The following is a 256,681-nucleotide window of genomic DNA, read 5'->3' on the forward strand; positions in this document are numbered from 1 at the left end:
AATTCCAAATAAAGCTGTGGACTGCACAGCACTCCTCCCGTTGCCATTCCAGACCAATGCAAGCTCTTTTTGAAGTGCATTAATGTGTATAATGCTACTCTATAAGTAACCTCATGGTGGTAAACATGAGAAAATTCAGTTCTGGCCATACTGTTCATTGAAAAAAGGAGAAGTGGAAGTATTTATCACTATTTAAAGTAGAAAATATATCAGTGTACTCCAGTTCTCTCACTTCTCTGATGCAATTTACATATTATGTAAATAAGGGAGAGTGTTATACCACAGTCTGTTGGACAGTTCTGCTCTTCTTCAGCCATCCACAGGAAAAAAAAAACAAAAAACTAATTGGACGATCTCCATGAAAAAAATAAAAAATGTGAGGAAAGCAGGAAAATTGTACTGCTTGAAAAAATGGAGAATTGGGCCAATGGAAAAACCTCAACAAGTGGAAAACAGGGCTTAACAAAACAAATGTGACAGCAGGGTAAAACCAATTTTTCTGCAGATGTCAGTTAATGTCCATCTTTGGACTGACTTCTGTTAGATTGTAACTTACAAATTATGTGGCATTTACTTTTGCAGATTGACACTTATATTTAGGTCTGAAGATTATATGACCTCTAATGGTCATGACAGCAACTGCATTAGAACTGTAAAAACTGCATCCATAAAAGTAAAAGTTATGTCATGAGGCCATTTCTAACCTAAACCAAATGAGACACATTTTCATGGTAATGTGTTGTGTTTGCATGTAACCACGGCAACCAACAAAATGGCAAACATGCAGGTGATAGTCATAAATATAATTGAGCATTACTTTTGAAAGTTGCGGCTGAAAGAAACTGAATTCTGAATTTTGTCCTGTCTTTCATAAAGTATGTTTGTGTGTATCCTAAATGAAAGTAGATAGTGAAGGAGGCAGTGGAGCTCCTTTTCTTGGTGTTATAAGAAATTGAATAGTACACTCTCATGTTGTTGAAGAACAAGTGTGCTTTTTTCACCCACTCAGTGGAGTCCGTAAAGAAGCCTTCTTACAGACATGTGTTTGCACACAGTCCATTGGTTATTTAATCCTCTATTGCAGCCATTATTATGTTATGAAAAAAAAAAAAACTTTTGAAGTGTTTTCGTGTCTTAAAATAGAGCAAATATACATAATCTAAAGAAATGTTATTCTATTTATTCAGCCGCCACATTGTGGTGAAGGGGTTTGTGCTTCCTGAAGATCCTAGTAGCTATGTTGTCAGGGGCTTTATGCTCCTGATAGGGTCACCCATTGCAAACAGGTTTCTAGGGGAGGGACCAGACCAAACGTGACTCAAAGACCCCTATGATGAACAAAACCACAATCTGACCTGCTTTTAATTTTTTTGTGTGTTATTTCTAGATAATTATGTGTGCATTTGAACATACATTTGTAAGTACTGAAAGTTGCACACAAATTAGTTTACACAGTTTGTAATTCATGTATTACGCACACACACAGACACACACACACAGACACACCTACACACACAATAATATTTAGTGGATTTTCTCTCCATAGAAACAGGTCGTCCTCTAGTTGCAGCTCGAGATTAATACTGCCTTGGGATCTTGTCAAGGATGTCTACTCCTAACTTTGTCTTTTTGGAGTAAGAGGAGCTGAAATGTTGATCAGCGCTTAGCTGTGCAGAAAGGAATGAAAGATGAAACCTCATACTGAGGTTTATTCTCAAGGGATGTGGAAGATAGAAGAGAAGATAAAGATAGAAGGACCAGAGACAGACAAGAAGAAGGTATTGGCGCCTTTTCTTGTTATCTGATTCTCCCCACAACAGTTATCACTAATAAACAAATAATGCTGCTGTTATTTGTAGAACAAGTGGTCAGGGAAGCTTCTTCTACCAGATAAAATTACTGATATATTAGAACAGTATCTTCAGTACTCTGAGCCTTTCTCCCCTTTCACAGGCTAATAAATCACTGCAGTTTGAAGCCTCATCCTTGAACACATGGCTTTCTTCAGCAGTGATGGGAACTCTAACACAAGCTAATAATCCGCTTTCCTTCCCGACAGATGGAGCATCATGTCTGGACTTTCACACTTACAATAGGTGACGATCAGTAGAAGTGGTACTTCACACACTCTGGCTTTACAAATGTTTGCTGTGTATGTGCACAGCCAAAAGCAAACTGCTCTCATCAGAGCAGCAGATAAAGTCTTCCCAGATGTGTGCACTTCAGAAGTTAATCTTTATAAATGACTAGAAATGGTATCTGCCAGGAGTTTCGTACTTGGAAACAAGGAGGGAAAATGTTCCATCTTTGCATGTCCCAAGATTAAATCCACACACTTAAATCTTCCAAGCAAAACACTCAAATTCTGTCACTGTGTTGACAGGAGCTGTAATGTTGTTTAATGTAATACAAATATCCATATTGGAGACTGAAGAGTCTCTGAAACTCTAACAATCCATCCAAAACTCCTTAAAGAAAAGAAACTGGAAACCACATTTCTAGAAAAATGTAAAAAACGAAACAAAGAAACAAAAAATTAAAACAAAAAAATCTTCATGATGTGCCATTCATTTCCAAAAGGAGACAGATCTATGCTGCTGTCAGGCTAATGAAGCTCACGTAAAAGTGAGTTGATACATGAAATCATCTGACCTAAAAACACATGAGCTTGAAAAAGTGTCCAGTAAAGTGGCATTGTGACGAATCCAGTAAGGAGTCCAGACATTTTGATTCCACATACTGTTTTCTGGGAGCTATGGTGTGCCAAATTACCTCATTACTGAGCCTTCTAGTCACTCTGGTGGCAAGTGACACATGCTCTTGATTAGCACTGAGAAAACCTTCAGCTTCATTTAGAATAACTGACAAAGCTGTATTTGAGTGAATACTTTATACAGGTTACAGATCCTCCCATATGATTCAGTCAGTGTTAGAGATAATGGGGAAAGAAAATGGAGCATGCAACGTATCAGTGCAATTACTAAGCAAAATAAATGGGTTTTTACAGCCTCATTCTTTTCTACAAGGAGCTGGGGACAATCTTCATCTCTCTGCATCACTTGCTTTCACTCATTGTTACCTAAAAACTGGTATGAGTGAGGGACTGATTAAGTCATGTGATAAAAAAAAATTATTCACTGAAAATTTAAACAGCACCAAAAAGCTTTGCCAAGGACAAAACTTTTGATTTATGCAAAATGCTTAGCTGCTAAGGGGTTCTGGACTGCAGACATACATTTATTTATCCAAATAATATCAGACTGCCAAGCTTTTACATGACAGGTCAGTGTCAATAATTAATAAAAACAGATAAAGTCAATTTAAGAAGGAGGTTATTTTCATTTTCTTTATCTCACATTTCAACGTGCTAACATATTGCCAATAAATCCTCTCAAGATTCACATGAAAAGCATTTGTATGAGTGTAGCAGTCAGACTTCATTTACACTGAATCCTATTTATTGTACCACTACACAACAAGCTCTGCATGTTGGCCAGGACCCAGCTAATCTGTTTAGATCTAATTATGATGTGAAAAACACCTAAATTATCCCTGTAGCATAACACATCATAGAGAACCTGCTAACAAATATGAAACGAAAATCAGTTCATCTCTCACATAGAATTAATCAGCTCAGTAACAAAGCTTGCACACACATAAAGCTTATTCATATAAAGTCCTGCAAATAATAGAACTGAGGAACTTTTTCATAAAACATTGCACTTCCACTTAATGATCACAAAATATTAAAATTAACCTAGTGATTCCTGACAAGAGACTTTAAATCCTTGCAAGAATTTCACAGATGCAACACTAGAATGGATATTGTTACTGTAAGTGGATGTTGATTTTGACCCTGATTACAGATTGTCACAGTAATGAACTTTAATGGGTGGTCTGTCTTTCTGTGTGTATGACCATACACTGCAGACTTCATTGTCTGTTATGGTGCATTAGCTATGCTTCCCCTTCCTTCAGGTATTCACAGCTGGGATTATTAATGATAATTCTACAGCAATGCATCACAACAAAGCCAAGATGGGGGTATGGGTTTATAGTGGGTCATAGCCACACTATGCTGTAGCCAGAATTAATGACAACAACAACCTCAAACCTGGGGCACAGTAGGACCATAATGGTTGCCCCATGAAAAATAAGGCATGGAGAAGCTGCCTCTGAACTGAGTCCTACAGGTTGAACTTCATCCTGGAGAAATCAAGTGTCTCCGTGAAGACAGAGGGACTGTAATGTGTAAGCATTAAGATGACAGTTTTGTGGCCTTGAGTTAAAAAACAGTATAGATACCACAAAGAGCCATAATACGTAGCTATGGTTATATGGGCACCGTTCTGACAGCATTTGCAGAGATGCAGAAATGGTTGAGGGTAAATCTGATAACCAGGATGCGCAGTGTTACACCCTCAAGTGCAATTTTCAGCAGAAGAAAAAGTAGATTATTTAGCTTTGCATAAATAGCTCAGCAGAATAAGAAAAAATTCTTAATAGAGCTTATGGAGTATTTAAATCTGTACTTGCAGCTGCATTTCAGAAGAGGTTCTGTACCCTCAGTTTTATGTGTTGAGATAAATGGAGCACTGTCACCATCATTTTATATCTTCTGTCCTTAGCCACTGTGATAATAAGTCATCTGCACTTTGTTCTTTGACACCAATAAAAATAATAACACTAAAAATTTATTTTATTCTGGCTTCTGCTTCTTTGGTGTACCTCTCAAGCTGGTAGCATGAGTCTTTGCGTAGCTATTTCCACTTTCTCAGGTACAGACAGTTTGTTGTATTTCTTATGAAGTACTTTTTTCATTACACTGTTCAGCTTCTCTGATTACTGGCCAGCTTCAATCCTTGTTGCCTTAATCTTGGCCTCCAACCTTCCTCTCTTTGGGATACCTTTACACTTAAAATGTTTGTCTTGTTGCCAACTCTAAGATACACCCCCTTTCTGTCTCTCTCTCCTTTTTCTTTACGTACACACATTGACAGAAATAAATTATATGTGAATAAACTTTGAGCAGACATAACAGGGATGAGACTAAACAATACTGGAAAAGCAAATCTACGGATTTGCTGTGAACAGCTGACCACAGCAGTATCCCATTACAGGGACCAGTGACTGTCACAATGGCAGCCATCTAAGAAAGGGCCTCAGGTATGAAGAGTTGGACTGCATCAGACCTTGACATATTACACACCTACTCAGTAAAGAAACTACCTGCAGTACATGAATGCCTAGCAGCACAAACAAAGCAGTGGCTAAAAACACCTTGTAACACAAAACACCCCATACCTGTCTTATATGCTTTGGAAAATGTTATTACTGTCAGGTTCAGCTCGATATGTGACCTGAGGCAGAAGCAGAAATAAATACCCAAGCAAATTGTGTGTGTGGAAGTATTTCCATAGCCCAGAGAAGAGGGGAAGCTTGGACAACCACAAGCATGGGAGGGTAGATGCAGGAATTGATCACTAAGGTACAAGTACTTAGATCTTAGCTCGATGGATCAAAGAAACAATTTTTTTTACCAGCTTCACCAATACAACAGCAATTAACTCCTCTGACACACAAATGCTGGAAGAGGCCCAGGCATTTTGTGCACTGGTGCCAGTAAAAGCCATAAAATGAAATGTAACTTCTATTTTACAACCTGTACAAAATCAGCGTAAATTACACATATTGTTGAGTCTTTTAATTGTAAAAGAATGCTGTTGCTATTATCAAACAGCAACATTTAAAGGTACAAACTAAATGATCTTTTCAGGTGAAGTGATGGCAGTTTTCAATGTTTTCCCCTCGTCCATATGTGGTCATTACATGTGTTTTGATTTGATTTCCTAAAGCTATAAACTGAGAATGTGTTAGGAGTGACTGAAAAACACCCTCAAAACATGTTTACCAGAAATTCCAGTTTGTTCATTTAAATAATGAGTTTTCTTCACACACCAGAGTTTTTTTTTTTTTTTTTTTTAGTTTTTTTTTAGTTTTTTGTAAGTCATTTTCTTTAAATACAAGATCACGATTTCATCAAACAATATGTTAAATTTACTTAAGTACATTTTTACATAAACTGTACTTTTAAGAGTAAATTTAATAGGACATACTTTTTACTTTGACTTGAGTATATTTATGAAGAAGAAACACTACTTCTACTCTGTTACAATGGTGTACATTCTGCTCATCACTTTTACTTTTGGTTATGTGTAAAATATTACTTAATCTTATGTGCTGTGTTAAAGAGACAGGTGGATATTTCAATACTGAGGCTGCCCAACTAAACTGCACAGATACAGTCCACGTGTTCGCGTCCAAATCTGAAACAGCTGTAAACTGTGACAGTAAGGAACATTTTATTAGTCCAGGATAAAAGCTGATGAGGAAACGTTTTGACTTCATCAGTTTGTCAGTGTGTTAATCTGGATGTAAATTATGTGATTGCGGTGTTTTATGTTTGCTGGTTTATTTTACTGCATGAAATATTTGGTGAGTCCTGCTGGACCAAGCATACCTCCACAGGTGGGCATGGAAAAGTTTGGGAAGCCCTCTTAAGGGTGGGCAATCTCTTATCTGTTTAAGTTGAGTTAGCTGAATCACATCAGATGAAGTTTTTGTTGACAACTTCTTGTTTTTACTGTTGCAGCGAATATTGATGTTAACATATTTTATGGTAAACTGGCATCTAAATTATTTGCTGACAACTGACAAATTCCTGACAAAAGTTCTTTTTGTTAACTTTTACTTCAGTAATTATTTGGATGACTACTTTTTACCTAAACCTAAGTCAGTTTACTGTTTCTAAAGTAACAGTACTTTTACCTGCATATAATTTTTTGGCTAATCCACACGTCTCTGGTTATATTTAACTAATGTAATATTACTAAAATTAAGACTATCCAGTGTCAGAGTGATGCAGAAAATGGGAGATCATATTTTAGCTCACCTTTTAATGGATGCCTGCAAATTCTAGGACAGAATTAAAAATGATCACATTTACATATGAAGCTTTTACTGACCAAGCTCTATCATGTCTTAAAGATGTCATTGTTAAGGAATCTCACCACAAAGCTCATCATTCTCAGACTCATTTTTAGAGTAAAATGGGAGGTAGATTTTTATTTGAAGAACAGGTGTAAACCCTCTTTTTTTATGAAGCTCATATGACTGGTTCTGGTGTCCTTGAGTCATCCCTTTAGTCATGCTACTCTAGTCCAAGAATGCTGGGGGACATCTTATGATGCATAGAGCACATTTCCTTAATCTGCTTTCTTAAATCTTCATTCCATGTTACGTATCCATCAATACAGTCATAAACTTTTGTTTTTCATTTCTTTCCCTCCAGATATCACTGGTCTAGTGTTCTGGTACTTATTGTCTCTGATCTGTTCTCTCACCCTCTAATAGGCCAGGCTGCCCATTTTGAGTCTGTTTCTGCTGGATGCTCTAGCCTGTTAAAATCCCTGTCCAGCGCATCCTGATTTCCCAACAACTCTTATGTTTTCTAAAATAATGAGATGATTTTAAGTTTTGCCATGGAAAAAAACAACAACAACAACAAAAAACAACAACAACTTGAAGCTTTAATGCTGCATGGGCAATGACTTTCCAACTCTCTCCTCTGTCTGTGAGTGGGAATCTATAAATTTGCTATTAAAATCCACCCAAAGTCCAGACCCTTACCACTGCCTCAAAGTCTCGACTCTGCAAAACACATTGTTTTACCCTCATATTGTACCAATCAGGCAATAAGAAAATAATAAATGGTTTGCTTTGACTCATTGGGGATCACAACCACATACGTTTCACATAAGATGCAGCAACTTCTGCCCATATTTTATTTTCAGTCACACACTGGTACAGCTGCACAGGTCTCAATGACTTTCTGTCCAGGTCTCATCATTCTAAATGCTGTATGAGAAGTCTCACACAATGTGCAGTTACCTCCCTAAGAAAAGCCTGGTTCATGCAGGGTTTTGAGCTGTTTTACACAGACACAGAGTGTCCTGGAAAAACGGTGGACACAGCCGAGAATTACAGCCAATTTTTGGCTTGTGGTGCTGCTTGTGACTGGTGTTACGCATTGTCAGTAAGAGACAGAGAGAAAACACACCAGAAATAAATAAAATTGCTAACTTTTTCTTTTTCATTATTGTGGCGTCTGCAGGATAATTGGCTGGAATAGCATTAGTCTTCATAATAAGTTTAACGGTAAAATAAAGAAGTGATTCATCAGGCTTCGGACCTCTGGCTGCAGCATTTCTGGTATTTAGTGAGTCAGAGTGGTTGTTACATTATCAACATGGCAGCCAGTTACAATGCACCATTCTCTCTTGGTTCAGCTGTAGTGGAGTCTAAGCAGCTGTAGCAGTGAATCTCAGCCCTGGTGTCCTGAGAGGAAAGAAACGGACTTGTCATGTTTGCTAATACTTATACTGTATCTCAGATAAATGGATGTAAAATTGTTTTATAATTGGTTTACCCCAGCTATTTATGGATCAAATTTGTGAAATGGCTTTCTGAAGAATGAAGGCTGAAGAGTTGTATTTTATTGAGTTTTTTATGGGACACAACATGTCTCTAAATAAACTACACTCTGTTGTAGTTTAAGATGGGAAAAACATCCAGCTATCCAGTGGCTGGATAAGAAGAAAGAAGACCAGAAGAAAAGACACCAACTTGCTTCTCCACCTAGCTTGTGTTAGCATCTCCTATAACTTCTTAAAAAAAAGAGGAATATTTGGTGGATTTGACAGATTTCTGAGCTGGGCAACTTTTAAGGAACTGGCACAACATTAACACAAATATAATGCTGACTTAAATTGAAGTATTATAAATTCATCAAATGCCTCTGTATTTCAACTATAAAATCAATCTTATCACTCACCTTTAGATGTGTCACATGTAAGAGAAAAATTACATTATTGGGAAACCTCGGTGTGTAATCTGAACAGAGCAGGTCCAGCACACAGATGCACAGAGATGCATAGAACCAAAGTTGGGATAGATATAAACTGTGGTAAGAGTTTGCTGTTTGGATGCAGTTCATATTTCAAATTATAATTCAGCACAGCACCAGAAATGTCAAAAGTTGTGCCGTCAGGCCAACAACTCTTCCATGTGTTGGAGCGCATTGTTCTGCATACCAGTAACCCTGCAGTGCCTGCTGTCACTAATCCAAACAACATCCCAAAGGGATCTGAAGGCACAGAATAAACAAATATAATATATGATAAGTTCTGTCATGATGTTAAGATTTTAAAACCAGGTCCTTATAAAAATCTTGTCATTTAAAGTAAATACAGTTTTACTCTTCCTCTGTCCTTAAAGTAACAAAAACAAGAAGAAAAAGCAGCAAGGAAAATAGTCAGGCATCTATTGATTTACTATAGAACAAATGCAATAAAGACAGCACTGTAAAAGCACACATCATGACAACCCGTATTCAGGCATACAGTAACTCCATCAGAACACAATGGACTTGAGACCATTTTGGAAAAACACCTGGCTGCTGTACATCCAGACCAAAGTGTCAGAAGTATCTATTCAGTAATCTGAAAGGCAGCAGAGCATCTTTACAGGGGCAGAGCAGACTCCTCCAAGAGCACAAGCAGAATGCTAATGCTGTTATGCTCACCTCCGTCCTCTCTCCTTTCTGAAACATACAAGGGCAATGCTGCATTAATCATGGATTCACAACCCTCCTCTTTTACTCTAACCTGCCTGCAAACACATACACCTCTGTTGCCCCAACCCCCCCCCCCCCTCACACACACACACTCACATCGTCTTTTCCATAATGAGCAACATCATTAAAGGGACCTTTTTTGACACAGTCTGTAAAATTTAAATGTCACTAAACCTAAAAGGCTTGAGATTGTTTAATTTCATGCAATTAGAGTATCTTTGATTGATAAGTGAATTAATGTCCCTGAACCCCACAAGAAAATACTGCATATCTCACGTAATCAAACATATCTTTTAAACAACACCCACTCCAAATATGCACAAGTATGTACACCCACACTCACGCATAAACAGTCCAACAATGTGCTCTGCCATTTTCTGCTCCACTGCTCTTAGCAAAGTGAGTGGGAAAGAGGAACAGTTTTATCTGTGAGTTTAATTTCTAAAACCACTTTGGGAGAGACAAAAATTTCCAAAAGCACGTATCAGTCATGTAGACAAAGCTGGGATTTTCAGATACTGAAGTCTTATGTGAAGTCTTTCTTCATGGATTTAGGTTCTGCATATTGGTGTCACGCCTTTCAAAAATAAAGTGCGACAGCCTAAAGGACAGACTGAAATGAAGACATGATGCAATATGAGCAGACATTAAGAGATCTCATATTATTCTGTATTAATGGATATTGCAAAGGAGGATAAACAGCCCTCTGCCAAGCAATTTGGGCAATTAGCTGTATTAACCCTGAATAACACCAATAGGACACAGAACAACATTAAACAATAAATCAAAGAAAGTAGCTGAATCTGACACACACTTTCTTTTTATTCTTAAATGATAAAGTAACCTACATTGTGAGGAATAACGCTAGAAGTGGTGTTCACCATGGGCATTATAATGTCCTGAGTCATTTAGAAATTGGTTTTGGGGCAGTTCAAGGTGTCCTTATATTACCAGACAAAAAAAAAAAAAATTGAAAAAAAAAAGAAAACCACGATTGTACTTGACTACTTAATGGACCCCCATCCTTGGGCAGAGGAGGGTATTTAAGTTATTGATCAAAATATGTCTGATGTCATGAAAACAATGTTGAGGAAATTCTGCTGCTTCTTACTTTCTCTGTGGGAGATTGCACATGTAAGTATGGTCATCTTCGCTGCACTAACATGGCCTTTACTTAAAAGCTGTTTTTGTCTAATTACACTGTAATAAAAAAAACAAAACAAAACAAAAAAAAAACAAAGAATAACACATAAAATGTAAAACACGTTACAATCCTTGATGCAAACTTGCATGTGCAGCTGCAAAACCCTTCTACAAAGTTCTGAATACATTGATGAAACACTTTTACCAATGACAAAGCAACTTTACATTGATGCTAAACACTTTTACAATCTTTAGGACAGTTTTCACATTTTCTAAAACACTTTTACAAGTTTACTGAATGAGGTCTGACACCTCAATCATTCAAAGTAATATATTTTTGCCCTTCCTGGCCACCGTAGCTGTTTGGTCACAAGCCTGATTGGAAATTTTACTACTTTTATTACATGCTTCTTGGGATTTATTGTTTGAATAATACAGTTTGGAACACATCTGGGCACAAGCAGGAATAATTCAATTAAGCAATATTAGCTGGGATTTTTATTTTGGCTTAGATAACTTTCATTTTGGGAAAAACTAACATGTTTTCATGAATTTCTAACCCTGTAAAGCCTGAAATGAAATTGAAAAATGTGACTTTCAACTGTCATGGACTTTTAAGCATATCCTACATTTTTAAAAAGGACAATTTGCATCATCATTGTAGCAACCATTTAGAAAATTACTCTTAAGAAACCATTTCTAAAAAATTTAAAGCAGGAAAAATTCAAATCCTTGCTTAATTTCACATTAATTGTTTGGACTGGTAAAGAAACCGGCAGAGAGACTAAAAATCTGGCACAGAGAAGAGTAGAAACTGCTGCTTAAATAGAGAGCAACACGGGTGAATTAGATCAGCTATCAGGGCTGAATGTGAGCCACATATGCTAAATATTGCCCTGGCAACTGGTAACATAGTATAGAGCAATGCACCACATCAGAGCAGCAACAACAACATAAACACACACACACACACACACGCACACACACACCTACTTTTATGTGTCTATAAAAATAGACACATGTCAAAAGGACATGATGGTAAACAATTCTTTATTGCTGTAGCAGGCTAAGAGTGGTGGTCTATGTTAAGGCAGTGATGCACTCACTACTCTGATCAATACTGAAAGCTGCTCATTTGAATAAAGGAGAGAGAGGAGAACTGTGATGCCCTTATTTTAGATTCTTTGTAGCATTTTGACTTGAGTAAATGCAGTCAGAACATCAATATTATCACATAAATGGCCATTTTGGCTACTGAATAATTTGGCAGCAAAGTGGCATAAAAATGTTTGATCAATAATAAAATACAGTAGATGATATTTGTGGTGATGCTGTCCTTCAGTCAGGTCAGAAAAAGAAAGCCTTTTAAAAAGGCGCTCATGGACTTGGAAATGACAAGTGGGCTCCAAAAAGCGAACACTGTGTGGGAATGATAATGGAAAGTGCAAAATGGACCTCAGGAGAAAGATTTTGGAAGGAAGATTGAAGCTGGGTGAGAGTCCAGGCAGAGTGCAGGCTGGAGAGAAATGTGTGGTGTGGAGGAATGTGAAGCTTTACGAAAAATAAAGAGGGATAGAGGGACATTTTAATGTACTAATGTTTCCCACATAAAATGTATCTATAAACCTTCAAAAGTAGTTTCATTCCTTCATGTTGGCACTCAGAAAAATGACACACCCCCACACGCCTACACATAAGTGCCAATCAAAACCTTTGACTGGTATTGTACAGATACACAATAAACTTTTTGAAAAAACCTGAAAGCCAAACACAAAGTCATGAATATTGTATTATACCACTTTGTAACAAAACACCATTTTAACGTGTATATTTAGAGTGATGATGAATTTTTGATGCTAACCACAGACAAATGGAGTCGAACAGAGACAAGAGCTGTAAAACACAACATCAACAGCTTCCTTTTGCTATGGTGAGTTAAAAGAAGAAGAAAAAAAAGTGGTCGAGATTTGTGTTCTGTCGTCTTTGTCTCCATTTAACCTCCACAAACAGGTATACTACCTGTGGAGACTTAATTAGAAAGCCATTAGTTGCTGACAGACTGGGAGCTAATTGCTGCCACAGGGGAATGCAAATATAAAAGCATGCAATGTACAAGGACAAGAAAACACCATGAAATCCATCAAGCTACTTTACAAGGACAAGAGGCTGTCTTACATTTCACTGAGCAGACATGTCTGACTTGTTTTTGTCTGGCAGACAGATTGGCTTAAAGGATGCATTATAAAATCCAGCATGTATATCTTCACGTCTTGTTTTCAGCCATCAAGTAGTGATAAACATCACGAAAATCATTACAAAGAGGGTTTCTTATGACAATGGGGATTAATCAGCAGAAAAATATGGAGGACAGAAACTGCCAAAATAAAAAAAAAAGTACAGAAATATAAAAATGGCTCAAACAAATTCTATCCATTTATTGAAACAAATTGATATCACATTAAATTATACATTTAAACATTTTTTCCTATTAGGAAACCTGTCAAATGTGACATACATTTATATTTCTATTGTAATTTTCAACTGTTTTACTTTAATTTTGTATTAATACTCAAGTTTATGTACTTTTCCATGTAATTTTCAGTTTAAGTCATTTATTTATTTGGTGCATTTTAAAATTTCTTTCCTCCTTTATATTTATACCTGTATTTATTTCTGCATAAGTTTCCTTTAACATCTTCGTATCCCAAAAATTATTTATTTTCTGTATTTTATTTTCATCCAAAATTTTGTTTATTTATTCAGTTATTAACAATTTTTAATTCACAGTCATATTTAGTCCTCATTATTTCCAATCTTGCATTTTTTTCTTCGATTTTCTCCAAGCACATTTATTTCTGTCTCCTTTTTACAATTTTTGTCTTCTTTTTACATTTATGCATTTCTGCCTCATTATGTAAATGAGGAGTGTTTGGGGGCAGATTCTTGCCTACTGGTCAAACAACACTGAACAGGTCAAAGGCTCTAAGTGGAGGATGGACTATGCTGCAAGCACAAACTGGGGCATCTCTCAAAACAAAAAAACGTATGATTGAAAATACAAGGCAGTCAAAAGGAAAGAGACTTTGGGATGTGATGGAATATGAGATTCTCATCATGAAAATGCAGCTGACAAACCTGCAGTAGGTGTTTGATGCTATCATGTAAATATGGACCTAAATCTCTAAAGGAAGGTTTTCCAACACCTTGCTGAATCAATGCAACAAAGAATTAAAACAGTTCTGAAGGCAAAAGGTGGTGCAATCATATATTAGCAACGTGGACCTAATAAAGTGGCCAATCAGTGTAGAAAATTATAAATTGTAGCTTTAAGTGTCTCTGGATAAACAGACTGTGCCATTAAAACAGAGGAATAAATGGGTAGAAATGATGGGACATAGAAAGGACACAATAGTGAAATGTGACATTTTTATTTATTTCATTAGTTCATTTTTGACAAACCGAATAGACTTCTAATGATTAACCAGGGAAATTACTGTCAACTCAGTTGATCGTGATCTAGTATTTAATAGTTATTACCTCAGTGCTTCACTAATAATTGTTAAAAGCTTAGACATCAGTTGCAAATTGAACATGTTTAGCACAATTTCCCTTTTCAAGTTGCACAGAGAATGGAAAAAAAAAAGTGTAAAAAGCTTAAAACCCCAGCAAAACTTACGATGCAACTTGATTTTTGTGCCAGTACAAGGAAAGACTATTTTTATCCAAAAAATACAAGCCAAAATAGGACAGAATAACAGCAAAGCTATTAAATATTTTACAATTGTTGCTGGAGATTTGACCTATTTAGGCATCGGTTGCACGAGTGCTAAAATCCTACCAGAGAACTCAGGCAACAATAATTGCATAAAACCCTGAGAGCTCATTGGTAATGGTCAGTGGTTTTTCCAAATGGACAAAAACAAAAAGATTAATATATTATTCATGTGAACAATAGTAATATCCTAATTATAATAAGATAAAACAACTATGACTAATGCTATTGGGGCAATAAATGGAAAATAATAATATAGCATGTTGCCATGTCTTGGAAGACAAGTTATTTTATAACGATTCTTAAAATTAGTTGTTTGTTGTTTTAACTTTGGTTCAGTGAAAAAATAAAAACTAAATGCTGCACAATCAGACTTCATGCAGTAAGCACCTAGTCTTTGTTACAGATGCTTAACATACTGTAAGAATCCAGAAGAACTAAATATTGCTTGTGGTATAGATTATTGAACTGAATTTATATACAGAGTAGGTTTAAGGAGAAATAGAATATTTCCAGAACTCTACTGCACAGGTTCCTGAAATTTTAACAGATGTCTTCCCTTCATTCTGAAGATGTCAGACCTCAAGCGCCTTAGACAGTGACGCCAGGAAAGTGCAAGTAATCCCCTAAAACTGGGTCATATTCAAATCTATCTGAAATTGGCAACATTTACTGGATTAAAAAGAAGTATTGCCTGAGCTTTAATGTACTGGTCAGTCTGTTTTAGCTTAATACATAATAAGGAGGACTGAAACTGCCATAAAGTTCTTACTATTAATAAAGGCTCGGGCACCATCCACCAAGTAACGGAACACATCGGCAGGCCAAATGATACATTATTAAATAAATCAATCAGTCTTAATACTTATTATAGAAAGGTGTAAAATGGTAAGCAAAATTAAACATATATTAATTAAGCTGTGATATTAATTAATGTTCAAAAGAATTAAGAAAGGATTTCTAAATCCAACAGAGCTAAATTTGATGGGTCTAGTTTAATTCCTGAGAAGGAAGAATAATTCTCTATCACCAGTCTCCTGTGACACAGATCGTTTTTTATGGCACCTCCAAAACTGTGATTTTGGATGGGGAAACTGCTCCCTCATACACAATGTAAATATATATGTTTGTGTGTATATTCTTTTTTTAACTGAATGCAGCTTTGTCCTGGTAGATTTAAGTTTTGAGGCAAGACAGCAAAGGTAAGACATGTTTTATGACTATTTTTCACAAACATGAAGCATAAATTTGGCTTTCTTTTGCCCAATTTACGCACTGTGTCACACGCTAGCAAACGGCTATAAACACACCAGCTGTTTTAAACAGGCACAGTGGGTGATTTAACAAAGAAACACAAGAAGACATTATCAGAGGAAGAGAAGAAAGGTAAGAGAGAAATGGAGATAAGACTGTCTTTTTCTGGCTGGAGAGAGCCCACATTATATGTAGGAACAGCCATTGACAGGGGGTGCATCACAGAGAAAATTGCAAGAGTTCTGTAGTGCGTCCTTAAAGGTACTGCTTTATGAAGACAATATATTAACATTTGGTTTACAATCACTAAAATAAACAGCTTTTAGCAGCAGTATTCTCTGTACACCTGGGAACTCAACAGGAGAACAGACTAAGCTGCTCTGAGCTAAATTAGCTTCTGTGTTATCAGCATTACTTACCACTGTCTTGCTTTCTTTTTTGCTAAAAAAAAAAAAAAAAGTGTCAGTTAACTTACTCTGAGCTGAGCAACTCAGAGTTTTTGATTCCAGAAGAACTGCTGTGAGTTGGTTCAAATCTGTGTTTCTTTACACAGAGTTGAGAATCAGAACAAACAGCCATCATCAATAGAGCACCGATACCTGAATTTACCATGGCAACCACAAACAAAAACCAATTTTTTTTTAGCCAGTTGGAGCAAGAGGTTCTTACTGAAGCATAAAGGCAATACAAAGAGGTATTTCGTAAAGAAGGGAACATTGCTGCTGCTGCTAAGGAGACAGAAGCACCATGGAAAGAAAATTACTGCCTGAGTCAGTGTAGAAGTTAGAATCCACTGGTCCATCGAATATTTAGCTTCATTAAAATTGCATCACGTCGGTTAAAATATCAGGAGATAGAAAAAGTTTTAGTTTTATGTAGGTTCAATCTCACTGAGAAAAAACACACTGAGTACATTTAAAATGAAAGACTGCTCAAGTCCAATGAGAGCTACTATCATGCAACTTTTAGATGCATGCTTCTCCATCTAAATCAAATGGCTGAATTCTCTCATGTGCATGTCATTTAACTCTGCAGAGGCCTAGTAACGAGCCATTCATTCAACTCCAATGTGTTTGAGAAGGGATAGAAAGAAGGGGCTTGTATGAAATAAATCACCACATGATCACAAGAATACATTATTAAAAAAAAAAAAAAAAAAAAAAAAGCACAAACAAAACTCATCCATCTATTTATACAATTACTTGGTGGTGGTAATTGTCCCAAAAGGTATTTTGTCATGTTCATTACCACTGTCTTGCTCTTTTTTTTGTTAGTGCTCATGATAAACTGTAGCTGGTAGCTTCTCCATGCTAACAAAAAAAGGCTTAGTATGACAGCTCTCGTTAGACTGACAACACATAGTTTAATAGGAAACTCCAAGCAGCTCAGTGTTGATGTCAGAAACAGGACATTAGATTTACACAAGATAAGTAATTGTCTTATAAAAATACCAATAAACACAACAACATTGAAATAAAGTATACTATTTATCTTCATTTTTGCATTTAAACCAGTTACATTTACTTTCACTTAAGTGACCATTAACTCCCCTCAACTAATGGTGGACTTTAAACTGGCTCTTATTACTGTGTGCTATTAATGGGGTGGAGGAGGGGGAACCTTTTAACATGATTGGATTTTTAAGTAGCTTCACCTATCTGTACTTTGCAGCCAGTTAACTCATGTCCACATAAGTCTGCCCTGCCCCAGGCCCATTCCCTTGCTGCTGTCAATCAGACAGGCACAGTCAGATGGAGCCCAGATGCTTGCACAAGCTGGAATAAAAAACAAATATAAAACTGGGGCTGAAAGTTGAAAGATTAAAAAACAGAAAGTGAGAAAAGTACATCAAAGTTTTTTTAAATGACAAACTTTTCTTTTTGTGGTGGTGCAGCTTCTATCATATGTTTAGACATTAATAAGGATGATGTTACTGTTAGCTGAAACAGTGTTTTTAAGCAATTTATTATGTGATTTAGGTAGCACAAAGTGTTTTTCCCCACATTTAGCAATGTCACCAAAATGATGGGTTTTAAATGTATTTGAATAATGATCTATGAGCATATAAATCACATACGCATTTTTTGACTGACTAATGTCAAACACTGACCTAATCCAAGTTTGTAGTCAGGCAATATTTTCATCAGCACAATCAGAAACGCTGCCATTCAAAAATGAAACCTCTGCTCTGCTGTTGAGCCCTCCGGCTTCCCTGAAGTTTGCAACTGATTACACTGACAAGGAAAAGTCTTTTGGACAAATGTTTTATTTTCAGGTAGGAGAATAGTAGAGATCTTTGGCTACAGTGAAGCTGGTTGTAGATAAAATGTAGCAACACAAAGCTCTTGGTCTGAGTGTCTACTGTGCTTCTAACCTAGTAACTGCTGGGTTAGCAGCTACTAGATGAAATGTTTTAGACCCTGTTTTAGAATAAGCAGGTATACAGAATGGATGGATAAATGTAATAATATCAATAACAATGGTCTTGTTTAAATGTGCAAGCGATATGATTGTAATATGATTTTTTATATTTCTTACTGCTACCAAATGCTATGAGGTACAACCAGTGCAACTACTTTAAAATAAAAATAGGCATGTGCTATCTTTTTTACTTTGTGTTCATTACATAATAGTACATTAAAAAAAAATATACTGCTCCTCATAATGAAAATGAAATAAACAACACCAACAGAAAAAAGGACAAATTAATGAAGGAAAGCTCAGTACTTCAGTGATCATCACTGTTTTAGTTTCAATGAACCTGATTTATTTTTGTATGCAGTTATAAAAGAAGTATTTGTTCATGTTCACATTAAATTCAGGAACAGTACATTTATTTATTTAGTTTTTTTAGTCGTGTGCTGCTATTTATTTTTATGCGACCTACAATAAAGGTTGTTATACTCAGTCTATTGTTGCCTAGCCACCAGTTTCTAGTCACACAGGATACACCATGATGCCATGTGTTAGTGTGTGACAGTTTCTGTAGAAATCCCCATTGTGTTTATGTGTCAATTATGATCATAAATCACTGTTTTCTGTTATTTTTATAGCCCACTAGTCTGTTGTGCACCATGTTGTAAATATGAGAAATCTAGCTCAGAAACAGGATTAGGAATATACAGCACAGCCTTAATGTCTAAATGTAAGTGTATACATACAGGTGCTGGGTTTTAATAGCATTAAGTCTAGTTATTGGCCATTATAAATGAGTGTCCATGGACAACTATTAAGATTTAAGAAAATCTTAAGTCTGAAATATAACGGGGGTCAATGCAAAATGAGATGATAAAAGAATGGGGGGCATAATGACTTCACCATGTGGCAGGATGGCCACTGTTGCTATGGGAACAAGGAGGACACAAGATGTCTACCATTGTCATGGTGGAAGTGGAGTCAAAAGATGGCTACTATCACCATGTGACCAGTGAACATGTGGTCCTATGTTTATGTGGTCACAAGTGTTAGCATTTGTTAGCAGCAACACGTGATATAGTAAAGGATTTGTGTTCAAAGTCCCTTTTTGCATCTAGAATATTTTTAAAAGACTAATCAAAATGGTTTGTCAGTGGTGGAATTTCAAAACGTGCCAGGTTAGACGAAGGAGTTTAACACAAGAGCAATTCTTAAACCCAACATAACTTGCTTAGAATAACGTTATTAATTTGACAACACAAACTAAAAAAATAATACAATACAACAGAGCTGTATTTCCTTGAAGCCTAGAGGAGGGGAGATGTACTTGATTATTCAGAACCAAAGCAGGGGAAGTTTGATCCCAACCTCTGGCCAGAAAAGTGGCAGATTCAAGGGAGTCCAGGGGGGCTTATCATGCATTCCAGTTGTCCTTGGCACTCAGAATTCTGAGGAATTTTTGATGGAAATGACAAAGTGATCTTGTTTTTCCGAATTGCTAACTTGTAAGTTTCAGAAGACCCCAAGACTTAAGATATGAAGATGACTGGGCCCAGTCCCTCTTATTGTCCATAGCTGTCTGTACTAAAGTTCTTAATAATATAATGTGTGTCAGTTAAGTTTTTATTGTAAACAGCAGCAAGTTGTTATCAGTAATTATATTGTTACAGTGGGCTTGTTCATAAAAAATTACATCAGTAGGCCTATGTGTGGTTTATTAATTATTATCACCAAAAACTGGCTACTGTTCTCATGGTGCACATTTTTATAATGCATTTTTGATTTTTAAACAGCATTTGTAGAAGCTCACAAATTAGTTATTTTGGAGGCATCCATTTTTTCTGAGTTGGTGTAACTGGAACGGCAACTACCTGATATTTAGAGATGTGACGTTCATGAATGAATCAGTTCTTCTGAATTTTGGTTCTGTGCTCTTCCAACAGAAGTAACCAAAACTAAACTCAGTTTTATGTGTAGAGGTATGCCTTCTTAAATATTTAAGCATGAAAAAAAGTTATTTCATCATGTTCCATTGTATAGACAGCAATGCTCATGTTACTGCACACAAGCTTTCTTTTTGCATCCCTGTCAACACCATACTGTACTTTCTGTTTCCTCTAAAAGTTTACAGAAGTAAATTTTGTTTAACTATAAATTTTTTAAAACACATTGTTAGCGTTACAATAATTATTTATTACCTGACTGTTTAATGCAGTCAAGAGTCTTAATTGGGTCAAAGATCTAATAAGGATCAGATTGATGTGAATAAATAGTCTTTGTGGCATGGAGTAAATGGGCAGGCAATAATTTATTTTACTGTTTTCTTCATCATTCTGCACCAAGATCTATGATATGCATTTATTTATTTCCCCTTTTATGCTTGTGTTTGTTACAATAATTGAGACATTGTCATCATTTTATGTGGTTCCAGATTATCAAGTGAAGCACACATGGTAGTCAGTATGACTATCACCATGTGTCAGTAGTAGTAGTAGTAGTCAGTTAAAATCCCTGGTAACACAAATCTGAAAAATTAGATACAAAAATTTCTTGATCAAAAGTATGAAGAAAACAGTTCACCAACCCCTTTATATTTTCTTTGCTTTTTATTCTTTTCAGTTTTTTTCCACATCTAATTATATATTCTTATTGTTTTATATACAGAAAAAGTAAATAATTCTTATTTTCAAGTTTCTTCTCTCTCTGTTTATAATAATATCCATCTCCCATGGCCTTGCCAGTATTTCCTGTTGTCTGTTTTACATTGACATAGAACAACCCCCCCCCCCCCGTCTGCCAGGAACCTGAAACAGAATAGAATTGAAAACTAAATGGTGAATATATTATGCATTAAGCCTCTCTTCGCATCTCCCATTCTTCTTTTATCCTTCTAGACTGGAACACTCTGTATAAGAGCAAAGAGAGTAGGCTACCTATAAAAAGAGTTAAAGGAGGCGTTTCTGCATCTATATTGACTAAAAGTCAAATTGATCGTGACAGTGTTGGCAACTTTTTGCAAAATCCAGGGCAACACTTGGCCAGCACAGCTACCACAAGACTTTTAACTGTTACCATTCATATCACTAACCTCCAAGTATGGAAACAGAGGTCATCCCAGCTCTATAGGAGTAAATGTCCATGATATTATCATGTATTACTCATCATTTCTCAGTCTGTGAATGTACATTTCTATGTTGACTTTGGGTTATAGAAAAAAAACATCCTAATTACTTGTCATCACTTAAAACACATTTAAATGATACTTGAAGAAGTTAAATGTGGACCCTGGTTATTATTCTTTCTTTATGTCATCTGCTTCTTGCCAAGACACCATTGCATAAATGTTGAGTGTGATTTACTGTCATGGGTCAGGAAAAACATCTATGGTATTAAATAAAAGCATTGTCTTCTGGCATCTAACAGAAAAAAAGGAGGCTGATATATTCCTGTTTTCCTAGTCTGTCTGATGGTAACAGAAATCTGCTGCAGAGTGATTAAGCACCTTCCAAAAGAGAGACACTGAAATACTGATACAAATTCAATATGCTGGCTTTAGGTTCTTAAAGATGGAGCCTCACCAAGATTAATAAATAAGACATTTCTCTGCTCTCTCTGTTCTCTTTCTCGATTAAAACACACTCATAGAGGCAATGCTGAACTCCGTTCAGACAACACTACACTCAAGCATGTGTAAGACCTGGTATACACATACCGTTTTTTTTAATCTTTTGAGATTTTTTATCTGGTCGAAACCTCACATGTGAAGATAAAAAAATCAATTTTGATCGTATTGTGTGTGGTGTGCTCCGAAAATGTAATCACAGAACAACACACATATGTTGATGCAGTCCAGCAACTCATCTGCAATGTAGTCCTCTGAGCCGGACAAAAGTCGAAAAGTAGAAGAAGAACCATAGCAACAACCATCAAAAAACAAAGAAGAAGAAACATAGTAACAATCGGAAAACACAACACCCAGCATGGAAGGGGATATATAGGACGAGGGAATGATGGTGGTCTTGGGACTATTGTTAACAGAAAAGCCAGAACTGAAAAAAAATAACAGACTGGGGATGGCGTGAACACGGACTTTATTTACTTCCTAGTTCCCCAGACAGCTCCCTCTCTGATTGGCTACATTCCATGCCAGGTCACCATCCACGCAGTCACAATGCACAAGTCGTCGGCTCTCCTCAGAAATTGGCTCTGAAATATTGAACATGTTCAATGTTCCCAATTGTCGGCTACGGCACGTTTCAGAGTGGATTATTGGGACAAATCGGCTCATAACACACCACAGACCAAATGATGATTGGACAGGGAAATCTCACGATGATCGGGCGTTTGCCGTCTGAGGTCGGGAAAAGACAAAATCGGGACAAAAATGGCCCAAAATCGCTATGTGTGTACCAGGCTTAAGAGATGCTTCAAACAATTTGTAAATTCTAATATCAATGGGGGGAACCTGGAAATATCAAGAAAACCTTAATTAGTCTAGCTCATGGGTGGACAAGCAAAGTCTCAGAGCAAATTTCCAACAAGAACATCGATCTCAAATCAGACTAGCAGATATTTTGTTTCACAAGTTATGACACTATGTGAGATGGTGGGATTATAATTTTAAGTTTTGTGCTCATCTTGATCACCTCTAGTCTTTCTCACTTTCTCTGTCCACCTGTCCCTCTCTTTATCCATCCATGTCTTTCTCTCTTTGCATTGCACTTGCAAGATGGGTTGATACAGACATGCATTATTCATCTATGTGTCCTCTCTGTCATTGCAGAGTAGAGCTCTGAGCAGACTTGTGCAAAGCAGAACTACAATCAATCAACCGGAGTCTGACACTTAGCACAATGGGATATGCTGATGGATGTCAGAGGCGATCAAAAGTTTTTGGATTATCAAAAGAACATATTGTTGCACTCGGACTGCCCAAACATGCAGTTCAGGTATTTACCTATTCAGCACAACTTACTGTACCTGTTTTAGACAGCCTTTAACACCTTTAACAATAGAAAGAAAAGCATGTAAGATGCTGTCACAAACATCCAGCAGTCAAAAGAGATAACAGGAAAATCTTTTAGGCCAGCAAATAGTTTTATTACAAAACTTTAAACATTTAAAACCTTTTAAGATTGACATATTTCCTTCAATTCATTCATTAGATGTAAACAAACTAGAGCATAGAACAATAACAGTTAGAAAACAATAAGAAAAGTTTGAAAAGATGACAAGATGTTTTTTTTTTTTTTTATTGTATCTGGCATTTAAAGATTATTTCTGTTTTTAGTCTGGCTTATGCTGCACAGCACGCAAATGGTACTATATGCTAGTTACGTTTGTAAGATCTTACTGCAGTGATTTCCAGACAACAAAAACATCAGATTTAGCCATTTTTTTTACAGAGATGGACACACATTAATTTGATGATGAGTGCATTTTCTACTCAATAACAAATTTTGAGAAGCTTGACACAGCCAATCCCTCAAATCAAATCATATCCAGGACAGAACTGGACCGAAACCGACTCTTTGCCTATCTGCACAGTCACAAGTTAGAATATGTGGACTTCAAGGCGGAGCTGGAGACTGACACTCAAAGTGGACAAAAATATCGGTCCTTTAATACCAGCCAGCTCACTAATCTGAAGAACTGAGTCTAGCTAATGACACCATAGTAGAAAACTTACTGACTCAGTATTTTAATGAGAGAAGTTGATGGTTTTGGATTTGTTGAAGCCAGAAATGTTTTGGAGCCATGTGCCATTAGTGGCCATGCACTTGAAGGTACTTTCATTATGGTTCACTATTGTTAGATTTTTTTTCACCAGTTCATGGTTTTACATGCATTTGTCTAATGTTTAGTTTGTGTTTAGAAATTCAGTAGCACAATGTAATAGCAAATTACTTTGTACATTAAAATCAGATCATCTCAACGTGATGACTGACTGCTGACAGCGAACAAAACCAATTATTGTCATTTTTCGGGGCTTTTTTTTTTTTTTCTTTAGTGACTTATTGTGTATGTTGTCTCAAATGTTTTAATGGTTTTTCGCTTCACAGATTATCTTTGCTTACTAACAGATGTGAAGTTTGGATTTTGCTGACTTGTAATGAAACACTTGTGCTAAAGACACACTTGTGTGCCAAAGAATGTCTGTATTGCTGTATACATGGTGTTTTCAGCATAGCACAAATAAATAAAATTATTAGCCTAATCAAGCCTACAGCTAAATTTTTTTTTACTTTTGTTACTACCTTCATAGCTGGAAAATGGAAAGTTTTATCTACAGCAGGGGTAGCCAACGTTGGTCCTCGAGGGCAGCAATCCGGCAGGTTTTCCAGATTTCCGTGCCCCAACACACCTGACTTAAACTAACAAGTCATTGTGGAGATCCTTATAGGCTGTTGGATCTATTTAATTTGAGTCAGGTGTGCTGGAGCAGGGAAATCTGTAAAACCTGCCGGATTGGTGCCCTCGAGGACCAACGTTGGCTACCCCTGATCTACAGACTTGCACATGTAAACATGAGCAGTCTGAGATGGGGTACCATCTCCAAGGTTGAATAAAATTATCCTGGATCCACATCGAAAGTTAAGGGGCAGTCCCCACAGTGCCAAATTGCAGTAAAACCTCAAAAGTATTGTAGCAGTCCACCCTTTCCTCCCCACGAAACTAGGAAACCGATCATGTCTGAAATCAGGTAACAAGGTGGATAGGTTCGAAACCTCTACCATCTGTTTTGCCAGGACAGGATAGGACGTCAGTGTGATGAACATGCGCCAAATACAACACCAATAATGGCGGAGGTGACCAATTGTGTTGTGGTGCTGCGCCAGACAGTCCTGGCTTATGTACAGCTTTAGCACCAAAATGCACTGCTTTTACAACACAGTATTGTGCTACTGTACCATCAACAGGAAAGCAAACAGATATGTCATTATCTGCTCACGCTCTATGTCTTGTTGTAGCTCTGGAGTGTTACTCTTTAATCATATCACCCCCCACAGCCTTGTAGTATGTACTACAGTGGTTTTGTGGGGATGGTGAAGCCTTTCTCCTAGTTTTTGTCACCATTTTCACACCTGAACCAGCTTCATTGCTGTGTGGACATAGCCTTAATAACTTATAAGTTGAACTCAACCCTGATACAGTCTTAATGCAAAAGGTCTGTGTCAGTAATCCTCCATGATGAATATAACAACCCTAGGGAATGTGTGAGACTTTAATAACCTGGTGAAGAGAAGCATATTCTTAATTCCAAAGGGTTCTTTAGTTTATGATGTTATAGGATATATAAAGAGAAAGACAAAACTTTCAAGCAGAAAAAAATCTGTTCAAAGGCTCAGAGTCTTTCATTTCTGTGATTGATTACAATGCTGTGACAATGCAGGGGAGTTTACTTCCACTTCCTGAACCACTGATAAATATCATGCTTTGAGTACAACGATTCCATAATTTACGTAGATCGAACAAATTGTAAACAATGGCAGTGGTGAGCCTTTTTTTGCAGAAAACTATTCTATTGCATATTTAGATTAAAAGCCAAAGAAAACTCGCTGACAAAATTTCATAAGCACTTTTGCAAAAACAGTTGTTTAAAAAGAAGAAGAAGAAAAAAAAAAACAAAAACAAAACAATAAGACAACTAATGCCCAAATGAAATTATGCAAACAACACAGCTGTAATACGAGTTGTCCCTCTAAAACTCATCTCTTCTCTATTCATCACAAAAGTCAATTTCATGGCTAATAGGTTCATTACTGTTGCCATGCTCGAAAGGGTTCTCAGATAAAACTCACTCAAGACTTGAGAACTAAGCTGCTGGAGAACAGGTCTTAGTAAGTGTCTCTATCTGCCTCTTAGCTTCTCTTTCTCATAGCAGCATTACAAGGAGGGTAAACTTGGACCCTTTTCCCTTTTACAACATCTGTATTTTGGACTATTGTGATGTCTGTGTGCAGGTCAGATCCCACACAAGAGAAAAGAGCACAGATTTGTCCAAGCTGCTCCATTCACCACAGACAATCTATCTGCTGTTATGGAGAGAAGGTTTCTGCAAAGGTCCAGCTAGACAAGTCAGGTCTGTTTTGCATACTAATGACAGCCGACAGTTTTTCGCCATGCAGCCTTGTCATCCTGCATTCGAGCCATGTTCTCATGCTGTCACGCTGTGGTGGAGATGAAGCGCTTTATGAGGCGGTGCAGCATGGTCTGCTTCGCCACACATGTGAAACTCTGACTTGCTTTTGGAATTATTTAGATAAGTCCGGTTCTAACCCAAATCATGCTTCTTTTTTTAATTATTTATCATGTAAGTACAACATACCACTCCCCAATATCCTGATTGGGAAGAGAGTGATAATGATTAAATGCTCCGTGCACTGCAAGCACTTGAACCGCCTTAATTCTACATGCATGTTCAAAGTGCATTAACTCCAAGTCTTTTCCGAAAATTTGAATTTCAGCATCTGCTCCTATTCTAACAACATTTACTATTTTAAACTGCATCTTTTCACATGGAAAGTGCGATTAAATCTACACCACATTTCTGCACAACCTTCCTGGGTTAGTGTTCGTCAGCTTTTCTGATCCAACATTTTGATGTAAAATTCTTCCATAATGCACTGGGCTTATCATAATTAACTAAGAAGGCTAAATAATCCACTCCTTTGTTCCCAAGCTGATTACTTTTCTTCCTTCTTTGGCTAAGATTTACTGCTCTTTTTCATTCGTCAACCTTAACAGTCTTTAAGGGCACTGTGAAAGATTGGCATGCTTGACAATGCAGGTACCATCAGACACACACTGATACAGAGATATAACTAATGGAGTTTGAATGGCAGTGGTCAGAGTGGAACAAATTGGGATTGCTTCATGTATTTTCAGGCATTTTGTCTGGGTCAGACCCATGCTCCTGTCCAGTCCAGTATAACAGAATGACTTCATTGGTCTCTATTGATTTTCAACATAAGCGGGAGATAGAAGAGAGATGGAGTTATTATCTCAAGCTGCTTGTAAAAGGGAATTAAACAAATTTAAACACATAACTCTTTCAAAATCTTCAGCATGGAGAGTTGAGATGACAAGGTTTGAACGAATACCTTACACACATGTTTCTATTTGCCACACTGGCAAACTGTGGCATTTGACCAGTGTTTGACAGCAAGCAAAATCAAAAACTAAACCCTGTGTTAGACATTCTGCTGGGTGAACATGGAAGAGGAAGAAATGGAGCTCAAAGAGTTTGCTCTCCTTGTTAAAATAGCAATCAGCTCTATAAATAGCTCCTACAGACGGCCCTGACCAATTATTTATGAATTATAATGGACTGACTTGCATGGAAACATGTCACAGTTCAAAATAACATCATCCATCTCTCCTTCCATCTCAGCTTTTGTTGCCCAAGGGGAAGTGGTGGGAGTGGGGTGAGTGGAAGGAAGGGGGTGGGGGATATTAGAGGTTAAAAAAAGTAAGGAGCGAGAGAAAGAAGTGCAACAAAAAGCAGAACAGAAAAAAAAAACAACCTTTCTGTGAAGTGTGTGAGGAGGGCTCCTCTCTGAGTAAGTCCCACTGACAGTGAACACACCAACATCAACAGAAAGGAGCTGCTCCAAAAATAGTAGGAAATCACATGTTTTCATCAAATACTATTTCAGGTTGAAAAAAAAAGTCTGAGGGGAAAATATTTTTGGATCAAATATTAAACACTGTTACACTGTTAAAAAAAAGAAAATTTCACTACATCACTCTAAGAAACAGGGATTTCAGCTTTTGACACAGTTTTCACGTTTTTTTTTATCAATATCCCTGAACATATGGAGGTAACAGCCACACATGCAATAAAACAGTGTTTAGTTGTAGCATTTTATCATGATGATGGGCTTCATCGTGACCTGAGGTGGGATTACACATTGTGCGGTTTGATTTACATATCTCATCTCAAAATGCAACGAGGCAATGCAGGATTGAAGCTAGCTTCCAGTTACTAGCAGTACTTATGCATTCTATCTAGGGACAATGTGAAGCAATCATTACACTGAATTCATCTGACGCAAAGAAAAATGTGAAACCTGTCTTATTGATGGTTGGAAATAAAGACACATCACCAACGCTAACTAAACATAAAGATACATATATCACTATCTGACTGTGGTGACTGATGAGGGCTGTTGTTACAACCTACTTCCATTACACTTCCTAACTATCAAACTGCATCCTGCTGGCACCTGTCTATCAGGTTAGGCAACTTGCAAAAAGCGACTGGTTGCATAGCAACTAGTGGCACCTTGTGAATGTGGTAGGAAATCTATTTCAGTTTGCTTCAGAGGCGTAAATGTCAAAACAGTGCGTCTTTGGGAATTATGTTCAGTCAACAATGCAAATGCTGCTAGTCAAAATTAGCAATTTCAATAAACAACTCAGTATTTTAAAGTGGAGGTAAGATGGAAAAGAAAAGCAATCAGGTAAAAACCAGTTTTAGTAAAAAGAAAAGGAATTTTTTTAGAAAGCCAATCTTACTTTGGAATAATGATGTTTACCTAACTGCAAACAGATTAATTCAGTCCACAAGACTTTAAAATGAAACTCTTGAATTATATATATATATATATATATATATGTATATATATGTATTTATATATAATCTTACATATTCCCTCACCCGACCTCCCATCTCCCCTGGGTAGGCTCGGTTGCTGTTCTTCTCTACTGGGTCCTTGACCAGGGTCCTGAGAGTTTAAGGGTCCTTGGCAGTATCTTAGCTGTTCCTAGGACTCTTCTGGATGGAGATGTCTAATGTTTCTCCAGGTATCAGTTGGAGCCACTTCTCCAGTGTGGGGGGACATGGTCCCCAGTGCTCCGATGATCACTGGTACTACTGTTGCCTTCACCTTTAAGGCTACTTTTTTTTTTTTTTTTATTATAGCATGCGTTTGTATTTTATTTTTAATTTACACTGGCTTCATTTTAACTGTTGGCAGCATTTACACTATGCAGTTTATAATGTGCACTGCACTCTGGGTGGATGGCACAGTATTTGTATTCAGTATTTAGGAGGTGGCTCATGTAACAGAACATATTGCATACCTCTGGCAGATTAGCCATGCTTTTGCACACAGGAATAGTGGACCTTAAAATGGTTCCTACAGGGATAATCTTGAGCAACACAGGCTGGGATTCAAGTTTGCATTTAAATACTAAATAGGGTCCCTCATATACAGTACTACTCAAGGCCAATACAACAACACAGTGTTTTTTACAGTGAAAAAATATACTTCGAGATAATTCTGTCAACTGCTCAGTCAACCAGCAGCTCAGAAGAGGACAGCCCAACCATTAATCCCAAGAAGCCCAGTTCTCAGTCAAACTCCAGAAACTAATGTTAGTCTGAATAATCTCCATAATTTGCATAAATATGTGCTAGAGTATAGCATAATTGTAGTCATAGAATGAATGCAAGAATCATTTCCATTCATTTTCCCTTCTTCATTTTAACTTGCCCTATATTTGCCCTGCATTAGGAATGCCCCCTTTTATCTCCCTGACTTTACTGGGTGATGATGGGAAGAGGTGATGATTTTCAAAAGCTAAAAAACATCCTGCATGTTTTGCATCTTGCATTACCTTAATCACATGGAGCTGCTGTCTGACCATTTTCAACTGTGATGTAAGTCAGTTCGTAACTTTTTCCATCAACCTTTTCCAATTCACTTTTATCTAATCTTAAGTTCTTTATCACGATTAAAAAGTATTTTGAAAATTTCTTCATGCATGACAGTGAAGACATTTGCTTTAATTTCAACCATTACCTAGTGCAAATAAATTGTAAAACAGGAGTTGGTCTGCAACATTTTCCCAACTTTACTTATGAAAGACCCCATCTGGGAAGCTCCTCTGACAAAACTTGTTTGCAGCCTATTGGCACTTGACCTAAATACATTTGTTTTATCTGTGCTGGAGGCAGGTTTACTTAGAGTCCTGATGGGCCTGAATGCTTGCAGCAGTGCTTGCTGCTGTCTTGCCCCCTGTGTCTGTTCACTGTGCAATTTGACATTGGAACACCACTTAGATGGTTGTTCAGTCAAGCATCCCTGAAAACAAAAACTCAAGAGAACTTTCACAACTTGCTGATCATTGAGCTCACGGTCCCCTTGGAGAAAGCACACAAGTTCAAGTGGACAAAATACTCTGGCAGCAGAGTGTAAAGACCTGGGCTGGGCTGTAACCATCCATCCAGTAGAAGTAGGCTACTGGGGTTTTGTGGGTCAACAGTAAAACTCTCCTTGCAGCTGGATTGACAGGTGAAAACCTGCAGAAAGCTATCAAGAAGCTGACAAAGGCAGAGAAGGCCAGCTACTGGTTGTGGCTATGGAGGGGGGACAGTGCATGGGGTCCAACACCCCAGTAAGGTGAGCTACAGCAGGTGGCGGGGAGACGTCTCCATTCAGCCACTGCAGGAGATGTACTGGATAGGGGGTGAAACATCTATGAATGCTAGTTTCAGCTGACGACCCTATAGCTGACCCAGTGGGCACCGTAGGAGATGCGGCAGTCAGTGTCAAGCTGGTGCAACATCACCTGTATGATTCTGACATAATCATCACAGATAGCTTAGCAAAACAGGTGGAACCTTATTCTGTCTTCTAACAGTTTATAATGCAATTGTGCCAAATCTATGGGCTTTCAGCAAAACACAAGTCTAGCAAGTCAGTATTTTTAGTGAAGCCAGTGATGGTTACACCACATGTCTCATATCCCCTGCAGACTATTAAAAATAATGTGATTTTAAATCCACTTTGATTTTATTTAACTGTATTAGAATATTGTGACATTTCTTCCCCCCCTACTGTATGTTTTATATTGTGTAACACTGAATATTACTGAAGCCAGAATAAACTGGATCTATACAACGTGACCATCAATGCTGTCACAAAGTGGCTCAGATCAACTGTGTTTGGTGCAGGAATAGATGGCAGCACCTCCTCTTTGCTGCCTACACTTAGTGTTGTCTTGTAAATGGAAAATGCACACCACCTGCTACAGTAGAGCAAGCCAACAGCCTCTAAACCAGGCCCAGACACATATCTCCTGGTCTTCTCAGTGTGTAGGCGGACAAACTCCTTTCCACTTGGTAACAGCCTGCATGTCTCCTTACATATGTGTGAACTTCAGGGAAACATTTCCCTATACAAGAAATGTTTCTCTTATGCATGACTCCTAGTCATCTTCTGACAAAGAGAATAATTTAAGAGTGTTGAACAGTTTTTATGTTTGTTTGAAACAAATGAGCCAAACATGCATGTCTTTGAATATGTATATATATATATATATATATATATATATATATATATTATTGAGTGTGTTTGTGGTCTACTGGGAGAAATGCTCATTTCCAGTCTAATTGCTGTAGTAATCAAGGACCTGCAATTGTGCTCCTTCACGCTTTGGATGCAGCAGTCGGAGGGTGTCGTGCAGTGGGAAGGGGAAATGTCCTTCAACATGGATGAGAACTTAAACATTATCTTTTGCTCTCCCAACACCTCAACTGGTGGGTCCAAGGAAATTGCGATGTGTCTGACTATTAAGATTTAATAGCATGACCGCTCTTGGCTTCTGTAGAAAACCACTGCAGTTATGTATAAACACTGTTGAAGTTGACATGCAATCCTTTTAGGATTGTGGGTGGACTGGAGCCTATCCTGGATGCCACTAGGCAAAAAGGTAGGATTCATCCTGGACATGTCACCAGAAGATCACAGACAAATAAAATCTTTCTATTTCATTTGTATATTTGCAGAAATTGGAAGAGATATGTACAAGATACATTTCCCTCTGTCCCATAGCCTTTTGATCACAGAATTTTAAATGAGTTATCCTTTAAAACTCAGCAGACAGCAACTTTTTTCAGTCTTGAATAATGTGTTTACTCTCACTTTTACTTTGTCATCCTGCAAGACCAGAGCCTGCAGTTAATCAAATCATATTGTAAGACTCATAATACTAATTGCTTACAAGCAAATATATGTTGGTAGAACCAGTGTCCTTCTTAAACTTGGTTTCCACCTAGATAGCCCATGCTTGTAGAAAAATCTTACTACAAGGACAAGGGTTTTAGTTTTTTGTTTTATTTCTTAACAAAATTGGGACATCATTATGAGACTGCTCACTTGGTATTTGATTGTATATAAGAGTCAAAGACAGAGGAAGCAATTGTGGAATTGTTACATGCATTTGTCTGTACTAACCTGATCTGAGGCGATAGTGAGAGCAAGTTTTCAACCCTATTAAAAATTACACTTTGCTATAATACAGACAGATGGCCTGATATCATCCATCCTGACTGTTTTTTGTTCCCTGCATTTTCTTCCACATGCCAACCCCTACCTTGGACTGACAGGGCCCTGTTGCTTGCCATCTGCTTACCATGTTTGGCACCAGAGCATGTATTTCCTGTTTGAGATCTCTCCGGTTGGGACCACCATTCATTATTCATTCTGACACCCTTGTCATATAGACAACTTTCACCTAACATCTAACCAGTTAAACATATTGTTCTCATCTCCATGAGCATCACATTCTTACAGCTGACATTTACACTCACAATGAAAACCCATTTCAAAATGTTTTCCCTCAAAATTTTGATTGTCAATCTCCAGTAAATGAGTACTGAATAAAGACTGAGAAGTTGTCAGGATTTTCTTTTGTTAATGCTTCCCTGTGACTTTTGTTTTCATAGATCCCAACAGAGTTCACCCACCAGCAGTCATCCAGCCAGCAAAAGACATTTCACTTGAGTCATTCTAGTGTAACCAAAATCTAATCTGTCTAATTCTACAAAGCTCCTTTCTACAGAGCCTCCTAAAGAGAGCGTTGCCCAAGAGTTTTCATGGCTTTTTGCATCCAAATTATAATACCCCATGAACATCATTCTCAAAGATTCAAAGATATCATTAACATAATTTTTGTATATAAAAAGTCTTACAGTACATTGTTCAATATAAAACCAGAGAAAATGCTACACGTTTCTTTAAAGTCTCCTTAATGCTTGCAAATAGAGATAATAATCACACACAAGGCCAGTCAATGTCTTCAGATATGCTTAAAATGAAGAATGATAATTGTTTGAATGTAATTTCATTTAAATAATGCTCACACAGCCTGACTTTACTGTTTCAGACGTCAAAGAAAGTAAGCAACCAATTTTTACACTATAGCAACACAAATGTTTTTTGTTAGTTTTTGTTTACCTTTTTAATAATCGTTACACCTATTAATTAATTGATTACTGACATTTATGACTTAGCCTGTATAATAGACTTTTGATGACACCACACAACATATTTTTGCTTCTCAGCACTTTAATTTGCACATAATTTGCTTTTCCCCTTACTAATTTCATGCACCATTTAACAGTTTTTTTTATCTACCTCTGTTTTACAATTTCTTTGACTCAACTTCCAAATCACTCTGCTTGGATTCCTTCCAAAATGGGGTGTCATTATTTCATATTCTGTAGAGATGAGTAAAAGCCTGAGAGTGCCAGCTTCGTCTGTGCTAACAGAAAGACTAATTCACAGTGAAAGTAAATATATCTTAATGGAAAATAATCAGCAGACATCTAAATGGCATTCAAATGATGTTCTTGTTTCTTTTCCTACTTTCAAGTTACGCCTTGCACTGTTTTCTGTTATGCCAGTGGATGGAATTGTTTGATCAGAGTACAATTAAGCAAATAAGACAGGAAGTTACAAAGCAGCAACATAGTCAGCTGCTATGTCAGAAGCAAAGGTGCATTTTTGTGGAAATGTATGTTGGCTATTTACTTGAGGAATAGCATTACATAAAAAATAAGGAGACAGAAAGCATCAACACTCTAATGGTAGTTACATCACTGTAGACGACTGCACACTCAGTTTCATTCAATGAACCCAGTCGTGTTACAGTATATGCCTCAACAAAGAGAGGCATTGGCAATGACTGTTGCTGTTACCTTGACCCCGTGCCAGACAATCAAGGGCAATAGCCCAATGCCCCCACAGGAAGGCCCACACCTACTGCTGCCACCCACGCATGTGACACTCCTAGCATCTCAGTGACGCATGGGAGGCTGGACTAAACATCACCTGGTGCCAATGATGCTCTAAAAAGGCAAAATACACTGTAGTATACAGTACTCATTACATTACAGTAATTCTGTTCAAGGCAAGATAAATATTTTTATTGTGTACCTTTAAAAGATGAGTTATGTGTGACTTGATAAAATAAAGAACTTGATTTACTATTACCATCCCCTTTATAGTACACAGAATAAGGAGTTTAGAGCTGCATTTTAACTTTTTACTAGCTAAGAAGTAGCAAGAATGAATGTCTTTACTGCTTTGTGAGAGGTTCAGGCTGCAGGATAAACAGGGATATACCCTCCATTGCATCACTCACTCATGTGTGGAACCCAGTTTTGCAGCCTTAGGTTTGTATTTTTGCCATTGTCTTGCTCTTTTGCTTGGTTGTTCAGTTAAAAAAGATGGAGGTCCTTCAACATCTGCCACATAATACTCATGATATTTAATGAGTCTGTGTGGCCTGTGCCCTTCTTTATGCTGTTATGTGCTGGGGCAGCAGACTGAACGTAGCAGAAACTTAAAAGACTCAATAAAATTCTCCTTAAAGCCAGTCATGTTGTAAAAGTGGTGCTGGACTCTACGAAGGTGGTGTCAGAGAGGCGGATGCTGTCCAAGCTAAGAACTATGCTAGACAGCCCTTTATACTCCCACAACATGCTGGAAAACCTCAGGAACACGTTCGGCAAGAGGCTCATTCCACCTCGTTGCAATTAGAAATGTCACAGGAAATTATTCCTTCCTGTGGCATCACACTCTGCACTGAACCAAGCATGTGAGCCATAACCTCTTGCAAATATTATAAATACTGTGAATATGTATTCTTTCATATCATTGTTGTTATATTCATATTTTATTATGTTTAAATATTTTATTTGTAACTCATTTTTATTTAATTCAGCATGTTTTTATTATTATTATTATTATTATTATTTTTTACTTGCCATCTAATTTACTTCTTTTTCTCTCACTGTATGTTCCTGTTTTAAGGAGGACTGCCATGCAGCAATTTCCTTTTGGGATTAATAAAGTATTTGTTATTTGGATTCCAATTTACATTGCCATTAATTATCTCTTGTCATCTTGGGACATTAAAAGCTCCTGGAAAGTTTTGACTTGTTCCTAAATACATCCCGATAAAAGGTATTTTCCAAGAATGACTCCCACATACTTTTGTTAACCATGTCTTAAAAAGCCTGAATGATAACTTAAATAATGCGCTAACACAGCAGTAAATGTAAAAACTTAGATTAGGTTTGAACTTGAGCCACCCCTCATTTTCTTTATATATGACTGACAAAACAGTATGTTGTACAGACAGAATTGGAAATACAGTAAATAAGACAAATATAAGGTTAATAAAATTTAAAAATTTTGTTTGACCACATTTTCTACAGTCTGAAACCTTTTTTAGTCTTCAGGAATAGTTCACCAGGCCTCTTGAGGAAGTTTCTTAAGATTTTCTTTGGATGTTGACTGCTTTTGTTTTGTTGTCAAGATGATGCCACACTGCTTCAACAATGTTGAGGTCTGGACAGCAGGGAGGCTTCATCACTCCATCAGACCTGTTACCACTGATTTTCATTCTAAATCTTGTGTCATTTGGCAAACCTCAACCTTTTCTTCCTGTTTTCTTTCTTGGGAAGGACTTCTTACCAGCCAAATGTCCATGACGTTTCACTGAACAGTAGGTGGATCAACTAAAGGTCCAGATGCATGTTTCAGGTCTGGTCTTGGGTCTTTGCTGGATTTTTTTAAATTATTTTTGAGAACATTACTTTTAGATGCTGTTCGTCTGCTGTTGATTCATGTGTCAGTGTTAAGTATGTTAACCACAACAACAGCAAACAACATGTCATATCTCTGACAATGGTGAGATACAAAGACTACACTAAATATCCCCAAAGAAAAATCTTAAAGGACCTTCATGAAGTCTTAAAAAGTTTCTTAAGACCACTTAACACATTTTGGCTCCCTTTATTGTCTTCTAAATCATCCATGTGGGCACCTGATTTCATAAAGTGTAAATATAAAGTACCTACTTTGTATCTGCAGGGTTATAGTAAAACACCTGTTTACCTTTAGAGAAGCAAAGAAGCACAGCAGAGGGCTCAGGAGCATGATGGGAAGAGAAGGAGCACAGAGCCACCCAACGTCTGCCAGATGAGGAGCAACAAACTTTCCTGGAGGTACTTGAGCATGTTAGCAAAAGCACCTTTCTTTGCATAGAACAGCATGAGGTTGATGAAGGCTTCTAAAACCCCTGAAAGAGCACAGGAAATGAAATTGATTATTTTATCTAATAAATAAATAAATAAATAAATAAAAAGTTATATCACAGTTAAGGCCATTTAGGATTTTGTTTGATTCCCTTCATGCAGCTGATCTTCAGACCCTGAAAGAGGACAGGAATACAGATAAGAAGTACCAGAGGCTTCCTTTCCTTATTAAAAGTCAATTAAAGAAAGGCTATGAGAAAGAGCTGGAAAAGACAATGGATGAGCTGGAGAAGGAAACAAAGGTCAGGATGGGGTCCTGAGGAACTTGAAGATCCTAGGTATTTCTGGTCAGGCAGTTGAAAAGACCCTCTTCTTCAATGCTTGGAGCTCCAATTTCTTTTGTAATTGCTTCTGCAAGACAGAACTCAATACCTTACCAAGCGAAATAAATCCTCTTACTCTATAACTACAGTAGCATTGCACTGTCTGTGTATGATGGGTACCTGTCAAATATTCCGCTGGGTGGGTGCCACTAGCTGCCTGACAGTGGAGTCCAATAATTTTGACTTAAATAAAAAAAAAAAGCTATATACAGTATTTTTTTATTTTATGCTAATATTTTATATTTATTTTTAAGTATGTAAGGAATAAAGACAGTTTTAATTTTCCTCAGATGATGTTGGACATTCAGCTTTGGGGTCTCCTAGAGATTCACAGGGCCCTGAGCATTTGCATAGCTTGCATATTGGAAGAAACAACTGACTTCTCATTCTGCATTTTTGTTTGGATTAAAGCTAAAAAGGACTTTTAGATAACCAACAAAGATCAGCATCAGTTCCATTCATTTCCATTTACTCCCACCAGGTGCAGGAGTGTGGATGTGAATATTTACCAGCAGCAGCTGGGGATGCTCTGAAAATTTCCAGCTAGGATGACAGACAGAAAGGCAAAGGTGCTGATCTCTGTGCCACATTAGCTAAAGGCAGACCTCAATGAAAAAGTAGCAGCTGGGAAAGATAGACTCATCTTTGCTGTCAGAGTCATGGCAGCTGGCCATTAGTGGTGAAGTGCAGAAAGGAGCAGCATTGCTCACAAGGAGTAACTAGGGACAAGCACAAGGCGAAAGCTAACGCTGGCTAATTATCCTAAGCTGCTAGCTAGAAAGGTGAGAAGGAAAAGACGTATTCAAAGGCACATGATGGCAGAAAAAATAAATGGGTAGTACAAGAGAGGAAGGAATAGTAAAATGCTTGTACCTTGCTGTCTATAGCTATAACATGAAATATTGGAAGCCTCTCCTGCAGGCTGTAGAGTTCATTTAAAATGGGACAGCTGTCAAGAGCCAAATAAATCACTGAACAGGGAAGCTTCTTTCATACAGAAATAAAACAGAAGGAATTCCCTATACTGGCTTTTCTCCTTTCTAATGAAAAGTGATGTTTCCTAATAGGTGTAGATAAACATTATGCATCCTCATTAACTGATCTTGTTTTGACATATGGTGGTGAAAGGGAACACATTTTATGTTTTTATTTACTATTATTATCATTATTATTATTATTTTTTTTTTTGTATTTTATTTTATGTTTTTTATATGTATTATTTTCCTCTCAATCATTTGCTTAACTCCTCCCATCTGTTGTTTTGCTTCCCATTCCCTCTCTTGTGTGAGCATAACACTACATCCACCTCACCCTCTGTTAATTTATATTGATTTGTAAAACTTTATTACAGTAAAAACAATTTTTCCTCAATATCCTCTTATGTATGAATTTAAAGTGTTACTACAAGTAGATGCCTCTGAGAGCACAAGAGTCAGCTAGGAAAGCCAAGAGTGGCTTGAACATTTTATGGGCATCGTTTATGAGATAAGTAGCACCTTTTGTTTTCAAAAACTATTATAAATTTTTCTGTGGTAAACTTCAGTAAAGCCATTTCAGGAAACCCTCAGAGTAATGTGAGCTTACTGTCAGATTCTGATCAACTTTTATTTCACCTTTTTTCCAAGCAATGCCACTGAAATTCAATATTTAAGGGACATTCAAGAGCAATTTGGAGGTGGGCAAATGGTAGCTCTGACAGAAAGAAGGGTACTGAGATATTTTGGGAGTTTATCCTGCAGAGCTTTAGAAATGAACACTTACAAATGCTGTTGTCTACAAATGTTTAAGGATGTCCAGCCTATAAGATCATAGAGGCTGGAGTGATGACTGAGAGATTTTGCATTTGAAATTAAATGTAGAACATCATGACATGCTGAGCTGAGGCTCCTTAAAGTGGAGGAGGCTTGTATCATATATATATATATATATATATATATATATATATATATATATATATATATATATAAATCCAGCAGCATCTCTAAAGGGGTCAAAGCCCTTTTACTAGTGCATTGGGGTTTGAAAGTATTTGTACATATTTTGATAATTAAATCGATATGTGAACAGATCATATTTGTATATCTATATCATTTTTTTTCGCAAAAAATATAGATTTAGAACTAAGAAATATTTTACTGTGTTTCTTTTAGTGTCTGGGTTCAAAGCACAATAAGACACTTTTTATTCAGTTTTCAATTTGCACTGACTTCGAATCAAATCAAATTTATTTATAGAGTACTTTTCATGCACAAAGAAACACAATGTGCTTTACATAACAAAAACAATTTATGCATTTTATAAAGAAAGTTTAGCAACCATTTGCACACTAAAGTATATAACAAAAAATTAAAACACATCTCATAGTAGTCCACAGCCACAGGGCTGCAGTGCAGGATCCCCAGCCACCCAGACAAGGGCAGTCACCATGGCAACAACCTTGCAGACTGCCGGTGTGTAGGATCCCCAGGAGGAAAATTTGACTTTTTAAACTCTTTGGCCCACTGTGTATTTGAGTTTGACACCCCTGTTCTTGTTCTAGTAAAACCTCCATGAAACACAAGACAGGGGGAGCCAGACGTGATTAAACCAGTATGATGTGATAAAACAATCGCGATTAAAAGAGTTTAAAAAATCAGCTTTTATCTTTCACTATTGTTATTGTTTTAATTGATATTTACAAGAAATGCTTTAACTGCTGCTGTATTGTGTGAATACTGCTGTTAAAAAAACAACTGATCTGTTTAAAGTATTATTTGAAAGTATGCAATACACTACTTTTTATTATTTATTATTGATTTTTGTGCGTATTAATGTGAATAATTGTGATTAATCTCAGTAAATGATGCAAGTTTTTGATTAAAATTTTTAATCACTGCCTAGCAATTGCAATTGTAATATTTATTTCTGTTTTATTTATAATGAATGCATTTGTTTGCTTACTTTAATTTAATTTTGTTTCATTTGTTAAATTTGTTTTTTAAATTCAGTCACATTAAACATCAAGCAAAACAAACAGCACACACAATAATATTAGTCTCGAGAATAAGAAAAAGGAAAACATGTTAAATGCCCCAGAATAGAAGTTACACAATCAAAACATTATTACTTCAAATACCAGTTCATCCTAAATCTTCTGCCTGAGACCAACATATGAAGTTATGAAAGATACTTTTTCCACAGGTTGAACAAATTTTTTGAGATCTCAGTTAAATCTTTGTGATTTGTGTTTAGAGGGCTTGTAATATATTTTTTAGGACAGAAAGTAACTTGACAAGACAGTTGATACCTCGTTTAAGCACCACCTGACTGTAAATCATATTTTAAACTGAGCCAGGTTGTTAACTTAGCACTACAGATTGGAAGGATGGAGCAGTCGAACAGTCAGCTGACATGTTAAATACTCCATACAGACATCATGTAGCAATTCCTCTGTCAAACCTTGGCTCCATAAACACTAGACTTTATTGTTGCTCCACTCCTCTGTGTTTTAATTGCTAATTTGAACATTTTTAGCTCTTTAGGGCTCATTTTAACCAGTTTGTTTTGTGATGGCAGTGAATTGAGTGACAAATTTGAAATTGGAACTTCTGACAGGGAAAAATGTAAAGAACAACAATTACATCTGGTAGGAACACAAAGCATCAAACGAACCTCTGGTATGGCACTAGGCTAGGGCCTAATGAGAGAGACAGTGAATGCAGCATTATTGGCACTTGAACATGGCTGGAGGCAAAGACGAAAATGCTGGATACTCCTACTCTTTCCTGCGAATGTGACATGGAAATCTCCTGAAAATCAGACACAATCAGTTGATCAGAATTGGTCTCCATGGGAAGTTGGCTGTTCACAGGCCATTTTTAAGAAAGGGAAACAGGGAGAAAAGGCTGAGGTGTGTCAAGTGATCCAAGAACTGAACTGGAAATCAGTGGCTACAGGTATTATGGAATCATGAATCCTCCTGAGCCTTCAAGATTGGTGAAAAAGTGTGGGGGGTACAGCTTGATAGAAAATTAAACAAAAGGCAGCCAATATTATCCAAAGAAGAGTTTGAAATGTCTTTTTAGAAGTTGTGAGAACCATTCCTGAAGACTACAGGAATCTGACAAAAAATGAATTCAGACTGTGTTGAAGAATAAATGTAGTCATATGAAATATTTAGGCAAAAAAAAAAAAATAAAATAAAAATAAAATAATAAATAAATAAACAAATAAAAATCAATGTGCTTATGTGGTATAGTTCCACTATATATGTTTGAATAAATAAGTGAACCAATTTCTCCTTTTCCTGGGAATACACAAGGTGTTATTTTTTGATCATAATCTTAATGGCTATTTGAATAAGAAGTTCAACCTTAGACTTAAACTGCACTTACAGGCCACCATACTTTCCCTGTGCACCATAATAAAATAAATTCTAAAATTATTCATCCATCCATTTTCTATACTTGCATATTCCAATGCAGGGTCGCGGGGGGGCTGGAGCACAACCCAGCGGCTACCAGCCAAGAGGCAAGGTCGGCAGTTAAATTATAAAATCATTTGGTTAAACTTGAACATCATTTTAACACACACACAATAAACATTCATCAAGAAATCTACATATTTTTACCTGCACACTCTAAGAGAATTAAATAACAGCAAGTGTCATTGGGCACCAAACAGAAGTCTTTTGTCAGTGTAACCTTCAGAGACTATTGGTCTTTGTAGAGTTGGGCAGGTCATTTCTTTCAAGAAGGGAATTCCCACTCTGTTGGGTCCCTGGTGACTTCTGAAAACAGAGATAAGGCTTTGCATTAGCAGACAGTCAGTCAAGAAAGCCAAAGGGACTGACAGGATTAGGCCACAGACGGTATGGCAGTGTCAGTTCATTAAAATATAAACACACTTAGAGAGATACAAGTACAAGTAGTCAAACCAAAACTAAAAATACGTTTAATTTGCAAAAAAAACATGTTTAAAACAATAATACAAATTTCTCGATTCACATTTATAACCAAACTATTAAACACAAAAGACAAAAACAGCTAACTCTTTTACTCTGATATCAGTCAAGGACAACAAATTAGTTTTTGAGCTGATTACATGATGAATGAGGATAGCTGTTAAAGAAAACACCACATTCCCTGTGACACATATTCCCAGCGGTAGCAGCATGTTTGGATGAAATTAGATGATAAACGTTGTGTGCTCTGATGGCTTTGCCTGTAGGGATGAGCCTGATTATGTGCGTCTGCAGAGTGTGTGTGATACGTGCTTCCCCCCAAGATTCAGGCTTCCACTGCACTTGTTCCTGCCTGTGAAGGAGTGGGGTCCCCATGCACGGCCTCAGGTTCCCACGCCTTAGTGGACAATCTTTGACACAGCCAACATAAACAGATGTTGCAAAGCAACAGGAAGTGGTTGACTTCTTAGGGGCTGTTGAAAAAGAAGCTGTTCATCTCCGTGACAGAGAGCAGTGAGGAGGTCACAGTACAGCAGGAAACAGCAAAGAAATGCTCCCACGCACAAGTGCATGGGGGGGGGGGGGGGGGGGGGGGGGGTCGTAATTGGGATTGAAAACTGCATAAGAAATTTCCAGTCAAGCGGTCAAGGTTAATCAGTGGATTTTAGATTATTCAGCGTCATAGCTCTAATCTTTCTCTAATATATTTGGAAATTTTTGGTTGAGTGTTTATCTAAGCAAAGTGGAATCACAAATAAGTGACTGTGAGAGATAAATACAATGCTGGAGGGGGAGACACAAATATTACACAACCTTGGATCAGTTATTAAGTCCTACTGTTATTACTTAATAACAGTAGGACTGCAAATTAAACAAGGACAAAACAATAATGTTAAGGTGATAAATGCATTTTTACCACAGCATAAAAAAAGCAGTGTAAACAGTTAGCAGTTTTAAAATAAAAATTGTAAGGTTACATAACAGCTGCACTGCCTGCAAGGGTTGAAAAAGCTGTTGTAACTTTGAACCCTTTGAGTGTTTTCAATGTTTTTTTTATATGCATTTTTTTTAAAGGTTACATTACTTTTATGTCTACAGATTACATGTAGGTTTTATTTTTTTCTGAATTATTTCTCTCATCTGAGGACAAGGAGTTCTAACAACTGCATCTCTGTACTGCGGAAATGCAGTTGTTATGTCCAAAGGTGAGAACTCTCTTTAACCAGTCAGTGGTCTACAATACTGAAACACCCCCATCCAGCATTAGCTCGGCCTTACGCTGCAGTCTAGTTGGAAAAAATTAGCCACTTACAAACATGCTTTTCTTTGTGAGTTTGTCAGGGTATGATTATACCAGTCTCTAAGGACTCATGTAGTGGGAGGTTTTTAGGACTTCAGAGACACAAAAAGTTTCAGATATGCTGTTGTGGTTCAACAGCAGCTTTTTATAGGTCATTTTAAAACTGTTATTTTGTCTGGGAGAAACTTTTCTTTTTAACCCATCCAGCCAAATTACTCAATGCTTTGAATGACTCATAAACCTTTTGACAGTTCAGTCATCTCAGTTTTTGCAATGTATAAATTATTTTCATGCCTCTTGCAAGGCATTGCATTATTTCACTTTGGCTAATCTTCTGATAGATAGATAGATAGATAGATAGATAGATAGATAGATAGATAGATAGATAGATAGATAGATAGATAGATAGATAGATAGATAGATAGATAGATAGATAGATATGTCTCGAGAGATCACAATAAATGTCAGAATGCTGTGTTTGTAGCCTAGAAAACCACTACCAGAATATAAAGGCCTCTAAAAATGGTACATGGGTAAACTCTCTTGGTAAATAATGTGGATGAAAACTCAAGGCTAACAATTCAACGTCCCTTGTGCAGATTTTCTCCTTTTACAGTGACGTGACCAGGAAGGAACCAATGGTTGTTAAAAAGCACCTTCCTTCAGATTTCTGCTGATTGTCTTGTCCTGGCCTGCTCATATAGTCCTAAAGCAGTGTGTAGACATGTGAGAGTCTGTGGTGTGTTCATGCAGCCAAGTCTCAGAGAATCACATAATACTGCATTCCCTGTGTTCTTTTTGAGATCTTGTTAGCACCTCAAGCTCATCCATTTTGTAAACTAACGATTGCATGTGACCCATCAGAATGGTTGCAAGAAATGGTCTGAATTTCCACATTTTTTTTTCTCTGCTTTGCTTATACCCTGCATCCTCTTCACCTCCTCTTCAACTCATTTGGGATTTGGTGCGTCATTTTGCTGGTTAACTTGGTTTTAGAGAGCTTAATCAGTTGATACCACTGGTAAAAAAAACTCTTTCATTGCCATGGAAACGTATCATAACAAGTCTTGAAAGAGACCAAAGTACATGGCGAAATCACTTGAGTAGCACAGCTTCCGAACCTGTGTTAAAGAATCTTCTTTAAAAACTAACTTTGATGGTGAATGTCTTGAAAAAAAGTTGATTGTATCTTAAAAAAATGATAACAGTACGGTCAGGCCTATTACAGTTTGCTGCCACCATGCAGCTCTTTCTAGAGTGTAATTCACTCAGTTAATTCATTAAATTTTAATTTATTAATTGAATAAATAAATTAGGATATAATAAGTAACCATGGTGTGGTTAGAGCTACATATAAGAAAACCCTGCAAAGAAAAACTACGGCTGCTCAGAAGACATGGTTTGTCTCTTTTGTTATGTGGTTCCCCCATGCCTATGTGAGGTTGGACCAGGAACTCCTTAGGGTTTGTGAAAAGGGCACATTCTTTAGTTCAGGTAACAGCAGACCAGCCAACTCATTAATGTTCGGATATTTCAGTTCTAGGGCAAATCACAGTGGCACCAAATTGGTGTATGATGCCTGCTGCAGGAAGAAGATAAAAGTCCTTGAGCTGGGTACTCTGGCCCTGCTGGCTTGCTTCCCACTGTTGCTTGAAAGCTTGCTAATGTTCAGCATGCAAAATGTGGACCTGTTATAAGAAAACCACTGACAGCACATCTGCATCTTCCTCCTCTGCTGGACTCAGACCAGAGAGGGTCCTCTTCACAGCTGCACTAAATGTACTGTGCCAGCAAGGCTGTGAAATATGTGTTGGATAGGAATAGGGAAAAGATACTCAACAGGCGAAGGCTTACAAAACACCCATTGACATCCAAAGGCACTCAGAGGGAGAGGGGAGAAAATACTGTTGAGAAAATCAGACAGTAAAGGGGAAAAGGTGGATGAAATATTAATAGAAATGAAATATTAACTTCATTCTTCTATTGAACTCTGAAGTTTTGGGAGTGCAGTGTTTCTGCAGCAGTGTGTTTACCACACTTTGAACTAGAAGTATTTCTCAAGAGCTATAAGAGGCTCTATGCACATCCAGTTTCTGTTCATTTAAGGTCACTTCTACAAGTTTAAATCAGGAATAGTAAGATGGAAACTGTTTTCCATTAGAGTGTTGGATAATGACAGTCTGACACCCAAGTGCTTACAGATGGATCCTTCAGGAAGCAGTTTATTTTGGACTGTGGCACACAGATATGTTTATGACACTTACAGTATTAACCCAAAAAGCCTAAAAAGACAACACAGCAATAGTACAACAACATGGATGGATTTCCCCTTTCCCTCGGACTTCATATGTTTAATCCATTTGCAGAGCAGGAAATCTGAGGAGAACATCTGTAATGTAAGTTGAACTTTTTGTTTTGGCTTTGGTGCAGACAGCTTCTCACTTACCTGCTCTGTTCTCACCATCTGTCATGCACTGCTGTTAAGTATGTTTTTATCTACCATGGTGCTCCCACACCTGACTGTGCCACACAGATGCTGCTTCATACTTTCTTTGATGTTTTATTGCTGCTGTATGTTTTAAGCTTTTTGTTTTTAGCTGCACCTAAAGTTAATATGATTTTAATTGTGAGACGGAAGCATTTTATCACTGGCTTCAGCTAGCTAATGTATTTTGATCATGATCATAAATGATCATGAGATCATAAATGGTCGTGTGATTAACTGTACACTAAAAGAAAACTTTATACTAAGTGTAAACTTGAACAACACCATTTACACATTTCATGAAATGTAAAGATTTTAATTATTTACATTTATTTTTTCTTAATCCACCAATTAGTTGTGGGCTCATGTCAAGTGGAATGCAAACATGAATCCTTGCATAATTATTTACAATCTATTACCCTTGTTTGCAACTTAGTTTGTTTCCTCTGATCCACATTGAAAGGGTTTAGTGCAAATGGAAAAATATTTATCTGCAACCCTTTTGTGAGAAAATAAATGGAATAGTGTTAATATTAAGTTCCTTCAGGACACTCAGTTTGTACAGCATGTATCATTAAAGGACCCTGCAAGTGAGACAAATAATGTGAAGGCATTAAACTCATTCAGCAACCAAATGCTATTATCTAGTGTCTCCTGGAAATAAATGTACTTTTTTTGCCACATTTCAACAAAAATAAATCTCCCTTCCCACTTTTGTAGAAATAACCTCCTTTAAGCATTTTGAATAACTGTGTTTAACTCTTGAACACGACCTTGCTAATTTTTTTGACTGCTTGTCCTGAAAGTCTACTCCAGGTTTGTTGCTAGGCTAAAATTTTCCAGTCCTGGATAAAGTGGCTGTTGTTTGAAACCTCTCCCATTTGTAGAGGAATTTTCTTACCATGACATGATCTATTTAAAATAATTTGGACTTGCATCAATAACAATTTTCCTGGCCAATTTAGATTTTCACATTTTTTTTCAAGGTAACCTGCCAATATATATTTTGGCTGTATATTCTTAGTAAAACCCTGACAAGAAAATTACTAACACAACTTCACCATATTATAGAATTTATCACTAGCTTTCAGAGAAATCTTAAAATGAAGTGCTCCAGTTTACTGGTCGGGGCATAAATTAAATCTAAATAACATTGAACATAAGTATGTTCTGGTTTATTGGATATGGTAGGTAACAGAGGCATCTGTTCTCAGAATTACACACAGACCACTGTCCCTGGATATCACACAGCTGGTTTTATGGCTATTTGCTTTTGTGAAAATTAGGTTGTAGCTCATTGCTTACCATTACAGCTGAACAGAGGTGTAATTTGTGTTTTAACAATGTTTTCCAAGCTATTAATCCGGAAGGTAAAATCTATAAAGGGGTAATATGCACTTCCGCTGTGTAAGACTTCTTCAATTACAATGAAGAACTTAATTTAACAGGCTATAAAGCCTTCATAAAGAAAAAGGAGGGAAGGCTGAATGGAAGTGCTTCCCTTTCAACCATGTACCTTTTTGAGACATGACGGCAAGACCAACATGCTCTCTGTTGGTAATGCAGCAACACTCCACTAAAACACTCTTTCTACTTTCTGTTTGGGTTTAAACTAAAATATTCCTTTAGCAAAGTTAGAAAGCAATTGCACTCTGAACTTGAATAAATTTCTTTTCCAAAGCGACTGACACAGTCATTGATAGTATTTTACATGTTGCTATGGTTGCTATGGGAACTTTGTGATTGATTGTGGTTAGAAAAGGGTCATAACCATGCCTAAAATACTTTCTTTTTACAAAGCGACTGTCACCAGCATCAGCGCCATTTTTACCTTTCACATGCCGTTGATCTAAAAACCACTAGTGTTCCCATCTTTTCTTTAATTAAAGTCAAGATCTGCCTGCATCTGCATACACCACCATGGACTTGTTTTGGGGATGAGGCACAGTCTTCTTGTGATGTCTTCAAAGATTTATGTTATTTTATGACTGGAATCATCTTTAAAGACACATTTTAGTCAGATTAAATATGGTCAAAAAATATACAGATATGAACAAGTTTACTTTAAAGTAAAAACAGATGATAATAATTGTCACTTCTTACAGTGAGTTTTAACTCATTTTGGGGAACCTTAATATGAAAAACAGTCAAGTGGGTTTCATTAAAATTTATATAGATGTTCAGATATTCCTCAGCCAAAATTTAAACATGTGCACTTAACAAGAAAATGACTGAAGAGGTGGTCAGTTACGCAACGAGTGATGTCTCTACGGTTACTGTAACTCCAGCGGAGAAGCCATTACTGTCAAATAATGGTCCTCATGTGTCTAAGTTCATGCACTTCACTTAATTTGGTAATTTGCTAAAATGTCCCACCAGTGCCTCTGTTTGTAACAAAATGAGAGAAGAGTAATTGTTATATGAGGCCCGAATGATGTAAAGAAAAAAAAAAAAAAATCAACATTGCATTACTCCACCACTAGTTTGGACTGGTGATAAAAGGCACGATGACATCAAACCAGACTACATTTTCCATTCTTCAGTTGTACAGTTTCTGTAAAGTGTGTCCTCAGAGTTGTGTTTTAAAACAACTACAAGCTTTTATCTTATGTAGGTCTTCCACTTTGTGATTCTGTATGTTGTGAATTCTGAGATATTTCTCTGCTCAACAAACTTGTAAAAACAATTTTTTTCAGTTGTTATGACACACCTGCCACGTTGAGCAAGCCATTCTCCTCTGACTTCTCTCCTCAACAATCATACCACAAAATCTATGCATCCCCATGACGATGTGTATTTCACTGCTGCCGCATGATTGGCTGGATGGGATAGCAGCACAAATAAGCAGGTGTACAAGTATCATTATACACTGTTCAGGAAACATTCATTGTGGGCTTCAAGAATAAGTTTCAAAGAGCAATAAGGACAGCTTCCTTCAACTTCTTTTCTGGGGGCTGTCAGGTATCAGGATAGCTTCTGGCAATAATTGCACCTGACAGGGGGACAGAAGGTGGTCCTCCTCTTACTGATCTGATAAAGCAACTTAATTGAAACTATCAGTCAGAACCGCAGTGCTCTATCTCTTCTTTTCTGATTCTTTCATTCTTTCCTGCATCATCTGTTTCTCCCACTCGCAGCTGAGAGAATCTATTTCTCCTCTGACAGCCTTGTTGTCTCTTATGCTCACTTGCACATATATATTAAGACTTATGTAAAAAAAAAACAAAAAAAAAAAACATTGCTTCCCTCTGCTGGCTTTCCATCCTCATCATTCCCCCCATGGTGCACAAACACATTACTTGTTCATTACATTGTGACAAGGCTAATTAATAAATCATTGCTGTGTATTAATATATATATATTTCTTCTTTAACATGTGCTTTTGTGTCTCTGTGTCAGATTATGTGTTCAGCACAGTAACATCTTAAGTCCCTGTGCATCAGCATAGTAAAAGCTTTGTTCCAAATCACTACAGACTCTTGGTGTCACTGATGGGGAAGAGAGGACAGAGGAAAAACTAAAGGAAATACATCCCCTTGTTGGAGAGGAAATGGTTAAGCCTATTACTGCAGACCAATCAGGACTGGGGGAGCACTGCAAACCTCTGCAGTAAGAGAGAGAGAGAGGGAACAAGGGAGTGAGAGAGGAAGAGGACAGCAGAGCGGGAGAAAGAGAGACATGGTGATGGTTTGCACTCCTATCCAGACAGCTTTGCAGGGAAGGAGCACAACAGAGTTGTGTAAATGAAGAGTATTCACTCAACAGTTTACCTTTAGCAGAGAAGAGGGGGACAAACAGGAAATAAATAATCCCACAAATTCTACAACAGGAATATTCTTTGTGGACTTGGTCTTCTGAGTGGTACTTAGGAAGAGAAGATAGCGGGACTCTCGTTTGCTTATGAAGATTTAGTTGTAATTCTTGGATTACTCTGGGAAGAGGCAGAGGACAAAACAGCAGTTTGGATCATCATTCGGCACAGACTGTTGCAGATATGGAAGGAGAAGGCACAGTGTGGTGTTTGGAGCAGCTCAGGAGCATCTGTGTTTACTCTGCATGGTGAGATCTGCTGTGTTTTGATGGGGCACTCTATACTTATTGGTTTGATTTATGGCTATATGCTTAATACAATGTGCTTTGCATGACAGCGGCTCATTTCCATATGCACAAGACAAGAAACCATATACAATATGTCCTAAATATATTTAATTCTAATAGATTACTAAGACTTTTTTAATTTAGAAACATTAATTGTAATGGTTGATGGAAAATTCTTTTAGTAACAGATTAAAATATATCAAGTCTCTACAGGCTTTTCATCATTTTGTTTTTGCATAAGGTTGTCTGTTTATTCAACACTGTACATTTATGTTCCCCTACTGTAAATATATGCACAACTGCTGGACTCTATGAAACAAGAAAGTTAACTGTGATGTTTAATTTGTGCATTATTCTCACATGTCCAATCCCGCGTTTTGCTTAAAAAAGAGGCATAGTTACTCATTGTTCATTTCAGTTGACATTTTTGGCATGATAAAGTTAAGTAAAGGGATCTTTCACTAAAACAAACCTAGAAGTGTGACTGTGCTGTTGCCCTTAAGAGATTAAATGGATCACATGTAGTGGCACAATTAGATGCAACAATGTCTTAATGACAAGTTAACGGATGGATTGCTCTGCACAGAGCTTGAAGCGAGTTGCTCCTGTCACGAAAATTATATGACCCTTTTCATCAGCACTGTGGCTGTACAAATAATGTATAATTTCATCTCAGCATTTTCCTGTACTTATTTATCTCACGGACAACAAGATGAGCAAAATGTCACCATAATTAATCTTAATTCTGAAAACAGGCGGATGAGATTTAAAGTAGCGGTTGCTTTCGTGCAGGCCCTTCATTAGTGTTACTGTTATGTTAATGCAATAGCAAAGATGTAAAGTGCGTCAGGCGCTGCACAAGAACATGATAAGATATCAGAGGCTTGTTGCTATGTTAATGAGACTTTCCTTGTCGCCTCACTGCTGAGAATATGTTTATTTTTGCATCCCCCACACTTCCCTCTCCTACTTCTTCTGCTGTCTTTCCCTCTATTACCTACTACCCTCCTCTTTCTTTGTCTCTTCAGGTCACTCTAAACCAAGGATGTGGGACTGGAGGACATACAAATGATGCTGTTTGGAGCTCTTGCTTCTTAAAGTCTAATCACAGACTGGGATCGCTTTGTAATCTAAGAGAAACAGGTTCTCTGTCTCATGAAGTGACGTCCTCTACCACATGATAATGATCTTCTCATAAACTACTGAATCAGCTCCCTTCCCATGCACATAAATGCACATACTGGTGATCACAAATGTCATGGTGATTGGACATGCATGCACTCTCAATATCCCCAGTGATTTAGGTTTCAACATGTCGGGGGACAAACTGGAGACCTGTGCTCAATCTACAAGTCAATGGTGGCTGGAGCCAGGCGTACAGACACTGATGGAAAAGGTGGGGAGCGAAGGCCTGTTCCATTAGTGCTCCCAGGAGAGACATGGGCCTGGACGCTGTCCGGACACACTGACCTCCCCCTAACACATTCTGGACATTACTGTGTTGTACACTGGGAAATGACTGACAGCTTACCCTGTTGGAGTACACGCTAATGGATTTAAATACTTTTTCATATTTATAGATCCAAGTATTATCTTCACACTGTGGCAAAAAAAGAAGCAAAAGACAAGGATTTGGATTGCATTATGAGCAGTGCATTTGAGTACTGTGTCGGGAAAAGAGTCAGTGTTCCTTTGTTTTCTCTGTTGGCTCTGTCTCACCTCCCTGGGAATATCATGAGATTATAAACAGGAGGTGCCTCTGACATCTTCTCCCTGTTCCGATCATCTATCAGCGCCCTTACTACCGAACTAAAGGAGATCTGAGAAATCATCTTTAGACACCATTTGTGTATACTCTCTAACACCGACTCAGTACAGGTGGCTAATTCCCCAGCTTTCTTTCCATTGAGGTCAAGCAAAAAAAAAGCTGGCAGGTTTGGCGAGACAGCTAGGAGGTTTTGTGGATGTCAGCCTCTCTGGGAGGGACGAAGAGTGAAAGAAAAAGCTACGCTGGGGGGCTCTGCTGGAGCGGAAATGTTTGGATGGGATGATCGTCTCTGTGGATCTAACAGGGACTCAATGTCCTGATTACACAGCCCTGGTATTCAGATAGCTCTGGAGGGAAGGGTAAATATTAAACAAAAAGTCATCTACAACACTAGTGATGGACAAACATAACAGTTACTGCAGTTCTACAGTAGTGCATGTGTATGAACATTATCACCTGATACCCAAAACTGAAGAACGCATTTCGAAACACCAGTTGTTTTTTGCTCCATTCGTACGGCTTTTTAAATTATTCTAAATAAACATCTAGGATTTTAAAGTGTATCTCTGAGCTTTGGAAGTCTACTGATGACTTTTTGCCAGATTATTTTGGCTTTATTTGAATAATTTCTAATATTTTGATGATGAACAAAACAGAAATTGTGAATTTAGTTACCAATATTTAAAGAAAATATTCTCAGGCTCTCTATTTTAAAACTGGACCCATAAAATTCGTAACCACAATCTATGCAGTACATATCTGTTAATTAAACAGTTTATCTTGGGAATGTTTTTCAAGAGCCTCAAAAGAACTGCAAAGCCTTCATAATTTTAAATGTGGATATTATATGATATGTTTCCAGGGTAGGTCTATACACAGATTTTAAAGGATGATCATTACAAAAGCAATTGCTCACTGAGGCATTTAAGTTTTAATTTGGCTCTACCATTCGTACAGTTATGCCATCTAATCTGTAGGGGGTGGCAAGAAAAAATGCCATCCTCTTTTAAGTGTATATTATTAGCCTTTTTGATCCAACACAGAGATGCTCTTATTCCATAACTTTCAACATTACTTTTGAAAAGAATTCTGAGAGATTCTAGAGATGCACAAACAGAAAACTCTCTTTTCCTTTTCATAAATTCTTTCTCTTTCCTCCTCACACACAGGATAATGCTTATCCTTCCCAGCCCAGAAAAAGAAGCCACCATGAGCAACGTCACGGTTACTGACAACACCGAGCCTATCAGCCGCACAATGAGTCCGGCGACCCCCAGCCCGTATTCCTACCCTGTTAGTTTTCAGGTCTCCCTGACAGGCTTTCTCATGCTAGAGATCTTGCTGGGCCTGAGCTCCAACCTCACTGTGCTGGCCCTCTACTGTATGAAGTCCAACTTGATTAGTTCTGTCAGTAACATTGTCACCATGAACCTCCATGTGTTGGATGTGCTAGTTTGTGTGTGCTGCATCCCCCTCACCATTGTGGTGGTGCTGCTCTCCCTGGAAGGAGACACGGCCCTCGTATGCTGCTTCCATGAAGCCTGTGTCTCTTTTGCTAGTGTTGCAACTGCTGCTAATGTGCTTGCAATCACGCTAGATCGCTATGACATTTCTGTAAAACCAGCAAATCGAGTGCTGACAATGGGCCGTGCTCTGGCACTACTGGCTACCATTTGGGTGCTGTCCTTTGTTAGCTTTCTTGTACCCTTTATTGAGGTGGGCTTCTTTGCTCAAGGCCATGCTGAACTGAACCAGACAGTGGTGGAAAATGTGGTTCACACTAACCAGTATTACACTGAACTGGGGCTCTATTACCACTTGCTTGCTCAGATCCCTATTTTCTTCTTTACTGCCATTGTAATGCTCATCACCTACTCAAAGATCCTGCAGGCACTTAACATTCGCATTGGCACACGTTTCCACGCATCACAAAAAAAGAAGGCTCGCAGGAAAAAGCGTTTATCCATGACAACTATGACAACACAACAAGAGGCAACAGATGGATCCCAGAGCAGCAGCAGCCGCAATCCCACACTGGGTATGCGTACCTCTGTCTCTGTCATCATTGCCCTCCGAAGGGCTGTTAAACGCCACAGAGAGAGGCGGGAGCGCCAAAAACGGGTTTTCAGGATGTCCCTTCTGATTGTGTCAACCTTCTTGCTGTGTTGGACGCCCATCACAGTTCTGAACACAATTATCTTGAGTATGGGCCCCAGTGACCTAATGGTGAAATTGAGACTGGGCTTCCTTGTAATGGCTTATGGGACCACTATCTTTCACCCTCTACTTTATGCTTTCACAAGGCAAAAGTTCCAGAAAGTCTTAAAAAGCAAGATGAAGAAGCGAGTGGTGTCAATCATTGAAGCAGATCCTACTCCTAACAATGCTATCATTCACAACTCTTGGATCGACCCAAAGAGGAACAAAAAAGTGACATTTGAGGACAAAGATACCAATTTGAAACATCTGTCCCCAGACGATGTGGAGTAAAAGAGACTATTATTATCCTAAAGGGATGTTTCATTTCATTTCATTTTGTTTGTCTTTTTCTTTTTTTTCATAGGTTTGTGTGAAATTCTTATGGGTAATCAATGCTTAACCTACAGTAAACAGCAGTCAGAGGACTCTCAGTTTGGACAGTTGAAATTCTCAGTCGCTCAGGCTGGGATTGATTGACTAAAACAACTCAAACCTCAAAACTTGAACTAAATGCTATAGTTTACATTATGTAGGGTTTACGTTTTGAACAGCATACGTTTTGCAACTGACAGTTGTTTGCTTTGCTGTTTTTTTCTCATCTGAACAACAGCAGTGTTGGTCTGTATCATTGCGTGCACAGTGTCTGCACAATGTATCCTGCTCCCGATCAGCTGTAAAATTACACCTGTCTAGGTCCAAGATTCCAGTCAAAAGAAATAATTAAAATCCTGGAAAAGCACAAACACTCATAATCTTTTAAATAACTGCAAAAAGTGCAATGCCATGCATTAAACTATCCAGCAACTTTGACAGTACTCCTGATGGTCTGTGCTGATCAGTGGCAGGTTAAATTGGGCAGTTACCATGCAATCAGATGCATTGTGATGCAGGGTAAAAATCAATATACACAGTTTTCTAAAACTGTATGGAAAATTTGAGGTTTAAGTTATTTTAGATGGCAAAAAAGCTCTTACTAGGGACTCCTTCTGAGTAGATATAGCTTTTATTTTAGAACTCCTTCCAGATTCTTTCAAGCTGGGAGCCCTATAATCTGCTATTTGCCAAAGGTAAAGACTATTCATAAGTTCTTTACACCATCCCATTTAAAAAAGAAAAAATAAATCCCTTAATGGGATGCAATCAATGACGTCAAAGCAGCTAAAATTGACATCAGGTCATGATGAAAAAGGGAACATGTTAATCCAAAGCAGTAATGTAAAAAATATGTGCAATAGAATGTACAAAATTAGAAAGTGGATAATTTATTACTATTTATTGATAATAAAAGTAGGTTTCATGGTTATATCATATACTGTACTGTAGATATTGCATGGCCTTTTGTAACAGTAGCAACACAGTACATTATGTACATACGTGTACAGGATAAGGTAAACAAGGTATTTAAATAGAGAGAGAGATGTAGAAATTGTTATGTAAATGTATATTTACAATAAACACCCTGTGCAGCGAAAGGCTTCCTATTCTCACCTCTGAGTAAAATGTTTGTGAATCTGAAACAGCTGTGAGATTACTCTCATTCATCACAGAACTTCTTTCTTCAACTCCACACCCTACAGTCTCCAGTGGCCACTGACCTTTTTGCCTTCGAGCTCAAGTAAGGAAGACCCACAAACTAAAATGAGACAAAAAAAATAGTAGACACCACAAAGACAGGTCACACGTAGAAAGATAGGAATGGAAAAAGTAGATGTTGTGTTGCTATAGTTAAAAAGCTCAGGAAGTACTGTCCCAGAGTACTGTCCCAGAGTTCGGCAGCCACACACACATTCCACAGACACAACACAGCGTCATGGTTCCCATCATCCTGTTTGACGTGAAACAGATGCAATCATATTCTACTGTGCTGCTTTTTAGCCGTCATCTCTTTGAGCTGAGTGGAAAAAAAGCTACAGTTGCTTGACTTTGATATGAACTGAATATGATAATGTGGCGGAACGGAGACAGTGAGAGCACACACTGAATACACTGAATGATCAGTTACTAGGATTTTTTTCATTTAAAAAAAAATACATAGAGATAATTGGTTTTTATTATAGAGGTTATTCAACCAAACTAATGGAAAATAATTTTATTATCAGTGTATTTTCATAATAACAATTGCTTGACATCAGTGCATAAACCGTAACCAAGGTCAAAAGAAAAAAAAGAAAAATTATGTTTAGAACTTACCTTATTCTTTTTCACTGTCTGTGTATGTTGACTTGTTTATTTGTCAAAGAAAAAGACAGTAAAATTGTATTTCTAATGTGACTGTTGATTATCTTAGCAGCTTTATATGTTTGCCTCATTTTGTCTTATTTCCCCTAAATGAGGAGAATTATGTATTAATATAGTAGCAGAGGAATTTTAAAAGTAAGAATGTACAAGAATGAAAAGAAAACTGCCAGCTTGTTACATACAGGCTGGACTTCCAGACCAACTCTAGATACAAACTTACAATATCCATTAGCATATAAAGCCATGCTTAGCTAGCACAGGGCTGCTTTTCATTTAAAGCCCCAGGTCAAGGATTACATTTACTCTATAAAGCGGATATACAAAGAGTATTCTTGTGCATTCATAAAGGTGCACACAAATTCATGTGCGAGCTATTTCCACACTATATCTCGGTAATGAACTTATTACATGTCACATTTGCTGTCACATACAGTAGAAAATTAAAGAGCTCTTTAAATCCGGAGAGCAAGGCTGTCAGCTACCAGTGATTAACAAACCTTAATCAAATGCTTCTCTTAATGTTGGTGTCTGTTTGTAGGACAGCTATGAGGACTGATACCGGAATATTGATGCAGGCAAGGTTTTTAATGGTCCTGCTTAAAACAGGGAGGGAGGATGTCACCGTGCCTTGAGGGCATAGCTGATTGAGAGTGGAGATGGGATCACAGCCAGTAACAGATTAGCTGGCAGGGCAAAGAAACTGACCTAAAAAGTGACTAATTTAACCAGACGATACTTTTAAAATGAACACTGCTACCAGACTGAGTTCATTTTAAATGAAAATTACAGAAGGTATATCAATGCACGATTTATATACATCTACTTCTTTGATATTTCAAGTAGATGCTAAATATATATAATAAAAGAGCTCAGTTTTTAATGACATATTATCATGTTCCGAACACATACATTTAAAGTAACCGTCTCAGTGCACACCAAACAATGCTGAGAAACCAGGTCGATTTACAGCCTCAATACTGCCACTACTTTTTAAATAAATGTTTTAATTGTTAAATTTTAACTGAATTCTGGCTCTGGTCCTGTACAATCATAGGATATATAACATTAACGGCTTCATTAATCTACAACTAATACCCAATAGTCATTCAGACATAGATGTTGTTTATGTTACTATTTTTCACAGCCTTATTCAGACCCATGACAGTGACAAGAGAGCTGCAGCACGAGCTCAATATTTGCATTACAAACAATATTAATCACTGCATCAAGTGATAAGCCCACAGTCCTAATAGAATCAGAGCTCTCTTATATGTCATGTTGCCATTTATAATCATATTAGCCTCAAGTTTGCTTGGTAAAATACAGCCTATGAATGGGAACAGTAGAGATTCATTAATGCGTCTGCAGAAATTCACATATGCATTGTGCTGAAAGTGATATATAAATGTTTCTGGGTCTGACCTTGCCTGAATTTGTTGTAGAAAGCAATGCATGGGTGTGATTATTCAGACATGACACCACCATGTTCAGATTCGCACACATTCGGGGGGGTACATATATAAAAGGTGCTTTAGATTACATTCCTCACCGTGATCTGTCCTACAAAGTCTCTTTTGAAAAGCAAAATTGATTTTCTAGGTCAGTGTTATCCTCCACTGAATAACCCACCTTCTACAAGCTAAAAAGAGTCCCACAAATAGAGGGATACTCTCCGATTTCACTATGTTAAGGTCTACAGCTCTAATTTTACATTTAGTTTGTGCTGTTTATTTCAGTCGGTTTCTGCTGCTTAAGCATGACACACACATAATATATATGTTTGGTTTATATCACACCATTAAATAGTGCAATCAGAAAATATGCTTTTTAACATGTTTCTAGCTGCACAGTTTGCTGGAGTCAACATTCATATAAGCTATCGCAGTTTCCTTGGAAAAATCCAATATAGTTGGGTTTCCATTCATAACATATGCATATCTGAAGCTGTAAAAAAGAACTGTGAATCATACATTTTTCCATTAATTGACTGGAAACAAATAACTTGGGTTGTATAATTCCACCACAAGGTGGTCGTATAGGCTACTTATTTCACTTTGCAGGCGGACATCAGAGACATAACATCTCAGTCCTCAGAATGACATTGTGAAGCTTCCCCTTTGTGATTTGATTTATTTCCAGTGTTGTAACTTCCTGCCTCTGCTGCCTTTGTCCTAATCGGTTTATTTAACAGGATATTACTTAATTATATGAACATTCAAATTCAACATTTTTCAGATTTGAAATCACAGCACCAGTTGAGTGACGATGTTTGATTTGGAGTATATCTGCAAGGACATACTCCATCTTTCCAAGTTTCAACATTTTCCAGGTTTTTGGGGAAATACATTTTCTCAAGTTCTTTCTGATTTTTTTCAGGCTTTTCAGTCTTTTTGAGCACTTTATTCATGGCAGCTGTTTTCTTTCTATTTAATCTTTATAGTAAAGGCATGGTACAATGCTATCAACTTGTTTTAAGAATTAATTTTGTGTCTCTTTGGCAGACAAATATATTGTATAAGCTTTTGGAAACATCTGTATGTTGAACTGAGATAAAAAAAAAATGTTTTAGTGTTGACTGAGTCTAAAAGACTAATGATGTGTTGACTTCTGAGAAAATAAAAGAGCAAAACCACAGCTACAAAAACATGCTCTGCAAAAGACCATGTTACACTGATTTCCTCTCCATTTGATTACATTGTCAGATGATGTCAGAGTTTAATAGTCTCAATAAGTGTTCAAACCTACATTTTGAGAGAAAAATGTTTTGTTATTTTGTATTGAGCACTGTTGTGAAGGTATTAATGCAATCTCTCTACTTGATTTAACAGTCCTAATTTTCCTTCTATATTTACTTTTCCTTGTTTGTGTTGTTATAGAGCTGAATCCAATGTTTCTACTCAGTATGTTTGGTATTGATCTTGAACATATAAGTCTACAGGGGGAAAATATCCATAGTTTTAATAAAGAACATCCCTAAACATGTTTTTGCATTGAGTTTATGTGGAAAAAAGTGGGGGAGAAAACTAAAAAGCAAAAATTATTATTGGAACATGAGAATTAGCGTTTTGACCATGTTCACCAAGCCTTAAGGATTGTTTAAAATTTCTGTCACATATATTTGAAAACGCTTTCTTGTTTGTTCTTGAAATGTACTGACTGAAATATAGTGATTTTATATATATATATATATATATATTATATATATATATATATATATATATATATATATATGTAAATGCACCTGGCCCAGACTTGATCCACATTAGAGGTGTGCAATATCTTGTAGTTTGCGATACTAACAGTAGAGAAAATGTAATATTTTAATATCATCTGATCACACCTTTCCAGTGCGATGACATCATTCCACGCTCACTCCGTGCAGCACGGGCTGAGCGAGTGAACAAGGAAACCTAGCGGTGCAAAGCAGTGATGAGTACGGCTGTGCAATATATATATATATATATTGATTTCAGCTTCACTAGATCACTAGATCAATGATGCCAACAAAAAACTGTCCTTTTTAAAATAATTTTTCCATAATACGCTCCATTATTTTGTCAGTTGTTTTGAAAGACAGCACACTTCTGCCGCTTTCGTAGTTAAATCTAAGCAATAATTAGACTAATAAGCCAACCAATACTATTAAAAATAGGTTAATACTGTCCCAAAGTCATCCACAATGATGTAGCTTTGCTTCACTGTAAAATTCATTAGAACCACTTGACCCTGACGGGTCCTTTTCTCTCTCCTGTGCCCTTCTGCCCTGTAGACCACATCAAGAGTGCTTTTTTCTGCTGTCCTATCACATACATTATGTCCTTCTATCTCTCGCTCAATGGCTGTCTCTCTCAGACAGCCAGCCCCAATACAGATGCCATCTCTTCAGGGCCCCTCTCTATCTAGCCACAGACACAGAATAAAAGCCTAGGAAATCACATTACTCTGTCCGTATGGAGCCTCTATTGCATTAGGTCAGCGAACACTCAACTGTAATTCTGCTACTGTAGAGAAAAAGAAACTAAATTGAGCACACCCGCCCGTGCAGCTTGACAAATTGTTGCTCGTGGTCATTTTCCGAACGTTACTCTCACCAAGTCCAATCTAGAGAGATGGAAGGACATTTTACAGAGTTGGAAGATATATGACTTTGATAAAAACCTCTAATCGCTGTACAAGAAAACCTTTGGCGGAGATAGAAAGCAGGAATCAAAGGCAGACAGAGACAATGGAGCATGACCTCCACCTGCTATGACCTTAATGGCATTATTGTGATGGAGGAATAAAAGAAAAAAGTCTGCACTCAAATCAGTACTGTTCAAATGGCTGTTTTCCTCTGATATTAACAAAACACTTAATGACACTAGTGTATGTTCTTTTCTTTTGACATTTATCAGAGAACAAAAGAAAATATAAGGGTGTAACTAAGGAAAAGCAGTTTTGCATCTATGCTAAACCAGATAATGCGTAAGTGTTTGTTTCATTGCGGAACATTGTTAAATTTGATGTAATTTGTCATCATGGTGTAAACTCTTACTTTTCTGTTCAGAAATGTGACCCAGACAAAAGGGCTAACTAGCATTGAACCAAAAGTGTGAAATACAGAAGTCTCAAGTTGTGTGCTGAAATGGCTCCATGCCCAGTCTTGCAATGTGTGTGTGTGTGTTTATGTGTACCTGTCTTTCACTGTGAAACTGTCCAGCATTGTGTGTGCTCTGTATTTTTGAGTGCATGCTCCAGCATGTGCTGCTATGCCCACACAATGCATGCACACAGCTTTGAGTCTGTCCAGTTGTTTTTATCAGGCAGTGACAGAATGTCAACCACTGTATGCGAGAGGATAGAAAGCACTGACAAGATTGCTGCCCTCCAGTTCTCCACACAGTGATGACTGCTGCCTCGTGATTATACCGCTCCTCTTCTCTCCACATGAAAAGATACAAATCAGGCCGCCATAGTAGCTCACTAACACAGCTGAATCTGACACAGCTTACACAGGATTCATATTCAATAGGAGCATTTTACATTTTAATATATTCCAAACCAAAATTGTGGAAGTCTAGAGATGCAGTATTGTAACATTTTGTATTTTAAGCCTAATGGTTTTTTTTAAAGATGTACTGTTTTTTCTGTCTTATATAACACAGGGAAAAAATATAAGTTTTTGAGAGATGCTTCGATTGAACCAGAAATTTTTACACATCCTTATAAAATATTTTTAATCCTCCCAAGTCTCTATATTTTGAGACTTATCTCAAAGACAACCTCATGGATCATTTATTTTATGGTGGCTAGCTCCACTGCAGCCTTAATATGAGTGATAGCATTGTGTAAACTCAACCAGGAAGTGACAAAAGGATTTTATTATTGCTGTGGGGTCAAACTCATGTTCCATGGATAAGCATTCACTAGCCACTTTTTCGCTTTACCCCTTAATATAAATCTGATTAAGGACATACTACTTAAAAATTAAATTTACTAGAAGTTGCATTTGCATCATGCAGCATGTAGGCTCAATAGTTTAGAAGATGTCCTCTATGGGTCATATTCAAGGTATGAGCAAGTAACCAATTTTTTTTTCATTAAATGACTTGTTGGTATTTTTATAGAACAAACTATGTGATCCATTCACTTCCTTGTGTAGTTTAACCTCTTGGTTTCCCTCTTGTCTCATCAGACATTTGATGTGACAACTGCATTCAGCTGTTCAGGCATGTAAAGGCAAATTGTCTGAAAAGTTAACTGGAAACTAATCCAAAGACCAATCTGCTGCATTGTTAGCTGACTTAGTCTCTGGAAGCTGCAGCAAATTAGATCAAAATGAGGCTAAGATGAAGTTGATCTGGATGTAAATCAAAAATCAACAGCTGAAGGTTTAGAAACTTTATTCTTATTGATTAAATTCCACTTTTTCTTTGTTCCAAAAGATATAACTTGATGAAAGGCTGCTGGCTATGAAAAAGCAAGTGGAATATTTCTGGTACCCAAAGTTTCTTCTTTACCTGCAGATATATATGCATTAATCAAAATAAATTACCTGGAACTTACAGCTCAAATAGCTATCAGGTGCATCCTAGTATTACTAACAGAAGGAAAATGGGGCATTCATTTGCTTTTTTTTTTAAAGCCTACATATTTCATGAATTCAGCAGTATCCTTTATAGTGTATGTTGACATAATTGCATCAAATTTCAGCAGACTGTCAACTGCACAGCCAAGCTAAATAGCCTGCGGTTATGTGATGGGGCAACCACCACCTCAGTGTTGGCTGTGTTGTGTATTCTGAAATGCTCTTCACCCGTATGTCAGGTAAAACTAGTCTGGTCACTCTCATTTAACCTCTCTCGTCACAACAAGGCATCTCACAGAACTGTTACACAGTCTACATTCAAAATTTTCCATCATTTTGTGTAACATCAAGAAACTGCTGGGCCCCAAAATGCCAAGAGATCACTAATTTTAAAAGTATTCAAGCCAGCCTGTCACATTACATTCAAACTCACTGAGATTGCTTTTTTCTCCACCCTTTATTCTGATATTTGATTTCACAATGAACTGTGTGCTCCTCACCTGGAACTGATGTTTTTAGGCTTTGTTCTGCTTGTAAATGATTAGCTGATTGAATAATTATATGAACAAGCATGTGTAACAGGTGGGTCTTTGGTGAAAGTCATTATGGATGCCTCTCTGTAGAGACACAGTTAGGTGCAGCCTCTAAAATGATGAGGAGATGAGCACAAGCAAAGCTCATTCAGTTCAGCCATAGTCATTTAGCCGCTCTCAAAAAGCTATGACAGGGTGCAGCTGTAAACATTTTGCCGCTCACACTCCTGAGACGTGCAGTCAAAGAGGTTGCAGCTATCAAGCTCGTTCACAGAGGAGCCCATGTGAATACAGTTTGCAAGTTGAATGCTCTGAGAGGGGGAAAATATACAAACTATTCCCCGGTGCAGAACCCCCCCCCCCCCCCCCCCCCCCCCACACACCACACACACACACACACACAAAGAACAGAAAGAAACCTTCAACATTCAACAAGAAGTGTGTACTGAAGGCTATAGGCAAGAATGCGTTTAGATTCTATTGATACTGCTCCATAAATTTATGTTTGTTAGCAAGAAAAAAGCAATTTTTGACACACATACATTCACATGTAAAAAAGCCTTTTCAGCTGGTGATGTGTGAGCTGATGAAATGAGCCTATACTTAACATTTCAATAAAAACTATGCATAATATGCTCTTTTACCCACATGTTGAACATCTGTGATTAGCAAATAAGGAATACTTGATTTGACTTCCTTCTACATGCATCAGTGTTAAATCTGTATTTCATCATTAGGTAACATTGCCCCCTTCTGGAGCTTTGTGCTTTCTTTAATGCAGAAAATGTAAAGTCAGAAAAGTCAACATACGTCAATCAGAATTTTTTATACCCTGGTTAAATAAATAAATATTTAACTAGGCATGTGTAAAACCAATCAAAAATGAAGTAATTCAGAAATTCAACTTGAATTTTAAAAAGCCATATCATAACTATAATAATCACTGTTTTTGAACAATTGGACAAGAAACAGAAACAGTAGTAAAGTTGAGGTCTAAGAAAACGGTTACAGGCAATAGAAAGGCAAATCACAACACAGTTCAACTGCAAAAAGACAGCAGATATTGTGCTCTGTCCTATGTGGAGCAACCCTCATCATTAAAGCAAAAACCTTTCCTGCTAACAGGCTAACATGATACCATAACATAAGTTAACAATAACAACACTATCAGTCTATTTCATTTTTAAACTGTTCTAAAGACTACAAAAAGAAATAGACCTACTACACTGATAGACACAGAATGTCCCCTGATCAAGTGATGAAGACAAGATTCACAGATTTTGTCATAAATGTTCATATCTGTAAGTTATTTTATTGCATCCTGGACTCATAACATAACATGACATCATCAGGAAACAACAAACTTTTATTTCCTGCAGATGAACTCAATTTGCATATTGCCATGCCACCCGCATGACCTTTAAGGGTAATTTATTTTAATTGGAAATCTGGTTTATGTGTCTAAAATGTTTTGTGTGTATATTTGAAGGGGGGGCAGAAATCGAGATTGCCAGTGATTCAGAAAAGGATATTTTGACGCCAGATGTTTCTAATATCTGAACTTAACTCTCAGTTTCTTTGACCTGAACATCAAAATATTTTTTTTTTTCAAAATAAAGAGAGGAAAGTAAAGGAGACATATTTGTAATAAATGTTGTTCAATCAGGTAGGTTTTTTTTAAGTAATTTTGCTCTTGACAAAATTTGGAGTAGGGTTGTCTAAACTGTTTGTTAGTTGTGAACACCTGTTTTTCATGTTTATTATACAAAATACCATGAGCTTAATCCTTTTTCACAGTCACTGATGAGCGGGCCCCCTACCCCCACCCACTTAGACTATTTTTGTAACATGACATGAATTTGAGATAGTATCAGCACACACTCGTATACAGCATACACGTGCCAGGGAAAACAGTGAGTCATTTAAAAAGATACTTTCATTTTCTGCACATACAACAAAGCTTTCGTCAGTTTTAAGGTTGGATCTTAACTTAATCAGAAGATCAGGATCATTAAAGGCCAACCAGCAGAGTTTCTTTAGGGCTTCCGAGTCCTCTGATGTTCCTCAGCAGCTGTTGTTGTGAGTGCATGTGTGTCTGGACTTTCCAATACTATTCAGCATACAACATTTTCTGTAAGCTTTCAACTGTTTTTAAAAGATTTTGGTACTTTGGTAAAATTCTGATGCTGATTAGTAAAAGCAGGTTGAGAGTTAAAAGCCAGAATAACAGCTATGAATTATTAAAGTTAATTAGTTGGTCTTGTGCTGAGCTGTGTTGTTTTTGTGTGTCCGTGTTGGCAAAGTCAATATGAAAGTGTAGCATGCACTAGAATTATATAGTGTGTGTGGTTTTAAGACCTCTTGTAAAGATAAAGTTTTCTGAATTTTTCTGTTAATTTGGATTATCATTTGTTCAGTCGGAATTTTTCTTAATGATTAAAATATAATGAATAAAAAAAATTTGAAGCATTCCCAGTGTTTTGCTTGTTGGTTTTACTGCACATATTTCTTCTACTCGTCTTCCACAGAAAATAGCAATGACTCTCCAGTGGACGGCTGTGGCTTTCTTCCTATATGCAGAGATAGTAGTCAACCTCATCCTGTGCATACCCTTTATATCAGCACAGAGGTACATTTACACAAATTCTAACACATGAAATCTAATAGTCATGCACATCAGCCTATTTTTTTATTTAAAAAAAAGAGAGAGTCCAGTCCAAATGATAACATCAAACTGAGATAAGGACAGTTCCTTCATATCCCCAGCAGAGGGGACCCATGTGCTTTTTATGGAACTTTTGTGACAGCGAAACTGAACAAGTCATTCTTTGCAGATGGCGTTTGGTTTTCAGCTGGAGAATATGGAGCTGGTTATCCCCATACTGGAACAAATGCTTCTTTGCAATGATCATGGCCCTTATTGTTCTTTTTATTGGTAAGCGGTCTACTGGGAAGTAGAGCTCTCCTGTGTAGGAAACAGTGGAGTAATCCTGAGCGCGTTATCAACATGTTGTGTATCTTGTCATCTTTTTATCCTCCTTCTAACCCTCAGATGCAGTCCGAGAGGTGCATAAGCTACTCGGTCCAGACGCCCACTCAGGATGCTAAAGTGAACCCAAACTTGTATGAACCATGTTCACATGAAGCGTTCAGGGCCCAGAGGAACCTTACATGTGTGGCTTTTCTCTCTTTCTCTGGCTGTTAGTGTAATATATTCTATAATCACTCACAATGTAAAGCTGTTTTAATTCAACACACTCATACACCCCGTTACCGTACATATCCTGAGGTCCTGTCTTGTCTTTTTAACGCTTGAAGCATGTGTTTTGCTATCTGCAGAATCTTGCAACGGGTTGTTCACCTTGCTAAACCAAGTCGCTGTCACCTTAGACAACAACGCAGGCCTTCATGCACAGATGGATGGTGCCTTGAAAACAACTAAACAGCCACAAGGAAGACAACCAAATGCTCAAACAAGTGAGTAGCAGAGGTGTTGTTTATTTTTACCAATAATGCCACATAATTGCACTGTAAATGTTGGTGGGGCCGTGTCTACTCATTAAACAAACTGGCATCAATCCATGCTGTGTTCAGAGCCTTTTGTCTGTGACATCCAGTTGACGTGTGTTCTTCTATCTGCTGTGAAAATAATTAGGGCTAACTTGGTAATTAAGGACAATCATTTGTGCACAGGCTCTCCTTGAAGGGGAAAAATCCATGTCAGCTGCAAAACACAACTGAGGCAAGAGACTGACAAGCTGGCAGCTCAACTGAAGGCTGCTGAGGAAGGTGAGCAATGGTGGTTGTTTATTTAAAAGAAAAACTAAACTGTTAGAAGAACTTGGACTACAACATGCAAATGTGAGCTGTGGTATTTGTAACTAATTTTACAAGTGCTTGTGGACAGATTTATTGATTGTGAGTAATTGTTTGCATGTACAGCTGTGAGAAAAGCAAATGCTGATAATGAGGCAAGATGAGGAGACCAAAGGTTTGGCACAGGAGTATGACAGGACTGTTAAGGGAACATCATCACTTCAGGTAAACACATCAAAAGACCCCAAATCACAGATTATGTACTGGCTATTCAACCTGCTGAAACCAGCTTTATTCTCTTTCTAATCTTGTGCTTGATTTGCAGAATCTTCAGAGTGCCAAGTGACAAAAAGGATCAGTAATAACTGGAATGAGCTGTATTAATTTCTTGCCCTCTTTTTACTGCCATAATACAGTGACATCGTGCATCTTTGTCTTGACTTGGTGGAATTACATTTTAAACCCTTTCATGTTTCTGCTCTAACCGTTGGTAGTCTACAATTTTTCTCTGTCTATATTATAGTGTATTAAAAATTTGTGAGTGTAAGGCTGAAAAATATATGCTTTTTAAATCTTGCTTATGTTCTACGCGTGTTATCAGGGGATTCCACTGGAGAGGATGTTAGAAAACTCAGACTGGATAAAGCTGTTGAAGTTAGTAGAATGTTAAAATAAAAGAGTTTAAAAAAAAAAGAAAGAAAAAAAAGAAAATAATGCATCAAATGAAGGTTAGCATTTGGTCAAATTTAAGCTAATGGCAGAAAATCTGGAGCATCTGTATTGCAGATGGTATTAAAGGGCCCTATGTCAACCCTATGACATCACATCTTGTCAAATTGGTCCCTTCATAGCCCCTGCTGATTACTACACATTGTAGCATGCTAATGCATAGTGTTAGATTCTCAGGACATGCACAAACAATCCTTCAAACTAATGCAAAATACATGAGGTAACCATGATAAACACAAGTAGCCACATGTAATTAAAAGCATATATATTCTCATCCTCAGGCCCCATTTATGTTCAGCATTAAATACACGTGGTCATCTGTCCATCCTCGTGTTTATTAAATTTGTGTTTCAGTGCATTTTTTATAGAACTTGAAAGGTGTATACTAAATGCGGTAAAAGGGCGGGGCCACCACCACAAATCATGATGGAAGGGTTGTGCAATATAGTTCATATGCAAGCAAAGAAAGGAACAAAGAAGAAAACAGAAATGGCAGAACTTTTTGAATGTAGGCTGGAGGAACATTTACAGGAAGGTTACCTCACCTAGCCACAGGAATAGAGAACCGTCGCCATGTTTGCTTTTGTCTGAACTATCTGTCTGAAATTTTCCCCACAGAGGGACAAATAAAGGATTATCTTATCTTAACTAACATCAGAGCTCTGAAGTGAACTTTCAGCTCTACACTGCCCTCTATTGGATATTTGGACAACATTTAAAACAGATGTGCCTAATCGTAAGCTTTCATACATCTCAATGTAAGCGTGCATTCCTGACAGTGAAAAATATCTGTTCAACTACTACTTTTGAAAAAAAAAGTTATTCTTATTAATATTGCCCCAAGGAATGTAAAAATACTAAGAAATGTTTTTCTTTCCTCAATGCTATTTTCAAAGTAGGGACAATAAAGAATTAATGAATGGCTCTGTACCAATAAGTGTTCCGCCTAAGCCAAGACACTGAGCAGCACTAAATATTATAAAGATCCTTCAGCGAAGATTATGTAAAGGGAATGCCAGCTGTCTTTTATGGTGAATTACATCTGCCTTTCTATTAAAGTTATTATTTATTATTTATTATTTTAGTTATTATTACTCCACCACACCTCCACACACTCACATCATTGTGTTTATAAAATTAAACTAAACTAAAAATATAGCATGGACTGACATTTTAAACATCTTAGTTTTGCACTTGCAGTCATGGCTGCATGGTGGTGTGGTGGTTAGCACTGCAGCATCACAGCAAGAAGGTCGCTCGTTTGAATCTCGGCTGGGGGGAGGTTCGAACCACCTTGAGGGCAGTGGCCTTTCTGTGTGGAGTTTGCATGTTCTCCCCGTGTATGCGTGGGTTCTCATCCGGTACTCCGGCTTCCTCCCACCGGCCAAAGACATGTCATGTTAGGTTATTGTTACTCTAAATTCTCCCTAGGAGTTTGTGTGATGTGAATGGCTGTTTGTCCCCTATGTGGTGGCCCTGCAGTGGACCTGTCCAGGGTGTACCTGCCTCTCACCTGTTAATGCTGGGATAGGCTCCAGCTTACCCGTGACCCGTAATGGAACAAGCGGTACAGAAAGATGAATGAAAATAAATAGTCTTGCACTTTGACGGTAAACCCAAAACCAAGTTTAATTAAAAACATTAGCAGGAAGTACAACACAGTTACATAATTTCTTTTCTACAAAAATCTTCCATGTAAAACAAGCCACAGAAATGGCCACTTTTCTTATAAATTTCTTGTGTGGGATAGTGTACTCTGCACAAATCCTGTACAAATATATATCCTGTGTCCCACAAAAAAAAAAAATGTCCAGAGTGTGTGTACTTCAGTACATGTAGAGGCTGCACAGAGCTACTGAGGTTTACAAGTGAGTCTCTCTGTCAGGATTGCAGTCTGGGGTCAGTATAAGCTGCTCACAGTGAATGGAGCTGTTCTCCTCTTTCCTCAGTGACTCCAGCTCAGCATTCCCATTGGGCCAATGCCTTTTTCTCCTCGCTTTTAATGTGTCTTTTGAGTACAGCAAGCCGCCAAATGCAAAGGAAGAAAGAGATTGTCCTCAATCCCAGAGTGAGGCCCAGGTACACCGTCCTGTAAAAGGAAAATGGTGCTGTTAGGTACATATTGCTTTGTAGTCTTTGGAGCAATCTCTAAGCCAGGCTCGAAATTCCTTTGGATAAGTTCTTATAAAAAATCAATTTTTATTAAACAGACAGAACTTTTATTAAAAAAGAATTGTTCTCAACACAGAAGCTTTATCTTGCACAAAACGATGCACTGACAACACTACGTCACACTTTTTGTGATATGACAGAATAAATAAATTAAAAAACTTATTTTATTTCAGTAGAACATAAACAAAATATCTGCTCTTCAAACTTGACATTTCATAAATATATATTGGCAATTATATTGGCTTAATTTGAATTGATGGCAGCCCTATATTTGAAAAAAGTTGGAAAGTTGGGCAACAAAGGCTGGAAAATAATTGGTTCAAATCAAAACCAACTTGAGGAACATTTGACAACTAATTAGGTTAATTGGCAACAGGTCAGTAACATGACTTGGTAAGAAGTATTTCAAAGAAGCAAAGCTTCTCAGATTTAAAGAGACAGAGGTTCACAAATCTGTGACAAACGGTGTCTAGTAATTCTGAAAACAATTTTCAGAAAAATTGGCCTCTTTAAAAAGTTATAAAGACTTAAAGATGCAGTTATAAAGGTCTTTGCAGACCATGATCCTCTTTAAACCCTGCTTTATTTTATTTAATCAAACTGATATACCCAGTGGTGTATTATTTAATTGCTCAAGCACAAGCAAATACTGAAAATGTTTTATGTACAATTTAAGAACTTTGCTATTACCTTATATATATAGTTTTTACTTTCCAATTTCACCTCAATAGAACTTTGATATTTAATTTTTTCATGTTATTTCTCAATGGTTATAATATGGTAGCATATTCATGAGTATGTTGTAAAGGTAGATCAAGTAACCAAGTCTGGTCCTGCTCTATTCCCTACATGTTACAAATATAGGCATTCTGATTGGTCAGTGAGAGTAACGTGTGCTGAGCCAGAGACCAAAACCCAACAGGCATTTTACGATGTCATTGTAATGGCTGCATGTTCTGTACATAGTATCCGAAGTTCAGTAAAGTTTCTAACTGACATTCCTTGGTTGTGTGGAGTATTTTCCACCCACACACAGTTAGAAGGAGTACAACTCATGTCAGAGGTCCAAGCACAACAATATACTTAATAATCTGTGACCCAACCCTGCCTCTGACCCATAGACTGTGGTGACCCTAAATCCTGCATTTCATGCCTTCTTTCAAGCTTATATGAATATCTTGGAATATGCTTACAATTATATTGGAAACAAAAACAAAAAAAAAAGCTTAATTTTGTATAATGTGTCTTGTAAGTGCTCTTTGACACTAATCCTCTGAAGGTCTCTGTTAATGAAATGAGAAACTAAAATCTTTGAATTTCATTGAACCAAATAAATACATCTGGAGAATAACATATCGCTATGAACATTATGCAGCACGTAATTTTGAATAATTTCGGGCCACAAACCACGTAATAAGTGTTGAGACCTCGTGGTTATTTTACATATTTCTGTGAGATCAGATTGAGGTGGTGCTACATTAAAAACAGGCATGATTTCCCCTCTGGAAATCACTGTGAACAACAGTTTGCCATGCAATCTCCATCCTCTCTGGGCCAAAGCACATTTAAAACTGTTGAGGCAAAGTGGAAAACTGTTCTGTGGTCAGATGAAACAAAATAAGAAATTAATTTTAGAATCCATATATGCTGTATCCTACAGACAAAAGAGGAGGGGGACCATCAGGCTAGTTTTCAGCGGACAGTTTAGAAGCCTGCATCTCTGATGGTACGGGGTTGCAGCAGTGCCTATGGTGTGAACAGCTTACCAGCCTGTAAAGGCTACATTCATGCAGAAAGTTTTAGAGCAAACAGACAATGTCTTCCTTTCAACAGTCTAGCATAGTTCAACAATACAATACTAAACATACTGCATTCATCACAACAGCATGGCTTCATGGGAAAGAAGAGCCCAGGTGCTGAAACTGGTCTGTCTGCAGTCCAGACCTTTCACCAATAGAAAACATTTGGAGCATCATGAAACCAAAAATCCGACAGCTGAGACCTGGAACTGTTGAGTAGCTAGACTCCTGTATCAGACTGGAATGGACAACATTCCTCTCCAAAAATTCCAGCAACTGGTCTCTTTCACTGCAAGAAGAGAAGATGCTTCACAATGGTAAACATGAGCTGTTCCAACTTATTGGAGATGTGTTGCTGCCATCAAATTCAAAACTAATATTTTTTATGGACGTCTCAGTTTCAAATCTGATCCTTATGTTTATGAAAATGAGTGGTTACAGGAATACATACAGTATCTTATAAACAGTTTTTTTTTTCAAAATGGGAACTTACATTGCTATTACTGTTATTAGTTTGACAGTTTTTTTTTAAAGAAACACCTATCCAGATTACCTGTAAGCTGAGGTGTTATATATCCTGCAAGCACCTCTTCCTCCACATATCTTGTACCCCCATTTGAGGCAGGTTGTATCAATTATGGCTCCAAAGTATATAGGGGCAGGAATTCCTGCTGTTGAACAACATAAAATAAACTTGTTAGGTTCATAAGAAGGGCCAAGTCAGATGCCTATAAACATGAAATATCCGTTATTGTAAAACCAATTTACAAATAAATGGTGCTTACATACTTAAACCAAATACTTTTCATTTTAATGCAGTCTTTTATATTTTCAGAGATATTCAGTTAATGGGTTGTCTCAAATAAACACCAATATTATTTCCGTAACTGTGCACCTAAATGACACTGAATGTCAATTTTCAGAAATATCTGTATGGCTTGGTTAATAACATTATAGACACTAATTCATAGAATAAACAAAGGTTGCTCTCAACCCAGGGTTCGGGTGGCCAGCGTATGATTCCTAGGGCTAGGGATTTTAACTCAGGCTTAATGCATCTGTTGAAACAAGACCAGGGGTGTTAGCTTTTCAAACTGGCATTACTAAGACAACAACACCAGTTCACATTTCTGTTTACTGAGAGAAATAACAAAACAAAGGATAATTGATGCTTTACTTCAATGTACAAAAGAAGAACAAAGATCTTTGTAGTTATGTTTGTTGTTTAGAACCCGAGTATTTATTAGGAGGTTGTTGACAGACCTGACAAGCAGCATGAAGCCTGGTGTTCCCCCAAGAGAGATAATGAAAGAACTGAGGAGCAGACAAAGCCAAGAAGTAAGGAAGAGACCTTGTCACAGCTGTCCTCGTGCGGACACTGACCGAGAGTTGCTGTCAGGGTTGCCCGGATTGGTTATTAGCCACTGCTATGCACTTGCAATTGTCAAGACACCTTTCAGAAAGAGGGGAGAAAAAAATATAATTAAAAAGTGATCGTTTGGTTGTCAGTACAGCAAGAAAACATTTATCCTGTAAATGGTCACATGCCTATCTAAGGCAGCAAAACTGCTAGCCTGAATATAAATGTCAAGCCTTATTTGTTAGCTATCGGTAATACACATAATACGGGAGTAGTGTGAAAGCAGCAGCATGTGTCTGACCGTGTTTTTTCCAGAAGCCAGAGGATGAGGTGCATCCTGCTACAAGGGAAACATAGGTGATTTCATGCTCTCCACACACTGGATCCCAATTCCTTTCTTGAGCAAAAGCAACCGGAATTGCAGTCCGAGAGGAGAGACCATTCCTCATAAGACACAACCTTCAACTCTGCATGTAACAACATGGAAAAAAGAAAAATGCAAATATTATTGACAGCTGGTGAAAAAATGCATTAACTGAGAAGAGCAAAAAACATATCTGTGCACAGGATATAACACAAAGGACAGCTTCGGAAGTGTCATAACTATGATCTTTAAAGGAAACATATTACGTCTTTCTTTTATCAGAAGTTGACAGTTTATTGATGTTTTAAGAAATTGTCTGTGCCATGAACACTAAACAGATGTTAGATCACGCTTTACCACCCATCACAAGTCCAAATAGCTTGTAAAATTTCAGGACAATGGGACAATTATTTCCTTGCAGTAAACGTCCTTAAGAGAAAGTTTTTTTTAATTGGTAGGTGAACTTCAGAAACCCAAACATGTGCTCTCAAGCACAGAAAAAAAAAATGTGATTTTTTTTTTCCATAACATGTCCCCTTTCTTATAGAATTGCCTTAAAGCAGAACTTGGAACCTTGAAAAGAAGGCGGAATAAGTAATAGAAAAAATAAACACAAACAATAACTAAATTAATAATATAATAATAATAATAATAATAATAATAATAATAATAAAATAATAATAATAATAAATACAGCCTGTGAGTCCTCTACCTCCCTATCTGTGTGCTTTAGCTCAAAGCCCCTCCCAACAGAAGAAGCTCTTATGTATGTATAGCCAGGTAACCAAGGAACTATACAAGTGACTATTAATAAAAGTTGAGGGCTCCTCCTCACTTGTACTGGTCATTTTCACTCAGGCATAAGAAACAATAAAAGGAGCCAGCGGAACCTGATATTTTCATGGGCTGTCTTCTCATGTACTACCACCATGGCCTTGTGACAGTTCTGCAAATATAACAAATGTTATTTTCATTAAAGTTACCAAGATCTGCTTTAAATCAATGCAAGGGTTCTTTTTACTGATATCTAGGCCAATAGGAAAAAAAGGGAAATGCATATGCATGCAAGTATGACATACCCTCTGTATGAAACCGTAATTCCTGCCACCTTGGAGTTCTCACAGCCCATGGCTAAGAAAAGGAGTGACAGGAAGTAGCCAAACAGGGAGGTCCCAAAGGCAAATTTAGCTGCTCCCATGATACCCAGCTTGTACTTTTTCATGACAACTCCTCCAGAAAACATCCCAAGGGCCACAGCTGGGATGTTAATACCGCCTAATCAAACCACAGAACTACAACTCTGTTTTTAAGTGATAGGAGAATCAGGAAACACTTAACAAACAATCATACTGCAAGCTGCTGCAGCCATCACTCCTAAGAGGGATCAAAGTCAGAACACTCATTTATATCAAAGTAGTCTCATTCATATTTCATTTAAAGCGAAGTAAAAGCATGCTGCAAAAGATGAAAAACCTCTGATGGTTGAGAGGGTATGGAATGTGTTCTTTATCAACAAATACCCTCTTTATGAGCTCAGTTGCTTAATGAAGAGATCTGTGTTGTTAAGCTGCTGCAACTGCACAGAATTGAATCATTTAAATTACTCATTAATCTGTGGGATTTTTACCAAATACCTATTATTTTAGAACTCAAAAGAATTATGCTAAACTTGATTGTCATTCTAAAAGCTATATCTTTTGCTTCAGAGTGAAGTGGGACTATAAAAAATTTTATCAAAAGCTTGTCATCATGAAACACTTTTGATGACCGTCCAGCTCACATCACACATTCAGCAAAGCAACATGGACTCAGTTTTCATTCCAAAATAATCTCATTTATAAAGATAAAATAATTTTAAAAAAAAAGTTCAAACATTATGAACAATCCAGTCCGCTTACCCATGAGAAAGTTTGCCTTTGAAGCTGACTGGCCGTAGTGTTGCTCAATGTATTTGGGTTTGTAGTGACCATGCCGATGAGAGAGTTAAACTGAATGATCGTCACACATAGGTAGATTGTGTACACAGGGTTTCCAAGGAGACTTTTCAGTGTAGGCAAAAAATTCTGTGTAAAGAAGTTTAAATGAATGAGTAATACGTTGATAAATTGATGTTTACATCGATTTATAACCAGTAAATGTGGGAGGGATACAACAAAGACTCCCGAGTGGACTCCATACTGGTCGTTGCATGTTTTATTTGACACCTTAACCCCCAATCCATAGAAAAACTGTTTTCATAGAAAGCCTAAGAAACCTCTATTGAAAAGAATATATATGGCTGTATACATGTTGCTCCAAAAGATACATATAACAAGATTATTCATTTACCAATACCATGTGCACTATCAAATCTGGCTGTGATGGTAAAAAGCTAGATATATCTCTTCTTTTAGCTCAGAGGATGTAGTCTCCATGCCTTCCACTTCACCCTACACCTTCTTAAATGAGTCACAGCCTAAAGAAGGCATTAATATTAATATTAATTGATTTTTTAAAATCACAATTCCTTTCTTTTATATAGAGTTTTAAATTGCATTTGTAGACACAATGACAAACTGTGCTCAGAAAATGGCTTTCAGAAGTTTGCACAGTATATTCATGTCTGTTTTCATTGCGGTTCTGGATGAGGGCGTTGTTGAGCCTTCTCAGCCTTGTCTCTTATATACTGAAATTTTACATTATGACATTATGTAACATAGATGATAAAACCCCAGATTCCCTTGTAATTTCTTAAATCATATAATTAATTATATAATTAAACTTAAAAGAGAAGATAGTTTTTATAAAATAATACACGTCCCAGTTTCAACATTTGACATGCCTTCATCATTCTTTGACATCGTCTGTGCTATTTCTAATTAAATATTAGTTTTAAAATATTTGTGAATTATTGGACTTAATTTCTGTTTACATTTTATAGTGTGCCAACATCTGTTTGAAATAAGGCTATAGGATGGCAGTTTTTCATGGATCTGAATGTAGTTTAACAACTTAGGAACTTGTCTGTTTGCAAGAAACTTCGAGAGAGGGAGAGAGACAAATAATTTAGCAACGTACCACTCGCCATCAGGTGTAAATTAGCTGGCTCCTCTTGTCTGATTTTGTGGTCCATGGCTGGAGAATCTTTGATAAACCTGGTCTGCTCCGGAGTGCAGTCGCTATCATGTTTGTCCACAGGCATGGGCAGGGATTTAGGCAGGAAACCAGAAGGGAACAAGCAGACATGAGAGTGATGGCAACCAGCAATGAGGTAGCCAAGCCACACGCCCCCACCCAGCGGGCATCAGCAGGGGTAATTGTGACTGTCTCTGGGGAAGAGATAAGCACACACCCAAAACTGTAAGAAGATGACTTTATGTAGACTGCCACTTTAAAGCAAAAATTTAAAGCTCCAGCCTCCTGATATGTTAAATAAAACATGTTTTTGTGCAACACATTCCTGATATGTTACACATATGTTACAGTATCAGTTTCATGCTCTATATATTGCATCACATATGGTTTGATCTGTTTTAATTAATTGTTTTATTAGTTGCGTTGAATCTTATGGAACTTTAACATTGACAATCCAATATTCCAGACAGAAAATAATATATTTCTGAAGTTTAAAAATAATCTTTTGCTTTTTAGATTAATCATTGTTCATCAGTTGAATGACAGTCTACTCACCCATGTCCACAAAACCAATGTCAACGTAGATCTTGGCACACAGAGACCCCAGCAAGTATCCAAACACAGGACCGATAATTGCTATGGTCTGAACACAGCCTGTGATACTGACAAAGAAAGAGCATTTACCTACATTCACCACCTATCAGTACCTTCTGTGTCATGGTTGGACTCAACTTTGCAACAGATTTTCTTTATCTTTTTTGCTTTGGTAAAGTAACTTCAAACATTTCTTCTTTTAATTTATTTATTGAACATTCAGTCATGTTTCTTCCTACAGAACTAAGTTATTAACAGAGATTTCTGTGGATTACCGATATAGAGGGCAGCATTTTCAGACTCTGCATAATCATCAATATAGGAGATTCCCAAAGGCTGCACAGGAGTCTCTCCAATCCCACGAAGGACATTTCCAAGTAACACATAGACCCACATTGAGACACTGGACTCCTGTTCACAGCCTACAGTGGAAAAGGAAACAAGAAACGTGAAATGTTAATTTACTATTGAATCCCAAATAAGAAGGAGAAGAATTACAATTATTATTCTTGGGAAGCATTTATGGCACACGTTTGTAATTCTTAATGACTGAAAGTAACCTGATCAAGGCTGGTGTAATCCCTGTGCTAAAATAGGTTATATGACTTCAAAACTCATGTTAAGTGTCCTTCAGAGATAACACAAGATTAGCCTGGTACTGCTCCAAGTAATCATGGCTGCTGCAGTTTAATGGCCAATTTATTTATTTATTTTTTTATTTTCTAAGAATTTATATATGTGTTGGAATGTATGCGTGTTTATGCTTGTAAGATAAGTGGCATTGAAGGACAGGTGGGTGGAAGGGTATCACCACAGGCAGGCACCACATCCAACCCCCCTGCGCTGCACCCTAAGCCATGCTTGGCTGTGGCCTACATATCACCAATAATAATAATAATAATAATAATAATTATAATAATAATAATAATAATAATAATAATGTGTTGATTTGTAATATTGCATTATTACGGGAACAGTGGTTTTTGATAATATAGTTATATTAATATTTATAAAGCAACTGTTTCAGTATCATTATCAATACACCATCTTAAAAAAATTGATAACAATAATAATTTTAAATGGTCGATGGTCCATACTAATACAGCGCGTTTATCCAAAGCGTTTTACATGCACGTCACATTCACCCATTCACACACTGATGGCGGAAGCTGCCATGCATAGCTTTCAATTACAACCCACGGAGTCGGAGCAATTAGGGGTGCGGTGTCTTGCACAGTATCTAATACCTATAATATCGCGCCCCACCACCCCCACCTGGCCCAGCACCCACAGAGCCAGCAGCTCACTAGCGCAGCCACTCCGGGTCCCAGCCTCCCCCTGCTCGACCCCGGCCACACCCAGGGGGAACAGGGGTGTGAGAGGGCTCCATTACGCTCTCCCTCCCATTTCCTGACTGTTTATGAAGTGTGTGTTGTTTGCAATTAAAATTGAGGGGCAGTGACGGCAATGTGCTGGGAGCCAGGCCACGTAAGTGGCCCTGCCCGACATGCACTGCATGACACGCCTCCCAGGTTTTGTTTGTGTGTTCTGTTTCTTGTGTTTTGTGCAATTAAAACTGAGAGGCGAGTCGCCATGGGGTGCATCCGAGGAGGCCACTAAATGGCCCCCTCCGCTCCACCCCACACGGCGTGCACGCCTCCCAAATCCCTACGTGTGTGTGTGTGTGTGAGAGACAGCGAGAGAGAGCAGGAAAGAAGAGGGGTCTGGGGATGTAAGTCCAGAGTACTGCAGGTGTCGGAGTTAAACCCCATTTTAAACTTTCGTTGCCCAGTGTAGCATCAGGAGCAGTGGAAAAGGTAATGTGAACATTGTTGAAATTCAGGAAAAATTGCATTCCTTATCTTACCTCCAGAGGGTAATAAAGTGGCTGTATCGCCTGTCCTGGAAGACTCAGAGCTTTCTGGACATGGAGAAAGGTTATTGGTTGAATTCATGGAAGGTCTAATTGTAGTTTCGATCTTGTAGCTGCGTATAAAATAGTAATGTGACTGTTAGAAAAGGGAAGGGAGAAACCACTTTGTTAGATATTTGCAATGTGAAGCAATACATTGATTACACTTTTCAGGGCTGTGAAGCAAAAGCATCATGGCTACACTTCTATGATCAAAGACTTATGTGGATGCAATTGTAAATATAAGCTTTAACTCACACTATCAGTCAGTATACCTACTGGCCAATGATGAAATGAGGCATGGCAATCAAAAACGTTCCTAAAGACATCAAGACGCATCCAATAGCTATGATCTTGGGGCGGTGGAGCTTAGCACCAAAATAGCTCACAAAAGCAATCACCAACAAATTCCCTGCAGGGTTGAGAAAATCAGAAACAGAGCTGGAAAGAGTTGAAAATCTCAGTTACAACTTTCTGAATTTCACACAGACTAAAAAAAATGTATTTGCATATCCATCTTAATGAAAGGTAATCCACAGCTTCTGGCATACAATACAAGTCAAAGGTTTGGACACACTTTCTACTTTAGATTTAAACTGTGTCCAAACTTTGACTGATGTTGTATATTCAGTATGTCTATACATTATGGGGCCCTATTTTAGAAAGGAGTTTTAACAAACTCTGGGTTGTAATCTAAAATTTGAGTTGATTAACTGTCAAACTCTGACTTGTCGGTTTCAAGAAAGGTGATAACAAGTAGTTCAAGCTACTTTGAGTTCATTTAACTCTGAGTAGAGCAAACTCAGGAGAACATAAGAAGACTCCATTAATTGAACACAGATACAAGTGGTTGGATAGTAAATTTCTAATGTTACTCATGGCAACTAAGCAAAAGGCTCACACATACAGTTTCACAACAGGGGAACAAGAACTGTTAATGACAGCATAAAGTGAGTGAACAAATACTAATGAAGGCAACACCATAACAGCTGCAAAAAATGGGAGAAAATTAAATCATTTATATAATTCTCTGCTCAGCTGTTAAAAATGCTGGGACAGACTTACCCACGACCTGTGTGTAAGTTGTACACTTCACACATGAACTTCCATGGGGCTGGAGAGTCCACTACCAATCTTTGTATTTCATTAGTTTTTATTTAGAAGTCAAAATCGGCATCTGGTTCTTTTAAGCTGGAATCATGTTTTAATATTGTCTTTAACTTTATTTCTTGCATTTTATCTATTTTATTTTAGCATATTCCTTCTGCTTTTATATTAATTGCATTTCTTTTAATCTTTATTTATTTATTTTTAATTTTTTTTAATGCACTTGTCTGCACCCTGCTGTAATGATTTATGTAAAGCACTTCAAATTGTCTTGTACACGAAATGTGCTATACAAATAAATTTGCCTTTGCCTTTACCAATCTTAGTACTGGACTGGTTCATGGTAGAATAGCTGGTGGTGAAGCCATTATGTGGAACATCAAATATGACTCACTGGTGAAGGTGATGCGTCTAAATGTTGACTGGGCCATAGGGCTACAATTTAATTATAATGAAAAGAAATGTACTATTTTTTAACGTCTATACACCTTATGAATCTCATGAGAATGGGTATCTGAATAGGTTAGCTTTCATAGAGTCCTTTTATAGAGGACAACTGCTCATCTTGTGCCTACGTCATGGGTGATGTGGAGAACGTCTTCTACCTCAAAGACCGCTCTGGTGCTTTGTGAATTTCGCTTTGCATATTGCCAGTGAGCTGAGCTGCTTTCTGTCTGCCTGTGTATCCCAACCTGTCCATTTGTAAGTGGTATACAGAACATTTGTATACCTCTCAAACCTTATCCATAAATGGCCAATGTCCATCTTAATGTTACAGAGATTAAGATGAGACTGAGAAACTCACCTACTTCAAAGCTCCCATCTATGATACCAATCAGATAGCTGGGTATATCAAATCGCCTCTCCAGTTGTGTAATGGTGCTCTTCATGTAGCTGCCAGATAAAGCCTTGGCAAAGTAAGCAAAGGACAAAGCTGCAAGAAACATCTGCAGAAACACAAAAAGAAAAACAAATCATTATGTCAAACAAAGTGGCTCTGAAATGTTTCTTCTCTTCTACAAGATGGGGACTACTTTGTGACTATAGGTAACTATAAATATGTGCGAACCAAAATAACCTTTGGAGTTCCCCAAGGCTTCATCCTGGGGCCACTGCTGTTCAACATCTACTTGCTATCACTCGCTCAAATTATGAAAAACAGCAAAATATGTTATCATAAGTATGCTGATTGCACACAAATCTACATAACCATCTCACCAGGAAACTATGGTCCAATCCAAACTGTGATCAAATTAAAGAACAGATGTGCCAGAATTTCCTTTAGTTAATAAAGACAAAGCTGAAATAATAGTTTTTTGGAGCCAAGGAAGAAAAATTAAAAGTCATCATTCAGCCTCCAACAGCTGAGTTCAAAACTAACAACCAAACTAAAAATCTGGGACTTGTCATGGACTCAGACCTGAATTTTAAAAGTTATATTAAGACAGTTGTGAAGTCATCCTCTTACCACTTACAGCACATATCAAGGATTAAAGGACTTATGACTCAGCAGGATTTAGAAAAACTTCTCCATGCATTTATCTTCAGTAGACTGGGCTACTGTAATGCTGTCCTCACAGGTCTCCTTAAAAAGTCTATCAGACAGCTGCAGTTAGTCCAGAACACTGTTGCTCGAGTCCTCACCAAGACCAAACAAGTATAACACATATAACACTAGTCCTCAAATCTTTATACTGGCTTCCTGTCTGTCAAAAAACTTCAAAATCCTTCTGTTAGTTTACAAAGCACTGAATGGTTTAAGACCAAGATACATTCAGGATCTTCTGGTTCATCGGGAACCAACCAGATCCTTCAGGTCATCAGGATCAGATCTACTTTCTGTTTCCAGAGTCAGAACTAAACATGGAGAAGCAGCATTTAGTTTTTATGCTCCTCACATGTGGAACAAACTCTCAGAAAACTGCAAGTCTGCTGAAGCTCTGGGCAGTTTAAAGCAGGGCCCAAAACTTTTCTATTAGCTGCCTTTTACAATGGTTAATTCCTCACACTCGACTTTTATTTCTTGCATTCTGTCTATATTTTTTCTTTTTAAAGTTTGTTTTTAATGCACTTTTTATTGCTTCCTGTACCCCGCTGTAATGCTTGTAATGTTTCATGAATTGTTATGTACATTAAATGTGCTATACAATAAATTTGTTTTGCCTTGCATTGCTGTGCCTCTCAGGTTTAGTTTACAAGAATACATCAACCTACGTAGTCTTTTCTGATTAGTTGTTGGCTTAAACTATTTTAATTTTTCATCACTTTTACAACTAAGAATCTACAAAAACAAAATGATTTAAGCATTCTCATGGCAAAGAAAACATTAAGTGTTTAAGGAAATTATCTAAAATGTGAGAAAAGTCTAAATAATATAGAAAGTGCATCAACAATTCACACAGTTTTTTGCCTGGGCTCTGCTTTAAATTGTTATAAATATATATGTTTCTGTGGGATTTTATGTCTGTATATATGACATGGATTCGTTGTGCAGGTACATCTTTATGAAAAGGAAGCTGCTATTATTCTCAGGCAGAGTGTATCATGCTCCCTCCTGCTTTCGCTCAGCCACCTGTAGACACTGACAGACAGTAACAAAGGGAGGATTAGAGAAGCCAATCTCACAAGAACACAGGCACATCCACAGACAGCATAATTGGAAACAGGTGAGAGGTAACTCAGGCCACAATCTGAGGGATGAAAATAGCCTAAGCTTGGAAGAGATTTATGTACCACAACATGCCATTTTCAACAGAAGTATGGTGTTGTGCATATTTCAGAAGACGCATTTTTATATGTATAATATTCTAAAGGTGCAATATGTAACCATATAAAACCATGGGCTGTTTCTACTAAAGCAACAGAATCTCAATCCTAGGCAGGGTCAAAAACAAAACTGAAACCCAACTTAATGCCTCCCAAGAGGTTTGTAGATGTCTGACTTATTCCAACATGTATTGAAGGTAACAGATAACACATATAACTACAACATTGTACTAATTTTACAGTCATAAATTTTTTTAAATAACTAGTTTTAAATAACTTCACGAGTTTTATATGTTGAACAGTAAGGTCAGCATAACAAAGGAAGTATCAGCTTTCTGACACAAGTAACCCAGAGAAAAATTGAGATCTATTATCACATTTGCCTTAAAACCAATAAGAAATGGAACTGACAACCTAAGTCAGAATGATTATTTCTTTGGAGTGGCTAAAAATATCTGCTTATGCAAATAACAATAGTGCTGCTGTGAAGGCTGCACACAGTTGGGGTTTGGAGTGGTTCTCAAACTTTGGTTCAAGCTCGTCACACCAGGTGATTTATAATAAAAACTATATTTGATAAAAAAATAATTATTTTCTCTATCATATTAGTTTTCCAAACTATAGGAATACAAGCATCCTTCCATGACTTAGACCAGCTGCAGAAATTCTGAACTGCCTTAGCATTAAATCCAGCATTAAATTATGCATTAAAGGGGATATTCATCAAATTTTATTTCTGTTATTCTAGGATGAAGCACTATTACCATAACAGTAAAGGCAAGGTTATGCATGGCTGTGATAAAGAAGCTGCAAATCTAACCAGAAAAATAATAATAATAATGATAATAATAATAATAATAATAATGATAATAAAACGTAGAGAAAGAAGACATAAGTAAACCTAGTTATTTTGGCTGCATAGAAGACAAATATTAAGTGAAGTCCTCAATGGATATCTATTTACTATTTACTGATTTTAAGCATTACTATGCTTATGTGTTTAAAAAGAAAAAAAAAAAACCTCATGTAGACAAATTTAGGGTTTGTCTGGATAATCAGACAACCCCTATTTTAGGGAATAAACATGTTAATGTCATATTAACACATCCACATTATTGTAGAAAGAAAACACACAGGCAAGCACATGGACAAAAAGCTAGCAAGTCTGGAATTCTTTCTAAATGTGTCACTAAGCAGCTTTACGATCATTATTCACAATTTTTCCCAACCTAATAAAAAGGTGCACTCTATTTTACTGAAGCACAAACTTTGCTTAAGAAACTAACTGCAGCTTAATTCAAGGTCCAAAGAATATGGAGATTTGTTCAACTCATGGTCAAAAATTAGGCCTACTGGTAATATGCCACACTCTCAACAAAACTCTCAACCGGCAGTTCAATAGAAAAGAGTCTGAAATAGTAACGTAGTAAAACATGTTCTGTGAATCACAGAAAAATAAATCAACCACCCAGCAAACATGAATGATTTATACACCTGTTAGGTATATAAACGATTAGGTTGTGCTGCTTAGGTTGTGCCCAGAAGCTGCAGGGTTAATGCTGTAATAAACTGTGGCAATGCTGTATCTATTAATCCAGCTGTATTGCTAGTTTGTGACAAGTTTGTGTTTCACTTCCAGGTGAATACTTTTGGGTACTGGAAATACTGGTAACTGTAAATCTACACCTTATACAACATAGTTCTCAGACTTTTAACATACTGTCTACAAAATGCTTCTTTTGATTAAAGAAAGGATTAAACTAGGCCTACATCTTAAAACAGACTATCAAGTTTAGTTCTATCAGATTCAGAAATCCTTTTTCATTCTCTTGAACATTAATTAATTAACACCCTAGTTTAATTATTTATGTTTTATCTTTACCATAGGAACTTTGGTTGAACATCACATTTATATACTTCTGTTCATGATTCTTTTTGTTTTTTTTCCCCCCTTTTCTTTTAGAATTGACTTTAATAAATTCTAATATTTATCTAACTAGTCTGTGATTTTCCTTGTGTCATGATTAAGGTCAATTGAAATGAGAACTCTGCGAATTAGTGTCTTGAGACTGATTGTTTTATTTATTTAATTGATAAAGGATTTCAATTGTTTGCCTTTCTTCCATTCCAAAAAGCAAGGTGGTGCCTCGAAGTTTACAAAATATTATCAGTAATGTTAATTTTTCATGTTAATTATTAATATTAATGTTTTATATTAATATTGATCATGCATGATGCTGCTAAATAACTACAGGTTTCTTTGCAAAGCCTGCACCTGGTAGCCTGTTGTGGTAGATCTGGGCATCGATTGCCCTGGTACCCAAGGCTTGCTCCTGCGCTGCCTCTGTGCTGTCCCTCAGTCCAGCCCTCTCTGGTAGGACTTGATCATATCTGCCACTATCTGTCGGTGGCAAATCTCAAGCAGGGATTTTTCCTCCTATAATGGTTCCTTCAACTCCTTCTCTTCCAGTTTCCACTGCCTGAGACATTCAGTAAGTGCTTCATCCCTTGGGGCCATCTTTCTGATGTATTTGTTGAGCCTGGATATTTCATCTTGTGTATAGGCCCTGATGATCACTAGTCTTTTGCCTCTTTTTTGTGCTTACCATGTAGCCTCTGGATGCTGGAGTTGAGGTGGAATCTCCCATGCACGGTGAACAGCTCTCATGTTTTAATGTCTGTGGTCTGAACTTCCTTCTTTGGCCAGCTTATTATCCCAGCAGCATATCTGATTACTGGCAGGGCATAGCTGTTAATCACTCAGATCTTTCTTTTGCCATTAGCTGACTTCTCAGGACTTGCCTTACTTGTTGCATTTATTTGACTGTTGCTGCTTTCCTTGTAGCCTTTCGTCGTTGCCATTTACAACAGAGAAATTATTCATTCATTCATTCATTCATTTTTCCCATCATAGCATTGGTAAAGCAAATTACACTCATAGTAAACCAGTGTGGAGCAAAACAAACTTTAACCTGAGTTTATTTCATACTGTGTTTTATATTGAATGTCTGTATAAAGGTTAAAGGGCTTGTTAGTTTTTTTGTTTTGTTTTTACTTGTTTTTGTTTAGTTGGAAAGTACCTTCAGATTGGGGTGACAGGTCTTTACTACAGATGAGGCAGGATTATTGCCCAGAGTCCATCGACCTGTGGCTGTTTGGTCCATTTTCTTCATGGCAGCTTCCTGCTCCTCAGTCCCTGGAAAGTGGAAGGTGTCTTACACCTGTGGGAAAGAGAAGAAAATAAGAGTTTTCTTTTTTTTTTCTTTTTTTTTCTCTTAAAAATAAGTCTTAAAAAGTTTGGTCGATAAAAAGGTCAACCAATGTAAAACTGAGTGACTGTATATGACACTAATTTTGTCCTGCTGGAGTTGCAGTATTTGCATCATTGTTTCTCTTTCTCTAAAGTGAGCTGTTAGTTATTTTCCCATGGCTAACAATCTTTTGCACTAAATTTAGCTAATCACTTACTTAATGAATTATAAAATGATATGACCAACAAAACAAAGACAAGACAAAGAAATAGAGTCTCTTATTTATGTGGAATACAGGATTCCACATGAATAAGAGACTATTTCTTTGTCTTGACATAATTAAGTCTTAGTCCTTTAAATTTAATTCTACCCTTAATGCAGTTAGTAAATTGGCTGTTTAAGGCAGCTACTTTGGTGCTGACTATCAATCCGTCCCAAAAGCAAATGTTTAATAAAATCATTCAAGCATATTCTAAGTTCTTGCAAGCTTGATGGGTAATAGCTCGCGTAACTCTTGAATTCACTAAATCCACATTAGAAATGGAGTGTAAAGTTATATTAACTGTAGTTTTGGAAACTGGAATATAGTTTGCAGCAACAGCGTTTTTAAGTTCAATAAAATATTAATATTGGAACAAAATATATAATCAGAGTAAAGGTAAATTAATGAGACCAATGAAAGGATAGCAGATTAATAACCAAATATTGACTGATGTTTGCATTAAGTTGCCTTAATGTGCTACAGATACAGACTCTGAGGACACACTTGTGCCCCTGTTTCAAACCAATGCTGCTGGTTCAAAGCCAGCTCCTTTTGTGTCTCTCCTACATACATCAAACCCCTAAATGGCTGCAAAATTATAAAAACATGTGCTCATGAACATACATTTAGTATTTTGGCACATGAAACTGTTAACTGATGTGTTATAAAACCAAACTCATTAAAGCTGCTGCTGCTACGGTGAAATGAGGAGCTTTCTGACTCATCTTGCAATAATGATAACTTAACAGATGTTAGCTCTCCAACCGGTTTCCCACATGAGCAGGATGAGCAGAAAAAAACCCCCAAAAAACAAGAAACATCTTTTTTTTCCACAATCACAAACCGCCTTCTCCAAGTCATTGTGAGATTTAGACAGGACTGCCCATTTAAGTCTATTCAGGAGAGGGGGGGAGGTTAACGCCACTTCACATATCTGGGGTTTTAGCGCTCCAAATCTCTACTGATCATGTTTGGTATTTGTGCATTTCTGTGACTTCAGCGTTCAAGAGTATATCTGACGCAGTAAATATGTAAATATATATATGAATGACAACTCATTTTGCCAAGATAAACTAATCTAATTTAGTGTTCTTATCAGACAACGATCTTAAATGTCCTTTTATCGTTGGTGTGATGCTTAAATGCGCTTTCTAGAGTCTGCAAAGTCCCTGCTGTTTCCATGGATAAATGCGTTTGCGTGATGATTCATTGACACACATCTTCTCCGCCACTTACATAATTATCTGAAATTTGACATACAAATCCGCATAAATGTCAAGAAACTACAGTCTAAAACCCGCGTCATGACTGATGGACATGTATTCACAGAAAAAAAGAATATTACTTACCCAACACGTGCTTTAAATATTCGTCTTCACGACGTTTCTAACTTCTTATTCACCATATGAAGTAGGAAAGAAATAAAATCCTGCTGTATCCTAGAAAGCCTTCAGCTGTATTACGACCCCCTCCTCATTAAATCACCTCTCCAATAGTGCGGCAGAGACCAGAGTGCGTCGCTGGAGATGAGTGGACACTATTCGCAGTGAACAAAGTACAAATGCGTATCATGCACCTCCTCCAAAAGCTGCAAAAACAACTAATAAAATAATTCTCCAGCCTTTCACAGCAGGGCTTTGAACATATCCAAGTGGTTAAGCGTTATAAGCATGTCGGAGTAAATCACAACAAGAAGGCATGATTCGGATTTACTCAATGAATAACTCATTGATAAGACCTGTGGCGCGTTTGTTAGGAGAACTGCAGGTTATAAGAAATGTTTTTCTTTGCACTTATTTATTTATATATTTATTTTATTTTTTTCATCAGTGCCTTTGTAGTGTTGCAGCTTTTAGAGATGGCATCCAAGTCAAAAGCAAACACTTTAAAGACTGTAATAATATTGATATGACATTTGTTAAAAATATAATTGAATGTGTAGTGAAACCCTTTACCTACATTTGTAACCAGTCTTTAAAAACAGGAAATTTCCCATGTAAAGTGAAAACAGCAACAGCAACAATATTTAAAGCTGGTGATGAAAATAAACTTTCCAACTACAGGCCAATTTCTTTACCTTATAGAGCCTTATAGAGTTTGTGGAAGAGTTAACTACTGTTATTGAAAAGAGACAGTATGAGATTGGGATTTTTTGGGGATTTAAAAAGGCTTTTGATTCAGTATTTATTAATAAAGAAACTTTAAATATATGGGGTTAGAGGAGTGGCCCTCAGCTGACTTATTAGTTATCTGAATAACGGAGAACAGTATGTTTAAATAAATCAAGTTAAATCAAAATCAATGAAAATAAAGTTCGGAGTCCCTCAAGGTTTGGTTTTGGGACCATTAATATTTATTTTGTTTATATACGTGAAGTGTCCAGTTTGTTAAAAAAGAATTTTGTTTGCAGATGATACTAGTGTATTTTGTTGTGGGTACATTTTGGAGGAGCTTTTGGAGACTGTTGGAAATTAACTTAATAAACTGAAGAGTTGGTTTGATGTGAATAAGTTAATATTAAATTTAAATAAAACAAAATATATAATATTTGGGAATAGACCAATCAACACTAATAAGAAACTTGTGATAAATTAATTAGATCAAAGTGTCAGAATCATTGTTCACCTTGTATTTTTCCTTCATACTACCATACATGACCTATGAAGTATGGGGAAACACATACAAGACAACATTAAATTCAGTCTTTCTTCTTAAGAAAAAAAGGCCATAAGAATAATTACAAACTCCACCAATACAGAACCAACTAATTCTCTGTTCATCAAATTGAAAATATTAAAATCCGAAGACCTGTTTAAAATGTAAGATTCTCCAAATTATGTACAAAGTTAAAAATAATCAACTGTCTAACAGTATCCAAAAACTTTTCCAGTTAAGGGTGAGTAAATTCAGCCTCAGAGGAACATACATGTTCAAAAAACCAGCTGTGAGAACAAACACCAAACTTCATTGTATTTCTACAAGAGGAGTTCGACTCTGGAACAGCTGTAGTGAGGATATAAAAACATATCAGTCAATAGGCAAATTTAAACAAAAGATAAAACATGAGATAATTGTAATTGAAGGATATGAAGCTAATAATGATACATGTTGAAAGCTATGTATATTGTATATTATGAGTTATTGTGAGTAGTACCATTGTGTGTTGTGTATGTGATTTTGTAATATCACATAATGTGTTAAGGTATGTAGAGATGCTGTCAAAGTGTCAGTATTTAAGTTGTTATTGACAAAACAGTTTTGGACTCGATAAGTGCTCAACTTCTTCCAAAATCCTTTTCGAACTTTGAAAGCTTGTTTTTTTTTGTTGTTGTTGTTTTGTTTTTTCTTTTGTTTCTTCGTTTGTAAATTTTTAGTTTGAAATAAAATGTAAGAAAAAAACTGAACATTTCATACTTATTTAACTTAAAGAAAACAAGATTTACTTATATACCGTAGTACAGTATGTACAGTAAATCATGTCATGAGGACTATTTGTGTATATATATATATATATATATACATATATATATATATATATATATATATATATATATGAAGAGAGAGAGAGAGAGAGAGAGAGAGAGAGAGAGAGAGAGAGAGAGAGAGAGATGGTTCTTAACCAGAAAAAACAAATAATTTATTTTAGTTGCTAACTTTATACAGAAGCTTGTCTAGTGTCTATACCTGTATTTTTTAATGTATTAATGAGTTTTCAATAAAAAAAAATTAAAAAGACTAAATTAGCTTGAAATATCTCTAACAGTGATCATGTACATGGTTGATTGTCTTTGTGTTGGCCCAAAGTGGGCATAGAAAAAGTATGAATGAGTGACACTAAGTACTACTCAAGAGAGAGAAGAGCACCTTGTAGATACACTCAGGCCTTAAATATTTCAAAGCTATTATCAATTTCTTAGTTTTGCATTAGGCAGTTGTTTGCAATGTCACTATTTTCTCAACCTAAAACATTCCCACGTGTCATGTAGTGCTTTGGAATTATCAAAAAGGGTTTTTCCATATTTGGGCGGATACACAAGACAATCTAAGAACTGAAAAAGGTCTGAGCACTACACTCTTTTTATGTGTTTGTGTAAAATCTTCAGTGCAGTCTTCTGCTCCTGCGCTACAGTCGGAACAAATATTGAGTTTTAGTTTTAGTAATACAGCACTTTGAAAATATAATCTGGTTCCAGCAATTTTTTAAAATATTCACTATAAAATAAATGTATGTATTTATTTATTAAAAAACAACTCCATATCCTGTACATGTATCTTGATGCTGTTATCTGAAGCAAAAATAGAGAAATAAAACTGAGCAAGATCTGACAAACCCTGGCAGTCAGCTGACTAATAATCAATTAATTCTGGTCTTAAAACACACAACTTCTATCCAAAATAGACTAAACTCCACTCTGCATTCATAATAAATTAATTTTTTCACTTAATCTGAATAACAATATGATGGTGCAACTTTATAGTTTAAATATTAAAGCAGGTTGTTTTTTTAAAGGAGATATGAAATGAAAGAAACATCAACACATGAGCATGAGAAGGATACCACAGAAATTGTAATTTTGTAATTCAATGTATTCACATTACAACATCCACATGGTTCAGTTTGTGACAATGTCTAATGATCTTCAAATATATTCACTGTATGATACATTATACCAATATAGGCACTTCCAGTAAGTCTGGCAATATTGAAGCTACAGTATAGTGTCTAAATTACAAAATGGTAAAAATAAATAATGTATATCTAAAAGAGTTTTTGTAGTTTTAAAATTTCTTTACTGTACAGCATATATGTATATTGTACAAAATGGAGCATTAACCTGCAAGGAAATTAATTATTTTACCTTCACAAATACTGTGTATTTGGACATATTCTTCCTTTAGTACATGTGGTAAGTGCAAGGTAGTGAGAAGAAAGGAAGTCATTTTAATCATGTGTCAACTATATAAAAATACTCATCTCACAATGTTTACATAATTGTAAAGCTTGTTTGGTTCCCATTGGTTACAACTATTTTACACGTGTGAATAAGTTCAACAATCGAATATAACAAATTAAGACTTAAAAAAAACAAAAAAAAAAAAAAACACACACCATAAAACTGATATACCATATCAGCTTAAATGCAAGTATTGATGCAAATGTGTGTGTCTGGGTGTGTTTGGGGGGCTAACTCTTATACTACTTTTGCCAGCTAGGCAAAGCAGTAAGAGGAAGCACTTGGAAATATATGCTATAGGACCTTCTGTGAATAATAATTTCAGCTAAGCGAGTGCGAGGAGTCGAAGAACAACTTACGACATCTCTTTGCCCTTCATTACTTCACCATCTCTACAAGTAGCAACAGTATGTGATAACTAAATATAGGTCAGAGTCACATTAGGGGGGCGCTGGAAGATTTCAAAAAGACAGAGAAAAAACAAAACAAAAAAAGAAAAAACTAGCTTCTTCTCATGCACACACTGTGTCCTACACTATATATACATTCACATACATTCACAATGCAGGAGTTTTAAGTATTTAAGGTGATGCAATTATGTAATTATGAAAATCAGAGGCTTGGAAAAGAAGCTACAAGTGGAAGTTATATGATTCATGAAAATATTAAGATATCATGACACTTTTATATCAGATTTTTTTTTATTTGTTTGTTAAAAAAATTAAATGTGTCTATTCTGCATGTTATGATGGCTGCAGCTCGCTTGGCAGGAAGATACACTGAATGACTCAGTGGCTTCGAACAGCTCTAATCTGATACAGGGTTTAGGGTATATATGTGTATAATGACTAATCAGCAGGTCAACCAATTACTGAGTTTGTGTGTGGCCTCTCCCTGTCCTACTACATACTGCAGCAGAGCTGTTGTCGCAGTAAAGAGGTCATTGTGGATGTGTTGTTCAATTCACCACAATTAGGAACACTGTGCGGTGACAGGGGAAGTTACTGTCTGATCTGCGATAATACAAGAAAACAATGTTCTTCAAGCTCTATTATATCCCATTTCATGTACAGGCTGGCGTGTACTGCTCTCTTTTCTGAAGATTAGTTGAAAGAATGGGAAGAGTTCAGTAGTGCAGAAACCTGCATACAAGACACTCGGATGTACATTTAGTTATAAGTTACAGGTGAGACAAGGTGTCTGGAAGACCTTTTCCTGTGAAAAAGAGATTACCCCAACAAGACATTGTTATAAATATTAACATTTATGCATGGAAAGAGCCTGTGCCAATAAGGATTAAAAACTGAACGATTTTAAGATGTGAAAGTTTAGTTTACCCCCTGCTATGCCTCATAATGGTTTGGTCTCATCCTTATCATCCCTTAACACCCATATGCAGCTTTCTTTGAGGGCATCTCTCAAAATGTGACAACAGCCAAACGGTATTTCCATCCATGTTTCACTATGTGCACTTTGAGGTGTGTTGTTACATTTTCAAAACACTTTACTAAATACTGCAAAAGATGTTTTTCAGTTTTGCCTGAGTCTTTTTTTTTAAAGTCTGAAACACAATTTCAGATTTAAATAGTTCACATAATTAATCACATGACTAAGTTGTAGAGAAGAGACATGGCCACAACCAGCTGATGTTACAGAATAACTACAATGTGCTTGATAAAAAGTATGAAAAACAACCTGAAGATCTTAACCTATTTTTCATTCCAAGATCACTGATTATTTTTCCCTAATAGAAGGGTTTTGTTTCTGGTTAACAACCACTTTGTCCTCAACTCTTCACCCTCTGCTTTCACAACTAAGCCTAGTTAATTTGTTAAATTGGCTAAGGAAATGTACGTAAAATACCTTCTCTTTTTTTTTAAATTTGCTGGACAAATTTGCTGGCTGGTTGTAACTGAGATTTTAAATTGTGATTTTTAACTTAGAATAATGTGTCAGAAATTCTACCATTCAGTACAGCTAAACACCTAAAAAAAACTCTATACCCTTCATGTGAACAGAGCTGTTTCATATGCCCCAAAACATGTATATTAATATAAATGTTCCCCATTTTAAATAATCAAAATTTTTTTATTTTTTTTTACCCAATTCTTAAATAGTCTGGGGGGGAGTTGACATAAACATAAGGTTTTTTTTTAAGCTGAGACATCATTATGAATTTAGGTCTTGTAATAAACAGGAGTATCTGTTTACACTCTTGTCCTGGTCAACGGACTGCTTTTTCTATATATATTTTAAGCACTCCAGAATATATTTCCACATGTATCAACACAATGTTTTCCTACATTGACAGTGTCTTGCCATTGTAAGAGAAAAATGTCTCCCTGAGGTTTCAGGAAAATCAAACAGATTCACTGAACAAAGGTAAGAGGAAAAGTGGTGGGTGGTGACTTCAGTATTTTCCTAACCTGTTATAATCCAATTTTCCTATCTGCACTCACATATGATACAAGTTTACTTGAATTTCTACAGCTGAGGTTTTCCTGAGGTTTCAAAGCCAGCATCACCTGCAAGTGTTTGAAAAGACAGTAAGCAAAAATAGAGTATAAGACAGCACCTTGAGTCCATTCACAGCCTGTATAAAACATGGACATAACCGCTGGGCCTGAGTCGAGAAGCCCACAATGAAGTGCCTGAGTGTAATACCACTTGGAGCACTAGCTCCAAAACATCAATGGATTCAAAGAGCATCAACTTCTCTCAATAAAATTTCCCCACAGGTCATCATGCTGTCATTACCTGGTTTTAGTGTGCTGGTGGTATTTTGTACTCTGTGCTTAAGCCTTTTGTTGAAATATAACGACAATCTAATGTCAATCTACTGACTTCAAAACAGCCACAATAGCCAATGCCCCAATGGTTAAGTCCATTTTTTATACACAGTCTGTGTCTCAGAGTGGAAACAGCATGGTGATGTCGGTTAACAGCCCAAAAAATTAATCCTGGCATTCTTATTTAATGGATTAAAATTTTATTGTTTTAATTTAGTAGTGTTACGGTGCAATCCAAGCCTTGTATTTAGAATTCTGATATTTAAATAATGTCCAATAACCTGCTTTATCTCATCAGTGCAGGTCTCTTGAGTACAATATTTGGGACAGTGACGTCAAATTTACTTAAAATAATCAGCTGATTTAATTTTTGCCATCAGCAGAGGAAATGTGTAAAAGAGCTCACTGCATTATACACAATGAAACACACAATATAAACGGTGAGGAGACTCAAATCTGTGTTTAAAATAGCTCCACGTGATGGCATTATGTACGTCATTTGCCAACAAACATAAAATGCAATATGCATAAATATCTGATTTGGATTTGTTAAGGATTAATTTAGTCTCAAGTTGAAGTGGAAGAAAATTGTTCTTCATTTGATTCACTCCCTTTATAATTCATGTATAGAAAGAAAAAAATACATACTGTGAACTAGTTCAGACCAAATAAAAGCCAAAATTGAACACAATCAACAGAAATAATGGTGATGTTTATATATAATTGCATTCAGAAAATAATTATGTATAAATTGGCAGCACATTTCTGCAGTCCTGTGTCACCATGCTGGGTTGAAGCCTGTGCAACCACTTCTCTTCTTCTCTTGACAGTAGCAAAAGAGTCAGTATCCCAAAATCCACAAAAAATCCTTTTATTGCAATACGTAAAGCCCCATTTCAATGTTTGGTGAAATGGCATAATGAGATTAAATGTATAAAGCACAAAATATCCCACCCTGTTTTTCTGTATAGGCACGCATTTCCCAAACATCTACAGTGTTGTGTCTAAGTGATGTGCTGGCACAAATAGTCTGTCAATTGGATAAGAAAAAAAAAATTCTTCACATCCTTGTCCAGACTGACTCCGTGCTTCCCATGGAGGGTTTCACTGTGGGTCCCCCTCCTCTAAGTCATCTGGAGGTTGAGAGTCTTCCCTCGGAGACAGGGGCCACCCTGGTTCCTCTGCTCCCTCCTCTGGCAGCTCCCCTTCTACCTGCTCCTCTCTGCTGCCTGATTCCTCTTCTTCCTCATCAATAGCTAGAATTGGTTCAGCTACATTGTTCAAATGTACAGACTCTCCCCCCTGACCCTTGTTCTGGACCTCCTCTTCGATCACCTTCTTCCACATCTCATGGTTCTCCAGCAGGTGCTGGGTGATCTGGCAAAAAACTTTCCTCCTCTTCTTGGGAGTTGCTTTCTCTGGAAGGAAAAAGAAAACATGCGGATGTATTCAGAAACTTGCCTATGGACTGAATAAATGCATGTTTAGTTTATTTTTGTGCCTCTACCATGGCTTTGTTTCAGACTATAATTCTTACGTGATGCTTCTGAGCTGGTGGATGCATCTTCCTCTACAGTATCCTCCTCATCCTCCTCCTCATTCTCCATGATCTCTGGCTCTTCCTCCTCTGGGTTAGGCTCCACCCATCGCCCGGGCATGAGGGCGGCCGAGTCGTAGGAGTTACACAGTGGTCCAACAATGTGTGTGATGAACGACTCCTGGAGTTTGGCCAGCTGGGGTGCTGCTCGATCCATGAAGGGACTGACAGGGAGACCCAGGCTGGACTCCTCGTCACCCTACGTAGAGTAAGAGTCATTCATGTAGAACTATTTGCTGAAAAAAGTCCAAGGCATATTTAACACCTTATATCTTTCCTATAGAAATGAGGTGAAAATGAAGAGGCAGCATAAATGAGAAGCCTTCATCACATCTTAGATTCTTTGATTTGCACTGCCTGAATGGCTCAACAAGCCAAACTAGACTTCAATTTGAATCAATTAAATGGTTTCCCATATTTTATTCATGACTGCAATATTTCCAGGAGCTTTCAGATTAATTTAAAATTATATATCAGTCTATTTCTTTATTATAGTTCTATGTGAGACTAGTGAAATTAAACATTGCAAAATCTGTGGAAGATAAAAATGCATCTAATACTCGAACTGAGGCAAGAATGGCCATGGAAATCATAACGGAATCATACACACAAAGAACACAAAGAAAAGCATAGCATGTGTTATGCCTATGGTTTCCCAACAAAAAACGAATAAATAATTGCTATAGCAAGGTTGTTTGGTTGCCTTGGTAACTGACCCCCAGGTGTCATCCCATTCATTGTGTCACACAATACCTCTGTTCCTGCAGGACAGCAAGGTTCGAGTGTGAGACGTGATGAGATTTATCATAAGACCGAATCTCAGCTGGATCAGTAATTTGATGGAATTTTCTGAGAATAACACTGACACCCATCAATAGAAAAATAAAGTGGAGGTAGAGCTTTGAGATTCTGTTGCCCCCATGGAAACACCCTAAACAGAAGAGTGTGTGTGAATACAGTGGCCAAAAATCTGAGCTATTAAAATGAAACAAGTTTGCTGTTGGTACATAACTTAAAATGTTAATAACTGCAAGTCCTTGTTATCCAGAGAATCATCCAGAAACAACACTGATTTAAGATGCAGAGATTCTCCTTCAAAGCTCATAATGAATTTGCAAAGGCATTTGAAGAATAACTAAGTAAGGTGGACGTTATTGGTCTATCTATGATGTCTCAAGCATTATATCAATTGTTTGAGAATAAATATATTTTATATTGTGGAGAGTCATTACCTCTAAATAAATTGGCTTTTTTGTGTGCGTTTGCATGCATTTCAGGGTACTGGATGCTGTCAGTTACACTCAGATGCAGCTACTCCACCTGAATGACAGTTGCCTAGGCTCCCCGCTTGCGTCACCACATCTAGCAACACAAACGCTCTTGCAACTAGAGACTGTTTCTCCTGCTGAGCCCCTGCAGTCTTTGCCTCTCTAGATGTCAGAAGTTTGTACCAAACAAGACTGTGCCACCTTGTTGAAGTAGCTGCTTATGTAAGAGCCTGCACATACTCTGCATAACCCAGAGGCAATTAGCTGAAACAACAGCCATTCAGTGCCAAGAGGATGTACAATAACTGAGTGTGGAATTAGGCTGAGGGCAGTGTACATAAAAGATGAGGCCACAATTACTGTATGCAAATCTGAATTCTACATACAACAGATTCATTGTTGGAGTACATGTGAATCATAATTATTATTATAGCAAAAAAAGAAGGCTACATCACAGAACAGACATATTTTGGACACACAAAGTTTGAACACATGTTTCAATTAAATTCTTAAATCCAATTTTATGAGTGAGTCCAAAAATGTCTTAACTGTTGCTTACAACAAAATTTTCATGTAGCAGATGTATGAACATGAGCCAGCTTCTGTCAGTTATTTAAGCCTCTACATGTTAATCTGTGATGTACATCAGTGTGATCTCTGCTGATCATCCAATTTCCACTGAGAACAGGCAAAATCTAGCAGGAAACACAACCACTCAGTCACCCCTAGGGTGAATTTAGAATCCCCACATAACTGAACATGTATGTTTGTAGAGGAAGGAAATAAAATTCTTAAAAAGCCCCGAGCTGAAGTTTGAACCAGGAACTTTCTTGCTGTGAGTCTATTAAATAATAATCAATTATATCTTTACCATAGAATAGAAACATCAACATGTCAGAAAGGTACTGATTAGCACATCAGAATTATTATTTTTTACATCAATCAGCCATTGCTGCCCATCTCCGCCACATGAAAGATAAACTGATCTTTGATTAACAAAAATCGAGGCGTACATTCCCATCAAACAAAGCTCACACACCTGTTCATAGAACTCGTTGACAATGCCCTCAGTCCACTGGAGATGTAGATCCTTGTGCTTCAGTGGCCCATTGATATCAGCCAGTTTAATGCACATCTGGCATACCAGCAACCTGTCATTCTCATTAGACCAGTCGATGCCTGTAGACGGATCATCGCCCACCTGGGGGATTAGCAGACATGTTAGTTTTCACATTGATCAATGTCAGTGGGTATAATGAGTAGATATGATTGCACTGATTGGCTATTTATTTACCAGATGTTCTTGCATGACAAAGACTCAAATTTGCAATCTGGAGTCTCAGCTGTATTATTTCTTTAGTTTTGCTAAATAAGATTTAGATCTGAAGAAGCTATGAAAGTGGTTAATGGGTCTTCAGAGTAAGATCCTTTTACTTCAGGGACAGCAGCACAGTGTGCAGTAAGAGGTATTGCTGTTTTTTGCTGTTAAGGTAGCAGCTTAGCACAATCTAACAGACCTGGACTTTTGAGAAGCACAATGGAGAAACACAAAACCAGGCAGTCCACAGGCAACATTTTGTCTTGACTTAAATGAGTTCTGAAAAGGCTGCAGAGTGCTTTGTGTTTATACTCAATCTACACTCATTGAAAGTCTGACCTAGCAAGTGTTCCTGGAAAACCACTTTGTCTCCATAGAGCTTATTTTCAGTATTAAAAAAACCAATGTATGAAGAAACTAGTTCTATAAAAAAAAAAAAAACACACTTAAAAGACCAAAAAAACAAAAAAAAACAAAAAAAAAAAAAACACCACAAACAAGTCTATCAGACAAACCAAACTATACCTATATTATTATTTTGTATTAGAATATGGATTTTGATAAGAAGTTAATGATTAAGTCAAAATAAAGGCAAATATTATAACACCTACAAACCTTCCAGCTATAAACATCATATGTATTTAATATTCATTGTAAAACAATAAGTTCCTAAGAATACCTTGGCATTGAACTCAGCAAGAAAGTCAAAGTGCTTCTTTAGGTCAGTGGCCAGTATGGCCTCGATAACCAGGAAACGGAAACGTTTGAACTCAACATGGTCCAGGTTGACAAGGAAGTTGTACTCTGGCTGTGACATAAAGAGGTTCCAAGCTGAGGCAGCGTGGTGGTTTTCCAGAACCGAGCGGTCATTGTAGAGCACTGCCTGCAAACACACAAACACTCTGAGCAGAGCAGTTCAGTTTTATTCAATCAGACAATCATCAAGAAGATGATTATCTATCTACATTGTCAGTTTACATCACATTTCCAATGCAGTTTAATACTATCCAGTATTCTTCATAATTAAAGTACCTGTGGGGCGCTGGTGGCCACGAGGAAAGCGTTTGTCCTCCCTGGATGATCGTAGTCGTGCATTGCAGCAGCCACGTAAAGGGCCATAAGTTCCAGAGCAGGTATAAGGCCAGACAGGCAGCCATAACCATCCTCTGACACAGTGTAAGTCTTAGAAACCAGGAAGCCCATATGACTGTGTGTTATTCCACTGTCAGAGTCTAGCCACAGGGGAGCAGACAGAGTGAGGAGGTTTAGAATCAGGGTGGCAGAATTTACACAACACACATACTCTACTTTTAAGTGCCTGTGCAAATAATGCACTCTAAACCACACACACACACACACACACACACACACACACACACACACACACTTGAATGTTCAAATCCACTTATATGTGGATCAAAGCGATGGCCCTGGTAAGGCATACAAATGAGGTTATGAAAATATTGGTGAGGGGGAACTCTAATCCGCCTGTGATTTCATGCTGTTCCAGACTTCAAATAGTGTGGTACGTAAATGCAAGTGCCAAAAGCAGGAGTGAGATAAGACAAACTGGGAGTAGGATAAGAACACACATTTGTTGCAGGTTGGATGATCTGACATTAATGAGAGGCTCACAGCGAGGCCACAGGCAAATGGAAAAATCAAAATAAAAAAGTTCAGTCCATACATAAAAAAATCTTTCAGGTCATCAATCACAAATAAAAAGTGAAAGTTGTATAACAAGTATTGTTGCTATGGCAGTTTAAACTGACTTTAACTACTCCTAACACAGTGTAAGGACTGATTGGGTCTTATACAGACCAGCAGTCCTGCAGGACCTGCAAATGCCTGGATGCAAGTGCCGATGAACACACCTGAGTCACTGGCAGAGCTGTGATCAGTGATGAGGCTGGGCAAACCAGGCACAGCCTGTGTGGTGAGGTACCAAACTGCATGAAGCACATCTGTGGCATGGACCCTGTTGTGATCTGGACGGAGAAGAAAACATTCTCAGAGCTTTATCCACTCCACCAGGGTGCAGTGTTGAGCTGATTAGGTTTCTTGTCACATCATGACAGCAGTATACTGTGCAGTCATATATGACTAACATTGCAAAGAATGTATGGTGTTACCATCTAGTGGCTGTTGTCACTATTACAGCTTTAAACCAAAGCAAAAAGAAAACACGTTAAGCTGGAAGATATCAAAACTTACATGGTATGTCTCTGTAACCATTCTCAAGGGCATGGAAGTAGTTCATGAATTCTTTTACAGGGATCTTAAAGGTCTCAAACAGGCCTGTGTCTTCAAAAAGCCTGTAAGATACCTGCAAAACAAAAGTTAAATGGTAAAGATCACAAGTGTTAAATATTGATTTGAAATCATGTTATTGATCAATAGCTACATTCACTTCAACAACAGGGGCTTTACTAAGTTAAAGTGAAGTATCTTAAAAAATACAAGTTGATCACAGGAAATCAATTCAATTAAAACTGGTACACGTTTCATTACTAACAACAAAAGATTTTTTTTTTTTGTTTGTTTTCTTTTGTTTATTACCTTAACACCGATTTCTGGAGACATGCAGCACCAGTCAAAATTTCTTATACACATACTTATTCTAATTTAATGGGTAGATGTGTCCAAATGTTTGAGAGATACTGCATTGGGACACTACTATTACTTTTTCTCATGTGTATCATGCTGAATCATTTGTTACTTGTCATTTTGAAAGCAAGAAGTCTTTATCCTACAGTCTTTATCCCTGTACCATCAGCTCTGTGCATCACTGGAGGAATATGAATTCACTGTGTTGAAGCCATTTATTCTGTCTGAACCCCAATTGAGGTGGCACAAATGCATCTTTTTCGTATCTGACCAAAGGATTTAGACCGAACAGTCTTCACTTTTCTTTTAATTTTCTTCATCAAATCACACCGTGCACCATTACAACATTGTAGGACACAGCCATTGTGGATCATAGAGTTCTGGTAAGTTTCACAGGTAATTTCAGCAGCATCTTCATGCAGTTAAGCTAATTGAAAGTTACAACTGTACTCAATAATGTTATAAGAAGAGCAGGTTTTCTAATGTTAAATCTAACTAATCACAATTTTGTGGAAGTTAGTTTCTACTTTGCAGCCTGTATCAAATATAAAATGTTGATTTATTTATTTATTTATTTTTTATTTTGATTATTTGTAAAAGAAAATACTTCACTTGTCAACCAAAGGATATTGCAGTTATTAAAAGATGCCTCTGTCTCATCCATCTATATTCTATATCTGCTTATTCCAATGAAAGGGCGTGGCGAGGCTGGAGCCTATCCCAGCAGCTACCCCATCCCAGCCTCTTTAAGAACACTTTGTTGGCATTACTTTCTGAACTAGAATATGTCTTTTAAAAAAAATCACAATGTTACAAAACAAAATGTTTCATGAGGTTTTTTTTTCCCCACATCCTAAATGAAAGAGTCACTAGTTGTGTTAATGCACTCTGAGCTCAGTCTTTCTCCTCACCTGACTGAGGATACGTCCACATTTCCCATTCGTCTTCTCCATCAAGTCAAAGATAGGGAAGTTCCAATTATTAAGCTGACTCGTCAAAGGCTCCAAATCTTTCATTACTAATGGCTCTGGTGCCAGAATTGGTTTGTCCTGTACAGATGGCAGATGATAGACATTTTACATGTTCTGGTGATGAACACAGCTGCTTTGTTCGCTGCCTTCAGCACAGTCTGCAAAGCTGATATTACTGAAGAAACAACTTGTGTGTGTGAGGCTTACCTCAGGAGGTATTAGTGGGTGGAGGATGACACTCTGGGAGGGGTTTTTCCTTTCCTCTCTGTCTTCCTCTGTGTGTGCTACATCACTGCTGTCACTGTGGTTGGCTTCGTGTGTGCTGTCATAGTCTGATGACACAACCGCTTGGTCCTCTGCTATTAAAGGGAAAGCAAAGCACTGTCAGACTGTTCTAATGTAAAATTCATTATGAATCTTATTAAACTTCTGAAAATCATCAGGTTTCTTATTAGTATCTCTGTTGTGCCCACTTCCACTTCTCCTGGCTTCTTTTTTCTCCTGGCAACTTTTTTTTTAATGAAATTTTCAAAATAAAGTTCTCAAAGATGAAGAATAGTGTATTATTTAATGCTGGAGAATTTCTGGTTTGCTGCCTCATCACATACTCAGAACAATATTTTAAAATGTGCATCTGATGAGAATGTTTATAGCGTGTAAAATTTTCACCAGAGAAATTTGTGCATTTCCATTTAAAGTACAAGATTTCTCCAATAACAGACAGGTTGGTAAAAACTGGTACCAGAAGGTGAAAAATATATTTATTTTTTAAATCAAATTAACAACACGAAAAAAAAACAAAAAACAAAAAAAAAACAAACAAAAAAAAAAAAAAAGAATTCACTAACTGTCATATTTGAGTGTTTTAAAAATGTCTTTGCATTTTCCCCGTTACATCAGTCAAAAGCTTTGGGCACTTGAAGCAGTCATTTGTTTGGATTCACCCCAGAGGCAGATTTTACTAGAAGGCGAATCACTCATTTTAATCACTTTGGGCCACAAGCTCTCAATAACCCCTATAAAATTTCCACTTACTTACAACTTACTGTTGGGATTATATTTTCATGTTTTGCTAGGTAATAGGTGTTTCTTAAAAGGGTTAAAATAAATAACTGTTGAACAAAAGATGATAATGGAGCTGTCTTATTCACACTCAAATAGCTCTGTCCAGTAATGTAAGGAGGCCCAAACCAGTTCAAATCAATGATATTTAAATAAATAAATAAAATAAAAAAAAATAAATAAAAAAAAAAATAATAATAATAATAATAAGTTGACTGAACACATCACTTACATGAATACTTGGTACTGTCTGTCACAGAAACTGCACATATTTACAGATCTAGATCTTATGCACCAAGATCACATTATCCTTAAGATAAAACTTCTGGAAAACTTTTTAAGAAGATAAAGTGATTTTGTTGAACTTTCCAGTGGAACCTGATCTTGCATTTCATGACCACTGAGCCTGGCTGCACGAGGAGTACTTAAAAGAATAAGCAACAAATAATTATTGGTCATGGTTTACAATGAGTGTTAGTATGTTTGCTGCTCCTGTTAGCACATTGCAAAGACACAACCTTTACACACACACACAGACACATTTTTCCCATGGAGATTGGAGGTAGTGTTCATGGCAGAAGAAAAGAAAATATACCTGATCGTGGTATCCGGTCACCCTTGTCTATAGAGCCCTCCCCATGGTTCAGTCTAATATACGGTCTCCCACAACTGTAGAAAGGAAAAGTTTAATGTTAGTCACATAAAAAGGATAATATCTATTTACTTAACTCTGCAGTACGACTGTGTGTGAGTGTGGGTCTTATGTTAGTGACATAAATGTAGTCCCATCGTAAAACTGTGGGGACTCACCTCCATTCTTCTAGGATGACAAGCCAGAGCCTACATTTATAAATCATGACATTTTATGGTGAAGAATGCCGTTTCAAGGTCCATGAACTGCTGTGAGATTTTTATCCAAACGTGTGTGAGAAGATCTACTGTACTAATAAATTCAATATTTTTAAAGGTGGTTTTAATTTGATTTAAAGAAGCATTATGACAAAGATTTTAGGTTTGACAAAGCAAATGTTAATTAATTTAGATGTAAAATCAACAGAAAAAAAAAACAGAGCAGGACAAAAACACAGATAATTCGATATGTGTTTAATAGAAAAACAAAAATGTGCAACACTTGCTTTCTGGAGCTGCACCAAAGAAGTGGGCACAATGCCATTCACCACATCTGTCTTTAATGACTAACTAGTCTGCAAAAGTTGTCAAGAAAAATACTTAATGGGTTCCTACTGTGCAGTTCAGCAGAGATTGTACAGATGCTACAAGAAAATACTCATTAATGAAAGTAATGGATGCCCACATTAACACAATGCAATGGGAATAAACAACACAACTTTGGTATAAATGACTCATTAACAAACAAACAAGCCCACCTCTTTGAGATTTATGACAGAGAAGTGTCAGCCACATAAACAACCCGCAGCGAGACACAATCGTAGAGACAGATGACAATCCTCACATTTGACCTGTGACTTGTTTATAAATCAAATAGCACATGTGATCTTTTTACAGGAGGGGAGAGTAACTGTGGAGAGCTTATCCATGCTTCTCCACTGTCAGGCTATTGGGGGGGGGGGTTCCAATTAAAATACCTCTCCCTAAATGTTGGAAAAACCTGCCTTCTCGGAGCAGGAAATGCCTGCCGTTAGCGCATAGTGTCACAGGGAGCACAAAGGCCCATAGTGTGTCTATCTCTTTCTGATAAAGTGTTTTTGGAACACTCTAGTGCCTTAACCACCCAGTATAATAGTCCTGGGGCCCTAACAAAGGGTGTTCTGTTGTATTTGCGTGGCTAGGTTGGACCAATGTGTCTAATGCCTAGCAGGTGTGGAATATAAAATAGTTTGATAGTTTGGCGGTTGAACAGTTAGAACATTATTGTCAGGGGGTCCGGGCAGGCAGCAGCTTTTGGCTTAAAAAGGGTTTAGTTTTAATGAAAGCTGAAGAGCTGGCAGACACGTTCAGCATTCTGCTAATACAGCAGAATAACCTCGACTACTGACATTGAGCCTCCAGCGCAGAATGTAAATAAGGAGGCCGGTCTGTCAGTCAGGTATCAAGTAACTCTGCCTTTAACACTGAAAAAAAAAAAACATAAAAACAAAAACAAAACAGTGTAGTTACAGTGGCTAGCACTGTAGTTACAGTAATTTAACTGTCCCAGTGAGATGAACACAGGCATTATAAAAACACAATATACATTCCATTATGTATATCCTTCAACCCCTGCATGTTAGAAATAACATTTATCTACTGTGTAAGAGTTATGCCTGATATTTTTGGGAAAGATGTGACTTTTCGGGAAAGTTCTGCATCCTACAGAGTTGGCAAAGTAGAAATATTGTAGTTTTAAGATTATATGCTTAGTTAAAAATAAGTCAACATTTTTGTCTAATACTTCCACTTTATGCAGATTTCTCTATTATCCAACAAAAACCACAGTCTGTATGTAACCTAAACCATGCTGTGAGGGTTAAAACACAATCATTAAAGAATTAATTTGTGCAGTTTTTTTCTACAGGTCGAAATATGAATTTATATAAAGATAAATATTTAGGAAAATGTATGCAAATGAATATGTTTAAATTAATTATTCAGTTAATACAGAAACTGAAGGCTAATATGTCTTTAAATTGCACAAATGCATTAAATTCCTTAACCTCAGATAAAAAAAATTTTAAAACATTTTTAAATACCAAAAACACATATTTAGTGTAATTTAATGTCAAGTAAGCCATTTGAAGAGGACAGCAGTAGTCACGTATAACTCTTCTAAGTTTGGTGTCTTGCTTGTAAAATAAAAATCTAGCTTTGCAACCTTTCCTTCCCAAATGTTTGGAGCCATGCAGCAAGCTCCAGCTGGCCTCTGCTTGCTCCTCTCTGCTGCATTTTACTCCCAGATTTTTAGGCTCAACCACTCGCAGCAGGTTGACAGATTACCTTTGGTTCAGAGCCCAAACGGACAGTGTCCAAGCCACGATAAATACAGCAGCCATAATTTTCTGCTTCCAGTAATCTACCTTCTCTGAAGCAAGATGACGTGAAAAAGATAACAGCACAGTGGCCGGGGCTGAGGGAAATGTAAGGAATCAATTGCTGCCTTTTTACAGGGCCTGTCCGATAACAGGCCGATAATGTGGCTTTGAAGTTGGTGTTGTTCCTGCATGGCGCTGTATGCCACCAAAGGCTGACATGATGGAAAAAGAAGTGAGGAGGAAAAGAGAAGTCTAATGTCCTAATTAAGATTGCTCAGATCTGATGAGGGAGCAGAGAGAAGAGAATTAAAGCCATGTGTTCATTTTCGTTCAAACTCCCCTCCATGTACCCTCTCCATTTCCTACAGTTTCTCTGAGGACGAATTACACATCAGGAGATATTGTAGCTGTTTTGTTTGATCTCTAAATAATTTATAGATTACTTACTTTTTGGCCAGACACTTTAACAAGAATGGAGCATAAACCACAGAAAGATTCCCTGTACGCCCCTGTTACTGTTTTGATAAAGTTTAGCTTGAGAAATTGTGTTTGAAGGCTGCTGAATACTTAGAGATCATCACAGGTTAGAAGGCACGAGCTATTTTTAATTGTTTTTTAAATTAAAAATAAAAGCTTAAGCCCCTCTCTTCTTTCATTGTAGGCACCTGGGTGAGAGTCAGGATAAAATATAACTGAAATGCTACATAGAGGAGACTTCAGTACCGGTACACTTAATCAAAAGGCCCTCAGTACACTTCAGGTTTCTTTGTATAACCTGCGCCAGAAGAAGCAGCTGTGATAGTGTATCTAAAAGTGTGTGTGTTAATTGTGGGGTTATGGTGGCTGGGGAGAGACCCAGGTGTTTGTTTACATTCACACCACCATAAGTGGTGGTAGCTGGAGCCCACTACCAGGCTGGGTGACTATAAGACCAGGCATCAGGGCTTTGTGTACAGAGGCTGCTCAGTGTGCTTACATTTACAGAACTTGCTCAAGTATCAAGCTGTCATTGTGCAAACAAACCCAAACAAGCTACTGACAGACAAAGCCCACACAGTTCCTTGGAGAACTCAAGATACAAAGCAAAACAGAGCACAGAATGTGGTGCAGTAAATAAAATTATTTAACACTGAAAGCTGAAGACATTTGCAATGTTATGTTAGCATTACAGCATGGATAAACTGTATTGTATGCTGTAATACAGTTTTATTTGGCAATAAAAACAAATAATTATGTTTGGCTTGATGAAAAACAAAAAAAAAAAGAACATGCAACATCTGCTTTTTTTACATCTCACTCCAGAACTATAAACATTATTCTGATGCTGTACCAGCCATTATTCTTCTGAATGGATACTTGAGCTCAGTTACCCGACTATTCTCCAGCTGCAGATATTTATCCAGATAGCTTTTAAGTTGAAGTCAGTCAGGGCAGGGAACAAAAATAAAACAGTCTAGAAAAAAGTCCCTTCTGGGCCTCACTTTTTACACAGAGGAAACACTGGTCACAAAGTTGGAAGCGAATTATTAACTAAAAATATGTGAAGAAATTGCCAATAAGTGGAGACAAAGAAGCCAAACCATGAAAGACAACCCCGGAGCAAAGGAAAACAAAAGTGACAGGACAGATGTGTCAACTACTCAAACTGTAGAGTTTTTCTCAAAGTGACTCAGAGTTCCAAGAAGAGTCAGTTTATGTTTCATTATTTTGACAAACGCAGAGATGAATACATTGTGCAGGTGTTAAAGTTGCTATTGCTCAAATGACACATGATGCAACTTGATATTTAAGAAAAAGAAGGTGCACTAGTTTGGTAAAATTATGTGAAAATATTATTGAATCTAATATTAAAAAAAGCTACTACAGGCTTTCACTTTCTCCCTTTTCTTCAGCTTAATACATGGCTTTACATGCCTGTGAAAGGTACCACTTTAATATAGAACAGTGTGGACAACTAAGTCTGCATACTGGAAATATATTAACCATGATCACACTGCTTCTAAATATAATGCTATATAATTCTCTATCAATCTCTATCGAGCAGTGCCATAAGTAAAAATAGAAACTGAATGTAATGAAGAAACATGTTAAACAAGGAGGAGGATAGTGCTGCAAGGCTTCATGGGATTTTTCATTTATCTAAATTTCATTGCAGAAACAGTTAATGTTATTTACAAATATATTAATATTAATACAGTTTTGAAGGCAGTGTGAGATCTAAATCTTTAAGTTAGACATTTTGACTGTAAATTTATTACAATGTGATATATTAAAAATATTATAATGTGGTTTTCTGCTTCTGGGTATCTATTAGAGGAAAGGAGACAAGTATCACATTTTGTTCAACAGGATTGTTCCAGGGTTTATTCCATAAATTGAAGCAAAAATGTCTCAGAAACTATATGTAACAAATATGTCATGTCGGGTTCTTATGGATTAAAAGATGTGGTTTAGTTTGTCGCTGGAATGAATATGTTTGCCTTTGGGGTCATTACAGGAGGTTCTATTGGACTCCAGCATGTTTCTTTAAAATATGATGTGAATTATACAGCTGGAGAAAATCAGATCATAGACAGAAAACCTTTGTTGTCTGTAGATAAAAAAAAAGGTGTGATTCCATTAAAAAAAGAAAGATCAATATCCACTTTGTACAAACAACAAGTTCACCATCCAAGGTGACAAAGTCTTCTTCAGCCTCAAAATATGTGTCCACTGTCACCGCAAGTACCTCAGGAAGCGGTAGGCAGGTGAATCATAACTACTATAATGTATGCAAACTACTCAAATGTAGCCATATTTTTTCATGAACACCTATCTGTTGCCTGTATTAGATAGAGCATGAGATAAGGTGCTGCAGTGATGTAGAATATGAGACATGAAAGCCTGCAAATCGTTTTCATAGACCCCGAAAATAACTTCACAAACCTTTTAATAAGTGTAACATGGACTTTTAAAATCTGAAATATCACGATTCTCAGATGAAGCTTACAACCTCAACAAAAACTGAAGACTTGTCCGATGTGAGCCAAGGTTTTTGGGAGAATAACATATTTTTCCAATCATCATGGCTTAAATAATTACTTTGCAGAGCTTTGTGCTTTTATAAGCACAATTTAGAATTACAGTATAGCTATAATCAGTTATTCACTTCGTGAAATAAACGTTCCCACAACAAAAATGTTGAACAATACACAACTATACACTGGAAGGCTTCTTTTACAGGAAAAAACATAGATGAATTCACTTGAAACAAGCGTTATTTTAAGACACCATCACAGAATTATATCTATCAAACTATATTTCGTAAAGTAAGATTGTATCCCGCTTTATTTATCCTCTCATTGTACACCCGACTGAACATTGGTGCCCTGAGGATGTTATCTGCCTGCAATTTCCAAATCATATAAAAAAAATAAAGCATGGAAACAGTAGTGTTTTTTAAATACAATTACGCTCCCAACATTAGTTTCTAAATTAATCTGAGGAGGGAAATAGGCCATGCAGTTTCAGAGTCATGCCTCATTTTCCATCTACAGTGCCAAGTTTTAACAATTGTTACCAAGTTTCAGGGAGTTTGCAAAAGCAGTAAATTAGTTTTTATCTCAACCTTTGCTGACTGGTCCAGTAAAGTGCGTAAGCAAGCTGATTTAAATCTCTTCAAGTTACATTGTTTTTATTTTGGATATTAAACTTGAAGACTTGAAGATTTTCCTTGAATACAGAAAGAAAAAAGAAGCATCACTCCATGTGTGTAAACTGTTATGGATGATTACAAATGAATTATACAAAGGTTACCATCAGTTGGAACTGTGTTGTTTTAATTCCTGCAGGTGTTTCTCTGTGTGTCTTTAAGTCCGACATCAGACGTGGCTTTCTGAAGCTGTTCGACACATGAATAATTGAGCTGCAGATTCAGATTAGAGATCAGACAAAAGTTCTCATGCAACATCTGAAAATGATATACAGAAACCTACACAGCTTAAAAAATGTCCCCCTAACTTGGCACAACACAGACATTAGATACGCTACTTTTCAGCACAGAGACACCCAGAAGTGTCTGTATTTGAAGATGAGCACTGGCCTCCACAGACAGACTTTCAGATCTGTGACACAACCTCAGCAGGGGAGAAGCTGAATAAGGTGCTGTAGATGAAACACGAAGAGACTCTCCTCTTGAGATGTTATCAATATTTAAAAAACAAGAGAGCTTGCAATGCTTTGTGTGGTTCATAAAAATATTGCATGCATGATCGCACATTTTCTAGCACACGCAAACATTCACAACAAAAAATTTTCAAAGTGAAACTGTATTTTCTGCACCTCTTAAATTCATAATAAACACTCCTATGCTGTTCGAAGACAATCCAAACATAATGTCACGGTAATCACAAACTAATTATAAAGAGTGTAGTTTGTGCTCTGATCATAGTAAAATTGTGCTTTCAGACTTCTCTCAGTAATCAAAATAGCTCTAATAAATAAAGTCCCTGTCAGCCGTGTATGCAAGAAAGCATCTGTTTGGCTCAGGGGTGAAAAAAAGGGACAAACATTCAGCTTGCCCTGTCTGTCCAGAAATACTTTAGAAAACTCATTCAATCCCCAACTTTCTCTAGCCTACAATGTCATTCTCCGAAAGCACATGAAAACCTCTGTAACACCTACACAAGCACAATATTTGTGCATTATATCTCTTGCATTCAGATCTACCTCTGAACTGTGATACTTCTGTGCAGCCTGAGTACTCTGCTTTCTTCAGCATTAATGTGCTCACGGTTGATGTGCGTCTTAGTTATTCAGGTTAATGCATTTGCCTGTGGGATATATTTCCATTCTGGCTCCCAATGCACTCACATCGTTTTCCAAACTGCTGTTCCATTTTTGTTCACTCACACTGATTTCTTTGGTTTAACTGCAGCCACACTGCTGGGAAGACCTACTAACCTTCAAAGCCATGTGTCATTTTGTGGTACATATTGTCAGAATACTTAAAGTGTATTTTATGTTTATAGTTAAATGACATCACGTAGAACATAATTAGGAGTCGGGAGGGAGGTGGACACTTATATAAACATTGCTTTTGACTTATTTCTTTAAAAATACTCTTTTTCTGGGACAGAATGGGTGATATACTGTAAATATTCAAAATAAGAACATTGTGCTGTGTTCTCATCATTAATAGGAGATCAAAATTATGTATAAAGGTGGAATTATACCCGGTGCTGCGTCGCGGCCTCTGCTGCTATTCGCAGTCATTTTAGTCAATGGTTTGTTTTATACCGGGTGGGCTGCAGCCATTTTTGGAAGCGTCTCAGAAGCGCGTTGTTAAGAGGCTGCCATTCAAGACAGAAACCCTCTGCTCTATAATCAACACCTTTAAATTCAGCTGAAGCTTGTAGCTAACTACATGGTAAAGAATCAGACATTGGGACAAAATATTCATATGATAGAGATTGAGATGTTGGCTGCAATGACCAGAAAAAAATATAGAGGAAAAAATGTAATAAATAGATAAATAGTTAATGATCTCATGGTTCACCTCTATTGGCCCTTCACAGACTCAAACCTGGGTTCTCCAGACCCAAGATCACCTCTGCAACTACTAGGCTTCCACTCCCCCCTAATGCATCTAAACTAAAAAATATGCTTTATGGGCAATCACACTGATGCTCAGTTTAACTACCACTGAAATTGAAGAAAGCAGTCAACTCAAATGTCCTCAGCATGATACTTGCACTCAGCTGGGTGCGTTGAACATCAAAGCTGGTTGCTGAATAGATAAATCAGCTTAACGGGACATTGACTATGCTTAAAATCTGGTCTAAGTCAGGAAACGGACTAATTTAACTGAACAGCAACACATAGGAATCAAATAATCAACCAACATTCTCCAGAGTTTATTTGACAAAATCAGATTGAGGTGTAATTTGCTAATGAAACTTTATCCAAAAAAAAAAAAAAAAAAATAGAACATGTGACCAAATAATTTTTTAACTTAAGATGAATGTACCATCTTTCTGAAGCAGTGAGAGAAAACATCATCATTGCAGGCACAATGCTGCTATTATGATCTTTATGATGAGTGTGTGTGGATTTCCAACTAGAGCAGAAGAGAAGAATAAAGATGTTTCAGCTGTTTACCTGCAGGTAAGTGTTTCATGGTAGGGTTTGATGCTGGCGCTGCGGTCTCTTCGGACAGGCCCCGGCTCAATGGTAGGCAGTCCTGTGGCAGAGGTGGTGGTGGTCCATGTGGAAGAAATCCTCCTTAGAAGACCAGGGTGGAGGCTCCGCCTCAGACGCTGCACACAGAAAAACACACATATAATGAGCATATATACACTTCAGCTTTATGAGTGAGTAAAAGTAATTCCACCTGTAAAATAAATTTAATTTATTTTGTTTCCAGTCAAATCTATCAACTTGATGAGATTAGTTCATCCAGCATTTAGCCAAGACAAAACAAATGAGGCAGGTGATAAGCGACAGCATACTTCATGAGTTGAATTATTATTTATTTTTTTACTTTTTTACTGGATCTAAAGAGAATCAGAACTGTTACCTTTGAGGAATGAAAATATTTGCAGGCAGCTGTGCCAATAATGCTCCTCATGGTGCATTATTAGTGTCGGTATTGCATTGCAAAAAGATTCATTACATCACATGGATAGGGCCTCTTTGCTTCTCATTCTCTCTGAGTCTCTTTTCTGATTCACTCTGTCGCTGTTTTCATCTGTCTTTTCTCTGCTCTTTTCATGGATTCTCAGTGGTTTGTGCCCTTGTGATGCCTCCATCTGTTTGGTGCCATACAGCAGTTTGGCAGAGCATTGCTGAACATGGCTGACTCTCTTTCTCTCAGTTCTCTGCACGGTGACCTAGTAAAGATCGCCTCAGGAACTTGAAAGAGCCCATTCACAATATGGCACCACATACTGAGAGCTAACACAGACATCCTCACAGATGGCTTATGTCATTTTAAGCTTCATCTACTGACTTATGTTCACATTGGAGGCTTTTTCTTACATATGCACATAAGTACACATGTACCAAAATAACACATTTTGGGATTGCCCAAATGCTAGAATTTAGATATACAGAGTTTTCTGTATCAATTTTGAAGTGGGATGATGTGCTTTGATATTTATTTATTTTTATTTTTACTATTATTTTATATGGTGCAGGGAGGGGGGGGGGGTCCAAGGTTACCACTTTATAAAGAAAACCCTGCAGATACCAATTTTAAAAGCAAAAACACACATGGCACACAGATCACCATCAGCAACAGGACAGTAAAACCAGGCTATCCTCACAAATAAAAGATGAGCGAGAAAAAAAGCTGCTGCCCACTGCTGCTGAACTCTAAACAGCCTCATCTCTATTACTGTTTAAGAACAGAATAGTGAGATAAGTGTAATCTTAAACATCACACAAGTATTTCTATGCATTATTCTTATTTATTATTATCTTTATAAAATACTGTGTGCTTTACATGCGGTTGCTATTTTGCAGAAATGGCTGACGGTGGATAAAAAGCATCACTATGCACCACAATTGGGCATCAAACTAGCCAGCAGGCAAACAAGCTTTCTTTCTTTCTTCACTGCCTTCTCTCCTCGAGTTATTTTCCTTCCTGGCAGTAAGAGCTGAGCACTAATGGAGAGGAAAGTCTTAATAACCGCAGCTTCACTGTTCACTTCAGGTACAGCTTTTCTTTCCCACTTTTAAAAATTTTGGAAGACGTAAAGTGGCACCTGTAAGGCAAGTGATTTGCTAGATGACATTGTAAAAACCGTCTACACACCAGCTTCTAAGAACCCCAGAGTGTTTGCATATTCTGCAAAAAAATAAAAGGAACTGGATGCATCACTTTGATGGGGGTCCAGTTTTATTGGTGCACTCATCCTTCTTTGTAACTTTTAAAAAATGCACCCTGCTTCACATTGCCTCTTCTCTACAACTCCCCTCACATCCACACATTCACACACACTGTCTGCCTCTGCACATCTGTCATGTTGACACAGCTGCGGCTATGAAAGGGAGAACAGTGCTCCGAGCAGTAGACATGGTCTATTTTTCTTCACTCAACTCTATGGAAATACAGTCTTTCATTTGATGCTAAAAAGCTCAGAGAGCAGGAAGCTCTCATTAGCTGGAACATGGGCTAAAAGATTAACATGTGTTGGAAGTGTTGCATGTTGTGTAAATCATTTGGTCTTAATAAGGTGTACTATACTCCCATGTAGGGATTATTTCATCTGTTTCCAAAAAAAAGAAAAAAGAAAAAAAAAGAAAAAAAAGTGTCTGGCTCTTGATTGCTTTAGAGTAGTAGCAGCTTTGACTTCTCAGCAGCACAGAATACTTTCCCACTAAAGTTCAAATCACAATATTTCATTTTCTTACCTTATGTATGGACGTCTTCTCTCCTTTCTCAGGTCCCTCCTCTGAGTCAGAGCAGGTGTAGGCATCGCTGGGGTTCAGTAAGGAGGTGGGCCGTGGTCGGTGCAGCGGTTGGAAGGTAAGCTGGGTGGTTAGTAGGTTGCTGACGGCCCGCAGCGACGTGCAGGTGTTGGGTGGCAGAGAGGGGTCAGCCAGCAGGTCTGTGATCAGTCCGTGGGCCTCTCCCATTACTGCTATGTCCACCATGACACTTGTGCCCGATGACTATGTGTTGACATGGAGACAGAGCAGTGAAAAATAAACATTGCTGATGCTAAAGGACAAGTCTGATAGCAGTTGTGTGATGCCGCTTGGTGGCAGGCGGACATATTAATTATGTCAGCAGATACCTGTGAGGACATAATGAAGTTAACTTTGACACCGGCATCACTTTTGCTGTTAATCCTCCAGAATTGGCTGTCAAACTATGCTAAAGTTGTACTAAAGTGGTGGAACATAGAATCCCTGACTCACAGCTACTCACACATAAAATATGTTGTAAAAATCTATTACTTGACTTTGTATTTATTTATCCCCAAATTGTCAGATTTTTTTTTTTTTTTTACTGTTTTAAAAAAAAAATATGAATACTGATGTGGCTCCATCTGTGCTATGCACGAGAAAACAACTTATAACTAAACAATCCTGCCACAACAACTTTGTTTTTGACAGTACTGCCAGTCCGTGTCACCCCTAAGCTGCAAAAACCACATCTAATTTAGATTTAGGTATAATTAACTCCATGCTATCTCTCTACAACACATTCAACTTGATGCATGACTACACAGTACTTTAAGCTGCACAACAAATAAGCTTCAGCACTAAAGAGGAACTTAACAGCTGCTCAGAAACTTTTTACTTTTGCAGAGGTGTACTTCAGGATGTGTGGGTGGATAGGGATGTTGTTGTTAGTTGTATTGAAGTACAAGGTAATATCTAACACTAGTGACAATGTCTAATAAATTTCAGGGCTCTAATAAACCAAAATGAACTATAGAACCAGTTTTGACAAGAGGCCCCATGTTGAGTTTTATCACCTTGCAAGGGAACTTGAACACACCATAAATATTTCTAAGTGCTGGTCAGGTTGTGGAATTTATGCCTGCATAATAACATATCACTAGCCAGTGCAGAAGGGTCTGTAGTAGGTGCATTATGTGCATTACTTTTATTCATAAATATTGCTGATTTTGAATGTGCAGCACTTTGGAGAAATGTTTTTGTTTCAAAAATGTGCTTTATAAATACATTGGATTGGATTACACATAAAGAAAATTAACATAGCAGCATATGTCATGTGTATACCTTGATTTTATATGTGTGCTATCATGCTATCATGCTATTATACGGAGCTGGTTTCTACTTTCTCTCAATTATTTGTTAGTCTTATCCTTTTTTTAAGTGTGTCGCTTGTTTTGGAGACATAAAGATGACAAAGGTGACTAAACAGAAGAGGTTGTGCGTGGTTAGTTTACTGTCTGTCATCACTGATATCTCCCTTCTCATGCTGTCATTTGCAATGCTGAAAAGCCAATCAGAGTAAGCTCTCTTACAGAAAAATGTGATGCATTTTTATGGCTTTTCACAGAAGAGAATGCCTTTCACTCCATTCTAGTTTAGCAGCATTCAATCTTTCATCAGCCAGTAATAATCTACTGCTGTTCATTACTCCATTACTATAACACAGAATGTGGATAATGTTAGCACATACCAATGCAATACACACAGAAAGCAAATACAATCCTATAAAAAGCTAAACAATAGATGAATTTGGGCATTACACTGTTGTACTTAGATTTTGCAGTGTCTGTAAAGTGTTTTATAGCTGCAATATTACATTAAACTCTACAGGCACATATTATACACACGCACTTACATAAACACTCAAGTCAAAGACTTTGTTTTTTTTACCCTATATGGCTCCTTTTAGACCACTGAAGCAACATCATGAAGAGGAGCAAAGTGGTAATTCATAGTCGATGCTGACATACTAGTAGCCTGTTAAACATCTGAACAATACTCAACAGAAACATGTTTAGCACAGCTGTGTGTTACTTGATGCTTAATGAATAGACTCATTAGTAATGTCTCAACTGGAATCTGACCTTTGACTTCCACACTCCCAATGGCCAGCAGCCATCGTCTGTTTCTGACAGTCTGCCACACTGCTTTGAAGGCTTCAGCGTCATGTGAGCTGGCCTTGTTTTTACAGGGTAAAGTGAAAAGTTCAACCCCCAACTCTTAATTGCTGAGCCTTCAGCAGTTCAACAACCACAGCTAAGCACAGGTCAGTCTTGGCTGCTGGCTAATTTAGCTGATAAGCCCACAAGTTCCCTTTTTCCCTTCTAAGAATGTTATCAGATTTTTCTCTCCAAATGTCCCATTTACTCTGACACCAGTGCCAGGCACTCAGAATTATTCTGTTTTCACTGGCTACGTAACAAGTGGTTGATCTGAACAACAAAGGTATGTGAACACCTTTCATTCGTCTCCATTTGTGGGAACGGAAAAGGTTTCCTAGTTTATTTTTCTATTATCTCATCAGATTAGTCAGTTATACAGCTTACACAATTTTCCCTGTTGGTCAGCAAAAATACAAGAGACGTGTTTTCACTGGGTGTTTGATCCACACATCATGAAAACACATTTTCACTGAAGAATTGGACAAATGAGCAGATATGAGACCAAATAAATCTTAAAGGACAAAGAAACATCCTGCCATGGACAGAGCGAACATGGATCAATGACTATTTTACAGTCATGTGAAAAAGAAATCCCAACCTCCCAGTTTTAGGGTTTACCGGTTAGGACCAGTGAGAAAAAGTGCCAGGTTATAAAATGAGGTAAATACAACCTTAGATGGACCACAATGCATGGCATATTTTACATTAATTGTTGAAGAAATTCAAAGCAAAATACAGAGGCAATATGTAAAAAACTGAGTACATCCTGGGTGTGATTATGCTCACAGCTCTGAGCGTTGCATGGGTGGATAGTAATGTCAACACAGCACAACTGTTTATAATAGTATAACATCCCAAATACAGCTCTAGAAAAAGTTGTACAGGAGGTATAATATGCATAGAGAACCATTACTACAGTTTCAACACCAGACTGGGACATTATCACTCGATTATATCAACATTATCAGTGGATATCAGCCCCATTCTTATGGGACAGTAGGGCTTTTCTCAGTGTCATCCATAGATGTCATGTAAAAGCTGTAACTTACAAAAAGTTTTGGCTTGTTACACACACCTGAGCGACGACATCAGCAGTGATTTTAGAAAAAGAATTGTTGCTGGCCATCCATCTGTCCTGTTTAATCCAATCAAAAGTGCAGTCAGAATAAAAATGCTTTATGTAAACATGTTAGCTGATCCGATTGGCTTTGATTGGAAGGAATTTTCAATCCGATGGAGAGGAGTGGTTCAAAATTTATCACAAATGGATCAGGAGGAAAAATAGCCACGTATACAATTTTTGCAATCGCGTGTGGTGTATGTTGTTTCTACACATGCTTGAACCACATGGGACTACATGATGTTATGAGTTTCATGTAAGACTTATAAATGATAGCAGTAAAACAATACTGGACTTTGGCATATACGTTTTTGTTAGAAACTGAAAGAGTTAAGAGTTATTAGGCATTTCAACAGCCAAAAGGTTAAAAATAAAAACAAAAATAAACATTTCTTCTTCCTAACAAGTAGGCACAGTGTATATCAAAAGCTTTACGATCGTATTGTATCTGCCCATCACGTAAATACAGCTGATCGGATCACTTTATCTAGCGCTCATATAAACATGTCGGCTGGAATCGCCGATCAGATTGATTACAATCGGAAAGATGAAATATTTGTCCAAGTAAATCTAGCTAATGAGCTGAAGCAACTTTGTACAGAAGACTGACACAAAATTCCTCATTAACAATGTAAGCGACTCTGTTATCTCTACTGGGGCCTCTTGGCCAGGTCATATTTGTAAATGAGAATTGGTTCTCATTTTACCTGAAATAGTACAGGTTAAAAAAAAGCCTGATAATGTAATACAGAATTACTTTAAATTATTGCTGCTGTAGGTTCTGGCTGTTGAACCAGTCTTTCACAAATTGCTTTTTTTTTTTTTTTTTTTTTTCTATTTCTTGTTAAACAGGAGACTTAAGATAAATATGGTAGTCAAAGTTGTTTATCTCTTAATCCCTATACCAATTTCTTTCCTTGCCCTCAACTGGAAGAATAAAATACCCATTAGTCCTCAACTCCTGAAAGAAAAGGGACACCTTATCCCTGCATAAGGGAGGGTTAAAGTCAAGTAATAGAATCAAGGATGGGAACTAGATTTAAGCTGTAATGCCCAGATTCTGACATAAAAATCTGACTCCAGTTGCAAAGGTAGCATTTGAGAAGAAGGCTTTGAGGCACAGCAGGGATCTGGCTGCCACATTTTTTTTTTTTTTTTTTTTTACTTTTTTTTTTAAAATGTTACCTTGATAAAGGTTGCAATATCTGCTTAAAAACAAAAGGTTGCTTTTGGCCTTTAAACCATTTTAATTACAGAGAGGTAAGACCATCCTGTGCTTCAATTTTCACGCATTTCAATATGCCAGAGTTTTGGCTGGAAGGTAGCCCCTAATGTTCGTAATCTTCCAATCATCAATGGACATCCTGGAAAAGATCATGTTGTGTGTTACATAATACCTTACGGTTACATAAGCACTTCCTGTCAGGTTAGATGATCAGTTTCATACATCAGCCATGGCCACCTCTATGGCTTTTTTATTGGATATATCTCAAGCAAGCCCCACAGAGTAAACACTACATTTCCTAATTGATAATAATTTTTTGCAGCTAATTGGTGAATCTTTTTTTTATCTGTAATCTTATTAGAAATTGATGGAAACATACTAAACCTATGTAAAACCTACAGTTGTCCTGCTGTCATAAATGGTAATTCAAGACAGATTTTTATAAAATTAAGAAAAATGACAGCACATGCATTGGTAAATGACACCTAATCTGTAAACTGTTATTTTTATGTCATTAAAACCATGTGTTTAATCTTCCAGAGAGGCTGAGTATTAGTTTACTGATCACACAATACAGCTGCCATTCACCAAGCAACTCTTGGTCACATTTGAAAACTGTCAACAGCTGTCTGTCACTGGCTCATACTCCTCTCTGCTGGGAATTTGCTGAGAAATACACCCTTCATGGTAAGTCAGTGATCCAGCACACGTGATAGTTGCGTGGCAGCAACTACTTTAAATTATAGAGCGAAAAGAATATGTTGTCTGTTTGATCCTGGAAAAAAGACAAATACGTTCATGGTCTGAAGTGTCAGTGTTTAATAATTTATTGACTATAAATAAGACTGGCTAATATTTCTTTACAAGACAACATAAACATAGTCAGTGGCAATAAAAATGAATGTTGGAAGTGCTAGAAACTGACAGCTTCTCCTTACACACCCTGAATGACCAGTGTGCTTGACCTATTCCATTTTTATATACAATTATGAACAACTATGAGATTTTAGAAGTAATATTATAACAATTTGCTCTCTTGCAGAGTTAGAGAAAAAAATCAAGACATTTTTTATGCATCTGCAGCACAAGCTTGGGAAGCAGTTTTCAATATAAAAAGAAAAATGTCATTTTAACAATTACAACATGCCTAAAAACTGCTGGAAGTCAATTGAATTTAAATTTTATGTTACTGAAAAATTCTGTCTAGAGGCTATTAATAATTAACTGTAGTGACCTTTTACTATTCAACTTGTCATTGGCACATCCATTGATACGTCTGTTCCCGTTCCAGCCCCTCTTTGGTCAAAGTTCTGTCTCCTCTGTCTCACACAGCTTTGCTACAATGCTACATAAGGCAAAAACTGACTGTCAGCATCAATAAGCAGTTATTATGACTCTTCAACAAACAACAAACAAAGTCATATACTGAACCATGCATAAACACCCTGTTTTGACATTAAACTTTGACTAAAAATGTTGCTCATGATCAGTGTTCTTAATTGCTTATGTGAACACAGCTTAGAACAGTACATCAATAGACACGCCATAGATTAACACCAGTACAGCAGTTCATATAAACTTAACAGAGGAAGAGTCTAAACAAATCGGCAATCATTCCTGCAGAGTGAGAGGTTGTTTTCCACACAGATTCTCACCACTAAAGGCCTCGAATAACTGTACACGTAGCTTTAATTGTAATGCTGCGCATGGACCAAATAACACCCAACTAATCATACAAAAAGAAAAATCTATTTCCAAAGCTTAATTCCTGTTTCTTGTAATAACTGAATTAAACCACGTTTATGAAATCTCATAAAAATGTTGACAATTATTTGTTTAATGTCTGCATGTCATCGAAAGGTTAAAATTTGTTATGTCCGCAGATGATACAAATCTATTTTGCTCTGGATAAAAATTAAAGGAACTTTTGTATGCTATTGAAAGGGAGCTAGACATTCTCAAAACTTGGTTTGATGTAAATAAATTGTCTCTCAATATTAAGAAAACTAAATTCATGGTTTTTGGCAATCAAAAAGAATTGATGGGGATATTAAGTTAAAAATCTGTGATGTTGTTTTTTAAAACAAAATTTATAGGGGTTGTGATTGATCATAAATTAACATGGAAACAACATATTGATCACATTAAAGGAAATGTTTCAAAGTCAATAGCAATCCTGTACAAATCTAGGGATATATTAAACTATAAGGCCTTGTATATAATATATTGTTCACTTGTACTTCCTTATATATCTTACTGTTTGGAATTGTGGGGGTCGACTTTTAAAACGACTATAAATTCAATAGTCAAACTACAAAAAGGAGCTATACGTATTATTAATAAGGCTGGTTACTATGATCACACTAATCCAATGTTTATAAAATCTCATGTTATGAAATTTAAGGATTTAGTATATTATAAAATAATGCAAATCACGTTTAGAGCTAAAACAAAGTCACTCCCAGATGGTGTACAAAGGTTTTTTTCAGTACAGGAGTGCAAATATGATTTGAGAGATGTTTACTCTACAAAATGCTAAAAAAAAGGGATTAAAAGGAGATGTATTTCTATTGTTGGGGTTAAATTATGGAATAATGTTAATAAAAATGTTAGAAGGTGTAAATCGCTTTTGGTTTTCAAAAGAATGGTTTATAAAGCTATTTTTGAGGGTTACAATTGTGAATGATTTTGTATTTTGCTATTATGTTTATTTTTGGAGGGTAGCTTAAACTGAAATAAAAAAAAGTAGGACAGGCATATATAAGCATTATGCTTCAGCCTGTGGCTTTTCAGTCACTACCTAATACAAAGATTGTTGACTAGTTTATATTGTCTAGAATGTTTATACTTATTGTATTGTGTGTGATGACTGAATAAAAATACTACTACTATTACTACTACTACTACTACTAATGCCTGTGAATTCACAGTATTTAAACATGTATCCATTAAATTCGTAAATGTATTTGCATTACAAACAACACAGTCGAACAACACCGAGTCATGGAAATATGACTGTTGATGTTCCTGCTGTGTCAACATGTATTTGCCAATAACTGCAGAATGCAGAGGACAGATGAAATCCATTTGGTGCAACAAACAAAACACTGAAGTGTCTGTCGAATAAAGATTATTAATAGGGTTCACACACAGAGAGGTCACATATTTGTAATTTCTGCGATGGTCCACTTTGTGCACTTTCAGCCCCTCAGCTCCTTCATCTAAACATACAGCTCTTGAAGCATCTAGTAAAACCCAGGACCTCTAAAATTGTGCAATGGTGAGAATATAATGTATCCCAGAGGAGAGCTAAAGACTGCACAAGTGCCCCAGGGGCCTTCTGGAGAAAGAGAAGTATTTGATTCTCTCAGTACACACATCACAGTAATGTAAGCAACTCTGCCTCTTTGTCAGGCACACACACACACACACACACATACACACACATTGTATTGCCTATTTAACAATCGACACATTATGTAAGTCTCAAAACACAGGAACGTGCATGTCCTTTACTTTCATGCACACAAAACTCTCAGCATCTTTATAAAACCATTACCATGAAGTTTTCTGGCTGTGTGGGTCTGTGACTGAACCTGTCTAGATGGGTTAATTGAAGAGAAGCCTGGGAGGTGGTGATGCTCTATGCTTAGATTAACAGAAGGTTGATGCAGGTTGAGTCAAAGCAGTGGGGTAACACTAAACTCCACCGAGACATTCCAAGCAACCCGTCTCAGCTACTACAGCACCGCAGGACCACACTCCCAACCTCACAAACCAACCATCACCTTGTCTGTGGCTCGACTCCCCTCATAAACCACACATACAGCCAGGTCCTCGTCTGTAGCCAAGACAAAATTACAGATTTTTTTTTTTTTTTCATATTTTATTCTAAAAAAGAAAATAAAAAGCAGGGGCAGGTTTAAGGATATATTGTGTGGAATAATAAAAAAAAAAAAAAAAAAAAAAAAAAAAGAGTAATTGCATTATTAAAGATTTACTGGTAAATGTTGAGCCAATTGATCCCTCAGATACGACTATCATAACTGTTGCATTTTTGTTTTGTTTTTCTTTTCTTACACGTTTTCCAGGGTTGCTTTTTTTTTACTTTTTTCCAGCAAAGTTGCCAATCAAGATTTAAAAACAGAGAATGAGGGGCAGTCATGCAAAGATGTAATACTTCCACAAAGGAAGGAAGCAAAGAAAAGGACGGCTGAGGTAAAACTAATTGTGTAAACAACCATTAACCAAATGATACAGCTAGCTTAACAACAATTGCTTTAATGCTTTTCTTAATGGCAGTGGCACATAGTGTGTTGCATGTACATGCTGGTGCAGTGGGGAAAAGCAAACATAATTACTGAAAAGTCAATAAATCACTAACCATCCATTTTCTATACCCTTAATTCCAGTCCCCGGTTATGGGGGACCTGAGTCTATCTCAGCAGTTAGCAGGCAAGAGGCAGGCTACACTCTAGACAGGTCACCAGTCTATCACAGGTCTATATAGGTGGCTTTGTCATGGTGAATAACTCCTTTAATTGTTTTGGTGGAACCACAAATTCCCATGGAAGTCTGTCTTGTGGGACAGGAGGAGAAGATGGTAGAGTGACACAAAAGCAAAATTTAGTTTCTAAATTAAATAATTTGCAGCTGCCATACCTTAAAGATTTTGCTTAGGTGTAGACAAAAAAGTATTAGTTTAGGATTAGGAAAATTATATGGTTTAAGCAGTCCAATGTTGCTTAAATGATTACAACAGAATTGGATGTCTCCCTGCCAAAGGAAAATCTCCAACATCATGGATATCCACTGTCTGGGATGGGGCCTGTGACCCTGGTGGATCCAATCAGTAGAGTAATGAGTTTTTTTTTACATTTTACATTCTGCTGCAATATATATATATAGTTATATATATACATATATATATATATAATTTTAAAACACATAACACCATGCTCAAGTCATGTTCAATTAACTTTCTTTCTGTTAAATCAGGTGGCATGCACTGAAAGAAGTATAAGGGTGCTAATGCTTCTTTATTATTTCTGCTAGAACATGCACGTCAGTGTTTGGACTTTTATTTATTTATTTATTTATTTATTTATTTTTGTTTTAAATTTAGCCTTGCCTCAGGCTCTAATGTCATGAGTGGACACCCCCACATGACTGTAAAGATGAGAACAACCATTGTAGAGAAGCATTTAATGAGCTCAGTCCTTCAGGGCTGGCGAAAATACAATGATCTAGATATGCACCAAAACTTATCGGGGTCTTTCTCTGCCATTGCTCAGCTCACCCCAGACACTGTCAGATTATTTTCCTAGAAACCATGGAAGTTTAAAATCAAAATTTATCTGCCAAAACAGCCAATTCTACCTGACCACATGATGTTTTGTGAGGAATGTGTAGGGTTTTGAACGACTTTCTTTCCAAACCATGATCTTTTCCTGAGCAGTTTGCTGCCTACACCTAGCAGTCTAGCCCACCATCCTAAACCGGTTCCACTTCTCCAACAAAAGTTTGCTGGATGTTTAGGATGAGACTCAGGCATGGAACCAAAGGGTTTGCAGACAAAAGTAGAGATATGATAGATACATTATACATGCAGGAAAGTATTCAAGACATGCATTTTTTTTTATTTTATTTATTTATTTTTTTTGTGGTGGCTTGGCTGCTATTCGACACTTCTTATAAGCATATCTTAGTAATTTTGCATAATGTTACTGAGAGATAAAAACTAGACAGCAAACCTCCACCATGAATCTTGTAAATATCTTCAACACTATTCCAACTGTTTGCCTCAGAGGCCACTCTTCCACTCTTCTAACCTCTCTTTAACAAAGAATAACAGTCACAAAACTCAGGTCTACAAATACCGATAATTTCCTCTGATAACATTCCAGAACCAATGAGTTTCCAAGTTGAATACAAATATTTAAATAGCCTTTTCCATGCATAACTTTACTGCCAGTTTCAGAGCTAAAACATCTACCACAAGCTTTGGAATGGAAAAAAAATGTGGTTTTGAAAATAACCCCTGCTAATGTGAAAAAGTTGGCAAATACGACACAGACCAGATCAATCAAGGCCTCATGTTTCTCTCTGTGATCTGCACATGATATGAGGTGCTATGGCACGGTGAAGAGCGATGATGATGCTCTCTAACTAGCAGCCTGGTTTTAGACGGTGGGCAGGACAAAAAAAAAAATAGCAACAATATGGAGAGAGGTATTAATTCAAGCCTAGACTTCTCACACATCTTGTAGTGAAAGACATGTGAGGCTATTATAGGATTCCACCGATGAATGTGCTTCTCTGATTTAGATAAATAAGGCCAAACTGAACACTGTATCTCAATGCCTGCTTATGCAATGCATTTGTCAAAAAATATGTGCTTGCAGGCTAACTCCATGAAACACTGATATAAGCCTCAGACAATACTTCAAAAGGATAGCATGCTATTTGAAGAGTTTTGTTCTCTGTAAGGCTAATTAAAACATGTGTCATTTGTTTTCAGGTCAAATGTGTTGTACAGTTTTGGCCCCTATTCACGAGGAAAAAAAAATCCTTGACCAGCAACCACAACTTGCAGCATTTATTGCTATCTAAGCATGCTATACGCTGTTAGCACAGACATACTGTCTATTTATTCCTAAAGGATATCCTCCTGATAGGAGAACATGTAGTACAGGACACACTCATACTGTATATGGCAATGCCAATGCCAAGGGCATTGTTTGTTCTTCGTGTATTGTGGAATCCTGCCCTGTAAATCTGTGGCAGCTCAATACATCAATTTCTAAGCATAAACACATCCACAAATTTCCCTCTCTACAAAAGATGGGGAAGGTTATCTCAAGGATGTGGCTGAGTGTCTGTCCTCTACAAGCTGCTTCCCCAGGCTTTTCTGTATCCATTCCCTTGGCCTTTAATGGGTGGTGCAGTACCTTTTAGACAAATGACATAATGTTTTTTAAATTAACACTTCAACAAGGACTCTGGTGTAAAGTGACACTTCTCAACATACTGTTGAACATGTTAAAGGTGAAGTATAAGCAAGCGACATATTAAGCTCAGTTCTATGGCTTTCCTGTCTTCTGTTAACCATTACTGCTATTACTTAAGTGTTTTTTTTCTCTCTCTCTTTTCTGTGGACAGTGCTGACCTGTGATCCTCGGGGGCCTCTCTTGTGGTCCCAGTCTGAGCGGGGGAGCATCTGTGGGAAACAAAGACAGAAACATGTTTAAACAACAATCCTGCACATCCTGTTTCTGTTGGTTTCCTAAATCAGAGACATCAACATAATGTAGATAAACTGCAATGTGACAGAAAGGAGGAGGGGCACAAAGGGTGATGCAAAAACGAGGAGGAGCATGAGGGGGGTTTTTTGTCCCCACTTTTTTATTTAATTTTTTATTTTTCATTAAGCATACATGTCTAATGCAATCTCACAATCAGGACTGATTTACTCCTGCTTCTATTCACTGCCTTGAGGGAATGTGGAGGCTGGGGATTTTTATGCTGTCTAATTACCAGTCACTGTGTCCTCCCACAGGTCTTGTAAACCTGTTTTCCACTTTCGTGGGACTCTCCACATGCATGAGCTCACAGCTTAGTCCCTGCTTTTTTGATGAACAAGTTGCATGAGAGGTCAGCCTTGAACTCTCCTTTCCTCTGGTAGCTTTCTCACCCAGAGCAATAAGAAGCAAAGCCAGCATTCTCCTAAATTCCTGTAGCACAGACTGAGGTAAGAGGCTTGAAATTAAAGCCAATTTAATAGTCCTCGTGTATTTTACAGTGCTGGTGGAGGTCACTGAGTTGTGTCAAGCTGGGAATGAAAACATTAAGAAACCAGTTCAATATCTGTTGCAACAGACAGTAGTGCTGTTGTGTAAGGGTTTCCCCACTGTACAGTCACTGATACGATCATTTAGATGAGTCACAGAACTCACTCTTTATATTTGCCAGACTGTTTTGTTCAAGAAATGTGGTTAAAATAAATTTAGAAATGGGAAAATGCTATACAAGATCAACAAAAATATATATAAGTTTATGTGTGTATATATATATATATATATATATATATATATATATATATATATATATATATATATATATATATATATATATAGTGTCAGAATGTGACAGAAAATCATTTAAAGCTGAAGTACTTTAAGTTTTCAGTTGAAGTGTAAAACACTCAAAATCTCAGTTAATCTTCTCTGTGTCAGGATGGATTACTTACAGCTGACTGACAGCAGCCCTAGCTACCGCCACACTTCATGTCAAACATTCTTAATATATCGATAAGTTATTATCTTTTCCCAACCCAGCTCCACTGACTTCAAACCAGATAGAAACTTCTCATAAGAAATAATAAAATTGGGTGCAAGTCACAAAGGACTCATCCCTCACAGGAAGGAGTAGTTGGCAGTGAAGTGATGTGCTGCAAAAGGTTTAAGGGCATTTAAGGATCTTTACTGTAACTCAATGTGGGAGTAGCTGCAGGTTTAAATCATGCGTGTTTTTATTTATAAGGCTTTTTACTACTTTTTTATAACCATACATACATATTTACATAGCTGAGCAGAACACACTATCTGATCTGTTGGCTTCTTTGTGGAGCTGTCATGGTACATCTCGTCCTTTGGTCAAGGTTCTGGCAACAATAAGCAATGCAGCACAAAATGTGGTGACCCTGACGTAGAACAAACAAGGTTATGCCCACTCTGTATAAAAGGCACTGAGTTTGCAAGAGTCTCTCCATTGTTTGGGATTTAAAAAGCTTAAAATTATGATAATAATAATACTGCATTTCTTTTTTTTGCCAAAGCATTTTCTCACCTTGGTTCAACACTGTGTCTTCAAAGCTCCAGCAAAGGTGCAGATACCATCTCAACCACTAAAATTAACCAAACTGGATTTAAAAAGGAAGTCAAGAAGCATTCAGCAGTGTAAAAGATGCAGGTACAAGATGTAAATCATTGTCAGTGATAGTATAAGCCACTGTTTGTCTTATTCTTTATTAATCTGACGGCAGGATTTTTCTTGTTCAGTATCAGAGTTGGAAGTGAAATCCCCTGCAGTTGGAGCAAAGTGCTGCTCCTTTAGGACGTCCTGCTATCAGTGAGACTCTCCAGGCGCACATATATAAACAACTTGTTAAGACTGATGCAGACTGTATTGAAGTCTACATGAGGCCTTTGATGTGCCAAAAAAAAGTGGGGGTTATATAAAGTCGAACTTAAAAAGATATCCTTCTGCAATGAGTGACTTTGTTGCCCAAAGTGGAATTCATTTTCACTTAGAGAAGTTCAAAATATTTGCATGTGTGTATAACTAAAGAATGAGTAAGGAATAAAAAAGGTTTTACAAAATTTGTGTTTCAACTTCTGCAAACAATTCTGCGAAAAAAAAAAGTCTTTAAAATCCTCTAGAACATTTTTCTGGAAACCAAGAAAAGCAGTCTGACTACGTCACTGCCAATGTTATGTCTGAAGAGGTAAAACCACACACAAATGATTTCTTAGATATCTCCTGATTTTTTCATGAACTCCCTCCAGGCAGTAGAACACAGCTGAAGCAGTAAACCTTCCAAATGGATTTGTTTTCTTCCTACAGCTCCAGTACGCCTACTGGGAAAAATAACAATGATGTAGAAGTTGTGCCCTTTGTTTCACCCTCTGCTAGATTCATTATTCCTCCACATAACTCAGAATAAGCCTGGTCTAATAATGGCTTTACATCTGATACAGTAATACTCTTGATTTACGAGTGACTGAAATCAGTCCTACAGGGACAAATAAAAAAAAAATGCTTTGCGTCTTTGAAGATGGAAAAAGTGTGTGTCTTTCAGTGATAGTTCAGCAGTTAACACAGTAACATGACACACAGCTGAGCCGCCTTTATGAGGCTCAGGCTAATTATGAGTATATTCTGGAGGATGTGCAATTACTTTAAGGGGGCTGCTCATAAGAAACAAATAAAATTAAAATCAATATAAAATAGTTGCTTATTTCGGCTTTGTTTAAAGAAAGCTGCCGGAAGGAGCTGCTTTCCATTAAATAAAGTGGAAATGAGTGGGAGTAAAATCAGCACTTCGTTAAAACAGCACTTGAGGAAAATGAGCTTAAGTATAGTTTACTCAACACAAGTCAGTATGTTCTGAATAATGTGAAATTATTTCAGAGTTAGTTGGGATTTTTTAAAATACTGACAAAAACTATACATTTTAGTATTGCCTGCTATACCGGCTGTTGTGGTTCTAGCATCTTTAGCAGCAAACGTACTGAGGGAGCATGCAGATTAGTAAATTCACTAGAAACCAGTCATTACTGGTGCCATCGTTCTGAATTGCTGTGCCAATCACGCTGACAAATGCTGACAACTGAATAATGAGAAGAAGCTTCCCCAGGAAATTATATTTATACTATATTATCTAAAGGGTGCAGACTGGCGTGGCATAAGCATAAAAACTGAAATCTGCAGCCAGTAATGATGGAAATAAATCCTGATAAATTACTGGGCATTTAAATGTTCAGATGCATTTAAAATGTTTCATCTGGTTACATATTAGTTTAGAGTGCAACACAATGGGATTTGAACAATTCAAGAATAAAATGTGAAGCGTTAAGAAAGCTACAAATGTGTCAGCAGAATGGAGTATAATTGAAGAACTGCAATATGAAACCTCACACATAAACCACAGGAAACAAAGATCAACAGACCAGTCTGCATGTTTGATGTGATTAATCTGTAAAAACCTGGCATCGTTTTCATGTCATCTCATGGAGGCAAACTCAGGGGAGAGTTGTGGATAATGACACTAAACTTGGATGCAACAGATTTATCAGCATGTTCAATGCATGTTGATTTCTTGAAGGACAGAGTTTCCACTCAATTAACATCAGCTGTGTAATAATGAACGATATATTAGCTCAATTTTTGGGGGTTCAAAATGTGTGGAATAGTGACATCTAAATAAGTAAGTGAACAAGCCCACCAAATCCTAAATTATGGTGGCTCATGGTTTTCATGCAGTTCTACACAAATTACAATGTAGACATTAATATCTTATTGCATGTTTGCCATTTTACAATAAAATATTATATGTGTATTTGAAAATGAAAGTTAAATTTAACCTGACTATAGACTATATATATATACAATGAATGTAGACACCAGATCATAAACATGAAGCCAGAAAGCCATAATGAATTTCCTTAACGTGAAATATCACGACAGGTTTCATTAGATTTCAAGATATCTTTAGACTTTCTCTAAAAAAATAATAAAAAAAATAATAAAAAAAAAAAAAAAAATCAACATTTCTGAAATATTAAGCCAGTACATTTCCCCCACAAGCCACCATGGTGTTGTTTCCTACAACTGCTCCTTCTTATCATTGTGCAAGTTTCCTTTCTGAAAATAATTCTACAATAATTAAATCACAACATGCTTCAAAGAGACTAATTATTGTCATTTGTCTCAGAGCTTAGTCACCTTTTACCAGTTCCATCCTTTTATCCCAATGCAATACCTTCTAAGTGCAAGTATAGACAAATCAGGGCAAATACCTGACGTAGACCGTCCACCATTGCTGAGGTGGTATTTCTGTGCATGTTAGAGCAAAATGAATCTGAATCTGAATATTTTCTTAACAATGTCAACAAAATCTGGAAGGACTTGCTCATTTCTGGGGTGTTTAAACAGCAGTGGCAAACTTTAATAATGGTTTAAAATAATAAAAAGCGTATGTAATGAACACAGAGCTTTTCCCCATGAACATTGCTGCTGTCTGTGTCTGTGTGACTGACACCGTTTGTCCACTGATGGCGGTGTGTTGGCATTGGGAAGGAACACTGGACATTACGAGAGCGGAGGATAAATAGTATACTGTCATGGAAACACTGGATTTTATTCCGAACAACAAAAACAGGGCACGTTTTATTAGATACCCTTCAGTAACTGTTGACCACTGTCTAGCGCTGTCAATCCAGATATCCTTCCAAATCCCTGCTGCTGCCCATGCTGGCGGATACGAAGTAATTATGACTCGCCACCTCAGTAATGGCAGTGCTGCAAGATGGTGCAACACAAAAAACGGCCCCTGGATTAGTATGTAGCAACTATTGTAGGCTTCAGTATGGCACTTCATACTGGCTTCATCCATGTTGTATATGAAATAAGGACTAGAAGGCAAAGTTGAGCTTACTCCCACTAGAAATAAAACTGTTCATGTATTTAATGGCCACATAGACCGCCACTAGTGACTGTGCTGTCTTTTTTATGTCTCTTTTTGAGAATGTTCATTACCATGATCTCCTTCACCGTTGCCAAGTTTGCGATTGCCTCAAACTGATGTTGGAACTTGGAGGTGAACTCTGAACTCTGCTCTCTAGTGGATGTATTGTTTAACATTCATGCCAAATTAAGACACATGAGAGAACTGTATGTGGGCCGTGACATTTGACGCTGACACACCTACTTATGTACGTAAGAGGAGAATAAATGGGGCTTTAAGAGAGGTGCATTTTTGTTCTGCACAAGGACTTTAGTTCTTATACCACATTTCTTCAGTACAGTCACTGTTAAAAATGTCTCAGGTGTTGAAGAGAAATTTTAACAGATTTAGATTTTAACTTCTGCCTCTGTAAGAGTTGTCAAGCCTGTGTCCATATAGACATACAGTTTGCTTGAAGGCATACAGGTAAATAAGGTCAAGGATCCTCATAGTCTACATATACAGCATAGTATGTCATGAAAACACATCTGCTACTTTCTGATTGACGTGTAATAATTCTAAACACCAGCACCAAGGTAAACATCCAGACTTCCTTCTACTGACTGTTATGCAGCCAGCATTAAGGATGCCGATATACACTGCAGCCATGTTCTGTCCACCACTGTGGCAAAGTGCTGTGCCTCTGAGGTGCTGGGTAAACACCACAGTGTCAAAGCACAAACAAACTACTGGAACACGCTTGTTGTTTAACTTGCTGCTGCCAATATCCAGTTGAGAACCACTTTTCTGAGAGTGTGAAGAGAAGACAGCAGCAGTAGCCCACTTCTACATTGATCTGCATTGATTTTCTCTCATCCTTCATCTTATTTTTCTCCGGCTGTTCTATTTTATCCCCCCTTTGCCGGCATGACGTCTGTGTGAGTCTATTTAGATCTTCAGTAACTGTGTTAGCTTGTTAGTGTACTGGATTTACTATCAGTCTAATTTAGTGTCCATGAGGACACAGTTTGACAGCAACAAGAAACTGAAGATCAGCCTGCTGTGTGCTCATCTTCGAGTGTTTTAGGGTTAATTAAGGTTGTGTCCAAGAACCGTGAGATCAGTCAGCAGGATTTCCATTAAACTTGTCCCAAGGGTTTTATGAACCACCTCTCTGTCCATTTAAACATGCAATGCTCTCTATTACAGTGACGTTTGCAAACTCATGAATTCACACATACTGTATGCCCTCTAACTAATGCACACACACATACTCACACTGCTTTGAGGATTCAGAATATTTTCTTACTTTAATGCTCCTTTGTTCTTTTATCTCTGCTCTATGCAGTGACGTCTGTAGTGCTTGACTCAGACATCCCTACACTCACTTTCACTTCAGCTGACAAAGGGAAAGTAGGTCAGATTCTTCTGAGACTTGCAATGTGGAGGCTTCAGAAATGAAAGGACGCAATCAAAGATCTTTATCCTCACTTTCATCAGTTGTAGATGCACAGCAAACAATGCTTATATTAACTTTGACAGAGAGATGTAATCTTGTTTTGCACCTGCAGGTGGAGGTGTTCCCATAATTAGTCTTCTTTAACCCTGTTTTCCTCTGAGATCTTTTTTTACTGTAACTTCTTTTCTTCTTTTTTTCCAATAAAGGCCATGTATATTTGGATGTAATCCCTAGGATAATGATAATAGGATTTAATAGCACCAGTTGAAATAAATACATTCATGTTACAGCTAATATGGAATTATCCTCAGTATAAATTTCAACACCCTCATTGAAGGCTACCTGAATGTGGAAAGATATGATTATACAATCTTTTGGTCTACCAGGATCTCTTTATTTAGTCTTTGCTCTAAAGAGTAGACAGATACAGGGCAGCCAAGTGGGAAATTAGCTTGCATTTCTTTCTTTACAACTCTCAGCCTTACAGATATCTAAATTTAGCATATGGCACAGTCTTTAAACAGTTTTGAAAATGCTAATTTGTAATAATACTGGCAGAGGGATATAATAATTATCATGGGCAATTTTTTAAATGTTAACTAAATAATCAATTTTCTGGAAAGGAGTAGTGAATATATGTGATTTTCAACATTTTTATCTACCTTTCTACTACTTTTTTTTGTTGGTATTATCCGTTCTCTTACCTTTTCATTAAATAAACTATCATCCTCTGAACATTTGTTAAAAATGTGGCCTCAATGGACACAAGTTGATATGATAAGAAAAACAGATACTAAAAGCAGTTGGGTGTGGCAAAGCACAGGTTTCTCTTGGCACAAACTTGACACTCTAATTGTGTCCCCTTTTACTATGTGACTTCTTCAACCCCATCCCACCTCCTCTTCTGTCACATCCATCCAGGGTGTAGCAGCCAGTGAAGGACACTTGTAAATCCTTTCCTGCCTGCCTGCTGAGGGGAGAGGTTGGAGAATCATTCCTAATCATACTGGCTAATGTTTTACAGGTTTTACTGTGGGGGTCAGTAATCGTGGGCCATTTGCGTCATCACTAAAGGGGAAGGGAACTATTGGGGTGGGCCACCAAGGGCAGGGGAGGGGGTTGTGTGCAGGGAATGAGGAACACACTTATGTGTATGCAAATATTAGAAAATGCCCAGCTAAAAGCATCTTCACACTCTGTCATGCAGTAACCAGCAAAACACAAACCTAATGAACAGTATCACACACTGAAAATGCTTACAAGCATTAATATGATCACATGATCTGCTTTGTGTTTACTCCTCGTCTAGTCTTCACACATTCGTATTCAGATGCTTCTAATTTCTCAAGTGTGACTAATGGGATTTATAGTCTTTACATTTCCTGGGAGACAGCCTGATCCTAGAAAAACCCAGTGTGTGTGAGTCTCAACCAGAGATAGATCTGTCACTCTCCCAGGGTGAAAGCACAGGCAATGAGGATGCTGTGACCCACAGAAAACCTCAATGGGAGTACCCCACATTTTGACCTCAAAAACAATCTGAGACAACCATATGAAGCATGTCACTGACAAAGCAAAGGTTTCTAAGTCTATACGGCTAATGTGTTATAAAAGTCTTGTCACGTGGTTTCATGATAATAAATTATGTTATATTTTATAATATTATTCATGTACACACTATTTGCCTTGCTCCTAAGCTCCCAGATCTGCACATTTACAGAGGATCTGGCTGTGCAGACCTGGCAGGCCATCTCAAAAACAGCATGCCAAAGCCATTAGTGTATAATGGTACAGTCAGGATTACAGGAGGGACCTGGAGAGTTGCGAAGGGAACACAGCACTCGTTTGTTTGTTTTACAAGCCTCTCCTCTGTTGAGCCTGCAAGGTGCCAGTGGCTTTGTGTGGTTTAATTCCTGGTTGATTTAAACAGTATGCCGTGTGTCAACAATGGCAGCTTCTTTCTGGCCAGACCACGCTTCTTCCTAAGAGTTATGCCAAAATAAATGAGTTGTGACACTGCAAGTCATCTAATAAGCCTAAAGTAATTTTTCTTCCCTTTAAATACAAATAAATCTAGCCGACGCTGTCACTCAGAGGTTGATTTGTTTCCCATCGGTCACTGGACCTGCGTGTTGATCATAAACTGGGCTTTAAAGATGGCTAAAAGAACCATGGCTTCAACCAATGCCTTGTAGTTCCAAAGTCTTGACTGTGTCATTTGGCCATTGCCATCTAAGATTTTTGGCTGAAGAAGTGATGTGCAAGGAGTGGATGTAACCGAGAAACCATGTAAGTCCATAAGGTAGCAAGCACAACATGCTGGTCATACATAATGTGTAACAGTAATAAACATTAAAGAAGGAAATTATTATATCATGGTAAAAAAAAAAGCTGAACTAAAAGGCAAAGCTTTTGATTTACCAGTTGATTTCACCTAAACATGTGGGTAGTGACCAATAGAATTAAATTGTGGATAAAAGCAGCCAAGATGAATGAGTGTGTCTGAGGTCTACCTCAGAGACAGGGTGAAAAGTTTAGTCATTTTGGAGGGTAAATGCTACTGATCCTCCATATCAAGAAGAGCCAGATGAGGTGGCTCAGGCATCTGGTTAGGATACCTCCTGGATGCCATAGTGAGGTTTTCTGGGCATGTCCCACTGTGCAGATGTCCCTGATGCCCTGGAGAAGACTAAGGACATGCTGGAGGGACTAGCTGACCTGGAAACATGTTGGGATTCCTCTGAATGAGCTGGAAAAAGTTGGTGGGGAGAGGGAAGTCTGGGCTTTGCAATACAAGATGGATGGATGGATGGATGGATGGATGGATGGATGGATAGAATCACCCTTCTAAATGAATAGTTTGATTTTTATTACCTGAGGAGGAGCCATTGAAATCTTTTCTCAGCTAAATATCAACTTGAAAATAGAACTTTGTCCTTCAGGTTAAACTTAGAGTTGCTTGTTACTAATTAATACATTTATTTAAGTTGTTTTCTTTTTTCAGTGTAGAAAAAGAGTACTGTTCTGAGTGCAATGAAGAGGCAGAAAATGGAAGAAGCCATGTTTGAGTTTGCTGTTTTGTAAGAAATTTGAGAGTACACATTTTAGAAATTGAAGATCATAACTATTATTCCAGATAAGAAGAGTAAAAAGTGTGTTACTCAATCTGGTCAAAGAAGCAAAAAATCATGAAAAGGCAAAGCTGATTCTAGTTTTAAAAACAAGATTATCAGTTCAGCATGATGACCTGTAAAGTTGAACTGGGGTAAAAATAGAGTTCAATTTCAAATTTTGCCATTTAGCTGGACCACCATCCTTGTCCTGGTATACATCCACAGGAGGTCAACTACGATATTCACCAACTTATGTCCAATGTCACTGTGGATCATTACATTCTGTTGCTGCTACCTTTCTCTGTGGGAGATCATCATGCAGATAAGTATGGACAAATTCTGTTGCCTGCAGTTATAAAATCAAGATTTTATTAGAGCAAAGCAGCCGACTGAAAATGCTTTATTTGGCGTTTGCGTATACTATTGTATGCTTAGGCTTTGAGCAAATATATGAAGTAGTGATTCGATCCCTATGAGTGCATTACTGTGGATGGGAGAACTTGAATTTTTCAAAGATTTGGTGTTGAGGTATAATATTTGCATGCATGTTATAAATCTGGTTTAATTTTGACTAATAAAAATTCAGTTCTTTTCTAGTGTCTGTAACTGTGTTCACTAACATGGCTTTTCCAGTGGAAATCTTTAAGAACAAAGGGCTTCAGGGTGAGAGCAAAGTTGCTTGATTTCTTCTTGAAAGATAATTTCACCTATAGGATGGATGCAGTCTGTTGCTGTAGTGGGTGAACGGTATTCAAGATATTTGTTATCTCCAATTTGACTCCAAGTTATATATACATATATATATATATATATATAATATCCCCTTAATAGCTATGTACCAAGCAGCAGAGTGCAGTAAAGTATGCTAACATGTGGGTTTGAGAGCACTGACTTAATTCTTTTCATGTAAGCATCAATTTGCAGAGAAGTGCTTTTTTTTTTTTTTTTACTCTTCCATGTTTTTAATTTTTCAACTTGGTGGTTCCAACTTGGTAGCCAGTTCATGGAATTCTGTCTTACATGCTGACTTAATGTTCAACAAATGAAATGGACAGCATTAACAAACAGAGTGCATTTCCACACCATCCATTAATCTGGTGAATCATCCTGCCAGGGGATATGATAACATGACATGATTCTCTTTAAGACTTTCTGTAGCTTGTATGAATTACATTACTGAATGCCAAAAGGAAGGTAACAGGCAGCAGGTAAAAAGGGTCAGTTCACATTTCCTCTATTTCGTCACTTATTTGTATTATTCAAGCAATGGAAATTTGCTTAAGTAGTGTCCAGAGATCGAAGACTGGGTGTTAAAGTTCCACTGTAAAATTATTATATAAAGCCATATTGTAAGTCGAACTGGGAGGAGAAGCAATATTTTCTCCAAAAGACTCACTGTGAGTCAAGTGGGAGTTTTATTTTGTTTTTGTTAATGAACAGTTAAAGGACAAAAAAAAATAAAAAAAATAAAAAAGCAGAACTGACCTTTAAATTAGAGCAGAGGAAAAGACACTAAACTGCTGGAAAGTTTTTATTTTGACTTTATTTTGGTTTATAATGACATGTGGAGTTTGACACTGAAATTACACTCATCTAGCTTGAGGGTCCAACTTAGGCTTTGCTGTAACATCATTCAGGGAGAGGTAGATAAGAATCTAAGAACATTGGGTTCAGTCAAAGGCAATGTTATGAAAGCCGTATGGGAATTTGTGCATGCATGCTGCCTCTAGTGCAGGCATTAATTCATCTTTATTCACTGAACTGACTCAGCAAGGCCTGTTTTCTATATTTTGTCTGTGCTCATCAGAGAGAGGACCACACACACACACACACACACAAACACAAACACACACAAACACACATACACATGCAAGCATCTACCACTATTTCGGCTATCAATAATCCTATCAAGATTCCCACAGGACTCCAGTAAACAAACAGACAGCAATTGCCCGCTCAAGCATATGCCCTTAAATCACATCCCTTCATCCTTTATAAATCACTGATGTACAAACATAAACGTGCAGTAAGCCTCCACTAACAACATGTATATCTGTGCGAGGGCATAAATCTTTGCTTCCCCTTTTTTTTAGGTGGAAGGATTTGCATTACAGAGCTTTATCCCCTAGAAGAGGATCAGGTTAACCCCAAAGGAAAACTCTCCAACATTAAATTTTGAATTGCTTGTTTTGTCCCTGAGATTCCCAGAGGATTCTAGTTCCTTGTGTGGGGGCCATGAAGGTGCCGGAAAACAGGCGATGGCCTGCACTGGTGCACTCTAGTGGGCTAGACAAAGCACACAGCCATTAAGAATGGGCTGTCATGCTGATAACCATCCTGGAAACCTGTCTTAAAAGAAAGCAAACAGCAGGATAAGATATGGGAGATGCTGGTTGTCCTCAGGGAAAAGAGACTGCAGGCTAAGTGACAGAAAGCCATCTTCTTCGATGACCCTCATTGGGGCCCATGGAGGCTTAGTAAGTGTGAGGGGGCGAGCTGGTCAAGAATGAGCAACACAGGAACCAACAAAAGGATTAAGTAAGCAAACTACTCATTAATAATCAAGGAACATATCTAAACATTTAAAGAAAAAATAAACTAATGATCTCCCCTCTAGAAGGAGCTCTTGGTACAGGCCCATGGCACTTCCTCTCTATGTGGTTTTTCCCAAATACTTATGCTCACTCTTGCCCCCCAGCTCTCACCGCAGTGTTGCCACCTTAGCCACTTTGTCGCTATATTTAGCTAATTTTCAGACCTCTCTAGCAACCTTTTTTTTTTCAAAAACTACAAACTTTTTCTGATGTTATTGGACAGCTTTGGAGACTTGAGTGAACACAGGTATCTGTCACTACTTTGCAATGAGCAGCATGTGCTGCGCAGGGCCCTCCCCAAACCAAAAGCACTGAGAAGAAGCTTAGTCCAGCAGCAGCAGTCCCAGCTCCCAGTTGAGGTGCAGGCTGAAAGTGAACCGCTCAAAATTGCCACTGGCTGATCCCGCCCTGGATATTAATGTCTATTAATGAAGAGTGTGGATGAAAACATTAAAAAAGTCAAAAGTGCTGTAACATGTTGTAGACTCCTAATTAAAAACCAAACTACACTAAAAACAAAGAAAACACGGACACAAGAATTTTATTTCGATTCTAAACATTTTTAGTGTATTCATAAAATTTTGCCTCTCCAATGACATTATTCCTCTCTGCAGCATTATAGCTATATGTACCAGGTCATTTGGCAACTTCTAGCTACTTTTAGGACAGCCAATGGCTACTTTTCTTATTGAGGAAACAGTGTCTCACTGGTAAAACAAGACAAGGGGGTTAAACAAATAAGTAAAACTAAATAAAGTTGAAAACACAATAATACCTAAATGTACCCATTACAACTAGAACTAAAACATTTTAACTAAGTTTAAACAAATATGTAAACAAAGTAGTGTCAAGCGATAAACGAAACATAACTTAAATGTATTGGTGTATGGAGATCACCGCCTGTAGTTGTGTGGCTCTAAGTGGAGCCATCACAGTGAGCAATTAACAATATATACTACCTTAAAACCCTCTGCCTCAATCTCTTATGATAAGATGTTTGATTGTAATTAAGCTCTAGGGAAAAGGAACTAACCACCCAAAATGATTGTTCCAGATATTTACTTTGAACTTTTGTATCTATAATTTAAATATGTTATCGCTGTATGTGCATAAGTTAGTGATGGCAGTGATCTACTTTATTTAAAGTTTAGGTATAAAGAATGTAAAATAGTTTAATGGAGGGTAAAAATGAATAGCACCTCCCCTTGCCCCAGTGGCTGTGAAGAATGAGAAAAACATAAGAGGCAGTCTCTAACGTTACTGTCGAATTTGTCCCTTCTTGGCTACTGTAGAAACATAAAAATGCACCATGGCAAATAAACGAGGAAAGTGACCTGCAGTGCTTTGTGTAAAAATGAACCACTTTAATTCTTATTTTCTACAATTAGCAAAACATTTATGAGTATTAGACTTTTCTTGCCAAAACATTTCCCCTATATGTTACACATTTGATAAAAATAATAACAAAAAACATCTATCCAACATTCTTATGTTTTGTTGTTGCTGTTTTCTTTTTCCATCAGCTTAATAATAAATCATCTGATGCTTTTGTGCAATTTTTGGTACTTGAAATATGCTCTCAGCTTTACCGTTCATTGAGCACATTTCTTGCCTCTTTGACATACTGAAGCAATTAAGCTTAGAGAGAGCAGCAATGCTGAACAAAAGCATTGTTAAACAGATTCAGGTAAAACCTCTCCTTACTTCAGAACATTAGTCAGTCCTGCTAAAAAAAAAAAAAAGGAAGCGGAGGATTTTTTTCTGTCATAGGCCTTCAGGCCATGTTGAGACAAACTTCAGCTACTCCATCTAATTGAGGCTAGTCATTACATGAAGCTCCCAGGTTCAACTTTTTCTACAAACTAATACATCCCGCAGCAACGTGATACATTGGCTGCTCACAAACACAGACACATAATTCAGTTCTGTTATTTTTACCTCTGATTTCTACTCTTTATCTTTAAATTACTGCAAGAGAGGATTTGATAATAGCTTCTATTAATCTTTTTTACAGTTGTAAAGTCTTCCAACCCTTTTGAAACATTGTTTAGTCCTGGATGTCTCAGAGGCCTTCAGATTCATGGAGCTTCTTTCTATATTTCTCACTGGTACCTGAAGCTTGTATCATAAAACTTGTTTTGGTCAAATGGTTTGGAGACTTTCCAACATTGGACAAGAAATGGGACAGATTTCTGGTGCTAACACAGAGAATTCAAGATTGACCAGCTAAACATGCACCTATGTGAACTATAGAGGTGAGGAAAAAGCCTTACAGGGACAGAAAGATGCAAAGAGAAAGTATCAAAAGTAAATGTGATCAATACTGAGAATGATTCCTTGATTAGTGTAGATCTGTATTCTTTCCCTCTGTGGTAAATAACAGTAATTCGGGTTAAATGTAGCAGAGTGAAAAGTACTCTCATACTGATATAGCTCTGAAATGTGGTTCAAACGATATACAAAGCAGCATAAGATGGAAGAAAGTAGATGAGTACACTCACATTAATCCCAGTATGTCACTAAATGGATGTTTGTTTGCTCAGATAAATGTCTGTTTACAACAGACAGCCAGTTCCTTTGTGCATATGCATTGCATGCCACTCAGTGTATTCACATAGCAAACATGCAGAACATTTATTTATGTATCTCTGCTGCACATGGATGGTCTTGAAATATCTGTGTGTGTATACATGTGCAAAAGTGTGCATCTATGCATATGAGGTCCTGATCTGGAACAGCATAAACGTTGACCAAAAGCTATGAAAACACTGGTAGAAAAAAACAAGTCTGTAACGCTGCTGTTTAAACATGGAAAGGAATCCTAGTAAAAATACACAAAGTGCTTGTTTCTTTTTTCACACTCAACAACATGGAGAAAAACTTTCTTGAAGGAAAACTTTGCTCCTAGATCCTTTTGATCAGAGCTCCTGGTGCCTCCTACACACACCAAGCCAAATGGCTACTTGTGTTTACCTAGCCATGTGACTGAAGCCACCGTACGCCCACTGACGTCAGCCTGCATTCCTCACATTCATCAGTTGCAGTTCTCACTGATACCGTCTCAGTTACTGTGAGACAGAGGGAGCAAAGATCGTACATTATAAAAGCGGCAATCATTCACAGGGCCTGTGCTTGCTATGTTTATCTTTCCCTGATAAAATAAATAAGCTCTACTTTGCCATCTGTTTTTATAAACAGTTAAGCAGTTATGAACAGATATTGCCTGAAATAGTCCTCCCGCTCCATTTAAAACATGAAACCCATAAACAATTGCAAAGCTGCTGTCAAGAGATGGATGCATGGAACAAACAAGTCACTTCATAAATATGCATGTATGCCTAAGTTTTCATCTACATTATGTTGTTCTTTGATTCTTTTGCTTGAGGTAGTGGGAGCCAGTTATCAAATAATTGTGCTCTCTATCATATATGACATTATTAGTACTATGGAAGACATCACTGACAATGAGGATGCCACAGCAGTGTGTTCATGATCATTCTCAGTATGTGTCAATTGAATTCTAATGGCATCAGAATAGCTTGAAGTTTGCCTTTTTTCGTCTTTCACTGAATGAGGATGTATATGCTAATGAAGACCTGTCCACATCTCTGCCTGCCAGCAGATGACACCTCCCGACCGACCCTGAAGCGACATTATACATGGTCACATCAAACTGGAAGTATCTGAATGGTAATGTATTTACTTTTTATTGCTTTCTACAATATTGGAAATGCAGTGTTTGCTAGCTGAGTTGCTCCTGGCCTGCTTCTCATCATAGGCTCTTCGACGACTTTGCTTCTTGCTGTTTATGTTCTGTCTTATGAAAACTTCTCCTCTAGCTTGTGCTATCATCTCATTTCATCCTTTCCTTACACTGCATGCAAAAAGATTTAGCCAGCACGTTTTCAAGATCCTTTCAGGATCTGTTCTTCTAATATGGCACCATTTGACGTTGCCTTGCTACTGTAGGTGGTGCTCTGCATGGCAGCGCTAATGGCTAGTTTTGTTCAACAAATTATGCACAACATAAAGTAAAAAAAAAACAAAAATAGCGAGAAATTATCATAAAAATAATATTTGGAATAAAGTCTTTTGTGAGTAACTCAAAGGTAACCATGTGTATAAATCTGTGTTAAGAACATTCTGAGGTTTTAAATGCAGTTTATGTGACAGAAAAAGGAAACATGTATCATGTCTCACTGTTATTAGAAGAACCATGTGACATTATGTAACTTCTACACCTCCAGAAATGATAAATTAAATCTCTACAATGTGGAAGCCAAAAACAACCATGCTTGGTATTATTCTTTAATACTCTAATCTCAATATCATAAGTTAATTACCGCATTATGTTAAGATAACAAAGCAGGTTTAGTAGTGATTTCAGATTAATTTGCAGCATTATCTTATAACATAACTTGTTTCCTGAGATAACAAATTAATTATTCTGTGATCAAAGAAACCAGGACGATTTCTGTTATGATTATCAGCAATCAGGAATGCCACGCCAGCGTCCACAGATGACATCTTGACAACCGAAGCAACTGATCTAAGCTGATAAAGTCACAAGGCAAAAAGAGTCGGCCTGATGTCTTTTGCAGTCACATCTGCTAATACGCTTTTTTTTTTAGCAGCTGCTGGCTGACGTAGAGAAATGAACATTGGTCAGCTTCTCATCTTGGCTTATTAGATAATGTCTGCTCTAATAAATTAACTACAGCAAACAAGATTGGATTTAATGATAAAACAAGATGGATACCAACACTCATGACGGCAACTTTGAAAGCTGAAATTTAAGAAAATAACAGAAGTGTGGGTGTTTTAAGCAAGTGTAAAAATCTGTTTAACTTCAAAACACAAATCTATTTTTTATTCTTAAAATTTAGCATAAAAAATAACAAAATTGAAACTGAAGACTGTTTGTGCCTTTAAAAAGAAAGATGAACAAAACAAAGCTCATGTCCTTTGGAGCTGTTAAAATGTCTCATGCAAGTGTATTCTTCACATGACTAATTTCATGAACAATACAGTACTTTTTCACACCCAACCAAAAACCAACCAAGGTGAACAGAATTTTCCCTCATTTATGACCCAAGTTAACAATTTTGTTCCTTTTTCTGGAGATGTTTTCAGCTTGGAACTGCAACTTTATTTTTTGTTTATTACAGACATAACCTCAAACAGCACTTTTAAAACAGCTGGCATGAATTTTGCATAACGAATATTTTTACTGTTTGCTTTAAAGGTGGTGTAAAACACTATTTTAAATTATCTTTTAATCATTGGCCCAGAGAAGATGGTTGTGTTTTTGGGTAGTGTTCACTTGTTGCTTCTTCTTTGCAAGATAGTTTGCATTTGTGGATTACACTGCAAACTGAGTTTATTGCATGTGTCACTGCATGAGCTCAGTAGCGCTTCCAGGCAGTGATTTCTCAGTGTTCCTGAGCCCATGTAATTATTTCCAGAAGAGAATCAAATGCAGTACCAACCGTGGGCCTGAAGCATCCAGTTTTGACCTCCAGTCTTGTCCCATTCACACAGATTCATCCTGATTTTCTGAGTGTTTTGGTAATGTTACACTCTGTAGATGGCGGAACTTCTTTTTTAATGTTTCACAATTTTTAGACACAGTTTGCTGCAGGTTGGTATATATATATATATATATATATATATATATATATATATATATCAAAAATAATGCATTAGCATCGGTAACTAACTAATTTATGTCATTAACTGCGTTAACATTTTTAACGCGGCATCCATCATGTGTGACGGTGAAACAGATAGAAATTATCTGCTGGAAAAAGATCAGCTGTCAGATGGATTTGAGGGTGTCACACCCATGTGAAATGAGGGTGTTTAAACACCCACACTTTTAATATTGAGAGGGTTCGACATCTGTACTTTTCCCTCATTTTTAAAAACTTCATGTAGTTTTACACAAACGTTGCTGTTCTGGTCGTCTCTGTCTGCCCAGTCGCTTCCTCTCCCCACTCTGTGACTGGCTTTTGGTGATCAGCTGATCGCTTTTCTCTCACTAGTATCGTCGCCCTTGTTTATCATTAAGCTGAAAAAAAAAAGGAATCTATCGGTTTGTGGTTCTCAATATTTACGAAAAGTGTTGTTTGTGGATGTGCTAGCAAAAGTAGGCAACATTAATCAGTCTCGTGGAAATCAGATCCATATCACTATCAAGTGAAGCTGAAGAATGAAAAATGTTGATAACAACAGCCTGTTTCAGTAGATATTGTTTGCCTTTATTTCCTATAACTTGTCAGTATTAATGAGGTTTGCTAGTGACACAGCTGTAAAATCTACTAGTCATCAGACATCCATGCACACATCTACAGTATGAAAATCAGGTTCAGATATCTTTTGAGAGTGAAACAGCGAAAGAAAGCAAGGGGATGTCTTCTCTAAATCGTTGTTGCTGTGCAAATGTCGGAGACACAGGTCTGATCATTTAGTGGCCATGTTATGAGAGAAATTATGAACACATACACATCAGAGCACGACACAAACAAAATAGTTGACAGGTGGTAGAAAGGACTTCAGCTATGCAGAGGCGGGTCTAGAAAAGTTTTAACGGGGGGCAGGCAGGAGCACTGACCAGGAAAAGAGTGGCACAAATTAGATCGGGGGTCTCCAACTCCAGTCCTCATGAGCTACTGTCCTACAGGTTTTGGGTTCTACCCTGATGCAACACACCTGACTCAAATCACTGGGTCATTAACAGGCTTGTGCAGAGGTGTGTTGTAGTAGGAGACATCTGAAACCATCAGGACAGTAGCTCACGAGGACCGGAGTTGGAGACCCCTGAATTAGATATTTTAGAAGGTCTTGATTTTATGTAATATTGAACTGATTATAACAACTGAAGTGATCATCTGATGTAAAAAGCAAAAAAAAAAAACCTAAGTGAGGATTGGCTCTTTCTGTTCATACAATACAATAAAACTGTCATATTTTTAAAAATGGTGATTAATCATGATTAATCACAATTAATTTGTAAACTGTGATTAATCTGATTCAAAAGTTTCCTTTGATTCCTTTGACAGCCCTAATAAATATATATGACAACACAGTGGCAACACATTTTGCACCACTACATAGAGTATTTAAGAGAATAAAAACTCTTCCAAGCCTTCTAAATTTTTAGCCTCTCCTTGACAGTCCACTCTGTAGCACAGCTGAGGAAACAATTTGCTGAGACCTTTGCCTTCTACATTCTGCTCCCCAAGCCACGCTCTAAAGACATCACAGAACAGCAGGCTCAGCTTGCTACCATCTGAAGAAGCAGGGGAAACATTATGGAGACACAATGTGCTACAGACTGTGTTTAACTTCTCAGTCACCACATTGTCCAAACATTCATTTGTTATTCTTTTAATTGTCCAATCAGTAATAATGACAGGATAATTAATCAAACAATGAAAAGAAAGATTAGGGCTAGTTTTGAGATCATGTTCAGAAGAGGTTCACATCCCATATAAGTCCAACAAACTGGGCCTGTAGCCTGAAGCTAGCACAACTTCTCATCCATAATTGCTTTAATTGCACTTTCTATGGAGCATGTAAAAGCAGAAAGACACGTCTGCCGCTGCTCTGAATAAATACCAACCTTTGTGAAAACAATCCTGGCTGAAATAAAGCCCAATTTGAATGGGCAATTCACTTTGATGGGAAGTAGCTCAATTAATTAAGGAGGTAGACCAGAGGAGAGAGTACAATAAAACTGAGCCATAAACAGCTCCAAGCGCACAGTTGATAAGGCAGTACTGCATAGTTCTTGTTAATACAAAATGGCCACCCTGGAGTTTAAAACTGTGGCAGAAGTTGTTTGTTTTTTTTTTTCTTTGGTTTTTTTTAGTTTTTTGTTTTCCCAATTTTCCCATCTGAAAAATCCACATTGGTTTTATTGCATGCATGTGTGTACTAATGTAATGAAAACAGATCCCAACAAATTATTTCTCCTCGTATAACCTGATAAGTACAGCTGCACCACATGGATCTGGTACAGGTGACCTGTGTGGTACAAAAAAAAATAAAAGGTGGGGGCGAAACCATCTCTGTTGACACATTATCCCTGCAGATGAGAACCAAGGGAAAATACTGCAGACAATCTAATCCTTTTCCAAAAGAAAAAAAAAGAAAAATATTTTGAGTTATATATAGTTATTCAGGTTTATTTTTTGCTGTTGAGCGTTTATAGAGTAATTCAGCTAAAAATGTTCATAATAGACTTTTAAATATGAAGTTATGGAGGGAAAATACTCAGCTTGTATCAGCTTGACTGAATGTAGTTTCTTTTGTTTGTTTGTTACCTCCTCAAGGTGGAGATTATGTGTTTTTATACAATGCCAACACCAATCAAAGTAAAAATTGCAGGTAACTCACCTCTACAACCTTCTAATAAAGCACTTTAAATTTGCCCAATAAAAATGTCTTTTTTAAATTGACAATCATCTCAATTGTCCACTAAAACATTTGGCCCACTTTGGAGCTGTGCTCATAGCTCCCTTCTTCACTGTCTGCAGAAGTTATAATCAAAGACTAGGAGAAGGTTCTCTGTGAATAGTTCATCCTCTAAGTTTTTATTGTGCTTTTTTGATTGTATTTTATCTTTATGAGAGCAAGAAAACATCCAGGTGGTAAATCAGCTGATAATTTGTACAGAAGTGGACAGAAATGTCCTGCACCATCTCTGAATTTGGAATTTGGATTGATCCATCTTGAGTGTGTTCATACCCATCCTTCTCATATGCAACTTGTAATTGGATCATCCTGGATACATGTAAGCATCAGGTCTGAACAGGGCCTCAGTTACAAGCTGGCTGGACTATTTGTTTCTAGATTTTATACTCAGCTCATCTCCAGAGTGAAATTATATTTTTATCTCCAGTTACAAAAACCTTCAGCTACTCCTTTAAGTTTATTTTCCTCCTTAGACATGTTAGCATTAAGAACCACTTCCTTTTCTTTTTTGTCTTTTTTTCTTTTTTTTTTTTTTTTTTTTTTGCAGAGAATAAATCCAGCCATTCTGGCTCACCTTGTCTTTGTCCTTCACTGGGTTCGATCTCTGCTGAGCTGGCAGTACCACACTAAACTGTGGCAGCCAGGGTCTTGCCTCAGGCACTGACACCCTCAGTTGTGACTCATTGGTTTATGGTTCAATAGCACTCGCAGGGTCTCAGATCAGAACTCAACTTACATGCAACAATACACTAATGGGTATGGCTCTGGATATCCTCTGAAAGCCAAGGCCAAGTCAGCAAGGAACCCAGCTGTGACTCCAGTCTGACCAGAAAGGTGGTGTATTTTATGGCTGTCATCTGGTAAGGCTGCCGCTCTAATAAACCACACACACTGCCGCTTGTGGTTCTTCTGTCTGCATCTTTTTTCTCTCTGCCATTCCTGGGAAGTATTCACAGCAAATCCTCACACACGTGCACACGTGTCGAGTGTGTGCAACAGGGCCTAACTGATTAGAAAATGAGGATGGACATCTTCACGAGTTGAGCTGAGTTCATTAGACACATTAAATCAGTCCCAGAAGATGTGCTCCCAACTCAAATGTGTCACCCAGACAGCCAGTCGGGGTTCATTGCTTGTCACACTTCTGGCCGGATAGATAATGGATTTCAACAATTTCATGATAAAATGTCAATGGCATGTCTTTGCTAGGTTTGGGGGTCAGGGTAATGCTTTCAGCCCCGTCCTTTCTCCGAACACTAACAACAAACATAACACAAAGCCATTAACAGCTTCACTGTGTGAAAGTTTGACTGGCCAGACAGACCGACTGCCAACTAGAGACATGGCCTGATTATTGACATTTTAATGTTTTTCTTTTTTTTAAGGTTTGAAAATGTCAGGCCTTATAGAACTGACCTCTTTATATATAATTGTGCTTAAAAGGTCGTTATTGTAATATGGTACATATATGAATAAAAACAGTAGTCCTGTAGTTCTGTTCTCCAAAAAATATCAAATTCCATAAGTGTTAACTCTTGTTTTTTAAACTCTGTTACACACAAACCTGAGCTAACTTTATCATAACTTGGGAAGGCTGGAACTGGACTATTTTAATGACAGAAAAAACACACAAAAGACCATGTCTTATACTATGCATACCTGTCTTCTCACCAGAATGAGGAAAAAGAGAAGAACCGGTAAAACTGTTATAAGAAAAAGCCAACAGAAATGAGAGGGGTCAGTCATTCAGAGGAATTCAACAGTGCGTGAAAGGCGAGGAAAAAAATTCATTTATCTGGCATAGAAATACGAGAGGTGGTTTGTTGGGGCTTACAGTGTTTGCAGTGGAGAAAAAAGGGGCAGAGAAGGAAAAGAAAGAGGAAAATGGGGGTTAATCATGAAAGAGGAGCAGGGAGGCAGAGGATGATTAAAATAAGGATGATGAAGTATGGGAGCAGGAGACTTATGATGAGTGGTACTGTAGAGAGATAGGAGTGAATTGAAAAAAGAAGAGGAAAAAGAAGCAGAAAATAGAGTAAAGTCCATGGCACTAATCATACGACCACACTGTAAAACTATTTGTTAGGAGGTGATTATAGCTGGAGGAGAAATGTCTCCATCCCGACCCGTAGCTTTGAAGGCTTTAGGACGAGATGTGGGGGAAAAAAAGAAATAAAGAATGAACACACTTCCCCAGAGTGAGGAGCAATGCGTTACCATGGAAACAGCCCTGACGTCAGAGAGCGCATTATGTGATTACTCATAGAGTCTGTTAAGGAGCCAATAAAACAGGGGACCATTACTCACATACACACACACACACAGAGAGAGAGAGAAATGGCCGGAGCTCGTGTTACACATATACTTTAATATACTCACACACACACACAATCTAAAAGCACAAACTAAAGCATTTGCACACATGTACACACACAGTGCCAACTCACTCTCGCTTGCTCTTGAACAAAATGCAGTCTGACGATATATTGAATATTTTTACAATTCAGACTCAATAAAGTCATCACAATTTTACAAGGGCTCCTGATTTGGACTGGAAAACAGACTAATTGAGAGTTTGCTTGATAGCCTCAGTGCTTAGGAATGAGGCCCTAACACTAACAGCAATCTGCAAGCACTAAAAGTGTCCATTTTGTGTCCGTTCAAACCAGGAATCTAGCTCTTCATCCCTACCAGCGGGAGCACAAACATGACCAGGAAATCACTGACAGAATCTGCATGTTCTGCATTCCATACACTCTGACCCATGTCAGACAAAGTACATCAAACACTGATGCTGACATGTACACCATTTTGCGTCACAACACACACACACAAACACACACGTGCACACTTCCTCTCACCATCTCCCACACATTCTCCTCTGGGAGTTAAAACACTGTTAAGGCTGATAAGGATCCAAGCAAACAGAGTGGATAAACAGTCATTCTGGTAATTAAGAAGCATGGACCTATCAGAAAGAAGTATCCACAGACAAATATGTGATCCAGACTCCATTACTAAGGTCATATGCATTCCCACTACAGAGACCATTTGATGAGTCCTGACTATGGAGAAAGTTACCAGAACTGAAAAAAACTGAGGCTGGAGGATCACTTCCTTGTCTTGAACTGAGAGGGACAACAACAACTCAATGTAGAGTCGATAGCAAAGATAAAGTGGTAGTAAAATGGACAAAAACACTGTCAACATACAAAACATACAAACCTTTATCAGCAACTAAGTTCTCAGACTTAAAACTTGTTAATGCTCTAAAATTATTTTTAGTAGGAGCAGTAGTACTGTATTCCACTAACAGGGAGCAACAACCAACCCTCCTAAAACTTGTGTTATGTTCGATTTAAAGTAGGGGTGAGACTCAATTAAAAAATTAACAAAATTAATTAGAGGCCTTGTAATTATTTAACCTTGATTAATTGCATTAAATGCATTTTAATGAACACATCAGTTTCACCAAAAAGCAACATTTTTTTCTTTAAATTGATTTTGTTGTACTAAATCAAATAATAGACACAGACTTTAATATTGTAAACTCAAGCTCTACTAATGTCTGTAAAAATGAATTTAATTGCATTCCAATTAAAAACAGTAGTAAAGTAAACATATAGTATACATATCCCTGGCCCAAACTGAACAGACCTAAAGTTAAAGTGTCACTTTAAGTACTTTAACTAAGAACTAAAGCTGTTGTCTAATTAAGAGTCTACAACATATTTCAGAACTTTAACTTTTTAAATGTTTTGTCCACACTCCTCATTAATAGACATTAATATGTCATGTTAAACTAGGGTGGGGTCAGCCAGTGGCCACTTTGCAGGTTTCATTTTCAATCTAGTCATGGAGCTCTGAATGCAGCTGGGAGCTGCTGATGCTGTGTGAGGACCAAATCTGTAGTGAGTGCTTTTGGATGGGCCTGTTGAGAAGAGTAAAATATATGCTATATATGCTTTAAGTCAATCTTTAAACTACCAAATATTCAATCATTGTGAGACTTTTAACCCTTAAAATGCCACTTTAATTATTTTAATTATTAATTGTTCATTAAAAACCCATAAAAACATGTAATATTTTCTATAAAGTAAATATTATGGGGATGGGGCTTTCATTGTGATTAGAGTCTTAAATATGTCAAAGATCAACAACAAAACTGATTTGATGTCATTAGCATTTTTTATGCAGTATCAATTATTTTCTCTGGTAACCATTATGGCCAAAAGTGTCCCATTGACTTCCATTAAAAACACACATTTTAATCTCACTAACATTACAATTAAAAAATAATCATTCTTTATTGTCAGCATTTAATTTGAAAGAAAAGTAGGAATATTTAATAATTTTACTTCATTCCACCATCTTCAACTGGTTTTCTGTTTTAGGACACTAGTATTTTTGAAAGTTTTATTATGCACTTTGCACATGTGTGTGAAATTATTTCTGACTATCAAAATGTTGATTAGACTTTGAATAGAAACTTATTTTACACATACAAAAAAAGTCTTAGTGGCCTGTAGTGGGCCTACAGCTATATATATATATATATATATATATATATATATATATATATATATATATATATATATATATATTATTTTATGTATGTATTTTTTTCCCCAAAGGCATCTTTAAAAGCCATTAAGGTCGACTAAGTTTGATTTGGATTCTGTCTAAGACTGATTGTTTTTTTTTTTTTTCTTTTTTTTTTTCTTTCAGGTCAGTCGATCTTTCCATCATGATGACTTTGGAAAGTAGTCACCTTAAATAAAAATGTTTAAGAACAAACTAATTATTTATATATATATATATATATATATATATATATATATATATATATATATATATATATATATATATATATATATATATATTCCAAATATAAGTATAACAAATGCACGTTTTTTATCAATTTTTCAGTTTTTTTGTGGAATAATTGCATTGAATTCCACAACATAATGACACTAAAAGTACTGGTAATATAAGACATTATGGGCTTTCGTTTTGTTTTGTTTTGTTTTGTTGTTTTTTTTTCGCAGCCTTCTTTTAAAGTGAATTTCAACATGAAATTCCTAAACAGATAAATTCCTGTAGCTTTTTATGTGCTCATGTGACTTATTCATACAGATGTATCACTGCTGGAAAAGTGGCAATTCTATTGAGTCCATATTAAAAAGGATAAAATTTTATTTGACTCAAACCAGTTTAGCCATTGCACTCATACCACTGAATGAATGTTTGTTGTGCAGCAAGATTTTAGCCCAGGCGGTGAGGACAACTCCTGGGATTGTGAGCTGGCATCTACCAGATCAGGGGCCTCATGCATAAAACCATGCATAGCAAAGCAAACTACAGGTGTCTGCGGTGCAAAAAGCAAATGCTGCGCACTTCAGCTTTTAGATTTATAAAAACGTGTGCATGCACGTCCCACGCCTGTTTCTGTTTGTAAATCAGAATCAACTCTAGAGCCGGCGCACGTGAAGGAGTGCCTTCCCACGCCTACAGTACATGGTGGCTATAAATGGTCAGGTGAATGGCTATAATAAATATTTATCACGTCATTTTCATGATGGCTCGGCAGGGAAAAAGAGGGAGAAGGCAGAAATTTTTGGTGTGTGAGACTAAGATCCTGATAGACCACGTTGAAAAACGTAAAAATGTTTTTAGTGGGCACGGCATGGGTATTACTTATGTCAAAAAGGCAGAATAGGGGCACCAGGTGGCAGATGCTGTCATTGCAGTGTCAGAAATCAAGACACGCCAGAGGCATCAGAACATGTGGCTGGATATCTCAGTCAGTAGGGCAACCGTTTGCCATGTGGGAGATCAAAGTTTGAATCCCACAGGGGTGAACAGTAACACCTTCCACTTGGGGCCTTAGGCAAGACACTACAGCCAACAATAAACTGTTTTGGAGAAGTGTCTGCTAAATGACAGTAAAGATGTCGGATGGTAATGTAGTCTTTTGTTTGAATGTATAAAATAAATATGTACAGCTACATCTGAGATTGTTAGCAATTTATTTCTTGGTAAATAATATTTCTTTATAGTTCCTGGGTGTTCCAGATGGGTCGGCAGTGCTGTGGCTGTGATTGGAGAGGGTGAGGCTAGAGACTCCATGCAGCACTGCAGCAGCCGTGTCCTCAGAGGAAGTCATGCAGGTGCAGAGGGACACGATCAACGCTATTAATTAGGTGGCCAAGGAGTTGCAGGAAACAAAGACTGTCTTGATGGAAATTGGCACAACAATTATAAAAGGATTGTGTAAGAATAAATAAATAAATAAAGGAAACCTACCTCTTGTGTGTTTCATAAGCTTTGCATCACTTCTAATCTGTCCCACTCTGCTAGATTTTAGAATCAATGACCAAAGCTTACTTTCGCATTTTCTTTTACTGACTGGTAAATGTTGGCAGCAGACTTTCCACCTCATCATGTCCTTGATTTTATTCTGTGCCATTGGTGTTGCAGTGTCCCGTTTTTTCCTGATTTTGTGCGTACACCATGGTCAGAGGTTGCGTGGAGGTAGGAACATTCTTCCGCCAAGTTTGTTTTTTTTTATAAATCCCAAAACTTGACTATATTTGGCTTACGCTGGTTTTTGTACCTACGCCAGTTTTATAAACAAGGCCCCTGGACTCAGTATATTTCTGTTTTCTTATTTATGTGTGCTAAGCCGAGAGACTCCTCAAAATTTCCCTATGCTTGCATAATGACAATAAAAATCTTGAATCCTGAATCTTGAAGATGCAAAAGAAATTACAAACTACAACAAGCTGAATACCCTTAAATCCAAAAAATCAAAATGGTGCAGCATTGGCCCAGGACTGAATCAATCTGCTCAGTTCTTGCCTCTCCTCTGTTCTCAATTTGCATGCTACCTGTTGGCCAGCATTTTCAAGATCTGAGGTTTACTGCTCATCTTTCTGACATTTAATCCTGGATGACACAAAGTTTCCTTGAACGTTATTCTGGTGATAACTTGGGGGCTGTTTGGTTGCTTCCAGTCCTGTTGTTTTTCAATCTTGGCAGTCTATCAAATAAAACCATTCAGACTGATATGAATTTAGGGATAATATAACATTTTTACCATTAGTCTAACAGGTGGTTCAGTCATGTTTTTTAAAATTTAAGTACATCTAAAAAATCTGACTATTTCTTTGACCCGCTAATGTTTTTGTATATGTTCATCTTGATCATTTGTAATTTGTAATTCGTTGTAATCACCTCTAGTTGATCCAAAACACTGCAGCTAGACCCAAAAAATGTGCTTGCCCCCGTACACTGGACTGATGTTAGATTACAAATTAATTTTAAAATGTCACTGCTCCCTGAAAGCATTTGATGACCTTATTCCCAAATACATCTGAGTCTTATTGGTATGTATCCTCCCGAATAGTGATGTGCCAAACTATTCCCAGGTCACAGTTTGTGATGAAGTTAGATCAGGTCTTTTTAAGTAGAGCCCCCCGCTTTATTGAAATAGCTGTTCACTGAACTCAGACACACTACGGGTCTGGCTGCCTTCAAATAGCTAATTCATCATTATCATACATTTCATTAATGTATGATGTGAACATCCAAATTGACCTAACTCACCTTATTTTTCTCCTTGCAAAGCAGTTTATAACTTTGTTTTAAGAAAAACTGCTTTACAAATAATGCTTTTAAAAAAACATGGTGAAAAGAAGTCTTCAACACAGTATTTTTAAATATTTCTAAGAACCTTTATCTTCACTGTGTAAAAAAGGTAAGGTAAAAACAATAAGCTACAAATATTAGCAAATATCTTGACAATGCACTTGTACGAGTCCACTTTGAGGTTGATTTCATAAGGGCTTACGTCAATACTACCAATGGGTACCTCTCTATGTCGTGACATTTTTTATCATTTTATATTTTTAGCACTGATTAAAAAGATGAATAAATAAAAAAGGCACAATGTGACTGCAGCTGAGAGACTTCAAGAGCTCCAGTCAGATGTAAATGATCAACTCTCTCTCTTTGTGTGTGTGTACTTGAACGTGATGTTACATGTGTGAGGAGCGTCATCCAGCCTCAGACTGCATCTGTATTTTTAACTGTCCTTAATGTCCATGACGCAAGTTCAGTTATTGCATTTGGGACAAGTGCTCCATGTCACTGCTCTACCACAAATGTGACTGAGCTCTGGCCAAAACCTGATATACTATACTCTGCATCATCACTAATTTGGTTACAGTGATACCATATCTGAGATGATCTTATTAGAGGCTTACAAGCCCGGTAGCTCCCCCCACCCCATTGTATGTTGCAGTGAATGTTTCTTATTTGTGCACCGATTAGCAAGCACACATGTGTACATTCATGCATGACATTGTGAATGTATGTATACCATGTGTATGTGTGTGAGCGTGTATGCGTGTTGAAACAAGCTGCAGTCCATCTGGCAGGCCAGTGAACTTAATGAGTCTTGTATTCATGCAGCATGCACAGCAACATCCGCTGCCTGAGGCTCTGACCAGGTGCTCTGACACAACACATCTTCAAACAACGTGAGCAAGACCCGCCCAGTGGACCGTGTCTCTCGTAACATCATTGTGATCACTAACATACCACCCAGGAGGCACATTTTTCTTTAAAACTTCACTCTTATAACATTACCTGAATACAGCTCACTTTTAAAAAGCAGGATTCTTTCAGGGAGATTGAGTTAAATTTCAAGTGTTTTCAATTGTATTACCAACTCACTTCTGAAATTCGAATACCTTTGCATATTATCTTAACAGCTTCCACTGCAATAATGAATCTTGGATGTCAAATTAAAAATACCCAATTTTATTGAATTTAAAACTATTTCAAATTTATAAAACTGCTGAACTAACTTTTTAAACTACATGTGAAGTTATGTCACTGAAATCTTTAAATTCTACATTTTTAGTTTCACTTTGTCTACACTGTCTTCATCTTTCTTGACATATTTTATTTTCTGTATCAAAGTAACATAAAAACTATAGTACAAATGACATGGTAATAATCCCGTCCTTACCCATCAACAGTGAATTTGCCATTAATCAGACCAAATTAATGTAAATGGATGCTAGCTTTAAAAATTTGAAATACATCAGTCAGAGCCCTCTTTTAAGAAAACAAAACATTGTACTAACACAAATGTTACAATAATGTTATTAAGTTTATATATGTATATGTATATATATATATATATATATATATATATGTACATATTTAGAATGAATTCTGATCATGTGGTTGAGGACAGACAGATTCCAAATCAACTTCTTAATTGTAATAGATATTATTATACACCTACATCAAGTGTCAATATAAGGCAAGGACAAAGTCCAAATTGCATATTAACTCATATATCAGGAAGTTATAAGGATATGATGTGGGAGTGTTCATCTAGACAGAAAAAATCAATTCTTGAAAAATTTGCTTGGTAAGACAATGCAACTGCAGAATCAATGGATCTCAATGATGACTCACAGTTCAATCTCAGTATAAGGCACCAAAAGCCGCTCCTAGGAGGCCTGCAACTGCAAAAAAAAGCTTCTTGTGCTCTTTTCTCCATGATCTGGACATCTTAAAATGGCTGACCGACAGGTATTTTGTTATTTCAGACAAAAGAAACTATAGAGCATTGGCAATAAATTGTGCTTTGTTTGCTTGTAATAGTAACATATCTTTGGACTGGATCAATACCTGAGCAAGTCAACAAATTTATAGATAAACTGGCGCTGCAAAGTTTGCTGAAAAGGCTACCCACTTATTTTACCCCAAGATAAAACCACCCCACTCCTTTTCCGCACTTTCACTCAAAAGAGTCATTTAAAGAGCTATTACATTAGGGAGGACAATCATTAATAACTGTACTGCTACGTATGAGTGTTTACTCTCCCACACTGCATACACATGATCCTCCGGCTTCCTTTGAACAAACAACCAACTTTTCAGAGCTTATGATTCAAGGAGTGTGAGAATGTGTTGAGGTTCCAAATGTCTGAGAGAGTGGGAAGGTTTCTTTGCAGCTCATAAGATGACTGGCTGCTCCTACCTGCAGCCAGGCCCTGCGGATATGAGCAACTTGGCTGGTAACCAGAGCACTGATGAAGGGCATTATTTTTAAGAGAATTTGTGTATGTGTGTGTGTGTCCAATATCTCATCTCTACTTCTTTATAAAGTGACCCCTGTTTCCAGATCCTTTCTCCCAGATGACCAACATATGTAAAAGGGCTGCACAGGTCCACTGAATCCTTGTCTAATGAGCTGCACAGATGCCACTTTCCTGGAACAATTCCTGCTGTATCCGTGTGTGTCTCTGCTTCTCTTTCTACGAACAGACTTTGACGTTCCACAAATTCCCATTACTGTGTTTCACCACTGTCTGGAAACAAAGAGAGATGCAGGGTGAGACATGTTTGTAAGTGTATAGAGATGTGGAAAATGGCACGGTGGGAGAAAGAGAAACACAGAAGGAGGAAAGTTATGCTGCTGTTTGGATAAGAGTTGTTGAGCGTAAGTAAAAAGGGAAGTACGTAAACTAACAGCAGGTTGGTTGTGAAGGGAGGAGAGGAAGGAGAGAGTGAGGGCAGATTATTGACTTAATGGTAGAATCAAGGCTGTCAAGGGCTTCAGAGACACTGTTTATGTAGTTTGGACTGGGCCTGCTAGAGCGTGCGGTGTGATGATGGAAATCTTACACTCACTCAAAACAAGCCCACTGACCTTTTTATCCAGCGGCCCCCTGAATCAGTCTTAACATTCTGCCAATGTGGATATGAATGGGTGCTTATTACATCTGTGGCAAAATCACAGGCTCAGGTCTCCTTTACGTAATTATTCCTGCATGAAGGGTTGTTGGTTTCTGCTCTAAGCTCAGCATCCCTCAACAACCACAACAAGATGTACCTGCTGACATACGCTCTAGTCGCAGTAAATAAAGTTGCCTCATAAAGGTGGTCAGTCTAATCAATCTTTAAATTTCTGATCATTTTTCAGGAATAATGAGTTCATCATACATATTCTATGGAGGTGACAGTATTTCATTTGCAACCGTTGTAACTCTGAACTCATAAAGAAATGAGACCTGACCAAGCATCTTCAGAAATTAAAGCTCTGACTCCTCCCCTGGCATAAAATATAACAATAGAAGACAGCTGCTAAAGCTGAGCTAGATCAAAAACTCAACATTATTATCACATCAATAATGCACACAGGAGCGCAATACCAAAATGAGGAGGTAGTGATGTTGACTTTTGTAAACAGATCTACAGATTTTTATTATTTATTTAATCCCAAAACTGATTTTCAGGTTGGCATAGAGGCAACCAAAGCATTTTTTTCTTTTCTTCTTTTCTTTTTTTTTTTTTTTTTTGAATTAAGTCTCTGACCTCATTATGCAGACTTAAATGCAACATAAATGCAATCCAACAATATCCTTCAAAAGTGTTTCAAAGTATTGCATAGATTCCTGGAAAATGAAATGAAAAATTACTTTAATAATCCTAGAGGACAAAAATGCCATTTTAAACCTAAATGCCCTAAACAGGGTGCATGCAAGGAGAGTAAAACAGTCAAACCAGTTATGTTCATATGGCAGTCCTATATAGACTGTTAAATGTATTTGTTGGAATTGCTTCACAGACTTTGAACAAACACACTGTATGTTTGATTTAATCAGCAGGAATTTTGACATTAGCACAAATTATGGTGCAGATTGGTTACACCACAAGTGATGCATGGATCAGGTTTAGAGGCTGAAATGAGATTAGAGGAAACATTACCTTCTTCCACAGAGGACTGACTGAGTGCAGACTCAACAACCCATTCTCATGCTAGGATGTCAGAGTTTTTTTGTTTTTTTTTTGTCAATGAGAGATGCACAAGGTGTTCATCCATTAAAAAAATGTGCCCAGCTGCTAGGCTTTGTTTTATTATTAAATAGGCACATTTAGACCACATATGTCTGGTCTAAATTTTAGTTACATTTGGTGTAGAAGGTTTTGTAGACATTGAGGTTTAGCCAAAGTCATTGGTACAACATTCACATTTAGCCATGGTTGGAAGTATAATTATGAGCCCCTCATGCAGAACTCAGATTTAGTTTCTCCAACTTACTAATCCCTGTCATAACCTATAGAGCAATACAGTTATATATAGACTTTGGGGCATCAGGGCTCACTAATCTTTTCAGAGATCAGCCTGCTTGCAGGGTGGTTTGAGTTGTGGCATTTGAATCATGCCAAATCATTACAATTTTGTATGTTTAAAGTATATATTAGTATGTAAAAACAGATCATTTTACCCAACATTATCTCTTGCTGATGGATGGGCGCACAGACTTACAGACAGATGGACAAACGGTTGGATGGACGGACGGACGGATGGACGGACTTACAGACAGATGGACAAACGGTTGGATGGACGGATGGATGGACGGACGGACAGACAGATGGATGGATGGATGGATGGATGGATGGACGGATGGATGGATGGATGGATGGATGGATGGACGAATGGATGGATGGATGGACAGACGGATGAATGGATGGATGTGAGATAGGAATTAAGCAAAACTAAGGACTAAACTTAGTCCTTAGTTTAGCTCAGTGATCTAAATTTTCTTTGAGATATTCATGACTAAATAAGGGAATAAAACTACACATAATGTTTAAATAAATAATGTTAAACATTTTTTAAATGGAAAGGCACATACACAGAAGCCAATTTAAATGATTATAACCACTGATTTGTTACATTAAGGTTTCAAAGTTATGTAAGGTTCAGGAAAAATTATGGGTTAGTTATTTAAACGTTAATTTAGTATGTTAAATGAGGATACAGAACTGAACCATTTCCCCACATTAAACCCACACGTTGAGTTGATTTGTGGAACCAAGTGGTCCTAAATTATGGCAGTAAGTGATGCCACTGAAGTGAGAATTCTGTAGATTGACATGGTGACACATAAGAAACTGCTTAACAGATTAAGAAAAAATAGCTTAATAGAAAATTAGAGAGAAAAAAAGGCCAATTTTCTATAGAACATGCAATAGTTTTTGGCCACTTTTATGAATTTATTAACATTATATCCAAGGTAGGAATAGGTATTTTAGGTAATTTTTTGGAATTCGACAAATCAGGCCAATCAAAATCAATTAGACAATTAGCCGTGACGTCAACATGAAGTCTTCAATAATGAAATGAAAAATACTTTATCTCCAAAGGAAAATTGTAAAACTTGTGAGATGTTATTTTTAAAATGTGTGTTCCAAACACAAGTTTTTTTTTTTTTATTTTGTTATAATTTTTAACGTGCTGTGGGCTCTAGTGTCCTTTATTAAGTAGGTAGATAAGAAAGTGGGTCAGGGAGACATTGTGACCTAGTCCCTAGTCCAGGGACTGGTTTGGCTTTTATATGGCGCCTGCTATACCAGGTGAACTAAGCATTATGCCCAAAGGAGCATTCAGCAACAACAAAACCATTTATTTTGCTTGTCTTTCTGTCTGGTCTTTTTGCTTCTAAAGCAACATTTCTGTGCTGCTCTAGTCTGTTGCCTCCGCTGGTAAACGTTCGTGTTCGACTCACAACTTTTTACTACTGCAGTTTAGAATATAACGAAAGGATGAAAACTCAATTGAAACTTAATCATTGAGTTTCACCCCTTCACTACATTATTAATTGAGATTTTTTGCCATATTAGGAGAAAAAAAAAAATCAGTTTGTTTTGTTTGTTTTGTTTGTTTTGTTTGTTTTGTTTGTTTTTTGCCCATTCTTAACTTTGATGTGTAAGTGGTGGGACTAAAGGCTGCTACATACTCCAAAAAAAAAGCGAGAACTTTTTTCATGTTCTAGAGGCCACAAGAACAAAATTACTCCAATTTTCCTCTCGCGGACGTGCTTGCTTGTTCTCGACACACCAGCCATGCAGTATTGTGTGATTGGTTGGACTTTTGAGGTGGGCGTGGTTAATGCAGAAAAGCCTGAAATGGAATAGAGGCAACCAAAGCTTCCGCATTCCCCCTAAATCAAAGGTTGAACTGATAGTGAACAGCTGATCGAGGTGGTGAGAAGTATGTAAATGTATATAACACGTAGGATTTATAGATGTGCACAACCCTTCCCTGCACAGGTGAAGTTTCCCGTTATATAGCTGTTTATTGCACTTAAAAACACCAACATCCCCACTGCAGTAATCCCCACTGCATCACAGATGAAGCTTTTCCTGGAGTATGAATTGACCAGACTAATATGAACTTTTTTCTTGTTCTTGCAGACTTGATAGCAAGAACAAAGTTCTCGCTTCTTGCAGAGTATGTAACAAACTTAAAAGGTGTTACATTTACAGTAGCATTTACATTTAATTTTATGTTTATCCTTTAGGATCTCTTAATCTTTCATTCTTTTTTTCCCATGATGAAAGTGATTATTTTCCTGTTTTAATTAATAATGTTAGCTGTATGAATCAGTCAGAAATGGGAGTAAGTGAAGTTTGTGTTACACATGTGAATTTCTATGTGCTCTGTGGATACAGTGACTTAAATGACTCAAAAACCCAATTCACTACTCATCTAAACGAAAACAGCCGACTTATAAAAAAGCTATTGTTTCTTTACATCATTTCGACTAATCAGTCAGGCACAGCTCTAATACAAAGTAATAACTGAGTGCCAAGTTTCATTCTGCGTTCCACCATCTCCTGAAGGAAATATCTGGCTCTTAGCTGTTACATCAATTTTATAACTTGTTTTTCTGTTCAGTGTAGTATACAGTGGGTTTATTAAAATCTTTTCACGCAAAACAGCTGTCTGTTCCTACTAGAAACCAAAACGGTAAAGTTGCAGGGCGGAAAACCAAAACTATGGAGTGATTTATGCTAAATCACTCCATAAAGCTGAAACTGCAGACTGCAGTCAGGGAATGATTCTCTGCGGCTTTATGCTGTGGCAATGTGTGACGTTTGCAAGTAGTCATGTGATTTATAGTTAAAATTCCAATTTTGCTTACAGGTATTTTGAAACTGATATCAAGAAATACTTGAGGAAATATCAATCAAAAGGCTTTGCTTCTGCAGGAATGTTAGCCTGAGCTGTGTCATTACTCTCTTGGAATGAGCACTCTGACCAGTACCTTTTGAATTTTCAATAAAAGGTGCACATATCCAAGAGGTATAGAAAAATTATAAAACATCTAGCTAGCTGACATAGAAAAAGAGAAAGCTTGTATGTAGCATCAGAAATGATGGTGAAGGAAATGAGGAGAAGATGAAGAATAGTAATGAAGCAAGTGGAGAGATGAGCATTCAACTTATATAACAAGAGCAATGTAGCTAAGAGACATTCTGTAGTGTGGGTCTGCTTCAGGCCCCTCTCTACCCCTGTGAGACCAGTTAAGAGAAAACTAGCCAGATATGACCTGAATGGCCCACTAACAGCCTCCAGTTCATCAAGCTGTACCTCATCTGCCAGTGCACAGGCAGACGACCACATCAGTTCACTCCTGTGAACAACCACAAACCCAAATGAGATCCAGTTAAAGGTCCCGTGACGTTTCTTAATTTTCTGTGGTCATTTGTATGGAAAATAAAGGTAGAACAGAGAGTGTGCATACAAAGTAGGTGTTAGTGTGTGTATGTGCGCACGCAGGCTCATCTGTGCAACATCTGCTCAACCACCCCAAGGCTCCTCTCCTCTTGAGAAGTGGGTCACGTTTCCAGATGACGTCAAACGTCCTTCTGCCGCTCCAGTTTGTGGAGCTTTGCCAAAACCACCACATGCTTACAATGGAAACACTCTCTCTGAAGCCTTGATGAATCATCAACCAAATCTCTCACAGTTCTTGAATGTTAATTTTGAAGTAGGTCTGACCATGACATCGAGAAGGGAAACTTAAGCGTTAATTATTCGATGAGGAAGGAGGTTCCAGGAGGAGAATGACTTTAAGGACAGGAAAAACACTGCAGACAATTTTTGTTGGTACTAACTAACAAACCTGAGGACCTGACACTAAACTGTTTCCACTTTCATATGACAGATCAGAGAGAAAGAAGAAGACTAAAAGATGAGGTATGGGGATGCCATTAACTGTTCAGACCAGCAGGATGCAGAGACTAGAATGGGACAACATCTAATGGAAAACATAAAGAGAAAGAGTGTGCAGAAAAAAATCTAAGGTGGCCCCATGCCTATAAACATAAAGAAAGACCTACTCTACTTATGTAAGTCAGTCTCTATTATGACTCAAAATGTTCACATTCTCTATTTACAAAACGGAAATTTACAAACTGTTACTATAATTCATCCGAAATTTCCTAAAACAACAGCTATGTTTTCATGGCTATTCTTAGAGGGATTTGCATTAAGACATTCCTAACATACAGAACGGTGGTCTGCGTGCCATATTTTGCATGACAGATTTGTTCTACCAAGGGAGACATATTATATACATGGCTGCCCTCGATATTTTTATTATTTTTATTGCAATCTTATTTTCTTTAGTCTTTATATGTCAGTGCCGAACCTGACAGGGAGATAGAGGAAGAGTGACGAGAAAAAAAAACAAAAAAAAAGAGGGGGAGAAAAGGACAGGATTAAAATGTGTAAATAACAGTTGTCTAGGCTGCCTAAATCACACCACAAAAAAACAATATAAACTGCCACAGTACTACATGATACATAAAGAAAATAGGATAATGGCGATATGAAAAAGTACAGTAGTCATCAAACGTACCTACAGAGAAACGTACCAACACACAAACATCAGCAACATCTAGTCAGAAGCAGATGGTTTGTGAGCATGCACGTGTGAACGTGCGTGTGTGGCCATGCAACAAGGAAGAAATGTGTGCTTGCAAGGGGGCCATGATCACGCCGCACCCCAAGCATCAGTGGGGGATGGGGGGAGCCCGAGGCCCCAAAGGCCCAGCAGGTCCACAGAGCACCAAGCCCAGGACAGCCAAAGCAGACAAAGTAGAGGCTCTCTCAGACCAGAGCTGAGGGGCCCCCAGACTGGAGCCCCCCGGCGTGATGGGGCATGGGCACCGGGCAGCACAGGGCGACGGTGAGCAAGCCCAGCAGCTGGGCGCGGGCCGCACAAAGGGCAGGCACCCCACAGGCCCAAGGGCCACCCATTCCCCCACCCAGGAACTCGACGGGGCCCGACCGCCCCAGGCAAAACCACCGCCGGCCACACCAACCCAACACCAAGGCACCCCAGGGACAAGAACATGTCCGCAGTGGGGATTTATGGCTATAGTACATATGTAACATGGATCATTTTGATTTAATTCAATTTAATTTGAGCTTTGGGAGGAATTAAAATTACATAACTGAGCTTGTTAGGCTGGCCTAACTGAACAGTTCAATACAAAATAACAAACAGATGGAAAACCAGGTATGCAATACAACAGCTGTTCCAGTGCTTTATTTTTACTAAACTAATAACTCCACAAAAACAGGCAATGGTCTGACTACAAGTGATGTGCAAATCCTGAACAAATAATTCAAAACACTTGAGGGTGAGTCACAACTTCTTGTCTCCATTAACTCATCCAGCCTGCTGCTGCTAGCTAGCTAACAGCAAAGAAGAGACCAGACATGTAACTAATTTGTGACTACTATTTTAACTGCATTTGTATAAATATATTAAATTAATCCCTGTATTAGCTGGAAAAGCAATGGCGCTGGTTTCCTTTTTCAACTCAACTTTTCCTTTTTCCTGGCCTCTGAGTGACATCATAGAAAGAAAATATTCACTATACATATTGTTTGTCTCACTAGTAGTAATCTCAGTGTTATTATATGTATGAATAAGTGGAAACTGGAAGCAGGTGGAGATTGTGTGCACATATGAATTTCCACACACTCAAAAACCCAGTCCTTTTTTTAGTGAGTGACTTGTACGATCTTGACTAAGAAAAAGAATTGAATTTCCCATCACTTTTGGGGCCTCCATGGTCACCCTGGGGGGGATGTACGTCCTACTCACAAACCCTGAAATATTAACAAACAACATTGTGTGTTACAATAATACACTGTAATCTCTTGTGTTTAAATGCAGTGTTAGAATTAGAGACACTTAATTTGGCAGTCTAAGGTGTGGACATTTGGCAAGTTGTCAACACATTAGTAACCCGTGGCCATAACTTAATTATGTTGTTCCCACAAGTTTGTAATCTATAGCTGTGCAATAATACATGTCTGCTGTCTCTGTCAACAGACAGACTTCATATTTTCCAAAGATCACCTCAAATTTATTTTGATAGTTAATAGACACCCAGCTTTTGTTAATGGGTGTTATCAATAAGGCTTAAATGAAGTGTTACAAGTGACAACATGACCTGATCCAGCATCAGCATTGGTTTGTAGATCCAAAGCTATTTTCTGGTGAGATTGGCTCTCTTCGGCTAAAAGGGGGTGTCTGACCGTTCACACAGTCACATGGCAGAGCCATGCATAGCTCAGGGACCATGCACAGCATACTGTGGCTAGCAGCAAAATCAAAAAGGATGTTGCCTACATCACCACTGTCTCCAGGCAAAAAGTTAGAGGTATAGCATCATATCCGTCTTTATATTGTTAGTCTGCTGGAGCACATGTGTGAATACCATACCATAAGCATTAAAAGTCCATAACACAACAGTTTTCTGAGCATTTTTTTTCTGCTATTCATGGCTAATTTATTTATTTAGTTTTTTGGGGATTTTTTTTCTTCAGCTGACCCTTCACAGTCTCTATTTGCAGGATGGTTATAATAAGAAATAGAAAATGGGACCAAAGTGGTCCAGAAATGACTTTAGACTGTTAACTTAAACAACATACCAAGCTTTCCAACACTGTTATTTGTTTATACATGGGTTGTCCCTAAAAACCTAAATCATATAGACACTTTACACCATCATGCAAATTTGGCGCAGAACTACAGCTATACATTATGCATTTAATATCAGACTAACTGGAAGTGACAGTGAGAAAGCAGCTGACCCAAATTCTAAGACTCTTACCACTGCAAGAGGTTAAATAACCTGACTGACAGACAGATGTACAGACAGATTTTTTTTTTCTTACATATTTGAAGAGTAAAACATAGCATTGAGAAGGAAACAGCAGAAGCCTTGTTGACTACAGGGACAGACATGGTGAGCCAGAGAGGCAGTGGGCTGGAGGGACAGGAAGGGCTCACCAGGTCCAGGTTACAATAACACATCTCCTTGCACCTCGCCACTGAGCTGGAGAGCAGCAGCCTGCTCAGTAAACTGCTTAACACCTCTGCTCAAAGGATTTAATTTTTAAGCTTAATTAAGTTATTTATACCTTTTATACCATATCTCTGTATATGAAGGATATAAATGTAACTTAGCCATGTTCTTTTTTTTCCCCATTAACTTCTAGTGCTTTGCATTTGTGAAAAATAAATGTTTATTCAGGTGCAGTGCTTACATGTAAATTTAGCACAAAATGTAAGGAAATTTTTGTTTGGTTAAGTATTTCTTTGTTGTAACAGTGCTTGATAGCAGTACAGCTTCTACCACTGGAAATCCTGTTTACTTCCCCTTTAAATTGTGCCACATTTGTAAGGAAAATGTATTTTTGTCAGCCAATATGGTTGGTCTGGCACAAACAGCATGCCCAAGCTGATCTCATTAGTGTTCAGTGGGTTGAGGTCAGAAATGCAAAAGGACCATTAAAAACTTACTAAATTCTGGAGGTAGCCTCTGATAAATTCTACAATGGCAGAATATATTTGACATGTTTATCAAGGGTGCAACCCCGTACCCAACTCTACTGCTCATCCTACAAATGCATTTTCCTTATAAATATCTTTCCATTTAAAAGGAAATAAACCAGACCTTCCAACAGTCTAAAATTTAATGCCAAGAAAAAATGGCACAACAAAAAAAAAAATTATCCAATAAACACAAATTTACTTGCTGTGCTAGGTTCATTTGCATCTATACTTTGATAAACTTGTAGTCCCTAATTTCCTCTATCAGCCATAACATTTAAATTACTCTAAGGTAAAATGGGACAGTGCAATACTTTACTGAGAAAACCTGCATCCCGGGATTCAGTTTGATGTTGTTGTAGGCATTTTCACACATGGATACTGGAGATTTTTGGTAGAATGTGAGGACAATTTGCTCTTCATGTCTTTCACAGCTAGAGATGCAAAATCACAACTATAAATGCAAAGGAAAGGAAGCAGAGCAATGTTTGTCTGATATAATGGATGCTGAACATGATACAGAAACTACACAATGGAAATCAATGTGTTTTCAGTACAACAGTAAGAATAGTTGAACAGACTAATTGCTATGTGATATCAGTGCTACATTTATCTAAACATATCCACAACTAGAAGCACTCAGAGTGCGCAGAACTCTGAAAACCACAGTATTTTTTATTTTATTTTATTTTGTTTTATTTATTTATTTATTTTTTGCCTATGATTGTGAGCATTATTATTATTATTATTATTATTATTTGTTAGAAGAGCTAATGGCAAAATTATCCATATCTCCTCATTCTAAAGAATCATTTTAAAAAAAATCCCTGAATCCAGGTAGTGATCCTGATCATCCCCAAAATCTAATCACTTGTTCCTTGTTCTATTTCTGAGATTTCCTGAAAATTTCATCACAATCTGTCCAAAACATTTTGAGTTATGTTGTGAACAGACAAACCATTGCCACCAAGTGAGTAGAAAGTAACATACCCATGAGCAAAAAGAACATTTAGAACATTTTAGGAGTCCAGTACGTATATAAAAACAATTTTTTAGACACCTGCAACTAGTCCGGGTCTCCCTGCCAGATCAGCAGTAGCCCCACAAAAAAATGCGAAAAAGAACTCCTTTAGAGATTTATTCTGATTTTCTGACCTCTTAGTGGTGGATGCTGACTTTTACATCTCTCTGTAAAAACTGTCACACTCCTTCCTTGTCATGTTTTTAAAATATATGATCAATTAATAGTTGACTCTGTTTGGATTTATTGGACAGCTCCAGTCAGATGGGTTCAAAATGTTCAAAATGTTCCTGCTTGTTAAATGACTCATAGCAGCGGCAACTGCAGCCCACTCTGTTTTTAACAGACACAACGGCCACGCTGGACCTGAGGGAAGAACTGAACTTCCTCTCTGAACTTAGGCGCAGATGAAAGGCTATGAGATCAATTTTTGGGACACTGCTGTCCCAAATGTGAGCACTGTGAAAGGGGGGAAAAAAAGTAGTTGTTTCTTCCATTTGTTTGGGGCACATTCCACTCCATCCATTTAGGAGTCCACTTTCCCCCTCTACCCTCAGTTTCCACCTCCTTTCACGAACATGCACACATACTCTTCAGCACACACTTCCCGGGGGGAATGTGAGAGTGTCCATTCATACAGCAGAGGCCAGCTGTACACCTGGTGACAGCCTCGGATGGTGGTGTTGGCTCGAGTCACCGTGTGTAAAGAGGGGCAGGGGAGGGCTAGACTGAATGAGCCCACAAGCCTGTCCTTCAGGCTCCTGCTCAACCTGCACATTCCTATTCATGTAGCCACGGGGTGAGCGCAGGAATGTCTCTACATGTAACGGATTACTGTCCTAAAGGTGGGATCCTCGTGTGACTGAAAAAAAGCCCTTCAGATGATAAATAGACCTAAAAGTCTGAGCTGCATTTATTTCCTTTTAACAGTGTGCTGCCATACCCCGTATTGTGCACATCATCCCATAAAAAGCCAAAGCATTTCTTCCTTGTTGTTTGAATAAAATAATAGGATACATGTGGAAATACATTTTAGATTTTAATTCTAATTTTTTCTTTGATTTTTTTTTTCTGTTGTTATATTTTAAGGATTCTCTCATAAGACTGAATGTGTTTAGACATCTTCTATATCTTCTATAAAATAAATGATTCCAAAAGTTTTAAGACAATATCAGAGCAATCGTGTGAACTCTTCTGGCAATGGAGGCCAGCAGCACACTGAGACATAATACACCCTAAACAGATATTATGAGGGAGACATGCCAGTTCAGAACTATCTTCCTGGAAAAAAACACAGATTTTATACTGTTTTTTATATTGTTGTTGACAGTGTTCATTATATTTTTCAATTAATACTAGTTTTTAAAAGGACAGAACAGTTTGTAACTTACAAACATTCACTCTTCTCTTCATTGTTTTTTATTTATTTATTTATTTATTTCAATTATAACTATAATTTTTCAACCAGTTTGTAATACTTCAGCAACACATGTGTAACAACACTGGGTCTGCTGTGGCAAAACGATTCCAAAAAAAAACACATTTTCATGTCTTTAAATAAATGATCAACAACTGAATTTTTATGGTAATGATTTAAAAACTCTTTGACTATGTACTAAATATTCTGTTCTACAGTATCCATGTGTACGCTCAGAGTAACACAGCCAGATGCATCCAAGTCTTTCTTTAAACATAAACACGTATGCATCTTTGCATCTTACACAACACTTTTGGACATGAGCACAGACATTCACGTACTCTTCTCAAACATCCACATTGTTTCCTCAAACACAATTTTTAGTCGGGAACATTCTGTTCACTTAAACCGTCCATCTTTTTATAGTAATTCAGAAAACCTGAGTGACATAATTACCTCAGCCTAGAACAGAGAGCAGAAGAAAGTATGGCATGTAATCTACCCTTCAACACGCAGAAAATGCATAAATCACTTCAGGTTGTGTCACTCTGTTCAAATGTAAGCCAGTTATGAGGAAGCTGAGGTGTTAATATGAACAATGTGTGTCAGAACTGGAGGCTTGTGCCTGTCCAGCAGTTTCAGCTGCATTAGGTTGCGTCTGTGGTTGGAGGCCCTCCATGTTTCTCAGAACAGATTCAACCTCTCAGCCTGCAGCAGCTGGCAGCCATCAAGCAGCTTGCACTGCACACACACACACACACACACACACACACACACACAGACGTCCACAATTTCCATGGTAATCAGTAGGGAAGCAGAGTGTATTTCTGCCAGAGTTAGAGAGAAGAAGGAAGAGGGAAGAGGGGTATTTAGTTTAGTCCTGGGTCTCTGGTTCAATTGGCTTAGATGATCAGAGATGCAAGGAAAGAATATGAGCTACTCTTGTATTTGCAAATGAAGGTAATGAAAGAATTGGACACCAATGAATAAGCCGTCTACAGTAGGTCTAAAAGGATAATTCTGCTTTATTGTAACTTAGATCTTATTGCTGTAGTTTAGATCATTATTACTGCAGATGATAATCACTTTTTTTTCTCCAACTTGGTTGTAGGGATTTGGGAAAACTGGAAAAACATCACAGAGAGTTCAGAGAGTAAAATAAGGAAATGGCCAAATACAGGTTTAAAGGATAGTGATCACATGTCTGTAGGATAAAGGTCAAGTACAGCCAAGAGTATGTTAGCTTAGTCTGACAAAACTACCAGACATAATAAGAAAAACCTAGCCTATGCCTCTCAAAAACAACACAAAAAAATACCTTACAGTACCTTTAAATTTGATTAATTAACACACTTCAGAAGGGGTAAGCCAGTGTTTTGCAGAACCGAATCTTAACAGGTGATTAAAGCTTCATCTTTACCATACAGGCAATACAATACAATATATCACCAGCCAGGCTTCCACTCATAAAAGGCCCAAATTGTCCAGTAATACCTGGTAGCTAAAACCCAATGTGCTGTGGCTAATATGGTAGAGGTACCACACACAAATCTGGAGCACAAACATGCTAAAAGTTGCAAAGCTGCATCAGTCAAAGCAATACTTTCAGGGGGGTAAGAGTAAGCCTGCTGTTTTGCCTGGCTACTAAACAAAACCTCGAATGACCTACTTTCATCCCTATCCCAATTCCTCCACGGCTTGCCTCCTCCTCACACCCGCATAGCACAGCTAATGCTCTGGGACTGAATGGGGATTTCAAGTGTGAAGTTGATCATCCAATAATAAGACACAACCCCACGCTGGTGCATGCTTCCTTTCCAAATACGAAGCGAGACTTTCAGTGGGGCCATTTCTGACCCGGATAAACGTCCAGTCAAAAAAATAGAAAAAAAAAAACAAAAAAAAAAAAACATCATATCCCACGAGGCAGTGTGTTTAGAATACAAACAAGCAACTCAGGATGAGAGTGTGCGGTGGTAAATCACTGCCCTGCAGGCTATCAACAACCTCCTCCATCTAAAACACAATTCAATTATGGATGGTGCAGCAAAAATAGAGTACGAGGAAGCATTTACAACAGCAGCGGTAATTGTGTTTGGATCCCATTCCACAGGAAGTCATTATCATAGATTTCAAGAATATCTTTATCATCCAAGTGAAGAAAGAATTTCCTCCACTGGTTGGGACAATATTTGTGTTGGTGTCAGTGAGAGGAGAGAACAGAGTGCTGTGCAAAGGGGTGGAGTTCCTGAAAGTACAGGGAGTGGCATCCATTACTTTATAAAGGGAATGGTCCGAAGAGCAGCTCACTCCCACTCCCACCCCCTGTCTCTTTGGTTCTGCTTCAGCATTGCTGTTCAAAGTAGATTTAGTAAAAACACCCGATCTGAGCTGGAACACAGCAGACCGCTTTCCTCCGCTTGTGAAGGGAGGATGGTCTGTGACAGTGCTGATGTCTGCAGCAGGAGATACTCGAATTTCCTTTCGTGCTGCGAAAAGCGATCCACACCACAATTCCACACCTCATCCTCCTGTACAATATCCCCAGCTGCAACACAAAAGATGGGCTGTCATTTTGTATTAACCCAAGAAAAGAACAAACTCACAGAGGCCCTCGCTAACCGCTATCAGATCAGCTGATAATGACTTTCTTGATGGGAAGGAAGACCCCAGCTTGGCAAAATGGATCTATTTAGAGAGCTGATGGATGCTGGCAGCAGAAGTGTAATCAAAAAGAGGGAATATTCATGTTTATTAAATCTACAGCTTGAAGTTTTAAGCACAGCCTAGGAGCATTGCTTTGGCAGTGTGGTGGGGAAAAACTTTAACGCTTGAGAGGATGAGAAGACTGGGGCATTTTTCTTTCTACTATTTCTGAATGAACTGTTCTAACACAATAACCATCAATGTGAAGGGCGTTTTTAAGAAGCCCCTAACATCCATGGGAGATGCTTCCCTGCACAAAGTATTAGGTGTAATCCTCCACTCAGCTTCACACAATTCTTAAAGCACTTCAGATGCACAGCTGTTTTGTAAACCATATTAGGCGAACAAAGTGCAGGACTCAGCTTTGTCATGCTTCTTCTTTAAAACATTATTCTATTGAACGCAGCAAAATGATAAATCCTCTTAAATTAATCTAACTGAGACACTTCTTGGAAATTGTAACATTTTACTATTAATCTCTCTCTCTCTCTCTCTCTCTCTCTCTCTATATATATATATATATATATATATATTTATATATCTATCTATATATATATATATGGCCAGGTAAAGTAGCTAAAAACACCATTAGCTGGCTTCCTGTTCCCATCACCATGTGGTGACTGCATTCTGATCCTCCATGCATGTCTGACCCCCCGCCTCAGGGAGCCTGGAGCCCAGTGTGAGCGAAGTGATGACTAGTGTGGATCAGCATGGGCTTGTTTACACATTACAGACCACACAGACAAGACACCGTCATGACAGCATATGCTTGCCATGTGTGTACAATTACAGGCAGGCTACGAGTGGTCAACTGCTCAGCAGCTCTGACAGAAATAAGAAAACAAATGGTGGATCACTCAGTGTTTGTCATGGAAACTCTTGTATAATCCTCACTTTTAACACAATGTATAGTCTGAGCTCTTGCTTACTTTATGTTCTACAACAACAACAAAAAAGCTGTAATTGAGATCATCTTTCAGTAGAGGGCTCCAGCCTGACCAAGAAGAGTCACAGCTGGTGGAAATGTTTGTGTTGTGGCATGCTTTTGTCAACTTTGTTAGTTTGATTGTTCCACCTAGCTCAGCTTTAATAAAGATATAGCTGAGAATAAAAGGGCAAAAATCTAAAGACAAAACACTGAGTACTATCTGGTAAATCACATAGTTGCAATGTTGAAATCTGTTACTACTAATGTCTTGATTTTATTTTATCTTTTTCAAATTTTATTTTAAGCATTGTTTTTATATCACAATTAACATAATACGTGCATGTCCACAACTTAAAGGAGAGCAAGGCAGAAGAAAAATAAAGAAAAAAAGGATCAGGATGTCATGCATGTCAATTAGACATTATGGAATGATGTTTTTTTTGTTTTGTTTTGCTTTTCTTTTTGTGGCACACCTACATCATAAGTGTATGTCTATAACAACAGCAAACAAAATTAATAAATGCCTGTTCTCTGCTGCATTTCACTAGTTTTTATTTAGAAGTCAAAATTTACATCTGGTTCTTTTAAGCTGGAATCATGCTTTAATATTGTCTTTCCCCACACTGGAACTTTATTTCTTGCATTTTATCAATTTTATTTTAGCATCTTCGTCCTGTTTTTATTTCATTAATTGCATTTCTTTTACTTTTTGTTTTTTTATGCACTTGTATTGCTTTCTGCACCCTGCTGAAATGTTTTATGTAAAGCACTTTGAATTGTCTTGTACATGAAATGTGCTATACAAATAAATTTGCCTTGCCTTGCCTTAATTTTAAGGTTGTTTTTTTGTTGTTCCTTAAGTAACATAATGTTAATTCCCTAAAAGTAATACAGTCTTAAACCAAGCATGGCAGAAAGTGTAAGGTTTAATTTGGCTGAATATTCAATAGATGATCTTACAGATTGGGGGCATTTACGACAGTAAAAAATATTTTTTATGTAAGTGAGAAGACATAAAGAACAATGTGCACTGTATGTATAGCATGCATTTAGGAGACTGGTTCTATCATTTGCAGGGTTACGCTTAGTGTAAATAATCTACCATTTACTCACAAGCTTGTTTATAGACACACACGATTTCCACTCATTTTACAGCTCGCCAAACATTCAAAACAAAGACAAATCCTCACTCCGTCACTCCAACAAAGGCACAACAGCAAACCAAATTAATAAAGATTTATATTTGACAAGCTTCATCTACAACATCAAATCTAAATTAGAAGGGGAGTAAAAGTTAACAGTAGGAAGTTTTTTTCTTATCTGATTTATTATATCTGTGTCTTTTCCCTCAAGGAAAAACAAACAAGCGCACTGCAATGCTAACTAGCCCCCAAGAGCTGAGGGCAACTTTCAAGTGGTCGAGTCGACAGTGCAGCCTCTCATCTCCCAACCACACTTGCAGGTCACAACCAGGGCTTTGATCACTCAAAACGTCTGTTTCCAATTCACATGCTTAGCATGCTCATTGATTTGGAGTTGATACAGGCTTGTTTGAGTGAAGCCCCTTGCTATCCCCAATAACTTGTAACACAGGTATGCATGTGTACCAGTATCAGAGGAGGTTTCAAACACAATCCTACAACATACTTAAGATTTAAGAACGGAACACCCCATTAAGTGATGCAATAGGCATAAAAGCTGAAAATAGAATGCAGTGGCTCAGTCCATCTGGAAAAAAAATGTCTGACATAAATAATTAGGGATGAGATGAATTACTGACATTATATTCTCAGCTTCGCTTTGTCATCAGCACTTGAAAGCATCATTTAAAAAATAGCACCCCATTAGTAACAAATACTAAACTGGATGCTTAATCTAAAAACAGAAACTAGTACAATAAACCATTGAATTAGGTTCCAGTAGTGTCATCATAGTGTGAAGCTTACAACATTTTCTTTGTTGTTGCAAAAATACTTTTTTGCAAGACATTGTATTAAATGTTATTTTAAAATAACATTTTGATTAGATGTTACCTTAAGAATTTGAATGTGGGGGCAAAGTACAGAAACACTGTAAAAAGTTACATTTTTGCTTGGAAAAATGCCTGAAAGTGACCAAAAAGTGTATCAGAGCAAATGATTCAAAACTCACACAAGCAATCAGCAATACACTATCTACAGAGAACACTAACACTAACACTACTACTACTACTACTACTACTAATAATAATAATAATAATAATAATAATAATAATAATAATAATAATAAAGGTTAGGTGTAGTAGTGATTGTAGTAATGCTTCATTAGGCTTCTGATATCATTTCCACTCATTATCATACGTCTGTTGTTACGCTGTGACATAAGACATTGTTATTTAATTATGACTACATATGACTTTCTCAGTGGTCACAATAATAGAATTTTAAAAATAAATAAAACAGTGAAGTTTAAATAAAATCAAAACTAAACATTTGAGTCAGGGTCTTTTTTCCCCTTTGTCATTGCGTCTTCTTCTTTGTCATTGCGTCAATGCCTAAATTCGTCATGGAAGGAAGAAAACACTTCAAAATCATAAAATCTGAATGGGACAGAAACTTCTTACCTGGTCCCTCTGGATGCATGGCAGAGAGGTCCGGCGATGTGACTTGCTGTTAGGCTGACTGTGCGCCATGTCTGAGGCTATCACAGAACTGGACCTCCTGCGCCTTTTAAATACAGGGATCTCTTCCCTGGCTCCAGTCACAGGGGTACAGCCCTCCTTGTGTCTCCCTTGACCGGGAAGGAGCTTGTCAGCATATCTCGCCAGCAGGATGCCCAGCACTCCAACCAGGTACGCTACGTACGGTCTCCAAGTGGCCCGCACTTTGTGCAGCGAGAGGAGTGAGACAGTCCTAACTATACTGATGAAAACGATGACCGAAATGCCCTGATTCAGCCGCGCTACCATGAGTGCGCCGGTGGCCACGCAGATGAGCACGACCACGGCCGCTGTCGTGAATGAAAACAGCTGCTCATCTGTCCCGTCGAGAAGAGACCACGCCGCTATTTCGCCCAGGTGGCACAAGGTCAGGAGGGAGAGGGCGGTCTGGATTAGCACCCCACAGCGGATTAGGTACACGCCGACCCAAAAGAAGGCACATACGAGTGTGAACAATGGCGAAACCACACTCCAGCAAGTTTGCAACAGCTCTGCCGCGCAGCCTGAAACAAACTGAAGAGGAGATGATGAAAGGGAGAGTGAGCTGTCAGCGCTGCTGCTGGCCTCAGTTTCCCAGTCTGCATATTTGACCAACAAAGCGAGAAATACAGACAGCGACCCCACGCACACCGCACTCCGGAGTCTCTGGGAACTCCATATTTTCGTGCACATTAGCCTCATCCACGTCTCATAGTCTCGGTCACGGCACACTGGGATGACAAATGTTTTCACATAACCATTGCGATCCGGTGCGCTGAAGCTTTTCTCATAGGTGCTGCTCTGCGCACCGGTACTGTAAGCCTCTGCAGGCATCGCCATCACTCATGGCAGATATGAAGTATGAGGAAGTCGATAAAGCATCTATACCACTGTGGTCATGAGACAGGACTGGAGTTAATGACAAAACAAACAGCATTTATTGTAGGCACATTGGAATTGGAATACGCACATGTGTCTCTCCATTTACGCATGGACGTGTGCTGCCAGGGAATGCATTGTCTTTGTTTTCCAGGTGCGGGATGAGGAACTGCTGCTCCAAACTGCATAAAAAGGCGCCTGGATGACAGAACAAGTCAGAAGCTTTACAGATCTAGTGCACTGCTTCTCTGTGCACGCATGTCCCGCTTTGCCCTCCTTTGTGGCGCGCCGTCTTCTTTGACTTGTTCTGTCATTCTCTTTGCTTTGTGGCTCCACCACGGCCCCGTCTGTGCAGCAGCAACAGTCTGTCCAAAACACAAGCTCCACTTCGTGACCATTCAGCCATAAACGACTTGTCTGTCCACTTCCCGGTTCCTCTTGAAATAATACAATCGTTCTGTGCTTCCGAGAATTAACCGCAGCTGAGGGAATTGAGCTGCTGGAATGAATGTCCGCCAGGTCGTTGCTCGGCGTTTTTGACGCGCAAATCCGGAGTGTTTGTCACCAGCTCTCCAACCAGCCGCGAGTCTCAGCTAATTCACACCCCCAAGTTATTACTCCACACAATAAGCAGCAGTGAAACCCCCAAATCCTCCTCAGCCAGCCCGCAGGCGTAGTCCTCACTCCATCTCTGAGCTTTGTTATCTTTTTAAAATGGTACTTTATTAATGAAAGTTGCATATGTAATACATTTAAATAGTTATGCTTCTTCAAAAGCAGAGCATCTGTGAAAATGGCTTTGACCTATATTTTCTTTCAGACAGTCCTGTCTTGATGGCATGAATATGGTGCATAGGAGCAGGCATTATAGACCATGTTTTATCTCATTGGATGCATTTTGTTTTGTGTGTGTATGTGCATGTGTGTGTGCGTGCGTGTGTGTGTGTGTGTGTGTGTGTGTGTGTGTGTGTGTGTGTGTGTGTGTGTGTGTGTGTGTGTGTGTGTGTGTGTGTGTGTGTGTGTGTTTTCTTTTTTTACTTTTAGACTGTTTTGACGTTATTTCATTTTTAATTAAAGAGGAGTAGGTCCATGCTAACGAAAAAAGTGTCAGCTCTACATACAAACAGTTTTCCTGCTAAATAAATAAATAAAGTCCTGTTGTGACCCTGAGCTTGACCCCTAAGATCCCCACTCTACCAACTCATTGAAATATTTATCCCATCGTACCACTTAAAGTGTCACTGATGATGGGTCACGTTACTGTGGGATGTTTGCATCAATGTTTAAGCAAAGCAGATCATCTGTGTGCATTCGTATACATGTGAGGCACGTGGGTGTCCCCTTCAAGATGTTCTGGTCTCTTAGAATTGCATCCTAAGCACCACATGCAATCACTCAGCTTTAAAAAAAAACACATGACATAGCATGTCGTTCTTAGAAAAAGCCTACACTTTTAAACCTGATGCTTTTCAACATCAAAGACAGAATATCATATTTTATGTTAATGATTTTGTGCTCCATTTTCTAGATAATACATTTTTTCTTTTTCCTCCTCAATCCACTCTCTACCTTTGCTCATTGCCTGGAACTGACACAGGTCAGCATGACTCTATGGCGTATAGGAGACACTGTGTATCCGTTGTCAGCTGTGATTAGTGAGAGGCAGGGGCAGAGAAGAAGTGCTAACAGGGAGCGATAGGAGCAGGAGGAGGCCAGCTCCTGTCCATCACCTCACAGCACATGTTTACCAAGTGCCTGGCAGCACACTCAGTGCAGCGTGTCACCAAGGACAGCTGCTGGCTCCAAGTGCAACCTGATTTTTGTCACAAACATTTTTCTTTCACCTTATCAGAGCCCAGAGGTAACTTTCGCCTGGGAGAGTTGGAACAATGTTGCTTAATCTGAGTGGTTTATTTTGTGGGTGACAGGAACAGAAACAATCCCTCTTCACTGACGAAAGATAAGAGTGAGACAACAGAGAGAGGAGTTGAAGTCAGGCAGAAAACAGCAGCAGCTCCCATGCTGTTTGTTACAAGGTTGGTCCTTTTTTTTTTTTTTTTGCAATGAAGAAACCAGGTGTAGGGCTAAAGGTCGTCCATAAAACCAATGTCTGTGTGTGTTGTTATGACAAATAAAGTGAATTTGATTATCTTATAGGCTTGAAACTAAATCTTAAGGGACTATGTTATCAAAACTGAATTGCCAACAGCTGGCCTTGCTTTCCAGCAAACTGTCAATGACCATAAACGGATAACGTGGAGCATCACATTCTGGTTCTTACGTAGTTTGTGGCAGATGAAGATGAACGACTACAGTCCTCAGTGGTAGCATACCCTCCAGTACACCTCACATCTTAAGACACATATTGTGAAATTTTCTTTCTCTCTGCAAACAGATCCAGAGGCCATTCTGAATTACCCATAGGAATTTTAACGACCGGAGAACGCACACATAACTGTCTTACCCTATTAGGCAATACCATGGTCCATTGTGAAACAGGAATCTTTTATGAGGAGCAATTCATCGGGCATCTGGTTTTGATGTTGTATTGGGGGTAGCTGTCAGATGTGACCTTGCTCACACCTGCACTGACTTCCGAGGCGGCTTCTAACAGATTATATGTAGACCCTGTGGCAAGGCTGGACTCTAATTGAGTTGTTTACCATTTAATGGTTTCATACTAATGCCTCAATTTCCTGCTTTTGTCCAATGTGAAAATGAGCTGAGGCCAAACTTTACAAATAAGAGATTGTGATGTTGTGGTTGTTAGTAACTTTTAATAATATTAAAAATGACTATACAACAGCAGTACTTTAGCAGAAAGTGGAATAAGATGCAAATGATGAAATGAGCTATTAAATATTTGGGTTTTTTGTTTACGTTATGTATCAAATAAAAATAAAAAAAAAGTCCTGATCCAAAGTAAGAAAAGTGAGCAGCTAAATGGAGTGATGGATACAAATTTACATTGTGTTTGGCACTCGAGTGCAGAGAAGGAAATCCATCGCAGAGTGTTTACCAGCCTTCGTGGGCAGCAGTTGGCTTGTTCCCAAGTTTCCACTGAGGTGCTGAGGGTGGACACCCATTTCTGGGCACACGCACATACACACACTCACACCCACACACATAAATACCACTGCCATCATGTATACAGACATGCACGGGTCTGTGTATACAGCTAAATGAAAACCTGCAGAGTACAAGCCTCACAGCCAGGCTATCCAAGGAATCAACAAACATCCTTTCTCTTTAAAGACAAACTGAATTTAGTATGTTTTGTTTTAGATACTAGTACATAAATGGGGAACATCAAAACATATAATGAGTTATGTCCATAATATTCCAGCCCAGGGATGCATCGATACTAAAGATGTTAATGGAACTACAACTTATTTTATACATCTTATAATTTTTCTATTGTAAAGCAAAAACACACCAGATGTACTGAAACAGTATGTGATTCATCAATAACTCAACCAATGAATAAGAGTAACTGACAGTTATGTGAACTGATGTGAAGAATTAGATTAAGTATTCAGGTTTAGAAAACCTTGTATAGTTCTTCAAACAACTACCCTTTAGAACTGTAGTAAAATCACTACTTATAGGTTACTGCAGTTCACCATGGATGAGGCTTGTCACCGTTTTTCTGTGTTTGTTTGTAAACATGATGGTGACTCTCCAGACATGGCTGAATGCAAAACACCATGTTTCAAGGAAAGGTTATGAAATGCCAAACCAAGACACGTGTCCATATACGGCGTACACACATGCAACCACAAAAACTCACACTCATACTGGGTTTGTGAGAGCCAGTGCTAATAAACATACAATCTGGACAACTCATTGCTGTATTGGTTTGGATTTTCCTCTCATATTCCACTCAACCAGTGGAACATTTTAACACTTTCATAAAATATGTGCTAGTAAAACTCTTTTGGCATTTGCACATACATTTAATATGAATGCCAGCTCTGTAGATTACTGAATTCAAACTCCCATTCAGGGAAATGTTTAGCATATATGTTGTAGTTATATATTAAAAGGTTGCTTAAAAGTTCAATTATTCAAGGATTTTACTTCATTCTTTAGATTTTAAGTTCATAACACTGACGAGGGAAATATATACATTTCACTTCTTTGATTAGTTGTGACCCATCAGTAGTCATAACATAAATCTAACACGGATGCTGTGTACATGAGGGGGGTAAGCAGGCTCTGTTTCCTGGGAAAGCTCAAATTATTCAGCATGTATAGCAAGATGTTGGGGTATTGGGGGGGGGTCTCAGAAAATTTGAGGAAAGCTAAGAAAAAAAAAAGTTCATTAAGTTCCACATGACAGCATAATCTGTGTAGACCTGGCGCTAAGCAGGCTACTCTACTTCTCAAGCTAGCTTGTAGCTAGCTAGCACAAAATGGACAGGTTTTTGACACGCAAAGGAGCAAAACATTCTATACAAATGTAATAATTATTAAATAGTGAATAAAAGTAAGAAAACACATTCTAAAAGTTGATGTTTCTTTACATTTTTGTAGTATCGCCTTTGGCTAGCTAATGCTAGCTGGGAGGCCTTGGCATGGAAAAGTTTGGGAACCTATGCTCTACATCACACTCTAGCTAAGCAGTGGCGTACCTTCTCCAATATACCTAGACAACTCCAGTGTCGTATGGACAGATATAGGAAATCATTCCTATTTATACCATAATAAAACTCTGTCAGAGAGGGAACAGCTTAAATAGGCAGTGGAGTTTAACACTAAAAGATTTACAACATGCACTTCGCTAACCTAAAATCTAATATACCAAATTTAAATTCTGAAAGCAATCGTGATTTAGGCTGCACACATACAAGTTTGCTAAAGATGCACATTTACTCTTTAGCCTTTCCTGATTTGCCTATAGACCCTTTTTAAGTTCTGTTTGTGTTTCTCTTTACATATGTTGTGTGTGCTTATGACTGTTTTTCTTATGCAGCGTGCTTGCCACCAGTTTCTGTTTTTAAATGTGCTTTATAAATAAAGCTGCCTTGCCTTGTAGTAAGTTGTTTTATTTCTCTGCCTGATAACATGTGAGATCCTCCATGAAGGAGAGGAACCAACAACTGGAAATTAACTTTTTTCTGACAAAACCAAAACACAGCTGAGGATTTGTTTATTTTATAAATTTTTTTTATTAGTGGTAGTTCTCATAGCAGTATTTATTTATTAGTTGTATTTGCTAGTGCCAACATTCTGATTGTGTATGGAGTCTCTGGGTACTCTGAGTATCTCAAGCATGATTTTACAACCCAGTTTCTGTATTGTTTCCAGCCTTTTAGCCTGGTTTGCAGTCAGGGAACTGCAGATCAAAGACAGTTTTAGGTTTCCGTTACCAGTTTTTTTCTTCAAGTACAGCAAAGTAAAAAGTTTCTTTTTAGTTGAGGTCAACAAGTGATCTTGCTGCCACTGTAGCTCATCTGTTACAACTCTGATACATCAAATCGGTGTGACGAAGAAACAGCAGAGACAAGAGGCCATCTGCTGAGTCTTCTCACTTCATCAGTATCTGGGAAAGTGAAACAACTTTTAAATCCTCTGCCAGGCAGGATGTACAATCCACATCAGTCTCACTAGTGCAGAAATGAGCAGTATACAGTAGGGAAACAAAGACTAAATAAAGCAGAAAGGAAAAAGATCTTCAGTGGACCAGGCTTCATTTAATCCAAGGTCTTTTACTACTTGTCCTTTATCTCTTTACCCCCCACCTCACTGTCCAGTCAAAATTATTCTGTTTACACAAATTGTATCAATGTAAATTGAAACCTGCCTATATGATTTGTTTGATAATGTAAACACAGTTTGATGCTTCTCTATTGTGCACAAAAGCACGAAACAAGTGTACAGGCGATGGGCCGAAACATTGCAGTTGAATTAGAAGACAGGTCCTTAATTCGCTAGTGTGGGTGGGAACGCTGCAGGCAGGGAGAAAAAAGTTGAAACAGTGCCTCAGATGAATAATGCAATTCCACGGGAAAGGAACCGCACATTTTATTGCATATATATTCAGGAGAGTCAGAGAAAAGTTGGGTTGTGTGAGTTCTGAATATTTCAGATGAAAGTTTTCAAAGCTGTTCTGCAACTGCAGCTCACTCAGACCAAGTGGCAGGAGGCTGGTGTGGGATGTGGTGCATTTCTTTGACACTAAACGTTTACTTGAGCCAGGGATTCATGCCAACTCAAGGAAAAGCTAGAGACATGTGTTATATATCTCTGCTATTCTTGTTCTGCAAAGTACAAACCTACTTCCTAAGCCTTTGTATGGAATGTTAAATGAATCGGTAGATCATGACACATGAAGCACCCACTATAACTGATCTGTGTTTATTTACACAGTCAATCCACCCCAAAGTCAGCCTTCACGCCGCCATCTTGGCCACGGAACAAAAAGCAAAGTGAGCTGATTGCTGGCTTTGATTTTTTTTTTTTTTTTTTTTTTTTACATCTTTTTTTGTTGAGAGTGCTTTTGGGAGTTGAGCCTCAAAAATGCACCCTTTATTCATTTGTTAGAGAATTGGGATATGAGCAGGGGTTGCGTTAAAGTGTAACTACACCCCCTACTTTTTGCGTACCTCCACCCACTGCTGAACTTTATTATAATATTCAAAAAAATAAAGTGACGGCTAAAGTCAAAATGACAGACAAGGAAAAGGTCTAGCACAACATCTGGTCATTCATAGACACTTCTCAGTCAGGAAGGTGACGGCAATCTTTTCCAAATGCACATCAAAAGAAAAACAGTCAAACTCTTGACTGTAGTATAGTTCTGCCTTTCCCCTCCATGTTTACATAACTAATTACCAACAAACCTCTGAGAAATTATAAGTGTCAGGAGAAACTGTGCAGCACTACTTTTTTTAGTTCCAACTCAAGGATCACATCAACCTGACAAAAACCTGTAAGATTTACTCAGATGAAGCTTCTCTTGTTCAGGTTTCCATTCTGTAGAATCTAAATGGGATAAGTTGATTTTCAAGAGCTTGTTAAGGAAATTTCACAGCTGAAGTTTGGATGTTTGTACAGCAAAGATGTGGCTACCAATCAGACACTGATCTTATTAAGATGACCAGACCAGATACCAACTCCAATCCTGTGATAAACTGCCAAGTCATGTAATAGAAAAAAAAAGATACAGAAACACAAAATAGAAATTCCTTTTGGATGCCACATCTCCTGGGCTAAAGAGAAGAAGAAACAGCTCACTAGTTATCAGTGCACATTTGCTTTAAGAAGAAGAAGAAGAAAATACTGCAACTCATCACCAGCCTGGACATGTGTGAAGTCACTATTAATCCTGGATGTTACAAGAAAATTCAGAGCAACGTGTGCTGGCATTCCTTTAACATCTTTTTCAGAGAAGACTTTGCTTATTCAGCAAGACAACACCCAGTCATATTCTGCATATATCACAGCAGTAGAAAAAGTGTTAAACTGACTTTTGTGCAGTCTAGAAGTGTCATCTACTAAAAACCTTTTAGTGTCTTTGAAGACCCACAGGTCTTTCTAGTTCCTATACACTTGAAGAATGCTGAAAGATTAAAATGTGGAATGTTGGAGTTGGAATGGGACATCTCGTTTTTTGTTTTTTGTTTGTTTTTTTTGTTGTTGTTTGTTTTTTTTTTATAATTTATACAATTTATAAACAAAGCTTATAGTCCTTGCAGCTTATTTTTTTATTTCCAGTTTACACATAGATTCTCAATTCATTTTAAAACTGGGGGCTTGAATCTGTATGAGAAGGAGAAGGTCAGATTCCTCGCCATAATAATTTACACACATTGCCTAGGCTGGTGGACTGCTTTATTCTTCTGGAGTGTAAATATGCTAGAAGAGAATGTGTCTAACTGCGTAGGGAGGACTGCATACACAGAGGGTTCTCAAGTACATGGTAATGGTCTTTCAAATGCTAGACACAAACAATCAAGGACAAAAACCTACAGAATAATTTAGGGAACCACTTCGAATCAGCCAGGGAAACATGAGAGTCAACTTTCTTCTTCACAGAGAGATATTCCAAACTTCAACTGACCTGGCATAACTATTTTTCTTCATCCCTTCTCATGCAGTTTTTCATAAAAGATGATTTTTCCACATGATAAAAAAAAGGGGGGGACAAAGAGAAGACAAAAGAGACTTCCCGATCTGTAGCCTTATCCAATCTGTCCAGTCAGTTTGGCTCTCGCATGACTGGCCTTCATTCCTGAACTCTGACAGCTCCTCTCCCTTTGTGTTTCTTGGTAACTTTTATTTGGAACAAAGGCTTTTAAGCTGCCACATATTCTTTACTGTTTGTACCATTTATCCTCCTAGCTATCACAGACTCGGCACATGTTACACTGTTCTTGGACCAGAGAATAGGAGGAAGTAATCCATAAAGTGTGTGGTCCCTGAAGAGGAAGCCGGGCAGATTTAGGCCTCCATTTACAAACTATCACTCTGCACTTGTGTTCCCTCTTCTATCAATAACTTTTTATAGGAAACACCAACGTGGTTGATACCCCAAACAGAGACTTTTAAGGAAACATTTTTAGCTCCTAAACTGACAAAAAAACATTGGCGACATTTACTTTTGTTTCTTCATCAACTGAGGAAGGAGGTCTTGAAATTTCCTATTAAAAGCATTTGTGTAGATGGACAAAAGACTTTATTAGGTCCTACATGGTTTTTCCAGTTGCTGTTTGACATTATTTAATGGAGGAAAGGCTGTCTAAAGTAAACCGACAAAAATGACAAACCTCACTAACAGCTTACGGTTGTCATTTGGTTAAGCCCTAGCATTGCGAAAAGGATAAAGGAACGTATAAGGAAAAAAAAATAATATGATCCTCACCACTCACAGGTCTGTTGAGTGCAGTAAGTCTGTAAATTGTTTTAACACTCCAGCATACTTTCCTTTTGTCATAAGACAGAAGTGATATTTTTCTTCAGAAGATCTCAGCACTAATATTATAGTCTCAGAGATAAAAGCATTTGCTCAAACATAAAATACGATCTTTGAAATCTGACTCAAAGGAGTATAAATGCATAATCATCTTTAAAATTCCAGATGTGTTGTAGAAGAAGAAGCTGACATGTTAGCATTTATTTTGCATATTTCCTCCAAAAGATAAACTGTGACTTGCTTTTTTCTTGATAACACAATCACAATTAAAAGAGATTTCAGACCATAAATCAGAACAATGAATCAAGCCATTAAGACAGAAATATTTAAACAAAAACAACATGGTCCCTTTTATCAGCTGCGAGTAAGTTGGTTGAGAAATAGGGAAATAACCTCGGATTGACCAAAATGAGGTCATGGGAGGGTTTTGTGGAGGCCAACAACATGGTCTCACAAACGTTTGTGAAACGGTCATGAAAACATTTCGGTTGGCTCTTTTTCTTGGACACAAATTTGTTTTTCTTTGGACAGAAATATAATTAAATCACAGAGAAACGTGTGAGGCCATTTCATATCACAAAAGTGTTTATTACCTGGTTAGTATTAGAAATTAGAAACTTGGAGGAAGGAATAAATCACTAGACTCTCACAACATGGCAATAAAAATTCTTGAGCTTTATGAACTTGTACATGCCAAATCTCAAGAATTACAAAAATATTTGTATTTATTTAGTCTAAACTCATTCTAAAGATCAGGAGCTGCCTCAGATGACAAGTGTGTTTACATTCTGTTTTACCATTCTGAACAGACTTTTAAGAGGGGGGCCAAATTTAAATATCAATAAATCCATCAAAGGTAGTTAACCACATTTTCCACTGACTGAGAGAAGTCTGTTCCATTATTATATGAATTAAGACAAGATAAGGTAACATACTACCTTTTAAGTTATCTGCATCATTCAGAAGTTATTTGTGCCTGACAGCTTATAACACATTAAGTAATTTATGTTTTGTGTATTTAATCTTTTACTTTAGCTGAAAAGTTTTAGTGGAGTTTTTAGGGGGGAAAGTCTGTTTATTTGAGTCACCATCAAAGATAAAATACCAACAATTTGTTTTGTCATGTGACACCTTCCATCCTGCCATGTGAGCACCAAACACTGCTGATGTGACTGCATCCCATGCTCTGCCAGTACTAAACACAATCTGCTCGGTGAATTGAGATGGAGCAGGTCTCTGCAGAGAAGAGTGATATTTTACAACTCTTGCAACCTGATCCAGCCATGCATTGCATTGATGCAACATTTTGAAGAATCTAAACTTCACCAGGACCAACAAGAGGCAAGAAGCATTTCACCAACAACCAAAATAATCATTTTGGAAGCCAAACTGACGAATAGACTGAACACTTCTTATCCTCCTCATGATTTCCCTTTTTTTTTTAAATAGTCACATGGGAGGTCACATTCTCCAAGTCAGTCAAACACTGAAATCTTCAAAATATTTATTTGATTGCCATGGAAATGGACACAAATAGAATATCATTAGTTAGGAGTAGCTCAGCTAAAGCATTTGACTGGATTAATCTATAAATGCAGTGCTTTGTTGGTAATAGTAATTTCTCTTACTGATGCTGTTTAAACCCAAATTTAGAGCTGGCACAGACTGAGGACATGTGTTTAATTTACCATGAAGCCCTAGATTTCATTATTGTATTTTTAAGCACAGAACTGCGCTAATTAAGTCTTATCATTAACTGTTGTAATACTTGTCCTCCTCTTTTGTAAATGGGTGCTCAGCCTTCTCTTTTTTGTTTTGAGTAAAAAATGTTTGGCTTGTTTTACAGCAGGCGTGAGTGCCCCAGGATATGCTGAACATTACCCTGTGTCAGAAGTGTTTATAAGAGTGTGCTGCATGCACTGTACCAACATTTTGTGATACCCTTTAAAGGCAAAGCAGGCTGGGGTGTGTGTTCTTGTTAAAATATGTAGATATGCACTGTATTTTAATCAATGGCGTGAGTTACAATGACCTGAATAAGTTATCAGCTTATGTAAAGTAAGGACAAAGTGAGTAGAAAAAGGGTTTAACTCTGCATCTTAAGCATTACATTTAACATTTAAAACTTGCAGTGCAGCAGCCAAATGTGATGGTCCAGTATTTTACCACCATGTATTCAGTCTGTCAGCCTTTTTTTGTTTGTTTGTTTGTTTGTTTTTTTGCATCAAGAAAGCAAATTTAATACTTTGATTTAAGAGATAAGCTTTAAAGAAATAAATAACAGTCTGTTTAAGTGGTATGCAGTTGTGTTTCTTATTATTGTTACTAATATAGGAGGTGCTTGATGTGGGATTTGAGTGGTGAAAGATTTTGCAAGTTTGTTTAATAAACTCATCAAAAGAAAGCTTTTTTTCAGTTTGTATCTGAATGTACTGAAATTTCAGTTCACCAAATATTGATGTTTACCAATTTGAACCAATGAAACAGTTATTCACGTCTGTCATGCTTGGTGCATACGACACCCTAAGTTTATGCTCTGTCCCATGTAATTTTTAAACTTTTTTTTATTTCACTTAACTTTTCCTTAAAATTATGCCCATAAATTACCTGGTTTGGGTAATAAAAACACAATCTGGAACGATCTATCTATCTATCTATCTATCTATCTATCTATCTATCTATCTATATATATATATATATATATATATATATATATATATACAATATAGATATAAGTGGTCAGATGCGCTTGTATTGGTACTGCCATCACCTAGGTGTGTGTTTTCTCTGCTCCTGCTCTCATGGTCAGCACTAAAATGTTGTAGTACTAATTGTGACTAAAACGTAAAATTAACCTATAAAATATAAGACACCATTTTCAGTCATTAAATAATAGAGTGACTTTTTTAGTCTGGCATACATTTGTATCAGTACTAATATCATTTAAATGGCTTTAACTCAAATGCAGGACAACTAACAATAATATTGGCAAGTTTTAGGGTCATCATCTCTTTATATATATATTTATGGCAGACTAAAAGTATCTAGCTTTTGTGTCTTGTAAATGACAAGTCCTATTTTTCTTTTTGTAATGATTATTACAACTAGTACAGACATGAGGCCAAATTTCTCAGAATAAATGTTGCTGAAACCTTTTTTCTGGGTCTGCATTATGCACAACTTGTTCACAGCTCAATGTGAGTGTTCAATAATTAAAGTGCTAAAAAGGCAGTTTTTTAAAAATTTAAACACCCTCTTTTGCCAGAGCTGTGCCTTGTCCAGTTCTTCTCGCTGTCCTACCAGCTGGATGTTCATGGGGGGATGTAGAATAAAAACAAAAAACATAACAAACATAACAAAAACACAAAAAATAAAGGACAGGTTAAAGAAATAAAAAAAACTATTGGATAAGAAAAAATAATAAACAATAAAGAAAAATAATTGAAAATTTTGAATTACAAAAGAAATTTGGTAAACAATTTGAATTACAGGATTTTGACCTATTTTATTTTAATTTTCAAAAACTCTGATGAATCAGTTTCTGTCATGAATTGACTTTACGTAATAATCCATTATCTTGGATTTTAAAATATCAAAGGTCAAGTCTTTTTTTTTATTTAATAACTTATCCCAGCCATCATTAGAAATCATATTAAACAGTCTGTAGTGCAGAAAAGAAATACAAATGACATACTAAACATTCATTAAAAATATTATTTACTAGAGCCTAAACTGCTGTTTTATTTGAAATAAAATAAATAAATAAATACTGTAAAGAATAAATATTACATTAAATTAATTGATAAATTAAGCAATAATTACTTAAATGTGTTAAATAATATTGTAAACAAATTCAAAAGTGCCATAAAATACATAAATACACCCTAAAATAATTTATTACAAGTCAAATTAATTTATTAAAATTGGAAATATAATATAATTAACTGAATTAAAGCATAATTACATTTTACATAAAAAACATAGATAATCTTTTTAGCATTTAATTAATCATTTCACAGCCACCATGTCCCAATGTATCATAAATTAATTTAGACCGTCGACTTCACCCACTGAACCTGGTGGGTGAGGCTAACGTGGACGTTGACGTTGACGTTGACGTTGACGTTAACTGTTGCTCTGATCACTTTGATCTGGAGTTAGTACCTTCTCACAACATGGGCACAATTTTACTACTACAGACTACTTTGTGTCTATAGGTCATTATAAATCGGAGCAAACTAAAATAACTTGTGGAGTTCCTCGAGGCACCATCTTAGAGCCACTGCTGTTCAACATCTACATGTTCCCACTCACTCAAATTATAAAAAACTATATGTTACCAGATGCTTGTTAAGTCATCTAGTTTCTGTGGATGGTCTCACTTTGACCCCTTGTACAACAGTGAGAAATCTTGGTGTTATTTTCGACCAGAATATGTCCTTTAACTCGCATATAAAACAGGTTATTAAAACATAGCAAAAATCAGTCTTACAGTGATACAGAAAAAATAATACATGCATTTGTTGCCTCTAGATTGGACTGTTAACTCTTCATTTGTTGGATGTCCCAAAGTTGCTCTAAACATCTTTCAACTGATCCAAAATGCTGGTGGGAGGGTTCTGAGAAGGACTGATGAGCGAGAACATTTCCACAATCCTGGCTTCTCTTCACTGGCTTCCTGTGAGTTCCAGGATCGAATTTAAAGTTTAACTACTCATATAGAAAGCTCTAAATCTTGCTCTTTCATACCTTAAAAAACATCTTGTCCCATACTGTCCCAAGAGAACACTGTTTTCAAACAGCCGGCCAACTTTTGCTCCCCGTGTTTCTAGAAGTAGATGGGGAGGCAGAACCTGCAGTTATCAGGTTCCTCTCCTTTGGAACCAGCTCCAATGTTTGGGATGCAGACTCGGTCTCGAAAAAGGTCTATAGTTAGGCTCAGCTTGGGTCATAGTTTACATTATGTCTTTTGCAGCACTTTGTTATCAGTTAGTTTTATTCTTTTTACACTTTTACTTTTAAATTTGATTTTGATTAATCATATTGTTTTACCAGTACATTAGTTGTCGTTAACTTTTAGCTGTTCTGTTGATTGTTTTAGGTTATCTTAATAGACTATTGTAATTTTTTATACTGCTTAATTGCATTTTTTAAACTGTTTTATTTGTGTGAAGCCCTTTGAGTTCCAGTTGTGTTTGAAAGGTGCTACATAAATAAATCACTTACTTACTGTTTTAACCAGTTTAGTGTGCATCTAGTTTTTGTGTACCCTATAATGGAAACATAGTATTTACTGAATAAGTAATGTGAGTTCAAATTTAAAACAACCCTACAAAATGACTGATTTACCATACTATAGTGTACAATCTTGTCTACAAATGGGCAATTCAACCACAGCTAATGACTTCCAAAAGCTCAGGTCATTTTGTGCCTTTGTTTTTGGTGCTCAGATCAATGTGTCGCAGACTTTTCCTGTTTTCTTGATGGGAAGGATTCCATGGCAAAATAACTTTAGACAGCACAAACCATCAGCCTTGACTCATCTGATCTCTGCTGGACAAGAAAGCACAAGAGGAAAGTGCTCCTTCTTGTACACATGCAACTGACTTTGGCCCCAGAGGCCAGATAAGCCCTCAGACTAACTAACCACTCAGGAATCCAAAGATAAAGTCTGTTAAGGGATCCTATGCCTACAGATAGATGTATGAGCAAGTAACCATAGTTGAATGTGCGTGACAAGCCAAGACTGCAGCTATTTGCATCTGAATGAGAACATTCTACATTTGTTTGTCCTTACAGCTGAGAGCACATGCACATCATGTTTGACTTTAACAGCAGGCAAACCATCTGGGAAGAAGAGAACATGTTCAGTTTCCGTGGCTCAACATTTTGCTGATCCATGTTGACTGACAGAAAAGTTGCATGGAGTTTCCATTTCATGAGGAAGGAGAAACTGTGTTCTGTGCTCTGCCGGAGGAATTGACATCATGTGATTTCATCAAGCATTGGATGACCCAAGGTAAGCAAACAGTAAAAGACTCAATGAGGGTATTCATCTTACTCTGAGAGCTTATATATTATAAGAACCTGAAACTAGCTGGTGAATGTCAGTGTCCATCAATCAGTGAAAAGGCTCTCAAATCCTGTTATTTTACTGCAACACGACTTGACTTGGAATGCATGTTGTGAATTAAAATTTCTAATAAACAGAGGAGTATCACAAAAGTAATAGCCAGCATGGCTGGATTATTATGCCATGGACATTAATGTGGACTATTCACAGAACAGACAACTGTATACTTCCATCATATTCAGTCAAACTGGTAACGCAAGGTGTGAGACAAGTGTATATGTTTTGCATAATGTGCCACTGATCGGCTCTGCAAACATAAAAATACACCCGCCTTTTATTTACTGACTCCAGCATTGACATCTATTTCATCTGTACCAGCTGGTAGATTTTTCTAATAATTTTATCCCTTCCATATTCTGTCGATGTGTGTAATTTACCCATGATAAACACATATGGTAAAATGTGTAATACCACTATTCTGCTTCGAAAGTGAATAAACATGTTCCAAAAACAAAGGTCACTGTGATGTTTTGCATATTCACAAATGATAAGCAAAGGAAGCACCTTCAGAGTATGCATACGTTCACCAAGGCTGAATAAAATTTTTAAATTTGGATCATGATTAAAAGTTAAAAATTTTTAAGTTGGACTGTGCCCCATCTCTTGTAGAACCTTTCATGCAATTCCACTTTAACCATTTAAATAATTATGCAGAAAAACTACTTCAGAATTCGGTGGCACGAGCTCTGACAAAGACCAGAGGGTGGGAACACATTACACCAGTTTTAAAATTGCTGCATTGGTGAGGCCTCCTTCCATTATTACGGCCCTCGTCTGTGGATCAGCCTGCCGGAGTCAGGTCGCAGGGGCAGCTGCCTGAGCAGGGAAGCCAAGACTTTCCCAGCCACATTTACCAGCTCATCAGGAAGGATCCCGAGGCGTTCCCAGGCCAGCCGAGAGATGTAGTCCGTCCAGGGTGTCCTGGGTCTTCCCCGGGGCCTCTTTTTGTAGGTTTGTTACCATGGAAACCCAGTTAACAACATTTTCAATTTAGAGGTTAATTTAGATGCAGCTAACAGAGCTCTGTCAGGATTAGCTTGGATTAATTAAGATTAATTGCAGCATTTATTCCTCTTCACTTTGTGTAAAAATCAAGTGTGACAGCACAGTATTGAGCCTATACCTGAAGGGCTACAGTGAGGTAACATCAACACACAAGATCTCCCAAGGCAGGTGGTTTTAGGCTGCAGGGACTTCAACAGACTGCATTAGCTAACACTTAACTGTGACACTGATAACTGAGCGTGGACTGACGCTCCCACACCCCCACGGTTCCTGTTTACCTTTCAGACCACACTAGAAGATAGTCTATCTGAAAAAGAGGAATGCAAGAGATGCAGTCATGCCAAAACTGCAGGACACCCATAGTGTGACCTACAACAATGTTACAAAAGAAAATGAAGAGAAATAATGCTTACACATTTTTTTTTTTGTTTGTTTGTTTGTTTTTTTTGTTTTGTTGTGTTGGTTTTCCTTTACTTCTTCAAATGTGTCTTAAGTGTTTCGCACTTCACTGATATCCCCATATTAATTTCATATGAAGTGTTGTTGATGATCCAAACCCAGCCACCTCTGTGTGCCAAGGAATATGTAAAGAAGTCAGATCAAATCCTCAACCATTCAGTACATGGAAGATATCTCTGATCCCTACCCTGCCACCACAACAATGTTTTATCTGACTGCTGATCTGTTCTCAGGGCCAAATCTATGAAGGAAACTTTCCAGCTGGCCTGTGTGTCTGTGCAGTAGTTAACACAGGAATCTTTCTGGTTAGCAGTGTACAATTAGATTTGGTTTTTAAGAGTGTTTTGTGAGGGGTAGATTTATGGCTCTGCTGTTGGATGAAAGGGCCTGGCTCACAGTCTCTGCTGCTATTGGTCCCTAAGGTGTTTTGTCGAGTTGAGGTCAGGACTGTGCAGGACAGTCAAGTTCCTAACACACCAGAGTCATTCATGATAGTGATTAGAACAGCTGAATTCAGTGATTTGAAAAGTGTGTCTCAATACTGGGAGTAATTTGGCTAGAATTATTATAGCCTAATTATAAATATAATTAGAATTCATTTTATGAGACTAAAATTTTTTTTTAATGGCCCATTTTATGACAGTTTTTGAATCACAAAAACATCAATAAATACACTGTGAGAGTAAAAAGACGTTTTAAATGGTAATGAAATCAAGATTTTAGGATACATTTTTTCTTATGTGTTGCAGAGGTCTTCTATTTGTATATCAAATATGATATATTTGGTGTTATGAGGTTAATAATTAAGGTCCTTTGGTCTTCAGCTAACATCAAGAAAACTTTGTGTATGTACATAAGCCTGCATTTTTTTTGTAGAATGGAATTAAATAGTTGGAGCCTAGTTCCATGATGGAGTTCAAAGATGGCAGAAACATAGTGAAAATATTTGTGTGTGCTTTGGAGATTAAGGTGTAGTTGCTCAATTAAAAATCTCAAATGGATGCATGTTAGGCATGTAGGAGAAACATTTGCATAAAATGATCTTACATATCTTATAAAGATTTATTTTCTCTTTGGTAATTTGATAAAATATTAGATATTATTCAGAATTATTTACTGCTTTGTCCTGGAAAGGATCTCTCCATCCAGGGTGTTTTCAGTCCACTTTATCAAAGTGTGTTTTGCTCCAGATAACAAATTGCAGGCATATGAAATAGAGTCCAGCTTTTATCCAGCGTGAATCTTCACCAACACCATAGAGCCTGAGCATGAAAGCAACTGAATGATGGTGACTGATCTCTGTTATTATTTAAGTTAAACAAAAAAATTATGCTGCATGGAAGCAAATTTGTTAAGGTTTAAAAAAAAAGCATATAAAAACTGCAAACAGAAAGTCAGTGATGTCAAGAAATGCCACAGCTTTTTTGTGCAATTTGTTTGTTAAGTGAGAAATAATTAACATATTTCACTGCCTATAAATAATTGAAACTGAATGCCACAAACACCCTCCTTATGGGAAACTCAAAACTATGTGAAAAGTGCAAATAACAGAAAACTGAGGTTGAGATTGTTTGTATTTGTTAATGTTCAATAAAAAATTTATGAAAGTAAACATTCTTGAGCCATCTCTACTACTTGTTTTGGTTAAGTAATGCCAAAGCAAGTGTATGTGTTGGGATTTGTGCTTTTTTTTTTGTCCTGTATATTTGTTTGTCTTCTGCTCCTGCCTTCCCTTAGGTGTGGCTTCCTGCTGCTGACTGATGGCGCATTCAACTCACCTGCCGCTGCTCTGATGGCCTCCTCCTTTCACTGTAAGCCTGGGTCTGCTCTCCAGTCAGCAGCAGTCCATCTGTTTTCATGTAGCTTTCATTACATTTTCAAGTTTCGATTATTATTATTGTTAACTGTCATCTCAACCATTTGTTAGAAAACACTGAATCAGAATAATATTGCCTCAAAGAAGTGAAAAAATATGAAGAAACATTTTTCCATTGCATTAAAGTACAGTAAGTCCAAGATTTAAAAAATAAAAAGTTCAATTCCACAATTTCAGTGCATTTACTGTTGTAATAACCATGTTTTAGACATATCTTAGACACACATACCCATTTTATATTTCATGATATTTCATTTGTTCTTATCAGTTAAGCTGTTATTAAAGAGATTACAGCTTATAAATTTAATTACTTGCATTTATTTTCACCCCCAGGCCATAAAGTTATACCCCTAAAAATCATTGTACACACAAATGATTCTTTTAGTAATAATACAAAGATGTTCAATATGGCACCACAGAAGCAGTGCAAATTATAAATGTAAAACGTGTTTTTTAATTGTTAAAAGATCATCACCCCCACTATTCCTTAAAGTGGTTTGGTCCATTTACCGTTTCCCAAGGAGCAGGGCTACTGGCAGCTCCAACAGTCTCACAAAATGAGGAAACCACAGAAATGTGTAAAAGCCAGTGAGTCATTTATCACACCACAAACACAAGGTTAGAACATGAAAATTGACATTTCTCCTGCTTTGTCCAAAATCCAAATCCCAAAAAATTTTTCCTTTTGTATCTTAATCAAGATGTTGGTTAACTGGCCGTATATCAGTGGCCCATTATGGTACTGTTATGTACCGTATATCAGCACAAAGCTGCGCCTCCCAGCGTTCAGAATCCGTTTGAAATCACACTGATAGCTTAAACGGTCAAAGAGTGTTATTTTCTGTAGCCCATGACAGCATCTGGTTTTAAAGTTAAGCAAATAGCTTATGATTGTTAACAAGCTCAAACCAGTATGTAGCATAGCAGCAATGACAGGGACAGAGAGCCAACTTTAGTTTTTCACAGATACAGCTGATAAATGGATGGTTAAAACATTTTATTCATAGACCTACAGTTACAAGTGTAGAAGGGCTGTGCATTTTTAAGTTGCCATATTTTGTGGTATAGCTGTAATATTTTGTATTTTTGCTTGTTAACACCATAATAAATGTTTATTTTTGAAGAGTAGTTTGATTTTATTAAATTATTCTAGCAGGTATTTTCTTCATAGTTTTGGAACTTATCTTGAGCTTCAATATCTCGTAAAGCTACTTCGATGGACAATAATGGAAATTAGAGCATTTTTCTGTTGTGTTCATAAAGGTGTATCATTGTTATTTATTATTAACCATTTTTTTATACAAGTAGTCCCGTTGAGACACCCAGTCTTATTTGCAAGAGAGACCTGTTTAACTAACTGAACATGCATATGTTTGGATGTTACCTTTTACTTAATAGAATTGTTGATATTGTTGGTTGAAACAGAAAAACCTGGATGCAGAATATAGAATATGGACTAATACAGAACAATGCTATACCTACTATCATTAGTTTTAATAACTGCTAACTTGCTGAGAGCTCAGCTCTGCAAGGGAAGTTGTAATGACATTGAGTAATGATTACATGGAAAATTTAGTTTGTAGCATTCACTGAAATAATAAGTCTGATTAGCTAATTGTTGAAATTGTTATCTTACCTCATCTTTAACCTCCGAAGTTAAGTGAAAGCAGTAATTAATGTATTCCTGGGTCTCTGTATTTCTCATAGGAATTTCAGTTATTAAGTGTCTGCTTCTATCTTATAGTTGCTGACACTTAACAAACTTTGACTGAGCTAGCAGACAGCACAGATTCTGCTGGTCGCATTGTTTTTCCAACATCCTTATTTGGCTGTTCTGACCTGTCATTTATAATGGCGGTGGTCCATGTTTAATTCATTCAAGCCTGCAGAGTGAGACTCCATACAGGAAGCTGACACAACAGACAAGAGTCGCTCCACTTTCCTGCCACAGATATTTTATTAAGATAGTTCTAAGGGCTAAGATTTATGTTCTGAAGGCTGCACTTTAAGCATAAGATTTGAAAAACACTGCTAATATCAAATTCTTCAGCTACAAACTTGGAACTTAAAAGCTTCTTTTGGCTCCTCCTTTTAAGAGCTGCGATTAAATTTTTACTGTAAATGCATGCTGGAGATGTAAGAAAAACACTGTAAATTCCTTAGCAGTTCTTTCAAAGGGTTTATCTTACTGCGGTGGCATTAATAGCGTTCCCTCTAAGTTGCATCAGAGAAGCTCTCACAGAGGTGCCGTCTCCACAGCCTAATTAGTCGCTCTAGTGGCTGCTGTCAACACCACCATCGTAGGCTTCAAAGTAAAGACTAGAGCTTGTGATCATTCTAAATATTTCTTTCATGGATACCTCATCATCTCATCATATCAGGGCTTTTAACACAAAGAAAAGGGCTAGCAAGAGGAAGACAGAAGGTAGATAAGGAGAGACTGGAACCAGGTGGTGAGACTAAGCCAGTGGGTAAGCTTGGCCTCTTTAAGGTCTGCATGTCATAAGCAGATCCAGAGGGAAGTCAGCGATGCATGAAAAATACTTTTCATCTTGAACAGAGTCAGCTGTTCCTCTTGCGTCATGTTAATATTACTGTGGGGACTGTCAGATCTAAAAGATCAAGTTTGACTTGTGATAAAATGTATTCAGTCAAAATCCTTCCAATGGGTTTATGCCACGTCTCGCCTACACTGTACACCACACTGTATAAAAAATTTAATTAACTGTGTGCACTAGAAAAAAAATGCCTACCTAATGAGCAAGAACTGTGGTTTAACAAATATACTGTACAAGCAATCCTTCATAACAATCCACATTCTACAGGGAAGAATCGGCCAATGCTGTTTGAGCTGAGGATGGAAAAATGGTTGAGAGTGAGAGCTACAGACATTCTTGGAGTGTAAATGTCATCATGATAGCCTGACCATGGGTCCGCAAACTGACAGACCATCATCTGCATCTGGCCTCCAGGCACGCTTGTGGTCCCCATGTCTCTCAAGAAAAAGGCAAAGAGGGAAATGTGCAGTTGTTTAAAGGTTACGTAACAATATTTGGAGGTGATCTATTACTTAGACTGGCTGTGGTAGGAGTGGCGAAGGCAGCTGTGGTTGTGGTCAGTCTGGAGGATTCTAATCACATACCATTTTCTCTGTGTTGTCTGCAGCTAAATGCTTGTAGGTTAAATTCCCTGACTAATAAGGGCAAAAAAAAAAAGACTGCAAAAAGTATTAATAATAAGCTAACTCAGAAAATTCATCATGTTTTAATGTAAGAGATGAAACGAGAACATACATTGTAATGTTGAAATACCACAAGTCTTAAAAAAACTTGAGAGTGTGTGGTAAATGCATGCAAGGCAAGCCAAGGCAAGTTAATCTGTATAGCACAATTCCACAAGGGTGACTCAAAATGTTATACAGAGTACAAGCAGCATAATTTAACATTAAGAACAATAGAAAAAGCATTTGAAATAGATTTTAGATTTCCCTGTTGTTGCTCATTTTGTCTTGTCTAGATTGTTCCTTTTTAGTAGAGGCTTGATTACAGCTGTTTTTAGAAGCTCTGGGAAATGTTTTGTTTTGTTTTGTTTTGTTTTAATTAATAAAATTGAGGCTCCAGATAAAGACGTAATGGTTAAATATATTTTCTCTGAACTGGACCTGTGATGTAACATTATCCAAAAAAATGTGAAGAGCTCACTGAATGACTAATTTTCTAACCTTGGAGGAACCACACAAAGTTCCATGGTTGTGTTCTACATCCACACTGGCCTTGCAGAGTCATTGCAAAAGTCTTTGGGTGGTGCATGGGTGTAATTATTTCTACTGGTTGTGTTAGCTGCACCAGCTGAGTGTGCATGAAGCATGCCTTCTGTAGATTGCAGCTGCATTTTGTTTTTTCTGTGTTGCTTGGAGTTTTAACAGTGGCTAGTTTTAAATATGAAACCCAATACTTTCTCAATCCAACATTTTAAATTGTGCTTCAACCGGACATGTTGTAAGTTACCGTAGTCCCTTCAGACACATATACGCTCGTGTATCACTTTAGTAAGGTTGACTTTTGAACAGGATTTGAAAACCAAGTACCTGTCTTAGTAGTACAAAATACTACAAGATGATTGCTGTCAAATAAGCAAATATGAAAAACAACATGTTTCACAATAGAGCCAACAAGCTATATTAGACATTCTGTTACAAAGTGATGTTAAAACTGATGTCAGAACCTTTACCAGACATGACAGTGACAGAATGTCTATCTGCAGTTTTATTTAACATGTTGCCAGTTACACCATTTCTAACTGTGGCCATTTATTAACCAAAGCCTTGGCATTAAAAATGGGGTCACAGACAAGGACGGTATGAACGTCATCAATACAAGATCAAGCACATGACTAACACTGCTCATGAACATTCAACTCCTAATAATACAGATGGTCAAAAATGATCTAATTTGATTTGTTAAAGCCCAGAGCAAAACCAAAAAACACGTTCCTTCCACGAATACAGCATGTCATCTCAAGAATTTACAGTTATTTAGTTCCATTGCATTGAAATCAATTCTTCCAATAAAACATATTATTTTCTGTAACAGGAGTAAATCTAATTGAAATTTGCAAGATAAGTTATTAAAATGTTTAAGCTGTTTAAAAATATATTATCTCAAAACTTGATTTAATTTTTAAAACTAGATATTCCTCTTCACATGCTTCCATTTCAGGAGTCTTTACAGACAGGGGGTGGACTCAGATGAGCAAAGGCTGCCGTCACCATAATCAACCCAGTCAGATATAGGAGCATGTGTCATCACAGGAGGAATTAAGGTTATCACAGTTTAAGATTCTCTGCTCTCCCATTTTCTCTCTATCTCCTTTGTCTATCTTTGTTTGTGCCTTCTCTCATTCTCAGCTCCGCAGCCTCCTTCTCTGCAGTTGGGCACAAACATGTCCTCTCCATCAGTGGCTGTTATCTCTAAATGTCAATCAAACAGAGAAAGGAACTGCTGGCTCCACATTTTAAAGAAGCATAATGGTGTCAGCTTCATGATTTACCACAGGCAGGACAAAGGAGATGTACTCCCTAATATCATCACAAATAATGATGATGAACACAAAGCAGCAGCAGCACATTTAACTGTGGGGTAACGTGTCACAGGCTGCAACGTTGGCTGACCAGGCGAAGGACATGAACAATACCAGAGCCATTACAGAGCTATTTCGCCAGGTAGGAACCATTAGTGGATACAACTTAACACTGCAATAAGTCATGTTGCAGAGCAGTTGTCATTGTGTTGCGTTCCTGAGAATCACATATCTTTGGTGGAGGATAATAAATCTACCGAGCGGCTGTTTTTACATGGGCCCTGCAATATGTGCTTTTATCTTTAGTATTTAACTACTGTGCAGCTGACAGATGCAGGCAGTAAAAAGGAAGAGGTCTGATAAACAGTGCTGAGGGCACTGCAATAATCTGTCACAGCTACTGCTGGGTTTGGCCTTCTACTGTCATGCCAGGTTAACTACACCACCACTGCATAACCCGAAGGGTGGCAGCCGAATAAAAGGTACAACATAAGGAAGTAAAAGAGACAAAAAAACTGGAAACATAAATTGAATTTTGCGTGATTTTTTCCCCCAAAATTTCTATTTGTATTTCAAATAAAAATACGAATACATTTATATTAAAAGATTCCATGAGAACCAGTGCATAAAATAAATCTGGATGCAGGAACACTGTTTTTGTTCATGCACCACAGGAGTCAGGTTTTCAGGCCTGTTTGACATTTCAAAGTCCCAGAAGTTAAACAACAAAAAGCAGATGTGACTGATAGTACTAACATGCCTCAAACAGAAGTTTATCAGACTTGTCTGCCAGTGTTAGGAGACTTCACTTCCTCCCTTGGTTAAAACTCAAGGGGCAGACATTTTTATTCTCTAAAGCCACATGAAACAGTCACACACATGCTCCCACACTGCATCATTTGCTCAGTTGAACAAGGCTGAGAAGTGTTGAACATCCCTTTCAAGGCCGGTGGACGGAGCTTCAATAACGATCAGCCCAGGTTCGGCTGTGGCTGAGTTGTGAGTGCATACAAGCCTATTCAGATGTATGAGCCTCTGTTAGCACTGTGTTTCACCTCTCCCTGTAACAGCAGGCTTGTCAATTTGCAGCACATATTAACACTTCTTCCTATTAGCATACAGAGCCTTGAAGTGATTCTCATAATTCAGACTCGAATGAATCAATTACACCATTATTTGCATCCATTTCATAATTTGCATAACAATCTGTAATGCAAAATAAAAACGCACAGGACAACAAATGGATCATATCATTAGTATAATTCAGAAATACTGCAGTCAGCAGCACAACATGGAATATTAATCAGTTGTCAGAACATGAGGTCTATATACCCATTTGGATTGTGGAGGGGATCTACAGTGGCAATCATGGAGAGGAAAAATTAGTGTAAATAACATGAATGCTCAAAAATTAAATACACCAAGTCATGAAGGATGGGAGGTCTCTTTAGTTTACTGAGGGATCCAAAGAAAACTGAGAACATGATTGTCTCTCTTCCATGTTATGTTCCTCATTAATCTCTCCTGTCCTCTTTAGAGTCATTACATTTGCAGGCAGAAACATTCTTTTGATGTGAAGCAAATGAAGACATCGTTTCTCAGCTCTTGCTCTGCCTGTGCTTCCAGAGTCTCCTCTGATCACAGTGAAGTACCAAAGTTTCACTCTTTTACTGTCATGTCAGGTTAACGGCTTAGATCCCAAGAGAATAACTCAAATCACTAGTTTCACACTTATGGCTGAAAGCAGAAGATTATAGACTCTCTGGTGCATCCAAGTCCACTGAGGGGATTGTGGTCAGTGTCCCTGTCCTTGCTTTCTCCTCACTTTGACTAATGGTTGGATGAGTTGTGAGTCATGCAACCACGGTCGCACGTGTGAGATCCCAAAGAGAAATTGATGTGTTCACTTAATTTTGCCTATATGCTGCTGTGCCATGTGACTGTGCTTCCTGGTGATGCATCACTGTGATAAAGATTCAGAAAGAGGAACCTTTGAAATATTCAAATTTTACTTGTACGTCTATGATGTGTTTACAGTTTCCACCAATCCAGTCTAGTTTGTTTTGTTCTCGTCCAGCTGACATGGAGCAGGCAGCAACTTGTTCAGGCTCACATTTGAATGTAGATTTAGCAAAAGCTTAACCTCCTGAGACCCAAGCTTCAGTTTGACTTACGTTGGAGGTATTTGGGGCTTGAAGGAACCAATAAAAAGAATTAAATGATTTATGATTATATATATTTTATTATATATGATCTATATATAAATATAATTTTAAATTGACACCCTCAAACAGCAGTGTAAGTATTCAACAGGTTCCAGTTACACAGAATTTTAGTATTATTGTGCAGACAACCAAATATGTGATGTCCTCATGTGAGGACGCTAGGTCTCAGGGGGTGAATTTGTAAATAACTGGCAGCTGATCCAGAATCCAAATAATCCTCCAGCAACATCAAGGTCTACCACAGATTATAAGATGTGACAGGATAATGGGAGAATTTAAAGCGAAAAAAAAAAAGAAAAAAATACCATTTAACTCTAAGAAGAACTTCCTGTTTAGGTGGTTAAACCTCAGTTATTCCTTAGATTGGCTTTTATCCTGTGGACCTTCTTGAATTCCTTCTGACAGAGTTTTATTAAGTAAAGATTAACTCTTGAGGTCAGTCATTATTGAATAAAAAAGAACAAAAGTCTATTTTCAGGGACTGATCTACACGTCTCTTACCTTTTAAATGTTGAATATATTGATGATAAACACATAAATGTAATCAGAAGTGATGGACGACCTTCTCAAATGATTGCCAACCACAACATTCTCCAAGCTGTCACTGAATTTCTTTCGCTGTCACATCTTACATGTGATATTTTGTGAATTTTTAATGGATTTCAATTAATCATGATTGGCTCAATGAAGAGAATCGTTGTCTTGGAATAGAAGTGCATACACTCAGAAGCTTGTGAATGTTGTTTATCTGAAGAGAGCAGAACCACTGGTGTGTTTATTACATAATTGTAAAAAGGTGTTTCATTCATCCAGGAAGTTTTGGTTTTGATGAGCCGGCAGTCAAATATGCCACAACAGAAACACAGTTTATCCAGACTGATAATGTTTGTGTTCACTGTTGTTGTTGTTGGATGGAGAGATTACCCAAAAAATGAATGAAACCTAATGATTGTTGCTATTGTGTGAATCCCACTGTAGCTGGGATTAACATACACTATTAAGGGAGTAAATTTCCAGAGTAATACATTAGGATAGATCAATCAGATACAGTATATTAATAATATTTTAATAATCAATAATAAACAGGGTGAAAATATAAGTATAGTAATTATTTTTTCTTTTTATTTGATCATCATTGATTATTATTAGTTAGAGAACAAAAGGAATGTTTGTTACACCTTCAAGAAACATACAAAGTACATTTTTTACATAAAAACTCACAGGTAATGGTTTTATTTAACAGGAAACACGTCACGTCACAACAACTGTTATCGGCCGCTTGAGAAAAAAATGATGGTTTGATTCTTTGTTGCTGAAGTCCATCTGTCAGTTAATCAATTCTTCTTGGTGAATACACTGAGCTGGACTTTGATCCTGACATGACCATCAGCTTATGTAAGTTATTACGAAGAAAAATACTTCTTTTTGTGTAGATGAAGTAATTATGCACAATAGTGAGTAGTTGCTATTGTTTCCCATAACTATTATTTTTTAATTTGTAAAGAATCTTAAAAACTACTCTATTGTAACTCATCATTATGTACTAAATAGTTCTTAGTTCATTAACCATTAAACTTCATTTGAAGTTGCTCATGTGACACTTTTGGAGCAAATAGTTTGAGGGACTGAGAGTTAAGGGAACTATGGACTTTCCTGCAGGAAAACATCATTTCAGGGTGTCTTTTGTGGTGTGACTGCAACATCAGTGCCAGCACTGAAGTGTGATTCCCATCACAGATAAAAACACTGGAGCATTGTAATGTGTTTAACATCAGAGTGACTAACACAGGAAATTGTTATGTCGCAAACAGGCATGATCAACTCTGGTCTGCAGACTTCCCTGCCAGTAATTTGAGTTGTTGCCTTTATAACCCACTGTCTATCAGTGTTTGTAAGTTTGTTTTGTTATTGTTTGTTTGTTTGTTTTTTTTCATATTCACCTTTTATCATGACAGGTTCTGGTGTTTCACACATAAGTTTAATAAATCACCTTTCACTTCAAGCTGCTTCACAGATGGTTTCCCAACATGCATGAGTAGGCAAAAGTATGAGATAAAAAAAAAGTCCCTGTAAAAGCAGCTCTATGAACCACGACTGGACAATGTTCATACTGCTTGGACACAAAAAGGGAACAAAACAAAGAAAACATTAAAGCCTATCAGTCCTTTTATGTTTTTTTTTTCTTTTCTGTTTTGTTTTTGTTTTTTTTTTACTTTTCAAACTCTGCCTGTTGATGAAAATAGCCAGACATGGCCAGAAAGGCTCATGCAAATGTATGACAATCAGTGGTATGCATTTCTGAGTTCAGCATTTATAACTCCAACTATCCATTCTCCACAAACCTTTAAATTTAACCCAGAGCAGTGGAAGAGGAGAGACTGGTTTGCTGGTCAGAGTATTGAGCTCTTGGCCACATCTTTAACAGAATCCAAGTTCTCCTGACAGGCTACAAATGTCACAACATACAAAGGTCATGTTGAAATATTCTGCAGTAATATAATATCCGCTGTGACCTTCTTATCCTTTTCCATGTTGCATCATGGCTGCCTGATGTAAGCTAGCAAACACAAAGGAAATAGCATGAGCTGCATCCATTCCAGCGCTCTGCTCTAGTATCCAACATCATTACTGTGAGGGAAGCTTGTCTTGCTGTCTCTATTGTCCTCCGATACTATATGTGTTCAGACCCACACACCAGTCCAAACATCTCCCTGCGTCTGGCTGTCCTAGTTCTGGGAAGATTATGGATCTATACAGTATAGCCTAGTTAAACAGGATGCAGTACGCTGAACAATACGAGGATGGTCTTTACTCTTCAAAGAAAGAAGTAGCAAAAATTAAACTGATGAAAGAGAAGAATCAATTATAATACAGAACAGGATGATCAAAACACATGGGGTGGGTAGGCTTTTTCAGTTCTAATGAAGTAGGAGGTTATTTGGTACAGATGTCTCTGCCATCAGTGGCGATGCCAAATTCTGCAACACATCTAAGAGTTGGCCTCATTTGAATTCAATAGAAAGGAAAAAAAGAGGGCTGTCCAATTTTATTCATGTCATCCCACCCACACCCAATGAACTTCACCATTGCCTGGTTTTGCACTTCAAAGCGGTATTGAACGGGTGCCCCCTTTTTTCTGCTTGGTTGTTAAAGTTCTAATCAGGCTGGGACTTGGGTTTCCTCCGTGAGTGACCGTGAATGTGAAATCAGGGATTAAAATTCTCATTTGGGAAAAAAAAAATTTCTTTCTTCCTGTAGAGGTGGTGTACTTTTGACTGTACCTCAGGGGGAAAAATGCTTTAATATAAATAAAGATGAAAAAAAAGCTTTCCTTTGTATTAAAAGGTAGAAATATCAACCTGGACAGGACAAGAGAAATCAAACAACGAAACAGTAACAAAGAAAAAAAATAGTGAAACAAAGAAGGATGAAGAAAATAAAAATTATATAGATACAAACCCAATTACCGGCTGAGAGTCTTGATCAAATAAATGTGCACAAGTTGGTGCTTCCCTAATCATCCATCATGGATAATCTGGGTCCACTGCCCACATGTGAAAACAACACAGCTCATCTCTGCTCTCATTACTGGGGATTGTGAAGCAGTGGCGCTCCCTGGTTCCAAATTAACCCCACTAATGGTTTGACAGCTGGGATATTTCTCCATTATCTGTCTCTGTGACTGGGCGTCACTCATTCACTGATGGCTCTCTGCTCACAGACTGGTAAATATGGTTTCACCATTCATTGCTTTCATTCTGTTTGTGTTGTTCTGTGTCAGAGATTTAAGAAACAGTCGCCACAGAGCAGGTAATCAAAGGAAATTAAACTGGATCAGAACACATTTTGCCAAACCAAAATCTGAAACATCTCTTTATACCACTCTCTAAGAGGTCAGTAAATTCTGTTTTGCTCTTGTTTTATATCAAAACACATCAAATCACATTACATTTTATTCATTAAGCACTTTTCATACAAGTAGCAGAATATAATTAAACACACCCAAGTTTACAACCTTACAATTTTAAAAACACACCTGATCATAATCTCTCTCACATGCAGTCATACACACAAATATCCCTTGTTGTTTGGATTGCTGGTTAAAAGGCTTTTTTTTTTTTCCTTTCCACTCTTCCCGCTCAGGATGGGGGGATTGAATTGAGGAGAATATTTGATGCAATCCATTAGTTTCCTCACTAGGCAGTTATTTTTATGAACAGGCTTATACAGTGCCGTTTGATCATGTGTCCAAACATAGAATTGAAATTCTGAGATGTTATTTCACTTTAGATGTTTGCTTGTTTATGGCAGGATTCATGCAATGTTATACTAACCTGCAACCCTGTTGTTTGTTTGTTTGATTTTCACCTCACCAACCAAGACAGACAGCAAACCTTCCAACGTCATAAAAGTTGTACAATAGTGACAGTTTCATTTCCTGCTAAATGTGAGCATGTTATGATGGTTATGTTATGACAGATATAGGAATATAAGGCTTTTGAGCCCAGAAAATGTAGAAATGTGATCATTTTTGAGCATTTATTTAGACCAACATAGCTATTTACATCAGCTGTAAGGAACATCAGGAATGCTGTGAGACATTTTAATTGTGTATGCACATCACCATTAGCCCTTTATTCACTGATTTGACCTTTAGAATCAGCACTGTCTTTCTAAGTGTATTATTCTTGTGTAGCAAATAAGTGCACAGATAGACAGGTAGCAAACGATGCAAAGCCTGTGGCTAACTTTAACATTTCACACACAATTTTACATCATTTATCATCTTTATTTCTCCACAACAAGCAACATTTTAACAACAGGGCCATGTTGAGTGAACAAAGAATTAGCTGATAATTGTGATTAATGAGCGACAGCCTCTGTTTGACATTAGTAAACAACACAAAGCATAGGCTGCTTTTTTTTCCTTTTATCGTGTATGCAGTAATTAGTTCTACTGTGTAGCAAAACCGAACCGCCCCTTTTTTCACAGGTGAACATCTTCTGTATAAACGCAGACTAAACGTTGAGGGTGACTATTTGAAGTTGTCTTTTTTGTATTTTTTATATGCTGTTGTGTTTTTTTAGATGCTAGCAATGCAAAGGGATCCAACAGGACACCCCTCACCACTGCTGGTTCGTTACGTTGGTTTTGGTGTATAACAGGCTTCAGATTCAGGAGTGAGACTGCATTGGATAGCATCCACTCTGAGCTCTGAAAACTGGATGTTTTCATAATAGCTCTACATTCAATATACAATATAATAATAAATTAGTAATCAAATTTACAACTACAATGTGATGCTGTACAAAAGCAGGCGAGAAAGAAAAATATGCATTGTTAGGATTCTGTGACATTTCTTAGTGACACATTTTCACTCAACATTTCAACTTTTAAGTTTCTATTAATTATTTGACATATTTTGATATAAAGTAGGACACATTGTCAATTTTGCATGCGCAGAATGATTCTTATACACTAACAGGTCAAAGGAAGACTGAGAACTTTACTGAGGCTGCAGACATGGGAGAATAATTATCATTTCATTTTAATAATTAATACAGATGTAAACTTAAGCTGTATATGTAAGAGGTTTACTCTGAATGTAGCAGGCATACACCAAGGCACACACACTGAACAATGAAAGCGCATGCATGGCACCTCTCCATGAACAAGCAAGATTGCTGTTCTGCTTCTTCTGTGGGGGCAGCTGCAGCTGGTGCAAATTTGTATGAAGCAGGTCTGAGTTCTGCATAAAAACAGCTTGGAATAACCTGGTGACATCACAGCTAAAGTCCCCTTCTCTATCTCTTTCAAACAGCTGTGCTGTGCATCACATAGCTTGTGCTGATCCAGAGAGAGGGAGAGCAGGAAAAGGCGAGGTAGGACGGGGGAGGAAAGTGGGAAAGGACTGGAGGTGCTTCGGATCATTTAGTGGGGAAAAGTGGGACCCGTGCCAAAGTGACACTAAAGAGAGTTTAATAAGAATAGAGAGGACCAGATGGAAGAGAGGGCACAGAGAGGAGATTTTTACAGTAAGTGGTGATCAGTGAGCACAAGAGGACACAAAAAACAACTTTACAAAGAATAGAAATGCTCATAGTGGAAGAAATAGAGGAAGACGGGGGTTGTCTGTAGAGACAGGAAAATTATGCATAGGTCCAGAAAGAGGCAGGTCCATAGTTCATAGTATGATAATAAGCATTTTTTAGAATAAACAGAAAAATGATTCAAAGAATCTGGAGGAAGGTTTATCATAGTGCTGAAGTGCTGAAGCTTGCACTGCTGCTAATTAGGCACCATTGTAGGATAATTAGATTCATACCCAACTTTTGAAGAGGAAAATTTTTCCCTGTAGATTTCTTCCAACACATTGCTGCTTTTCATTTATGTTTTTGGGGGTAAGGGTTACATAAACAGAAACAATTAAAGGGATTTAAGCAGAACAGAAGGATATACAGCATGAGAAAGTGAAAAGAATAACGTTTATGCATTTCTAATTATATTAAACCAGCGTGGCTGGCTGTGGACTTCACAGGCATGTATTCGCTTGTGAGGCAGCTGCTGCCCTCAGTTTCCTCTCCATATTGATGAGTCGTGCGTCATCAAAACAGATCACTCTGTTTACAGTCAACTTTGCTATCTGTCAGCGAACGCTCGTGAAACCTGCATTGAGTCTGAGAAAGAGAGGAAGAGCTGCAGTTGTTCCGTTGGTCACACGTCGCTTGCAGCGATCTGTTGAGCTAACCACGTCAACTATTACACAAATGTTAAAGGTGCAGGGGCCCTAAACTGTAAAACACAACAACAAGCCAAAATAAATGCAGCAACAGCATCAGAATACACAGCAAATTTCAGAAAATACACTAGAAGTTTCTAAAAACTTCTGTTGTATATTTTCTGTTAGTTTTTTCTGACAGATTATAGTTTTTTTATATATATATATTTTTTTTTTTGTAGTGTTTTCTTAAATGCAATGCTTTTTGACTTGTTTCTTTTTTCTTTCTTATGTCTGTAATGTGTCTTTGGGGTTTGTTTTTGTGGGTTTTCTTAAATATTGTGTTTCATTAAGTTTTGCACCTCGGGGTCAGCATATAAAAGATAGTTTAGAAGCTTTTAGATGGTGGGGGGCCAGTCAGGGGCATTGACGAGGAAAAGGTCGATACCTTCTAAAGACAAAAGGGTGTGTGTAGATTTTAGGAAATAATGAACTGATTATTGCAGCTAAAGCAGTTGTTAAATCTAAAACATAAAGAAAAACTGGTTTAAATAAATAAATAAATACTCAAATACTTAGGATGAGCCTAGATGAACTTAAATTTGAAACATCATTTGAAACAACATCGTTTTAGCCATCCCTTCTGGGGTTTTATGACTTTTTCATTGTTTTAATAAAATGTAAACAGTTTGGACGAGTGAATATCACCCACATATTCAGTTGATGAGACGATGATGTATAAATGCTGCATTAAGACTGAGAACACGGTAGCGTGCAGAGCAATAGAAGAACATTACAGGCTGCATTCGCTTGCACTTGGCCTGAGGTTTACACAAAATATTTTATTTTTAAGATAGGCCACCACACCAGCCTCATCCTTTACTGCAGTGAATCGGTGAGTAACAAGAATTGCATCACATATCTGTGTGTGTGGTAGAAACAGGTTAAAAAATGAAAATTCACTGACATTAAGATGCACACACACAACAAAAAGTACGTTGTATAGCTGAAAAATGAAAACTCTGAAAGAGTGATCAAACAAATATAGCTGGTCTCTTCCAGTCCTGTAACATGAGGGGCAAAACTAAAACACCTAAAATCAACCACAACTGCTGTTTCATGACTCAAGAACTCAAACACAATGTCTGAAGTCACCGTCTGCCATGCTTTGCATTAGGTGTATATGGCCAGGTGAATAGACCGGACAAGTGCAGGAGTGCTTTGAAAGGACATGGTTTCTTCATGGAGAAAATATTTTAACAGTAAAAGTGTTTTGCTCTTTGGTTAAATACTGAAAAAAGAAAACCACAAGGGCTGTGCATTACAGGAAAATAAGTATGCCGCTTCCCCACAGCAGACCAGACCAATGATGAAAGACGAGAGGAGAGAAAAGGAAAGGCAACATAGGGGAGGAAAAAATGGAGAAACAAAAGAGAAATAAAGAGAACAAGTGTGGATAAGAATTGTTTATTTGATGAAGGGTGATTACGATCAGACAGGGTGAAACATGCACTTTTGTCAAGGGTGAAATCTCTGAAAAGAGGGAAAACTGGAAGTATATACAGAAGGAGGACGGAGAACAAGAAAGGAGGGACTCAAAGATGGAGTGGTGGGGGGGGGGGGGGTTAATAGGGAAACAAACACAGAGAGCATTGGCTTTAAAAAACATCTGGGACCCATCAGGGAGTGGAGAGAAAACGCTGCACTCAGCTGAAACTCAGACCCCCACCCCCCTCACTAAACTGCTTGCCGAATTGCCTGCTTCATATCCAACTACCACCTTCCCCCCAAAGAGGGAGAATGCAGTCTATCAGAGAGCAGAGTCCTTGAGCTCTGCAAGCTCTCATTCCTTCCACTACCAGGACTGCTGTAAAAGGGGATCATGTATTGTTAACGAAAGGGATTTGTGTGAAATCAAGGCGTTGCATAATGTTAGCTGTAAATGACACTCTGACACGCAACTTGCCGTGTCTGAGCTCCATCCGAATCCAAAGAAAATGAAACGGTTAAAAGCTACTTGATGCTTGGTGTAGCCATACGATACAGTAGTACTGTTCTCGCATGTCTTTCACCGATGAAGTCACTTGAACTCATTGATCATTTGAATAATTCAACATTTCACATTTTAGTTCCATAGAGGGCTGTGAAAATTTACTGACACAGGCTTTTACTGGGAAACACAGAGACATTGAGTTTCCTGTGTGGTCAGAGTGGTGTGAGTGCAGGGTGGCATCTGTCCACATCTTCACAAAAATGGCACAATCCATGTGATGGCATTAGCAGAAATGTCAGTCACCCAGTACCCAGAGGTTGTGCAAAGGGCAGACTTGCATGACACCAGCAACAATCAGTGGATCCTATAGCATATCTTCATTTCATCCTCCAGAAATTAAACAAAGAGCTATTGATTATAGACCATGCATCCAATATATTTATGGAACATTTTAATGCTCATCACTGGGCCTAACACTAGCCCGAAGTGCAGTTCATAACTTTGACTTCTGACCCAGCACCCATGTTGCTCTCTGGTACCACATTACATGTTTAAACATTTTGCTATAAAAAAAAAATAAAAAATAGACATAAGACCAGAGATGGGGACTTGAGTCTGGGACTCGGATTTGAGTGGCACTTATGTGGCATTTCCAGTGACTTGAGACTTGACTTGGACTCGTACTCAAAAGACTTGAGACTCAAGTTTATTTTCAATGTTGTTTTTTTTTAAATGACCTTCTCTTTGTCCAACCTCCTGGCTGCTGTCTGTGTTGTGTGCTGTCATTTCCCCAGACGCAACACTGACGTTACATCACACAAACACAAATGCGTTCACAGTGCTTGCACAATCAGTCAAAACAATAGCAGCACTGTAACTGTTAAAAACTTAATAAAAATTTAACACCTGAGTCAAATTATTAATGGGTAATATAGAGGCTAGTGCAGAACTTCACAACAAATTCATTTGCAGGTGTGTTGCAGCAGGAAAATGTTGAAAACCTGCAGAAAAATAGCTGATCCCTGCACTAAAGTGCAGCATAATGGCCCTCCTCTCTACATTCAGGAAAAAATGCTATGAACTGCAGTAGTAGAAAATTTCTTTGTGGGTCCAGATGGATTTTTGTACACATTAAAAAACTTTTGGAAAAGTTATGTTGAGAGCATATTTACTAATCTGAATAAACTTCCATATTTACAGGTTTTCCAAATTCAGTAAAGCAAAGAAATTGTCCAGAGGAGAGGGACAGAATTTGACAGTTCAAGCTAAATTCCTTTGATAATATAATGCAGTCTTCTAGCAGAGCAGTGTAGCATGGGAAACCACTCATTACAACTAAAAGTGACTTGAGACTTGACTTGGACTTGCAAAAAGGGGCTTGTGAACATCTTTGCATAAGACATTTTTGCCTAAACAAAAATACTGTGGTAGATTTAGTGAAGAGTCCCAAGATAACGTGATTACAGGAAGTGAGCAAAAAAGAGATCAACTGCATGTGCAGGACACAGGACAAAAATAAACATCAGATTGGATTTTGTTGTTGGAGAGAGCTCAGAAAAAAGGATGCAAGACAGCTGCAGATTAAGCTGTAATGTTGCTGTTCATAAGTAATAATCCCTTTGTTTTCTGGTGATGTGGAAGTTTGGTAACACCTTACGTAAAGATGAAAGTTTAAATATTATTGAATATATAGGATCTTTTCTCCAGTATAGAATGTTTTTTGGTATGATATTTTTGTTCAGTTCAGACATTTAATCTTATGATCTGTATTGTAGCTAACTGGAGATAATGGATATTCTGACAGCAGTGCGTTCATCTCTGTGTAAGATTGAAAAGAACGTATAAACTTATCATCATTATCATCTCTAACTCACAGATGGAGAATCAGTTAGCCACATCTTACCTTCTCAGATTCACTTACAAACAAGTTCTTCTCATGTAAAAATTCATTTTAAGTTATGGAAGTTGCGTGTGATGTTTTCTGCTGATTCACATATATTGGGAATCGTGTTGCACATGAATTTAATTTGGTGTCTTTCTCAGCGTCTTCAACAGGACAACAAATTCAAGTGGATGGTTGTGCATGTGCAGTGCTTTTTGTTTTTTCTGCTCACCATCACACTTTACATACAACTGTAACATGGATGAAGCCCAATACTAGTCAGGGTTGTTTTAGCTAAGGAAGTTAATGATCCTTTAAACTAATACTTATGTTTACTGGGAAAAAATATAGTTTCTTGCAAAAGTAACCATGGCTTGTATTTACCCACAGAGACGTCTCCATCCTATTCCATACAAAGAAAAGCCATTTGCAACTTCGCCTCTAGTGACAATGTGAGAATGTGTAAGCAAAATCGTCTTTTCTAGTACATGGCTGCAGATGTCCCCAACAATAGCCATGACAACTCTTGTGTTACTATAGTTTTTAGGCACTGTAGAACGTTGTATGGACTAATTTCCAGCAAGCAGACTGGAAGGTTCCTGGTAAAGAAAGCAGGAAAAGGCAAATTTGACTGTTACCATTTTAACAGCGGCTGTAAAAGTCACAAGGGTCATAAAGAAATATTCAGGGAACATTCTCTGTGGACCACCTCACTGCAGTCCTGGATAGTCGTTTTACCAGAATGATATCACAGACTGAAGAAGCCAGATCATCACTGTTGGGAGGAGCAGTTTCACATGATTTAGTAAAAGAATTAAACAGCAATGGTTTATAATTTGCCAGGCTGTATCGGGAAAGCCTCGCTTGAACGAACACCATCTCCCAATTAAAGCTCAAATCGTTCCACTAACACATTTCTGCTGCATCTAATCGAGGCTAAACCAAGCTAGGCTTGCATGGCCTGGCTATTTCTGAGTTCCTCAGGAATGTAGGAAGCCCTGACGAGTGGATTGTGGAAAAGAGGAGCTGGCAGAAAAACAGAGCAAGATGAGAACTGTCATTTTCTCTGCAGCTGGAGATAGAGCTGTATGAGGACTTTCAAAGTGTCATCACCACAAAAGGTAATGCAGCTGTGATAAAGTGAGGGAAGCAGCATGGCAAACAGCTGCTGACAGACTAAAGTTAAACAACATGTTGATTTTGCTGTCCTTGTTTATTTCTGATGTCCTCTTTTGTGTTAGAAATCTGTTTACATAAAGCAGACTAAATTATCTGTATATGATGTACTGGTTCTGCTCAGTTTATTAATAACCCAAAAATCAATATGCATCATCATATTTTGTGAATATATTATCGTGTTTGTGTGTGTGTGTGTGTGTGTGTGGCCTACATTAATTCTGCACTGTTACATCTCAACAGAAGCGATCCTAACAGCCAAAGCGTACCTGGCAGCAGGTGAAAATAAAGTACAAGAACACATCTCAGAGTGGTCGGTAGCCTTTGAAAAAATGTGTTTGTTCAAAACATGTTGAGCTGTAAATATGTTGCGCTGTAGATACCAGGACAACGTCAGCGGCTACTGCTACTAGTGGGGGTCCTCCCCTTGAAAATCCGTGGGGCTGGTGGCCTGAATGTCCTTTGAATTAAGCGTGCGCCCTCTGCAGGGTCATCAATAAAAGAGCAAGTCATGGTAACCAAAAACGAACGCTTTCTCTATCTATATCTTTCTCCGTTTATCTCTTTAGATTAGCTTTCACTTTCTTTATCTTGCTCTATCTCTCTTCCTCTCTCTTTGTCTATTGCACTCTCTAAATACCCTAGGCCTGTATGGACAAGGCTCAGCTGATCCCAGTTTTACTGTTAGCCTAACAGAGGCAGTGTAGGTCAGGTGTTGGTGAAATTGGGGAGGGTTTTTTTTTTAAAGGTATTAGTTTTAATGAATACCATGTTTTTCATTTAATTTCATGTTCAGTACTTGTATAGCTGCGTTTCATTAGTTGCATTGACACTGACTGATTTATTGACTTTTCGAGACAGTAAAAGTAGTGATATGATAACAAGTTTTATTTTTATTTCTTTTTTCATTTTATACAAGAATGAGTGGTGGGACCACAGAATTCTACCAGGTGGAACTTTTTTTTTGGGAGTTTGTTTCAGCCCATCAGACCTTTGAGACGCAGCTAAGCTAAACTCGAACGTTAGCCTGTCCACGAGCAGGCTAGTTCTGGTGCTAAGTTATGGTTACTCAGCCGTCATTCAAATAAGCCACGTTGATGAAACAGAACTCTCTCTTAAATGAGTCAGACTTATCAAGATAAACCCGGTTTTCCCTTAATCTGGCTTCGTGGAACACCTCTCTGGGCACTCCCCTCTGTAGACTGCCCTCCACTGGTGACCCCAGCTAGTCTCATATTTTGTTTCGCTATTTAGCCTTTAGCATTTTTAGCTGGTATAGAGATTACTTATTTGTATGATTGATTTCAACTTTAGATATTTAGATTCTTTTGTATTAAATAAATATTTAACGTGCAGTCACGTCTCTGTTCAACAGGAGCAACCCTGCGTTCTTATATTTCCTGGGGTCCTACACCCCACATGGCGTTGCCCGACACCCAAAGTTCCACCATTTTAAATAAAGCATTAATAACTTTAATCTTAAATCTCTTCATTTTTGACAATACCACCCATTACACCACAATCGGATCAAAAATGCCTCCATGTAAACACAGCTAATACCACCCTGTGTAGACCTCTTGTCCCTCCTTTGCCACCCCATGTAAAATTTTCTAGATCTGCCATTGGTACAGGATGTTAGTATTTTTAAAGAGACAGTTTTGTTTCTTCAAGCTGTGTTCCACAGTACATATTATTTGAAATAAAGTAACATGTACTGCGTTTCCCATTTGAATTTAATTTACATCCAATTTTACTACAAACTAAACATCTTAAATATATGTTGGATGTAATTGGTTTAAAAACTGTTTCCTGTATGTATGTGGCTTCACTATCAGTTCATGGGCAACAGAGCTTACATAGAATTTGTCATTTGGAGTAAATGGTGTACAAATACACTAAAAATAAATAGAAAAAAATGGAAATGTCCAACTTTTTGTGGACAAGTCTGTGTTCTTTACAGCTGTTGAACATCTACAGCCCGGTAACATTTGTTTCTCTGTAAACTGTGCAGAGACATTAGATGGTCAATCATATAGAATGTTATCATGCAAACATCAGCTTAACTTATCCTCATGGATATATTAAATGTAATCTGCAAATAAACTTTGATCGTTAGACTGATGATTCAAGACCGTGAAACTGTAAGATTGTATCTGGTCAAAAGCTAACTTGTGCCTCTTTTTATATGTAAAAAAATATTTTTATAAATCAAAGTGTTTTCTTTTTATATTATTAATAAATAGCTATTGAAACTACACACTGATAACATAATTCAGTGTTACCTTGATTATGTTTTAATGGATGTTTTAGCCCTGTCTTGTATTTGAACACAGATCTTTGGAAACTACAGTGACAACGATGCATCAGTATTCAGCGAGAAAACACATTCCTCTATAAGCCATTTGTAAAACGCCTCTTCCTATCAAATCTGTAACAAGTCCAATTTCTGTTAGTAATCCGTCTCTGAAAGGACACATTGATATGTAAATTGTTGTTTCTCCAGAATGGCATGCTGGTTATTAAAAGAGGAGACAGATTTAAAATGATTCAGGGACAAGCCCAGTGATGTATTCATACCAAGGCAGCACACCACTATCAAAACAGGATTATTGTAACGCACTGTCACCGGCATTATTTGCAATCATTACTGTATCACTCCGAGTGATACATATTTAGCAGTTAAAGGAGGACAATGAGTCCCTACATTCATTTACAATACAAATACTTCTATCACACACTCAATATCTTAATGTTAAAGTAGAAAAAAACATTTTAAACTAAAAAACAATACCCAGGACATTTTAAGTTACTGTACAACTAGTCAAATTTAAACATTATGAACAGGTATGAAGCTCTTACACCAACTCTCTTGTAAGCTCTTGTAACTTTTGCAACCGCCTTTTAAAGTATTACAGTTTTCTAAGCAAACCCTGCCATGTAATTTCCAAATATTGATGCCGATATAAGGGGCATATACTGACGTTTTCCCTTGCCCTGCTCCTATCTGTACATGCTGACATACATCTCAGTCTCTCGAGGAGATCAGCAGAGCGTGGCAACAGAGTAAAGGTCCTAACCCCTGCAGTGTACTACACCAACAATGAGTCTAATAACTATCCCATCAAAGCATGGGTTTTAGGGGCTTATGGCAAAACAAATCCTGATGACTCTGGCCAGCCTCACTATGATTGATGAATTCTCAAAGAGGGATTTACTATTAAACATCCCATATATTTCCTACCAAATGTGCCTCTGTTTACTCAGATATGGGCTTGTCAGTTTTTTTTTTTGTTTGTTTGTTTTTTATAAAATATAAGTGAGAAGATTTTTTTCTGCTTAATTAGGGTAGTGTAATGTTACACTGTTATAGATTATTTCCATCTCTAAATTTGTTGAAAACCTTTTGGTAAACTTCTTCTGTAGCTGTCAGGCACTATTTATTTCAAAACATTTTCTCAACTCTTTTAGCTGATTCTGTCCGACCATCCCCCACCCCAATCTTCTGCCCTCTGTCCTTTTATCTACCTCCTACTCTTGTGCTCTTCATCTCCCTCTCCTGTACTCGCCCTTTTTTCCTCCTCTCCTTTTGTTTCCTGGCATGTCCCTCTGTCTATGTGCTGCCATCCAAAAGAGGTAGTGGTGATGATAATGATGATGCACGGTGCGGGGCAGTCCAGGAAGAAACACAGGCATCATCGTCACCATCATTGTCTTCATCAGCCAGATGAGGAAAGCCAAACTTGAGCTCTGTCTGTCCCCATCAGGCTGACTGACAGTCACAAACTCATCTCTTATTCACTCTACTCATCAATTATACACAGGCCAAAGAAGCCCTGAGAGGCATGGGGTGGAGGGGGGCTGAAAGGCCCCTCTCCACGTGTCATCCCTAACTGCAGTGCAAATATGCATCGCAGCCCTCTGTCTTCAGCCCTTATGATCTCTTTCCTCCTTAGGAGACAGCTTGTCATCATGCCTTTAACGACGGTGGCTATGTGCGGATGTCATGAATCTCAACGTGAACTGAAGGTTGAATTATGAGTGACTACATCCCATAGATATTATTGGCATTTTGATATATTTGGACAAAAAAATTGATCTTTAAAACAATGGTAAAAAAGGGGGGTGTACTTAAGCTATTTCCAATCAGAGGCTCCAGAATGTGTGTCAATGACTGGAATCTCTTTACATGTGGAAGCTGTCTGGTTAAATCCTCTGACATTGAGGACATGACTATGTCATTGTTATTCAAGTGTGTGCTGCCGTCATAAGATCTAAAGCTCACTCTCCAAAATACTTAAAATAAATAATTTCTCTGCAAAGAAAATCATTTATAGGTCGCACAGATGTGAAACAACTGACAGCTCCTCAATGTCAGGCCAAGAGCAGACAGTTTGATGCAAAGACATTTCTTAGTATGCAAAAAATTACACAGGATCTGCAGGCATCTTGGTATGGTGTTGCTGCATCTACAGCCTAAGAGAAATTGAAAAATATTGACAGGAAGTTGAAATTGTCTAAAAATAATTCGTACTAATCACAATTTGTCAGCAGCAATGCTGTATGCCAGAAAAATAAAAGAGTTGTTTGGACAACATAATCTCATTACAGGTCATAAAATCATGTAGGCTGATGAAAAAATACTTAGTAATTACAATGTACAGGCTCAATGTTTATCTATGTTTTAATCCACAGATGACATTTCCATACTTTGACCTTTTGTAAAGTGATGATGAAAACAGGAGCCACACTTGATCAGGACAAAATAAGGCATGGTCCCTGCCATGGGAAGAAACCCTTTGTGCTACTTTTTCTATGAAAAATACCTTATAAATAAATAGATCAAATTTGATGGGATATGACATTACCCGGATCAAAACGATTCATTCAAAATAAAACTAAATAAATCACACCATCTGTTTATATGTGCATGTGTTTACAGTTTTTGGTGGGACAGGGGTAGTTTGGTGGTTTGGAGAAAAAGTCCCTTTAAGCTTCCTTATGTATCTAAAGAGATTTAGCCTAATCGAACGTCATACATCACCGCCCTAATACAGCCATACGTCTTTTATGTTGACATTAAGTCAATTCGTCCACTAGTGGGCAGTGCTGAGTTCAGCATTTACTTCTGCGTTCTGACGTCAGTTTCTGACACTGGTTGGTGGCAGTAATGCATCACTGGAAAGTCGTTTGCAACCGCCCAGCACGTACCACACTTACACAGCCTTTCTTCATATGGCAACCCCCCCATCTCTACTATTGTTGCCCTCATCATCCTTTTCTTCTTCTGCTTTTTCTCTTCTTCTTTACTGGTTGCATATTAGCTACACTGCTACACTGCACACATGGTTTCCAGTTGCACCGTTTGCTGCATCAAGGCCCCCAAACACAGAGAAAATTCTGCACGTAAACGATATAGGAGATGGACAAAAGTGTCCATGCATCTGCGTTTTCATCTTCAGCACTAAGTATAAATAAGCCTAAAGTAAGAGTATTTATGTTTTGAGCAGACCAAACATCTTTCCAGGAGAAGAACCTCATAACAAATGTGAACCACAGTGGTGGGAATTTCATGGTTTGCGCTGGCTACACTGCTTCAGGAATTAGGATAGCCTGCAGTCATTTTATAACAGTACAATGTCTCAGTTTTAACATCTGATTTGTTGTATATATTGGGTCTATAAAATGTGCAAGTCATTGCATTCTGTTTTTATTTACATGTTACAGAGCCAAAAAATTATAGGCAATTGGAGTTGTACATATGTTGGTACTTCTGATGAATAAATGACATTATATTCCTTGTGGATTTACTGAGGCAAATCATTTTTATGTGTAGGCAATATTTTAAAGAAGATCAAACATTTGCTTGTCTAATATGTTTGTTTAAAAAGAAAAAGAAAGCCAACGACCATTACTTTTTCCATTTGAATGAAAATGCATCAACGTTTTCTTAGTACAACACAACGGATGGAAATCCAACATTTACCCTCCTCAGGTAGTTAAGCCTTCATTTTTCTGTCTGCCAACTAAACCACTATTACCCTAACTGTGATTTACCACACAAGTGGGACCAATAGCAACTAACAAAAATGATATATGGTCCTGGAAAACAGATTTAGAAAAGAGAAGCAAGGTTTTACAGACAAGACAGGCCATTTAAAGCCCTATGTTGGACTGGAATCAGCAATGTGTCAGCTAAAAGCAAAGTGAAATAGTTTTCTTAGAGATTCTTCTGATGTTGTGTTTAAGGAAACATCTAAAACATAAGAGCTGGGCTTCATGATATCTGGATGAATAAGCTGTCAAATGGTCACCTCTAGCTATTTCATGCAGGCAAATAGTTCATTCTAAATACAAAGCCCTCACTGCCATCCTGGAAAAGATAGACTACTTGGTAACAGCAGCCTTCATGTTGTCCAGGGCTCTATGATACTACCTCTGAAAATGATGTGCATGAGGCTGGTTTGATAGTTTATAAAGGCACAAGTATCCAGTCACACACACAAACATATATTAAACACTTCTGGTGCATTCACAAGTTATTTCCATATCAGGCAATGCAGCTGGTGCTGGAAAAAACTCATTGAAAAAGGTGAGCTTACTCTGAGATGAGAGAAGTAGCATCCAAGCCAAAGTTAGCATGACATGCCCGTTTCTTCTGTGTCTGTGTCACCACACATGCGATCACAGAGGACCATTGGTGGAGATGGAGGGCTACAATGTGAGCTTTAACTCTGCAGTAGCTTCATTTTAAAGAGGTATAAACACATATATTATATTTTTATTTTCTTTTTCACGTTAGTTACCTTTTCTGTGATTCCACAAGTGACTTCCTCTTAAGCCACTGCTTGTTTTGTACTACATTTTTGCTACTTATACATTTAATTTAAAAGTGTAGACAATCCAAATAATATTTTTCTTGACTGCTTTTGTCATTTTTGTAATGGCTTCCCTTTGATTAATTAAAACATTTTGTTGCCTCAGATAGAAAAAATATTTGATGTCACTGATGTGACAACATTCTGTTTTTGATCATGTGTGTCTCTTTACACTGGTTCAGTGGCCGTGCTGCTCAAATGATTTCTCTGCATACTTTGGACTCTTTCAAGGCATGTTATGATTAGTTTCCGTGGCAACAGAAGTTTTGTTTTGTTTTGTTTTTTTTCATTTATGACCTGTTTATCTGATAGTTTCTAGTTTGTTTGTGTAAACAATTAATCTTTCACACAGTTCAATTCAAAGCCCTAGTGGTCTACAGGAAAGACAGTCAATGTGTAAATAAAAGTTCTTTGTGTGTCCACTAGATACAGTACTTTCAGGTGTGGACGTCAGTTGGCAAGGCCATAGATGTGGCTTTTTTCCAAGGGTGTATTCAAAGTCTGACACCTAACACAGAGAGCAGCTCGACTTGTGCATACAGCTACTACCATAAAAGAGATAAGGATGCACATGCTGGCTTCACAAGCCACACATCTCTGGTTTTCTAAAGTTTTGCTTTTAGTGACTAGAAATGTTTTTGGTCTATACGTTGAGTTAAGATTTTGGCTAGCTTGGGTTTTTCCTGTTTTTAGAGCTTTTCTAAGTTAATATTCTGTGTTTTTTTCATACAGTTTGTTCTATTTAGTCTGCAATGGATGATTTTTGGGTCCCATTTTTTGGTTCTGGTTTACTGTTATTGCCTGTCATCTACTCTCGATGTACTCAGGTGCCCTTAGCTTGGCTCATGTTGGCCCTAGTTTGCAGCATTTTGTCTTTGTTCTTTAAGTAAGTTGTTAAAAGTACATTTGAGTTCTACCAGGCTGCCTCTTGCTCTTAGTTTGCCTGCTTATGAAAGGGCAAATGCATATAAAAAGCAAGAGACAAAAAGTACTTATACATCTGGACCATAGATTCAGTTTGTTTTTCTATTCTCTCTTTTTTAATTACACCTCATTTCTTCTTTTCTAGTGAGCAGAAAGAATCATTTCAAGTTGCCCTAACAAATTTAGTGTTTGTGCAAAATAACTATAAGAAGGAACAGAATTTCAGCTGTGCTAATTTCATGCAATTTATTTGTATTCTTTGCATATATTTTGACATACTGTATAGAAAAATAAAATTACACTCCTTTTACATCATACACATATTTCTTTCCAGTTGGCAGGCCTATTAAAGCTATATAGGACTTATAGACATCCATCCAACTCTAAGATATTGCACAAAGTCCGGAGGAAATATAGAAACAGAGCTTAATACTCAAATAATGGGAAGATAATGACGGAGAGATGGAGGGATGGTTAGAGATAATAAGAGAAACTAAGAGAGTCCACACTGAAAACTGGGCAGCAGTTCTGACAGCTCACTCAAGCCTGGAAAAGTGGCAGACCAATCATACACCAAGGACAAATGTATTTAATCATGAGAAGAAAACAGAGTCCATCTCAGAGAGAGAAGGGAACTAAACATCACCAGTAAATCCCCATTACTTAATTCAAACCTATAGAGACAGGGAAGACATCAGTAATGTGCCAACAATGCTGATAAGCAGAGCCGCTCTGGATATACTAAACTTGATAGCTGGTGTGAAATTTATTTTGTCATTTTGCACAGCAGTTCTATTTTCCTCATATGTTGCTTATGTCAAAGAGAAAGTAGTTTTCATTTGGTCTGAGGCTGAAGACGATCTAAAGCAATCTGACAAGGTTAGGGTTCGAAGCAAAGAAGCAGGACATTCTTTGCCAGTATGACCTCTGTCACTTATAACCTTAGTCCTGCAGAAACATATGCATGAGAAATGTGTTTTTGCACAATACCTAAAGGACTGAAACAGAACTACTCGATTTCACATGACGTAGAAGGAAAGCTGATGCTGGGCATGGTTAATGTGCCTTCACTAATTAGTGCTCCCTGAGTTCAGAGAACTGAAAACAGCTCTGACCACTTTTTTCTGCTTCTGTCACCACAGCACAGCATTCTGCTGTCACCAGCATCACATTTCCTGCCCTTGACCACCATGAATCAGTCTATCAGACACAATTAAGATATGGTGTCAAAAGTGAGACATGTTCACTGTTTCAAATCAATTGTGATGATGTCATCACTAATGTAGCCACACTGAATCCAAAAATAAGTACTCTAATACGTACTCTAAAATAACTGCTCTACATCATTTCATAAGATGGGGTCAAAATTTAATTTTCATGCTGATCTAACAGTGGGATCACTATGAACACCAGCTGGAGGTCATGAAGTTTTATGTCCAACCAAATCATTTTAAATTCCCAGCAGAATCAGAAAATAAACATGGAATCATCTGCTGTATAATATATTAGCAGATTTTTAAAACAAAACCCAAAACAGAGCATAACTTGTGCATTAAAAAGCTTGTATAATGCTTCTTTCATGTCCCATTGTTGCCTTTTTTTTCTGCATTGTTGATGACATATTGTTGGTCAGATAATAAACTGTCATCTATAAATAAAAACTGTTACTGTTGTTATTTTCCACAGTCTGATGAGAAAGTGGAGAAGGAACAGGATGCTGGGTAAACATTCACAGGGCTGTGCAGTGAATGAGTCTTGGGCAATCAGAAAGACAACCTGACATTAACCGTTTAATGCAGGCCCTCTCAGTGCTTGCAGGTCAACGGTAATGATGACTTATGTAATGTCTGCACTCTGACTTGTCCTGCTTGACAGGGTCACATTTTGATATTTGCATGTCAGCTGAGTGTCATCGTATCAACGACAGATACTTTATTTGGACAATGACAGTATGATATATAGATATAATAAGTAAACTTCTACATTTGGGGAAATAAAGTCATTCATTCCTCTCCATAAATGTAAAACTACACCAGAATAGGGGTTAATCTGGGATAGCATACAATGAGGAAGTAAAGGAATTTGCTCACAACACCATGCAGAAATCTAAGGTTTTCTTGGAGCTGAGCAATATAACTGTTTTGAGAAACACATTTTGCATTAGTGAACTCAGAATTTCAGTTGTGTATGACTGAACAAACACAGAGTGTGTTAAAATGGTCCTTTATGACTCTGGCTGTGTGTTTTGGGTTGCTGTTATGCACTGCATAATAAATATGGGACAGATCAGATGCATCTACTGTATCAGGCCCATGCAGAGACCTCTAAAGAGGCAGGTGATCAAAGTCTGCATATGAGGCAGGACTCTGGTAATGACAGCTGTTACAGTTGCAATGAGCTACAAGCATGTAACACAATATATACTGCAATATAGATAGATTTATTTTGACATGGACATCACAATTACAGACCAGATGCAGAGTGAAGAGGGGGAAAGAATGGGGATGGTCATGGCTGGGAAGAGTAAAAGAAAAAGCTATACAAATGAGCCCAATATTTAACTGTTTTTTAGTGCCTCTGTGAACAAATGAAGCAGCCTGGATACTCTGGTTGCTACTCTCAGTGCAGACTGCAGAGGTGAAGATACTCCTGGCCCATCCAGAACACCTCTGTATCAGCAAATTCTAATGTGAAACTACTGACATTAAAAAGAACAGGGGAGATGTATTACCTTAGTGTTACACGTCCCCATGGCAAGATGCAAGGCCAGATCTTGGCTGTCCACACTCCATTAGGATTCACCCTATTGTTTGTGTGTGTTGCTGGTACCCATTAAACATCTTGTAACTATCTGCTTAATGCAGCTCTTTCTTTCTTTTGCTATATGCGCCTCTTTGTGGGACATCTAATAAAAGAAAACGAATGAATGAAATGTAACTCCAGTGTTGGGCACACTGCTTTAAATGAAGTTATTAATTATAGTTACTAGTCACTTTTTCTAAAAAGTAGAGTTACAAACAGAGTTACAGCATTTTAAAGATAACTAAGTACTCTGGAAAGCAATTATTCCCTTTTCTTACATGTCCAAATATGTTCCCTTTAAGGGAACTTTAAATTAATCTGCATGTTTAATTTATTCATAATAAAACTGAATATTACGTCTGATTAATGAATGAAATGGAAACTTAATGGAATAAATTAATAACAGAAAAAATCATCTATGCTAATCTCATGCTACTTAGACGTCGTGGCTCTGTCTCCTCCTCAGAAGAGGAGCTTCACATCATTCTAACATTTCTCACAACGTTCTTGTCTTTTATCTGTGGGGGGAAAAGTGTATCTGTGATTCTAGATTCCACTGTTTTCTCTGGACTTACCGTTTCTCTTGGTTTTTTGTGTGTGTAAAATTTAAGTCTGCCATGACATTTTACTCTTCAGCAGTCAGTCATCGTCACTTAGGCACTGTAGTTATTTCTCTCTGTAAACCCCCCGGTCGGATGAAGACATACCAATGTACTGAATTATAGTAACCCTAATAATACCATCAGTAACGGTTCTAACGATGGAAAGAGTAATGACTTGGATTATCTGTTACTGAAAAAAGTAACGCCATTTATGTTAACACTACTATTCCCATCACTGGTAAAGACACAGAGCGTGGCATTGGTACTAGAAATATCATTTTATTCATGCCTGACAAGAACTTTCTGGCTAAATTACACATCATGTCCAGAAGTTATAGTGCATTTGATTTGACTTAGAGGTTTAAAAGTCAGACCTGGGAATTAGCGGCCATTTTTAATGTTCACCCACACAAACACACACACCGTTAGATGGGGCGCCCAAGTCAGACAAGTAAGAAAAACATGTATATCGCAAATTTGCCCTCATTTTCCAGGTTCTTATGTAAACATGCCTTCATCCTGCAAAGTACATAAAACAAACATTCATTTAACTTATTCCTTTCTGATTCTTTAACGTCACTAACTTATTTCTTCTGTTCGGAAATATAAACTGATGACAACTGCTCTGTGGTTCACTTTAGTGATGCGCGGATTAGATATATCAGACAACAACCAAAGTATCAAAGACACACAAAAAATAAAATAAAAAATGTGACCACACCTCCACGTAATATCGATACTACCCATACCAGCATTTTGTTATAATAAAGAAGTTAGAAGTCCATCACAAACTGTAAATGCAGTGGAAAACAACTATAACATCAGGATCTTCTCTAATTAAACCCAATTGGCAGGACCTACTATTTCTTCCACCTGCCAAAACCACAAGTGAAATGACACAGCATAGAGGAGCAGCAGCGCATCTCTCACTCACTCCAGCAGTTAATGGTCATGTATGGAGCTGAACAGCAGTTAGGTGATGTATGATGTGTGTGGGAAGACATAGAGGTGTTGTAGCAACACCACAAACCTCCTTAATCATCTGAGAGTCAATCATAACACAGTATGTAATTAAATTATGATGAGGAAGAGGAGGAAATTAGTGGGACAGGTGCTGTAAGGGTGAGACACGTCATGCTGCAGCCAGGTACAAACCACCATTCAGAGGGAGAAGATGTGGAGCTGTGTACCACTCATGCTGAATTTTATTAAAGTGATTTTCATCTTTCTGCCGAGTTCAGGTTTTTGTGTTGACGTTCAAATAACAGGAGTTGCCCTCGTTCTAAAGACAATTGCATCCTGATTTGTTATGTACAGTGTGAAATATGGTTATGAAATGAGAAAAGGCTGCAAGAAATAACTATGAGTTCAGCTTGGTGCGATATGTGTCCCTGTGATCAGCTCACATCATTGCAACGGGCTTAGATTCAGTCGGGGAGGATGCTGCAGAGGCTGGGTGTCATTAAATATTCTGTAAAACAACCATTGTGGAGGTTTTAAAAAATAAAAAATGTGCATGAAAAATATTTAATAGGATAGAAAAACAATAACATCAATCCCTCTCATTTGTTTCGACTGATGGTTAACTAAATATTTTCATATGTAGGTGTCGACAACATGCAATTGTTGTGGCATTTATATATTTATTTATGCATTTTACTAGTAATTTCAGTTTGAGCCACAAAGTATTCTACAAAAATGTAGCGGCCACCTCCTTTGACCTCAGCGTAGTCCACTTTGAAAGTGATTTTCCAAACACATTACGTTTCTGTTTAAGTATCGTATCACCGGTATTAGCTTGTGTATTACTTGATATTGGATCAGAAAGAAAATGAGAGGTATCACATGCTTCTTCTTCCGCTCTCTTTTTTATTAACAGGATTCATCTTCTTTACTTTTAAGACTTAAGTGTCAAAATCTGATTGATAAAACCTTTCAGCACAATTTTTCACGTTAACATACAAAGCCGTAGCTTTTACCAAATAATTATGTATTACACAAAAAAGAAAAAGAAAAGAAAGAAAGCAATGAGATTGCTGACCTGCAGCCCGTCTTTATTTCTGAGAGACTCTGTCTCTGTAAGGTGTTGTTTTTATTAGTCAACTGTTCCCAGATCTTCCAGCTGATTCAATTTAGTTTTACTTTTCCAGATTTTGTTCCCCAAATCCCATTGTTATGTATTGCTTCCATCAAAATTTACAATGAGCTAATATTTTTCATGAAATACTGAAATGTCTCACTTTCAGCATTTGATATTTTTATGTTCTTATGGGAATAGATTTCTGCTTTTGTGATATTTGCAAATTGTTGCTTTCCATTTTCAATTTATATTTTAAATAAAAGCCTATTAATGATACAGAGGCACAGATCAGATATAAACCAGGTGTTATGCTGTCCACCTGAAAACACTGAATGTTTACTTTAAGGTTAGCCTTGTCAAAGATGTTTCTATATGAATATTAGATTTCTTTAAACAATTAAATACAAAAATTAGAATCTTCTCATATAATATTGGTTAGACTCTAAGGCCAACAACATATGAGTTATACTGACTGGAGGGTGAGAGAATGGAGGATGCAAAAGCAAGGGACCATCGCTGGGCATGGACTTGTTTCTCAGAGCTAGATGTTCGGACAAGGTCAGGTCTTTGTGTTAACAGGAGAAGTCAACAGCCAAGAGCTGTTTATGCTCCCCGAACTAATCCAAGGGTCCAAGGCTGTCAAGCCACATTTGTGCAAAATGCTTAAAAAATGAATATCGCATTGCAATAAATAATAGAAGGAGACAACACTATAGATGGACGGTTATGTCACCACACAGACTTGCAATAGCTCAAATAACAAAGAAGCTATACATACATACATATATATATACATATACATATATATATATATATATATATACACACACATATATATATACACACACATATATATATATATATATATGATTTCACTCCACCTATGTTAACAGGGAGACAGTGTTACTGTCCTCCCCAGTTCTCTCAATAAAGGGATAAAGTAAAAAAAAGGATTTGTAGAACAACATTTACCCATAAGCTTGCAACATGTCTACATTTTACCCTAAACCATTTCTACACACACTCATGTACAAACACTAACATCTGGTATGTCACATTATCAATAAACCTATAAATGGTAAATGGACTTGTACTTATAGAACGCCACTCAAAGCACTTTATACTACCTGTCACATTCATCCATTCACACACACACACACTCATACCCCGATAGATGCATTGGGAGGCAACCTAGGGTTACGTGTCTTGTCAAAGGGAAACATACTATAAAATCATCTGATGAATGAGTCAGATCTCCTCTAATTTCTCTGTTACTCACCAAGAACCTAGAAAAAATACCTAAAGAACACGATTCCAGGCTGAGATTTACAGGAGCAGCTCATTGCTTCTGTTTGTGCTGTAAAGCTTTTGTGCCTTCTTCAGAGTGGTGCATGTTGCCAAGCAAAGATAAGAGTTTGTGCACAATGAGAAACTCAGATGGATGATTCAGGGCAGAGTGTGAGCAGAGCTGTAGATGATGGAAGGGATCCAGTTTAAGCAAGACAACAGAACTAATGGACAACTCCCAAAGAAACAGTGTGACACATAACTAATGCTACTATTTAATAAGGTTCATAAGGGCAGAATCGTGTACTTCCATGGTCTTAACATAATAAAAACTTGAAAAACTTTCCTTCTATAAACACGCTGTGATTAATTTAAATGAACACAAACCCTCTTTCTCCACAGGAAAATCCCAAGTAAAAGGCAGAGAGAAACATATGGCAGTTGGGTGTAAAGAGGAGAAGATGAAGAAGGGAAACTCATATTATAGGTTGTGGGAACAGACGTCACTTCAGGGTAGCAACCCAGCATTTCCTCCACAGGCAGGCTGAGGAAGGATTAACGTCTGCAGGGAGAGCCGCTGCCTGTTTCCTAAATATGCCTGCCAGTCTCTCTTTCAATCTGTTTTCTACAGCTGATGTTAATTTAACTGTTGTGGTCCAGACAAACCTTGGAAACAAGACTCTTGCTTGCTTTACTCACAACATCAGTGTGTATAGAATTTTTTAATTAAAAGCTTTCAGGTCAAGAATGTCGCATTTAAAAACAACTTTAAAAAAAAAAAAAAATCTGTATTTTTGAGTGGAATTTATCAGAGTTCAGGGGAAACTAAAGGCAACTTTTAACTTGACCTTTCCTTGTAAAACGTACGTGTATTTCGTAAATACTGGCAAGTTAAAAATAAACTAGTTTGTAAGATTAAACATCAAATTATTCATGTAGCAGCCACTGCTGTGATGTGTAGTCCATTACTATCACACTAAAATACACGTCGGTCAGGATGATTTAATCTCTTTTGCTCAGCTGGTTTTTAAACGAAACTGCCAACTTCTCTCCATTTGTTGTATTCCTCTTCTGGACATGCCCCTCTCATGCCCTGTTACCCTCTCCTCTCCTACACCTGACCCAACAACTACTCCTCCAAAATATCTTGCCTCACAAATCAAGCTAGACGCACAATCAAGTCTCTGAAGTGTTCACACACACTGACTAGACAGCTGATCAAACCACAATTTTTCCTCCAAATCGGCCTTAAAATCTTGTGGTGCGAGCCTGGCTTTAGAAGACGCTCTTATCCAAAGAGACACATTTGGACCAAGAGGTATTGTACATTATTAATGCTTAACTTCAGGATGAATACTAAGGTTGCTGTTTATTCTTGGTTTTAAATCTTTGGTTGGCGTGCCATTTGACACTGCAAGCGAATAAGGAGTTAAATTGAAATCTTCATTAAATAAATGGGATTTGATTTAGTTTCCAGGTGCAGTGCGCAGGATGTAATGACAACAAAAACAAGCTGCAACTAATCTAATAATCCTCACCAACCCACCAAGTTTGGTCTTGAAAAGCACTAAAGTGCCCCTCTAATACCTAACCTAATTCCTTTCTGGGCATCTGTATTAACATGGAAGTTCAATATGAAGTAGAGGGCAACAGCCTATAGTGTTTCTAGATATACACTCACTGGCCACCTTATTCGGTACAGCTTGCTTTATAACATAAACAGTCCATTAAAAAACAATAACTAAATGTATTTAGACATGTAGACATGATCAAGACGACTTGTTTTAGATCAAACTGAGTATCAAAATAGGGAAGAACAGGGATCTAAGGGACTTTGAACGTAGCATGGATGTTGGTATCAGATAGGCTGACAATTCTCAGAAATTGCTGATCTACTGGGATTTTCACACAAAACCATCTCTAGGGTTTTATGGAGAATGGTCTGAAAAAGAAAACATCCAGTGGCTGGCAGCTGTCTGGATGACAATGCAGACTGGTTCAAGATATTAGAAAAGCAACAGTAACTCAGATGACCACTGGTAACAACCAAGTAGTTTCCTAAACATCACAATGAGTTGACTGAATTCACTTTTGGGATGTGGTGGAACGGGAGATTCTCATCATGGATGTGCAGCCAATAAATCTGCAGCAACTGTGTGATGCTGTCATGCCAATATGGAGCAAAATCTGAAGCATGTTTCCAACACCTTGTTGAATCTATGCCATGAAAAATAAAAGCAGTTCTAAAGGAAAAAGGGGGTTAACGTTACATAAGTTACAGATTATTATCTTCACACCTGCTAATGTAGTTAAAAAAATTAAAGTTGCACTTCTGCTAATGGATCGCCTCAAATGCCACTTTTGAAATTTAAGTTTCTTCATACTGATCTTAGATTTGCAAGTCTAATGGGGCTGCAAGATGACTTTAGAGTATCAAGGTTCTGAGTTATACAAAGCAAGAAACTCTTAGAGACTGAACTCTGATAATGGAAAAAAATCAAAGTACTTCTAACCTAAATCAAATGTTATCAACTTTCTGTCCAAATTGTTGATTAGCATGTAGCTGCAATAAATTTTATTTATCAGAGCAAAAAAATAAATAAATAAATAAAAAATAAAAAGAATCTATTGCCTGCGGGGCATTGCATACATTAGAAAACCATTAAGCAAATCACACAAACAATGGGGGCCCAGAAAACTTCAGTACTTACCTGAAGGGGAAGAGCAGCGCCTAAAGGAATAAGTCTATCATCTAATGGATTCCTGAATAGATTTTGTATGTGTAAGCAAGGAAGTGCATGATATGTTGAACAGTAGACCTCAGTCTGAACTCACTGCAGGCATGTTCACCAACAGCTGAGGCTGGCAGGAGCTCTGCCCTGCTGGCCCTGTCATTAGCTCCTCTGCAGCATGCTCCCAAAGCTGTTCTCCTAATGGATGCCAAATAACCCAGCCAACCCCCTCCTATGAACACATAGGGATCAAATATTCAGCACTAGATTCACATCCCACTGGAATCATTGTTCCTTTGTACCATTTCACCTCTTGCAATCACACACATGCACCAACAAGCAGGGTTTTATCAACTTCAGTTCTTCCATTTTATTTAAAAAACACATTTCCAAATGAGACAACATGGAATACAAAAGTCCTTTTAACAATCATTTTTAAGTGCTTAAAATGCAGTCATGTTCATTTACCATAGGAACTATAAAATACAGAGTTTATGTTACCTTGGCAAGAGGAAGTGGAAATATAAGAGTCATTTTTGTGATTTGAATTTTTTACAGTGTACCGTCTAGTAGCACACTGGTAGAGACTAAGAGCTTTACAGTAGTGTCTTGTTGTATTATTGCTCCTGTAACAGTTCACATTGCTCCAGTCAATCTCACACTTCATGCACAAAGTTTACAGTTCTGCAATTCAGGAAGTATAAATAAGATAATAGGAGAAGATTTTTGTCACACGTATAGCATAATTACAACCAGTTATGTCCTCATGAGTCAAGGTTTTACGCATTATCACAATTATGGTTCTATTTAAAACTTCCACAAACATCCACATTACACAAGCATTTTCATGGTATAAAAATAAGTTACAAATCTGCATAAATATTTACACAAAACAGTTATGTTTAGTTACCTGTAAGGTCCCCTCCACACACACACACTTTAGGATGTTAGGTTGATTTAAAAAAAAAAAGAAACGACACACATTCATTTTAGTTTGTAATGAATAATTTTTAACTCATGACAACTAACAGCGTAAAAAAGGAAGAACTACTAATAAGCAGCTGCACTTCCTTTTAACAACCACCTCACTCCCCTTGTTCAGCGGAGACAGATGGAGAAGGCCTCATGCCTTAAAGATAAACCTCCTATAAATGAGAACTGTTCCCTTAAGTGTCGAGTTTACAGATGACTTCTCACAGGCTGAGCAAGGAGACAGGAGAGAGACACAGAGGCAGAGAATGAGCTGTTTTCTTTTGTTTGTCATAAGAGAGATTACTGTAACGTCATCCTGGATGTTCAGAAACTGAGCAATTACACTTTCAGAGCTTGTCCTGCACCATACCGATGGAATAATAAAATACCACATTAATAACATAATATGTGCTAATGTTTGAGTGAGACAAGCAGGGACACTTCTTAAATGGCTGTTTCCCACTAACATGTCTCCTCTGTACAGAGACCACAAAACTGTGGGTATTCTGCTGTGATATTCTCCTGGAATACTGCAGGAGAGACACGGGACTTGCTTATTGGATCAAGAATAAGATGACAGGTTTAGACTGTCTACGTACAAACATCACTGCGAACCTCAGAAGCTTTAGAGAATGCTGATCAAACACTGACTCACACATGTATTTAATAAAGATCGTCTCAGACTTGACTGTTAATTTGTATTTACATAATTTTCCTAAATAGAAATTCAGTTTCATTGTCATTCAAATTTTTATTTTATGTAAATAATTTAAAAAAAAATGAACAGAGAACCAAAAGGCAGACTTTCTTAATTAAATTTATTTCAACATTGTTTTTTTTCTGTGGCACTTGTATTATGTCAAGATAACATCTGCAATATTTGATTTGTGGATTTTTCTTTTTTTTTATTTGAAGTGTGTGTACATTTATTGTTTTATTGGGATGTTTGTGTGTAATATCAGTGTTTCTCAATCCAGGTCCTCAGAACCGACTGTCCTGCATGTTGGAGACGTGTTCCTACTCCAACATACCTGATTCAGATTAATGAACTTCATCAAGTTCTTTACAGTCTGTTAATGAGCCATTCATTTAATTCAGGTGTGTTAAAGAAGATCACCTCTTACGCATGCAGGGCAACCACTCCTTGAGATCACACTTACTCAACTAGTACTTTAAAATTCAATACTGTGCATTTAGTTCAGCTTACCTTTGCTTCATCCGCTTTTGAGGAAGTGCTCTGAAAAGGTAAAGAAATTTTAGATCATTGTGCAAAAGCATTTGTGGTGTTAAGTGCTATACATGTGTTTGAGTAAATTTTAGTCCAAATCCAACATGATAATGCTTCATGAATAAAGTCTTTATCTACCAGACGGCCTGTCCCATCTACATGTGTAGGGATGTACCTACTGTCACAGGCACCAACCACATCGTTTGTTTGGGAATTTCATGCACTGGGACAACCTTGACATAAATTAGCTGGGTGCTGACGGTTATATTCAGCTATGAAACCAGAGTCCAGCAGCAGCCCCTGCAGTTTCTGAGCCTTCAGGTCCAATTAAAATCATTCCGCCTGTGTGCTGATTAACACACTTGTGTGCCATATATCTCTGGTAAGATGACCACTCTGTTATTTTAGGCACGTTGTTCCTCTTTCAGGATTCATTTTCACTCTTTTATGGCATTCAGTTCCACAAAGCCAAGCTTGCTTTCTCATCTAAGTGATGAGTGTGCTCAGTCATGGAAAACTGTACCACATTCATGATAGCTGTTTAGTGGTATATGTTGTGGAATATGATAGAGAGAAGGGATTTCTCTTGTATGAAAATGCAATCCTGATGGTAACACCAATTTAAATGATACTCGGGTTTCATACTAGTAATCAGCGGGCCAGGTTTATAGTAACAGAAACATCTTCAATACCCAAACAGGATTTCTTTGTTTTGGTTATTGATGGTTTCAGACAAATAAAAACAGCACTTGATCTAAATATTACAGGACCTAAACCTTTAACCCTGTTTTACAGTAGAGAAAATGGGATTTGTCTAACTGCTCAAGTCAGGAGTTGGAGCCACCTGCTGGATGAAAGCATGCATGTATACACACAAACTGAGAGACTGCAGAAAGAATCACAGAGGTGTGGAGAATAAAGGTAAACCCCTTACTTCATTTGATTAACCATACTGATAAGACAATATTTGCATATGAACAGCATGTTTAATCAAAACATAGAAGTGCTGTCCATGTGCAGGTGCACAACAGCTAGCATCATCACACACTCACCGGTAGATGTTTGGGTCTAATAACATAGCTGTGTCCTGTGGTAACTGGGATAAGTGTACCACTTTAGTCTTTAGTTGAGATCGCTCACTTTCATTCACCCAAACATCAGGTAGTCTGCAAGACAATGCACACATGTAGAAAGAGGACATGTGGTTAGACCAAGGTTTAAAAGACAGAGGGAAACCAGGGATGGAGTGGGAGTAAGGAGTTCCATAAGTAACGCAGTCTTGAACAAAAACCCTGAAAATGCCAAGTGAAGAAACCAGAACACTCAGAAGACAAAGCTTACTGTCCTTGTTCCAAAGCAATCTTATTGCGTGTGAACATATATGTGCACACATGCAAGTTTTTCTTTTTAACCAATTCTAATCCATCTAACGTTGAAATAACTGGACAAATAACTAAAAGACACCTTCAAGGCATCTTTCACCCCTTTTACCAAGTAAAGGGAGGAAGATTTCACAGTAACAGATACACGTTCATACACGACGTACTGTGCACACACCGTGAACCTCTCTGTGAAAGGTGGGAGTGTGCAAGCACGGCTGTGGCAGGTCGAGGTGCAGAGAAAAGAAACAAAGAGCTTAGCAAGTCGACACCCCCACCTCTCCTTCCAGCTCCCACTTCCCCGTCTCCAGCCCCAGCATTCCCCCGTCACAATGTGCGTCATCACAGGAGCCCCCAGAGACGTGCGCGCGCACAGACACACACACACACACTGCAGGCTGCAGTAAGTCAAGCAGATAGTCGCCCAGCCTAAATCACTTATTCAGCCAATTCAGTAGCATAGTTTGCAGGTGGTGCTTCATGTTTAGTAACGTTGAAGGCAGAAATGAAGTTAAAATGGAGCAAAACTGACAAATGAATGGCACAAAAGACAGCGAAGTGAGAAAGCAAAGAGGAGGAGGAGGGGTGGATGTAAAACAAGCTGCTTAGTGGTTGCAAATACTGTGTAGTCTGTTCATGTGATCAATACACAGCTCAAAGACTCAGTGTAATTATACTCCATAGTGGTGCTATTTTCATTAAAAAAAAATGTTATTTTATTTTATTTCAGTTAACTCTTGGCTATTTTACTAGCATTTTTTAAATGCAGCAAGTACAACAGATAACATGTTATATGTTTTTTCTTCTAAACTTTGAGTCTCTTTGCCCTATAATGGTGGGCAGAGGAGACGGAGGAAGTTGAGAAGAGGCATGGCGAAGACAAGAAACAGTCCCTTTCAAAGCAGCTTTAAAGTTTAGGTTAGATTTGAGTTAGTGTCATTGTCCAAAGCAAACCTCAAATGACATAGGAGGGCCTGCACAGTGTTCAATACGCAGTAAACATCTATGTGTGTTGTGTGCGAGCCCTTTCATCGGCACGTTCCACTCCAGAGTCCCCATAAACATGTCACAACCAGTGTGCTGTGGTACTGATGAGTTATTATATTTTGATGTATGAGAAACACACACGGAAGGGCTGCACTGAGGGAGGGGGTTGAGTATGTCACACAAGTCATACATATACACCAAAGATCAGTCATCCACACAGAAACACATTTGCAAAGACCTAAGGGAAATCACCACCTAAAAGAAAGAAAAAAAAATTCATTCAGTCACACCAGCAAAATAAAGACAAATATGTCTGTTTTATTTTCCAGAGGCTGCTATTTGGCTCGCTTCTTTACGAACCAGAAATGAATTTAGTGAATTGAAAGTCTTCAAGCAGAGCTGTTAGTGGCATCTGCCAGACTAAAGCATTGTTAAATTACTAAAATATTAAATAGATGAATGTGAAACTCAGCAGTAATGACTGCAAGAGTTCAGCATTCTGAGAAACTGTATGATACTGGAAAACAGGCTCAAGTTGGATCATGAATTAAAAAAAAAAAAAAAAGAAGCTTTAGCGTTAACAGCAATAAAGAAAAATAGTTATGACTGATTGCAAACAAAAACATTTTTTAGGTGGACAGCACTAATTAAAAATACCTGATACAAGTATAAAATATAGATTCTCTCTTAGCAGGAGTGCAATAAAGCAGAAATTGATCATATATATGTCTAAAACTGGTTGACCAACGATAATTTAGAATCCCCAATTAACTGAAAATATATTTAATTACGTCTAAATGTGTTTTAATACTTACAAAAAAAATGACAATCAAGGAGCAAGCCATTTCCAAACTTCATCCCAACATGGAAAAGGACTAAGATCATTCCCACTTGCAGCTTTTATAGCCACAGTTTTGAGCTTGATTTAAGTCTTAAAGCAAGAGCCACGTCAGAAATGCTGCATTAACACTGATCCTGACACATCACCAAAACTCAAGTCGTGGAATTGCTTCAGAAAGTAGTAATGACGGCTTTAACGTGATGTGTGCCACTTTGCCACAGAATTTTATGTAACCGTAACTGAACAGTTTGTCACAGATGATTAGAAGATGGCATTTCATATGCTCCGAATAAGAGCAATGAATAAGACTGTAACAGAAGGCTGTCAGTTACAATGCTGTTACTGTTGTTGCTGATTCAGATTATGTTGAGTTATGTAGTAGCATTTTAGGTGATTTCTGAAGTTGACCAGTCAGGCCTTTTAAAATCGATTAGTAGTGACATCATGTCATGAAATGGAAATTGTAAAACGTGTATGAGATTAAGTTTTTAAAGTGTAATAAATTTAATATTGTGTGGGATCTAGCGTCCTTTATTGTTCAGCAGGTAGATTAAAAAGTGCGTGAGGGAACCATTGGGATCAACCCTACATTTATACTGTTATGCTACGTGAGCTAAACACAGTGCCCAAGGGAACGTTCAGCAACAACAACACCAGTTATTTTCATCATCTTTCTGCCTGGTTTTGTGATCCTGAAGCAATAGTTCTGAGGCTTCAGTAACCCTGCTGCTCCGGTCTGTTACCTCCCTCCACTATCTGTGAGAACTCCAACAGAAACAGCTGATAAACTTTCCGCTTCGACATCAAGGTTGGAAGGTGGAGGAGAGGGGATTACTCCTGGGTAAAGCTGCAGCTAGCTTCAGGGTTAGCTCCCTTCACTTTACCCAGCAGTGGTGAAGCAGACACCTCGTGTCTAGCTCGGCTGTAACTAGAGGAGCTGTCTGGTGTTTATTGCTAAAGCTTCAAGCAAAACATTCACGGCTAAACAGGCAGTTTCTCACAGCGACTTTCTCTGCTCCAACCGTACTGAATTGAGACCCTTCGTTGGTTAATGATTTTTATTTCCATTGATCATTTTTATGTTATTTTGTTCTCAACACATTCCACTATGTAATGAATAAAGATTTTCCACTTAAAATATTTTATTCATCATGATCTAGGATGTGTTGTTTAAGTGTTCCCTTTATTGTTTTGAGTATTGTATAAGAATAAAAAAATGCATTAATAATGGCTTTATGATGGCACTACAGCCCCTCTGAATTGTAACTCTCAGATTCACACTCCTGTGTATTTAATTTAATGTTTTTTTTTTTTTATGTCTTAGTTGAGAGTCCATCTACCATGTCATTTTAAATTTCTGTGGATCCTTCAATAGAAACAAATCTTTTGGGGAAAAATAATACTAATACATAAACTAACAAAGGTTTTATGTAAACCCAAGTTGTGTGGTGCATTCGGTGCCTAGAGGCATTCAATGTCAGTGATTGTATATTGTAGTGTTTGTTATCTTAAAGCAATCAGCAGCATGGAAGGGAATCTATTCACCCATCTATCAAAGATTAGACAGCAATTACAGCTCTCTGTCTCTCCAGCCCTCCTACCCCTCTTTTTCTCTCTCAGTGAACTACGGGTGAATCATGTTCAGAGTGGCTCATGTTAATCAGTTACTCATTAATCTAAATGGAGTTAATGAGTGTTAGTCAGAATGTGAATGGTTTGCTCCAGCATTAATATATATGACTTTCCACATTCATACAGCTAATCATTGACACTCAGCAACACGTACACACACACACACACACACACACACACACACACACAAGTACAGAACAGCATTTATTGTTGGCTTCAGTGTTCAAGGTTCCAACACTTGATGGCTAACTAAATGACCACCATAACATTTGTCAGAGCATTACACCCATTTGGGAGGTATGGTTGAATTGCTGTCTTTAAGAAAAAATAAAAACTTTCTTTAACCTTGAAGGAAAGCATCAAAAAGGTCAAGGCAAGACAGTAAACACTTTTTACATCTAGGGTACATAAAGTTAAAAAAAACCCAGTAAAGACGAATCATTTAAAATTGTGTAATCTTTTTTATCTCTATTAATCCATGTACATGGGACAATATGAGTGTAGGAAAATTATGTCATGGCATACTGTTTCATTCAGGATAAACATATTAAATACTGAAAAAGATAATAAAATTAATTTAATAAAATGACAAATGCAATGAGGAAAAGCAAGCAAACAAACATTTGATCCTACAGAGAAAATGTAAAATATTTAATAGTCAACCCTGTCCCTACCATAAACAATTTAACCCACGCTTTAAATGGCTCCCCTGACATAATTCCTGGTTGTTTGGCTAAGTAAAGAACATTCATAACATACTGTAGAAAGAAAAAAAAAGAGAGACTGAACTGTACTGAAAGACTAAATATTGAACTGCATTTCAAAGTTACAGATTCCTAACTATAAACTTAGATGTCTGATCCACAGCTCTTTCCACTTTTTGGAGACCAATTACAAGCAAAGCCAGCTAAAATTTTTACATTTAGGATCTAAAGTAGATTTTTTAGACTAACTGAATGGCAGATAAAGAGAAAATTAATCATAAAAAGGCCATAAAATTGTATGTCTTCCATTATGATCTTCAATAGTTAAATATACTGTTTGGCTGCTTAAGAAATGCAACTTTTTGTGTGACTAATCTTGTACTACATGTAGTCATCAACTCGTAACAATAAAATAGAAAGTTCTAGTTTTAAATTAAACCTGCTGAAAATAACATCATCTTTAAAACAAATGACGGAGCTCACATTGGCTTAATTAGCTGGTTAACCACAACAGATAAAATCTGGATGTGAATGTACACTATACTTAATTTGAGTGTGTGAAAGTTTCAGAATGAAAAAAATGAAGAACATTTTTTTCTGGGCTTTTTTCCCTCCTTGGTAAAACAAAATTATGCTGACAAATCAGGGAATTACATGCACAGCAGAAAAGATTCAACACTACGCAGATCGAAGGTAAACATACTGTACACTTTTATCTCCTTAATGACTTTTCATCTTTGAGGAATAACAAACCCACCCTGGCAGTGCATTTCCTTCTCTTCCTCTTAATGGACTGATTATATTTATTAATGGCCAGAGCTCCCTTCTATATATGACTGTGTGTTAATTCTCTCTCGATCATTAATTCTCTCAGGTTTTATTCGGCCTATGCAACTCATTTATCTCTCCCACAGTCATGTGTTCCCACTCCTACTTCTCACTTTGCTCAAATCTGTCTCCATGATTCTTTGCCTCATCCATTCTGCCTCTATTTGTCTTTGAGTCTGCATCAATCTCCATCTTTGTCTCTCTCTTTGGAATTAGTCTGAAAAGTCTTTCCTGATTACCAAACTTTATCTTTCTCTTCTTTCCTCCCTTTTCCCATTAGTTTTCTTTGCAGAAGATTAAACTCCCACGTGTGTGGTGAGAAGAGAGATGCAGAGAGGAATCAGCGATGGAAAAGGAAAAAGAGGAAGGGCTGCAGCAAAAGCAGAAAGAATAAAATTTTAGTTACAGTAAGTTCAATGGAGTTAACATGATGAATTGTCCAGTTTGATACTTTGTGCTGATTTAGTTCTTTTTGCTATTTTATAAGTTTTCATATCTGTTGATTGTCCATTTTGACTGTGCTCTCTTCTCTCCTCCTGTCTGATCATCTTCTGAGGACATGCTGTTAAATTCTTTAATGTGAGTGTGGGAGAGCCACATGTACGGTGGGAGCTTCCCTTAAGCAAGAGCCCTGCTGAGAATCGCTGTGCCCTGTCAATCTCTCTTTATATGAGACACACTGCCAAACCTGCCCTTCTGCCCTGTTGCTTAACTGAGCTAGGGCTTTAGTTGTTCAAATGTTCACCTCCACTGAGCTCGACGTGGGGAGGCTAAGATTGGAATATTCATTTATCAAATGAGGACTGACTGGAATGGTTTGTATAATTGAGCTGAACTGTTTTTTAAGAGCAAATTCATGTAAAGAGTGCCTCACAATACTGTGCGATCCAGACATTTTGCTTAATTTAAAAACACAAAAACCAGAATATTATACAGCAATAGAAAGTGAAAGTATTTGGATGAAAGTTTCATTGCTAATCTGTTTAAAAGACTTCAGTTCATAAGGCAAAGCATAGTTTAAATAACCAACACCAGACCCAAAGAGGCACGTTGACAAAAATCTGCCCTCCCCCTTTATCACTGCTGCCGTCACGCAGCTCAGTCCAGCAACAGTAAGTAGTAGTTAGTAGCAAATGCACAGCACTCCCAGTGAGGAGAGGACTTCGTATTCAGAGGGGGGAATATGATTTAAAATAGAAAAGTTGTCACCACAACAAATACCAAATCAATCAAGTGAGGAAGCTTTTATCAAGTCCTTGTGTAAAGGAAGGTCACTAGGTTTCATTCAACTGAAAGGAAAGCAGAAACCATACAACTACCAGAGACAGACACCGCTGACAATAACTTAACTCACGTGACCACGCTTCTGCTCAGCACGGAAGTGTTTGTGTGACAGGTTTAGTTAAATATGTGTATTTAAACAAGTGGTGATGAATTTCATTATTTGTATATTGTTGCCAAACCATCACAAATCTTAAACTACACCCCCCCCCTTACCTAATGGGATTAACACAGACATATAATCAAACTCTTTTTCAATCTTTTTTTTTTTTCCTCCTACAGTGTTGTAGTGTTGAATACTCTAGTGAGGGCCGGTACAACGAGGGACTTGCGATCAGGCTTTAGCTGAAAGGAGGGTCTGTTCCTATTGCAATTCATAAAACAAGTTAACCTTAATGCTTTTACATAATAACCAGACTGATAGCTTTAGCCGAGACTTTCCCATCAACAGGGATGCAATGCTGCCGTGCTTTACTTAACTGCTGTCGGGCAGAAACCTTTTATTTCTATATTTCACCTTTTTTCATGAATTGATGCCCTACTTCATCATATAAAAATGTCACACAAGAAAAGAGCAGATCTATACGTTCTATAAGTTCAACATATAGTAACACATTCTGAGCTTGTTGTTGGGTTATTTTCATCAATAATTACAAAATTAAAATTGAATGGTTTTAGGCTTACAAGGTTTCCAAGCCAACAGCAAATACTGGAATCAATTACTCCAAAAAAGCAAAGAGCAACAACATCCTTACTTTGGTAACTGTGGCTTTATTTCTGAGAATTTTCTGAAGTGCAATACTCCACCCTGAACATACACATGCCAAAAATATGAGCAATGGATGAGGAACACATGCTCAACTTGACCTGGTCTGCCAGTGAAATTATGATGGATTATCGCGCATCGGGAGTGAAGAGAGCGGTGAAGTGGTGTAAAAAGTATGAACGAGGTCTTGTAGTAAAGCCGTTTCTCAGCGCAACCGCTGCCTTCCTTTCTTTGTGTTTCACCCCATTAACAAGTGTAGAAAGGAGCGTAGGGAGTTAACCCCGAAGCGAATGCTACTTGCTCTGAAAAAGAAGGAGCTCCCCTGTGTCTTGCGACCCCGGTCAGAAGAGGAAAACGGGAAAGGCTAACATATGAATGAATAAACTACTTGTCTGTGTGCGCTGCACGTCTGGTGGTGGGCGTGGCCAAGGTGCAGCAGCATTGCTGACTGACAGACTGTGTTCACAATAGGCAGAAATGTCGTGCATTTTCGTCTCGTCAACAAAATCTCACAAACATCTCGTCATGTTTTCATCATCAGAGAGCCATTTTTAGCTAGTCACCGTCTCGTTATCGTCATGAAAAAAAAAAGGTTTGTCAACGAAATAAATTTGTCATCATCAACGAAAACAACACTGGCAACAACCAGGCTAAAAACACCCAGCTGATTAGCCACATGAAACAGTACATGCTACAAATGGAACATAGTGTAGCTCCCATCCAGTTCAGGAAACTCCTGGCATGGAATACTTACTGCAGGTTTATTGCCTCAGATCATTTTCACTTTCTACATTATATCAAAATATCATGACTGTGTGAACAAATCTGCACACATAATAGTTGCGTTGCCATGTCAACAAATTATCATGGTAAATAATGCTTCATCAGTCTCTAACCCTAGTGCATGAAAGTGTTGGCAAATAGCATCATTACCTTATCTATCTCTTGTGGTACATTTGCCACATGAACACCTATTAACTGGGCATGTACAAATATTTAAGGTGAGTGAAGGACGGCAAACAACAATATATCGGACTATACCTGGTAAGCAGAGTTTATACCTAACAGATACATCCTGCTGTATTCCTAGCTGCGGGTTACTGAGTTGTTCACTCTCATTTTTGGGGACCGATTCGGGCTTGAACATGTACGGCTTTATGTTTTGTGTTGACATTGTTTACTGAGTATTTATATTACTTTGGTTTATTTACGAGTTCTGCGGGTGTTTCTATGACAAAAACAGTTGATGTTGCGCACTCCTGACAACTACTCCCAGCAGTTGACCAATCAGAGGCAGCCTGCTTTAGGGGGAGGCGGGGCTCAGGGTGCAAGTCTGCTTGTTTCTGACAGAGGTTGATCTGAGGACCTACCTACAGAGAGGATCGATATAAAATAAAGGGGTTTGTGAAAAATGCTTGATTATGTCCTGCCCTTGTGGACTCACATATTACATAGACTATGGAGGAGTAAAAGTGTTTATTTTAGGACCAAAGCGATGGATCATACCGGATTAGCATTAGCCCCGCCCACTGACTTTGATAGACTAGGCTGAAAAATATAATAAATTCATGATGCACTGCAACACAGGACCATGAAATAATTAAACAGTGAAATAATGATATGTTTTTACATACATTAATTGGTATTGTAATGAATTACTGATACATTTAATAACACATTAATGTATTTAATTGTCATTTTATTTAATGACACATTTGAGGTGTGTGACTTCTCTTGTTGTAAGAAACCAGGTCTTTTATTAAAGAAAAGAGCTAGACTTTACAGTCTATTTACAGTATGTTTTGTCTCTATTTACAGCAGGAAGACATACTCACATTTCTTCAGGTGTCCAGTGTAAGAGTACCTTCACCTTGCCAGATCCCTCTTTCCTTCTGGCAAGAACCTGCCCAAAGACAGTCAAGCAAAGAAAAAAAAAAAAAGAAAAGAATTATGTCAACTGAAAAATTTCTCATTAATCACGTATCATTTTCATAAATGTGTCACAATTATACTTCTCTCTTAGTTCTGTTTGGAGTCTATTTCAAAACCCTGTCCCTGTTCTGACCCCCTCTGTGTGATGAATAATGAGCTTACATGAGCACTCTCAAAGCTCATGAGATGTTGGTATTCAGTGAGATCTATGCTACCTCCCCATGCAACATGAAAAATATTTTTAGATAAAAATGGGAACCCTGCCTCTATCCCAACTACTATCCCGCTGGACAGTAGCTGGGATAAGCTCCAGCCCCACTGCAACCATGCACTGGAATAAGTGGGTAGAGACAATGGATGGATGGGGAAAATGGGAATAGGTCAGGGGTAGCCAACGTCAGTCCTCGAGGGCACCAATCCGGCAGGTTTTCCAGATTTCCGTGCTCCAACACACCTGACTCAAATTAAATGGATCCAACAGCCTATAAGGATCTCCACAATGACTTGTTAGTTTAAGTCAGGTGTGCTGGAGCAGGGAAATCTGAAAAACCTGCCGGATTGGTGCCCTGGAGGACCGACGTTGGCTACCCCTGATCTAGGTAAACAAGTCACTCATCTTGTTGCAGATTGTGTGAGGACCAATACTTCAATACTTTCAAATTAAAGAAATTACTTTGGCAGAGATGGACACCTTCCTTTATAATGCATACTGCAGTAATCTGCCATACTAAATGTATTTCCATTCTTGTTTTGAAGTTATAACTCAACTCTTAAACTTCATGGTTTCTCTCTTTGTGAAAATACAATTGAGACGGTACCACATTTTCTGAATAGTTGGCCCTTTTAATATGTAACATTTAATCTATCATGCTGTGTTGGTTTATAGTAAAAGTGGTCTGGAATTCACAAATATTGCCAAAGGCTAAAAGCAAGGCAAGAAAAATAACCAGGAGTGTCAAAAATAGCCACAGATATAACCTACTGCGTCAATTGCCCGTTTTTTCCAGAGTGCCTGTTTTTAGGGTAGAGCTCATATGTGAAGAACTTCTTTTACGCACATGAACATCTTAAAGTATTTCTTTGACTCTAGGGATTAGCTGTGGCATTCACGGAAAATGGTGTGAGGACAAGAGAGATGAGGCTCCACTGAGACAAAGGAAATACACCCAGAATTATCCTCTTATGAACAACCTTTACATTCTCATTCTTCAACAAAATATGTATTAATATGTTTATTTTAAGGAGTTTCCATCTGTTTTATTTATCTGATACCCCTGAATGATACGTAAATATAGTTAACACATGAATGAATGATCTGGCAAATGTTATTTTTTTTTTACCCAATCAGGCAGAGACTTTGAGAAAAAGCAAACTGGCCGTAAACATGGCTAGTTGCACACCCGTTCACTTTTTTTCCATGAGGAATATTTATGCTAGATTAGCACAGATTCATATTGTTGTTGCTGGACTGGTGCCTTCGCATTTGTCTGCTAGAAGTTTGCAAATGGCAGCCAAGTTGGCAAAGCGACCCTGTTGCCTCTTGTCTTTTAGACAATGTGCACACACAGAAGTCCTAACAGTGGAGATGAAAACAAGCAGGGAGAGCAAAACCACTATAAACACTGTTACTGACGAATGGTGAAAAATAATTTGTGCAGCTCACACATAAATAGAAATACAGCTGATTAAAAGTATATCCTTTGACCAGTTAAAACAAGAAATGATCTTTGTACTACTCTGAGAAAAAGATAAAACAGAAGAAGAAACACAAAGATTGTGTTAGGTCATCATCCTGCTGGGTCTGGGACACTTTGAGGTATGATGTCATTGTTCACGTCAGCTATCTGACATCAGTTTGGTGCAAGACATTGATATGCAGGAGAAAAGATAAGTTCTCAGAGACAACAACAGGGCTTGTCTTAAAAATGCTACAGAATAAATTCATGCTAGCGCACACAATTCTGTCAACAATGCTCTTACTCCACTAGGAGCAAAGTTTTATGGGTGTGCAACTAAAACAAATGGACTTGTGTGCATCACCCATGACCAAAAAGAAAGAATAAAGAAGCACAACTTCTGCTGAACTGGACAATCTCAATTATTTAACAAATTGTTTCACTCCACCACAAAACAGCTTTTAGCCCCCTAATTCCACCACCACCGACAACTGCTATGCAAGAGTAACCTGAATCTCAGAATCATCTGCATATTTTTGTGACTGCTCCCAAGTAGCAGAAGCATGCTACAACAAAGTTGTGAAAATCACCAAAACAGAGATGATGCAGAACTGTGACCTCAACTCCTGTGCATACTGCAATATGCCCCATACAAGCGTCTGAAGCCCTGCAGGCAGGACTCCATATAACAAACAGCTGCTGTACTGCCCTTTTAATTAAAAATGCCCAGCTGTTGTCCTGTGCCTTTAGGCTCCTCAAGTCCCAGGTTAATAATCACAAGCCAAGCCTACACTTGAAAAGACCATGACCATATTTGTACAAGCTTAGGAGAAGACGTGGACTTGTGTTTTAGCAGCATTAAGTGATTTGTGAGCTGAGTAGTTTGATGATGGCTGTTGGTGCTTTAAGAGAAAGATCTTAATCCTCTATGAAACCAAGGGGAAGAAGCAGAAGAGGAGGAGAGGGAGCAGGAGGACACCGGGAGTGAACGGTGGATATAAGGGTGGCTCCATAACAAGACAGTGAAAAGTGCAGGAGCAAAGCTGGGGGAGGGCAGCCTACTAAAACTGGGTGCCTGTCTAGAGTCAGGGGGTCAAGCAGTGGATGACGCAGTTTGGTGCAATAACAAAAATATCCCATCATAAACATGACTGAGTTGCTCTGGCAGGTCAGCAGGCCCACTAGCCAAACTCCACAGAACCCCCACAGCTTTGCTCCATCTCCCCAGGCCTGGGAGGGTCCATTGGGGCCTGGGGTCTGGCTCAGCACCACAGTCCTTCACCACAATCCTCTAGAGGTTAAAGAGAAACAAAATGTATGCCTAACTGGTCAGATCTCCTTCCGATTCCATGACCTCGACTCTCACTTAACCTCTTTTTCTTGTCCACCGTCCAAGTCTCCATTTCTCTCCATTTGTTAGGCTGCCTAATCAAGTCTTCCTCCTTCACAGTCTTTCTCCAAATATGTAGTTACCTCTACGACTATTTGACTATTTAGTTTCACAAAAGAATCAGTAATCATTACATTCAGATGGGATGATGCAATGTTGCTACTATAACTGTCATATTGTTTTTTGTAAATTTCCCTTGAGGTTCATGCATCATGTTCTGTTTTTTTCTGTTCTATAGCAATTTTGATATTTTCAAATTGTGCAGCTACAATCAAATTACGGAGAAATAAAAAAAATACATATATATATATATACACATATACACACACACACACTATATATATATATATAGCACAAATTCGTTAGCTTGAATGCAGTATAAACTTTTTAATGGTTAAATTGTGGATTCTACTTCATTATAAGTAGTGACATGCTACAACAATATGGTAAATATATTAATTAATACATTTATAAACAGGATAACATATGGAAACATTTCTCAGCAGATAAGACCAAATGTCTGCTGCAAGAAAACCACAACAAAAGCAGTAATTGACTGAATGTGTCTTTTTTTTTTTTTTTTACAGATATAATGGACGATTATGCACCAAGAGGAATGTGTGGGATTGTTTGTGTAAAGCATGAACAAGTAAGGATTAGGCAGCAGATGATAATCATCATTTTCTTCCTGTTTTTGACAAAAATCATAACAATATTCAATGTGAGGGTCATGAATAAAGAATGGCATACTCCCTAGTGGATCTGTGTGTGAAAAGAAGTCCTTCCAAAAAGAAAAAAAAATATCATTCATCGCTTTCACATCTAAATGTTTCTACAGCTTGTATAAAGTTTATCTCACTCCTCAGATTTTAATTGTAAATAAATAAAAGAGGAAAATCTCCTAAAAGGTTTTTTAGTGTTTATATGCAACCTCAATTTAAGGGGCAAAGGCACTTTACAGCTCATTAATAATGGACAAAGCCCTGAGTTAAACAGAACCAAACTGCAGACACACGAACACACACACAACAATCCAATTGTCTTTCCTGTGATTCACAGAAAAACAGCATCAACCCTTGGGGTGTTTCTATGGGTTCAATTCAAGTGCACAGAGGGAAAAAAAATGCTGCTGTGATTGGAGGTTGACTTTCAGATAGTAGCTCTTTGATGCCACCTCATGTTGACTATGAGAAAAACTACAATAAACGGCTCAAATAAAATACCAGTGGCATTCAGCTGCTCATGCATCACTTTCTGTTTTTTTTCTGTTCTATAGCAAATTTGATATTTTCCATTTGTGCAGCTACAACCAAATCATGGTGCAATTTGGAAAACAGATATGGATATTTGGCATAAAGTCTAACATAAAGCAAAAGAATGCCTCTGATCAATTACAGCCTCAACATGAGAATGCCAAATTACAATTTCTCTTCCCCCTTGTACTTACAGACTTTAACACTAGAAAAAGTCAGAGAAAGTGGCTACAAGAACTAGAGTCGGTAAAGCACATACCGTACTGTGAAAGACAACACTGTGGCCATTACCCCCACTTTCAATGTGGGTGGCGAGGTTGAGACAAATGGCCCTGTGGCGAATAGCATCCATGGTTTGGACATCAAAGAAGTCGTGTGGCTTTGCTGGAGGGACAAGAGGACAGAGTCAAATGAAGGTTAAGTTTAAAAATGAACTAAAACAGCGATGGGAGCATGATATAACACTGTGTTGCCAATATGTTAGAATTCCATGACTTTCTGCAGCTATATGTGCATTGGAATCTTTTCAAAGCTGAAAATGTAATTTCTCTACAACATAATCTGAACATCATTAAAAAAAAAATTTAAAAAAAAGGAATAAAAAAAAAAGGTACATGTCAGTTCAAATTTGCACTACTCAAGCTCATCCTGTGTTTTAGTTGCTCGCAATCCCAAAAATCGCTGTATATATTGATATGGTGGAAAGTAAATTTCAATCTTTTGGCAATTAGAAATTATTGGAAAAGATATTATTTCTGAATTTTAGTCCAAACACACACATGTAAAATATTCTAAAATCTTTACACAAAGTCATTGCATTATTTGAGCAAACCAACCTGTTATTCTTCTTGGAGGGTAACAGCTAATAAAGACCAGCTCAACTTTAGTGCACATTAAGTAATTAGTGATAACATGTAGAGAATTTTCATTTATATCTTCTTTTAAATCTACTCATTTAGGATTCTATCTCTGAGGTATTTATGAATCTTGGTAATTAGACTTAAAAGCAACACACTAGAACTTCTAAATCTCTGTTACTCTTTAGGTGATATACATGGGTAAAACTGTATCTACAAATATGATGGAGATCTTTAGGTATTTTTTTCTTTTCGCTATCTTACTTTACCATAGACTGTGTATCACAACAGGTTTCACTATGGAGCATCTCAACTGAACGCTCTCGTTTCTTGCGGAGTGATCTCTTTTGTGTCATATAACAGCAGCATGTTGCAGCAAGAGGCCGTGGTAAAGCACTTAACCTGTGCGAGCCGGTATGCTGCATTTGTTGTACAGTGCTGCGAACTCTCACGCATTGGCTGTGAGACTCGCGTATTTGAGTGGCTTCTCACGCTCTCACACTAAACCTCCGATTTTCTCGAGGTTCGGGAGGATTCCCAGTGGGCTGCATTACTTTTGGGCTGGTGTCCCAGCATATGTGAAAAAGGTGCAGCGTCGTCGCGCGGTTCACTTACTGCTCATAGATCAGTGACACGCAGTGATGACGGGAAATATTTCAGCTTCACAAACAGCAACGATGCACAGCATTTTTTTTTTTTTAAATACAATGGTACTAACTGGCAGTTTTACCAGGTTTCCATGTCTGAGCCCCATGTTTAATATTTTTTTTATATATTTTTTGAAGGGCAATTTTGTTTACAGAACAGAGACTTTATTATCTATCATACTAATTATTGTTTTATTTAAAATTTCTTCCAGTTCCAGTGTAAAATTTTCTTTAGAAATTAAAGTTTATTGATCTTTGAAAGGATGTACTTGCATTATTATGGCATTGTCATATTAGCTGAAAAAAGTCTGAAAATGACAACATTGTCGCTTATCACAATAATTTTTGAGAAAATTAATCACAGCAAAATTTGTTATTGTGACAAGCCTAAATTAAGGCCAAATAACATTTCAAACATAATCCTCAATCCTACTAACAGGCAGGTTATGTTGATGCTGGTGACTCAATGGATAGACACTTGTTTGCACAAAAACAATGTTTGCAATAAATACAGCCAGCTACTACACACCACAAATTCATAGTTCACACAAACTAGGTCAAATACATTTCCTTATGTTATTTCTTGCCACTGTTTTTATAGAAATGCAAAAAAGGGCCCAGTTTGGATTATGCAAACTGTGAATTTATGCCTTAACATCAGAGGTGCATCAGCTGGAAGAAACTATATAAGTGGACTAAAGGTTGCTCTCTGATATGCAGAACATTGTTATGAGAAGAATCCGTTTGTTTTGCTGTTTGCGTAGGAGTCTGTGATCCAGCTCTTGTGACTCAATGAAGATATGGGAGGTTAAAAGTTGAAAACATTTGGTACAGCCAGCACAGCAACTACCTCAGAAATGCTTTCAGGTTGTAATCCGCCTTAGGAAAAGAAACAGGGATATTACCATTAGAGACATTTGAAATTTGGTTAGCTTGCGTGCCTTTTTGGTACATACGTAGGGAGCACCTGCGTTTGTTCTTGAGTTTCTTCCTCTTGTTAATTCCAGCTTTGGAGGGTGACTCCTCCTTGAGTTTGGCCTGGCTGGACATTTTAGAGGAGCCTTGCTGGCTGAAATGACTGGGGACATGGCGAGCTAGGCCTCCTTGGGAAGCAAAGCTGGCGTTGCAGCCACCAACAACACACTGCAAGAAATGAGCAAAGATACAGAATAACTATATATTTTTTGATGAAGACAGAGAGGTATCAAACTGTCGGGTAATTTTTTCCATAATTTAAGGGTGAACTTCCTGTGGACGCAAGCGTATACGTCAACGTTCCGCTTTGTTTGTGTATATACTTGCTGAAAAAGATGGTGCGGCTAAAACGTTCAGTAGTGGAGGTCACAGCAAGGGGGAGTACACAGCACCTGGACTTTGAAATAGTAAAAACGGCAATCTAACAGTTGCACTGTATTCCCGGGACATCAACCCCGAAAATGCTTCAAAACTATCCAGCATTGTGTTTACCTCAAACCTGCTGTATTCATGCTCTTGTTCCAATAAGCACCTCCAGCGTTCAAGTCAACACTACAACTTGTGCACGCAACACGTTGTCTTGCATCAACACGAGTGGCCTACGTGCCAAACAAACGCTAGGCAGCCATGATACGTATATGCCCGTGTCACTAACAGCACTAACTCAGAATGCCTCAGCTTCCTTTTATTTTATCCCTGGAAGAAAAATATAGCTTCCATAAGTGGGTGGAGGAAAACTATAAGTAAATGAACACCATCAGTAAGTTACCTTGAAGGGTTTATCTCCACTGTGGGTCAGCATGTGTCTCTGGAGCCAACTCTGACTGGTTGATGGTGTATTATACACCTTACAGCCCTTCCAGAGACATACAAACACCTGAAAAAACAAGGCAAACACAAAGAAAAGGTAAAAGAATTTGTAGTCATGGAATTTGTCTTAAATGCAGCTTACATGCTGAGGGGCTTTAGGTGGCTCCAGTTGTAGTCAAGAAACAGAGACCTTGAATTTATGACAACTGCTTTTTTTCTTGACTTTAATTTCTCCCCCTTTACTTGAGTGGATGTGAAAATGATCATTTGATCAATTAAGTAATTCTGAGTTTGGTTACAGCTACATTTAAATGCCGACTAAAAAGCAGTTTAATAACAATGTCAACATAAATTTAATATAAAAATGGCATGTCTATAAAGGGGCCATGGTTTATATATTAAAACTAGCAAAACTGCTACATTCAATTCACCCAAGACACCCAGTCATTCAGATTAGTTTAGTGTTATGTTTTCCAGAACTAGCAGATCCATTGCAAACAACTCATTAAGTTGATGCACAGTTTTAATTATAATTCAACATAATTGTTTAGTAGCTAACCGTTAGGCTCTGCATTGGGTAATTGCAGCATCATTGTTAAGCAATAGCAACATGAGAACACTAGCCTGCATAAATCAAAACAAGTCTACTGACCCCTCCTCTCTGTCCGTCCACATGAATTCCCCTGATATGCTCTGCCAGATCAGGACTAGAGTTAAAGTATTGTGGACAAAGGTCCCAGCAGCAGGGGTAAGCCATTGTCTTGGTACCAGAAGATCTGGCACTACTCTGACCGTTCATCATCGCAGGGGTGGAGCGCCCGCTGGACACAACACTCTCCATCTCCATCAGGGTACTGCTGATACTGAAAGAGCAGGGTGGTTCGAAGAGAAATACAGAAAAAACAGTTATCCATGGACAGATAAAGCTTTGTACAACAACAAAGAACAGGTGCAGATAACACTGACCACATTACATAGTTACTATGTATGTAAACCTCTGCAGGCTGGAACTGGTTTCCTATGCATGCCACTTACTACATGGCATCATTTCCAGTACAATGTTTTAGCCACAGCTTTATTGGTGACATAGACTGAAATACATTCACCATACTTAAAGCCCCAATCAACTTTTACTCAATTTCACCATCCCTAAATATACAGTTTCATACCAGAAGTTTTTTTTTCCTACCCAGGCAGAAAGGTAGAAGTTTTCTGTGTTCACCTCAAATCTTTAGGTTTATGGCCGGGGTAGAGGGTGACACTGATAAGACTTTTACAAGTCTGATGGGGAATTCTGAACATCCACGTTTTCAAAATGAAAAGTATTTGTAAAACAGTATCGGCGTAGGGAAAATGATGATGGAAATGTAAAAACGCTTCAAGGACTGAACTATTAACAATAAAAACTGATGATAATCATACGGTAATTATTTGACAAGACTCGATTACTGTAAGCAGCCACTTTAAACCCATCACGCCAACATGTTCACCAACCAACCTGTCTTCAGAGTCCATACGACTCAGCGGTTCACCATCCGAGGATGAGACCTCCACGCTCTGCCGCCTCTTGTCATCCAGTTCCCCGCCTCCAGCGCTGGGTTTCTCTCCGTCTTCACCAACAGTTGCGCTCTTCTCGCTGTCCGTTCCTGAACACCGGCTATCGTCTCCAGGTTCCTCTTTAGCGTCTTTAATTGTGTTATCGCTGACATGTTCGTTGTTGCCATCTCCAGGGCTTTGCTGAGACTCTGGACTTCGCTCTGCTTCTTCAGGAGCGGTGGTTGCATCCTCGTTCACCGCCGTACCAACGTCGTCCGTTACAACCTCCTTCGCGGCCTTGTCTGCCACTGTCGCGAGCTTCTCTTCACCGACCTCAGCGTCCACCTCTTCCATTTTCAGCTCTATGCTGCTGCCTGGTTTCTCTGTTTCCGGCTCAATAAGGCCATTTTCTTTTTTCTCACCCTCGCCTTCCGTTTTCTCTTCGGGCGGAACATCGCTCCCGACACTAAGTGCAGGAATTTCCTCAGCAGCCCCACCGGCCATTTCCACGACAAACGTAAGAGGAGACACTTTCGGTATTAAAATTTAATGCCACGGTCAAAAGCTTCACTGCAGGGGGAGGGCGTGGTTTAATCCCAATTTCTGCTTTATGATTGGCCCAAGGCGGCACGAGGAGGAGGTACGCTGACGTTGGTATTTAAACTTTCCATGTGTTTCCTAAATCTCGGAGCTGCTACTATTACTGGAGCAAATTAGGGCAAATTGACCCAAGGAAAACACAATGAGAGAAAATTACGGAGGAAAAACAGACTCGACATCATTAAAACGTGAAGTAGAACGATTTGCAAACCATTATGTTCATAATTTTTGATATTTTCAAATCTGTGTTCATTACAATCTACACACACAATTTTACACAGATGTTTTTTTCATTGTTCTCAGCACAGTGGCGGATCTAGAAAATTTAACATGGGGTGGCAAAGGAGTGGCAAGAGGTCTAGCCAGGGTGAACATGCTCAGTGCAGTATATGAAAATTTCATATATGTAAAAATAAATAAATAAAAATTTAAAAATCGCCAAAACACTTTAAAACTATTTTTTTCTATAATTTGTTTATGGGTAAATTAAACAAAGATCCTTAAAAATAACTACAGAAAAAGAACATAAAGTACAGAACAGATATCACCAATCTCTTTTAGAGAGATGAAAAGATAGTTATTGAGCTGTGCAGCAAAATGTCTCACAAAAATGTCCTAATCTAGTGTTTTGCATGCTGTTTCTCAATGCTAGCTCCAATTATCATTTTTCCGTTTTGATATATTTAAAAATATATATGAAGTGACAATTAGAATGATCCAATACAGTTTCACAGTGTTTCAGTATTATAGGATTTGCATCATATTTTATCATTTTTTTTTATCAATTACTGATACAATAAAGTGGGTACATTAGTAAAGCTTTACATATCTAACCTTATAACATCAGTAGGTTCTTACCGACATATTTTATTTAATTGAGGAACATCTAATGTCACTGTGTTGGAGTTTATACAGAAAATAAAAACACATGTGGTCCAGCTGGATTAAAGGGTGGATCCCTGACATCACTGTCTCCAACATATGCCTCCTCTGTCTGCTTCTGTCCATTTTTCCGAATCTGAAACCTTCTCATTTTCATCTCTCACACTGACATCTTTTCCCTCATCTTCACTCGACTCTTTATTTGTTGTTCTCTCAATGTTCTTCAACCCCCCAGTTTCTTCTTCAATTCTCTCTTTATCTTTTTACTGCTCATTCCGCAGTTTCCCCCACAAAATACAGTAAATGTCATCACTTTTAAATTTTCTTTTCATTGTGGCCTGCAACTTGGAAAAATCATATTTTGAAAATATCACACATCACGACAAGAAGCCTATAAGAATATGAAACCAGAAATTATTAATCATTATTAATCTACTTGTAATTTTCCCAGTCTGACAATAAGCATGTAACATGGTTTAATTGTGCAGTCTTATTGTTGTGAAATTGATCATGTAGAACTGTCACTAAAACTTAAGCTCCTAACAGTGACTCCCGAAACTTTTTTTCATGTCTAAATCTTCATAGACTGTTCTTATATTTACTATAATATTATAATATCTGATTTTTTTAAATCTTATTTATTTATTTTGAATTATGGAATTTATATAATCTTCCTGGACTTGACCGGAGAGGACAGAAAAAAGAAGAATATTAAACAGAAGTAAAAAGGAAAGTAGAAAAAAAAAGTGAAGAAAAAGATACAACAGACAGAAAGCAACTACCCTTCAATCCAAACTAACACCAGACAACTAACTGCAACACCTGTACAAAAGCACAACAGAGAATTTCCTATGGCTTTTATAGGAAAACAAAGCTGACGATCATCTAAAGTTCCTAAAAAAAAAAAAAAAACTTGTATCACAGCAGCAACCAAAGTACCAGAAACACACACAATAAAAACCTAAACAAAAGTAGCTCTTAGTGTATAAACCCACTGTACAACTCAGTGACTGTCAGCATTCAGAGCATGAGGAATGGGGAGTGGTCAGAGATGAGTGTAATTGTGTAAATGCAACCACGCCTCTACAGAGGCCAGAGACCAGATCAGGAGGAATCCCGGAGCCAAGCCACCCCACCACGAAGACCACCCTGGACGCACCCAGATGGTGGCAGAGGAGGGCCCAGCCAGATCCCCCTGCAGTCACAGGGCACAGGCCCCGCCGGACCAAGACCGGCAGCAGCTGACCCTGCCAGGAAGCGACCATCCAGGGCAGCCAGAGGACAGGGCCCCAACGGCCCAGAATCCCAACCTCTGGTCCAACCACCTCCCTCTGCCCAACCCCGGTGGTGCGCCCTGGAAACAGGTGTGAGAGGACACCATTGCTCTAACCTCCCTCACTTATGACTGTTTGTGAAGTGTGTATTGTTTGCAATTAAAATTGAGAAGCAGTAACCACAGGATGCTGGGAGTGAGGCCACACAAGCAGCCCCGCCTGCCATGCACAACATGGCACGCCCCCAAAAAGTTATTTGTGTGTTGTGTTTCTTTTGATATCTAAGTGTAATTAAAACTGAGAGTTGAATCACCACATGGTGCAGCCAAGCAGGTCACTTAGATGGCCCCCTTCGCTCCACCCAGCATAACGTGCACGTCTCCCAACACCCTACATGTGTGAGAAAACAGGGAAGGAGAGAGGTAAGTCCAGAGGGAAGGAAACTTACCTGCAGGTGGTGAGTCGCTGGTGGCATTAGGTACCCCCGGGAGGCCTTCCAGGGAAGGACAGGCCAGGAGCAGCCATCCCCCACGGCCAGGACACACAGCAACCGCAGCCAATGAGCTGCCACTAACCCCAGAAGGCACCCACACTCCATATGCCAAGAGGGGATGGAGAGGAGGGGCAGGAGGACAATGGGAAAGCCCAGACTCACGGCCCACCTGTGATCCCTCCCCTTCCCACATACACACCTGTGTCCTCGCCCATTCCCACTGATCCTGGCACATATAGACACACACAAGCACACAAACCTCTTAGTCTCACCCCTAAACACACCCCAGCACCTTCCCTTATGATCCTCTGAACCCCACTTTGCCCCCCTTCACACCTCTACACCCTTCCTGCCCCTGGGCCATACCCTGGGACCTGGGATGGCAGCCAGACACCAGGGCATGCACCAACTCACCCCGTGACAGCAAACCTGGGCAGGCCCAGACTCCCAGCACCAACCGACCCCTCCACCCCATGAAAGAGGCCCACCCCTGGCCACCAGAGCCCAGAACCCCCACCCAGCCCACCCCAGAACAGCCTGGCCACCCAGGGCCAATATCCACACCCCAGGCCCCACCAGTGGCCATGTACCACTGCCACTAGGTAACCACAACTGCAAACCCAGACGCAGGATATGGATAATTCTGACTTTTTTTTTATTTTACTGACAGTGTCTCTCTGGAAAGAATGAGCCTCTAAAATAAAATTGTGATATCTCAAGAATGTGTCACAAGCTTATTTAGAAGGGTCAAATTAGGAAAAGGCTCCCAGTCCTGATGCCATTTCTGGGTGTACTCTTCATTATTGTGCTGATCAGCTCAGCTGGGTTTTTACCAAACTGTGGTTTTTACCAGATGTGTGGAGACCTTGGACAGATTCCCACCATCTGGAACACATAAACTATTATACCGGTAGAGGTATAGAGGGCAGGTTTATTGTAAAGTTTTCTGATGACACTGTCCTTTTATCCCTTCAGAGTCTGAACATGGTGCTGCCTTATCACAATTTGTCAGCTGGTGTAATGACAAATATCTCGACTTGGATGGTTCAAAAACAAAAGACACGATAACTGATTTTAGATGCAGCATTAATGACTGCAAAGTGAGTGTAATTCACAGTGAAGATGTCCAAATTGTGGAATCATACAAATATCTTGGCACTGTTTTTGACTATATATATGGCCAGTGTCTGTGCAACAATCTAACCACCAGAGAGCACCAACGTCCTTGCAAACTGCATGTCTGAGGTAGTTTGACCAATTGAACTACTCTAATGAATTTAATGCTGAAATTTGACAGTCTAGTCAAACTGTCTGCCTGACCAGGGACCACTCCTCCTCTTACTCCATGT

At 37.7% G+C, this 256,681-nt stretch overlaps 4 protein-coding genes and 1 pseudogene across 6 annotated transcripts; 2 read left to right on the top strand and 3 right to left on the bottom strand.

The window, feature by feature from the left end:
• The first annotated feature begins 49,272 nt into the window (after positions 1 to 49,272).
• Positions 49,273 to 55,262, top strand: LOC121647955 (G-protein coupled receptor 22-like). Its single transcript, XM_041997796.1, has 3 exons — positions 49,273 to 49,784; positions 50,852 to 51,950; positions 52,761 to 55,262. Exon 3 carries the CDS (start codon positions 52,765 to 52,767, stop codon positions 54,079 to 54,081), a length of 1,317 nt encoding a protein of 438 aa, XP_041853730.1. The 5' UTR covers positions 49,273 to 49,784; positions 50,852 to 51,950; positions 52,761 to 52,764; the 3' UTR covers positions 54,082 to 55,262.
• A 9,132-nt stretch (positions 55,263 to 64,394) lies between these two features.
• LOC121648109 (B-cell receptor-associated protein 29-like) lies at positions 64,395 to 66,806 on the top strand. Its single transcript, XM_041998057.1, is given in 15 exon segments — positions 64,395 to 64,761; positions 65,156 to 65,257; positions 65,463 to 65,563; positions 65,681 to 65,718; positions 65,720 to 65,792; positions 65,795 to 65,828; positions 65,968 to 65,986; positions 65,988 to 66,074; positions 66,076 to 66,105; positions 66,322 to 66,354; positions 66,357 to 66,417; positions 66,571 to 66,604; positions 66,606 to 66,642; positions 66,644 to 66,669; positions 66,770 to 66,806. Coding segments are annotated over 14 exon segments (702 nt in total). The 5' UTR covers positions 64,395 to 64,761; positions 65,156 to 65,165.
• A 2,009-nt stretch (positions 66,807 to 68,815) lies between these two features.
• Positions 68,816 to 85,573, bottom strand: LOC121646892 (annotated as a pseudogene).
• Positions 85,574 to 90,424: 4,851 nt separating this feature from the next.
• pde3a (phosphodiesterase 3A, cGMP-inhibited) lies at positions 90,425 to 176,274 on the bottom strand. Its single transcript, XM_041997535.1, has 14 exons — positions 174,670 to 176,274; positions 125,558 to 125,608; positions 113,826 to 114,086; positions 111,570 to 111,727; positions 103,037 to 103,110; positions 101,587 to 101,738; positions 101,320 to 101,457; positions 100,016 to 100,127; positions 99,676 to 99,789; positions 98,834 to 99,033; positions 98,481 to 98,684; positions 97,523 to 97,684; positions 95,156 to 95,414; positions 90,425 to 95,036 (listed from the first exon to the last, which is right to left on the bottom strand). Exons 1-14 carry the CDS (start codon positions 175,582 to 175,584, stop codon positions 94,723 to 94,725), a joined length of 3,114 nt encoding a protein of 1,037 aa, XP_041853469.1. The 5' UTR covers positions 175,585 to 176,274; the 3' UTR covers positions 90,425 to 94,722.
• A 55,077-nt stretch (positions 176,275 to 231,351) lies between these two features.
• On the bottom strand, positions 231,352 to 252,669 carry LOC121647806 (zinc finger protein aebp2-like). 3 transcript variants are annotated; one of them, XM_041997509.1, is made up of 9 exons: positions 252,046 to 252,669; positions 251,200 to 251,410; positions 250,507 to 250,614; positions 249,704 to 249,905; positions 247,518 to 247,642; positions 242,843 to 242,910; positions 233,642 to 233,755; positions 232,569 to 232,598; positions 231,352 to 231,589 (listed from the first exon to the last, which is right to left on the bottom strand). In XM_041997509.1, exons 1-9 carry the CDS (start codon positions 252,585 to 252,587, stop codon positions 231,583 to 231,585), a joined length of 1,407 nt encoding a protein of 468 aa, XP_041853443.1. In that variant the 5' UTR covers positions 252,588 to 252,669; the 3' UTR covers positions 231,352 to 231,582. The 3 variants fall into 3 exon arrangements, with proteins under 3 accessions (XP_041853443.1, XP_041853444.1, XP_041853445.1); XM_041997510.1 differs by having other exon boundaries at positions 249,719 to 249,905; positions 252,046 to 252,668; XM_041997511.1 differs by lacking the exons at positions 231,352 to 231,589; positions 232,569 to 232,598 and adding an exon at positions 249,613 to 249,641 and having other exon boundaries at positions 249,719 to 249,905.
• Between the last annotated feature and the right edge of the window lie 4,012 nt (positions 252,670 to 256,681).

The sequence above is a fragment of the Melanotaenia boesemani genome, chromosome 10, assembly GCF_017639745.1.
Source record: "Melanotaenia boesemani isolate fMelBoe1 chromosome 10, fMelBoe1.pri, whole genome shotgun sequence".
In the NCBI taxonomy this organism is placed as follows: domain Eukaryota; kingdom Metazoa; phylum Chordata; class Actinopteri; order Atheriniformes; family Melanotaeniidae; genus Melanotaenia; species Melanotaenia boesemani.

Bases quoted from the DNA above. Each gene is read 5' to 3' on its own strand.
- LOC121647955 (XM_041997796.1), top strand. From the start codon at position 52,765: ATGCTTATCCTTCCCAGCCCAGAAAAAGAAGCCACCATGAGCAACGTC.
- pde3a (XM_041997535.1), bottom strand. From the start codon at position 175,584: ATGGCGATGCCTGCAGAGGCTTACAGTACCGGTGCGCAGAGCAGCACC. The intron at 111,728-113,825 runs GTAAGAAAATGA...TTCTGTGTGCAG, and splicing joins AGAAGACGTCCATACATAAG to CGTCTGAGGCGGAGCCTCCA. The intron at 99,790-100,015 runs GTAAGTTTTGAT...TTCTCCGTCCAG, and splicing joins TGGTTACAGAGACATACCAT to ATCACAACAGGGTCCATGCC.
- LOC121647806 (XM_041997509.1), bottom strand. From the start codon at position 252,587: ATGGCCGGTGGGGCTGCTGAGGAAATTCCTGCACTTAGTGTCGGGAGC. The intron at 250,615-251,199 runs GTCAGTAGACTT...TTGTTTTTTCAG, and splicing joins TGGACGGACAGAGAGGAGGG to GTGTTTGTATGTCTCTGGAA. The intron at 249,906-250,506 runs GTAACTTACTGA...CATTTCTTGCAG, and splicing joins GTGGAGATAAACCCTTCAAG to TGTGTTGTTGGTGGCTGCAA.